The 224,336-nt window shown below is 57.6% G+C and overlaps 4 protein-coding genes, 1 long non-coding RNA gene and 1 pseudogene across 9 annotated transcripts; 2 read left to right on the top strand and 4 right to left on the bottom strand.

The window, feature by feature from the left end:
- The first annotated feature begins 4,567 nt into the window (after positions 1 to 4,567).
- NR5A1 (nuclear receptor subfamily 5 group A member 1) lies at positions 4,568 to 26,320 on the top strand. Its single transcript, XM_051839837.2, has 7 exons — positions 4,568 to 4,795; positions 8,136 to 8,252; positions 8,338 to 8,479; positions 9,986 to 10,611; positions 16,620 to 16,739; positions 17,870 to 18,017; positions 24,875 to 26,320. The coding sequence occupies exons 2-7, from the start codon at positions 8,151 to 8,153 to the stop codon at positions 25,120 to 25,122; spliced, it is 1,386 nt and encodes a 461-aa protein (XP_051695797.2). The 5' UTR covers positions 4,568 to 4,795; positions 8,136 to 8,150; the 3' UTR covers positions 25,123 to 26,320.
- Positions 26,321 to 28,390: 2,070 nt separating this feature from the next.
- ADGRD2 (adhesion G protein-coupled receptor D2) lies at positions 28,391 to 51,279 on the bottom strand. Of its 3 annotated transcripts, none has more exons than XM_070066518.1 (25): positions 51,238 to 51,279; positions 49,991 to 50,075; positions 49,600 to 49,663; positions 49,057 to 49,269; positions 48,171 to 48,812; positions 47,831 to 47,929; positions 47,359 to 47,444; positions 46,883 to 47,164; positions 45,759 to 45,870; positions 44,640 to 44,774; positions 44,185 to 44,308; positions 43,685 to 43,790; positions 37,994 to 38,049; positions 37,358 to 37,484; positions 36,870 to 36,973; positions 36,629 to 36,731; positions 36,317 to 36,470; positions 35,176 to 35,309; positions 34,976 to 35,091; positions 34,177 to 34,297; positions 31,028 to 31,069; positions 30,705 to 30,915; positions 30,215 to 30,273; positions 29,832 to 29,941; positions 28,391 to 28,661 (listed from the first exon to the last, which is right to left on the bottom strand). In XM_070066518.1, the coding sequence occupies exons 2-24, from the start codon at positions 50,024 to 50,026 to the stop codon at positions 29,846 to 29,848; spliced, it is 3,222 nt and encodes a 1,073-aa protein (XP_069922619.1). In that variant the 5' UTR covers positions 50,027 to 50,075; positions 51,238 to 51,279; the 3' UTR covers positions 28,391 to 28,661; positions 29,832 to 29,845. The 3 variants fall into 3 exon arrangements, with proteins under 3 accessions (XP_069922619.1, XP_069922625.1, XP_069922613.1); XM_070066524.1 differs by having other exon boundaries at positions 29,911 to 29,941; XM_070066512.1 differs by lacking the exon at positions 28,391 to 28,661 and having other exon boundaries at positions 29,126 to 29,941.
- A 21,339-nt stretch (positions 51,280 to 72,618) lies between these two features.
- Positions 72,619 to 140,422, top strand: PSMB7 (proteasome 20S subunit beta 7). The gene is made up of 8 exons (XM_051840570.2): positions 72,619 to 72,869; positions 73,240 to 73,333; positions 73,720 to 73,817; positions 75,300 to 75,440; positions 85,979 to 86,094; positions 108,695 to 108,753; positions 137,770 to 137,921; positions 140,209 to 140,422. Exons 1-8 carry the CDS (start codon positions 72,730 to 72,732, stop codon positions 140,318 to 140,320), a joined length of 912 nt encoding a protein of 303 aa, XP_051696530.2. The 5' UTR covers positions 72,619 to 72,729; the 3' UTR covers positions 140,321 to 140,422.
- On the bottom strand, positions 78,118 to 79,098 carry LOC127489335 (uncharacterized protein C14orf119 homolog; annotated as a pseudogene).
- Positions 130,005 to 136,997, bottom strand: LOC138845193 (uncharacterized). Its single transcript, XR_011382036.1, has 2 exons — positions 134,152 to 136,997; positions 130,005 to 134,075 (listed from the first exon to the last, which is right to left on the bottom strand). It is a non-coding gene; the product is annotated as an uncharacterized lncRNA (long non-coding RNA).
- Positions 140,423 to 141,291: 869 nt separating the features above from the next.
- Positions 141,292 to 211,748, bottom strand: NEK6 (NIMA related kinase 6). 3 transcript variants are annotated; one of them, XM_070056690.1, is made up of 10 exons: positions 211,603 to 211,748; positions 173,101 to 173,219; positions 164,865 to 165,005; positions 163,944 to 164,006; positions 158,954 to 159,064; positions 156,536 to 156,644; positions 156,168 to 156,275; positions 149,197 to 149,291; positions 144,476 to 144,589; positions 141,292 to 142,791 (listed from the first exon to the last, which is right to left on the bottom strand). In XM_070056690.1, the coding sequence occupies exons 2-10, from the start codon at positions 173,188 to 173,190 to the stop codon at positions 142,681 to 142,683; spliced, it is 942 nt and encodes a 313-aa protein (XP_069912791.1). In that variant the 5' UTR covers positions 173,191 to 173,219; positions 211,603 to 211,748; the 3' UTR covers positions 141,292 to 142,680. The 3 variants fall into 3 exon arrangements, with proteins under 3 accessions (XP_069912791.1, XP_008271558.1, XP_069912790.1); XM_008273336.3 differs by lacking the exon at positions 211,603 to 211,748 and adding an exon at positions 209,939 to 210,215; XM_070056689.1 differs by lacking the exon at positions 211,603 to 211,748 and adding an exon at positions 182,331 to 182,389.
- Between the last annotated feature and the right edge of the window lie 12,588 nt (positions 211,749 to 224,336).

Genomic DNA, 224,336 nt, shown 5'->3' with positions numbered 1-224,336 from the left:
GCCCCCAGCCACAGTTGGAAAGGGCTGGAGAGTCGGAGGGCCCCCTCCACCCTGGGCCAGCAGCCGGTTTGAGGGCTGGGCTGGGCAGCAGCAGCAGCAGAGGAACTGCACTATTTTAAGCCAGGGCCAGAGGGCCCCTGTGGGCACAGGGAGGGTGGCCTCGGGCCCTTGGCCAGCTTCCCGGAAGTCACGATGGCCTCCCTCCTCTCTTTCTGGGGCAGCCACTTCCCTGCAAACAGGAAGGAGGCCCTTAGGCCAGGAGAGTCCAGCCCCAGCTTCCGCTCCTGCCCCCCAGTCTTCTGTGCTTCAGGGGGAGCCCACTAATGCCAGGCCCCGATTCCCAGCAGGTGAGTGGGAGGGGGCCTGGGTTTCCACCAAGTGGGCTGGCTCAGCCGCCCCGGGGTAGGCTGCCACTTTCCCAGACCCCGTGGCCCCTCACCCGCAGCCTCAATTCCCATACCCGAGGTGACTGCAAAAGTTCATGGAAAATGGCATGCCAGGGGAGGTTTCTTTTAGGCACAAAACATTTTCAAAATCCATGTGTAGTTTTTTTTTTTTTTTTCCATAACACATTTCCATGAACTTTGTGAAGACCCCTGGCCCACAGCCAGAAAGAAGAGCAGAAAGAAAGAGCCAGACTCAGCCCCTCCCAGGACCCCAGAGAGCCGGGAGATGGGCAGACACCAGAGAGACTGAGCCCGTCGAAGGGAGAGACCGAAGCGCAAGCACCGACAGCGTCCTGGACACGGACACAGAACAGGACGGCTCAGAAAAGCAAAGTGACACCAGCCATGGCTGTACCGACCGGCCCGGGCCAAGAGAACAGGGCATGGCGCTCGCGGTGGGGACCGCCCAGCCCGCCAGCCACGCGAGGCCCACGAGGCCCATGAGATCAGGTGGTCTGGCCCTGCCACGGCCGCCGTGGCAGGGACTGGAAACTCGCTAAATCTCGAGTGGCCGGTGTGCATTTTGTATGGCCCACGGGTGATGTTAGATACACCCAAATGGCCCTGTGGCAGAAAAAAGGCTCCTGCCCACCCCCAACTACCGGCCCTGTGTCAGGGCTGCGGGGGGCCTGGCGGCTGTGTGGCTGAGCAGGAATGTGGGGAACAAGGCTGGGTCACCCCTGAGGGCCAAGCGCGTGCCCCGGCCGATAAGCTGCCCCGGGAAGGGGGCCCCAGCTGCACAGCCTGCTCCAGAGGCGAGGTGCAGAGGCCCAAGGCTGGAGCCCCAGCTCCCACCCCGGCCCGAGGAGCTCCACCGGGCCGCAGAGGCTCATGGTCAGGGCCGGGCCCTGCCACAGACAGGCTGTCACCCTGCGTCTCCAGCTCTGGCCTAGGTGAGAGGGCTGGGGACAGGGCACCAGCAGGGCAGGACAGCTCTGCACCCAACTGTGCCTGTCCCCTGAGTGGCACTGGGCACTCGTGTGTGTGTGTGTGTGCATGTGTTCACATGCCACCTCAGGCATGGGGCTGCATGTAGATGCACGTGGCCACGTGGCACCAGGAGCCCCTCTTGGCCATTGCAGGTCCCTACTCTCAGTCCAGGGGCCCCCCAGAGGCACCCAGCCTCCCCAACTCCCACCAGATGGGCCTGGAGCGTGGAGAGCTGCGAGGCAGACAGGGGGAGAAGGCGCAGGTCTGCGCTGGCCCCCAGCCCCCCTCCCCACGCTGCAGCTGAGGCTCCCGCCGGCCACGGCCTTGACCCAGCACTACGGACTTCTCTGACATTGGCATCGGATCTGAACATCTGGCAGCAGGCTGATAAGGGGCGCAGCGGAAACAGCCTCCAGCGCTGCCAGCAGCCCGCCCCCTCCACTGCCCTCCACAGGGTCTGCCTTTGCCTCCCGTGCCGGGGGCCTCTGCCCCTCTCCTCACCTCCTCTGCCTCAGTTCCTCTCTCTCTCTCTCTGCCTTCTCCACAACTCTGAATTCCAACCCCCATCTGCAGGTCTGCTTGGCTCTCCAGCGGGCTCTCCCTTCTCGCTCCGCCTCCTCTGCCTCAGTCTCCCCTACAACGTCTCTCCTTCTTTCCCCCTGGACCCCGACAGCAGCCCAGTTGTCCTGGCCTCCCCTGTGCGCCTCAGTTTCTGGGTCTCAGCCTTGCTGGTTCCCACTCTGCCGCCTGGAAACGGGCCCAGCACTTGGGCCAGCCTCCTTCCCCTCCCGCGGGTCGCTCGGCCTGGAACAACCTGGGCTGGAGGACACACAGGCCCCCCCAGGGCTGTGACAGAGGGGGCCCCCAGACTCTGCCAGGATTTGAACCCCGCGCCAGCCTGGCACCCTCCCTTGGTGACTTCTTCACTTCTCAAGTGCTGGCCCTGGGGCTGAGGGCAAACACCACCTCCCTCCCCAGGACAGGTGCCGGCAGGCGGGCTTGCAGGGGGTCCAGCAGGTGGGGGGCGCTAGGGCCTTGCCATTCCCATCATGGGAGCCACCCCTGGGAGCACCGAGGGGGTCCGAGAGGCGGCACAAAGGAAGGGCATCCCCACTGATCCGGGGCTGGGCAGGATGCAGGGTGGTAGACAGTAGAATCGCACCCGCTAGGCAGAGGCCAGCAGGCCCTCGACACACACGGCACACACGCGGCAGGGCTCACTCTGCGCCGGCCACTGCGGGCTGGGCTGAGTCACCCTATCAGAGAGGCAGGCACGGCTCCTGAGGTCGTGGCACTCTCTGGCTGCACCCAGCCAGGTCCCCTGAGGACAGATGCGTCAGCCTTCAGCTTGTTGTTTGTTTGCGTTTTGATAACATTTATTGAGCGCACACAACATACCAGGACGCTACACGTGTCGTCTCCTTTCATCCCCACTTGACAGAGAAGACACGAGGCCCAGAGATGGAAAGGGAGCCGCCTGGACTCACACAGCCCACAGGGGCCAGAGTCTGCCCAGAATTCTCCGGCGCTCACCAGGGGCCGTGGCAGAGCTGGGCTGGGGCTCTCCGTGAGTGTGGTCATGGTGTTGTTTAGAAGGCAGCAGGTTAGGCCACCGCCTGCAGTGCCAGCATTCCTGTTGAACACCTGGTTGCTCCGCTTCCAATCCAGCTCCCTGCAAATGCGCCTGGGAAAGCAGCGGAAGATGGTGCAAGTGCTTGGGCCCCTGTACCCATGGGAGACCCGATGGCGTTCCAGGCTCCTGGCTTCAGCCTGGCCCAGCCCCAGTTATTGCGGCCATCTGGGGAGTGAACCAGCGGGTGGAAGATTCTCTCTCTTTTTCTCTCAAGTCTTCCTTTCAAATAAATAAATCTTAGAACAAAACAAAACAAAACACAAAAAAACAGGCAGGAAAAGCAGGCCATGCCTTTACAGCGCCTCCCACCTAAAGAGGCCCCAGTTGCTAGGACTATGGTGTTAGCCCATGAATGTGGCCCACTGGGGAGGTGGGGTATCTGCTGGGTTATCTTTTTAATAAATTCAGAAGGCGGATGCCATTTACCCAGAAATAAACCCGCTGCATTAAAATGGTGAAACCAGGAGATAGAATGATGAAACATGAAACAAGACGGGGAGACGGGCGGGGGGCAGCCGCATGCAGACAGGTGCAACTGGAAGGAAGTTCCGCAGGGGAGAAGCCCCCGGGCCTGCACGGTGGGTGCGAGCAGGCAGCAGACGCCGGCCGGCGGAATGGGGAGCAGCCGCGGAATGGTTCCGTAGGCTCCCAAGCTCTTAAAAGAGCTCTGGCCGAGGCCACAGTCGGCTCCAGGGGCCCGGAGCAACACCACTCGCCCCAAGCCGGTTTCCCTCTCTCCTCAGGTGAGGGGTGGTCCCGACCCCACGCCCTTCCCCAGCCTCCAGGGGGCGGGGGGAGTTCTCCCAGGTGGACACTGCTTACCTTTGCTTCACCCCGGGGTCCCTAGTGCCTGGAACAGTGCCTGGGCCCCAAGGTGCACTCTGCACACCAAGTGAAGGCAGCGCAGGCCTGCGCAGAGCAGTGCACAACACACACCACGGTTCCCATGGGGCCTGGACTTCTGGGTAAAAGCCCCCTCCCTCTGCCCAGCCCCCTGCTGGCCTGGCTGCCCAGTCGGCCCACCGAGGCTGGGCCCCGAGTGTTCCAGATGTGGGCTGTGCGGGGCCCGGAGCCCAGCGGGCTCACCTGCTTCCCCTTCCACCCTCTCTGCCTCCCTTTACCTCCTGGGAGAGTAGAAGGTGCAGGCCAAAGCAGCCAGCCGCCTGGTCAAGTGGTCCATGCCCCTGCCTCCGCTCCCACGTCTGGGCCAGGCCGGACCACGACCACGACCAGGCCCCAGGGAGGTAGCTATGCACAGGGAGAGAGGCCCGGCTCCAGGCAGCCCATAAATCAGGTCCCACTCCCACCGGTCGCTAACAAGCCGGGCTGCCTACCCGCCTCCATGGGGTCCCTGCCTCCGGACTCCCGCGGCGGCCTGGAACAGCCGGCTGCCCAAGGCCTCCCGGGTGCCTTGGCCTCCGCCCCCACCGCGGCCCCCAGATAGATAGGGGTGGTGGGGATTTTGTCTTTTTTTTTTTTTTTCTTTTACAAGAAGAGAAAAAAATAGACATAAATGAAGAAAAACACCAACAAAGGAGCGAGGCCTGCGAGTCACGTGGGGGCAGAGACCAATTGGGCCTCCGGCGGCCCCCCCACCCCGGGCGGGGAGGAGGAGGAGGACGGACGGACAGGGCCAGCCTGCTGTCCGCCGGCCGCCCGCTGTGGCGTGAGGGAGTCCCCGCGTGCCCACCGCCGCCAGCGCCCCACCTGGGCCGCCCGAGCCATCCCCCGGAGCGTGGTGCCCACTGTCCACCCTCATCCGGCGACCGAACGCTCCTTCCGCTCCGTAAGTGAGGGCCTGGGCCCAGGCCTCCCCGCGGCCTGTGCCGGCCACTGTCTGCCCTGCAGAACGGCTGTGCCCGCTGCAAGGGGCAGGCATGGCCTGCGGCTCCCCAGGCCGGCTCTTCTTCCCTGGCCTGCTGACGGGAGGGGCTCGGCCTGCGGCCACCGGGCCTGCGAGGGTCTGTGGGGGTCTGAGGGTCCCGCTGGCTCTGTCTGTCCGAGTCGGGTAGCCTGTGTGAGTCGGTGGGTCTCTGGGCCTCCCTTTGGGTGCCCGCCTGCCTGTTGTCTCTGTCTGAGTCGGCTTGGATCTGTGTGTCTGTTTCGAGTGTCTGTCTGCCCGTCTTCGGGTTCTGCGGTGGGGCCCAGTCTGCGTTTGCTTCCCTGGGTGGGTGGGGTTGTGGGGTGGGTGGGCGGGGTACAACCTGGGGTGGTGGAACCCTGGGGTGAGGCGGCTTGAGGGAGGAAGAGAGCTGGCTCAGAACACAGGCCCCGGGCTCTGCACAGGCCTGTGCTTGCACTGGGGGTCTTCCTCAGCAGTGGCCGGGAGACCCCAGGACCTGCACACTGGAGAGGCAGGCCAGGGTCCCCACCCTCCCCCTTCCACCCGTGGCCCGTTTCCCACTGTCTGGGGGCCTCTCTGATGGGGAGTTGCAGGGAGGCAGGAGAAGCCCCCGCTCCCACCCCCCAGCCACCTCCTTCCCCAGGGGCTCGTGTGGGCGGGCGGGGGCTGCGGCTCTCTCACCTCCTCACCGGGATTCTTCCTTGGCCTCTCCTGGAAACCGCTCAGCCGCATCTGGAGGGCCGATCTCTTCCGTTTTCTGTGCGGAGAAAACGAGGCTCAGAGACGCGGAGTGCTTTGCTCTAGCTGGCCCAGCAAGCTCGCGGCAGATGGCACTCCCTCCGCGGGGCGAGCGCGCTCGGGGACGGTCTGCACGCAGAGCCGGCCCTCCGTTCGCAGGACCCGGGCGCCAGCCCCGCATGGAGCCCCTCGGCGGCTCGCGGCTTTGGGGTGCCGCCGTCCCCGACACCCTCTCCACCCCAGGTCGAGCAGTGGAGCCCTTCCTCTCTCGGTCGCGGCCTCAAGACTGTCTCGGACGCAAGGCGGGAGCGGCACTGGGGCCGCCCCTGGCCAGGAGCAATTTCTCTGCGCGTCCTGGCCCCCGGGCTCGGGGGCCCCTCTGTACCCAAGGCTGCTGGGCCTCCCCTTCCCCCACTCCCAGCCCCTGCCAGGAGAACTCGGAGGGATTAGGGGCGCCTCTGCCCTTGGTGGCGCCGCTGGCCCAACTTCCGCGCCCCGCCTGGCCTCGGGGACTCCCCAGGCGCCTCCAACTCCGTTCGATTCGTATCCGCAGCAGAGCAAACTACGGTTCGTGGAGAAAGGGCCCTTCCGCCATGCCAGGCACGTGCCCGGCGAGTGCCATTCCGGTTCCTCCTCACCGGCGCCCCTGGTCATCATTCCCACTTCACAGATGCCGAAACTGAGGCCAGGCGGTGGGGGAGGTCCGCGGAAGGCCGCTGTGGGGAAAGGGGGCTGGGCCGAGGAGAGAACCTGGTTTCAGGCCTTGAACCCGTGCTTGCCACCACGCCCGCGCTCGCCCTTACCCACTTCCACGCTGCCAAACGAGAGGCGCCCCCAAGTTGGCCCTGGCCACGGCTAAACCGGGCTTGCAGACAGGCGCGGGTCCTCTCCCACCGCGGGTGCGGGGCTCGAGGCTCCCGGGCGCCCGACACCTGCCCGGATTCCGGGTGCTCCAGCTCCGCCGCGCTCTGGCTGCGGACGGGCTCCGGGGGCCGAGATGGTGATGGGGGCGCCGAGAGGGCCAGGGTGAAGACGCGAGCCAGGCTGGGGGGTGCAGGGCAGGGCGCTGGCCGGGCCGGGAGAAGATGCGGGCCCGTCCCCCGCCCCCGGATACCGCACGCTTCCATATAGAGGGGCCGGCCCCCTCCCCGGCCCCGCGCAGCGGGTTCGCGCAGCGCGCAGTGGCGGCGGAGGGGCCCGGGTCCCAGGTGCGCCTCGGAGCGGCCCTGGAGCGCGGGGGGCGGGGAGGCGGGGGGGGGGAGTGCCGAGGCCCCGCGCCCCCGCCTCCCCGCCCCCGGCCCGAGCGGCCGTCATCGCGGGCGGGCGGCGCTGTGCCCGGGTGCGGCTCTTCGCCGGCGGCGGCAGCGGCGTGGCCGGGAGGTGCGGGACTCCGTGCGGGCGGGACGCGGGGCGCTGCTCGCAGGAGCCGCCAGGTGGGCGCCGGTCGGACCGCGGCCGCCGTCACTCCCCATCTCTCGTCCCGGGGCCCCGACTCTGCGCGTTCCCTCCTTGGGACTTGGACTCTGCGCCCGAGGTCGCTCCGCCGCCTGGGGTGCGGCCTCCCGGAGCGCTCGGGGTCTCTGCCCGCGGTCCCCGCCGCGCCCTCTCCGCCCGACGTCTGGCACTCGGCGGCGAGGGCAGCTCCTCCCGTTGCCGTCGCGCCGCGGGCTTTGTCTCTCCGGCCCGGGGCCGGGCGGCTCGGCGCTCTCGGGCTGTCTTGTCCCGGGCGCCGTCGGGCTGCGCGCTTCTCGCCAAGGGCCCCTGTGCGGGTCCGGCTCTGCGGGGCCGCGCCTCGGCCCTCGGGCTCTCGCTTCGCCGTGGTCCGCGCGCCCCCAGGCCCCGACCCTCCTGCTGGGTGCCTCTGTGTCTCCAGGTTTCTCCCAGCGTCTCTGTTCTCTCAGCGTCTCTGTCTGGTGACTGTCGCCGCGTCTCGGACCCTGCGCCTGTCTCTCCAGGTTTTTCCTTTCTGTTCCCTTCTCGCCAGCCCTCCCTTGGTCTTGTGTCTCCATCAGGTCCCGTGCCTCGGCGACCCCGTGTCCCCGTGGTCGCCCCCGGGTTGGCTCGGGCACCGCGCGGCTGGGGGGCTCGCTCTGCCAAGCCGGGGCGTCTGCCTCTCTCCCAGCCTCGTCTCTGCCTCCTCGGCTCCTCGGAACGCTCCAGGGGCCCTGCGCCCCCACTCCGCCGGGGTTCCTCGGCGTCTCCGCCCGCGCCCGCGCCCGCGCCCGAACCCTCTCGTTTTCTCAGAATCCGGGTTTTGTTCTCAGACAAACGAATCCGGATCGAAGCGCATCGAATCCGAGGGTCCCAGATCGGGCGCGGCGGGGACCGCGCGGGAGGAGTCTCCAGGAGGGGCAGCGACGAGGGCCGAGCGCCGGCCAGGGCCAGCCGGGCACGGGCACGGGGACGCAGCTCCCGCCCCGCTGCAGGCTGCCTGGGGCGCCCCGGGGCAGAGCGCGACCGACCCGCTCGGAGGGCTCGTGGGGGCGGCGGCCGCGGGGTGCGGGGTCGGCCCAGCGCCCGCAGTGACCCGCTCCTCCCTCCGCAGGCGGACGCGGCGGGCATGGACTATTCGTACGACGAGGACCTGGACGAGCTGTGCCCCGTGTGCGGGGACAAGGTGTCCGGCTACCACTACGGGCTGCTCACGTGCGAGAGCTGCAAGGTGAGGCGGGCCGGGGTCCCGGGAGCGGCGGGGAGCGGGAGCGGGCGGCACCCCGGGGGCCCGCGCTCACTCCCCTGTCCCGCAGGGCTTCTTCAAACGCACGGTGCAGAACAACAAGCACTACACGTGCACCGAGAGCCGGAGCTGCAAGATCGACAAGACGCAGCGCAAGCGCTGTCCCTTCTGCCGCTTCCAGAAGTGCCTGACGGTGGGGATGCGCCTGGAAGGTGCGCGCCCGCGGGCTTCGGGCCCGACTCCCGCGGCCGAGCAGTGGGGGTGGGGTGGCGCTGAGCGAGGGCCCGAGGGGCAGCCCCACTGCCGGGTGGTGTGGGCCCCGGGCCTGCGGAGGGCCAGCCTAGCGGCTGCAGAGCCGCCCACCTCCTACCCCCACCGCGGGTACCCAGCACCAAGGCTTTCATGGCCTCGGCCAGTTCTCCTCCTGGTGCCCCCACTAATGGGCCAGCTGGCATCAGGCAGGTTCCTAACCTCTCTAAGCTGCCCCATCTGGAAAATGGGCTTACAGTAGCAGGACCCACCGCCCACCCCTCTACCCCCAGGTCTAGTGTTAGGATTGGCCTGCTTCACAGTGACGTGAGGACCAGCCCGGCAGGCGGTACCTGGCCATCGCCAGTATTGTCATCATGGTCCTTTCTGCTGTTCTCTGCCCACGGTCCCTGGCCAGCCCATCTTTTGTCCGTCCAGCCATCTGCAGCGTCACCCAGTCCTTTCACTGCGCAGGAGACATTCCTCCCCCACGTGCTCTCAGCCAGGCCCTGGGAGGGCTGGGAGTGGGGAGTGATTGCCGGCGGGGGACCCAGGCCCGCCTCGTCTGCCTGCCCGCAGCCCCCGCTCTCAGTGTAGGGACTGGAGCTCTCTCGGCTTGCACCCCGCTGGCCCCAGCCGGGCCGTGCGCCGAGCAGGCAGCTGTTGGCTAAAGCTTTAGAACGGCATAGAAGGCTCCCGGGGCTCGAGAGCTGCAGCCCACACGGCCTGCCACCTAGAGGAGGGGTCCCGGACGGGAGGGGGCTGTCCTGCCCTGTCCCCCAGCCCACATCCTAGCTCCAGGTCCCGGGGGAGCGGGACCCTGCTGTCTGCTCCCACACCACCATCCCTGCTCGTCCCCCCACTCTCTTCCTTCTCCCCGGGCTCAGGGTGGGGTCCTGTTTGCACAGGGGCAGGGGCCACACTCCAACTGCAGAGATGCACCTGTTGGGTCTGGCTGGTGACACATTCTTGGCCAGCCCAAGGAACATCTGGTCAGCAAGAGAGGTCCCCTCCCCCAGCACAGAGCCCCAGCGAGCCCTAAAGTCAGCTTCTGATTGGAAGGCAATGTGTGAGGCAAGAGGGCTTCAGTCAGTCCAGCTTCTGGTCGCCGAGTACCCGGATGTGAACAAGGCTAACTGGGGCCCCTTCCTGTTGCCATCTCCCTGCCAGGCCCTGTGCTGGGCACCAGAGCCCAGAGCCAAGCACCCAGGAGCTCTCGGCCTGTGGCACAGGGTACAATACACTCAGTGTGAAAAGGTTGGGCAAGGGGCAGGCTATCAGGGACAGTAGGTTCCGTGTGGGGGTGAATCCCGGAATACTTCCTGGAGATGCCTGGTTAAGGAGACTGACGTTGCTGGTGTGTAGTGAGTGTGGCAGTGACCTAGTGTGCTCTGTGAGCCCAGGGTCTGTGGTAAGGGCAGTGGAAGGTGGTGTGGAGGCTGAGCCTGACCCTCTGCCCCTGCCCACAGCTGTGCGCGCCGACCGCATGCGGGGCGGCCGGAACAAGTTTGGGCCCATGTACAAGCGGGACCGGGCTCTGAAGCAGCAGAAGAAGGCGCAGATTCGAGCCAATGGCTTCAAGCTGGAGACAGGGCCCCCGATGGGGGTGCCTCCCCCTCCCCCGCCCCCCCCGGACTACATGCTGCCCCCCAACCTGCACGCATCGGAGCCCAAGGGCCTGGCCCCGGGTCCGCCCGCTGGGCCACTGGGCGACTTTGGGGCCCCGGCACTGCCCATGGCCGTGCCCGGGGCCCACGGGCCACTGGCCGGCTACCTCTACCCCAGCTTCCCTGGCCGCGCCATCAAGTCCGAATACCCGGAGCCTTATGCCAGTCCCCCACAGCCTGGGCCGCCCTACAACTACCCGGAGCCCTTCTCCGGGGGCCCTGGGGTGCCCGAGCTCATCCTGCAGCTGCTGCAGCTGGAGCCAGACGAGGACCAGGTGCGCGCGCGCATCGTGGGCTGCCTGCAGGACCCGGCCAAGGGCCGCCCGGAGCAGCCCGCGCCCTTCGGCCTCCTGTGCAGGATGGCGGACCAGACCTTCATCTCCATCGTGGACTGGGCGCGCAGGTGCATGGTCTTCAAGGAGCTCGAGGTGAGTCCCCTCTCCCTCCGGGGCCGCCCCGCCCAGTGGCTTCAGGCGGTCTGGGGGCAGGGCGGCCGCGCCAGCCCCCACTGCCTCCCTCTCCTCTGTCTCTGATGGCCTCTGCCTCCCCAGCCCCTTCTGTCTCTGCTTCTCTATTCCCCTGTCTGGGTCACTCACAGCGTTTCTGTCTCCTCCTCTGAGACCCTGGGCTCCCTCGAAGGACCACGTGAGTCCCTGGGACGCAGTCTTGTTCCCAAGAGGCCAGCCCATCGTGTCCTCAAATGCCAGTACCTCTGAGCTTGGGCTGTGCGTGGGTCTTTCCCCTTCTGCCTGTGCATCGCGTGTGTATGATGGAGGTATGTGTTGGCGTGCGTGTGTGCGTGTGTGTGTGTGTATGCAGGGGAGCTAGGCAGGAGAGGAAGAGGGGGATTCCAGGGCTGCCACAGATCCCAGACAACCTCGCCTTCCTCTGTGGACTTCTCTCCCCTCAGTTGAGGTAGCTGGGGCTAAAGGAAGCAGAAACGCAGCAGGAGAAACCGAGGCCAGACATAGGGAAGGACTTCCCAGTCATTGGCCTCAGCGTGTGAAGGGCCTGAGGCCCCCCTCGTGCCTTGGCTCCTCTTGAGCCTCCCCAGAGGCCCCTCGAGCCTGTTCAAGGCTCATCCCCCTCCTTTAGCCCCGGCCTTTGGGGGCTGCTCTTCCCAGACTGGCCCTCCTGACTGCTCTGGGGCTGACCGTAAGTAGCAGGGCCTGTTGCCTTCCGTGCTGGGGCCACGGCAGCCTTGAGCGGCATTGTCAGCACTGACGCCATTCAGGCCCGGGCTTCCTCCAGGGCCATGTGGCCGGATGGGCCCGGGGCACTGCCTGCCCCACTGGCATGGAGGGGAAACATGGTGGGGCGTGGGCACCGTGCATGCAGGGGGCAGCAGGAGGCTGGGCCTGGGCTGACCCAGGCCTGCGCCGAGGCCAGCTGCTCTCTCCGGCCCCTCTGGGCTGGCCTCCTGCAGGGGTGAGGGGCAGGGCCTTGGATGCTCTCACCTGCTGTCACCTGTGGCTAGAGGCCCTGGCAGGGACATGGAGCTTAAGTCCTTCAGACTTCCCATGAGCCCCCTGTGCAGAGGGGGAGGAGCAGAACATTCCCAGCCTTCCAGAACCCTGGATCCAGGGGCGGGGCACTTCCTCTGGCCGCCTTCCTGCTCTCCGGGGGCTTGCACGCAGGATGGGAGGGGCTTTTGTCCCAGCTCCGCTGAGTGTTTTTTCCTGCTTCTGGCTTCTCTGTGGTCCAAACCTTCCTGCTTCCCCTCCCCAGAGCCTCTGAGCAGAGCCCAGGATGCACCCTGCCACCCCCACGTTGGTAAAGGACCCTTGCAGACAAGCACCAGCCCAGCACCTCGAACCTCACCTGTTGGCCATGTGGGGAGGGGTGCTGGGCTGGATCTGATTGCAAAGTTCGGGACGAGGCGGTAGAAAACCGGGGACAGGACTGAGTGGCCCTGTTGCCCCTCTGGGCTGGCCGTCCAGCGCCCCACCTCCGGGTGGACCTCATCTCCGGGTGGACCCTCCCAGGACAGAAGGCAGGATTCTCTGGCTCTGAGGGTGGGGCAGCCCTGGGGCTGGGCACTGGGAACGTCAAGGAGACATGTGCGGGCCCCCAGGGGACCAAGGGAGCCAGCGGGGCAGCCAGTGGCACTCCAGGCAGCGGGAGCAGCCTAGGCTGACGTCACCTCGTGTGTGCAAGGATTTCTGGGTGCTTCACGAAGCCCAGCTTCCACCAGGAGTGGGTCCGTCGGTGTGGGGGATGGTCAGCCTGCTGGGGCTGGGTGGGGAGGGTCTCGCTCCCACCACCCAGGCTGTGGCCTCCTGCGGCTCATGCAGAGGCTGGGGGCTCAGCTGCATGGTCAGCCTGCCCGCAGCCCAGAGGCGTCTGACTCAGCACCAAGTTTGTTTTTTTTTTTTAAAGATTTACTTATTTATTTTTATTTGAAAGGCACAGTTATTGGTGTTGGGGGGCAGAGAGAGAGAGAGATCTGTCTGCTGGTTCACTCCCCAAATGGCTGCAACAGCCACAGAAGGGCCATGCTGAAGCCAGGAGCTTCTTCTGGGTCTCCCGTGTGGGTGCAGGGGCCCAAGGACTTGGGCCATCCTCCACTGCTGTCCCAGGTGCATTAGCAGGGAGCTGGATGGGAAGTGGAGCAGCCGGGACTTGAACCAGAGCCCATATGGGATGCCAGCGCTGCAGGCAGCTGCTTAACCCACCATGACATGGCGCCGCTGCCCCTCCCGACCCGACACCAGGGCCCTCGTTCCCCAGTCAGAGGCCATCCCCGTGTCTCCCCTTCCGTCGCACACAGTCACCGCCTTTTAGATCTGTCGCTGGCACAGCAGCGAAGGACCAGCGGCACCACGGCCTGCCAGTGGGAAGTGACTTCACTCCCTGCCCCTGGGTTTCCTCATCTATGGATGGGAGGCGTTCAAGTAGTGCCCACACCTGGGGGCGTGGTAAGGCTTGGTGAGCTCAGACGGTGAGGGAGTGGCGCGGGGCCGGTACACGCGCGAGTCCAGTGCCTGGGGCCGTGCCGCCTCCCTCTCTGCTCCCCACAGCCGCCCCGTGTTCCCTAGCCAGGCTTGTGGCGGCCCGGGCAGGAAGAGCAGGCTGTCCAGAGCCCCACAGTGTGGCTGCTTCCTGAGCAGGACACCTTGGAGGGGGCCCCCAGGGGCCTGATAACCCACGGTGACGTCAGTTCCCCTCCCCAGCCCGGCTCCGAGGCCCCAGGGGAACGGATTGACTCGCTTAGCTAGATGGCTTCACTGTCAGTCCCGGGTGACAAATGACGGCCCGGCGACCACTCGGCCGGGACAGCACCATGGCCAGCCCGCGGCGGGTCAGCCCCCAGAGAGTTACGGCACCCGCTGGCCTTCGGCCCGGGGCCCAGGCGGGGGCCTGCGGGCAGGGAGGTCAAGCGGCACCCATAAATACCCCCGCGCCCCGGCGGGCTGCCCCGTGTCAAGGCTCTAGGGAGATTTGTGGCCGCTCAGTCAGACGTGGGGGCGAGGGGGGGCCTGGCTGGCAGGGGCCCCGGGCCCCCCGCTGCACACGTCCTTGTTCCCCGGAAGGCCTAGGTAGAGGAGGGTGGAGCTTTGGTTTAGGGAGAAGTCTGGGCGGTGAAAGGCACCCTCTTGGGTTAAGTGGGCCTCTCAGACACCTGCTTTCTCGCTCAGAGGAGCTACAGCCACGGCTTGGGTTTGCTTTTAAATAAAGGGTGTGTGTGTGTGTGTGTGTGTGAGAGAGAGAGAGAGAGAGAGAGAGAGAGCGCACCGTGTGCATGCGTGTGCTCGTGCATGGCACTGTTTGGGGGTCTGGTGTCTTGATGTGTCCGTCTGTCCATCCAGCGTCGGAGGTGGGTGCCAAGTCCGGCAGGAAAGGGCTCGGCCACAGGGTCGGGGGAGCGGGGCTGGCGCAGCCCCCAGCCCCCTGCCAGTGGCGGCGCGTGTGCCTTCCTTTCCTTAACCAGAGCGGGAGGAAATTTCACAGAGCAGGAAACGAGGGTGGAGAAGGACTTGAACGCGGGGCATGGCGCCAGCGCCCGCACCACCACCACGTGGCATCTCTGTGGCCTGCTCCCCGGGCAGCCCCACCGCATGGGCTGCCCCCTCCGCAGCCAGAAGTCTGGGCACAGACTCTGCTCCCAGGGCTGGGACAGTCGGGTCACCGTGACCCCCTCTGTAGCTCAGCTGCCTTATCTCCTAATTCTCCCCTTTATCTCGTGTCTTCCACCCCAGCCCCCTTGTTCCTTCAGTCCTGGCCCACAGCCTCCGGCTGGGTTGCCCAGGGTGAGCCTGAGTTTTCCTGCAGGCACCCTCCTACCTGGGGCCTCCTCCCGGAGACAGGAGGAGGGGCAGGTGAGCAGAGCCGGCTCTCTCTGTGTTCCCTTCGAGCCTCAGTGTGCTTATCTGGAACATGGGCAGAATGCCGATGGGACGCCGGTGAGACGTCCTGAGCTGTGCCAGAGACGCGGCCTGCTCACAGCGTGCCCCGAGCCCGCCTCCCTCCTTGGACACTGACGGGGAGACCAGCCGGGGCATAGCAGGGGCTTGTGCCTGGGAGAGAGCAGGAGGGATGCCTCTGGGGTCCAGGGCTGGCGGGGGCTGAGCCTGGGGGTCCCCCCGGGGATGGTTTCCAGGTGGAGGGAGGTGTGTGGGCTGCTGACGCTGAGATGGGGTGGGGAAGGGAGCGGGAGGCAGTGACCGCAGGGCGGGCGCTGGGCAGGGGTGGTGGGCGAGCCTGCAGGAGCCGGCTGTCCAACTGCTCGCTTGCTCCTTGTCGCTCCCCCCTCTCTGCCTGGGGACAGAGGCTGCAGAGAGGAGGGGAGCGGGGGCTGCTCCCCCTGGGGGACAGGACCTCCCTTGGGCCCCGCCTCAGCAGGCGCTTCTCTGATCTCAGCGTGAGTCTTAGGGAGCACAAATTTGTCCATCAGCCACTCGCTGGCCTTCTGCTAGGGGCCTGGCAATGCGCCAGATGCCGGTCCTACCTCCCCTTGCCTCATGGGTCCCCGGGAAGGCCAGGGTATATTCCAGATGCCCGGGCTCGGAGAGGGCTACGTGGAGGCGGCAGGAGCCTACAGGAGACCGGGGCTGGCGGAGGGGCCTGCGCTGCCTCCACACCTGGCCGTTAGGAGTGCTGGTGGGAACCAGATGGAGCTGAGTCTGTGGGCAGGTTACTTGACTCCTTGTGCCCGGTTTCTTCTCACCATGACGTAACAGCTCTAGTGGCCCCCCGGACCTGGGACATGCAGGGGTCATGGTCCGGTTTACCACCCAGGCTGGTGCCCCGGCAGCCCCTGCGGTGCAGCCCCGGGGCCGAGACGCCGTGGCTGCCGAGAGGGGCTGGGTCTGGACTGCGTGCCCAGTGGGCTGCTCATCTTCCTGGAGACTGTGTGCGTGGCTTGGGCCTGGCTCCGCCTCTGGGTGACCCCAGGAGAATCCCTCACCCGCTCCGGGAGGCAGATTTTGTTTATTTGTTGTTGTTGTTTAAAGATTTATTTATTTGAAAGGCAGCATGACACAGAAAGAGAGAGTGTGAGAGAGCGAGAGATGGAGAGAGTTTCCATCTGCTGGTGCTCTGCCCAAATGGTCACAATGGCCGGGGCTGGGCCAGTCTGAGGCCAGGAGCCAGGAGCTCCATCCAGGTCTCCCAAGTGGGTGGCAGGGGCCCAAGCCCTTGGGCCATCCTCCGCTGCGTTTCCAGAAGCATTTAACAGAGAGCTAGTTCACAAGGGGAGCACCTGGGACTCGAACTGGCGCTCTGATATGCGATGCCAGTGTTACAAGAGACGGCTTAACCCGCCGTGCCTCAGCGCTGGCCCCGGGGCAGCTTCTTTACCTGAAAAAGAAACGGGGGCCAGGGCCTGGGCTTCCTGACTCTAGTTTCACACGGTTCTCAGGCCCGTGTGCCACTGTCAAGGGCATCACTCTGGCTGGGCTGCCGTGCGGGAGGACATCCCGGCGGCTGGCCCTGCCCTGTGCCCGGGGTCTGGGCGTCGGGAAGCTGCCCGTGGTGCTGTTGTGTTCTGGCTGCAGGTCAGACCATCGCCACCCACAGCCAGCAGGTCCTCCTTTCTTGCCGGGGCCTGGCTCCTGCCCTTCCCGGGCTCTTTTCTGAGTAGCTGAGGCTGCCCGGGGGCTGACCCCAAGCCCATCACGGACGGCATCCCACCTGGCATCGGAAGGGGGCCTTCCCAGAGCACCCCCGTGGCCACCAGCCGCTGACATTTACTGGGTGCTAACTTTGTGCCTGGCCAGCGAAGTGCTGTCCATTTGACAGATGAGAATGTGGAGGCACAGGAAAGTTCTGGAACTTGTAAAAGGCAGAGGCGGGGCCCCGCCCCACTTGGATGACCTCACAGGGGGGCAAATGGGGTTGCACGCCCCATGACCTCTGACCCGAGGGTTGGGGGCGGTGGGGGGGGGCAGGCCTGGCCCTGGCTGGATGGCAGAGCCCGCGTGCGGCTTCCTTGCAGGTGGCCGACCAGATGACCCTGCTGCAGAACTGCTGGAGTGAGCTGCTGGTGTTCGACCACATCTACCGCCAGATCCAGTACGGCAAGGAGGGCAGCATCCTGCTGGTCACCGGGCAGGAGGTGACCGCCCCGGCCCTGGCCTGGAGGGGAGCAGTGGGGGGCAGGGGGTGATCGGAGAGGCTCTCCGAGGGCGTGGCAGGGCACTGGGGTGTGGCAGGATCCGTGGGAAAGAAGGAAGGTGCCAGGGGGCTCAGGGAGGGGCGTCCGGAGCGGCAGAGCCTCCGGGCGCTGTTGCGGGGGACGGGGCAGAGGTGAGGCTCCCCGGGCCGCCGGCACGGGACTCATGGGCGAGACCTCCCAGGCCCTAAATCCTGACTGAGTGATCGCGTGCATGAGAGTCGGAATGAACGGGCAGAGGACTCTACAGAGCTCAGAATTTGCCTTTTGCAGCGGGACAACAGGGCTGGGAGCAGGGGGGTGTTCACAGGAGGGATGCAGCCGGGGGTGGTGAGGGCAGCTGGGGCCTGGCGGGAGCGCCTTCAGGGAGGAGTGGGGAGGAGGAGGGGGAGGTGAGGGCTCAGCCCGGGGGTGGGAGCATCGCTCCTGGAGTGGACATGAGGGGGGCAGCAGGCTCCGTGGGTGCTGGCGGGCAGGGCGGTTGGGGACCGAGGCTCTGCTCCCCCCACCTGCTGCCCCCCAGCCCTTCTGTCCTCATTCTTAGTTCCCACCCTGCTGACTCGGACCAGCAGGGGGACGGGGAATGCTGGCCCCAGGGGGTGACCCGGGGCCGGGGTGTCCCTGTGGGTAGGTGTGGACCACGTCGCTGTGAACACACAGGGGCGTGGGTGTGTCTGCATTACTCAGTGTGATCAGAATGTGTGTGTGTGTGTGTGCACGAGTGGACCCTGTGAACACGCTGGCGTGGCCTGTGTGTGTGAGCGTGGCCACCCTGGGTGACCTGTGGACGTGCCCGTGTGTCCCTAGCCACACCTGCTCTTCCCCTGCCGCCTACCCCCAGCCTGAGGTGGCACTCGCTGCAGGGGGCTGCACCACTTGGCACGTCTGTGCTGGTGGGGGGGCTTTACTATAGGGGCCCTGCAGGCACCCCGCTCAGCTCCCAGGTCGGGGCCCGCCTGACCCGCCTGGCTCCGCCCATCCGTGCCCTCTCCCCTAAATCCCAGATGGGGGCTTCACGCCCTGTGTCCTACAGCCCATGTCTTCGCCTGACCGGGGCCCTCTGGCCTGCGCAGGTGGAGCTGAGCACGGTGGCCGCGCAGGCGGGCTCCCTGCTGCACAGCCTGGTGCTGCGGGCGCAGGAGCTGGTGCTGCAGCTGCACGCGCTGCAGTTGGACCGCCAGGAGTTCGTCTGCCTCAAGTTCCTCATCCTCTTCAGCCTGGGTGAGTGGGGCCCCGGGGGCAGGGGGCGGTGGCCAGGTGGGGAGGCCCAGCAAAGTGGCCAGGACAGGCCCGGGCGGGGCAGGAACCCCTCCCCGTGGCCGAGCGTGTGCCTGGCTCCTGACATGGGGGCTGCTTCCCCTCTGGAGCGGGGCTTCTCCATCGGGATATAAAGCAGGAAGATGCCCCCGTTGTGGGGCGAGGACCCCTTCTGAGGATGTGGGAGGTGCCTGGCTCCCACCCCGCCCCCCGCAGGAAAAGCCACGGAGTTAGGGCTTTCTGTCCTCGGCTCCCGCCCTGCACACCTGGTTTTTCTTAATTCCCTATCCATCGAGGCCCAGGTTCTGACCTGGAGCTCTTTCGGGCCCAGACCCATTTGCCCATTCGTTGGCTCATCCCATAAACATTTGCTGAGTGTGCGCTCTGCGAGGTGCCGGGGACATGCCAGGAACAGAGGGGACCCCAAACCCCGCCTGCGGGCTGCTTCTGTAGGAGAAAAAGCGATCGGTGTGTGTCCGGCCAGTAGGACCTAGTGGGACTGACGCGGGCCAGGGCAGAGCGTGCGCCCAGCCCGGCCCCAGAGGCTCAGCCTGCATCCTGGGCTCCCAGGAGCCAGCAAAATAGCCCTGCTGCCCGCCCCCCCATGCCCGGCGACGCCCGGCACATGGGCGGGCTCCTCACTTCCAGCAGCTCTCGGTCTGAGAGGGAGATGGGTAGTCCTGGCCGTGAGGGCTGGGCAGAGAGAGGAGGAGGCTCGGGGATCCATCCAGGGCAGGCTTCCTGGAAGAGGGACATCTGAGCAGGGTCTTGGAGGACGAGTAGGAGTTTGTAGGCGGGATGGAAGGATGTGGCAGGGGTTGAGCTTGGCGCCCTGTGGGGAGGGGCAGTTTCTGTGGTGGTCGGTGTGACAGCTGCAGTCCAGCAGGGGTGTGCCTGCCAGAGGGGGCTGATGAGTGAAATTGGGGCGCCACGTGTCCAGGCGGCGGTGGGGGCGTCTGGGAGCAGTGGTCTGGGTCTCCCGACTGCCGGGCAGGCTGGCAGCCAGGGGGCGTCTGCTCCTCTCAGGACAGCAGCGGGGCCCTGCAGCAACGGGGCATGGAGTTAGGAGTGGCCTGCGGTTCTCGGATGCAAGCAGAGGCCAGGCCAGGCTGTGGCAGCTCCCTGGCCTCTGCCTCCGGCTGACCCTCCCCCTCCCTTGTTTCTGAGAGCTGAAGGGGCTGGGGCTGCGTTATGGGGGTGGGGCCGAGGAGCACGGGCTTGTCTGTGTCCGGCTCTGGATGCACGTGGCCGTGCGCATGCTGTGTGTGCAAACGTGGACTTCTGCGTGACGCTTGCTTTCTGTGTGCCGTGTCGTGTGAAGAGTGCAGGTGACGGAGTGACCGGGAGGTGTGGGGACACAAGGGCTCGGAAGCATGGGCAGAGATGGGAGACAGAGCCGGAGTGTGGGCTCCTGGGGGTCAGCAGTCGACAAGGTGACAGTTCTTGACCTCGCTGCCATTACGAAGGCACCAAGGGGGTGCCCCTAAAGAGCCGGACACAGTCTCAGCCCCCAGCCCCTCTTCCCACGTAAGCTCCAGGCGCTCGGGGCTGCCAACAGCTCGGCTCTGGCCGCCACCCATGGTCAGCCCCAGACTCCTCCTCCTTGTGCTAGGGTCAGACAGCAAACCTGGGCGCACCCTGCTTTTTTTTTTTTTTTTTTTTTTTTTTTTTTTTTTTTTTTGACAGGCAGAGTTAGACAGTGAGAGACAGAGAGAAAGGTCTTCCTTCCGTTGGTTCACCCCCCAAATGGCCGCTATGGCTGGTGCACTGCGCCGATCTGAAGCCAGGAGCCAGGTGCTTCCTCCTGGTCTCCCATGCGCGTGCAGGGCCCAAGGACTTGGGCCATCCTCCACTGCCCTCCTGGACCACAGCAGAGAGCTGGACTGGAACAGGAGCAACCAGGACAGAATCCAGTGCCCCAACCGGGACTAGAACCCATGGTGCGGGCGCCGCAGGCAGAGGATTAGCCTAGTGAGCCCTGGCGCCGGCCCCACCCTGCTTTTTGGTTCCCAATGGGTGTGGCCAGCCGCAGACCAGGCGGTCCCAGCTCCTCCTTTACACCAATCTTCATCCCATTTTCTTTTCTTTCTTTATTTGGGAGGCAAAGTTACAGACAGAGAGAGGTAGAGGCAGAGAGAGAGGTCTTTTATCCGCTGGTCCACTCCCTAAACAGCTACAACAGCCAGAGCTAAGCCCATCAGAAGCCAGGAGCCAGGAGCTTCCTCCGGGTCTCCCATGCAGGTGCAGGGGCCCAAGGACTTGGGCCATCTTCTGCAGCTTTCCCAGATGCATTACCAGAGAGCTGGATGGGAAGTGGAGCAGCCGGGACTTGAACCGGCACCCATATGGGATGCTGGTGCTGCAAGCTGGGGCTTTAACCCGCTACACCACAGCACCTTTCATCCCGTTTTCTACTGGGGGTGGCTGAGGCCTGGGAGACTGGACAGAGACTGCAGCGCTTGGCTGCGCAGGCTTCAGGAGGCCATGGGCACACATGTGTGTATACATGGAAGTGTGTGTGCATGCGCAAGTGCCAGGCAGAGGGGGGCAGCGGTTAGGGAGGGACTTGGATTCTCAATCTTGTCTCTGTCTGGCTGTGCGCCTTCTTGCGAGTCCCTCCGGTCTCTGAGCAGTAGAGGGGTCATCACAACACTCACCTAGCTGACGTCACAAGAGAACTGCCCCCCACCCCCACGGTGCAGTTAGCATGCAGGGAGTCACTGGACCCCTCTTGAGCGCCTGCTGTGTGTCTGCTACAGAGCTTAACTCCGGGCACTGGGTCTGGCTGGGCCGGCTGCAGAGGCTAGGGGTCTGGTGAGGCTGGGGCTGTCAGGGGGCAGGAGGGAGGGGCTGGGGGAACCTGGCCCTGCCTCAGGCCGGTTCTAGGGCAGGAGAGGAGCCCAAGAAGTCCTGTATGATTGTGTTGGGTCAAAGACCAGAAACCAGCTCTAGGGAATATCAGGGAAGGCTTCATGGAGGAGAGGCCTCCTTGCTGGCCCTTGCGGAGTGAAGTGAAACAAAGCAAGCAGCGCTGAAGTCATTCCTGGCTAAAAAGTTACGGGGAATCCCGGAAGTTCTGCGTGCTGTGTGGGCGGAGCAGGGGTGCACCGGGAGCCGGTGAGGCAGGCAGGAACTGAGCTGTGCGAGGCCTTGAATGCCAGGCCAAGCGTCTTGAAGGATTTTAGGCAGGGGTAACAGGATCAGATTGACATGTTATCCGGACCCTGCCACCTGCTGGGAAAAGGCTAGGCAGGGGGCATGGAGCCCTGCCAGGGGCCTGACCGGGGGTCCCGGGTGACAGCCCAGAGTCCAGACTGTGGGGCTCCTCCCATGAGCCCACCCAGCCCAGCAGTGCGGGAAGGGAAGCTGGGGCCTGCAGGGCACCGCCCCTGTGCTGCGCTCCCAGCTGGCGCGCCGGGTGCCACCTTCGGGAGGGCGGTACCTCCTGGGTCGGGCAGCCCGAGCTCCCGGCTGACGCCCCCGCCCCTCCCCGTAGCACTCAGCGCCTCCCGCCTCGCCTGCCTCTGCGTAAGGGTGCCATTTGGCGTCTAAATAGCCGTCTCAGGCGGGCGGCACAGAGGCAGGTAAGGAGGTTTAATTAAAATTAGTGCCTCTCCTGGCAATCACGCTGTTTATGAAGATGGGCCCGGCTGGCATTGTTCCGCAGAGGACTTAATCGAAGCTTAATGGATTGACCTAACATTCGATTTCCTGATTCCCATTGAGGCGGCGGCGGCAGCATTCCCTTAAGCGTTTGCAATTTACCCACTGCTCCGCGCCAACAAAAGACGGCCTGAATAGCAGCCCCACTCCAGGGGCCATTGTGCGCGGGGGCGCCTGCCTGAGTCACCGCTATTGGGACAACATTCTTTATGCCTCGCTGGAATGAAAGGATTATTCAAATATTCAATTAAACCGTGAAAAGGGGGCTTTTCTGAGATCCCGGAGCCCCCAGCTCCGCAGAGCTAGCGGGGGCTGCTCGCCGAGGTGGGGGTGCCGGCGCCCAGCCCCCTCCCACCTCCCACTTCCCACCTCCAGGACTGCCGGGAGCCGAGCGGGCTTGGGGGACACAGGCTCAGCTCTGGGTGTCCATCCCCACCCTGCAGGCATTCGGGGCGCAGGTCGCACTCTTGGTCACCCCCTGATGCTGGGGACAGGAGGCTGAGGCTCGGAGCGGGAAGTGACTTGCCCAGGGCCACCCAGCTGGCGATGGAGCTGGGGACTGGAAGCCCTGGCACGTTAGGGGGAGGGGTGGGCTCTCCAGGCTTGCGGGGGTCCTTGCTCCCGAGTCGGAGGCAGGCGAGCAAGCCAGGTGCTCGGGGGACACTGGACATCGGTCATGGCAGAGACTTCCTCTCAGCCTGCTTGGAGACGGGGGCATGGGGAAGAGCCTAGTCCAGGCTGCTGGATTGGGCGGAACTTCCGGTGAGGTCGGGTCCCCCAGGAACCTGCGCCCATGCGGCTGCCCCGCCTCCCCACGCTGCTCGCCGCCCGTGGCAGGAAGATTGCGATAAGGATTCACACCTGGCTTTGGATCCAGGCCCTGGCACCGTTGTCCTGACTCTCTGACCTCGGCCTGTCCTTCCCTGCCTGTCTGGCCGGCTGCGGGGATTGGCCCAGCCAGGTGCCGGTACCTGGTGGGCGCCCAGGATGCTGGGGCCAGACTCTTGGACTGAGGCTGCGGGGTCTCAGTAGCCGGCCTGCAGGGGGCAGAGGGTCTCTGAGAGGCCAGAGGAGTGACCGGGGCGTGGGCTGCCCCTGAAACCCGGCCCTTGCTCCGCACCCGCCCCCCCCCCGTGCCCCGCCCCGCGTCCCTGGCTAGGTGCAGCCGAGAACAGTAAATCCTGGTAAAGCCAGGCCCCATCTTCCAGCCCCCTCCCACCCCTGCCGCACCGCAGCACCCTGGCCAGTCCCCCCCCACCCCCAGCCCAGCTGCTTCCTCCAGGCCCCTTTCCAGCTTCGAGCCGATCCGATCCGGATCCTTTTGCAGACCCCCAGACTCCTATTATGAATTGTCAGGTGACTTGCCCAGCCCCAGGGAGCAGCAAAGGCCAGGACTGGAATGGGGGTTGACCTTCAGGAAGCCAGGTAGGTGGGGTGACCTCTGAATGTGTCTGGAGCAAGCCAGGATAGGGAGTAGAGCTGCTACGTACAGTTGAACAGGTTGTTCACTGTGCAAGTGCACCTAGGTAGGAAGCGGTAGGGGCTAAAATGCAGCTGTATCTCTGTGGACAAGGGGGCCCTCTTTCTAACTGTCACAAAGGGGGTCTCATGGGCCAGTGGTGAGCCTCAGGAGACGTGGAAGAAAGTGACCCTGGCTCACTTACAGGAGGGAAGAGGAGGGGCGGGGCGGGGGCGGGAGTGGAGGCCAGACCCTGCCATACGCCCTGGGCCCAGCTCGGGTTTCCTTAAATCCGACTTTGGACAACACAGGCCTAGTTAGGCGCGCTGGGGGCGGCCGGGGATCAGGGTTGCCTTGGGCGCCAAGCTGCCCTGGCGCAGTGGGTGTTAAGCAGGGATTAGGGCAAAGGCGCGCTGCACCCGGCCGACTCCCCCGCAGCAGCAGGGCTGGGCGAGATGGGGTTCACCATTGCCCGGGCGGGGTTGAGCTGGGTGTGGGGCTCGGTAGGGAGGAAGCCAGGGTGGGGCCGCAACTCAACCCCATTGCTCCCCGCAGTGGCGGCTGGGATCCAAACCCCATCTTCATCTCTCCAAAGACATCTCGTTCTTGGCCTCTTCACTGGGCCTCGGGCTGGGCCACCCAGGGCCCATCTCCCTCCCCTGCCTTTGCCTTTGCAGAGTTCTGGGTGCCCCCGCTCTGCCTCCTGTGTCTGCTTTGTGTGCGCGCTTGGCTCTGCCTTGCACACCGCATCTGGAACCTTCCCTCTTTGTGTGGTGTTTTCCACGCAGCCCCACACTTTAAAAGATCCGTCCACTGGGGCCGGCACCATATGGGTGCCAGTTCGAGTCCTGGCTGCTCCACTTGCGATCCAGCTCTCTGCTATGGCCTGGGAAAGCAGTAGAAGATGGCCCAAGTCCTTGGGCCCCTGCACCCACGTGGGAGACCCGAAGGAGGCTCCTGGCTCCTGCCCATGTGCTCTGTGCTGTGTCCACTCCATTGCTTCTGACTGCTGCCCAGGGCTCCCCTGGGTGCAGCCAGTTCGTGGCCGCCTCCTTGCCACCTAAACATCGCTGCTGTGATCACCCCCCCGTCCCTGTGCCCCGTGGCCCCGTGGCTGAGCCTCCCTGGGCGCCGGAGCCTCCTCCTTGGTCACGGGCCAGGCCCAAGAGTGCCCTGTGTCCCCGTGTCCTGTAGGACAGCGCCACCAGTCCTCACACCTCATGGCTGTGAGCTGAGACCTCCGGTCACTGACAGGGTCACCCCACTCAGGCTGGTTCTGCCGACAGCGACGGCCGTGGGGAGGATGGTGCCAAGATGGTTTTGACCATGGAGATGATGGGACGGTGTTAGTTCGATGGTGGCCGTGGCGGGAGTCGGAGAACAGTGACAGCTACCGAGCATGCGCTGTGCGGGGCGCTGGTCTCCTAAGCACCCCCCGCCCGCCGACACCCTAGCGCCTCACAGCCACCTTGCAAAGTCGGGACTCCTGGTGCGGGTGGCGGGGACCTGGCACGGCTGTGGCTGTGACAACCGCGTTTGCTGTTGGTGGCGGCTCAGCGTGGCTGCGGCGGCAGTGGCGGCCATGTCCGTCACGGAGGGCGGTGGCGGCGGTGGCAGGCGGTGGCGACGCCTGCGTGGTCGGGGAGGGCGGGGCAGGTGGCGCCGGTGCCAGCCAGTGACGGCGCTCCTCCCCTCGCAGACGTAAAGCTGCTGAACAACCACAGCCTGGTGAAAGACGCGCAGGAGAAGGCCAACGCCGCGCTGCTGGACTACACCCTGTGCCACTACCCGCACTGCGGGGACAAGTTCCAGCAGCTGCTGCTGTGCCTGGTGGAGGTGCGGGCCCTGAGCATGCAGGCCAAGGAGTACCTGTACCACAAGCACCTGGGCAACGAGATGCCGCGCAACAACCTGCTCATCGAGATGCTGCAGGCCAAGCAGACCTGAGCCCCTCGCCGGCCCCGCCCTCCAGATGGCTGATTTTGTTACGCCGGCCCCAGGAGCCCCGGCCCGGCCCTGGAGCCGCGTGTTTGGGAAGGTGGGGGCGCGTGGGCGGGGCTCTGGAGGTGGCTGCCCACCACCCCCTTCCTCCCCAAATCCCAGCGGCCTGTTCTGGAGTCTCAAGTGCAGGTTTGGGAATCCCCTTGGGGGGCTCAGCAGAGGTCATCCCTTGGCCCTCTTCTGGAAACAGAGACAGGGACAAGTTGCGCATCCCCTGGGGGGAGGGGGGAGTTTCCCCGGATCTTGCACAGGGGAGAACTGAGTTTGCTGAGTGGGCGGGGCGCCTCCCTGCCTGCCCCCTGCCCGCGTGACTTCTGCAGTGGAGAAGCTGGGCACGTGATCTGAACCGTGTCCTGGTCCCTCTGCCCCCAGAGCAGCTGTTTGGTACAGTCCAAGTTCTAGCCCCACCCACAGCGGGCCGGCCCGGGCGCATATTTATCTGCAAGGTTGCAGTCTGCAGGTTTCTGGTGTCTCCTTTTGCCCCTCCCCGGTTTGGTTCGTATTTTCATCTCCTAGACATTCCTTGCAAGGGGTGTGCGATGGAGGGCGGGGCTCAGGTGTGAGGCCTCAGGCTGTGATCGGGTCAGCACCGAGCACGGCCCCAGACTCTCCTAGGGGACCCGCGGCAGGTACCAGCGGTTGTGAGCCCCCACGGGAAGCCAGAGCTGCGTGCCTGCCCCCACCCCGCCACGAGAAGGGCAGGAGCGTGTGGGGGCTCTGAGTCTCTATGGGTGACCCTGGGAGGGCGTATGGGTCTCTGGATCAGGGACAGCGTTGGTGAGCCCCTCCCTCATGGCCCTGTCCCCTTGGGTCCCTTGCAACACACCCTCGAAGCTGAGTCCTGGCTCCTGGGCCTCCTTGCCTGAAGGCCCCAGGTGCTTGGGAGCGGCACAGGCTGTCCCGGGCGCCCACCGTCTGCCTTGCTTTCACATTGCTGTCGCAGCTTGTGCTGAGCCTGCCCAGCGCCCTGACACTGGGCACCCCTGCCCCTGCCTCTCTGCGCTCCGCCTCGACCTCCACCTCTGCCCCGTGAAACGCGTGCCCCTGCCAAGGCCAGAGACCCACGGGCCCCGAAACAAGAAGTGCCCTTAAGTCTCCCCAGCCCTGCAGCCCTGGAATAAATTTTACAAGTAGTTTCCAGCCACCTATGCCTATCTGCAGGTCGGGGCCAAAGCAGAGCTGGCCGCCCTGGTGGGTTCCCGGTGGGCAGGACGGAGGGCATGGGGCTGAGGCCGGCTCAGAGCTCCGGGGTTGGGGGCAGCAGGGTGAGGGGACACGGGGCGCTGTTGTCCCTCATCCCTGGGCCCCTGATGTAGCGGCTTTCCAGCTCTTGGCCCCCATCTCCGGCAGAAGGGAGCAGTCACTTAAAGGGCACCTACTGTGTGCCGTCCCTCATCTCACCGTCTGCAGCAGCCCTGTGGGTGGGTGGGGGCTGCACAGGAGCGGAGGAGCCCTGAGCGGGGACCTGGGGGAGCAGGTCCCACCCTGAGCCTGCCTGGCTGCCCAGCACGGGCCCTTTCCTGCGGCTCATCCCTCACCAGTCCCTGCCACCCCCACCCCCACTGGGTGGCAGCAGTGAGCCAACTCCTGGTCCGCTGGTGCCTTTGTGCTAATTAGAGAAAGCCCCCCCCCCCCCCCCATCCACAGCCACAGGGCCCTAGGCACACAGCTCAGCGGGGACTTTGAGGCAAAGACACACACGTCGCCCTCCTAGGCACCTGCACGTGATGCAGGGGACGTGGCTCCTGCTGCAGAGGGACGCCCTGTCATGTAGGGGAGACTCGCTTGATGAGACTACAACTCCACGCAGGGCAGCACAGGTTGCAGAAGGGGCCGGCGTCATGGCGGAGCGGGTTAAGCTGCCACCTGTGTCAGCATCCCACGTGGGCACCAGTTCCAGTCCAGGCTGCTCCACTTATGATCCAGCTCCCTGCCAGTGCGCTTGCGAGAGTAGCAGATGGCCCAGGTGCTTGGGCCCCGTCACCCACGTGGGAGACCTGGATGGAGGTCCTGGCTCCTGGCTTCCTCCTGGTCCAGTCTGGCTCTCTGGCCACTGGGGAGTGAACCAGCAGATGGAAGGTCTCTCTACTTCCCTGTCTATAGCTCTGCCTTTCTAATAGTGATAATAATAAAGATGAGGAAGGGTTGGTTCAGCTCTGGGGGTTGGTTGGACAACGGGACAGGAAGCCTTCATAGGCTATTGGTTGTCCAGACTGGGTTTTGAGAGATGCCCAGGAGCCCCCCGACGACACAGGAGTCAGGGCAGTCCAGGCAGAGGGGTGCGTGGCGGGTGGAGGGGCACTGGAGAACCTCTTGTCTGGAGACTAAAGAGAGTAAGGGGGTGACGGGACTCAACCCGGCCGCAGCTCCAGACTCCAGCTTCCTGCTAACTTGGGTCCTGGGAGGCAGCAGTAACGGCTCAGGTCATTGGGTTCCTGCTACCCACGCGGGAGACTTGGACTGCATTCCTGGCTTCTGTTTAGGGCGTGAGCCAGCGAATGAGAGCATTTTCTCAAAAAAAAAATCATACATATATAATTATATTAGATATATATGTAACTTATATATATGCAAACTGAGGGTTTGGGTGGGGCTATGGAACAAGGAAGCGGGGTGGATGAGGAAGGCCCTACCTTGCCCCCCGCAGAGTCCTTGTGATTGATTTGGGGGAGCCCTCGGAAGGCAAGGGGTGGTGGGGGCCACCAGGTGTCCTGCCGGGCTAGCACCTCCTCCTTGCTGCCACTCAGGATCAGCCCTGCACTCCCCTGCACCTGCAGGCGGGGCTCTCGGGTGGCTGAGCTGTTTTCCTGTTGACACCCAGGCCCAGGGGAGCCCTAATGCATCATCACGGCTCCCTCCCGGCCTCCAGAACCCAAAAAGAGTCAGCACCTTGGAAAAGACTCTGGCCAAGTCGCACATCGGGTGGTGGTCATTCCCCAGCAACAGTCCAGGTGCCTCCTCTGAGCAGTCCACTGGGCTGCTCCCAGCCACACCCACTGCGTCCCCGGCCGCCACCACAGCACTCCCCTGCACCTGCAGGCTCTGTCTCCACCAGAGGCAGAGCAGGTGCTAATAAATGCACCTGCCCTGGAGATGAGGCTGTGGCCCGTTGGAGGCCCAAAGCCCCCCCCCCCCCAAGCTGGCATCTCCTATCCTTCCCAGGCCAGGGCACCCCCCCCCCCACACACACACAGAGGGACCAGAGAGACTCACTGGGACCCATTTATTACCAGGAAGACACACGGTAGGGCATGAGAACGCGGGGCAGGTGGGGACGGACAGGTGGATGGGGCCAGAGCCGTGGATCTGCAAGGGTTGGCGGGAGCAGCAGCCCAGGCCCCCACTCCAAGGAGGAGCAGGGGCAGCTAAGCTGTGGGAGGGGAGGTCCAGCCGCATTCTCCCTGGGGTTCCCAGGACGCGGTCTCCAGGCCCTGCTGAGTTGGGAGGGGCCAGGAGAAAAGCCCCCAAGGTCTCCGTCTAGAAACCTGCAAGGAAAGTGTGTCCTCTGGGCTGGGCTGGCGGAGAATCGGCGTGGGGACCCCTGCATGGCGGCGGGGGCTCCGGGAATTGAGGCGGGGGCGGGGGGGGCGGGGCGGGTCTTGGGTGGCAAGCCCAGCCCGAGCGCCTCTGCCTGAGCCCCAGTTGCTCCATCCTAAGAACACCTGCGTGGCCGCACGGCCTGGAGGGCTCTCTGGGCTTTCGGAGGAGCGGAGGCGGGCCCCCGCACTTCTCGCTCGGGCCACCCGGGCGGGTTGCGGGGGTTGGAGGGCCGGACCAGGGTGCAGGTCCGCAGGGTGGGGCCGAGGTAGAAGCCGCTCCGTTGCTACGGGCGGCTCTAGCAACGCACCCATTCAGCAGAGACAAAGGCGCTGTCACTTGGCGCAGAGGCGCCGCCAGCGCTCTTGTTCCCGCAGCCACGCTGCGGGGCGGGGGCGGGGGCGGGGGCGGCTGGGGGGAGGGGCCGCTCAGGCCCCACTCGGTCTCCGGCCGGTGCCTGGCCCTGCGCCCTCCCGACCAGCCTGCAGGGGGCGCCCCAGGCCCGTTTTGCTGAAGGGGAAGCTGCGCTCCAAGGCACTGAGGCACCCGGCATGCGTGGCGGCCGGGCCACACAGCCCCGGGTGCAAATGCGTCCGCGCCTCCCTCGCCACGTTACTACCGCTGTGCGACTGGGGGGGGCTCGCCCCTCTGCGGTCCCTGGATCAGAAGCTGCAGATGTCTGGGCTTAGCTCGGAGCCCGGCCCCAGGTGGAGCTCCAGGAACCCGCTTCTTGCCCCTCAAGGGCGGGTTTGAGGCTGCGCCGGGTTGGTTTACGGTTGGGGGAACCATGGAGCCGGCTTAGCTTCCGCGGCTTTGGCCCCGCCCCAGCAGGGTCCCCAGGCTTGCCCAGCTGCCACAGGTCACCGCATCTTGCTTCAGGCCGGGCAGGAAAGCACTTGTTTCTCACGGGTGTGGGAGGCGGCTCAGACCACCAGGCACCAAGACAGGGGCCCTCCGCGGCGGGAGGCTGGGCTTGGGGGGCACAGGAAGGCAGCACCCCCTCTGGACGGGGTCTCCATCCCTAACTGTGGCCCCTGGGGGGAGCCCCGCCTTTCACGGCTTCTGAAGGAGCCCCATCAGGCCCCACCAAGGGGCACGGTGAGGGGAGGGCCCCTTACACTGTGTCATTCTGCTAGTGGGGCAGACGGGGTGTCCAGGCCCCCAGGGAAGAGGGACCCTTTGAGGTGCCAGCGCTACCTGAAGCCTTGAATGCCGTCAGCTCCACAGCCTAGGGACAGAGAGGGACCATCAGGGGCGGGAGTGGGGAGGGGAGGCCCACTCTTCCCGCTTTCCCAGGGCCCTTGGTGCCCCGCCCCCGGGGTCCTTGGCATTCAGGTGCAGCCAGCAACAATCCCGACATCGACATCGTCAGTCTGGGAACAGATCCCAGGGGATGCCCCCACCCCAGCCCTACCAGAGTCCCTGCGGCTCCCCTGACGCCGCAGGCCACCCCTGCCAGGCCCTTGGCCAAGCCCAGGGGCCACACCCTGTCCGGCCTCACCGGTCTCTCGGGCTCCGCAATGGAGGAGAAGGCTGTGGGGATTCTGGGGCCACGGGTCCCTAGTGGGGGAGAAACCCCGGAGCTGGTGAACTGTGGGGAAACTGAGGCAGGAAGCCCTCTCTCTCTCCCACCCTGGCTACCACGCTATCAAGTACCCTAAGAACCCACTGAAGGTTTACCCAGAGAGGGAGGGCAGCTTGCCTGAGGGCACACAGGAAGGAAGTTGGGACCTCAGACTGGAACCCATTCCACCAGCCCATTCTTCCTGGAGACCCAGAGCAGGTCACCCCGGGCCAGCCCCACCTCTAGCCTGGGCGCCAGGGGCCCTGATCCCTGGTGGAGGCTGTGGGGGACACAGGCCATGGCTAAGTCATGGCCCAAGCCCAAGGCTGCCAGATGTCTTGGGCCTGGGTCTCCCTGTCCCTCAGATGGTCGGATAGGATCTGCCTGTGTGGTGGAGGGGCAGAATGGAGGGAGGGAGGGGCCATACCTCTGAGAGCCACTTGTCTCCGGGGTGGAGCCCAGGCTAAGGGGCTGCCCATTGGAGGGCTGGGCCCCTGGCCGGAGGGGCTGCAGCAGGGCTGAAAGGAGAGGGTGGGGGGCCTGGGGGGGCCTCTTGCCCCTCGGGCCTCGCCTGGCCGCACCGCGAGCGCCTCGGCGGCTGCCTTCTTCCCCATCATCCTCTGCAGGGCGCTGCGCACCTGGGGACCACGTGCAGGTTGGTCTGGGGCCCCCCACTCCCATGGGCCTCCTGCAGTGATGCTCAGATATGGGGGAGCTCCAGCCCTCCCTGCACCCCACCTCCCCACTCACCTCCCCGTTGTAGGCCGAGTAGATCAGGAAGATGTATGGCCCCTAGGGACAAACCCAGCAGATGGGCAGGTGCCGCTTCCTAGGAGCGCCACCTCCCCAGACCCCTCCTTGTGGCTTAGCTTCCTGTCTTGCCTGGAGCCACAGCGCCCCCCAGAGGTCCACAGGCCATGGGCACCCACAGAGATACCCAGAGATGTGCAGACTGAAGGCAAACCCTGTGGTGCGGGGTCTTCCCAGGGGGAGGGCATCGCAAGGCCCGGCAGCCTCTCTGCACCTGCCCCAGCCTCACGGCCTCACAGCCTCAGCGGCCTTCCTGAAGCCCCAAGGCCAAGTCCACGTGCAGGCGCAGGCCCGGGAGTGCCTTCCGACCACGCCTCCGCTGAGCAGCCTTCACCTCTCCGACTCTTCATCTGCACAGTGGGGCCGAGGCCGGTGTGTGCAGGCCCAGGGTGGGAGCTGCGGCAGCGCTGGCTGTCTCCTGCCCACGCGCCCGGTGACCAAGGGGGCCTCGCCACTCACAAAGCGCCATCCCATGCAGGGTCTCCCTCTGCCCTCACAGCAGCCCCGCGGTGGGTGTGTGCACGTGTGGGTGTGCACGCACATGTGGGCTCTTGTCCCTGGGTGCTCACGTGGCATGTAGCTGTTGCCGTCCATGTGTATTGGGTATGTGTGCACCTATGTGTGCATGCACACGTGTGCCCGTGTCTGTGTGTGGAGCCCAGGACGTCTCCGGCTCTGCCTGGGTAATGGAAGAGGCAGCAGCTCCTGCCTTGAGGGTCAGACCGCAGGACCCAGGTCGGGGGCGGGGATTTCTCCAGGCCTCCCAGCCTCCCAGGGCTGACAGCTAGAGCCTATGAGCCCGACTGCTGCCCCGGTGTGTAGGCACCCACAGAAATGAAACCACCTCTCCCAGCCCCCAAGACAGACCCAGGCACCTTCCAGCCCCAGCACCCACCTGTCCTGTTTTTCTGCCTCTGCATCACCTAAACAAAGGCATCTTTCCAAACTCCCACCCAACCGTACCAGCACCTGCCTAACACCCTCTATAGCTCCCGGGTACCTCTGGGACAAAGTCTGAGCTCCTTAAAACAGCTCTGGGGCGCCCGCACGCTCTGGGCTCCACACCTGCTCCTGCCCCATTTCTCACAGGCCTTCCCTCTCCACATCTCCCCTCCATTTGATCCCATCACACTCCTCTGGCTTAAAACATTCTCCTTCCTCTCCCCATGCAGCCGTCAGCTCTTAGCGCTTGGAAGTGCCCGTTCTGCCTCCCGTGAGTGAATTCCCTGCCCCCACGCCGCCCTGACCCTGCCCTGGTGGGTAAGCCTTGACGGCACCGCCCTTGTGTGGTTTCGGGGTCTGTCCCCTGCGCAGCCGAGCTCTCCAAAGGTGGCCGCACTTGGGTTATGGCTCGTCCCAGCCCTCAGACTCACGCAGGAGTTGAATCCCCAGCACCCGGAAGTTCATGGTTTGAAGAAGACGTGAACTCCGTGTGACTCTGGAGTTGAGAGCGGGGCCTTTGCAAAATGATTGGGGTTCGATAAGGTCATGAGAGAGCTCCCCGGGGCCCAATCCTGGTGCAGTGAGAAAGCGGCGAGAGACCAGACGGGTGCCCACGCTGCCTGTCTCCCACGACGTGCAGCCTGCATGGCCTCCGACAGAAGCCAGCGCCCGCAGGGACCCCGTGAGCTTGCACCCGCAGAACCTGCAGTCTTTCAACGCCAGCCTGCCTCGGCCGCTTCGTACAAGGATGGCCGCATCCGTGGCTCCTCTGACCCTGGGCAGGCAGGGCAGCCCCCAGCGGGCAGAGGAGGGGCCGGGCAGAGTGTGCTGAGCCACGGATGGCTCCTTGTGTTCCGGGGACTGAGCCCCCACGCGTGTTACCCCAGTTGAACGCCACTTGATCCCACGAGGTGGGTGGCAATCTGATCCCCTATATTTAGACCTGGAAGCTGAGGCTTGGCCCGGTGTGTCCTGGTCTCAGCAGGGCAAGCGGGAGGCATAGCTGGTTATGGAAATGAGGCTTTGCTCTCCCTCTGCAAAACCCAGTGCAGGCTTTGGGAGGCAAGAAGTCAGTGGAGCCACTCCCAGCCCCTGTAGCCCCGGGCCTGCTGCCCCCTGCTGCCCCCTGCCCAGCTGCCAGCCAAGACAGAGAGTGGGGATTGGCGGTGGAGGGCGGGGAGAGGGGACCCAGGGCGACAGTGGCGTTGTGGGTTGGCGTGTGGCAGAGAGCGTGGAAGACATAGCCTGAGCCTGAGCCCAGGGCGGGCAGAGAGGGCCATGCCACACACAGAGAGGCAGAGGTGGAGAGCAAGATGGGGTGACATGACAGAGACAGAAGGCGAGGAGAGAACGCGAGACGTGGAGAGAGGCCCAGGAGAGCAGGGGCTGGGGCAGGCGGGCGGTGTCAGTGCTAAGTGGGAGAAGGGGGCAGGGAGAGGGAGATGGTGACAGAGCCTGTGAGCCAAGGAGGATCTCCCAGGGGGACAAAGACACGAGACCCCGCGAGGGGAAGGGAGGGTGGCATCGTCCCCGGGGCTGGGTCCCTGCCCACCGGGGAGGTATGGAGAGGGGTGGAGAGCATCAGGGAGCCACCCCTCACCATGGGAGGGCGGCACCAGACAAGGAGCTGTGGTGGTCACCATGGCAACAAGATGCTGCTGCCACCCACCCCACGCTGTGATGACAGGAAAACCCAGCCAGGGTCACGGGTGGCTTCGAGGGCAGGGCTGGAATGGGGCCCCCACCCCATCCCCCATGGCTCAGTGCCGTGCAGGTGTCAGGGAGCTGGACCCCTTGGAACCCCAGCATCCTCCAGCACAGGGCCCCCCCCACCGCTACCCCATCCCCCACAGCTCCCCTTTCTTTCCTCTCTCATTCCACACCTGCCTGGCAGAAGGTGGCTGAGTCCCCCAGGCCCAGGGGAAGAAGGACCCTGGTGACCAATGCCCACCACCCCTGCCCTCCTGGGTGCATCACCTCCCCCCCCCCCAGTGTGAGCAGCTGGCACAGGGGGCGAACAGCAGAAGACACTGCCCAGCGCTCCAAGTGGCCAAGAGCTCGCTGCCTCTCTGGGCCCCAGGCAAAGCAGGTGCTGCCACACCCTGCAGAGTCCCCGTGCACGTCAGAGCCCTGGGACCTGGAGGTACCTGGATGGAATTGAGGCCCACGGCGGCATAGGCCCAGGCCGGGCTCAGGTGCACCAGGGTGCCGACCACCCAGGTCAGGCCCAGGACGGGCAGCAGCACCAGCACTGGCTTCACGGTGGCCCTGTGGGGGGAGGGTGGTGCTCAGGGGCCCAGGGAGGAAATCCTGGGTGGGGGCAGCAGTGCAGGCAGGACCCAGGCTCCGCTGCCCCTCTCAAGGGCCGTGCCTGGGGGGTGGGGCAGAGGCACTGGGACGTGGGACCCCAGCCACCAACCCCTGCTTAAAGAAGCGGGGGCAGCAGCCCAGAGTGAGGGCTGAGGCCAGTGCTGGGGAACGAGGAGCTTGGGATCAAAGGGTCCTCCCCCTCCTCCTCCCCAAGGAGCCCCAGGGGTCCCTGGACTCTTAGGGACTCCCTGGCTTGGGCTGTCCTGCCCCTAGTGTAGGAAGAAAGCCACAGCCCCTTCTCAAGCCAGACATGGCCCTGCAGAGGCCGGAGGGGCTGCTGGCAGGGGTGGAGACCCGGAGCTGCACCCCAAACTTGAACTTTGGGAGACTCCCTGGTTTTGGGGTCTCCTCTCCCTTGTCCCCTCGGAGGCTGTCAGATGGTGAAACCCAGGACAGGGGCCAGTGAGCACACCTGCCTTGCACAGCCTCAGTGGTCATTTCTATACATGGACACGCGTGGGCATGTGTGACACAGAGGTGGGGGACTTGTGCACAGTGCATGCTCAGTGCAGCCTGCTGCCTCTCAACATGGGGGCATGTTGAACGGGCCCCCCGCTCCGTCAGCCTGGGCCTCACCATATCTGGATCTGGAGCCGCTGCTGCAGGCACGGCTGTGGGTTCAGTGTGTGGGCGCGACGGCGGGCACTGGACACGGTGACCAGCACCACGCGGACCAGGATGCAGGTATTGGCCTGGAGACCTGGAGTCAGTGGGTGAAAGGGGGCCCCGTCCCCGGCATGCCCCTCCCCTCTGGGTCCCCGGGCCACCCCGCTCACAGCCAGCACAAACAGCACAGGCCCCACGAAGGCCCAGATGGCGTCCGTGTGCACGCTGAGCCAGCAGTGGCCGGCAGCCACGTAGTCATGGGGGGACACAGCCAGGGTCACGGCCACGATGAGCACAGGCGCGCCTAGGGAAAGAAGTAGCCTCAGGCCATGCCGCCCAGTCCGTTCTCTCCAGGACTCAGCCCCCATGCCCAGGACAGCCGTACGGGGGAGCGCTGGGACGATCCGAGAGCAGGGTTGGGGGCCTGATGCCATCAGGGATTAGTGGAGCCTCGAGTAGTCTGGGAGTGGGGACAGCTGGGACCGGAAGCCGGTGCAGGGCAGGAGGGTGGGCCAAGGCATGGGGTCGACAGCAACACTGGACCTGGGGTGCTGAGGCAGCTGCGGGGGGAGGATTAGGAGGAACTGGTGTTGGGGGACCAGTGTTTGGTGCGGTCATTAACACGTCCCAGTTCAGCGGGGTGCCTGGGTCTGAGTCCTGGTTCTGCTCCGATTCCAGCCTCCAGCTAATGCAGGCCTGGGAGGCACCTGAGTGCCTGCCACACACGTGGGACACCTGGATCGAGCTCCTGGCTCCTGACTTGGGCCCCAACCCTGGCCTGGCCTTTATGGGCATTTGAGGAATAAACCAGTGAATGGGCGCGTGAATTAGAGGTGAATTAGATGGTCTGGCTTATTTGCTGTCCTTAGTGTTTTCATGACCTTCACGGCTCCGTGGGGTGGGCATTGGCCTAGCGGTTAAGTTGCCCGCATCCCAACGGCGGGCTCTGCTCCTGACTCCAGCCCCCTGCTAATGCACACCCGGGGAGGCAGCAGGCGATGGTAAACGGGGAGACCTGAGCGGCGTCCCCAGCTCCTGGTTTTGTCCCTTCGCCTGGCCTGGAGCTGCTGGGGACACTTGGGGTGCAGGCTCTCTCCCTCCCTTGAATGAGTGGGTGAGAACAGGGCTGGGGCAAGTCGGAGGCTGACCCAACTGAGAAAACGGAGCTCGTGGCAGAGGTGGGTGGCGCTGGGTGCTGGGTGGCGGCGGGCGCCGGATGGAGACTGGTGGGTGCCAGGTGGAAATGAGCCAGCACTGGAGGCCGTGGTGGCTTGGCTGAGAACAGCACGGGGGCGGGGGGCAGGGCCTCACCCCAGCCCAGGGCGTAGTAGAACCTCATCCGGGAGCCAGGGCGCATGCTCACAGCTACCACCTTGCTCCACAGCAGTAGTCCCTCCACCAGCATCCAGGAGAAAGCCACCAAGAAGAGGAAGTGCATGGCGGCTGTGACAGCCACACACGCCACCTGTGGGAGGGCGGGGGAGCCCCTGATAAGCTGCGCACCCCCCACCCGGGGTCCCCCCCGCCCCGCCCCGGGGCCTGGCAATCACAACCCAAAGAGGCGTCCGCGAGCGAGATCTCTGCACTGGCCCTGAGCATACGCACCCCCTGCCGGCTGCCCACCTGGCTGGCCTGTGCCCACTCGCTGGCCATGAGGAAGCCTTCGGCCGAGGCCAGGGAGAAGGTCAGGTTCTTGTGGACTGTGGTCCGCTCCGACGTGGGCACCCTGGCACGCAGAGCAGCGGTTGGCCAGAGGCCCACCCGGGCTCCACCCCACTTGGGTCCACAGTGGCTGGGCCAAGGGAGGCAGGCGGGCGGCTCCACCGGGGGCCTCGACGCGGGAGGCGGGGTGGGTGCTCCTCACCCGGCCGCCAGGAAGAGCAGGAAGCTGGTGGTGAGGGCGCAGAAGGACACGCCGCAGCCCACAAACGACACCGTCCGCAGCAGCGAGTCCTCCTCGGGGCCTCTCTGCGGGGCCGGACCGGAAGCAGTGGGCGCCCTGCCCCGGCGCAGCACAGCTCCCCCTGCCCACCTCACTCCCCCAGAACCACCCATGGAGGCCCCCCGGTCTCCTCCAGGCTTCCCTTCCCCTCCGGGGCCGCTCCTGGCCATGTCCCCTGACCCGGTACCTACCCGCTCCTCACTCGATCTCCAGCCGGGACCGACCCCTCACCCCACATCCCACCTGACCCCACTCCCTGTCTGTGCCCTCTCGGTGCCCAGTGCCTCCGCTCTGTTTGGTACTCTTGAGCCGCGGTTCGGGGCCCTGTGACAAGCCGGCCGCCCACGCCTCCCGCCCTTGCTCCTGGGCTGGCGGCCGTCGCCCCTCCCCCACCGCCCTCGCCGGCTCACCTGGGCATCCCACACCTGCAGCAGGACGGCAAAGCTGGTGCTGTGGTTGCAGAAGCAGGCGGTGGAGTCGGGGTACAGGGCAGTCACGGAGCAGCCCCGGGTGGCCCAGGAGCCCCCTGCGTCTTGGCTGGAGGGGGTGGGGAAGGAAAGGGCTTTCATGGGGGGTGGGGGACGAGGAACCTCGTCCCTCGAGCCTGGGCCGTCACTGGCTTGCCTCTAGCCAGCTACGCGACCTCGGCCTCAGTTTCCCGTCTTGTCAGCTGCGCTCAGCCTTCTCAGGACGGCAGGAGGCCAGGGCAGACAGCAGGGCCGCCTCTTAAGGACTGAGTACTATGACTGATGCCACCCAGGGCAGGGGACAGGGCTAATCCCGGGCCTCCTCTGCCCTTCAAAGTTCCCAGCGGCCTGCCAGGGTCACACGGAACTCGCAGTCGGCACCTGTCTCTTCCCAGGCACCTCACAGTGAGTGCCGCCTCCCTCACACACCTCCATTGACAGGGAGCTCACTACCTTCCGAGTAACGCGCTCTCCTGCTGCAGCCTGTCCTGGGGGTGAGACCCAGTGACCAGGGGCGCACGGCACGGTGAGTGCTGACCCCCCTCAAGCAGGGCAGGCGGCCCGGCAGTGGAGACTCACCCAGGGCTGAAGTTCCAGAAAGCACAGACCGGCTCCACCAGCCTCTGAGGGGAGGCCTAGGGCGGGAGACAGGACAGGTGTGTGAGCTGGGCGGGGGGTGTGAGGCCCCGGGGGAAGCGGGAGGCAGAAGGAGGCCAGCTGAGCGCCTGCTGTCCCATGCACGCCAGGGAGGCACCGGGACCCACTGATGGCCACCGCGGCGGGGGTTAAAGAGGGCTCTGCACCTGGGCAGACCCCCAGCGGGCCCCTCTCCACTGCTGGGGAAAGACCTCAGTGATCTGCCGCCCAGCGGGTGAGAAGCTGACTAACAGGATGCATGGTGGGGCCACTTTGTAAAGAATGAAAGTCATTTGCTTGTGCACACACACACACACGCACACACATGCACACACATGTACAACATATACAACACACATGTACACATGCACATCCAAACCCAAACATGGACACATGCACACATACACACATGTACATAAATGGTCACGTGCACACAGACATACACAGTGCACATATACACCCATGCATGTACTCAGACACAAATACACACATACGTGCACACACATATGAGGTCTGGGGGCAAATCATAATGCAGTCCACACTGGCTGCTTCTGGGTTTGGACCGTTGTAGTGCACGTGTGAGTTTTTGTAAACAAACGATGCCAACAATATAATTTCATACAACGTCATTAAGGCTGGAGACAGAACAGGGGAGGTGGCCTGAGCCTGGCATTTGGTCCCAACCGGGGAGGGCAACAGCAGGCACTTCCATGCCCTTCACGGTGGCGGATCTTCTTAGCCACTGAGGAGACAGGTACGAAGTCGCATGATTTCAGACGAGGAAGGTAGGCTCAGAGACGGGAGGTCACCTGCCCTACATCACACAGCATGGCGCTGAGACCGGGTCCTGGCTGAGCCAGCTGTCTGGCCCTTCCGCAGGTGTGGGCTTGGGTGGAGTGAAGTGTATTCACTCGCTCATTCATGTTTTTCCTGGGCCTCAAGTGCATACTGCATGGGGTGCTGGGAACACAAAACCAGCCCTTCAGATGCCCAAGCAAGGAGCTGGAACTCCATCCATGCCTCCTACGTGGGTGGCAGGAACCCAGCTCCCTGAATCGTCCCTGCTGTCTCCTAAGGTGCGCGTGAGCAGGAGGCTGGGATCAGGAGCTGGCACTGGGGACTGAACCCAGGTGCCCTGGTGTCTCAACCACTAGGCCAGACACCCGCCTCGGCTCTATACTTTACAAATGAGTGACGATGACACCACTGGTGACATTTACTGTTGGTACAGACTAAAACACAAATGTAGCCGGACACCCAAAGGTCACAAAGCTGTCTCTGCCTGGAGCCCCAACAAGGGACCAGTCTCCAGGGGGAGAGAGGAGGGGCTGGGCACGGTTGGGGTGAATGGAGGCGCCCTGCAGTCTCTGGCTGAGTGGCTGGGAGAGGGCCTCGCAGCAGCTGGACCACACCCTGGAGTGTGGCGGCTCAGGCCTGGGCCCCAGCAGCTGGGATGGGGTGGCAGCAAGGGGACGGCGGTGACCCCGCATGCAGACCCCCGCAGGGGCACGGAGAGCACTGGGCTTGCACGGCTCAGCCCGCGGAGCAAGGCCTGGGGGTTGCTGAAGGAAAGACTTTCGCAGGCATCAGAGGCCAAGAACAGGCCAGGAGGGCGTGGCCAGACCTTCGCAGAGGCTTTTTCTAGGGGCGGGGCTTTCCGTCTTCTTCCTCCCCTTCTGTATGTCCCAAACATGTCGCACGCAATAAGCAGTACGTTCCTTTCATTTACTTTTTATATTAACGTATTTAAACCATAGTGTATAAATGCAGCATGAATAGTTCTTTAAAAAATAGAAACAAAATTGGTAAACTTCCAGCAAGACTTGTCAAGAGTAAAAAAAGAAATCACTTTAAATCTTAGAAATCTTAGGAGGAGAATGATGGAATAGAATAAACAGCTTTGGGGCTAGCGCTGTGGCATAGTGTGTTAAGCTGCTGTCTGCAGTGCTGGCATCCATATGGGCGCTGGTTCAAGTCCTGGCTGCTCCACTTCTGATCCAGTTCTCTGCTAATGCACCTGGGAAAGCAGCGGAAGATGGCCCAAGTGCTTGGGCCCCTGCACCCATGTGGGAGACCCAGAGGAAGCTCTTGGCTTTGGCCTGGCCCAGTGCTGGTCATTGCAGCCTTTGGGGTAGTGAACCAGCAGATGGAAGATCTCTCTCTCTCTCTCTCTCTCTCTTTCTCTCTCTCTCTCTGTGTCTTTCAAATAAATAAATAAATATTTTTAAAAAGTTAATAAACAGCTTTAAGCCAGGAATTTGATAAACTACATGAAATGGACAAGTTCTTTCAAAGGCATAAGTTAACAAAACGTGTCAAGAAGAAAAACAAACACACCCAAATCACTGATATCAACTCAAGAAACAGAACTCAGAATTTAAAATCTTTCCACAAAGGAAGCGCAGGCCCAGATGACCACTGGCAAAGGCTCGCAAAGGCTCACGGGGACAAGGGAGCACTTCCCGGCTCATGTCACGGGGCCCGCGTTAACCTAATGCCCAAAGCAGAGGGCGACATTAGGAGAAGACTTCACATTATTCAGGGACACAAACACAAAAGTTATTCACAAAATATCTGAAACCGAATCCCACAATGCATAGAAAATGCAATACACCAAACCCAAGCAGGGCTGACACCAGGAATCCAAAGCAGGTTTAATGTTTGAAATCAACCGGCGGAATTCACCTATCTTCTCAGATTAACAGATTGTGCCACTGTGGAAGAAACGTTTGGCAAGACTCAATAACCGTCCATGACAAACTAGGAAGAGAAGGGAACTTAATGGGAGAAAGGGCTCCCACAAAGATCCACAGCCAACACCACGCCGAACCAGAGACCTAGCCAACGCGACAAGGCCAGAGAGGACACACGACACGGGTGGGAGAGGAGACAGCGCGACAGCCTCCACGTGCAGACAAGCGGATCGCGTGTGTGGGAGACCCCAGGATGTTAGGGGGCTGCTGGGAGTGCCGGGCCGGGAGCGGAACAGGACGCGGCATCAATGCTCGGACGTCAACTGCGTTACGTAAGTTGGAAATGAGCAGGTTAACACTGCACCGGGAAAATACGAGCATTTACAACAACATCCAAAACTACGGGATCCTTAGGGATGCACTTAACACAAGCCTCCTCAGGACCTATGCCCCGACCTATACACGATCACCGAGAGAAATTCTAGGGAACCTAGGACAGAGGGACATGTGTGTCCTCTCTCTCTCTGCCTCTCCTTCTCCCTCTGTGTAACTCCGACTTTCAAATAAATAAATAAATCTTAAAAAAAAAAGTCTTCCATCTGCTGGTTCACTCCCCAAATAGCCGCAACAGCTGGAGCTGGGCTGATCTGAAGCCAGGAGCCAGGAGCTTCTTCCAGGTTTCCAACATGGGCGCAGAGGCCCAAGTGCTTGGGCCATCCTCTACTGCTGTCCCAGGCCACAGCAGAAAGCTGGATTGGAGGGCCAGCACTGTGGCTCAGCAGGTTAATCCCCTGGCCTGAAGCACCAGCATCCCCTATGGGCGCTAGTTCTAGTCCTGGCTGTTCCTCTTCTGATCCAGCTCTCTGCTATGGCCTTGGAAAGTAGAAGATGGCGCAAGTCCTTGGGCCCCTGCGCCCGCATAGGAAGAAGCTCCTGGCTCCTGGCTTTAGGTTGGCTCAGCTCCAGCCATTGTGGCCATCTGGGGAGTGAACCAGCAGTTGGAAGACCTCTCTCTCTCTCTCTCTCTCTCTCTCTCTCTACCTTTACCTCTCTGTAACTCTGCCTTTCAAACAAATAAATAAATCTTTTTTTATTTTTTATTTTTTTTATTTGACAGGCAGAGTGGACAGTGAGAGAGAGAGACAGAGAGAAAGGTCTTCCTTTGCCGTTGGTTCACCCTCCAATGGCCGCCGCGGCCGGCGTGCTGCGGCCGGCGCACCGCGCTGATCCGATGGCAGGAGCCAGGAGCCAGGTGCTTCTCCTGGTCTCCCATGGGGTGCAGGGCCCAAGCACCTGGGCCATCCTCCACTGCACTCCCTGGTCACAGCAGAGGGCTGGCCTGGAAGAGGGGCAACCGGGACAGAATCCGGCGCCCCGACCGGGACTAGAACCCGGTGTGCCGGCACCACAAGGTGGAGGATTAGCCTAGTGAGCCGCGGCGCCGGCCTACAAATAAATAAATCTTAAAAAGAAAGAAAGAGAGAAATCCTATGCCCTCAAGAAGAGCTGTGCACGCGTGTTTCCAGCAGGCGTATTCATAACTGCCGGAACTGAAAACAGTGGGGTCTCCGTCAACAGGTCCCTGCGACACAACCGATCGTGGCACCGAGGAGTGGAACGCGCCGGGCGGTGCAGAGGAGTCCCCTGGTGGGTAAGGCTCCCGAACACCACCAGAGGGCCAGCAGCAGATCTCAACACGTCCGTGCGGTTCCGTTTCTGTGCAACTCCAGGAAAGACAGACATTCTGTAGCCACGGAAAGCAGAGCGGTGACGTCCTGGGAGACCGCTCTGGGAGAGGCACCAAGAAGCCTCTGCAGCGCGCGGAACTGTTCACACCTTGCCCAGGGCTACGCACAGGTCAACCCGCACGGGGGGGCACTGAGAAGGGCAGTAACTGAGGATGCCGATGTCTACAGTTGGCCCTCCGTATCTGCAGGTGTCCCATCTGTGCAGTCAACCGACCACAGATGGAAAACATTCCGGGAATACAAGATGCATGTGTATTGCAACGTGTAGACTTTGTTGTTGTCACGACTCCTTTTAAACAATGCAGTTTGGCCCAGTATTCACATAGCACTGATACTGCATTAGGTGGCATTATTACTGGAACCCGGGAATGACTGTGGGGGTGTAACCATGGGCAAATGCCGCACCATCCGATGGAAAAGACTTGGGCGGCTGCAGATTGTGGCTATCCGTGATGGGGTCCTGGGGCCTCTCCCCCTCGGACGCCCACGGTTGGCTGCATACCTCGCTGAAGTTTCTGGAAAGTCTCAGGGGACAGACAAGCGAGTGCAGCCGCGTGTGTGCTCCGAATTACTGGTTATGAGCAAAGGAGACTTTTGCTTCCTCTGAAATGCTCCAATGTGCAAAGGCGGAAGGGGTTTGTGTATTCCGTGGAATGAAATCAAACCACACGACATGAGGATTTTCCCCTTCAGCTGATAGAGAAGGAAACACCTATCCCACTCTGAACTTCTGCCCACTCTTCCACATCCAGCTCTCGGGGGGGTTGTGGGACAGTCCCTGCCTGATGGGCACGAGGCTGTCTTTATCCCTCTGAAGTACGTGGTGAGTGTGAACGCTTCCTGTGCACGCCCTTCCGGGTCTGCCCAGTGGGCTCGTGTGCATCGAGTCACAGAGACCCAGAAAGAAAGCCCGGCTCCCACCACCTCCCTCAAGCTCCAGGGAAGAAGGCAGCTCCAGGAGGGAGTGAATGCTGCTTGCGTAGTGCCCCGGGCGTGGGTAAGTGTGCACCAACCCACTTCCCGCCCATCCCCTGGGAAGATGGGGACCATTTCTGAATATTTTTCTCCAACATTTTTTTAGAACTTGGTTGTCCAACAAGAAAACACAAGTGGTGAGGTTGGGGGATGTTAGGAAGCAAACCAAACCAGGATAAGTGTACCAGGGTGGCTTTTCCCAAACGGGGACCCCGTACCTGGGCCTGGTGCTGCAGGTGAAAGGTCACGGCCGTGCTGACCTCGCCGGCAGCGTCCCGCACCTCAGAGGAGATGACCGCTGAGCCGACCTGGGTGCTCTGGGACCTGTGGGGAGAAGGGGAGCCGACGGGGCGAGGTCGTCCATGGCTGGCTCATCTCATGCAGACCCCCGGGAGACCCCAGCGACAGCCCCGTCTGGGACTCAGGGCGCCTGGGCGCCAGTCTTGCCTCGGGACTTGCTGATAGCTTGGGTAAGCTGTGCTCCCTGCCTGAGTCTCAACACGGAGCCAGGACCCCAGGCAAGGGAGCGCCACGTTCCCAGCCACACTGCCCAGGTGGCAGTTCCAGAAGGTGGTGGTGGGGTGCCGAGAGGGGGTGAGAGCAGGGCTGCGAGGGACAGATTGGTCACTAGCAGGGGGACCCTGGGAGAGGGCGGAGGCCCAGCCTTTCCCTGGGAAGGGGTGCAGGCCCTCAGCAACCTGCGGGGGCACCCACTCACCTCTGCACCGCGCTCGCCTGGCCCGTGCTGGTGGGGGCCTGGCGCTCGAGGCCAGACTCCCCGAGGGTGTACAGCAAGATGCTCGAGGTGAACCAGCTGTGGATCATGGTGACCCCAGCGAGGCCTGGATGAAAGGAGGGGACCCCAGACCCACCTGATGACGAGCTGGCTCCTGTGGTAAGGCTCTCCCCGTGTTACAGATAGGGAAACTGAGGCTCGGAGAGGTCTAGTGACTCTCCTAGGATGGCACAGCCAGTAAGCTGCACCACCATCATCCCATGCGCTTAAACTCACGGCTCCAAATCTCCTTGCCTAATCCAGCCACCCTTGCGCACATTCAAGGCTGGGGCCTACCTCTCCCCGCCCCCGACTTCTGTTGTGGACACTAGAGGGTGTCAGGGCTGAGGTGTGACTGGATCCCGATAGGCCCCAGCCACGCCCTCCCCCTCACCCACCTTTCCCACAGAGCCGCCTCACTTCACCCGCTGGGATGAGGATGTGTCCGGGCCCCTCTGGATGGCCACCGGGCATGGTGAACACATAGTCCCTGGGGCCGGCCTCCTCCAAGCGCAGGCTCCGCACCTCCAGGCCTGGGATGAAATGGGGCTGGGGGCTGCACCTCCAGAGGGAGGTCTTGGAGCTGAGCGGCCCAGGTGGCAGGGTCTGGGCCCTTCCCCACCCCATCACAGGTCCAGCCACCTGCCCAGGGCCAGGGGTGGGGGCATGGCCACCAGGTCTTGGACACCTATGTGTCACCAGAAGGCAGGTGGCACCTGGAGGACACATGCGTGGGCCTGAATTCCCACCAGGGCCGCTCCTTGCTCTGTCTACACTCACTGAGTCTGACCTTGGGCCTGGCCTGAGAGGCAGAGATGAATCAGAGCAGCCCTGGCACGCCTGGAGCATCAGGTGGAGGAAGACCACTCCTTATGTAATGATCACAAATACAATGGAAATAAAACCTACTTCAAGGCGCTGCAGGGACCGGGGAGGGAGGAACTGACTGTCAGGACAGAGTTAAAGCTGGGAAGGCATCCCCAAGGAGGCGAGGCTCAGTAGGGTTCTGCAGGACCTACAGGAGTTTGCTAGGAGATGGTGGGAGGAAGAGCACTTTTTTTTTTTTTTTTTTGACAGGCAGAGTGGACAGTGAGAGAGAGAGACAGAGAGAAAGGTCTTCCTTTGCCGTTGGTTCACCCCCCAATGGCTGCTGCAGCTGGTGCACTGCGGCTGGCACACCACGCTGATCCGAAGCCAGGAGCCAGGTGCTTCCTCCTGGTCTCCCATGCAGGTGCAGGGCCCAAGCACTTGGGCCATCCTCCACTGCACTCCCGGGCCACAGCAGAGAGCTGGCCTGGAAGAGGGGCAACCGGGACAGAATCCGGCACCCCGACAGGGACTAGAACCCGGGATGCCGGTGCCGCAGGCGGAGGATTAGCCTAGTGACCTGCGGCGCCAGCTGGAAGAGCATTCTTGATGGAAAGCACAGCATGGCAAAGGCAGAAACGGGGCAGAGCATCTGCGGAAGTGCAGAGGTGTCTGGGGCCTGCTGGGCGGGCGGGTAGGGGCAGGCTCACCGGCATGGCGGTGCTGGATGTGCACCCCGGGCTGCTCGGGGGTCAGCACAGTGCTCAGCAGCGGTGCAAGGTGCTGCACGCTCGCCACCAGGACCATAGGACCGCCGACCACCTGGCAGGAAGCCACGTCTCAGCTCTCTCCCCTCCCACACGCCGCTGCCCTGACCAGGGCTAACAGACTCTCCCCGCTGCAGATCCCGGGTCTCCAAGCTGGCAGGGGCAGCCCTGCCTGCTGCAGCCTCCTGTGCCTTTGTCACCCAGGAAGCCTTTGGCGCTCTGTGCCGGCCGGCTCCTTGGCCAGCCGGAGCCGCCGCAGAGGGCTGGCCCAGGCCGCCCCACTTCTTCACTCTGGCTCAGGGCTGGACCTGTAACAGGTGCTCAGATTTTTAGATACCAGAAGAAAAGCTATATGGGGGATGACAGTGGGGAAGGGGGGAGAACATGCACTAATAGGACACCTTCTGTATGCCGTGCAAGCCACCCTATTCACTCATCAGCTCCCTGCTATTGCCTTAGCAAGACAGGTGTGATAATTCCACACTCCCCAGGGGAGAAATCAGGGTTCAGAGTCCGGTGTGAAACAGGTTACTATGGCGCCTCTGGTCCCTAATCAAATGCGGGCTTGCACACTTCTCAGGGTGGGGAGCTCACCACCTGTCCAGATGAAGCAGCGTCCCGGGTGGCGGCGGCCCATCTCTACACCTTGGTCTCCGTTCTGACCCTGAGGCCACAGGGGGCCTCTGCCTGCTCCTTCACCCAAGAGGCAAAGTCCGTGGCCTCTGGTTCCCTCCCTGCTCTGGACTGACCTTCCCAGGCCTGCCGGCACCTCCGCCAGGGTGAGGCCCCTACATACGCTGCCTTTCCTGCTCTCCGGAGCGCCTGGGCCGCATGCTGGGCCTGAGCAGATTCTGAGACACACAGAGGCCCTTACGGGTTAGTGGCTCTTAACCATTGTTGGCTGTGGTTCAAGTGCAGTTCTGAGTGGAAGTTCCACGCGTGAAGCAGACAAAAGAGGAGCTTCCCTGGATGGCTGGAGAGCTGGGCCCCGAGACGCACACCCACTTGCCCACAGCTCCACAAGCCGGAACCCCGGGCCCCGGCCCAGCCAGCCCTGCGGGCCTCACCTTGTGGACGGCCAGCCAGGCACCAGCCGAGCGCTCCTCCAGGATCAGGCTGGCCACAGACATGACACCCCGGCCCAGCCGCTCCCAGGGCTCCAGCAAGGGCTCCGGCTCACCGGCTCCCAGGGCCACCGCCCTCCTCAGGAAGCGCAAGACCGCCAGCAGCGCAGCTGGCCCCAGCGGAGCCGCCTCCTCTGCCAGGACTCTCTCCAGGATGCCCAGGAAGCTGAAGGCCTCGGCCAGGGACAGGGCCCCGTGGGCTCCGGAGAGGGGGTCCGGGAGGAGCTGCGGGCAGAGGAGCCGCTGACTGCTGGTCTGGCTGCCAGGAGGAGATTCCCCCAGGGTCTCCTTGGGGACAGCAGGCAAACTAGCCACAAGCCCCCAGCTCTCCAAGTAGGAGGCAGGACCAACCCTCATCGCTGCAGACACAGCAGGTGAGTGGCCCCCTTGTGGGGGCAGAAACTGGGGAGAGGGCTCACCACAGTGGCATTGGCCAAGGCATTGACTCGGCGGATAAAGTCCTGGCCGGGCCATGACCGGGCGGCCTGCAGCTGCCGGTAGGTCTCTGCAAAGGACAGCACAGCTGGCTGGCCCCGGGCATGCCCTTGCACAGCGGGCCCAGCCAGCCAGCGACCCCCCTCCACCACGGGCAGCCCAGGGGCAGATCGGCACTTGAAAGCGCCTGTCGCCTCCCATCTGTGTTCTAGATGGGGTAACTGAGGCACAGAACGGCAAAATCGTTTGCCCCAGGACCCACAGCTGGGATCCCCGCCCCCCCGGGGGGGTGTGTGTGTGTGGTCTCACTGCCCTATGACCCAGACTCCATGGAGACGCCGAAGCTTCCAGAAGATTCTGAATCCCCAGATCTGCCGACCACTCACTCCCCGCTCGGTGTGCGTGGCTTACAGGGGCCGCCACTCCAGCAGAGCCAGGAGCACAACCAGGGCGCACCTGTCCCATAGCAGCAGAGGAAGGGCCGCGGCTGCAGGCAGAACTCGGAGCCCTCCGCGCGGGTTCCTGGGTTCCACGTGGGGCACTCCTCTGAGGGCACTGGCGGGGTAGGGGAGGTGTCAGGGTCACACCCTGGCTTCCTCGTGGTACCATGAATCAGCCACACTCGATGGGGACCCAGGACGCAGGCCCTGGCTTTAAGGCGCGAGGTGAGACCTAGGTGAGCAGCCCCACGGCCAATACTTTGGGGCAAGACTGGACAATGGACCCGCCCAGCACGCAGGCTGTGAAGTCCAGAGACAGTGTTAGGGAACCATGGGTGGGCTCTGGTGGGCCGTACCGGGACAGAGCAGGCGCAGCCGCACGGCAGGCAGCAGAGCCGGCGTGACGTCCAGGGCAGCCGGGTCCCAGCGGAAAAGCAGGCCACCTGGAGGCGGTGCACAGGCCTGTGCCCTGCGCAGCTGCGAGGGGCTCAGCGCCCGGGCCCACAGGTGGAAGTCGGTGAGGTTGCCGCTGAAGGCGTCCCGTGCCGAGAAGCCGCCGCCCAGGGAGTCCTGATCCTGGCCCAGCACCAGGACGCCGCCGGGCGGCACTGGGCGGCCCGCGGCCAACCCCCGCGCCCCAGCGCGCAGCCGCCCGTCGGCGAACAGCACCCAACTCCCGCCGCGCTGTTCCCACGTGGCGCACACGTGGTGCCAGCGGCCGTCGGCGCGGAAGGCGGCACGGAAGGGCGCGTGGTGGCCGCGCACGACGAGCGCCGCGCGCACGACACCGCCGGGCTCGGCGAAGGCGCGCAGCTGCAGCGCGTTGGGCAGCGCGGGCGCGGCGAGCGAGAAGAGCGCGGCGGCGGCGGACGAGGTCGCGTCCCACTGCACGTGCGCGCACGCCGTCAGCGCCGCCAGCGCCGGCAGGGCCGTCCGCAGCCGCGCCGCGCGCTCTGCCGAGCGCTCGCCGAACACCAGCGCCGCCGCGCTGCGCACACCTGCGGGGACAAGCGGGCCCGGCCTCAGCTCCTCAGCCGTGCGCCCCGACCTCTCTCCGTTTGGGCGCAGCTGCGAGGCCCCTCCTCTCGAGGAGGAAGAAATGGGAGTTCTGTTCCCCCTCCCCAGAGGCTCCACCCCTGCTTTCCGTCCACGTCCACGGCCCGGGAACTCAGCTGGAGATGTGGTAGGGTGCGATCTGGGCTCCCACCTGGGACGGCCGCAGCACCCCGCCCCCACACTCACGCCTCTGCGGGGGCCTCCGGCGATCAGCCTCTCTTTGCGCCGCCCAGACCGTGTCGCGCAGCCGTGCAGCAAGAATCCTCTCTGGGGGCACCAGTGGCAGGTGGCCAAACCGCTGCTCACAGAACTCCTGGGCCTGCCACCAGCTCAGCCGCTGCCCCGGGAACCTGCACACCCCCTCTGCGGTCTCCACCACCTCTCCGGGGGCCACGGGGGCTGGAGAGTATTAGGAGAGGGGCTGTGGCACAGCGTGTGTGGCATGTGCCCCCTTGGAAGTGGTCAGGGCTGAGGTCTTGGGGCTGGGAGTCATCTGGGCTGGGCTCCCTGCCACGCTCCATGGCTTGGTGAATCGTTTCCCTAGCAGAGCGTGGCCATTGTCTACACAGCAGGCACGCCCCCGACAGAATGAAACTTTTGGCCCAGAGCCTGGTATATAGGGAGAGGGGCTTGAACAGAGTGTCACTTCCTCCTGTCCTGTGCCACCTGGGCCACAGGCTGGCTAAGCTGGGGAAGAGGGCAGCCTCCTGGGTGGTCCCTTACACCAACCTGCGGCCCGAGGGTTCCTTGATCCAGCCGGGGAGCTGGAGGGGGTCCCAGAGAGACTCCTGATCTGAGAGAGAAGACAGTGGGGGGCTGGTTTAGGTGCCCCCGGCCACCGTGTGTGCAGTTAGTGCATGCCTACTGTGTGCAGCAGGGGGTGCTGCAGGCTCTGCAGTCAGTGTGATCTTGGACAGGTCCCTTCACGGGCCTGAGGGGGAGCAAGAAGCAAACTGGAGAGCGAATGTAGCAGGGGCGGCACCTGAAGAGGCTTGTGTTCTTTAGCTACACCAGGGTTATCTGGTGTAAGCTTTGCACTGACCTCACAATGTGGGGTGGCCACTTGGAACCCTAGCAATTTGAGCTCTCCCAGCAGCCCCCCTCCCAGAGGCTCCGGTACCAGGAAGAAGAGCAGGCAGAAGCAGCAGTGGGCCATCTGGACACGGCAGGGGCAGGAGAGGGACAGCAGGCCTGGCCACTGTGCACTGAGGAAGGAGGGGAGAACATGACAGCAGCTTAGCGTTCTGCGTTGCTGCCGGCGTGGACGCCTGCAGGGTCACTGTACCCTCTGCTTGGTTCCCCACTTCCCTGGGCTGGGAGCCGACCAGCAGGCTGGGAGCCCAGGATGCGGTGGCCCACCCACCAAGGATGACCTTTACTGGCACAAAGGGATGGTCTCCAGGAGCCCCTTGAGGACTGTGGCTGAAAACCACTGTTGCCCTGGTTCGTGTGGGAGGAAGGTAGGGCAGCAGCCAGCTCCTGGCCAGAGAGGGCCGGAGCAGAGCTCAGTGGGGAGGCATAGCTCAGGGCTGGAGGGGCTTCCCTGTGTTCTTTTGGGGTTCCCAGCTTGACACTCAAGGCACTGGGTCATCTGTCCCACCTTCCCCCCACTCCCCAAGCTGTGTCCCTTGCCAGGCATCCCAGAGCTGTGCCCGCGCTCTCCCTCCCGCCCTCTCTGGCCCCTCCTCTGAGATCAGCTTGCCATCACTTCATCTACCTGACCCTGACGGTGGGTCCACCACAGCCGGGTGCTGTCCTAAGCTGCGGACACTCTCAGCGAGTTGATTTAGGGGTCACTCCTGCAGTGATCCCTGGGGGTGTCTCTGGCCCTGGCTGGCCACTAGTGGGTCTCAGAAAACCCCAACTCCAGCCAGCCAGTCTCTTGCCAGCTGGGAGTCTGGAGCCATCACACGGATCATTCGCATCTTCCCCTCTTCCAGATAAAGCAGGAAACTCAAACTCACAACACCCAGCAGGATCGCAGGAGCACACGTTTTGGGCTCTGAGAAGCACCTTTTGATTGTCAGCTCCCACCCCGCCCCGGGAGCACCCAACCTTCAGCCTCACAGGGGTGGGGAATCTTAGGGGCCTGGTACAGGGATGAAGGGTGCCTCACATGTGCGCAGATGGTATGGGCTCAATAAAAGCTCATTCCCTCACCCCTTGTTCACACCTGTCTCCATTTGCATCCTCGGATCCCTGGCACCTGCCTTCCTAGCTCCCCAAACACGCATGGATACCCCCCTAGAAAGATGCTAGGTTGGGCCACCACTGTGGGCACCCCCTGCTCCTAGGCCAACAGGGCCAGTTCAGAAACGGTCCCCTTCGCACTCTCATTCCTCCCCTCTTCCCAGCCCCCGTGCTCACCCGCTTTGCCTGGTGCCTGGAGCCGGTTCTGGGTCTGTGAGGCGTCTGCAGGCTCCCAAGTAGCCAAGACCCGACCGGACCCAGGCAGGCGGGGCGTTGGGGGCGGTGCTTGGAGACCCCGCCCCCAACCCCTCGCCTGCTAGGCTCAGAGCTCCAGGCTCCTGGCTTGGCTGGGAAGGGCCCGTGGTCACGGCCTCCCCCATCTACGACGCGGGTACAGGGGGCTACGTTGCAAGACTTGGATACCAAGTAAATTTGGGGAGATGAAGCAGCCTTGGGCGTGGCAGTCCCACGCAGGCCAGGGCACGCCCTGCATGGGCTCTTCGCGGGTCTCCCCCTCTCCACCGCGGGGTCGGGGGGAGCTTTTGGGGACTTCCAGGTGAGGACCGAGGCCCAGGGAGACAGCTGGCCAGCAGTGGGGTCTGACCTTGAACCCTAGTTTCTGGGTCTTCATCCAAGCCTCCAAACCATAAGGGAGTGGGGGCTTGCTGAGGGTGGGGGGAGTTGAGTGAGGCGAGGCCCGCAAGGGGGTGGCGCCCAGGGACAGAGGGTATGCCTTGCTAGCCTAGCCACACGGATTCCTGCTTGGGAGGGGACAGGGCAAAACTTTGGGGTTGGTAGGTCTACATCGATGCTGACTCTGACCTGAGGCCCTGTACTCAATTTCTCTGAACCTCAGTTTCCCCATTTGTAGCATGCAGATGATAAATACAAGACTCGGGATTGCTGTGAGAGCTAAATGCCTTTGACTTTAACGGGTACAAAGCATAGCTGTGGTGCTTGGCACACGGTCCGTGTAGCGTTCTTGCCAAACTTGATGGACACGTTAACAATAACCTTCTGGCCATTACACTTGCCCTTGGAAGAGGAAAAGCAGGAGGAGAGAGGTGAGGGTCCCAGAATGCCACCCCGCAGTGTCGCTCTGGGCTTGAGCGTTTTCAGGAGAGGAATTAGGGGCTAAGAGATCCTCACCTGAAGCAGAGCCCTGGGCATTGCTCCGCCTCCTGGGCAGATGGGAAGTGTGCGCCTGCCCGCCTCTGCACAGTCCCAGGTGCCAGAGCCAGTGGGAAGGGCAAGGAGAGGCCCGAGGGCAGGTGGGCCCTATCCACGCTTGAACGAATTACTTGCTTACTGAGAGACAGATACACAGGTAGACAAAGTGCTCCCATTCACTGCTGCACTCTCCGAAGGTTCACAACAGCCGGGGCTGCACCAGGGCTGAGGCCACAGCTGGGAACCCAATCCAGGTCTCCCACTTGGGTGACGGGGACCCAGTCACGGGAGTCATCACCTGCCACCTCCCAGGCTCTGTGTTAGCTAGGAGCTGGAGTCAGGAGCTCGAGCTGGGAACCGAGTCCAGGCACATGGATTGGGGCTGCAGGCGTCTTAATCTGAGTCTTACCCGCTGGGCTGCATACCTGCCCTGCTCTTTCCAGACAGAATGTACGGTGACACGGCCAGGAAGGGGTGCCTCCATCCCTGTCCCCTCTGTCACCTCCTGGCCCTCCTTGCCCTGCCCTTCCTGTCCCTCCCTGTAGCCTGAGGGATGACCTTCTCATTCCTGCAATGCCCCCTCCCGGGCCCCTAGCCCACCCCCTCTCCCCAACACAGGATCCCATTGTCCAGGAGTCGCTCAAGTCGATGGCCAAGCACCTTGGGGGTGGGGGTGGGGGTGGGGGTAGGGGTGGGTGTCCCCAGGCTTTGGCCCCTGGCCTGGCCTAATCTCTCGGCTGCAGGCCTGGGGCACTGTCCAGTGGGCAGCGGGGCCATTCATCACGACCCTTGTCTTGGTGGACAGGCCCAGAGGCTGCGGGGGAGCGATAGCCGTGTGCTCCTCGGGCCCATTGTCTGGGTGGCGGGGTGAGCAGCAGTGAGGGCGCCAGGCCCCAGGGGCACCTCGAGGGGGGCCCAAGGATGCTGGATCCCCACCCCTGGGCCCTGGGCCTGCCTTGGCCTCTCAGCCCAGCCCCTCCTGGTCCAGGGCGAGGGATTTGGGAAGGGGGAGGTGGGAGCTGGGAGACTTGGTCATCCACCAACTCTCTTTTGGGCGACTGTGCTCTCTTCCAGTTCTTCCACAGGACTGGCAGTCACCTCTTCCTTTGGGGACACACAGAGGGGCTGTGGGCAGACATGGTGAGTGTCCGGGTCACTGCCAGTTTTTTCCTGCTCTGCGGGCAAAGTGGGGTCCTTTCCTCTCACTGACACCCCTCCCACCCTGGACCCCGAGGAAGTAGGATGGGCCTGGCATCAGCCTGCTCCAGCCACCTCCTACATAGCAGTCAGAGGTCTGTCTAGCATGTCTATCTCACCCTGTCCCTCCCCTTCTCAAAACTCTTCCGTGGCTCCCTAGTGCCTCTGCGGGCAATCCCCAAATGCCTGCAGCAGCTGGGATGGGGCTGGAGCGAGGCTGGGGACTGAGAACTCATCTGGGTCTCCCAGGAGGGTGGCAGGGACCCAACTACTTGAGCCATCGCTGCTGACTCCCAGGGTGCGCATCAGCAGGAAGCTGGAGTCAGGAGCCAGAGCTGGGATGGCCCCGGCTTTTTTAACTGGCGCCTTCAGCTCTGAGCTAAGCGTCCGCTCCTTTCTCAGTCACTTCTGATTCATTTCTACTCGTCCTTCAGGTCTCAGCCTGCGCCTAGGCTGCCTTCTCTGTCTCCTTACATCGAACTGGTTCAGGAACCCTTGACACCTCCAAAAGCTGGTTAGTTACGGACATGCCCACCCCTCCTCCACCAGCCACCGGGCCAAGCTCAACACAGGGAGCACTTTGTGTGTGTCAAAGGACTGCAGGAAAGACCAGCCAGAGCTTGGCTCACAGGGATGCCCGGGACTCCGCGGTTATGTCTGATGTTGGGGTCTGGGGGGTGCGCAGTGGGAAGAGGAATGGACCCGGAGACTGACACTTGCACTGCTGACTGTGGCCACCAGGGGGCAGAACTATTTGCCAGTGGGAAAAAAAGAAGCTCCTCCCACCCACCTGCTCCCCCATGCTCCCAGCACAGGATCCCTAAGTCACATCCGGAGCCTGGCACGCAGCTGCTCAATCGACACCAACTTGTATTCAGAGGTAATCCAGAACCAGAGAAGGGAAGGGGACCTGTGGCCGTGGCCGACCTCGCAGTCCACCTGGGGCACGGCCTGAGCCTTCTCGCCCTGCCTCACCCAGTCCACCTGCCCAGGTCTTTCCTCCAGGCTTCAGCCGATGTCACTGAGGCTGCAGGCTGCAGGGCTTCTTTCCAGGGTGATGGTACGAATGCTCTGAGGTTGCCCAGCTGCGTGAGCTGCTTGCTCTAGGTGGGGGAGGGTACGCCATGTGAATTATGCCGCAATCAAGCTGTGGCTATTTATGATTCTCTTCAGTTTTGTTTTTTTATTTACTTGAAAGGTAGAGTGACAGAGAGGGAGGGAGGCAGAAAGAGAGAGGATGAGGAAGTAGCAAGATTGAAAGACCCTGGGCTCTTGCCACCTCAGAGCCTGGTGACCCTGACCCCCCATCCGTTTGATGATATGGGAGGAAAACAGACCCCCACGTATTCAGAGCACTGTTGTTACTGAGGCTGAGGGCATTCCTAACTGCTCACGATGAGGACCTAAAACACAGTGGAGGGGCCGGCGCTGTGGCGCAGCGGGTTAATGCCCTGGCCTGAAGTGCCGGCATCCCATATGGGCGCTGGTTCTAGTCTTGGCTGCTCCTCTTCCAATCCAGCTCTCTGCTATGGCCTGAGAAAGCAGTAGAAGATGGTCCAGGTCCTTGCACCCTGCACCCGCGTGGGAGACCTGGAAGAAGCTCCTGGCTCCTGGCTTCAGATCAGTGCAGCTCCGGCCATTGCACCCATCTGGAGAGTGAACCAGCAGATGGAAGACCTCTCTCTCTCTCTCTCTCTCTCTCTCTCTCTCTGTGTAACTCTGCCTTTCAAATAAATAAATAAAATCTTAAAAAAAAACACACAGTGCATGAGGCATGAGATTTAGAGTCGGAGAAACTGGGGTTCATTTCCCGCACTCGGAAACTGTGGGGTTTCAGCAAACCTCTTCCCTCCGCCACCCGCCCACGCCCACCTCGCGCGGTCTTCCAGGGTGGGCCAGGACAGGTTCGGAAGTGTTTTGTTAACAGTAACGCGGCATCAGCGGGAAGTCTGGAGCTGCTGTGTGGGAGGAGGCAGCCGGCAAGCCGATTGCCCTCTTCAGTACTCTTCAGGGGGCGCTCCGGGACCCCTCCTTCGGGGCCGACAGCCCCGGGCCCGGCGCGGTGGCGGCGGTAGGTGGAGCTCGCGGCTCGCGGCAGCGCGGGGCCGGGCCGGTGGGCTCCTCACCTGGCCCTGGCAGGCAGGGGGGCACTGGGGAGCCGCGGCTGTGACTCGCCGTAAAAACAATCAGGGAAGGACAGCTGCTTCCTTGTCAGCAACCGAGAGGGAAATAAAGCGCACGTCGCCTCCAGCGAAAACCTGCTCTCCGTCCCCCGGCTCCCGCCACCAACTGCTCCCGGCCGCGTGCCAATCCAATTTGAACGCCTGTGAGTCACCCCGAGAGGCCTTATTTTCACTTCATCAAGCGCAGAGGACGCATCCGGGCTGGGGCAGGGGGAGCAGCTGCTGGGGGGCCCCGGCCAGGGGATGCGGTGTTCCGGGGCTGCTGTCCCGCCCCCGGGGGCTGCACGCGAGGTTCCCCTCTTTCTTGTCTGGTTCAGCAATCAACCAATCATTCATTCAAGCAAAGCTTAGGGAGCGCTGGGTTCCCTAAAAGCGAACAGGTGAAGCCCACACCCCATGGCCTGGTTCTCTCAGTCCACCTGCTCTGAGACCCCTCTCTCTCCTGCACACCCCTTCCTCCCAGGCCGTTCCAGGAGGCCCAGGAATGCCCTGTCTTCTGGTCCTTCCTGTTTCTCTGCCTGGCCGATGTCCAGAGATTCTAGAGATTCTAGCCATGCTCCCAGACTGAACACTTTCTCACCCCGTCCGGGCATGGGGAGGCAGCGCTCTGGCTTTGGGGTTTTGCAGACCCCTCTGTTTCAACAAAGAGGGGTGGGTCTTCCTGGCACCAGTCCTCCTCATTCCGGGGCTCGCCTCCTGCCCATGCCTGGGTGTCTGGGGACAGAGGAGAGACACACCTGTCCCTGTCCTCAGTAGCTCCGTCAGCACAGCCAGGGCTGGCGCCAGCACAGTGACTGCTGCACCCAAACCGCAGCGAGGAGTCACGTTTGTTTCTCTTTGTGCAAGAGAGATTTCTGACCATTCACACTTTAAATGTACGTGTTTCCGTGTTGCTTAAATTTTGGTGAGCAAATAGTACAACCACGTACCGTGTCGTGACGGTGCAGGTAAGGAGCACCTGTTTTTACTCCTTCCTCTATGCCTGCCTGCCTGCCTTCCTTCCTTCCTTCTTTTCTCTCTTTCTGTCTCTCTCTTCCTTCTTCTTCTTTACTTTATTTATACTTGAAAGGCAGAGTTGCAGAGAGAGAGAGAGAGATGGCCAGGACCGGGCCAGGCCAAAGCAAGGAACCAGAAACTCCATGTGGGTGACAGGGGCCCCAGCACTTGGGGCATCTTCCGCTGCTTTTCCCAGGCCGTAAGCTGGGAGCTGGATCGGAAGTGGAGCAGCCGGGCCTGGAACCAGCCAGCACCGCAGTTGACAGCGGCTTACTTGGCTACACCACAGCGCCGGCCCCTTACTGCACTTTTCCTATGTCCCAATGCGTTCAGATGCACAAATACTCACCCTGTGTTCCGACTGCCTGTGGTGCTGGGTCCCGGGAGCGCCACACAGGTCTGCAGCCTCCCTGTGCAGTAGGCACTGTCATCCCGTTGTGCACCGCACTCACCACGATGTTCCCACGGCGACGAAACCCACGGAGAACCCATCCCTATAAACACAAACACTAAATAAACAAAATGTAAATAATAGTAAAAGTTTAAAAATGAAGGCTTACTTTTTTTTTTTCTGGGCTTACTGTCTCCAGGGACCATCTTAGTCCAGAGGCACAGTCCAGAGACCGCCCTGTGTCCGGCAGCTGGACCTGGGGATCGGGGACCTGGGGACCAGAGGCGCTGCTGTGGCCTCTCCAGTCCCCAGCTGGTGCTGCGAGGGGAGAGGGGGACTGGGGACGTGGGTCCCCGGGGTGGGGGGAGCAGGGGTGGCCGGGGACTGACACACTGCCGAGTGGGGTGAGGTACCCAGCAAACTGGGCTTTGCCATGCGCCGGCCTCAGCGGGCACCCTCACTTCCTGTGTGTCCGGCTAGCGGCTCCCTCTGTCCCCAAATTCCCCCACCCCCGCAGGTGAGTCCACGCTGGCTGCTGCTCCTTCAAGTAAGCCAACAAGTAACACATAGCAACACCAGAGTGGCCCTGGGCGGAGCCCTGGTGATTCTTCTAGTCGTGTGTGACCCTGGCGGTGCTGCCCAGGGCCCTGCCCTGGACAACCTGTTATGGAGGAAGAAGAGCAGGCTCCTTACTCTGAGGCTTCTGAAAAGATGTCAAGTTGTGGTTGCTCATGGCCCAGTATCCCAGGGTTCATTTCACCTGCACCTAACTAAAAGCTTCAGACAGAAGTAACTGAAGCTTACAAAGGTTTATCATCATCGTCGTCATCACTGTAAAAGAAGCCTGATGGTGGCCAGTCCAAGACTCACTGAGACACCTAGTCTCGCCTCATCCCTCAAAACGTCTGCCAGAGCTCCAGCTGTTGCACCCAGGTTTTTGGCAACAGAGAGGAAGGGCGGGATGAGAGGGGTGCTCCTTCCAGCTGAGTCAGCGCCTTGATGCAGCCCGGTATGCAGTGGGGAGGATGAAAGCCAAGTTGAGACGAGGGGACTCACGGGGTGGGGGTGGGGGAGCCTGGAGCCACCCCGTCCACCTGTCCCCTTCCCCTGAGGCATTGAATTCGGTCCCTGTCACTTGGGAAGAATTGTCTGACCTTGGACAAGGGCTCACCGCCTTCAGCCTGGATTTTTGTCTTCCGAGGGTGGTGCTGTGATGAGGAGAGAAGGTGTGACCCCCGCCAGGCCGATCTCACTCACCTCGCCCCCTCCCCAGGGTGGGGGGGAGGGAGCTGCCTGGACCCCAGAGTAGCGGAGTGAAAAGTGAAGGAGGGGGCACGGCACGGGGAGCCTTGGGAGGCTTGGCCAGGGCTCAGCAGAGGGGGCTGGGGGGAGTCTGGGCACAGGGCCCTGGGGAGGCCATTCTCAGCTTGGCCCTCGTGGGCGACCCCGCCCGGCTCCTCCCACTCCTGGGATCTGAGCCTGGATGTCGCCGGGGAGCACCCATCCCCACAGATGCTGTGCGCAGCCCGAGGTGCCCGGAGCCCCAGCCTCAGGGGGCGCCAGGGAAAGCGCCGTGTGGGCGGGGCTGTGCCCTACCTCCCCCCCCTCCCCCATCCCCCCCTCCCCCGCCAGCAGCCCCAGGCTGACCGCTGCATTCCTGGCCTGTGGCTGTGGCCCTGGTCCCTGCGTGCCTCCTCCTGCGCTTTTCCCTGCTCGATTGGGCCAGGCAGTGACACCCCACCCCCCCATCACATCTTCCATCTGCTGCTTCTGCCTTTCTGGCTTTAAGGGCTGTCTGATTGCCTTGGGCCCACGTGGGTACTCCGGTATGCTCAGGATTAGTTTTAAAACATTCTGATTTATTTTTATTTATTTGAAAGGCAGAGAGCAAGAGAACCTCCATCTTTGGGGGGGTCAGTCCCCAAATGCCTGCAACAGCCACAGCTGAGCCAGTAGCCCAGAACTCCACCTGGTCTCCCACATGGGTGGGCAGGGACCTAGGGATTGAGCCGGCACCCATTAACTCTCAGGGTGTGTGTCAGCAGGAAGCTGGATTGGAAGCAGAGGAGCGGGAACTTGAACCAGGCACTCTGACGTGGGATGCGGGTGCCTCGTGAGGCGTCTTGACGGCTGTGCCAGGAGCCCGCTTCTCACGCCGGCATTTAAATGCTCTACCCAGGGGCCAGCATTGGGGCACAATAGGTTAAGCCCCCTCCTGCAATGCTGGCATTCCATACTGGCGCATTGGCTGGAGTCCTGGCTGCTCTGCTTCTGATCCAGCTCCCTGCTAATGCACCTGGTACTTGGGTCCCTGCTGTCCACATGGGAGACCTGGATTGAGTTCTGGGCTCCTGGTTTTCGCCTGGCCCAGCTCCAGCCATTATCCGTATTTGGAGGGTGAATCAGCCCACCAGAGGGCGCTCTCTCTCTCTCTCTCTCTCTCTTTTTTTTTTTTTTTTTTTTTTTTTTTGACAGGCAGAGTGGACAGTGAGAGAGAGAGACAGAGAGAAAGGTCTTCCTTTGCCATTGGTTCACCCTCCAATGGCCGCCACGGCTGGTGCGCTGTGGCCAGTGCACTGTGCTGATCTGAAGGCAGGAGCCAGATGCTTCTCCTGGTCTCCCATGGGGTGCAGGGCCCAAGCACTTGGGCCATCCTCCACTGCCTTCCCAGGCCACAGCAGAGAGCTGGCCTGGAAGAGGGGCAACCAGGACAGAATCTGGCGCCCCGACCGGGACTAGAACCCGGTGTGCCGGCGCCGCTAGGTGGAGGATTAGCCTAGTGAGCCACGGCGCCAGCCAAGAGGGCTCTCTCAAATAAACACATTTTTTTAAAAACGCTCCAGCCTTGCAGTGCTACTGTTCTCTGCTCTCGGTCCCAGCTGGTCAACCACAGCTGGCCAGGAAGCGTGAGTGCTCCTGTGCTCAGAAGACAGGCCCAGAGATATCTGGTGCACAGATTAAGGACTACTGCCATACAAAGTGTTGTGACATTTCACTCGGGATGGTGTTCACGCTCAACGTGCCCCATCATTTTATTTTTTATTTTTAAAATTTTATTTACTTGAAAGGCATACACACACACACACACACACACACACACACAGCTGTCATCCTCTGCTCACTCCCCAGATGCCCACAATAGCCCTGTACCGGGGCCCAAAGCCCGGAGCCAGGAACTCGAGCCAGGTGTCCCAGGTGGGTGGCAGGGACTCAGTCACTGGTGCCATCACTGCTGTCTCCCCGGGTCTGCGTTGGCAGGAAGCTGGGAGCTGGGGATGAGAGCCAGGCACTCTGACGTGGGCCGCAGGCCTCCTAACTGCTGAGCCAAAGGCCCTCCTTGACTGCTGCTTGTTAATTGCCTTGGAACCCTTGAAGAAAGAGAAGAGCTGGGCCAGGGCCAGGACCTCAGGGGAGTCTGTGCAAACCCGAGGGCCTCGACAGCAGTGCGGAAAGGGAAGTTGCCTTTTCAGGCATTGAAAGTGAGGCCCAGGCTGTGGCGATAGGGGTGACCCCACGTCGCAGGAGATCGGGTGACACAGCTGAGGTCAGGGTCTCAACTGGAGAGCAGCGGGACCTGGGAGGCCTGGGGTGGACACCCTTGATAAACCTCAGCCCGATTTTGCCTGGGCCCTCCGAGCTCTCTGAGTCAGCCACTTCTGCCATCACACCTCTTCCTCTTCTGCAGGCCGGTCTCCCTCTCCCTCCGTCTTCTGAGGACGTTTGTGATGAATTTAGGGCTAACCTAGGCCATCAAAGATACCAGCTACATCTCAAGGACACCTGCACAATTCCTTCCACAGTCCTAGCCCCTGGGTATCTCTGAGGGCCGTTATTGCACCCAGCATGCTTCACTGCCTCCAGCCGAAAAATAACTAAGAGCAAATCAGGCCTTCCCTGAGTGGGCAAATCCACTCCGGAAGACGGAGCTCAAGTTGGCCAGTCTGTGCCAACGGGGACTTCGAGAACCCCTGTGGCGGTCAGCCTTGAGGTCATTCGACCAGGGGCCGTGGCACAGGTAGTGGACAAGATGGGCAGGGATGACCTTGGCCATGACTCAGGATTTAAGGTCTGAGTGCCTTGAAGGAAGCCCTGATCCATTGTTGGGATGGCTCCTTGACGCTTGGACATGGCAATGACCTACAGTGGTTGAGCTGGAGCTACTGGGGCTGCCTTGGCAAAGGTCTGGCCAGTGGGCCCGAGGGCTCAGGGAGCTGGGCTCCTGGAGCGGGTTTGCTGGATGAGACACCACCACTCACCTCCAGCCATGCACTGCATAATGATGTTTTGGTCAATGACAATGACAATGGTCTAGATGCTGCTGCTTCCCAAGACGGATTGCTCAGAGATGCTGCAGCCGTCTTAGCCTCTGTATGAGCACTCCAGGTTTGCACTGAGGAAGCTTGACTCAGAACACACCCCTGCCGTTCACTGCGTTTGGTTTACTTCTTTGCTCCCTGCAAAAGCCAGGTGGACCATGGTGGGAGTGGCCCTGGTGGAGGCTGTACATTGCCACAACCTTGGCCACTCTGTCAATGACACCACGTTCGTGTGACCCAGGAAGAGGAAGCAGGACGTCCCCTGGGCACCCAGGTCAGGCATGGCTGTGCAGGGGGAGGAAAGCCTGCAAGGACTTGGGTCCCCTAGTCTAGACCGGGCCAGAGCAGCTCTTTGGAGGTAGAGGACAAGTTCTTGCACCTTGCACCCCCCCCCTTTTTTTTTTTGACAGGCAGAGTGGACAGTGAGAGAGAGAGACAGAGAGAAAGGTCTTCCTTTTGCTGTTGGTTCACCCTCCAATGGCCGCTGCAGCCGGCAGCTGGCGCGCTGCAGCTGGCGCACCGTGCTGATCCAAAGGCAGGAGCCAGGTGCTTCTCCTGGTCTCCCATGGGGTGCAGGGCCCAGGGACTTGGGCCATCCTCCACTGCCTTCCCTGGCCACAGCAGAGAGCTGGCCTGGAAGAGGAGCAACCAGGACAGAATCTGGCGCCCCGACCGGGACTAGAACCCGGTGTGCCGGCGCCGCTAGGTGGAGGATTAGCCTATTGAGCCATGGCGCCGGCCCTTGCACCCCTCTGACTAAGACAAACCTCTTGCTGGGCTCCTGTCTACTTTGGAGACAGCATATCCTGCACTGGGGACCTGCTGCAGGTGATGTATTGGGTGACTTGGGAGGTCACCAGTTGAACGTGGGGATCAAAGCGAGAGAGCACCCTGAGGCTGGTCTAGGCTGTGGTGTGAGCTGCCCCATCCCACAGCAAAAGAAGCCCCATGGCGGGCGGGGCCGCTGGGTGGAAGGGCTCCCAGGCCTGAGTGGGATGGTCACAGCTCAGGCCCCTGTGGGCGACATTCGTATACATTTATTTGAGAGTCAGACAAAGACAGACAGAGACAGAGAGAGGAAGACAGGTAAAGAACAAACGAACACTCCGTTCTGTTGGTTCATCCTCAAAATGCCCACAACTGCCAGGGCTGGGACAGGCTGAAGGCAGGAGCTGAGAATTCCATCCGGGTCTCCCATGTGGGTGGCGAGGACCAAACTACTTGAGCCATCAGGTGCTGTATCCCAGAGTTTGTACTAGCAGGAAGCTGGGATCAGTGGAGCTGGGAGTGGAACACAGGCACTCTGATGTGCGGTATGGGCATCTTACATGCTGGGCCAAATGTCCACGCTGACCCCCAGAGTTTAGGTGCCTCTACTCATACCTAAGGACTCTATTCTCTGCCTCCACATAAGGACCGCGGCAATGACATTGAACCCACTCAGTCATCCAGGCTGATCTCCCCTGTACCCACTCCCGCAGAGTCCCTGTTATCAGGGAAGGCACGGCTTTGTAGCTGCTGAGAGTGAGGCTGTCCACATCTTATCCCTTCATTGATTCAGGATTGTGCCCATCCATTCACCCAGAGCCTCGCCCAGCCCGGGAGCCACAGAGGCTGCAGGGTCCTGCCCCCACCACCCACCCCTGCCCCTCCAGCTGCACCCCTGCCCTGGGTTCTCTCATAGCTTTACACTGCACATGGCCCCACACGGGCCACCCTCAGTTCCCTCCTCTCCTGGCCAGAAAACCAAAGGGGCTGAGCCTGTGTCTGATGGAGCAATGCCCGTAGAGCACCTGTGGCCAGCCTGGCCCTTCCTGGGCACTTGCTGTTTGCCAACCCAAGGGCTGGGCTCCATAGCAGCTCCTTTATGGGCATGACGGGGTTGGGGGGTGGGGCTCAGCGAAGTCAAGTGGCTTGCCCAAGGTCACACAGGGCAGAAGTGGCAGATGGAACCCGCGTCTGGGAGACTCCAGACCCTGCCTCGTCCCCCTCGGTGGAGCCACACACAGCCCTCGAGGGCGGCTGCCTCTCCCCATCTCTGGGTCAGAGTGGCAGCTCAGCTCCCTCAGAGCAGAGCTGGTGGCTTCGGCGGGGAGCCGGCTGGTGACCCTGGGGACGGGAAGCCAGGCTTCCAGTGCTGGGAGCCCCCTGGCCACCTGTCCCCCAAACGGCTGTCACCTTTTAATAGATTTCTTGGGGAACGAGTAATTTGTTCCCGGTGCGGTCTCGGCGTTGGGCAGGAAGTCCCCGCAGGCCCAGACGGTCGGCATGGAGCCACACAAAGGCAGCGGTGCGGGAGGATGCTGGGTCAGCCTCGGCCGCTGAGCTCGACCAGCCGCCAATTACCGCCCGGCCTGCTTCCCGCCGCAGACGCGCCCAGGGCCAGCGCTTTGAACCCTCGCAGGGAGGCCAGCTTCCAGTAAACAACCCAGGGCAGCAGGCAGATTGACAGCGGGCCGGGGACCACGGGCTGGCGGCTGGGGCTGCTCGCTGCTCACCGCTGGCGGACACACAGGACTGTGGTCCCTGGGGCTCCGCAGTCGGGGACACAGAGTGGCCAAGCTCCTCCGTCCTGGGAGACAGGCCAGCAGGGCTTCTATCCCGGCTGCAGTGTCCGGGCCTGGGAAGATAGTTTTGCCCTGGGCTGGTGAGCCTGGGCTGGATTCCCTTCTCAGCCGCCTCCTCAGGTGCCGGAGTTCGCAGAGAGAAGCCCCAGGGGCTCCAGCCCCGCCTCTTCCCTCTCCCCAGTGGGGGCTTCAGCAGGTTTTTTGGGGGGCTATTGTGGCACTGCTGGGACTCCTACCACCATTTTATTTGGCAGCCAGAAGGAAAGAGGCGTGGCTGCTGCGGGATTCCGTTTATGGGAAGCTCTGGGGTTTCCAGATCCTGGGAAGTGGCGTCTTCCAGGGAATGTCTGCAAGGAGCGCAAGGGATGGCGGGAGTGTTCTGTATCGCGCTGAGGGCACTGGACCCACACCTGTCACAGCTCGTCCAGCCGAATCCTGACAGCCAGTGCATTTCACTGCATGCAAGCCATGCCTCAAGGACAAAGAGTAAGGGGCACGATGGTCAGGGCATGGCCGCAGAGCCCCACCTCCATGTCTGACTGCTCGGGTTCTAGTCCACCCCCGCTCCCTGCTGACGCATGGCCCGGGAGGCGGCAGGTGACGGCTCCTAGGGTCCCTGTCACCCATGTGGGAGACCCAGATAGAGTTTCTGGCTCCTTGCTTTCGTCTGGCCCAATTCCAGCTGTTGCAGGCATTTGGAGAGTGGACCAATGACAGGAGCTCTCTGTCTGTCTCTGTCTCACAAATAAAATGAAAACAAATTTTAAAAAGTTTAAAGGTAACTCGAAGAAAAAGAGATGCAGAGGCTTGGAGAATCCGAGAGACATCAGCACACACTCAATCCACTCACACACTTTTACACTAACACACACCTACACACACCCACACACACCCACACCCACACCCACCCACACCCACACCTACACACACTCACAACTACACACACTCACAACTACACACACCCACATGATCCACTCATACTTTTATACTAACTCACACCTACACACACTCACACCTACACAAACCCACACCTACACACACCCATATGGTCCACCCACACACTTTTATACTAACTCACACCTACACACACCCACACCCACCTACACCTACACACATTCACACCTACACACACCCACACCTATACACACTCACACCTACATACACCTACACACACTCACACCTACACACACCCACATGGTCCACTCACACACTTGCTGCACGCTCAGCCCCACAGGCACACACATTCCTTCCCCCTCCCCCAGATCAGGGCATTGCTCCCTCCTGTTTTTCTTTCCTCAGGGAAATCGCACAAGAATAGTTTCTCTCCATCTTTGTGCTGTTGGTATCGGCCTTCCTTGTGCAAGAAGCAAGCGGTGAGAGGTGGAACAAGGGTGCCCGCACGACGTGGGGCCCTTGCCCAAGTGGCCAGTGCAAGGCAGCAGCAGGCGCTGTCCCCCAGAGGTGGGGAACTAAAGCCCCACCTGCCAAGCTCCTGAGGGGTCATCTGGAAGGCGTCCCCTGGCCCCGCTGCTGCGCGGGCTGCCTCCTCCTAGTCCGCGGGGGTCCAAGTCCAGGGCTCTTTTCTGTGGCTCATGTGGTCCCAGAAGTGGCTCCCCTCCACCGCCTGGGGCATCTTATTGTGAAGGGAAGAGGACAAACTGATGGGGACCCCGAATGGGGGGGCTCACTGGAGACAAAGCTGACAGAACGCAAGGCTGGGTTAGGACACCTAGGGTTTTTAAAAAAACTTTAATTTTTTTAAAAAAGAGAGTGGGCAGAGGGGGCAGGGGCACGGAAGTCCTCCTTACAAAAGAGTACCCCTAAGGTGTGGTGACAGAAACACTGCATGTCATCTTACAGTCACTGGACTTGACTCAGGCAAGAATCGTCAGCAGGGGGCGCTGCCTGCAGCGTCATCCAAAAATCAGGGCACTGGTGTGTGCCTCAGACCCAGCTCCCTGCTAATGCACCTGGGAAAGCAGAGGGAAATGACCCAAGGGCTGGGGCCCCTGCCCCCCAGGTGGGAGATCTGGATGAAGCTCTGGGCTCCTTACCTTGGCCTGGGCCAGCTCTGTCTGTTGCAGTCACTTGGGGAGTGAAACAACGGATGGAAGATCTCTCTGCCTCTCCCTGTCTATCACTCTGTCTTTCAATAAGTAAATCTTAGAGAAAAAAGAACCCCCGCAGCTGCTATCCCCTTGGGGCAACAGTGTTGGGGCTGGAACCCCCACAGTCTTGAAGAATAACTCACACCTTGCTTTCTAATGATAAAGAGAAAGGCACCTTCACAAATGGGGAGACCTGCCAGGTGGTGCGCTGTTAACCAAATGACGGGGCTTAGCACCGCTAATTCTGGGACACGCCAGTGTCGGGGTCCCCCTTGTCTGGGGCCATCAGAAGGGCAGACATCCGCACTGGGCACTGCTGCCCAAGCCATGCGGGGGACAGAGCCATCAGCCCGGGCTGCCCTCAGGGGCCTCGTCCTGAGCAAAAGCTCAAGCCTGGGGTTGAGCTGGTTGAAGGAGGCCAAAGAGGCCTGGTGACTGCCTGGATCCTGGTCACAAAAGTTGTAAAGGTGATTCGGGACAATCGGAACGTGGACCAGGCATTGGGCAGTACCGTGGCGTCGTATAACAGGTCTCGCAGGCGGCAGTGGCATCGTAGTACGTGGGGGAATGGCTGGGACTCTTCAGGGACAACGGAGTTCAGTGTCTGATTCCTTTTTAAGATTTATTTTATTTATTTGAAAAGCAGAGTGACAGAGAGAGGGAGAGCCAATGAGAGAGAGAGAGAGAGAGAGAGAGAGAGAGAGAGATAGACACACAGAGCGAGATCTTCCATCTCTCATTCACTCCCCAAATGGCCACAGCTGCCAGGGCTGCGCCAGGCTGAAGCAAGGAGCCTGGAGCTCCATCCGGTCTCCCACGTGACTGGCAGGGACCCACGCATTTTCTTGGACCGTTTTCTGCTGCCCTCACGAGTGTGTTAGCAGGGAGCTGGACTGGAAGTGGGGCAGTCAGGACTTGAACTCGTGCTCATGTGGGATGCTGGTGTCGTAAGCAGCGGCTCAACCCACCGCGTCTCAGTGCCGCACCCACACTGGCACCAGTGCCCTGCTACACAGCTCTTGGCTGTGGACCTCCCTGCCACCATCCATCCTGCTGCCACGCCCGACACCTCAGGAGCAACGTGCAGCCCTCCTACACCAAGCTCCTCACGCCCACCTTCCACCAACCTATCAGACCTCTGTGCTCTCAAGCCTGCCCTGGCTCGTGTCGCTGCTGCCTCCTCCATGCAGGCCCCCTCCCTCTCCAAGGCTGGAGTCCCTTCCTGGTTCTCCTCTCCCCAGCCTCCCCCTGTCCACTCCTCCTTCCCCCGTAGCCAGAGTGATCTTCACGACACGTGCACGTGGTCGCATCCTACCTGTCCTACCCTGTGGCCTTGGCCTTGGCCTGCTCAGGTTTGCAGTGCACCCTCCCTGAGAGATCCCCTCATTTGCTGCTGCCAACAGCTGCTGTTTCACGCTCCCTGTGTCTGCTCAGATGTCTCCCTCCTCCAGGAAGGCCCCTTCTCTCCTCTCTGAGACCCTGGCTGGCCAGGCCCTAGTTACCTGGTGAGTTTATTTACAATTAATCTGTTCTAAAATCCAACACGATGCATTCTAAGTCAGCACTTGCTGTCGCTTCTCCTCCCATGGAGCAGTGACTGCTCTCTCTGCCCTGAGCCTCTGGGCGGCCCGAGCGGTTCCACTTGGAACATTCTGACTCTTTCTCTGTCTCACTGGCTGCATCTCCACGGTGGGTGCCAGACACAGGATTGGAGTTTGTTGCAGGGACGTCTGGATGAACGAATGAATGAATGAATGAGTGAATGAGTGAATAAGTAGTTACCCAGCCATGGAAGGTGTGCACCTCGGAGAGGAAGGTGGCGGAGCTAGCCGCGCCTGGGCGTGGGGGAGGGACCCGTTCAGAGATGGACACGGCGAGGCTTGGTGGAGGAGCACCTGTGGCTCAGGGGCCCTCGGGCGGCCTCGTCCCCGGGAGGCATGCTCTGCTCCAACTCCCTTTGTCCAGCAGGCATCCCATTCTTTCGGGAGTTGTGAAGTTGCTCCCTGCTTAAGCATCTTCTCGGGCTCCCCATGCCGCAGCTTCTGAGCCAGCCCAGCAGACCCTGCACTGTGGGGGCCCGCCCACCTCAGCAGCAGCACCTCTCCCAGCCCCGCAGCTCATGCCGCACGCACCTGCCTTGTGTCCCTGTCTGTCTCATGGCCGCACGCACCTGCCTCGCTCTTGCGCACCCCCGGGGCCTGGAGTGAGCTGTCCCTGTGTCTGCAATGCTTTTCCCTTCTCTGCACTGCCAAGACGCTGTTTCAGTGTCACCTCCTCCAGGAAGCCTGCCTCGACCTACCAGGCAATCACGTCTCCCAGAGGCCCTGCACGAGGAAAACAAGCCCCCTTTCTGAGCCCGCCCTCGGGGGCCCAAGCCTCAGCCGTGTCCTCCTCACAGTGTGGGTCTGGGCCAGACCCTCGTCCTCTGAGCCTCAGCTACTTCTTCTGTCCCTCCCCCACTTAGGGGGCTCCACCTGCTCTTCCCTCCCGGGGGGGGGGGTAGTTAGTAAGAGAATCAGATAGGCTGAAAGGGGAGGCTGGGGTTAAGAACAGGGGCCTTGGGGTGGGCTTTTGGCACAGCAGTTAACACACCGATTGGGACATCTGCTTCCCGTACTGGAGCGCCTGGGTTCAAGTCCCACCTGTGTTTCTGATCCCAGCTTCCTGCTCACATGCACCCTGGGAGGCTCAAGTAGTTGAGTCCCTGGCCCTCATGTGGAAGCCCCAGATGGAGTTCCTGGCTCTTGGCTTCAGCCTGGCCCTGCTCCTGCTCTTGTGGGCATTTGCAGAATGACCCAGAGGATGGGAGTTCTCTCTCTCTCTCTCTCTCAAACAAATAAACTTAATAAAATAAATAATAATTTAGGGAAACCAGGAGCTGCGGACAGGATGGGCCTGGGTTCAACTTCAAGTCCTGTGGCTCACCAGCTGTGGAACCGTGAGCCAGGCAGCTCGTCTGTCTAGGGAGAGTCGCCAGCCGTCAGGGGGATATACCTTAGGGTAGGGGCAGGAGGTGACGGGCTGTGGCACTTCTGGGACTCAACAGTGCTGCTCGGCACATACACACACACAGAGAGCTTCCAGAGACTAGATGCTGCCGGGGTGATGCAGCCAGCGCTGGGACGTTCCAACGTGCAATTCTTGCGACTTCCTTGTGGCTTGCACCGGCTTGGGTAGGAAGGGGAGAGGGCTCCGCACCCCCACTCACCGCCAGCCAGGCAGGCAAATCCAGTGTCCTCCACCCACCCCAGGCCTCGCACAGCACCCCTGGAGCAGGAGCAGGAGCAGGGTGGGGGGTGGACCCTACACATGGAGACCCTGTCATTTGCTCCTCACGGTGCCCCTCCTGCTGGGGCTGAGACTCTGCAGGCCGCGCAGCGAGGCTCAGCGCCTGGGTGCTGGGCCAGGGGCCATGGAGCCTGGAGCAGCTGCACTAATTCATGCAAAGGAAGGCGCCCAGGTTGGCCCTGTCTATTTATAGCTTATTTATGAAGAAGGAAAAACAAGGGCCCGGTTGCCATAGCAACCAGGAGCATCATGGGCTGCTTTCCCCGAGACGGGAAGATGGCCAAGTCGGCTTGTGTGTGTGTGTGTGTGTGTGGCTCCTTCGGGTGCATGTGTCCTGACAGGGTGGGGTGGGGGCACCTCTAGGGCTTGTCCCACGCGGGGTCCTGGTCAGCTTGCAGGCTGGACGGGGCGGGAGGTGCTGCACGCTGCGGCCATGCACAGCTGAACCCTCATCTCCCACCTCCTCTGGGTGCCCACCTGCTGCCTCGGCCTTTTCCCTGACTGCGCTCTGGCGTGTGTCCCGGTGAAGCGGACACGCGGTCCCCAGACCAGCGCCCTTCCAAGCTGTGATCTAGCACAGAGCTGGCACTAAGCCTGGCCCCAGGATGGGCCTGACACGTACTGAATGCATCCCTGCATGAATGAATGAATGACTGAAGGAAGGAAGTGCTTTGGTGTCCACGGTGCAAGCTCTCTGTCAACGCACAGAGGCAGGGGAGCACTACCATGCTCTCATACTCTTTGGTATTTAATTAATTAATTAATTTATTTATTTATTGGAAAGGCAGAGAGATGGATCCTCCATCTTCTGGAGCTGGGCTAGGCTAAAGCCAGGAGTCAGGAGTTCAATCTGGGTGTCCCATGTGGGTGGCAGGGACCTCAGTACTTGAGCCTTCATCTATTGCCTCCCAGGCTGCACACTAGCGGGAAGCTAGAATTGGACTTGACCCCAGGCACTCCAATATGGAAGGCAGGCACCCCAAGGGGCATCTGGTGGGTCAAACACCCATCCCTGTCCAGGATTCAGACAGGTAAAGAGTGACCAGGCCAAGGTCACACGGCTACCCACCGCGGAGGAGGGAGCGTCCTGGAGGAGGGGGCCTCGCGTTTGTTCAGGAAAAGCCCAGGGGAAGTGGGGGCGGGGAGCTTGGGTCAAGGTTGGGCCACGGCCGTCCTGGGTGGGAAGTGGAGCACCCAGCTTGGGGCTGGGAGAGGTGTGGCTGGAATCGTGACTCTGCCAGTCATCTGCTGTGTGGCCTGGGGCCAGCATCTTCAGCTCTCTGTGGCTTGGCGGCCTCGAATGCTGCATGAGAACAGGAGGCCTGGTGGTCAGGGGCTGCCCTGGGGTGGCCCTGGGTCTGTCAATGGTTTATCCATTTTCCCAGTGCCGGACACAGCCTGCGTCCCTAAGAGGTTCCTGAGATCCTCTGTTGAGCCCGGCAAGGCCCTCGGGGACTGTGTTACCAGGGCACTGAGACATCCGGAGCCCAGGGCCAAATCCGGGGCATGGGCAGCGACTTCCAGGATGTGTCCAAACCGCGCCTCTTCTAACAGGTTCAGTGGGACAGCGTCCAGGCTCTGGAGACACAGTTTGGGCTGCAAGGCGGGGGGTGCAGTCGGGCTGGCCAGGCAGGCTGAGTAGGGGTCTCGAGGCTCGGGCACCCCGGGCTGCCCTCCGCCAGCGGCCGCCCAGCCTGGGCCAGGCCGCCTGGAGGCTCTCGGTCGCCCTCTGCTGGGCCCTGGCCGCCTCTGCTGGGCCCTTCTCCACAGGCTTCCCGGTGGCTGGACACAGTCGCCCCCACTCCATGCTCCCGCAGCCCAGCATCAAGACATGGCCAGCGCGGCCTCCTCCTGAAAGCTGCGACCACCGTGGTCGGCCCTGTGCTTGGTGGGCTCCTTGTGTCTGTCTCCAACGGCCCCTTTTTCGAGGGACACCGTGGAGCCGGGCTGGGCCCCCCACCCTCACCGCTACTTTGTGCCTTGGTGGCCTCTGACAAGAGCCCATCTGCGGCCAGGTCACACGATGAGGTCCTGGGGGTGGGGACTTCATTGCACAGACAGGACCCAGAAAATGGAGAAGGGGGATCCGACCATGACAGCTGGTTATCGAACGCAGCGTTGGGAAGGCATGGCTCTAGGCACTTGGGGTGCCATTCACTCATTCATTGGTTCATTCCCATCCGGAACCATGCCTGACACAGCAGGGGCTCAGGTACTTGTCGAGGGAGTAGGCTACCTTGTGCAAGCTGCTTCGATTCCTTCATACAATGAGATGAATTCCAGAGCGACCTCTTAGGGTTGTTGGCAGGATGAAATGCAGACAGTGACAGCTACTTCTGGGAAGTATGCTACGTGCCAGGATGGGTGTTTTCCCTGAGCGATGTTCAATACTTCAGTACCTTTTTAAGACTGAGATAGTTTTCACATAAAATTCATCATTTTAACCATTTTAAAGCATGCAAGCAATGGTTTTTTATATATTTATCATGTTGTGCAATAATTACCACGGTCAAATTCCAGGAAATAACCCCCAAAACTCTGTACCTGTGAAACACTTACCTCTCCCCTGCCCCAGCTCCTAGCGAACCGCTGATCGGTCCATGTCGATGTGTTTGCCGATTCAACACACTTACAAATGCAGTCACGCAACACACGGCCTTGTGTGCTGCTTCCTTCCCTTGGCCTGACGTCTCCAGGGCGCCTTTCTGTTGCAGCATGTATCTGGGTCTTGTCCACTTTGATGGCTAAGTAACACCTCACTGCACGAGCATGTCATGTCCCGTTTGGCCACTCATCAGCTGCTGGGCCTGCCGGTTGTTTCCATATTTGGCTGTGGTCAATCAGGCCGCTGTGCCCATGCGCGTTGAGCTGGCGAGCAGGTGTTCAGTCCGCTCGGTACCCATCCACGAGGCTGGCGCTTTTCGGGGGACTCCACATGGATTTTCGGAGCAGACATATCCCCCCAGGCTCCCACGAGGACTCCAATTCCCACCGACACTTGGGGTCTTCTGCATTTTTGACTGTAGCCTTCCTACTGGGTGGGAAGTAGCGTGTCATTGTGGTTGTCGCTTTCACCTCCATGATGACTGGTATGTGATGAGTGTGCTCATTGGGTTTTCACAGCAGCCTTTGAGGTAAGCATGATCCCCATTTGTTAGTGGAGGAAGCGGATTCAGAGAGTGGGAAGGACTTGTTGGGTGCAAGGAGACGGTGAGGCTGTGCCTGGGACTCGGCTGTGTCTGTTTCCGAGCTGAGTGAAAGCTCTGTTCCGACCACTCGAGACCTGGTCGCTGATGCCCCTACCTTGGACAAGTCCTGTTCTTGCTGTTGGAGGCAGTTTCTCCTCCTGACCACTTGGGGCGATATGCGCAAAGGCGCGCCTGACCGCTCTAGGAACCTGCAACTGGAAGATCTATCGTTCCAGTAGGGCCTTTGCCCCGCCCCTTTGGTTTTATGGCGCCGGCGGCGCCGGAAGTGCTGCTCTCTTTTCCTGTGCTCCCGCCCCCGGCCCGGAAGTACTTTCTTGGGAAGATGGCGGCTGTGTCGGTGTATGAGCCACCGGTTGGAGGCTTCTCTTTTGAAAACTGTCGCAGGTGCGGCCATGTGCGGGACTATGTTCGGGGCGGGAGTGGCCGTGCGGTGCCGGGGTCGGAGCTGGGCCGCGACCCGATGCGGGAAGTCTGAGAGAGGAGTGAATGGCGAGGCCGGCGGCCTGCGGCCTGGCCCGTGTGACTCAGGGGAATCGGGGCCTGCGCTTGGGTTTCTCCGGAGAGGCTGGGTCTGCCTTTCCACCCTCCCAGCTCGCCTGGACATCGTCCCGCTTCGTCGCCTTAGGCGAGTCGCGGCCCCTCTGTCGGGCTCTCCGTGTAGGGAAACGAGACGGTAGCGCCGGGGGTGGGAGCCTTGCGCGTGCTTGCGGCGCGGTGCCCGTCCGCGACGCTCTGTGCTCTCGTTTGCTCTCAGGAATGCTGTCTTGGAAGCCGACTTCGCAAAGAAGGGGTACAAGCTTCCAAAGGCCCGGAAAACCGGCACGACCATCGCGGGCGTGGTGTACAAGGTGAGCCGGGACAGAAAAGGGGCGGCAGGGCGGGAGCTGGCGGCCGGGCACCGGGCATCGGGCCGCCGCGCTCCGCCAGCTCCCGGGGTCAGTCTGGAAGGGCGGCGGGTTTCCCGCGGAGGGGGCCGATGGAAATACTTCCGCGTCTCCATGCGTCTGTTCTTCCGGAGGAGTGCTGTGATTTGAAAGCGGGAGTGCGTGTTCTCAGCACCTGCTCCGCAGCCAGTAGAGCAGGCTTTTTTGAGTTCGGGAAGCGTGGTCGGGTGTTTAGGGTAGGGATCCTGGCTGGGAGGCTGGGATCGGGGGAGCAGGGTTTGACAGACACTGAATAGAGAGCTGTGGTTTCCGTTTGTCAGACTGTTAACACGCCTTTCCCTTTGTGATAGGATGGCATAGTTCTTGGAGCAGACACAAGGGCCACCGAAGGGATGGTGGTTGCTGACAAGAACTGCTCAAAAATACACTTCATATCTCCTAATATTTAGTAAGTATTGCTGGTCTGAGTAGTCTTTGCAGCATGTCGGCCGTAGCATGGAACTGCCCGTGGTTTTCTGCAGAACCTGTTCCTCAGCCCGTGTCTTCTCTCCCTTCACTGGCGTTTCTGGCCACCTGCTGCCCAAGCTAGTTCTCATGGCTCTCCTCGCTGCAGCCTCTGTCATCTGCCTCCCCGGTGTCTGTGTCTCTGTCTCTCTCTTAAGGTTTATTTGAAAGGCAGAGTTAGAGAGAGAGAGATATCTCCATCCACTGGTTCAGTCCTCAAATGCCCACAGTGGTCAGGGCCGGGCCAGGGCAAAGCCAGGAGCCTGGAACTGCATCTGAGTTTCCCGTGTGGGTGCGGGGGCCCAAGCACTTGGGCCATGGTTCTCTGCTTTCCCAGGCGTATTCTATTCGTGGGGACCTGGATCAGAAATGGAGCAGCCGGGACTCGGGTCAGCGGCCATTTGGGTGGTGGTGTTGCAGGTGGCAGCTGACCGGCCGGGCCACAGCACCGGCGCGCGTCATGCCTCTTGCCCCCATTCCCTCCTCTTGCCGCCTCCGAGCCTTGGCGCAGCAGCTTCTCTCCCAGCTGGGCCATCGCGGTGGTCAGGTCGTCCGCTTCTTTGCCTTTGGTCTGTTTTCCAGGGGTCTTATTCACACTTCTGCCGCACTGGGTTTTAGTAAAACTTATACCTGATTATGTCTCTTTTCTCTAGAAAAACTTTTTGAGAGACCTCACATTTCCTCAGTACGTCAGGATCAATCAGAATTTTGTAGTGTGGGACTGAAGGCCTCACAGAGCCTCAGGAGGAGCTTGCCTTTGGGCCTCGTCAGCTGCCCGCGCGCCGCGCTGCAGTTACACTGGGACTGTCTGTGTTCCCGTCTCGCTCCCCTCGTCTCCCCGCTCTTTCACTGCTGGTGTCCCCCTCTCTGCTTAGAAGCACCCTTCCTGCCTCTCTGCTAGCAAGTGCAGGCCAGCTCCTGGAGACCTTTTCTTTCCATGGCATGTTGTAACTGGGCTGATGTGATGTCATGTGTGGTGTATCAGTCTCTGCCTGCCTGTGTCTCCCCGACTCGGCTTTGAAATCCAGCCCCAGACTGTGCTGTTTTCTTCATTGCCAGTGCTGCTTGTAAGACTGGTACCCGGTAGTAAACACTTGGCAGATGTTAAATTGCAAGATGTCTAACATGTTACATTCTTTTATGTAACTTGTATGCGTTTGTAGGATTGGCAAAATGCAAAGCACTGTTAGAGGCACAGAAACCAGTAGATGGAAGTGTTCCTCTAGGCCACAGAGAATATATTTGCATGTGATTAGATGTGCATTCTCCACTTCCTCTCTGAGATTGGTTAGAGCAGTTACAGTGCAGACGTACCCCAGACATCTCCCTGTGTACCTGAACTTTGTGGAAGTTGTCCTGGAAGCACTGCTGCAGTTGAGCCCTCCGGTAATTGAACGTCAGTGACGGTTTTCATCGTGTTTTTCAGTTGTTGTGGTGCTGGGACAGCTGCAGACACGGACATGACAACTCAGCTCATCTCTTCCAACTTGGAGCTCCACTCCCTGTCCACTGGCCGCCTTCCCAGAGTTGTGACGGCCAATCGGATGCTGAAGCAAATGCTTTTCAGGTGAGGCTCCGCAGGAGGACATCCGGGCATCTTTTCATCTGTTAGATTCGTTAGATTTTCAGCCAAGGAAAGCCTGGACGCTAGGGAAAAAGTATTCAGAAGTAAGCGTTTTATTCCAAAAATCAATCGTTATTAAAATCTGTTGTAATTTCATAAGTGGTTTTTTTTTTTTTTTTTTTTTTTTTTTTTAAATTTGGAAGGCAGAGCAATGGAGAGTTTAGGGGGAGGTAGAGAGAAAGATAGATTTTCTGTCTTCTGATTCAGTCCCCAAATGGCTGCTGGGCAAGGACAAAGGCAGAAGTCAGGAATTCCATCCCGGTCTCCTATAGCGGTGACAGGGGCCCAAACAATTGGGCCCTCATCCATTGCCTTCTCAGTTGCATTACCAGAAAGCTGGATCACAGCGGAGTGGCTGGGACTCAAACCACCACGCTGATAGAGGATGCCAGTGTCACAAGGACGGTTTATTTATTTTTGACAGGCAGAGTTAGACAGAGAGAGAGACAGAGAAAGGTCTTCCTTCCGTTGGTTCACCCCCCCAAATGGCCACTACGGCCGATGCACTGTGCCGATCTGAAGCCAGGAGCCAGGTGCTTCCTCCTGGTCTCCCATGCGGGTGCAGGGCCCAAGCACTTGGGCCATCCTCCACTGCACTCCCTGGCCACAGCAGAAAACTGGACTGGAAGAGGAGCAACCGGGACAGAATGCGGCACCCCGACCGGGACTAGAACCTGGGGTGCCGGCGCCACAGGCAGAGAATTAGTCTAGTGAGCTGTGGCACCTGCCACAAGGGTGGTTTAACTGACTAAACCACGATGCCAGCCCGTTAATATCATAAGGTGTTTGATAGTGCTTTTGAATTTTGGGGGCTTAATTTTCTTCAATATAAGAATTACATGTGACCAATTATTTTGTGAAGCACAGAGACATTAATGGAAAAGAGAAACTTTTGTTCATAGTAAGAAAATAGGAATGAAGGAACCTTTGAGTTTGTCTTCTGAGCTCTCACCCTTCCCCAACACAAACCCAAATGATTTTTTTTTTTTTTTAAATTTATTTGAGAGGCAGAGGCAGAGAGAGGGAGAGCGAGAGAGAGGTTTTCTATCCACTGCTTCACTCCCCAAATGGCCACAATGGCCAGAGCTGGTCCAATCTGAAGCCAGGAGCCAAGAGCTTCTTCCAGGTCTCCCACGTGGGTGCAGGGGCCCAAGCACTTGGGCCATCTTCCACTGTTTCCCAGGCTATCAGCAGGGAGCTGAATTGGAAGTGGAGTAGCCGGGACTTGAATTGGCAACCATATGGGATGCTGGCACTGCAGGCGGTGGCTTTACTCACTATGCTATAGCTTCTGCCTCCAGATGATTGGCTTTTCTCTCTCTTTTAGGGGCAAAATAATAAGGAATGAAAAGTGATACTTGTAGGTAGCTGTAAGTGGATATGATATTAATGGTAACCAACCTTTATTACATACTTGCTTTGGCCCTGTGCTCAAGTGCTTTATGCGTGATCCAGTTTTATCCTTTTAACTTTGCGAGGAGGACTAGTATCCACTTCTGTTTATAAATGAGCAAATCGCGGCTGTAAGAGGTATAGTAGCTTGCCTTATTCTCTGCTGACTCCCACAGACAGTTGATGTTAGTAGGTTTCTCTCTCTTTTTCATTTAGTCCTGTCGTTGCATAATGGTTATATAAGACTCGGGGATATTTTCACATTTGAAGACCATTTTCTCATTTGTGCCTTGTGAGAGAGACAGTATTATAGTCTCTGCCACACACACACACACACACACATATATATAGTATACATACAGTATATAGACAGTATTACAGTGGAAGTAGCCTGCGTGTTTAGTTTTGGGTTGCACTACTGGCATCTCCTTTTGGGACCTGCTTTGCATTTGACAAATTCTTCCTTTATTTATTTATTTATTTTCTTTTTCTTTTTTTTATGGATGTGAAGATCCACTTTTTATTTTGGTACAAAAAATAAACTGTTTACTTTTAGAGAGTGTCAGTCTTCACATTGTTGTATGGCAGACTTACAGAATAGGAACACCTACTGCCAGCTCTGAGGATATCATCTGTGCTTTAGACAAAGGTCATTAGTATTTGGATGCAACTACACACAGTGGAGAGGAGGGAGTAATTGTCTCCCTCTGTTGATTTGTCCATAATTTTATTAAGTCTTCACTGAGAAAGCTAGTGGTTAGGATGTCACACAGTTATGCTAGTCTGGTAAGGGTGGTAAAACGAGCCGTCTGAATCCAGCTGGACCATAGAAATACTTGAGTGACCTCGTATCATTGTCTCCTCTGTCTGGGGAAGGCAGGTTTTAGCCCGTTCCCAAGGGCAGCAGTAGGCTTTGAGTTGTAACACATAGATTCCTTTCGGTTATTGTTGCAAAAGAAGCCATCAAATTCTTAAGGGTTTGACATCTCTTGGAAGGAAGCTAAGCATGAGACAGACATGATCTGGATTTGCTTAGATGGATGCAGTTACACTCAGAGTCCAGGCTGCCGTGTCCGTGTTGAAATAAGCAGGCCTGTGCTGGTCAGAAAGGTGCATTCAGCTCATGGGGTTACCACCCCCAGACCTTTAAGTGATGAACTTGAATTCTCACTGTGGAGTCATAGCCCCGGCCCCCATTAGCTGTGGTCGTCTTTGATCTGGATGCTCATCAGTCCTTTCCAACGGTAGCAGCCATTGCTTGGTAGAACTTTGCCACGAAGTCTGGCTCGCCGACCTGCAGCTGCCTGTAGATCCATTGCATTCCCCCTCAGCCCCTCCTTGGAACCACTGATCCCGAAGATGCAGCTGGCGCTCAAAGACACCAGGGGGTGGTTTGCCCCGAGCTGCTCCAGACCATCGAGCAGTGGCTGTGATTTTCCTGGCACTGCCTTCGCTGCGAGGTCCCACAGGAAACGTGCACGCTGGGGAGCTGACCAGCTGGCAGACCAGTGAAGAGTACACTTCCTCTCCTGGGAAGTGAAGTGAGGCACTGGGGGAGGGGAAGAGCCAGTGATGCCATCTGGGACTGAGGGCAAGGGAGAAGGGGAGGATAGTGGCATCCTCCCTTTCCTCTCAAAGGGTCCCCGGACATTGTCACACGAGTCCCTAGACGCTGGCTACTGCTGCGGCTTCCATGTTTCCTGAAAACCTAAATCCCCTCTTTCTTGATATATGGAATGGATCTCAGGATACTTGTCCCTAGGGGTTATTGTGAGAATTAATGGAGAACATGAATAGAAAGCAAAGGAAAGTGGTGGTATTATAAATTGGAAGGGGAGGGCCGGTGCTGCGGCTCACTTGGCTAATCCTCCGCCTAGCGGCGCCGGCACACCGGGTTCTAGTCCCGGTCGGGGCGCCGGATTCTGTCCCGGTTGCCCCTCTTCCAGGCCAGCTCTCTGCTGTGGCCAGGGAGTGCAGTGGAGGATGGCCCAGGTGCTTGGGCCCTGCACCCCATGGGAGACCAGGAAAAGCACCTGGCTCCTGGCTCCTGCCATCGGATCAGCGCGGTGCGCCGGCCGCAGCGCGCCAGCCGCGGCGGCCATTGGAGGGTGAACCAACGGCAAAGGAAGACCTTTCTCTCTGTCTCTCTCTCTCACTGTCCACTCTGCCTGTCAAAAAAAAAAAACAAAAAAACAAAAAAAAAAACAAAAAACAAAAAAAAAAAAAACAAATAAATTGGAAGGGGAAAAGAGAGGGGGGAGACTGGGAGACAGACTGACTTCCCATCCACTGGTTCACCCCCCAAATTTCTGGAAGCCAGGAACTCAGACCAGATCTATATGGTGGTGATGGGTGGTGGTGATCTAGCTGCTTGATCCACCACCTACTGCCTCCCAGAGTATGCATTAGCAGGAAACTGGAGTTGGGAGTGGAGCAGGCACTGTGATAGGGGATGCAGGCATCCCACACAGAAGGTATTTTAATAGATTTATTTATTAAGGCAGTGTTACAGGGAGGTAGGGAGGGATAGAGAGCTTCCATCTACTGGTTCACTCCCCAGATGGCTGCAGCAGCCTCCGAGGCTGGGCCAGACTGAAGCCAGGAGCTTCTTCCAGGCCTTCCATGTGGGTGCAGAGGTCTAAGGACTTGGGCCATCTGCTGCTGCTTTCCTAGCAGCAAGGAGATGGATCAGAAGTGGGCCCCTGGGGCTCGAACTGGTGCCCATATGGGACGTCTGCATTGCAGGTAGTGGCTTTCCCAGCTATGCCACAGCACTGGCTTCCACACTGTGTGTTTTTGTTTTTGTTTTTTTTGACAGGCAGAGTGGACAGTGAGAGGGAGAGAGACAGAGAGAAAGGTCTTCCTTTTGCCGTTGGTTCACCCTCCAATGGCCGCTGCACCGCACTGATCTGAAGCCAGGAGCCAGGTGCTTCTCCTGGTCTCCCATGTGGGTGCAGGGCCCAAGCACTTGGGCCATCCTTTACTGAACTCCCTGGCCACAGCAGAGAGCTGGCCTGGAAGAGGGGCAACCGGGAAGAGGGGCAACTGGGACAGAATCCGGCGCCCTGACCAGGACTAGAACCCGGTGTGCCAGCGCCGCAGGTGGAGGATTAGCCTAGTGAGCTGTGGCGCCAGCCAAAGCACACCTTTTGAGATTTCTGAAAGGGGCCAGTGCTGTGGCACAGCAGGTAAAGCTGCCTCCTGCAGTGCTGGCATCCCATATGGGTGCTGGTTCGAGTCCCGTTTTATCCACTTCCAATCCACCTCTCTGCTATGGCCTGGGAAAGCAATAGAAGATGGCCCAAGACCTTGGGCCCCTGCACCAAAGTGGGAGACCCAGAAGCTCCTGGCTTCTGGCTTTGGATTGGCCCAGCTCCAGCCATTGTGGTCATTTCGGGAATGAACCAGTGGATTGTAGACCTCTCTGTCTTTTTCTCTCTCCCTGTCCCTTCCTTTGTCTGTAACTCTGTCTCTCAAGTAAATAAATAAATCATAAAAAAAAATTTCTTAAGTTGTGCATTTTAATTTCAAATATAAAGCTCCCCCTGGTGGCCTGTTTGGTGCATTACGTAGTAAGCAGTTTTTAAATTTGGATAATTGCAAATAGAATACAGTTTTTCAAGATTGCTTCCAATGTTTAAAACTTTTAGCAAAATAGTCATATGTTTCTGTTAATGACTTTGGAATGTTTTAGAAGTTCTAAATTCTATTTTTTCCAAGTTTATTCATTTTTAGTTTAGCTTAATTTGTAAGTTAAATTTTATTTGTTTTGAGAGGAACATTTAAAAATTTAAACCAGAATAGTTGTAGTTATTTATTATGTCTGCTGACATTTTAGGTGAGTTATATAACATGAATCAGAGTAGTATAAGGAAAGAGAGGTGAGGATTTGATTCAAGTCCCATCTACAGCACTGACAGCTGTGTGGCTTTGGGTGGTTCACTCATCTTTCTTTCTTTCTTTTTTTTTTTTTTTTTTTTTTTTGACAGGCAGAGTGGACAGTGAGAGAGAGACAGAGAGAAAGGTCTTCCTTTTGCCATTGGTTCACCCTCCAATGACCGCTGCGGCCGGCGCACCGCGCTGATCCGATGGCAGGAGCCAGGTACTTCTCCTGGTCTCCCATGGGGTGCAGGGCCCAAGCACTTGGGCCATCCTCCACTGCCTTCCCGGGCCAAAGCAGAGAGCTGGCCTGGAAGAGGGGCAACCAGGACAGAATCCGGCGCTCCGACTGGGACTAGAACCCGGTGTGCGGCACCGCACGGCGGAGGATTAGCCTAGTGAGCTGTGGCACCCGCCCTCAGTCATCTTTCTTAACTACAGTTGCTTTTTTGGTTAAAAAAAAAGGGTAATAGTTTCTCTGTGACTTTGTGGAGGAATGGGATAAAGAAAAGTGGTTTATCACAGTGCCTAATACACAGCTTGAAAATCATTGAAACTGATTGATGCTGTAGACTTTTAATGCTGTCCCCGTATTTTTTTATTTGTGCATTTACAAGATTGGAATGCTACCATTTGTGCTGTTTTATAGCTTGCCCTGGTCAAATGATAGTGCATTGTGCATTTTGTTCCTGTCAGTACAAGAGTTCAGAATCAAGGGCTAGGGGCCCGGTGCTGTGGAGTAGTGGGTAAAGCCGCTGCCTATGGCACTGGCATTCCATATGAGTCCCTGTTTGGGACTGGCTGTTCCACTTACTTTTTTTTTAAGATTTATTTATTTATTTGAAAGTCAGAATTACACAGGGAGAGAAGGAGAGGCAGAGAGAGAGAGAGATCTTCTATCCGCTGGTTCACTCCCCAGATGGCCACAGTGGCCAGAGCTGAGCCGATCCAAAGCTTGGAGCCAGGAGCTTCTTCCGGGTCTCCCATGCAGGTGTGGGGGCCCAAGGACTTGGGCCATCTTCTACTGCTTTCCCAGGCCATAGCAGAGAGCTGGGATGGAAGTGGAGCAGCCGGGACTCAAACTGGTGCCCACATGAGATGCCAGCACTGCAGGTGGTGGCCTTACCCCCTACGCCACAGCACTGGCCCCTCTACTTACTATTGAGCTCCCTGCTAATGCTCTTGGGAAGGCAGTGGAAGATGGCCCAGGGACCCTGCACCCACATAGAAGACTTAGAAGAAGTTCTTGACTCCTGGCTTCAGATTGGCCTAGCTTCAGCTGTTGTGGCCATTTGGGGAGTCAACCAGTGGATGGAAGACCTTTCTCTCTCTGTCTTTGTCTTTCTCTGTAACTCTGCCTTTCAGGTAAATAAATCTTTATTATTTTTTAAGATTTTATTTATTTATTTGAGAAGTAGAGCTACAGACAGAGGGAGAAACAGAGTGAAAGGTCTTCCTTTCAGAGCTGTGCCGATCTGAAGCCAGGAGCCAGGAGCTTCTTCTAGTCTCCCATGCGGGTACAGGGGCCTCAGCACTTGGGCCACCTTCTACTGCTTTCCTAGGCTGTAGCAGAGAGCCGGATCAGAAGAGGAGCAGCTGGGACACGAACTAGCTCCATGGCACTGCAGGTGGAGGCTCAGCCCACTACACCACAGCTCTGGCCCCAGAAATAAATCTTTAAAAAAATGAAAGAATTGAGCTTTTCTTTCAAGCCCATGGAGGAGTTCTAGTGACCTGTAGCCTCCTGACACAGGAACAGATTTTGTTATATACCCTTGTTACAGAGGAAGGGGTCTATAGTTAGTTTTTAAAAGGTTTATTTATTTGAAAGGCAGAAGGAGAGGGGGAGAGTCAGACAAAGAATCTTTATTTGCTGCTTTACTCCCTGAATGATGGCAACAGTGCAGTCTGGGCCAGGCTGCAGACAGGAGCCAGGAGCCCCATCCTTGTTTGCTCCGTGGGTACAGGGACCCAGTCCCTTGCACCATCTAACACTGCCTTTCTAGTGCATTAGCAGGCAACTGAATAGGAAGTGGAGGAGCCGGTGTTTGGACTGGTGCTCTGGTGTGGGATGCCAGCATCGCAAGTGGCAGCTTAATTCACTGTGCCATGGTGCTAACCCCTAGGGGTGCACAGTTCTCATGTGAAGGGCCTGCGACCCAGGAAAGTGTAAGAACCGTTGATCAGGGGGCCGGCGAGGCGACTAAGTGGGTAAAGCTGCTGCCTGCAGTGCCCGCATCTCACATGGACGCTTGTTCGAGTGCCAGCTGCTCCGTTTTCAATAAAACTCTTAAGAAGCTCCTGGCTCCTGGCTTTGGATTGGTGCAGCTCCAGCTTTTGTGGCCATGTGGGGAGTGAACCAGTGTTGGAAGACCTCTCTGTCTCTGTCTGTCTCTCTCTCTACCTCTCTATAACTCTGCTTTTCAAATGAATAAATAAATGTTTAAAAAGAACCATTAATCAGTAATATAATTTTTGGTGATATCTTAGCATTTCCTTCTGTAGACGCTTTACACTTTAACCCGTTTCTGAACATTAATGATAATTTCCCATTTTAAGGCATCTTCTAAGATATTAGTAAGGTATTCTAGGAATAGTTTGAAATATTGAACATGTGTGGGCTTGTGTAATTAATTCCTGAGGCTGTATTCTAGAATAAATTCCTTGATCAAAGGTATGCATTTAGCACTTTGCCAAAACTGTCCTTGAGAAAGATTGTACTAAGTTGTGTCCCTATCAGTAATGCATGAGAAAATTAATATACATATATATTTTAAAGATTTACTTACTTACTTGGAATGTAGAACTACAGAGAGACAGGGATCTTTCAACAACTAGTTTGTTCCCCAAATGGCCACAATGGCCAGGGCTGGTCCAGGCCTAAGCCAGGAGCCCAGAACTCCTGTCACATGGGCCATCTGCTGCTGCTTTCCCAGGCACATCAGCAGGGAGCTGGATCAGAAACAGGACTCAGACTGGCACTCCAGTGTGGGGTGTTAACAACGGAGGTGGCAGCGTAACTCGCTGCACCACAGCCTTCGCCCTGGGTTTTTAGTGATTGTGTAGTTGTAGGACGGTATCAGTTTATTTAGCTGTTTCTCCCTCTGCTGTTTGCAGATTTTAGCCTCATGAAGAGTGCTGCAGTGAACATCCTTGGGCTTTTATTTCTGTATAATTTGTCTGGTTATATTCTTGGAATAGGGCCCTAGATGCAGAATTTCTGCACTGGTTGTGAACGATTTCAATAATATGCCAAAACCTCTTGGATTCTATAAAAGGCATTGAGCAGATTATATGTGAACTTGGAGGAGAACTGGCTGATTTTATTTATTTATTTATTTGAAAGTCAGTGTTACACAGAGAAAGAAGGAGAGGCAGAGAGAGAAAGGTCTTTTATCTGCTGGTCATTCCCCAGTTGGCCACAGTGTCCAGAGCTGTGCTGATCTGAAGCCAGGAGCCAGGAGCTTCTTCAGGGTCTCCCACGTGGGTGTAGGGGCCCAAGGACTTGGGCCATCTTCTACTACTTTCCCAGGCCATAACAGAACTGGATCAGAAGTGGAGCAGCCTGGACTTGAACTGGCGCCCATATGGGATGCCGACACTGCAGGCGACAGCTTTACCTGCTACGCCACAGTGCTGGCCCCTGGCTGATTGTTTTTAAGTTTCCGTAAATACCGTGCTCAACAGGCAGTTGGTGTAGGAAGTGGCACTGGACTGGTGGGGCCGTGGGGCTGGTGATTCTGGCTGCCCCTCCCAGAGCACGGGGCTGTGCTCTTGACCCTGCTGCTGGCTCAGGTGGCAGTTCTTGCCCCTGAGCCTTTAGCCTGCTTCTAAAGTCCTTTCCTGTTCTTGAATTTTCCATTTACTAGCGGGAGGTTCTCTCTGAAATACTTAGAACAATTTGACAGTCAAGGGACAAGGGAAATGCTGAACTTGGCCATTGTGTTTGCTGGGAATGCTTCCTGATGTGTTGCTGTCTCAGTCTAAAGTTAGGGCTTTGGTCCTTTGCCTGAGCATCACTGATGATATTATCTGGCAAATCTAGCACATACGTGTTAGTTTCTGTTTTCTCCCCAAAGAGCTAAAGGCTCACGGTGGAGAACTTCAAATCCTACATGTTTACCTGGCATAGTAATTCTAGTGGTCAAAAATGGAACCAGATACAGGGAAGGGAATCTATAGAAATGGAAAAACAGCCAGGTTAAGGGGCCAGAAGAAAAATATGTGTAAGTTAAACAGAAGCAGGATGAGGTGGGAAATGTATTGTTGATGTTCCTGAGGGAGTGCAGCTTTGTCCTGTGGGCAGTAGCAGTGGCTTTTATAGGCTGCCAGGGAGTTATTTTTCACTTCTCTGAATGATGCAATGCTCCCCCCTCCTTTTTTTTTTTATTAATTATTTATTTATTTGAAAGAGTTAGAAGGAGAAGCAGACAGAGAGAGGTCTTCCATCCGCTGGTTCACTCCTCAGTTGGCTGCGATGGCCAGAGCTGCACCAATCTGAAGCCAGGAGGCAGGAGCTTCTTCTAAGTCTCTCACTTAGTAAAGGGGCCCAAGGTCTTGAGCCATCTTCTGCTTTCCCAGGCCATAGCAGAGAGCTGGATCAGAAGTAGAGCAGCTGGGACTTGAACTGGCGCCCATATGGGATGCTGGCACAGCAGACGGTGGCCTTAGCTGCTATGCCACAGTGCCGGCCCCAAGCTTTCTCTTCTACTCAGCATGAGCTTGTATCTGTGATGATCATTTGGTGGATGTATTCAAAGGCAAAGCTGTTTCCACACAAGCTGTTTTCCTGTTGAGTTGGTGGTGGGGATAGTTGTTAGGTCAGGCTAAGCTCGGCCATGCTGCAGTGTTAGCTTTGAAGGGAGCTCATCTGCCCACAGAAGTGAGAAGGGAAGGGTGTGCCAGACTTGGCCTGGAGACCCTTGTTGAGCACATCCTGTCTCTGGGTTGGTTTCCTCTCTAAACGGGACCAGCAGTGCCCTGTTTTAAAGGGGGCTGGGAAGCTGAGCAGCGGATGTGTTGGAGTGCCTCATGCAATTTACAGTTTATTTTGGCTGATACTAGATGTTCAGCTAATGTTCTCTTCCTCCTTGTGTTCCCTCAAAACATTAAAAAATGCAACAGTGTTGTCTGAGCCTGCATTTTTGGATTGTTTGTAGGAGTGTTCTGTAGACTCATGTGTCTTTTTCTTGTATGTTCTCTGATCACAGGTATCAAGGTTACATTGGTGCAGCCCTGGTTTTAGGAGGAGTAGATGTCACTGGACCTCATCTCTACAGCATCTATCCTCATGGATCTACTGATAAGTTGCCTTACGTCACCATGGGTGAGTGTGATGTTTCCCTGACACCTCAGAGCTCTCTTACTTACCAAGGTGGTTTCTGGAAGAGCTGGTGTGTTTCATGTGAGAGGAGGTGGGGCAGTGTAGTGCTTTGAGTCTTCAACAGACACTGGCTGCGTGCATGGGATATAGCGTGAAAAAATGTAGGTGAGATTCCTGCCTGCTGGAAGTGTATTATTTTAGTGGAGGTGGATAGGCTGAAGAACAGCTGTAAATAAAGAATACAGTGTGTAGAACCTGTTAAATACTTGGTGAGAAAGGTCCTGCTGGTACTGTTGTACTCCAGTTACACGAGAATACACTTCGGGGGGAACTTTTTCACTTGTTTATCTTTGTGTGAATTTATGGTTATCTGAAAGCAGAAAGAACGTTAAAAAGATAACCTGTTGGAGAAGGGGACTTGGATAATGGTGGAAAGGGGATGGAGTGGGTGGGGCTTGTGGTGGGAAATGGAATGGCTGGGGTAGCTATCACCAAGAAGGTGGGGTCTGAGGGGGGAGCCTTCCGGGCAGGTAGAGGCTTCACCTTGGAACATTCCTGCTATATGCCGAGTTTTCTTTGTCAAACTAGAATAACCCGGGCCTCCCGTGACTGCTAAACCTCTGAAAGCTCTTAGGTGTTTGTTTCCTCTCGGAACCTGCGTTTTCCCCCTGTAAAGTGTTACCAGTGGTACCTGCCACTCCAGGTCATTGGAAGGCACTTGCGCCTGCCTGGCCTATAATGAGTAGCTCGTCTTTTTCAAATGAGCCTTTCACATTTGTGTGTTAGAAATTATTTTAAGTGACAGAGTTACATTTAGCAACCTGGGGATTTTCAGGTTGTAACGTATACGTTAATTTTCTGAGTCAGACTGTATAGGTCATAAACTCAAGTAGATGGGGTGTGACGGGGGTGGTTTTCCAGCTGTTGTTTACTTACTACATTTTTAGTTGTGGTGTCTTGGCTCTGCAGCTGAGAAAGCTGCTGCCTTGGATAATCTGGGAATTGCCAGTTGGAGACTTTGCTTCTCCATTGTGTTGTCTAGACTCTGACAGGGTTTTTATGCAGCAGATGTTCCCTATTTGTTGGGGAGAATGATTGACCCCCAGACACCATATGGATGATCCTTTGTAATTATTTTAAAATGAAGATACTTAGAATAATTTTAGAATTGTTCTGGATTGCTTTATTCAAGTGTATTTTTTATCTCCATCAAAGTACTATTGTTATTGCTCCTCATTTGATAACTTTAAACAGTGGTAAAGATGAGATAACCTTACTTTCATTGTATAGTTTTTAATTTGAAAAATTTCAGGCTTGTAGAAAAGTATCAGTTATGTACAACGAACGAATAGTTCTTTTTAAAGGTTTTTTTTATTTTTTATTTTTTATTTTTTATTTATTTTTTTTTTACTGATTTGAAAGGCAGAGTTACAGAGAGGCCAAGGCAGAGAGAGACGTCTTCCATCTGCTGGTTCGTTCCCCAGATGGCTGCAACAGCCTATCCGAAGCCAGGAACTTCTTCTGGTCTCCCATGTGGGTGCAGGGGCCCAAGGTCTTAGACCATCCTCGGCTGTCCTCCCAGGCCATGGCAGAGAGCTGGATCAGAAGTGGAGCAACTGGGACTCGAACTGGCACCCATATGGGATGCCAGCACTGCAGGTGGCAGCTTTAACGGCTATGCCACAGTGCCAGCCTCTCAAATATTATTTACTTTGATTTACTTTATTTTTATTAGTTAACATTTTAATTAGATCTACCTTGCACATACAGATTAGTATTTTGTGGAGTCATTTAAAAGTAAATGGAGGGGGCCGGCGCCGTGGCTCACTAGGCTAATCCTCCGCCTGCGGCGCCGGCACCCTGGGTTCTAGTTCCGGTTGGGGTGCCAGATTCTGTCCTGGTTGCTCCTCTTCCAGGCCAGCTCTCTGCTGTGGCCCAGGAAGGCAGTGGAGGATGGCCCAAGTGCTTGGGCCCTGCACCTGCATGGGAGACCAGGAGGAAGTACCTGGCTCCTGGCTTCGGATCAGCGCAGCACCAGCCGTAGCGGCCATTTGGGGGGTGAACCAATGGAAAGGAAGACCTTTCTCTTTATCTCTCTCTCTCTAACTCTGCCTGTCCAAAAAAAAAAAAAAAAGTAAATGGAGGAGCTGGCACTGTTGCAAAGCGGGTTAAAAGCCCTGGCCTGCATCGTTGGCATCCCATATGGGTGCTGGTTGAGTCCCGGCTGCTCCACTTCTGATCCAGCTCTCTGCTATGGCCTGGAAAGGCAGTAGAAGATGGCCCAAGTCCTTGAGCCCCTGTATCCACATGGGAGACCCGAAAGAAGCTCCTGGCTCCTTGCTTCGGGTCAGCTCAACTCTGGCCGGTGCAGTTATTTGGGGAGTGAACCATCAGATGGAAGACCTCTCTCTCTGGCTCTGCCTCTCTCTGTAACTCTTTCAAATAAATTAAATAAATCTTTAAAAAAAATAAATGAACAGCATAATCCTCCATCTGTGAGTCCTTTGAGATGCTCTCCTAAATATCACCCTAGTAAAACTCACCAAGTTCAGGAAATTTAGCATGGTTAGAAAGCACTTCATGTTAAAATGGGAACACTGAACTGGTTTCTGTTGCATCTGAACTGTAGCAACCTGTCATGAGCATATTAGTGAACTGAGGAAAGTGTGTAAGTAATGAAGCAGATTTGTGTCTGTTTAACCCAGTTCTGCAACCCCACTTTGTGCTTTGTCCTGGCCAGCAGATCTCAGGGCTCTCTTGGTATGGTTTGAGTTCAGGGTAGGTGATCCCTAGCCCTGAGTTTATAGGGTGTCTCTGTTTTATCGGGCAGGGAATGTCCAGCCTGCAGGGTGTGCAAAGCCCATGAAATCATTTGGTCTGGCACTGCCAAGGCAACCGTGAGACTTGAAATTAACTAAATCCATAGCAGGCTAATTTTTAAATTGATAATTTTGTATGACCTGTGAATAACGTTACAAATATCCTACTGGTCCTTTGGCAGAAAAAAGGTTCCGCACCCCTGGTTTAGAAACTACTTCACCTATTCTGATTTTGCTATCCTAAAAGACCACAATAAGAAAATGAGACATCAGCAGGATCTGATTAATACATGATTAAGTTATTACTTAATATGTTTGTTCATTTGTCAGCTACCCATGGCTTGCTTTCCCTGTCTAGTCACTCTAATGGGTAGTTCAGGTAGAGATAAATATGGGGTCTTTGACTTTAAGACACTTGTAGTCTAGTCGAGGAGACAGATGTGTGCACTGACAAGGGCAGTGGGGTCCAGGGGACCGAAGGGCACTTCTCAGTGGAGGGGATTCAGGAAGAGCTTCACTTCACTTGAGTTGTGTTAGGAGGAGAGTCAGATCCTTTACTTTGTTAGCATCACTAAGCTGCAGGTGGGAACTCCTGCTTGTCTGTCTCTTTCTGCCTCATAAGTGAATGAATGGATGATTAACAAAAAACAATTCATACCTCGGAACAGGCCATGGCAGGTGAGTTACAGGTACTTTAGTCTACACTGCTGGTGCAGTTGTGGTGAGTGCAGTGCCTGCCTCAGAGTTTATAGCCTCCTAGGGGAGTCAGGCATTAAAAAGGTAAATGCACATTAATCTAAAAGGACGTTTTGTGCTAAATGTCCTGGGGGAAGAACAGTCCTAGGAGACAGTTACAGGAAGGGGTGAGTGGAGTTTGGGAAGTCCTTTATGAGCAAGTTAACACCTTTCTAATCAGAGTAACTCATGAATATGTCAGAACATCCAAGTGAACAGAATACTTTCTGAAAAATAAGTCTGTTTCATATCTCGTCTCCAAAATAATCACTGTTTAGAGTTGTTTGTGTTTATTTTTTCTAAGGAAATGTTTTATGATACACCTCATAGATACCTGTCTCTGTCAGTTGTCTGTCAACTTTCCATTTTATTCATCTGTTTTGAAGGAGCTTTTGTGTCAGCATCTGTAGAGCTGTATCATCTATAATAGTAGCTATATAGAATTGCCTAATATGACTGTACCTTGATTTACTGACCTGTTCTATTGATAGATATTTTGGGTTTCAGATTTTTGAAACAAATTTGTCCTGGTCTGCTCATATAAGTACATGCTGTATCTAGATAAATTTCTAGTAGAATTTCTGGATTAGGATGTATACATATGTTGGTCACAATTCTCTGTTGCAAGCAGTAGAATTGCTGGATGATTCATAAAGGACAGTGAGTGGCTCACAACATAGCTGGGAGGGCAGGCACTGGGCTTGGCAAGAATGGTGTCAGCAGTCATGCTCCAAGGGCAGGTGTTGTGCTGGAGTTACAGAACCCTGTTGGGACGCCTGCATCCCATACTGGAGTGTATTATTATTATTATTATTATTATTATTATTTTATTTGACAGATAGAGTTAGACAGTGAGAGAAAGAGATGGAAAGAAAGGTCTTCCTTCCATTGGTTCACCCCCCCCCCCCAAATGGCCGCTATGGCCGGAGCTACGCTGATCTGAAGCCAGCAGCCTGGTGCTTCCTGCTGGTCTCCCATGCGGGTGCAGGTGCCCAAGCACTTGGGCCATCCTCCACTGCCTTCCCGGGCCACAGCAGAGAGCTGGACTGGAAGAGGAGCAACTGGGGCTAGAACCTGGCACCCATATGGGATGCTGGCGCTGTAGGCGGAGGATTAACCAATTGAGCCATGGTGCGGGCCCCTATTTTTTTTTTTTTTTTTTAATAAGGTGTCTTATATGTGACATACAGATACAACCAATGCAAAGAGAAATCACTTTTTCCCCTTTGGTTCCAGTGATAAAAAAATGCTAAAGAAAAAAATATCAAGAAGGAATTTACCTTCCAAGTTTCTTAAAAAAAAAGATATATGTTAGAAAAGGTTAAAAAGAAGCATACATGCCATATACACATTTGACAGCAACAAAAATAACTTGAAATAGGGTGAGTACAACTTAAAAAAAAAAAAACGGAAAAAAAAAAAAACTTTAACGTGCCTCAGACAAGACAATAAACACAAAAGCCTGGTATGAAAAGCCTGCTATGTTTCTCAAAACCAAGATCTGGGAGAAACACGGGAAGACTGATGTGAGGAGTCAATGACTCCACACCAAATAGAGTGATCAGCAGGTCTTTGGCAGTGCCTCTCCTCCCTAGTCCCCACCGCCTGGGGAGGCTTTGGGCTGGAGATTGATGGCAGCTTCTAGCCATTGGAGATCTTAGGAGTCAGCAGGTGATGGCTCAAGTCCCGGGGTCACTGCCTCTTGTGTGCGAGAGGCAGATTGAGTTCTCAACTCTTGTCTTTGTTCTGGCCCAGCCCTGGCTGTTGCAGGCGTTCGGAGAGTGAAGCTGCAGGTGGGAACTCGTGCTTGTCTGTCTCTTTCTGTCTCAAAAGTGAGTGAATGAATGAGTAAAACAATTCACGCCTCAGAACAGGCCATGGCAGGTGAGTTACAGGAACTTTAGTCTACACTGCTGGTGCAGCTGGGATCCAGGTCGCCCTGCAGTTCTTTTCCCTTTGCCTGCCAGAGGACTCCCTGTAGGGAAGTGTGGGTGCTTCTGATTGATTAAGCCCACTCATGTAGTCCTGGGGTTTCCCAGTCAGGAAGTGCAGCCTCTGGGCAGCGCAGAAAAGTGACAGGGACAGAGTGCGTTTTACCTTCTGAGAGCTGTTGCCAAATTGCCCACCAAAAGGATCACACTAGTTTGCACTCCTGAGGATGCCTTTCTTTTACCATGTCACCAACTGCTGGGTGTTTTTGCCAGTTCAATGGGTGAAAAATAGGAAGAAGTAACACTAAGCTGAGACCTGCTGAGTGAGTGGTAATTAGGCATGTCACCCTGTCCTCCAGGAAAGGCTCTTCGGTGGTCAGGAACTGAAAGGCCAGAGTTTGCTGGATGAGTGAGGCCTGAGAAGTGGCTTGGGTGGGAGAGGGGTTCCATGCAGGGAGTGCAGCAGAAGCAGAGACTGGAGGGATGAAGATGAGCAGAGTGGGGTGCAGAGGCCAGGCTGAACACCAAGGCCATTGAGGGTCCGGATTTTGCAAGTTGAATTGCTCTGATTTTATCCTAGAGGTTCCCAGTGAATGCTTCTGGGCCAGGGAATGATGGAATTAGCCTTGCTTGTTTGCACAGTGCCACAGCTGTAGGGAGCGTTGGCATGAGGGAGTCTGGAGGAAGGAGTGAGACTGCATCCTTCCAGAAATGCTGGATGGCTCCAGTGGCAGCAGAAGTGGCCGCAGTCATTTCAGAGCTCTCAGAAACCAGTCAGCCCTTAGGCCAGATCCCTGGGGTCTGGCACCAGTTCTCCTCTGTTCCTTGCTGCCAGTCCTTTGTTGGCTTCTCGCTGCGTGTTGTAGTAACTCCTCCCCCTGAGGCCGTCTCTCTTCCCACGGGGCCTCTAGACCCCTTGCTGTTTTTCCACTTGTACCCTGGTCCTCTGTGGCAGCATACTTCACCCCTGCCCTGAGTCACTTTCATACTCTGGCTGCCAGACGGCCTTCTCTCAGAATACTGCCTAGAATGTTCCTCCTGTCACCCTAATCTATCCCAGAGCCCATTCACCCTCGCTGCCCCAGGCTGGGCGAGCGAGTCCCTCCCTTTGGCCTTGGCTAAACTACACTTTCCCCAGCCCTCGTGCCTCCTACCCTTGCCCACATTTTGAGTTCTCAGAGTGGAGTCTCGTACTCCCAGAGCCTCACAGAGTCCTATGTGACTCTGAATATTTGATATATTTGAATACTTTGATTCCCTTAACTTTTTGTTCCAAAGAATATCTGAAACTTCGTGTTAGAAACCTCAGCTTGTAAACTGAGAGTTTACAGTACTGCTGGAAAGGAGGAGGTTTACGTTGTATTCCTTTGTGTGGCCCCAGTTTTGATGTAAGGGGTAGCATGAAGCATTGTCTGTGTGTCGCCACCCCTTTGTTGAAGTTTAGAATTATTTTAAATTTAAAGCATATTTATGGAGTCTATGCTGGAGAATCTGCTGGGTGCTGTCACGTTGTTTTCAGTGAACATTCAGAAGGGATGCCGCTGTTGCTATTTTATTGATGAGAAACTGAAGCTTAGGAAGATTGAACAACTTACTTGTTCTCACGCAGCCCGTCAGTAGCAAAGCTGGGATTCGAATCCTTGTCTTCCATCTCAAGCAAGCTCGGGACAACACAGCTGCTATGATTTTATCATATTACAGATGTGAATTCATTAAGTTATTAGGCCTTGCTTCCAAAACTAAAAATATTTAGGTAAATTTCCAAAGGGCGTTTATTTGCCTTTTGTATTTTTGACTGCTTTATGCATAGATTTTCTATCCTGCATGTTAAAAACAGTATTTACTGAAACAGCTTTATGGTATCAAAGGAACATTTAAAAAAATTACCCACAATTCTAATACTCCCGAGACAATGTGGTTTTTATTTTCTTATTTCTTTCCAATTTGAGACCATTGTGAAAAGGTGCAATGTACAGAGGCTGCAGAATGCAGTTTGCACTGCCCTGGGCTTTGTCTCTGGCGCTCTCAGGTTTTGTAGCCATTGTTCCCTGTGGCAGTAGCTGTGCCTTTCTTTCTAATCTGGTTCCAATTGCTGTTGCTTTGTCTTTTCTCCTTTCCTTCCTTTTCTCCCCTTCTCTCCCTTTCCTTCATTCCCTTTGAGGGTGGGGGGAATTAGAGATACTGTGAGAGAACCCCAGAATTGCCAAAATTTGGTGAATTTTGTTGTAATTCGTGTTATTTCTTCTGAGCTGCATAGAGACCACAGACTAGACAGAATTGCAAGCCCTCCCGTAGGACTGCTTGCACAGGGAGCCAGCACTCCACGGGTGTAGCTTAAGTGAGAAAATGAATATTTCATTTGAAGTCTCATGTTTTAGTGGAGTTATGAGTTTTTTAATTTTGAGAAGTGAAAGGAAAAGTCTGCAATTAACCTTTTGTTTTGTTTTGTTTTTCCTTGAATTATTTGACAGTAAGAGCTGGAAGCTACAAATTATCTGTGAGACAAGGGTGTCTAAATTTCATCTACCTATGGGCCTGCACTGGCGACCAGCCAGGTGCCTGAAGGCTACTCTTGATTTCCATTGAGTTGAAGACACCTGTCTCGTCTTGCTCGTCTGTAACATGTTGGCACAGCTCGCTCTGCCCAGGAGCCTCCTCTGTGAGCACTGATCTTCCTGAGAGTACTTGGGAGATGGATATATTGAGCCCTTGTGTTGTGGCCCTGGGACAGCTTCTGTCCTCAGACTTTTCTGGACATTCTGTTGACCGTAACGAGGGCAGCCTTCATCCAGCTGCAGCACCAACACTGTGGAGAGACGCTTGCTGATTTCATCTTCGCAGCGCTATGAGCTGGCCCTGTCATCCCTTCTTACAGATGAGGAAACTGAGGCTCACAGAGGCTGCTTGCCAGCGTCACATAGCAAGGAAGAGCCCAAGTTGGGGTAGAATCCCCAGCTGTGACTTCCTTCTTGGCTATGGTATTGCTGTGAGTGATGTGTGGCACCAGTGGTGTGTGGTCTAGGCCAACTGTGATTTGATCCATTTCCAAAAAAAAAAGCACCCCTTAGGTTTCATTTCCTTGCTTTTTAAGAGTAATTTGGGCCGGTGCCGCAGCTCAGTAGGCTAATCCTCCAACTTGTGGTGCTGGCACACCAGGTTCTAGTCCCGGTCGGAGCGCCGGATTCTGTCCCGGTTGCCCCTCTTCCAGGCCAGCTCTCTGCTGTGGCCAGGGAGTGCAGTGGAGGATGGCCCAAGTGCTTGGGCCCTGCACCCCATGGGAAACCAGGAGAAGCACCTGGCTCCTGCCTTTGGATCAGTGTGGTGCGCTGGCCTCAGCGCGCCGGCCGTGGCGGCCATTGGAGGGTGAACCAACGGCAAAGGAAGACCTTTCTCTCTGTCTCTCTCTCTCTCTCTCACTGTCCACTCTGCCTGTCCAAAAAAAAAAAAAAAAAAAAATTGGAAGAGCCTGCTGGTGTTCGATTAGAATGATCGTTGAAAGCTGGATAAGATACTTTTCTCTCTTTATTAAGAAAGGGAGAGGGTTTTAGCCATTTTTTTAATAGACAAAATGTGAGTTCTTCTAATTCTCAGATTAATTAGCTCATTCTTTGAATTTGCCAGCTTTTCTTTATTAGGCAAGCTGAAGTTGTGTCAGGAGAAGCTTGGGGACCATCTTTTGCTATTAGTTTGGCAGTGTTCCTTGTAGCAGCATTGGCAAGGTGTATAAATTTTTATTTTTGCGTGCTTATCCACATAGAGAATGAACATGAATAAAATTTCAGGCATGACATTCTTGGAAATGAGGCCCTTGGACAATTTAGGAATACTAACTTAAGGCATAAACATTGGTATGCACCATTAGGGAAGCCTTGGGGTCATTGCCAGGACCATCAGGTGAAATTCTGTCTCCAGATAAACTGGTTATGCAATTTCCTAATTACTGGAATGTACCTACTAAGTCCCAGTTTACAGCGCCCCAGAGTGGTTAAAAAGATGCAGGACTGAGTGGTAATCATACCGGATGTTTCCCTCATAGGCAAAAGAGCCATAGAATTAAGTTGGAATGGAGAGAGCTTCAGTAGGGAGTCAAATCTGCTCCCTTCTCTGTGTTTTTACACTGAAGTGCAGTCTTTGTGTACACGTTTTCTTATCTCCACATGACTTGATAGAGAGTTACCCTGGGCTGGATCGAATTAGTGTGTCTCAAGATGGCGAATGTTTGTTCCATATTCATTTTCAGCTCTTAACTCAGATGTGGATTTAGCAGCAGCTGTGTGTGGTTCGTAGGCCTTCATCAGTGACTTCTCTGAGGATGTGTATGCGTGACCTTCATTGATGTAGTGTTGTAGGAACTTCTTTTTCCTGCACTCGCCTGGGCTGTGTGAGTGTGTGTGTGAGGTCCCAGAAGCACGTGTCTCCACTGGTACTGGATTGTAGTGACAACTGTCTCCCTGTGGACCAGGGAGAAACTGCTGGCCTGGGAAACCTTGTTTTGGTGGAAGCTTTACCCACATAGCCAGTGGCCACTAGAACAGGCTTTTCTGCAACTTACAATCCTGGCAAAGAGATGGAAGGCCTTGCTTCGGTGGCAGCTCTCCCTGAGCAGAGCTGAGTCACCTAACCTCTTGGAACACCAAATCCCTCATTTCTGAATTGAAGCTGATGGGGTTTTTGACTTGAGAAGGTCACAGAGCTTTTGGAATATTAAAATGTCGTGTTGTTTCTGAACATGCCGTGGACATCACTGTGCTTTTTTGTGTGTATGTGGTGTAGGTTTTTGAGGCAATGTGACTTGGTGAAAAGATGCTTTGCACTCAAACAGGTGAGCTGTTAGCCTTAAGTCCAGCATTCATTAGCTCTTGTGAGCACTGATTGCTTCTGCAAACTGGTGATCAAGGTGGCAGTTGGCCTAGGGGTAAAATACCTGTGTTCCACATTGCAGGTCCTGGGTTTGACCTGGCTCTGGCTCCTGCCTCCTGTTTCCTGCTATGCATACTCTGGGAGACAGCAGTGATGGCTCAAGTAGTTGGGTTTCTGCCATCCACATGGGAGACCTGGATGGAGTTCCTGGCTCCTGGTGTTTCAGGCATTTGGGAAGTGAACCAAGGAATGGAAGCTCCCTACTCCCTCTGACTCTGCCTCTCAAACAACTAAAAAGAATAAAAATAAAAAATAAAAGGTGACTAAAAGAACTGTCCTGGGGAACTGTGTGAGGATGCAGTGAGATACCATATGTAAAGATCTTTGTGTGTAGCATTTAGTAGCTGTTTGGTGCATGGTGTTTTGATAATTTTAGTGCCAACACATTCTCTCAGTTCTGTGTACTAAGATTTCTCTGGCTCTTTTTCCTGCTTTGATTAATATAAGTAAGATACTTTTTAGATTTAAAATGTGCAATGCATGGATTTTGTATCTTAAAATTTATGCCACTTTGGAATGCCAGGAATAAAACAACTGGGAACCAAAAACCCACGAAAACTGAATTATGCATTTTGCTTCTTGGTTGCTGCTAAGGTGGTACTAAGCCAATAGATGGTGCCGTTATGTTAGGAAATGAAAAAATATTTATTTCTAAACTTTACTGTTTCACGGAGTGTAATATACTCAGCCCTTGCCAGTTCTTAATCCATTCTGATTAGAGTGGACTTTGTTCTTGGTTCTATATTTTAAAAAATCTCTTGTAGGTAAGGGTGCAATGTTGAGTTAATGTGTAGGGTGTCAGTCCTCCTTTTTCTGCTGTGATGCTTTCTTCACCGTGACATCTTTTCTGATTTGAATTCAGTTCTTGATGGGCCTACAACCACATAAAACTCCTTGCCAGGGGCACTTTTCATGCTGGTTCAGTGAAACAGTTCTTTGCCGTAAACCCCACTTGCGAGAAAGTGGGGTTAACTAGTCCATCTTTGTATGCTCTCGTTTCAGAATTGGTCCAGAACTGGCCCTGCCGATGAAAAATTCTTTTATGCTCTCATAACCTAGTGCTTGGTCTTCTACTTTCTTACTGGTCAGTTAGGGGAAAAGTCATTTTCTGCATTAGAAGACTTTTCACTGTGTGGTTCCTTGTCCTAGGAATTTACTGTCAGCCAGATTGGGTTTGGGTTCCCACTCTCCTCTTGCTAGCTGTGTGACTTGGGATAGGTTTTTTCACCTCTCTGATCTTAGAGTTTGTACATCTGTAAAATGGAGATTATAGCATCTAGTTCACAGAAGAGTTAAATGAGAAACTATATGTACCTGCACTTTTTTTTTTTTAAAGAAAAGATATATATTTTAAAGATTTATTTATTTATTTGAAAGTCAGAGTTACACAGAGAGAGAGAAGGAGAGAGAGGTCTTCTATCCGCTAGTTCACTCCCCAGATGGCCACAGTGGCCAGAGCTGCACCGATTTGAAGCCAAGAGCCAGGAGCTTCTCCCAGTCTCCCATGCGGGTGCAGGGGCCCAAGGACTTGGGCCATCTTCTACTGCTTTTCCAGGCCATAACGGAGAGCTGGATCAGAAGTGGAGCAGCTGGGACTTGAACTGGCGCCCATATGGGTTGCCAGCACTGCAGGCGGCGGCTTTACCCGCTACACCACAGTGCTGGCCCCAAGAAAGGATATCTTATTGGTCAGGAGGAACCTTTACTTAGGATTAAAACTAGGTTTGCTTTTACAATTAGTAAAATCATTTTTTCATCCTTAAGACTTCTGAGGGACTGAAAACGCAGAGCAGGCCTGCTGATGGACTGGCCTGCATTTGGGGAAGTTCTTGTCAGTAAAGGACGCCTCTGAGGGAGCTCCCGCTGCAGGACTCTGTGTGTCCTCTGCTGGTGATGGCTGAGTGAGAGCTAGTGCTCCCTGGCGGGCCTGACCATGAGGGAGGCCAAGAAGACAGGCGATCTTTGGGTAATTTCCACCCTCTGTCTCTGTAAACATCGAGTGAGGTGACACCGCTGCTGTAAGGAGACCGGGTTTCTCTCTCTGCACCTTGTGGCATTTTATAAAATGCACTAATAAAACCAGACCTTCCACATTTTAGGCCTGAATGCACCTGATTGTTAGTCTTTTCTTAAGAAAAAGTGTTTATAACCTGTCAAGTCAGTGAGACGTTACAGTTGAATTATAAGAAAAATCCCTGTTCCCTTCAAGTGGTGTTTTAAATTATTAGAATAAAATTTAACTCCTCTTTGACTACATTATATTATAGTTTGTTTAGAAAAGAATCTGTATTTTTGAGAAATTAGTTTATGTGTGAAATGTTGGATGCCTTAAATTATATTTCTAGACATATTAAATGGAATAATTTTTAAAAATTCATTAGGAATAAAAGGTAGACTCTGGCATTGGGGTACATTTGCTGATGAAAAGGAAGCACTCTTCCCCCTCACGAGGGGTTTAAATGTAATACTCAGTGCTTACTCAGGAGTGAAAACATCAAATTAAACTGTTTATGCTGACAAAGGACAAATCTGGATTTCAGCAAGCGATGCAAGATTGTCTGATTGCTTGGCTTGCCTTGCACAGGAAGCTGTTGGCCAAGACTTATAATGAAATGCACGCATACAATTAAACCACGGAATCCGCGGCTCGGTTTTACTGAGCAACAAGGGGTGCTTCACTGCTCTCTAGTGGCTGAATGCATTCCCCTGGCACCATCATTGCTTCAGATTCATAAATCAGCCATCCATACATGGGCATTGTTGGCCTCTAGAGCAAGCACCAATACCAGGAGACGAGGCCTTGTTGGCAGAGAAGGAATGAAAAATGATCGCAATCCATGGGTCTGTGCAAAGCACCAGATTTTACCCAGGCTGAGTGGCCAGTTGACTAACAATTGCAAATGTGAGTAAGCGCTATGTCAGGGAGAGCCGACACTGATGGATTAGAAAGTCCTACGGGTGACTCTTTGATCACTGCATATATCTTCCACCTTGGCAGGCCATGGTGGCAAACAGGTCCTGGGGTGCTTAAAATGGACTACTCCTTAGCAGAAGGAGCAGCTTTTTTCTTGAGATGATCTGGCTAAATTAACTTGGGGAAGGCAGGTGAAGCCTGTTTCTTGCTGCCACCTCTCAGAACTTTGTGACTCTGAGAGAAGAAGTTTGAAGAACGCTGTTTGCATTTAAAGTTGCGGACTCATTGGGAATAATTGTGTAAAAAAGCCACTGGGGGATGGGGACCTTTCCTTAGAGCCATTATGATAGCTAACGTTCATTGAGCTCTTACTATGTCCTGGCATTCTGCTTTGTGTCATGCCTCTCCTTCTGCCCTGGTATCCCCTCTTGAGGAAGATGCAGCTGCCTGTCATGCCTTTTGTGTGAGGAAGGAAAGTGAGGCAGCGGGGCTGCTGCACTGTATGGTTTCAGAGGGGGCGTTCGCATGGTGCTGAGGGCAGGATGCCTCCTGGAGCAGTGCGCCTGGGCAGACAGCTGGGGAACCCCAGGGATACGTCCCCTCCTCTGTGTCTTATGTTCCCAGAGCCTACGGGGCAGGAGGGGGGTTACGGGGCAGTTCGGAGTAGTTTATTTGAGTGAAGAGTGGGGAGTTCCTCTTCTAAAAGGTACATAGGCTCAAGAACCATGAGAACTAGATTTATATCTTGGCTACACTTATTAACTGTATTGCCTTGAGCAAATTATTTTAAACTAGTCAAGCCTCAGTTTCCTTGTCTATAAAATGGGGACATACCCTCAGCAGTTGAGTTCTCAGTCTGAGACCTAAAAAACCTCCCATAATTACTTTTCCTTTTTCCAGTCTAAGAGTTTGTGATTATAGATTTTATTAGAAAAAGTGAATTTCTACTGCTGATTTTCAGATCCTTCCTTGAGTTTGACTTAGTACAGCAGGTTTTGGAAAATTCTTTCAGTCTTACTGTTTCCATAACATGTCAAGTAATGTGGATTATAGAATGGTGAAATTTGTTGGCCAGCGCTGCGGCTCACTAGGCTAATCCTCTGCCTTGTGGCGCTGGCACACCGGGTTCTAGTCCCGGTCGGAGCGCCGGATTCTGTCCCGGTTGCCCCTCTTCCAGGCCAGCTCTCTGCTGTGGCCCAGGAGTGCAGTGGAGGATGGCCCGAGTACTTGGGCCCTGCACCCCATGGGAAACCAGGAGAAGCACCTGGCTCCTGCCTTTGGATCAGCGTGGTGCGCCGGCCGCAGCGCGCTGGCCGTGGCGGCCATTGGAGGGTGAACCAATGGCAAAGGAAGACCTTTCTCTCTCTCTCTCTCTCACTATCCACTCTGCCTGTCAAAAAAAAAAAAAAAAAAAATTGTTAAATTTGCTTCAGCATTTTAGTGAACTGACATATAAAAATAGTGTTTCATTTAGAAAATCACTATCTCCAAACCTTATTAATAATGCAGGATTTTGAATGTGTAGAGCCATGTTAAAAACAGTATCTAGGTGTAAAATTTTCTTGATATATTTCAGATTCTCTCCTGCATTGTGGTGCTCTTTAAGAAAAACTTAGGTTCAGATTGAACCCACAGGTTGGACATCCCAGACCCAAAATCTGCAGTCCTCCAGAAGACAGGCAGATCTTTGGGTAATTTCCACCCTGTCTCTGTAAACATCGAGTGAGGTGACACCGCTGCTGTAAGGAGACTGGGTTTCTCTCTGCACCTTGTGGCATTTTAAAATGCACTAATAAAACTAGACCGTCCACATTTTAGAACTTAAAAACAAAACCTTCCACTCTGAGAACTTCTGAGCACCGACACAGCCCTGCAAGTGGAAAATCCTGCACCTGGTTTCAGGTGCCAGGTTGCAGTCAGAATTCAGGCATGCTAAAATATTACATGAAATTACCTTCAGGCTAAGATGTATATGGATCATAAATGGATTTGGGGTTTAGACTTGGATCCCATCCCTGAGATACCTCATTATTATGTGCAAATATTCCAAGATCCAAAAGAAACACTTTTGGTTGCAAGCATTTGGAATAAAGGATAATCAACCTCTTTGATTGTTGATAAGCTAAGATCAAAAATACTTGAGGCTTTAGAAAATGGAGACTAGTTTCGCTGTGTGTTTAATTTTTTTTTAATGAGGCCTTTAAAATAAATGCTCTTAGAACAGGTACTTGAGTGGCATTGCTAAACAGTGAATGCATATGTTTAATCATTTAAAACATTTAACTAAAATTCCAGTCTCATTTGAGTTGCCAAGCAAAACAACCCAAATTAACCATATCCAGATGTGTGGTAATCGTTTTGATGAAATCCGAAGAAAAAGGCAAATTGGAAGGCATGCTTTTTTGGGGTGGGGAGCTAAGAAAAGAGCTGCTTCTTCCTGGCGTACTTGCTAATCTTGATTTCAAGCATTTGGCTTTGCTATTTCAGAGGCAGCATGGTAGAATGGAAAAAATACTGCACACTTTAAATTCAGAAAGATCTGGCTTCAAAATCCCACTGGCTGTGTGATCTGGGAAAGTTTCTTATCTCTAAGCTCAGTTTCCCTTTTTGTGAAATGGGACTATTAGAACCTGCAGTGTCCGAAGAGCAAACAAAACTGATGGACGTACCTGTGTTTTGCGATTTCTTAAATGCCATGTGTATCTAGTGTAGCTGCACCTGCTGTAGTCGGCTCAGTACTCTGCTGCAGAGTTCCCTTCTGGATGAGTGGGGTCTGCCTCCGTGCAGATCTGCTCAGCGGACTTTATCCTTACGTTGAGTGGGCCTCTAAGACAGTCCTAGGGCAGCCCTCTCAGTGGTAGAGACTTGGGCTGTTTGTTGTGTGATGACTGATTGCTGTCATTCTTTGCAATTGTGGGCTTTTGCGTGGATTGACCTTCAGGCTCCTTTGTGCAGACTTAAGGAATAAGCCTTAAGATGCCTGCTGCTGCTGTTACACAGACCGCGATAGCCAGCAGGGTCTTGGTCTTTTGCTTCTTTTCTCCATCTTCTTCCATTGGATTTTCTCCAAGATTATGCTTAAAAAAATTGCAAGTAATGCATGTTCTTTGGAGGAAAATTTAAAAATATAAGTAAACAAAAGGGAAAATAGCACTGCCCAGAAATAAGCGTGCCATTTTGATTTCTGTTCCTTCAGATTTGTGTAATATGTTACTTGTCTGTTAATATTGCTTTGAGTTTTGTTTTCCCCCCACTAATATTGTATCATTAACGTGTTTCCATTGCCCAAAAAATACTTGTACTTTGTCATGTTCAGTGACCTGAACATGTATTGCAGCATGTAGTATTTTACTGTCTTTCCCCTCTGGCTCCTGATTGTTGGACCTTTACATTCATCTCCAGGTTTATTGTTGTGGTTCTTCCTTGCCCCCCACCCAAATTTAAACAATGATATTTTTATATAAATAACTTGCAGTTATTTCTTTAGGGTAACTCATAACTCTCTGGCAGTAGAATTGCTTGTTTGGTGGTTTTTATGTAACTGTATCTTTATGATTTCCAATTGATATTTCCTTTTTTTTTTTTTTTTTCTGGACAGGCAGAGTTAGCCAGTGAGAGAGAGAGAGAGAAAGGTCTTCCTTCTGTTGGTTCACCCCTCAAATGGCTGCTGCGACCAGCGCGCTGCGCCGATCCAAAGCCAGGAACCAGGTGCTTCCTCCTGGTCTCTCATGCAGGTGCAGGGCCCAAGCACTTGGGCCATCCTCCGCTGTACTCCCAGGCCACAGCAGAGAGCTGGACTGGAAGAGGAGCAACTGGGACAGAATTTGGTGCCCCAACGGGGACTAGAACTCAGTGTGCCGGCGCTGCAGGCGGAGGATTATCCTAGTGAGCTGCGGTGCCGGCCTCCAGTTGATATTTCTGATTTGCCCATTAGCAGCGATCTCTGTTTTTGCTTCTCCAAGTGTGTTAGCTTATCCATTTCATCACACTTTTGTCAACACTATTATTATTTTTAATCTTTGTTAATTTAAAAGGCAAAACATGGTGGTTTTATTTCTACTTCTATTCTTTTGATTACTACTGAACTTGAACAGTGTTTGTAAATGCGTTTAGGCCTCTGCCTTTTGTCTTTTTAAAACTGCTGTGTTCTTGTTTCTGTTGCAGTATTGATGTTATTTGTAAGTTCTTTTTTAGTTGTTAATGTGATGCATGTTGCATGTATTTTTGAGTTTAGGGCTTATAGTTTACATTTTTTACAGGATTTTTTTTTTAAGCCAGTGACCTGCTGTTAGTAAAAACAGATACTTTTAAAAGCGTGGTGGCTGGAGCTGTGGCCCTTGGGCCATGGGTGCTCTGTGGGCAGCCCCCAGTCATCTCAAGGGTCGGTGGGTGTGTCAGACCCTGGCTGGCAGACAGGGAGCAGACTGTGTCTTCTTTCTGGCTGCCACTGGGCGTGGGGCACAGGATTTTAATGAGTACCTGACGGGGACAGCCAGGGATAGACGCTGACCACTGGAGCAGCGGGTGCGGATCAGGGCGTGCAGACCATGGTTTCTGGCCCCACTGCTGCAAGGAGGCTGAGTTGAGTGTCTCCCCCCGTCTCAGACTCTGCATTGTCGAACTGCTGAGTGGACTGGAGTTGGAGTGGTGGAACAGAGTAGGTGGTTGGGTGGGCTTGGGTGGGGAGGAAGGAGGTGCAATGGAAGGCAGGCAATGGCTGGATAACCATCTCAGTGGCTGTGCACAGGTGTCTTTCTAAATGCTGGTCACTGAATGCACCTTGTTTTTCTGTTTGAAGAGCTTTGTTCTGGAAGCAACACTTGGCTACTCTGTAACTGTGGGTGGGCTAGAAAAGGCAGTCTGGCTGAAGGTTGCTAAGGAGCCAGCTACATGGAACTACTGATGAGACAGCTTCCATGAAGGGCAGCTCATTCCAGTGATAGCACAGTGGTTTGAACCAGACTTGGACATCTAATAGGACACGGTTTTGTGGTTTTGAGGTCTTTTTTCTTTTTTGAACATTGGACTTGCTTTGCATTTGAGTTTGTCGTATATTCTGCCTCGTATGGTAAATTAGGCAGTAAGTGTCCTTTTGCGCATTATCGAGGCATTTACTGCTATCACCCTCCTTTAGGGCTGGCTCAGAGTTTCCCTGGCTCCCCTGTTTGTACGTTAATAGTTGTAGTTGAGCACAGCTTAATTCACACGCACACCCTTAGTGTGCCACGTGCTGGAGGTTACTGCGTGTGGGGAATGTGGCCATGAAAGAATGTACAAGTTGCAGAGATGAGAGCTACGTTCTCTAGTGGGGTGTAGTGGTGATCAAAGGAGGCTTCTGGGAAGATGCTGGGGTTAAGGGTAACCAGGAGTTCCATGGACTGTCAAGGGGGTGGAGGGACTACCATGTACCAAGCTGAGATAGGCTTGAAGTGGCATGGGCGCTTAGGAGATGGTTGTCAGTGTGGTGTTGATGGAGTGTCAGGTGTCTATGTATTTGGGAGGGAAGGAGGCAGAGACCTGGTTGTGGAAGGTCAGATCTGTCCTCTCTGAGGTATGTTGAGGCATGTACAACTTTCCTTATGAGAGTGACGTCGGCTCAGCCGAGACAGGAATCATGCTGTTGTACTGTTTAGTTCTGTAATCCTAGACAAGATGTGCTACCATTTTAATGGGCTGCCATGAGGATGACTTCAGCGATGTTAAATAGCTCCTGGTGGGTGTTTAGCACAATGCCTTACTTGCTTCCCTCTGGCTGTCCTCTCCTCCCTCCTGGACTGTGACCAGTCCACCACAGCCCTCACCACAGCCCTTGCCACAGCCATCAGCCTGTGGCTTGGGAAGCAGATCCTATGTGACATCATCTCTTTCTTGTGACACACTGTCATATGAAGCAGGGGTGCTGTACTGGGCCCACTGTCCCATGCCTTTTCTGTATACTTACTCCTTGATGGGAAACCAGACAATGCTGAGGGATCTTTACTTTTGGGATAGAAAATCAGGGGAAAGGATCCTTAAAGAGATTTTTGCCTTGATTTTATGTATGAAGAAGAGTGCTAGGTTAGGTAGTTTGATGCTGAAATAATGGAATACCTCAGGGGATTATTAATGATTTATGGGGAAAATGACATGACATTTGAATGTTTAGTAGGTCACACGGTGGTGACTACCATGTGCACAGCTGTACTGTGATGTTTGATGACTTGTATTAAGTTCGATGTTGGACTAATCAAGTTTAGGAAACTTGAATAAAATAATTTTAATTATTTAATAAATTTATTAAAGAATTTTAATTGTAAGATTAATTTTAATTTCTATATGGTCTCATTGAGTTTACTGTCTTTCTCTCAATGGCCAACGCCTTGTTCCTTGTGTTCCCCATTGCACTGCCTTGAAATTATGTAGGGTTGGCATCTTGTCCTCTCCCACTTTGCACAGCTGCAGGCGTGTTGGAGTCTCGCTGCAGTCTTTCATGTCTCAGACACAGGACCAGCGCCTGGAGACCTGCTGACTCTGGCGGTTGTGCTCCATCTTCTGCCATTTCTGTGTCCTTCTGAAAAGGAGTGCCTTTAAAAGCTGGGAACAGGAGCTAATTTGCAAGGGATTTAGAAATTATTTTAAACATCGAATTCCTTTTTCAAAATATATTTTCAAAAAATAATCTTTTCAAGTTTGTTTTGGGGCTCACTTGTCTTTGATCTCAGAAGAAGCAGAATCAGGCATTTTGGGAAGTTCCTACTTTCCAGAAAAATTTGTGTGTGTGTGTTGGGGGTCCAGGTCTAAGGGGAAACAGACATACAATGTAGCAGGAGCTTTTGTGTTCTCTGTTTATCTGCTCTAGCTCTTAGGAACATTAAAAAAAAAACAAAGCAAACTCCAAAGCTACCTGGCTCTGGTAATGTGGAGTTGTCCCTGTGCTGGGTAGACCCTTGTTGTAAGTCTGTGGGAATAGCATGTAATTTCTACTTGTAGAAATTTGGTCTGCAGTATTGTTCCTAAGTAAGGAGAACAAGTCTTTGATAAAGGAAAAATAATTGTATTGGGAGGGAAATATTTCTCATTTCTTAAAGTACAAAATGAAATGGAGCAGTAGGATATATGTGTGCCTAGGGAAAATAATAGAGGAAAAATAATTTATTTGCTGTGAAACTACCAAAGAGGGTGGCCCAAGAGAAAAAATGGCGAGTAAGTTTTGAAGAAAAATGCTGTTAAGGGAAGCGTGGCTTTCTTTTTTAGCATCAACTCTACTATTTTCCAGAGTTGTTGGCTCTTAGGCTAACACCTTTCCCTTGTCCTTTTACAAGCCCTTTTACCCTGGCTCTTCGCAGAGGTGTTCTCGGAGCATGCTGGAAAAGGCAGGCCTGCGCTGGGTGCTCTGCAGGAGTACTTGGTGTCTAGAGAGGATTTTGCTTTCGGAGGTCCCTCGTTGCAGTTTCTGGTCTCTTCCTGACAACTGTCCTTTGTGTTCTGTGCCAGCTTGCTCTTTACTGTTGAGTCTGAGGCTGCTGCTCACCTGCGCCTTAGAATAGGAACTCAGGATACTTTCCCCCTCGGTTCCTGGATCTCAGAGGAAAAGTGCGTCTCAGAAAGCGTTGGTGGAATTGGACCCTATTTGCACGTGTTCAAGGATATGTTTACTGTGAAATTCAGAGATTTGTTTTGGTGAATTTGCTTCTGCATATTGCTCATGGTCTCCCAGTGCACAGGTTTTACATCTGCTAAGTTTTGTCTGCTTTACAGAGAGCTTTTAACTTCCCTTTAGATCACCATTTTAGCTTTTTTTTTTTATTGTTATTATTAACAAAAGAAAAATTGTGAGAGGGGAAAATGGGGTTGCCTTTTGCTTCTCAAAGCCTAAATGAATAGTCATTGCTTGTAATGCTGGCCTGCGCTTGGCACTCCCCACTGCTTTAGCTGTGATGTAGCCGGTGCTGGGAAGGTAATGATCCTAAGCCGCAGCAATATTCCGGAACAGGAGTATCTGTCATATTCATCGGGATTACCATGTTCATTGATTTGTGTCTGTAAATCTGCTGTTTCTACCCTTTAAATTTGATCTATAATTGGACCTCCTTAAATGGTTCAGATAAGGTAGTCTGTATTTTCTCAGTGCACTGTTGCTGTCAGCTTCTCCTTTTTCATTATACATTCAGCAGACTTGATAAAATCAGCAGGACACCTCATTTGAAACTGTTTAATCGCTGCCTTTTTCCTTTGCTAAACCATTGAGGTGGTCAAGCGATGTACACAAATCATTTTAAATAGAAAATATGGTTTTCTCTGTGACCCAGCTAAATAGATAGTGTTATGCAAAACAAGTTAAAAAGTAATAAATGCCAAAAAAATCTTCTAATTGGAGTAAAAAATTGTGGCCAACTCTATCCTCTAACCAAAAGTAGAGTATTCTGAAATATTACCAGAGCCCGGTAAAGACAAGATGATGATTTTGTAAACATTCTCCGGTTTCCGAACAAAGCAAGTTCAGATTTTCAAATAGTGCTGAGCTGCCTCCAGCCTGCATTCAAAGGAGCCCATGCTTATTTGTAATGCCTTTGTAATCCTACTTTTGTAGGGATAAATTTGCTGTCTGTTAATATCTATGCACCATAACCTCTCAGCCATTTGCTATTGTGATAATAAATTTTTGTTTCTTTGTCTGTCATTTTGTCTACTCAGCTGTTACTCTTCAAAGTACAAACTAAAAATAATAGCTCCAAATAAATGCCACATAATAAAGTGGTTTACAGTTGTAGCTGGAACAACCTGGTGGCTGCGGTTCGCAGTCCTATTACCATTGCTGGTGCGGTAGTTTCTTCCCTGTCAAGGTGACTCTAGCAGGGCCAGCTCATTAAAACAATGTATTCTTTCTAACTGGCTTGGTATTTAGCACTATCCCCAGCAGCCCGCCAAGGCACAATGTAGATGGAGCACGGGGCTCGCAGCACAGGATATAGGAAATTATGTGGCCTTCACTTTTTGAAAAAACATTAGTTCTCCACAATCTCATTTTCATGCTTCAGCATTTTACTGTGAATAATTTACAGTTACTCTAGTCAGTAGCAGACATAAGGCCAGTTGCAGTCTTACCCGAGGTCGTGGTAAGTGTGACTTCAGGCTTTTGAAGTAGTTTTTTTTTTTTAACCTGGTTTGTGTGGCCCTTTAGGGCCAATACTTATACTTGAATGTGACATTGGGCATGTCTTTTCAGTTTTTGGTACCCCAAGGTAAACTTGAGATGGAGAAGCTTGGAGTTGGTAAAATACACTGAGTGTTCCTTTTTCTTACAGGTTCTGGCTCCTTGGCAGCTATGGCTGTGTTTGAAGATAAGTTTAGGCCAGATATGGAGGTACGTAAAATCCCTGTAGTGTCTCTTTCAGCTCTTTTTCCAGTTGTGCGTCCAACATTGACAAATTGATTGTTGATTGCTCTGAAGCTGGTGCAGCCTCGTTGGGTGCCGGAATGTTCTTTGGCAGACAGTGTGTTTGCTGAGGAGACTGCTTCTTGGGATAGCTCCCTTTTCAGTGGGCGTCCGGTGCCCTCCCTAGGGCTTGGGGAGCCAGCTGCTCTTCAGCTTCTTGCTCTGGGCTCTGCACTGTCTAGGAGCCCTGCCAGCTGTCAGTGCTGCTGCAGTGTGGAATGTTTTCTTGGGCACTCTGCTTTCTGTGTCACTGTACCTCACAGTGACGGGTTTTTCTGTTCTCTATGAATAGAGAAACTGTGTACGTCTTTGCTATGTCATACAGACCTGACCTGGAAATAGGGACAGTTTTTAAAATCCCCATCGATGATTCTGCATCTGGGGGAAGGTAGGGACAAGAGCATGCGTGTGGTAAAATCCTCTCTGTGTAAAGGATTCTGGTGTCTCCTATATGTCTGTAAGAAAGCTTGTCCTGATAGGTGGTGGAAGAGATGGTGTCCTCTGGATAGCTGGACCCACATTAAGCAGCCCCCTGCCCCTGCCAACATATCCAGGAATGAATCCACAGATGTCCTTTTGCCACTTTCAAAGGTGTCTTCAGAACGCCAGGATACTCATGGCACCATTAATTCCTCACTGTGCTTCATCCACACTGCTGGCCAGTAGGTAGACAGCTGAGGCCTGAGTAGCCTTCATCATTTGCTGTTGTATTTTTTTGCGGAGTATGTTAGTTTCTTTTCAACAGTTAGTAGGCGGTTGATGATGAGAGGGTTACCCTGTTCTTAGTATATGGGTTTCTGCCATTTCTCCCTTTGCAGTATTCTTTTATTGAGGTACCACCATAGGACATCTTTGGGATTACTTTTTGGCAATGCTTTATATATAATCATGTTTGAAGAAGATGGTATATGAAAAATATTTTGTTCTTCTCCCTTTTCATTGTTCTTGGAGCACCAAGTATTGCTGGAAGAAGCTCTTTCTGTCTCTTAGATTCGGGCCAAGGGCATGAAAGCCACAGAACTCGGGGTGTGGATACTGATCTACTAGCACTGACTTTTCTGCCAGAAGCTGCTATGCCTTTTGAAAGTGAGGAGGACACAAATAAATAGTTTGACTGGACTAGATTTCTCCCTTTCTTGGACATCTTCATGAATTAAAACTACAGGATTTAGGTAACTGATTTATACTAAAAGTGATAGTGTTGGGAATGGATGTGTAGCCTGTCAGGTCAGACACCACTGTCCCACATTGGAGTGCCTGGGTTTGATCCTCAGCTCCACTTCACTTCTGACCTCGGCTTCCTACCACTGCAGATCCTAGGAAGCAAGGTAATGGCTCAAATGATTGAGTTCCTGTCACCACATAGGAGACATGGATTATATTCTCATTTATTTGCGTTCCTGTCTCTGGCCTTGGCCCAGCCCTAGCCATTGTGGACATTTGGGGAGTGAACCAGGAGATACAAGATTTCTCTCTCTCTCTCCAGTAAATAAAAATTTAAAGAACAAAAATAGGATAGTCTCTTATTCTAATGAAGAATAGTAAACAGGTCCAAGTATAAAACTGTAAATGAGGTTAAGATTCTGTTCTCATTTCTCAGTGTGACAATTTATTCCCATATCAGCATTATGTTCTGTTTGGGATTCTTACATGCATAGAGAAAAAACAAGATACAGTAAGTTACTTAAAATGAAAAGGGGAAAGAAAGTTCCCTGGGCTTCTGACTAAAGAAGGGGAACTCCTCGGGCTCTGCAGACCAAGGGAACTGAAGAGGCGCAGGGAGAAGGAGCCACCTGAGCCCTGCTGAGACCCTCGCCTCTGAAGTGTCAAGCCCACCCTAAACCACATTCATCTTCTCAAGTGTTCTTGAAAGCTTTGTTTCCAGGTGTTTGGGACCTCCATATGATAAAGAAAAATGAGAATTGAAGAAAAAGTTGAAAGTCTGAGGTGTATTAATAGTGTCTTCACACTCTGCTAAAAGTAATTTTATGTAAACAAGAGTTTGGGTTTGAGATGATTCAAAAGCCTTGGAGTTTGTGTTGAAGTGATTTTTTTTTGGGGGGGGGGGCAGGTAGAGTTAGAGAGAGAGAGACAGAGAAAAGGTTTTCCTTCTGTTGTTTCACCCCCTAAATGGCCGCTACGGCTGGCTCACTGTGCCGATCCGAAGCCAGGAGCCAGGTGCTTTCTCCTGGTCTCCCATGCGGGTGCAGGGCCCAAGCACTTGGGCCATCCTCCACTGCACTCCCAGGCCACAGCAGAGAGCTGGACTGGAAGAGGAACAACCGGGACAGAACTGGTGCCCCAACTGGGACTAGCACCCAGGGTGCCGGTGCTGCGGGCGGAGGATTAGCCTAGTGAGCTGCAGCACCGACCTTGAAGTGATTTTTGAGAAGCATTCCTTCAATAAAACTTCTGATATTATCACTCTGAAGAATGTTTCTTAGATTAATCATGTCTATACCTCAGAGCACGTAGTTTTCTGCATTAGCTGTGAAACAGATACAATAGAATTCCTATTTCTGATTGGTTATTCAAGTTGAAAGTTCCAGGCAACTGGTGAAAACAGGTAAACATTGACTTACTGAAACTGGATGCACATTGACAGAGAAAATCAATATTAAGGTGAAGGTAGTACTTGCTTCTGTAAGTACTGAGTTTAAAAGTAAATGGAGGGGCCGGTGCTGTGGCACAGTAGGTTAATCCTCCACCTGTGGTGCTGGCATCCCATATGGGCTCCGGTTCTAGTCCTGGCTGCTCCACTTCGAATCCAGCTCTCTGCTGTGGCCTGAGAGAGCAGTAGAAGATGGCCCAAGTCCTTGGGCCCCTGCACCCACGTGGGAGACTGGGAGAAGCTCCTGGCTCTTGGCTTCAGATTGGTGCAGCTCCAGCTGTTGCAGCCATCTGGGGAGTGAACCAACAGAAGGAAGACCTTTCTCTCTCTTTCTCTCTCTCACTGTCTGTAGCTCTACCTCTCAAATAAATAAAATAAAAATCTAAAAAAAACAAAACAAAACAGTATGACAGCTGCCAGTAGAGAATACTTTGAAAATGTTACTAGATCCCCAAAAAACGTCTGCGAAGACTAAACAGGTGACTGTGCTGACCACACTACTTTGGTTGAACATGAATGAAGCCGAGTTGGTGGAAGGCTGAGGCTGCTTTGCAGAGTTGAGTGGACACTGTGTCTTGTGGGGGAGAATTTGCCCAAGGTGTCATTTCTGGCTCTGCATTTGTACAGGACTCATGGAAACAAAGACATTTGGGTTCACGTTTCCAAACTTAATTTTCCTCTTTCTGTTTTTCTGTGGCAAGAAGCCCTTTGTTACTTTACTTTCTTGGCCTAATTAGAGATTGCACGGTGGGGCGAGTGAGTGCTTGTTTCCTTTCAGTACAGGAAAGGTTTCTGTCCTAGCCAGAGGCCAGGAGAGCAGTGCTGCGCGCACAGAAACTGTGCGCTCACAGAGAGTGGCATTGCCACGGGCACTTGCAGATTACTGTGACTAGATTGATTGCCAGACAGTAATTTTTAGGCCCAACTCATGAAACAATCCCTTGGCTTTATTGTTTTTTTGTTTTGTTTTGTTTTGACAGGCAGAGTGGATAGTGAGAGAGAGAGACCGAGAGAGAGGTCTTCCTTTGCCGTTGGGTCACCCTCCAATGGCCGCCGCGGCCAGCGCACCACGCTGATCCGATGGCAGGAGCCAGGTACTTCTCCTGGTCTCCCATGGGGTGCAGGGCCCAAGCACTTGGGCCATCCTCCGCTGCCTTCCCGGGCCAAAGCAGAGAGCTGGCCTGGAAGAGGGGCAACCAGGACAGAATCCGGCGCCCTGACCGGGACTAGAACCCGGTGTGCCAGTGCCGCAAGGCGGAGGATTAGCCTATTGAGCCATGGCGGCGCTGGCCGGCTTTATTATTAAAGTAGAGATTTACAGGGCCCAGTATTGTGGTGCGGTCAGTTGAGCCCCTGCTTGAGATGCCAACTCGATTCCTGGCTGCTCCCTCTCCTGTCTAGCTCCCTGCTATTGCACCTCGGAAGGCAGCAGAGTGCTTGGGGCCTGCCACCCACGTGGGAGACCCAGATGACATTTCAGGTTCCTGGCTTTGGCCTGGCCCAGCTCTGGCCATTGCAGTCATTTGGGAAGTGAACCAGCAGATGGAACAGGTATGTTTGTCTTTCTCTTCCCTCTCTGTGTAGCTCTCTCTGTCACACTTTCAAGTAAGTAAATCTTAAAAAAGACACAAAGCTCTATAAACCTGTGCTTCGTATAATGTAGAGCTACGCTATAGTATTATGAAATGGAAGTCCTTTCCTGCTTAGAAATCTTTAATACTCTCTCCTTTCTCATTGCCTCATTGCCCTGTCCCATGGAGTAGCTACCAGCTACTGTATATGGCTATCAAGTGCTTGAGTGTGGCCAGTCAGCTGAGAGGAGCTGTGAGTAGAAAACATGTGTCAGATTTCAGTTTTATTACAGAATTTTAAAAGAATATTTCATTAGTAATCTTCGTATAGATTACCTGTTAAAATGGTACTGGTTTTAGTATTGGTTAAGTATTAATAAAATGTACTCATTTGGACTTTAAAATGTAGCTACTAGAAAACTTCCTGGACAGGGCTAATCTAACATTTTGTCTTGAGCATGTCTTTACACACCATTATTATATTTTAGGTTTCTGCCATATCCAGATTTCACCTGCACTATTATTTTTCCTGAAAGCTTTCCTTGACTCTTTGTGTGTGTGTGTGTGAATTGAGGTGTAACATGCACATAATAAAATAATACACAGATCTTAAACATAAAATTCCATGGGTTTTGGCATTAGTAATTACCCAGGTAACTCATGCAGAGCATTTCTTTCCCTTCCAAGTGCCCCTTTCATCATCTTAATTTAGGTTTTAAAATACAGCTTGTTGAGGTAGGTGTTCGATCTAGTGATTAAGACCCATGCCCCGTATCGGAGTGCCTGGGCTACTCTGGCTCCAGTTTCCTGCTAGTTAATACAGAACCTAGGAAGCAAAGGTGGTGGCTCAAACAACTGGGTTCCTGCTACCCCTGTGGGAGACCTGGATTGAGTTCCGTCTGCTGGCTTTGGCCTCTGTCCATTCTCGGCCATTGGGGGCATTCAGGAAATGAACTGGTCTCTGGGGGCTCCCTTTCTCTTGTCTCTCTATCTCCTGCAAGAAAAAAAATTACTTTGTATCTGTGAAATCCTGAATGTGGTATACTGTTTATATTTTTCTCCAAGACACATAAAATTGGGCACCTCCTATTAAGACAAATAAAAACGTGTTCATGTATGCACCCAGGGATGAATGTGGAACTTGTGGGAACCGAGGTCAGCTGCAGCTTTGTGTGTGTGTGTTGTTCTATGAGCATAGTGAGTGCTTCATTGCTGCTTTCTCCTCCCACCGCTGGTTTCTGCCACTGGGGTTCTCAGTGACTTCCACTTCTGTTTATTTTCTGTGCTCCATTGTACATAGCTGTCCTGTTGTTTGGTAGCTGTTTTTAGGAGGACATCTCCCCCACTTTGCCACTGAGAGTGGGAGCTCCCTGAAGGCAGAGGCCTTGAAATCATCTCTGGGCCGGCGCCGCGGCTCACTAGGCTAATCCTCCGCCTTGCGGCGCCGGCACACCAGGTTCTAGTCCTGGTCGGGCGCCGGATTCTGTCCCGGTTGCCCCTCTTCCAGGCCAGCTCTCTGCTGTGGCCCGGGAGTGCAGTGGAGGATGGCACCCCATGGGAGACCAGGAGAAGCACCTGGCTCCTGCCATCGGATCAGCGTGGTGCACCGGCCACAGCGCGCCAGCCGCGGCGGCCATTGGAAGGTGAACCAACGGCAAAAGGAAGACCTTTCTCTGTCTCTCTCACTATCCACTCTGCCTGTCCAAAAAAAGAAAAAAAAAATCATCTCTGGAGGCCAGTGATGGCACAGCGGGTTAAAGCCTTGGCCTGCAGTGGCGGCATTTCATATGGATGCAGGTTCAAGTCCTGGCTGCTCTACTTCCGACCCAGCTCCCTGCTAATGGGCCTTGGAAAGCAGTGGAGGGTGGCCCACGTCCTTGGGCCCCTGCATCCACATGGGAGACACGGGAGAAGCTCCTGGCTTTGGATTGGCTCAGCTCCAGCTATTTGGGCCATTTGAGGAGTGAACCAACGGATAAAAGACTCTTTCTCTCTCTTCCTCTCTCTCTCTCTCTCTCTCTCTCTCTCTAACTCTTTCAAATAAAATAAAAATCTTAAAAAAACACCAAATTGGTAGGTGAAAAAGAAACTATCTCTAAAAATAAAAAAATCACCTCTGTTCTTCAGTGCCTGATGTGCAGGATGTGTTTGTGGAGTTGAGATGGGATAACCCTGAGCTGAAGCAAAATCTAAGTCATCAGAGGCTTCCTGGGGAACGGAGGAGTCCTTCCTCTTTCTCCCTTTTGGAGAGAGCTAGGAAGATAACTGACTAGTACACTTCTCAAACAGTGTGCAGTACTGAACAGAGTCAAGCCAAACACCCTGTTAAGTACACAAGCAAGAGGAAGATGGGCAAAGACCAAATGCTTAAAAAAAAAAAAAAAGATTTATTTATTTAATTGAAAGAGTTACACACAGAGAGGAGAGCAGAGAGAGAGAGAGAGGTCTTCCACCTACTGGCTCACTCCCCATTTGGCTGCAATGGCCGGAGCTGCGCCAATCCGAAGCCAGGAGCTTCTTCTGGGTCTCCCACATGGGTGCAGGCATCCAAGGACTTGTGCCATCTTCCACTGCTTTCCCAGGCCAGAACAGAGAGCCGGATCGGAAGTGGAGCAGCCTGGACTCAAGCTGCGCCCATATGGGATGCCGGCATTACATGCGGCAGTTTTATCCGCTATAACACAGCGCTGGCCTCAGGTCAAATGCTTGTTGGGAGATTATAGGTCCAAAAAGCAGACCAGTCAAAGCTAGCCGGGATTCTGCCGTTTCAAGTTATCTGAGCCAGTGATTGCCTAAAGTTATAACGGTTGGTTCAAGTTTCAGAGAAACTGCCTACTACGCATGTGAGTTTAAGGCAGATAAAAAGGCACCCAGTTGTAGCCTAAACACTGGCTTGAGTGGTCTTTTAATTCTTATTTTCTGATTTTTCCCCTTGGGCTTACCTGGGAGTTATTCTAGGCAGAGACTGTGGCTTACTCATTTCTCTTTCCATTACCTGGCTTGGTAATGGTGCATAGTAGGCATTCTCCCAGGACTTGCCGAGTGGGTGCATTAAAAAGGAGTTAGAAGCAACTTTACTTAGTAGCTCCCAGGCTAATCTATCTTTGAAATAATTTGACTGCTTCACCTTTAGAGTTTATAGTATTAAACTGTGATAGAAGTGAAGGCATAGAAATTTGTATTTATGGGTAATAAATCTCAAGTTTTATTTATATTTCCTCTCTTTTTAAAAATTTATTTATAATTATTTATTTATTTATTTGAAAGGCAGAGTTAGCGAGAGAGAGAGGTCTTCCATCTGCTCGTTCAGTCTCCCAAATGGCTACAACGGCCAGAGCTGAGCCACTCCGAAACCGGGAGCCAGGAGCTTCTTTTGGGTTTCCCAAGTTCGTGCAGGGGCCCAAAGACTTGGGCCATCCTCTGCTGCTTTCCCAGCGCATTAGCAGGGTGCTGGATTGGAATGTGGAGCAGCTGGGACTCAAACTAGCCCCCATATGGGATGCCATTGCCGCAGGCAGTAGCTTCACCTGCTATGCCCTAGCGCCGTCCCAGGTTTTATTTTCTCAGCAGAGGTTTTTATTGAGACATTGTGCCAATGTATTTACAAAACAGTGGATTTTGAAATTTGTGAGTTGACCTAATGACACGGGGTCAGTTACGAGTTTTTGGTGTGATGATGGGGTTCACAGGGCCATTTCCTCCGAACTTGCTCCTCTGTTGTAGAGTTTATTTCCCAAAGGCTCACTGAGTGGGGAAAGTAGTGATAACCATGCTGAGGCCTTTTCAATTCATCTTCCAGTTAAGCATAAAGGGTTTGACTGTAGAATCTAGAAAAGGGTGTTACTTTGGTGGGGGCTTGTATTTTGAAAATTGCTGAAAGAAAGTACAAATTTTATTTTAGGGTAGAGAGGACATTAAGAAAATTAATCAGGTAACTTAATTTAGTTTTTCTATTCTGTTTCTTTGTAAGAAAGGAAGTGCATGTTTGGCTCAGTGAGAAATTTAACTCTTAAAGATTACAATTCATTAAAATGGGTAGAAGATTAATATTTAGTCTGTCAAGATCAATACTGTCCCCTCTTTGCACTAATTGTCAGAATACCGCGCGAGGGCCGCTGAAGGGTAGTGGTGTGCGGCAGGACCCTCACATCACAGAGAGATGATTCAAAGGCAAACTGTCCTGCACCCTCTGGTATCGACTTGCAAATTAGCATCTGGAATCTAATTAAACAAGCTTAATGAAAGTAGCAGCTGAATGCTGCTGGAAAAGACAATCAGCTTTTTTCCCCTTCTCTGATAGATACTCTGCACCATTGAAGTTGGTCACCAAACACGTCGTGTGAGCACAGTTAAAAAAATTAGCATTTATTTGAAGAATAGAAACTGTTTTTCATTCTGTTATGCATTTGGCATGCTCTGGCGTCCCATGAGAGCCATGCCACAGCAGAGAGTGCACAATATTTATAAATCCATGACAGGCAATAATAGCAACTTGAAAAATTCTTTTGCTAGAATCTCAAGTTGAGAGCTGCCAAAAGCTGAGAGGATCAGATCTGCAGTGGCAGCTGCTGTGCCCTACAGTTAGAATTCTAGACTTTGAAGATGCTCAGCTTAAAGAAATGAAGACTGCAGGCTTAGCCAATTTTTGCAGGTTTCTAGAGCTCTGGCTCTCTGCCTTTTGAAGATGAGTTGCTGAAGCTCCTACCACTGCCTGAGGCATGCTAACACCGGCAGGATCTTTTTTCCCCTAGCCTTGGTGTGTCTTCAGTTTTAAGTAGCACATGCTTACTCAGTGCCAACCGTGATGGTCCTTTCTCTGGTTGCAATACCGAGGGGTGAGCTCTTACCCTGCACCCTTCAGAGAGAAGCTACGAAGATAGATGGCGACGTATACAAGTGCCACTTCAGCCATCTGATTTATGGAGTCATATTTCATCACCCGGCAAGTGCTAGCCTCTAGAGAAGCCCTTATGGATGGCTAAAGATGTGAGCAGCTATCGCCCTAAAGGCTTGTGGTTACCTCATAGACCTGATGCCAAACACCTAGCTGCCGAGGAAACAGAATTAATCTGTCATTGCAGGCAGCTATAGATCCACTTTAAATAATGAAAGAGTTGAAACCAATATGGTGTTCTGACAGCAAAGCTTGGAAGTAACTGTATTTTTAAGTTCAGTAATGGAAAGAGACTGAAGTTGGAGATTCATTTGTGCTTTGCAGATGGACAGTAGTGTGAGAGAGCTGCATTATTTTGATTAAAAAAAAAATCTGTTCGGTTTGCACATAGCATAGTCAGATGGAGGGGGCACAGAGTTCGGGAGCTAGGGGGTTGCACTGCGAGTCTGTCTCCGCAGTGCTCACTGCCTCACTCTGGACACCTGGGGGTCCTCCTCTGAGATGGGGACCCACAGAGTGCTGTGAAGGTTAGAGGTGAGCTGGGGGCACCTATAGTGGTTCAGACAGAATCGACTAAAATAGGGCAGCTGCTTGTATTTTTGCAGTTATTCAATAGCAGCATCACATAGCAACGACTAATGTGATTATTTGTGCTGTCATCCCGCCTGGCGACCTGTAGTATAGGACAGACAGACAGGATCCTTCTTTCCCCTCTCAGCTCACTGTCAGAGATGGGCCTCTCTGTGGTCATGAAGACAGATGATGAAGCCTGCTTCACACCTAACACAGGCAGTGAAAGTGTTTGCGTTTTTACGATGGGGGAGGTGTGGAAATACAGTAGTCAAAATAGTTGGGCCTTAGGTTATACCATCTCTGTTCTTATAGCTTTTTCTGCTGTAGCTCATTCACTTTTCAATGTTCCTGTGAGTTCAGCCTTTTGTGTTATCCGCGTTTTTATAGAGCAGAAAATTGGAAGTATCAGGAGGTCAGTTACTTTCTCTGAGGTCACACACCTGGTCAGTGAAGGATTCAGGATTTGAACCCTGATCAGTCTGACTTCAGACCCAGCCTGCTGCTAAAATCAATCACTGATATTCTGCCTCTTTGCTGGGCCTGGAATTCTCTGCCAACAGAGAGGCGAGGACATCTTAATCCAGGTGAGCAGAGGTGTGGGTTGCTCTGGCTGTTCCTTTTTCCTGATGAGGGCTTGTGACAATGTGTGACAAGTGTCAGAGGAGGTGGGTAAACCTCTGTGGTGAGCTCTGTGATTGGAAGGAACCCATGAACACAAAGGTGCAAGCAAGTCAGAGGTAGACACTGGTAAGTCGGAATGAGTCATTGAGCTGTGGAAGATCCTTATTTCTTCTCTTTGAATTATAAGGGTTTTTGTTTTGTTTTGTTTTGTTTGTTTTTTTTATCTTTTAAATAACCTCCACCTAAATATCTGTGATTGTTGTTTTTTCCCTAGAATTTTCAAATATTCTTATAAGAGAGCTGTTTTCTGTAGCTTGCTGAGGTACAGAGAGCATAGCTTTCTTCAGATTTAGTAATGAGACCAAGAAATCTTTAAATATTGGTGAATAGCATTTGTCCATTTGATGCAAATCATGAATAACTTGAACAAAAATAAAAAAAAATCAGCAAGACTATCGTATTTGAATAATGAGGTGCTCTTTTTTTCCCCAACTGCCAAAACTTTTTAATCTTCGTCAACAATTGTTCTGTCCTCCATCTTATTTAGGTTGCATCTGTGGACTGTGAGCTCAGGAGCCCTGACAAGCGGCATATGAATTCTGTATTCATTAGTGATCTTGATCCAAATGCCTCTGTCCCTGCCACGGGGGCTCAGGTGTGGAAGCTGCTGGCTAATCCCACCAGCTGACATTCAGAGGTTTAATGACTCCATAGGAAGGTGACCACTCGCTGGGAGGTTTGCTGGCGGAACCCACGCAGCAGACAATGGAGATCAAGGAAGACTATCAGTGTTTAGCCCAAGCACCTTCCTGTGCAACTTGAACCCTGTTGGCATCAAACACAGAATTTTAAGTAAATGCAAAATTAAAAAAAAAAATCTGGCCTTGGATAACTATTACAAACAATGATTTTCCTGTCTGCATTGGTGGTGTTTAAGACTATTTTTCTTGTGGTACTTTAATGATGTCAGCTTAATGAGCTGAACTCGACTGTCTTTTGCAGATCTTCGATTTTAAGGTTATGTTTGTCTGGTGGTTGCATCTGTTTAGGTATCGTGTAGATATGGGGGAAAACGTGTGATGAGAAACCAAATTCTCTCTTACCAAGTGCTTTTAAGGATTTATGCTAGTATTTTTGTTTATTGTGATCTCTGGCTTTTAAACATTTACTGTTAGAACATGAGTTTATTGATTGACTGTGACATTTTACTAGATGTTTTGCCTTTTTTTTAGCTCCTCCATTCTAAAACTGTTGGATGCCTTATTGTTACTATTATTTAATAACTGCTTCACTAATATATAATTCATTTAAGTGTACAATTCTGTGGATTTAGTGTATTCACAGGGTTATACAGCTGTCAGCGTGATTCTAGGACATTTTCATCACCTTCCAAAGAAATCCCCCATACCTGTTAGCAGTTACTCCCTATTTCCCCCAGCTACAACTCATTTCTGTCTGTCTAAACTTAACTATTCTGTATTCTGAGCATTTCATGTGAATGTAATCATACAATTTGTAGTCTGGTGACTGGCTGGCTGCTTTTCCTTATTGGTCTGTTTTCATAGTATTTTTATCCAGGTCATAGCAAGTGTCAGTACTTCACTCCCTTTGTGTGGCTGAATAGTATTCCATTCTAAGGACATACCACATTTTCTTCATCATTATTGATAAACATTTGGCCTGTTTTCATGTTAGGGCTGTATTCATAACATTGACAGGAACATCATAGACATGTTTTTGTGTGGACCCATGCTGTGATTTCTCTTGGACATGTACCAAAGAGCAGGGTTGCTGGGTTGTTTGGTAGCTTTTGCCACTAAGTGTTTGAAGGTTCCAGTTTCTGCACATCATCACCAACACTTACCATCCATCTTTTTTTTTTTTTTTTTTTGATATTGCGTTGTGGTTTAGGTGGATTCTATTGGTTAAGTACTTGTACTACTATGGAAATGTTTAGCTGGAACAGTTTTAATGTTTAACACACCTCTGTCTTGGATTTGGGATGTAATTGGGTTGATTGCACATTTCTTTTTACATACTGAAAAATCCCAATTTTAGAGGCTGTTCCTGAGCCTGTTTCTGTCATTGTTTTTGGTGGTAATTCCTGTTGATTGGCTTTCCTTAAGACAGAAAGTGTTAGACATAGTAAGTTGAGGCTCTGTTGTTGGATCAAAATATGTATTAATTTTCCTCATTAATTTTCTCTGTGGTTTTGTTTATTGTAAAACAATAGTTTTTTTATTAATTTATCTTGATTGACTTTTTTTTTTTTAAAGATCTATTTATTTACTTGAAAGTCAGTGTTACACAGAGAGAGAAGGAGAAGCAGAGAGAGAGAGAGAGAGAGAGAGGTCTTCCATTTGCTGGTTTACTCCCCAGTTGGCTGCAATGGCCAGACCTGCACGGATCCAAAGCCAGGAGCCAGGAGCTTCTTCCAGATCCCCTGTGCGGGTGCAGGGGCCCAAGGACTTGGGCCATCTGCCACTGCTTTCCCAGGCCATAGCAGAGAGCTGGATCGAAAGTGCAACAGCCAGGACTCGAACCAGCGCCCATTTTGGGTGTGGGCACTGCAGGCGGCTGCTTTACCCGCTACGCCACAGTGCTGGCCCCAACAATAGGTTTTAAAGATGTCAGGCCCCTCATCCCTGGGAACCTGTATAGAGTTATTCCAGTAGTGGTAACCAGTCAGTTTGAGAGATGAGCAGATATTGAAGTTGGCGTTTATGGTTTAGTGGGTGATTTGGAGAATTACCCATTAAACCTGTAGAATAGACAATAATCAGAAATACTGTTGATGGTTAAAGCATCACACCAGCATCATTTTGAACTACCCCCTCCCCCTTTTAAAATGTGAGTTGGAGCCCACTGGTAGCCTTGTTGGAAAAACAAAGAGGCGCCTTGAATTAGGGTTGCTGCTGTAGGTTTTCTTGCTCACCGTTACATTTTGTGAAATCTTACAGAGCATGGTTTTCTTTGCTCTTACACCTGATGATTCAAGAGCAATAGTTTCAGAGTAAGTACAGCTTAGTCTTTCTTGACTTGGAAACAGTCACTCAGATGTCCCTCTGGCCACGTCCATTCATTCCTGATCACTAGAGCCCGTGGCAGTGACTGGTTATCATTTTCACCCTTGCTATTGGTGAAGTTAAACGTGGAGTATTTCAGGGAAGGGGTGAAGTCTGCCTTCTTACTCGGGAAATAAAAAGGGATTTGATGGAAGGAGTTGGAGAAGGAAAAGTGTAGTTTTCCAAAATCCCCACTAGCAGGGGATGGGTTCCTCTTGGGGCTTGACCTCTGGAATTCAAGAATCACTGACCCATTGTCAATTTTGAAGGTCTCTATTTCCAATTCTTTGACAAATAATGAAAAGACAGCTGCCAGTGGTATACTAGCATACTTATTGACTTTGTTCATTTTTCTACCAAAAATGTTTCTGTGCTGAAATTTTTTCCTGTATTCCACACTGCTACCTGCACACTCAATTCCATGTTCTTAACAGTATGTAATCGGTCATTGTGTGCGTGAAATAAGCCATTCTGTATGGTGCTGGAAATTCCTTACACAGCTATTGGCAACTTAGATTGAGAAGGAGGCATTATCTAACTCTGGTAGATGATGCATTTCTTTGGAGCAGCTGTTCCATTTGAACTGTTTGTGCTTTACATATTTCCTATAGCTGTGAAATGTAGGGGAAAATATACCATACAGGAGAAATATTTTATCAAGTATATTGCTTGCTGCATCTGTGGAAAAAATCCAGCAGGTGAAATGTAACTTCTCTGTGACCCCAGAGGCTGTTTAATCAGAGAAGCAAAACTAGATTCAAGGATAGTATTCAGTTAGAATAAATGTTTGGTGACTTCCAGCTGTATAGATGAAATTAAAAGGAAGATATTATTGGTAATAAAATATTCTGCCACATGAAATCAAAGAGAAAATGGGTTTCCTTGCCCCCCCTTTTTTTTCCAAACTGAATTATCTTCACTAACTTGAATCTTAATTACATAATTTAAGGCACTAAAAATGCTCTGTTCATCCAGTTTGTCTTTTTTCTGTTTCTGAAACCAACTCAAGATTTGGAATATCATAGCTCCTTTGGAAAAGAAATAAAAGAAGCTTTCTGATTCTATTCTGTTCTGGAAATCTATTTGTAAAAATTTTGAATCATAACCAGTTCCCATACAGTGGCTTTTTTGTGGGAAAACAAACCCCTGTGAATTTTGCTTTTGGAGGGGGGCTGTCTTACAAATCCAAGAGGTCACCATGACTTGAGGCTTACAAGCCCTTGAACAATGGATTTGCACGTTTCTTGTGTACAGGTTTGAGAAATACAGGATGTGAAATATAGGATCGAGCGTTACTGGATGGTAGCTTAGAATCTTATAAGTTTTTCCTTGGCAGGTAATTTGGCATAAATTGTTAATGTAAATCTGGGTTAGTGGTGAAGACGTTATTTTAGTAAAAAAGATAAACTGCTGATTAATTCAGCATAGAACTCAATTACAAATTGAAAGTGTCTCTGCGGGACTCCTGGGCCCTAAAGACAGCAGATGTTGAATTGAGACTCTAGCATATTTCACAGTGGTATGAAATATTAACATGGTTTATTATACTTGTGTGGTGTGCAGTCTCCGAAAGGGGGAGTGACGGCGTGCGGGTGTGCAAAGCCGCCCAGCATTACATGTTTTCTAATACACGCTGAAGCGTGATTAAGGATTTTAGGAAAGTTTGTTTTGTTTCTTTCTGTTTTTCTTTCTTTTTTTTTTTTTTTGAAATAGACTTTGTGGAAAAATTAAGTTTAAAATAAATTTAGGACTAAATATTTAAATGTAGTGCCTGTGTAGGTTTATATTATACATGTAAATTAAACATAAAATAAAAAAGAGTAAACTTATAAATTCAGGGCATTTAAATGTTAAATAGGACAGCTACCCATGAGAGCAGGAGGACTTGAGGTCATCAACTGTGTTTCACTGCATTATCAGCCTTTGTGGGCGGGAGTGTTCAGAATCCTGCTGTATAGCTTCTGCCTCCTGATCTAAAGCATATGGTGATTTTAAAACGCCCCTATATTTGCACAGGCAGGGAGTTTTGTTTCTAGCCAAAAAATGGGGGGTCACTTCACAGTTTTCCTCTATCTGTATCAACTTATGGGGGAAAAGTCAGCAAATTGTATATATCGGAAGATTTGAATAAACGGAACTGCCAATATTCTAAAGGCATTGGCAATTCTTAAGTAAAGAAGGATGAGAGTGAGTCGGCTTAGATGAGATATTCCAAAGCCATTATTCCTATTATGACAGTATTTTATTTTATTTTTTTGCATGACAGCCTGCATCAAGTGTAGATTTTGCTAGCCCAAGTAGAAGCAGTTCCAGAGGGGCCGGTGTTGTGGCGTAGTGGGTTAGGCTGCTGCTTACAGCACCGGCATCCTATATGGGCGCCAATTTGAGTCCCACCTCCTCCCAGTGGAAGATGGCTGAAGTCCTTGGGAGCCTACACCCATTTGGGAGACCCGAAAGAAGCTCTTGGCTTTGGCCTGGCCTAGCCCCAGCCATTACAGCCATTTGGGCAGTGAAACAGCATATGGAAGACCTACACCCCACCTCCCCATCTCTGCCTTTCAAATAAATCAATCTTTACCAGAAAAAAAAAAAAAAAAGGAAACAGTTCCCGAGTTAGCCAAATGTTTATGCTGCAAACAGCCATACCCTGGATACCTTCTGTTCTGAAAGCTTCTTTGAAAAAGGTGTTCTTTCTTTAAAAAAAAAAAAAAAAAAAAAAATCAGCAGTGGACAAGGGGTGCTGTTGGAGTCGCCGTCATGACCCTCATAAGCTGTTGATGGGTGGTGGTCCTTCAGAGGATGGGCTTGTGTTCCATTGGCCCAAGTTTAATTGAACATGCTCTGTGCCCGGTGGTGAGACAAGAGCCCTTTCTTAGTGACAGGCCCACAAACAGCTGCAAGCATGGCATGAAAGGTGCGATCCAGCCAAAGAGGCCAGTGGAGCTGGCACGAGAGAGGGACTGATGGGCTGTGTCTGGGGTCTTGAAGATGGCCTCCAAGGGCCGGCGACTCCTCACTTCTTGTCTGGGATTTGAAGCAGGTGGGAGAGAGAGACGAAGAGCAGCTCATACTGAGGCACATGGGCTCTGGGTCTGACTTAAGTTTTGTAATTCCCAAAGTTTGGACAGCCGAGCGTATTTGGAAACAGGAAAACAAAACTCCAGACAGTGCCTCACGTTGCCTGGGTGGTCATTTCTCCAGTCAGAGTGGCCTTTTAATTAGCACCCGCTCTTCAGCATGAGGGCTGGCCAGAGCCTGGCATCCTGTCCCTGCGTGTGACTGTCTCGTTCAGAAAACTGCCACGTTCCATTAGAGGTGGTGCAGCTCGGCAGTGGGTGCGGGCGCCGTGTAGACTTTCAAATGTCCTTTGAGATTCGCGTTGCAGTGTAATTGGGAGGTGCTGGTACTTAACTGTGTTGTGCATGGCGGAATGTGAGATTACCTGCTGTAATGAGACCCCAGCAGCATACCTCAGGAAGGTAGTTAAAGTTTTAACCTTCCCAGATACTGTTACTTTTGGCTTTTTGTGAGGTAATTTATACCTCACTCCCCTAATCTGGAAATTGTGCATAAACAAACAAAAAAAATGATATGAGTTGTGCTAAAAAGCTGTTTTAAAATTCCACCTGGTGGTGCAGATTTTTGGAAGTATTTGCAGTGAACATTGCATCCTGGAATGTAGTCACGTCCTAGTAGTTAGTTGTCGCCTTGTCATGACGTCGGAGCGCTCACATGCCAGCAGTTTTGCTGACATTAGAACTGCAGTGGAACCAGCGTTAAAAAGATTCAAGGACCAGTTCATTTTGACTCCTGGGCAGAAATGATGGCTTTTAACTCAGGTGAACAGGACTGGGGGCTGGATCACAAGCTTCGTGGGGGCCTGGGTTTGATGATGGCTTTTTGCCACTTGTCACCCTTTTTGCATCAGTTCATAAAACAAATTCACTCCTAGGTTGGGCCGTAGTAGGTCGTCCTTCAGGGCAGTGTTAGGGGCTGTGTTTGTAACACAGGAATCAGTCTTAGCAGAAATTTCCTCTTGACCTCTAAAGAAAATTAAAGTGTGCATGTGCTCCTTGGCTTTAGCTAAGATTTCTGATCAACAAATGACCTGATGGCAAAATAAAGTAGTGTCTTCTTATTGATATCCTGGATAGTCAGGAAACAGTTTGACTCACTCTGTTGAGAAATTTTAAACGTGTATGTTAGGGAGAAATAAACATGGGACTGCGGTGCCTATGGAGTCAGCCTTACAAGTTTGTGTCCTGGGTTTGGTGAGCCTAGATCCTGCAGTGGATGCCCATAGGCTGTTCTTCATTTCACCAAATATAGCAGAGTATTGCGAAGGCATGATCAAAGTGATACATTTGCAACTGTGAAGTAACTTTAGGGTGAAGTGCTTAAGAAACCAGAGTGTCAGGGCCCACACTGTGGCTCACTTGGTTAATCCTCCGCCTGCGGCGCCGGCATCCCGTATGGGTGCCGGGTTCTAGTCCTGGTTGCTCCACTTCCAGTCCAGCTCTCTGCTGTGGCCCGGGAAGGCAGTGGAGGATGGCCCAAGTGCTTGGGCCCCTGCACCCACATGGGAGACATGGAGGAAGCTCTTGGCTCCTGGCTTCGGATCAGCACAGCGCCTGCCGAGGCGGCCATTTGGGGGGTTAACCAATGGAAGGAAGATCTTTCTCAGTCTCTCTCTCTCATTGTCTATAACTCTACCTGTCAAATAAATTTAAAAAAAAAAAATGACTTACCAGTTACTGGTAATTAAGGACTAGACAAATGTTAATATTTTTGGAGACCTAATAGTTTGGAGTTTCTGTTTTGTTGGATGAAAATAAAAAAAAAAAAATCATGGGCTCTGGAGCCAGACAAAACTGTGCTAAGGCTCAGACCTTCAGTTGTTGGCTGTGAGCTTTTGGGTTAGTCATTCCCCTCCTGTGAGTCCTGGCTTCCAAAATTTGTAAAATGGGGATAAGGGAAGTACCACCTTCAACGGCTGTTTTGAGAACTAAGTGGAGAAATGTACTTAGCCCCAGCCTGCTTGTGGTACATTGAGGTCCTCCCGCTGCCTGCTGTTTGAATAGGATAGAGGAGCCCCTTCTTCAGACATGGCTGTGAGCTCTGTGTGGACTGTGCCCATGGGAACAAACCCTCAGTGTTGGGGGTTTATCAGCCTTCCGTGTGCAGCCCGTGGAGAGGGGAACAGGGTGGCAGCTGCTGGTGGTGACTGGGCTCTCCCACCCAGTTCCTTTGCTTCCCTGGGCCCTTCCCCCAGTGCCCTCCTTGCCTGGGTGGTCTCCTGTCCTCCATCCCCTCCTGGAGATTCCCTCTACCAGTCAGCCAATCCCTTGTGCTTTGTCACACCCCAGAGGCCAGACCCGTGCCTCTGAGAGTCCCTTAGCACTCAGAAGTGGCTTTTACGAGTTAGTTGTAGCTTAGGGCTCCCTCACCCTACCCCCAGTAACCTCAGTAGACTTTCAGTGGCTCTAACTTTATCTTTTGGTCCCTTTTGAAGGGTGCCAGCGGCAGAAGCTTACCAGTGTCTAGAAAATACAGTTGAGTTAACCATTGTCTTCCTTCCATCTACCAGAAAGGTAGCTGCCCAGAAGTTACAAAGGGCCTCTGTAAAGGCTCTGTCTGCTCTGATGGGTGGGCAGAGCTGGCAGCTGGTACAGGAAGTCAGGGCAGCACCACCCTCTTCCTCATCCTTCCTCCTCTCCCGCTGCCACCTCTCCTCGGGAAGATTCTGATAATTTTTTAAAAAGATTTATTTATTGACTTAAAAACATTTCTTTATTTGAAAGGCAGAGTCACAGAGAGAAAGACAAGCAGACGGTCAGACAGAGACAGACAGATCTTCCATCCGCTGGTTCACTCCTCAGATGACTGTAACAGTTGGGCCTGGGCCAGACTGAAGCCAGGAGCCAGGAGCTTCAGCCAGGTCTGATGTGGCTGGCAGGGTGGCAGGGGCCCAAGGACTTGGGTCATCTTTCTCTGCCTTCCCAGGGGCGCTAGCAGGGAGCTGGATCAGAAGTGGAGCAGCCAGGACTCAACTACCACCCATTTCAGATGCTGGCGCTGCAGGCAGCCATTTTACCCACTACACCACGACGCTGGCCCTGATTCTAATCATTTTCTCTCTTGTCTCTTGCTCTTGGTATCTCTTCCACCACTGCTTCTGGTTGCAGTTTCTTTTCTTTCTTTCTTTTTTTTTTTTTTTTAATTTATTTTGAGAGGTAGAGTTACAGACAGTGAGAGGGAGAGACAGAGAGAAAGGTCTTCCTTCTGTAGGTTCACTCTCCAATTGGCAGCAATGGCCAGAGCTGTGTCGATCTGAAGCCAGGAGCCAGGCGCCTCCTCCCAGTCTCCCATATGGGTACAGGGGCCCAAGGACTTGGGCCATCTTCTACTGCTCTCCCAGGCCACAGCAGAGAGCTGGATTGGAAGTGGAGCATCCAGGACTAGAATCGGCGCCCATATGGGATGCCGATGCCGCAGGTGGAGGATTAACCTGCTGTGCCATGGCACCAGCCGCTGGCTGCAGTTTCTAAAAGCATAGCTGTAACCACGTCATTGCTCAATTTAAAATCCAGTGCTTTGCACGAAGAGCTGCTGACTGGCTATGTGGCCGTGAGGTTTGCTCGGATCCAGCCATTACTGAATTGCCCACCTGACTGTATCTTTCTCCTTCTCATTCATGGCTCTTGGCCTGCTATCCCCACCACCCTTTGGTTTGGCTGCCTTTCTCTCATTATTTCCAGATTTGTCCAATGTTCATCACACGCACCCCATGGAACCTTGAAACACCTGTCATTGCATTGTCAGAACTCTCTCCCGAGGAGTGCGTACTGCTCTTGGTGAGGGTGAGACTGTCCCGTCCTCCTGGCTCAGCCTGATCCCAGCATGGCGTCTGCAGGGTCCCTGCCAGCTGAGTGAGCTGAGCTGACCGGGGCATTTCTGTCAGAGTTGTACATCATTTGATTTGTGACCACATTGAAAGTTCCTACAGGGCCAGCGCCGCGGCTCACTAGGCTAATCCTCCGCCTAGCGGCGCCGGCACACTGGGTTCTAGTCCCGGTCGGGCACCGGATTCTGTCCCGGTTGCCCCTCTTCCAGGCCAGCTCTCTGCTGTGGCCAGGGAGTGCAGTGGAGGATGGCCCAGGTGCTTGGGCCCTGCACCCCATGGGAGACCAGGAAAAGCACCTGGCTCCTGGCTCCTGCCATCGGATCAGCGCGGTGCGCTGGCCGCAGCGCGCTGGCCGCGGCGGCCATTGGAGGGTGAACCAACGGCAAAGGAAGACCTTTCTCTCTGTCTCTCTCTCTCACTGTCCACTCTGCCTGTCAAAAAAAGAAAGTTCCTACAGTGAGGGTGCTCTGGACTTTGCGGATCTGCGGATCCTTCCCGTGCCTTGTGAGTCTGCAGAAGCAGGACTGTGCAGTGGAACACAGTCGCCCCAGCCTCCCAGCATGCGCCCTGCACCTGGCTATGGTTCTATCCTCCAGGATTCCCAGCTGGGTGGGCTCTGTGTGAACATTGAGCTCCTGCTGGCTTCTCGCCCTGGTTTGAGCGTGACTGAATTTCTGTCATCACTTTCTCTATTTTCCTGAGAATTCTAGTGTGAGCTTCTTTCTTACCTTCGTTGTGACCTGTGAACAGCTTGACTTCATTTTTCCTTGTTTTCAGGTGATCACCCTTTCAGGGTCTCTGGAAATTTATGGCCAGGGCAGTCACTAGATGTGTTGTCTGACAGAGAGGGAGAGATATCACTACGATCTTACAGTATTTGAGGCAGCTTGGTTTTCTTTTTGAGGTTTATGAGTATATTTCTTGCTTTCTTTAAACCCAGTCTTTCTTGTTTTTTTTTTTTTTTTTCTTTTTTTTTCCTCCTCTGATTACATTTGATTCAGTGCAGCCTTGGAAATATATATTTGTGCACACATGCCGTGAACACTGATTTCTCCTTGTGAGAAGCAATATGTTCTCATTTCTTTTGGTCCTCTTCCCTCTGGAAGCTTAGGGATGTTTCCTTCCATTCCTTGTCACAGATTTCTGCAAAACCACTTGCCCGCCACTGATTTTCCTAATGGTGGGCTGGGAAGACAGGCTTTGATGATGCCAGGCACGAAGGCGGCACAGATTCCTGCTGTCCTGCTTAAATAGTTGTGTGCCTTTGGGTGCCCCCAGCAGCCTTCTGAGAGCCTTGGTTCCTCGTCTGTGGAACCAAGATGGGGAGGCGACAGGGAATCTCGGTGTGTGGCTCAGATGTGGAGACGGGGGTGCCCCGTGTCGCCTTTTCTCTTCTACTCTGGAACTTGGTGACAGATCCGTCTGTGAGATTGGGGTCGGGGCATTCCTGTGCTCTTCATCCCTGCCACAGTGCTTGCACAGGGCACTGTCCTCTTTTCCTGTAGCGGGTTAGTACTGTGTTCCTGAGTGACCCGGCTCTCCAGGGTTTTCCTCGTTCTGTGCTTGCCTTTTCTGATCTCTGGCGGGCTCTGACACCTCTTTTCCTACCCACGTGTTGGGAACAGGCCTTTGTACATTTGGTGGTCTGGGATAGGTCCTGTTGGCAGCTCCCCTAAACACAAGCACCTCTCTTCACATCCCATGCCCCCAGCAAGTGCTTCCTTCATTATCTGCATCACCTGGAGAGGCTGTGTGCATGCACGTGCACACAAACCATGGAGGAAAGAAGCAGCAGCTCTGGACCTTAAGCCACGGCCCTCGCCGGCCTCCCTGCGCTGTGGCACACTTGGCAGCAGTGCGGCTCAGGTATGCTTAGCAACCCCGGGGTGTTTTCCTCAGGCAGGCTCTGTCTACCAAACAGATCATGCCAAACCCAAAACTTGGACACCTTTGCTTTTGTCACACAGCCCAGTCTGAAAAACATGAATGAGTTTTTTCCACTACGAAAGATGTAGCTACACGTGGGATACATCAGGTCTGTTACACAGTACAGGAAGCATACTGCTTGGTTGCAGAGGTGGGTTGAGTTGGGTTTTAAGCACTTTTTTGAGCTCTTTAAATTTATTCAACCATCAGCCGTTAATGACTCCTTCAGGCCGCATCAGTGGCTTGCTTGGAACTTCAGCCTGTCCACAGGCCATGGAAAGCATGGCATTCTTCCCTATGTTAACTGTCTTTGAAAGGTCCTGAGTTGGGACTGGTGCAGGTGTGGATTTTTCACCACTTGATGTGGCTCTTAAAATTTGAGTTTGACAAAGTCATGCATGCATTTACAATGACTGTTCCATTTTTCCATTTGTTGACAGAAGTGCCAAGCACTGTGCTAGTTGCTGGGATACAGAGATGGAGAAGGTGGAGGTGCTCTGCACCAGAGGGGTGCAGAGTCTTCTTAGATCCAAACCCTTACCACATCCAGGCTTTGCTCTGCTCTATGGCCAATCACCAGAGCAACAGAATCTTTTTGCTAAATTTCCAATCAAATGCCGAAAGATAATACAGATTTTTCTAAGATGAATTTGGACCAACATCTTCAATTCTTGTTTAAATTTTTTGATTGACAAACAATATAGATTTGTCATACATAGCATAATTTGAAATGGCTAAATTGAGATAACTGACATGTACTTTTCCTCATACTTGTGACTGAGAGCAGTTAAACTCTGTGATTTTTCAAGACTCAGATATATGATACATTGTTGCTATCTATAATCACCATTTTGTACAATAGATGAATCTCTTCTGCCCAAAGGAAATTTTGTATCACAGGACCACAACTTCATGTTTCAGTTCTTGCTGCATTGTTTAAATGAAGAACACATTGTGGTGAAGTAAATGTAGGTTCCACAGCAGGTGGGACAGTTGAGGAGGAATGTGCAAGTTTAGCTAGGATGCCATCCCATCCACGTTCAGGAGTACCCCTGCCCCCCAGTTCCTGGTCACAGAGATGGGGTACTCTGGAAGAGGGCAGAGCCAGAGGGAGCCCTGTTCTTCATGGGGGGGGTGGGGAGACTGAGTATTTTTACCCCTTTACATCATCTCCTCAGCTACATAAATGGAATATATTTTCTAGCAAATAGTCTTTTTAATTCTTTTTAAATTCTTCAGAAAATTTTAGTTACAAATTAATTTTTCAAGTGACTGGCCATTTATGTGTGTTTTCACATTTCAAAGCTGTATGAGAATAGCTTGCTAGGTTTGCAGTCGAATACGTATTTAATATTTTGCCTGTCTCGCTACAAGTAACACACTGTTCAGTATGCGTAGCTGAACATTCAAATGGAGAGGGTTTATTTAAAGAGGATTAATTCGCTGTTGAGCTGTCCAGGATGCCTGCTGGGCAGCACCCCTGCATTTCACTCTGGCGACATCCCCAATCTCAGGATCACTTTAGTGAGAAGAGAAAGTCGATTGTAACCATAGACAAGAATAATGTGGAGAAGTTTCTTTGCAGCACTATTTTGGATCTGCACCATAGTGGAGGCCGAGGTAATCTATCAGTGTGTGAGTGTCTACAAAATGCAACTCTCTAGATAACAGGTTTAAAGTAAAGATTTAATACAGCCTCCATCTCCTGTGATGTTGCAGTGACAGTTTAAAACTCATTCTCTAAATCTCAGCAGACTTTATAGCTAGCAGTGGGCCAATATAAAGTTTAATAGCATTACAACACATAAATCATCTTTTAAAGATGCTACTAGTAGCTCCAATATTAAATGCACACAATCGTCTGTGTTATAAATAATTTATCAAACACCGTTTCAGATTAGCCTTCCATGCTGAGTTATTTATTTTAGCCTTTTCTGTACGATTCCTAAGGCACTTTTTGAAAGATCCATTACTGGTCAGTTTAATGAACTTGGGGGTCTGTTTTGTCCCCTCAAGCACTCGGGTACAGCTGTGGTGACCATTACGTGGCCGACGCAGACCTCTCTGTGCCTTTTACAAGTGCTGCCCATTTGTCATGTAGCGGTAAATGGAGCTGCACATTGGAGTCCAGGGACACATTGTGCGATGCAGTGATGGAGACAAACAGATAGCTCTATAAAGTGCTGCTTGTCACAGCTGACTTGCAGCACAGTACATCACTCTTAGTGTAATCTCATTTAAGGAGCAGGGGTGGCCCGGGGGACTGATATTCCCAGTTAGTTTGGTCTTTGTAGCCATAAAGCAGGAAGTGTTCCTTTTATATTCTCTGAACTTTTAGGGAGTGTGCTTTTTGCTTGGATTAATTATTACAGGAACTTCTCCATGGCACCGTGTGACGATCTGTCAGCAGGTTTTTTGGATCTCCTTCTCCTGGTCTGGGGTTTGGCACAGGCAGTCACTATGTGGAGACAAACTGTTTGTGGGAGCCCTCTGGCTTGCTTTATTAAATAAGTTCCCAGTTATTAAGCAGTGGCTATGTGCCAGACTCTATTGAAGGTGCTTTCTCTACCTTGATTCTAATTTTTGCAGTGATCCTGTGAGGAAGGATTTTTTTTTAACCATATTGCAGAGGAGGAAGGTAAACTCAGGGAGGTAAAGTGACCCGTCCCAGGTTGCACAGCAGTAAGTAGGAGACTCAGATGCAAACTCAGCCTGGCTGCCTCCATGTCTACAAGATGGGGAACCTGGGTTCCCTGGCTGCCATTCGGGGTCACGGTAGTTTTGGCTTAGCGTATCAAAGTTAAGGGAAGCTGCCATTGGCTTGGAGAGGGGCTGAGTTCTGCTGGGCCATCTACACGCTGAATCCCAGTTCCCTTGTGACTTGTGACATAAATCCGTGAGCAGCTGCTGGGGGAGGTTGCTTGCCCTGGCAGTGGGAGGGAGTGTCGCACCTGGGTCTGACCAGCTGGGGTCACGGACTCTGCAGCACCCCAGTTGGAGCCCCTTCTTAGCAGCTGTCCTCGGGCAGATGCTTCCCAGGACTCGGATCACTCGGCATCTTCCAGAAGAGGCAGGTGCAATTTCCCTATGAAAAGTTAGAAACAGTGTTTCCTGCATTCATTATGGACCAGAGACAGATGAAAACGTGGTGTTTTCCCCACCTCTTGTCTTTAGCCTGTGGTTTTTCATGGTGGTTTTCTTAAGTGTTTGTTAGCACATGCTAAACACAAAAGTTGTTTAATTGTGAAATTCCGCTATAAAGAAAGCAGAGTGTGGATATGCCTGGTAGCATATTTGCATATGTGTCTGGAATTCTGTATGTGGAACACTGTGATCAAATAATGAGCACATGAGGCAGTTCCTGGAACACAGTAGGTCAGCATGAATGTTTGTTGAGGATGCTGTGTAAGGAATGGGCAGACAAGAGAAGCTTGGTAATTCTCACCCTTTTTGTCTCATGAGGGTTTTGTTGGTGAGAGGGTGGACTATGAAAATAAGACCTCAGGGCTCTGTGCCCATCTCAGACCGTGCATTGTGGAAATGCTACTTCCACCTGACGGAGAGTGAAGAAGGTCCTTCATGTGGTCATTTGCATATTTGGGGGAGCATTGTTGAGAAACACGATGTTTCCCACCCCCAGCAGAAATGACCCTCAAGGGAGCTGTTAGTTGGCCCAAACAGACATTGGCAATGAACGTCCATCTTTCTCTTAAACTTGCCTAGGGTCTGAGGACCTTGGGTGTGGGAAGAGACACAGTCTGCATCAGGAAGCTGGTGTCCAGCATCGTGCCTGGCTGAGGAGCCTCCGCAGCCGTGCCGTGGCCTGACTCCATCCTGCTGGGCCAGCTCGGCTGTGTGCTTGCTAGTGCGTGACCTTGGGTGCTGCTAGGCTCACTCGTAGGCATAGTTTCTGGCAGTGTCAACTGCAGAAGAAGTTTGTGGAGCAGGGAGGAGTAAAATGATTCTGGCCATCCAAGTTCCCGCCCTAGTTCTCAGCATGTGACAGTAGGTGCCCAGGGGAAGGAAGGGTCACGCCATCCCCACAGGAGGAGGTGGGGTGGGGCAAGCTGTGGGATTTACTTCCTTAAGGTTACCTTCCCTAGAATTGGTGGGGAGAAAAGAAATATAGAAGATGTATATTCCCATTTCTTAAAAGTCTTTACACTTAAGAGCACACATGATAATTTGATGAATAAATCAAACTATACATATTTCAGAATCTGCACATTTTAAAGCTGTATCAGTTATCTACTCACATTACAGGATGTTTGCAGAATAGAGTAAGAATCACGTGTAATCTCACAGTGCTGTCAGCTTACTGCTTGCTGTCTGTGCCCAGTTGGATTGATTGACACTAGATATGCATGTCCAATATATGTATGTTTTAATATCCTCTAAAGCCTTCCCATTCCCATCATCAAATGAAATCATTTGGGAAATTTAATTTTTTTGAGAGGCAGAGATGGAAGGACAGGTATAAAAAGAGAGCGAAAGACGGAGGAACCTAGAGAGAGCCTTGTATTGGCTGAGACAGGGCCAGGCTGAAGCTGGAAGCCGGGAACTAAATCCAGGTGGGTGACGAGCCCAGTAACTTGAGTCTTCATTGCAGCCTACCAGGGTCTACATTAGCAGGAAGCTGGAGTGGGGAACTAGAGCTGGGAATTGACCGTAGCCACTCCAGGTGTCGTAACTGCTAGGGTGAACACCGCTCCCCATTTGAGAACCCTGAAGCTGCAGGCCTGCACGGTGCTGCCAGGGTTTGTGAGTCCGTTAGTGCCGACGCTGGATCAAGGTGCCAGCAACACTGAGGAGGAAATGAAGCTGCAGAGGAGCTGGTAGACAGGAGCGCGGCGGGGATAAGCAGGGTGCGCCCCGGTGCGCACACGTGCTCACACGCATGCCCGCATGCGCCTAGGCTCGGGTAACCGGCGAAGCTAGCTGGGATGAGGTTTCATTTGCTCAGTCAGTGGTTGGATTTTGCTGTCTGTGCCATGGCTTCAGCAGCGGCCATCTCCTTACCTAAGGTGCTTTCTTTGCCGCCCACCCTGGTTTCTGGTAAGGCTTTGGAATCCCAGGAGAGAATTTGGGATCCTGATTGAACACATTCTCCCAAGACTGTAGATGTGCAAGAGAACACCTGGCTTCACCGGCCTCACGTAGGTACCACTCGGGGGTGAACGAACCTGGAAGATGAAAATCAAAAGAATGCAGAGCCCCTGCTGTTGGTTTGCTGAGGATCCCACTTCCCACAGAGCCTTCCTGTCCTCCTCTGAGTCTGTAGAGGGCGCTCGTGTTCCTGGAATCCCAGCCTGACGGGGTAGACACAGAAGCAGGAGCCCTGAGTGGGCCCAGATCTTCTCACAACTTAGGCCGGTGAATCTGCCGTTTGAGGATCTCAAGCTGGACTTTGGGGTGGAGTGCTTGGGTTGAGCTTGCGTGTTTATGGCCTCCCATGCCCCCAAGGATTGGGAAGGGGGTTCAGCACAGGTTAGATTCCTTTCTTTGGGAGGTTGGTCAGTTTGTCTTTGTTGAGTCAAGAGCTTGAACGTGGGTGTTCCCCAGCTGCTACCTGCTAGTGTCCGGTGCTGTTTTCTGAGTGCCTGGGGCTCTCTTTGAAGCGTTGCTGACCCAACCAGTATGTGTGCAGTTCCTTCTCCATCGTCCTGTAATGTTTATCACAATGCCTCATACTGCTGGGATCTGATGCCCCACTGGACTCTCTGCCTAGAGGGTCAGGATTCTGGGGCTCTTCCCTCTCTGCAGACTGGCACGTGATAGACCGTGTTGGCTAAGAAAGCAGTGCCAGTATGGGCACTGGTTCAAGTCCTGCCTGCTCCATTTCTGACCCAGCTCCCTGCTAATGGCTTGGGAGAAGCAGTGCAAGATGGTCCAAGTACTTGGGCCCCTGCACCCATGTGAGAGACCCAGACAAAGCTCCTAGCTTTGGCCTGGCCCAGCCCTGACTGTTGCAGCCATCTGAGAAGTGAACCAGCAGATGGAAGATATCCCCCCCTCCCCAACCCTTTCAAAATAAATGAATGAATCAGCAGTTAATCACCCAGTCACCAGTAACTCTTCAGCTCTTCAGACCTAGACATGTTGGTTAGAGGCACAGCAAATGAGAAGGGAGTCACAGAAGTGAATCACTGCATTGAACTTGGAGGTTTGTTCGTGGGAGGAGATGGACTCTCTTGGTAAGAGACTCCATCCCTGGCCTGCCGGCGTTCCCCCAGAATTCCTGTTTGTTGTGTTCTTTCATTCTGTGTTAACTTTCTCCATTATGTTCCAGGAAATAGTTTCAACCACTGTAGGATGTTTTAAGTCAGAGGTTAGCAAACTAAGCCTGTGGGCCAAATCCAGCCTGCCACCTGTTTTTCTAATAATTTTACTGGAACACAGTCATGCCCATCTATTTATGGGCTGTGCATGGCCCTTTTGTGCTGCCATGACGGTGTTGAGTACTTGTGACAGAAGACTTTATGCCCAGAAAGCCGAAAACACTTGCTTCCTACCCTCTACAAGACAAGCATAGTGCCCCGTTGGAGGTGATACAGGTCCCCGTGCTGTGGTGGTGGCATCTGTGAAGCAGTGCTGGGCGAGGCGTGCATGGGGAGGGGTTTGGAGGGCCCAGTCTAGATGTAGAGTGGGCGCTACATCTGGAACACAGGCGTTGGAAGCAGTGCCTCCTCCGGTGAGTCTGCACGCCGTGTGTGCAGGCGCTTGGTGACAGAGCAGTCCTCAGTTCCGGCTGTGTCGTCACTGCTGCTGTTCTCTCGCAGGAGGAGGAGGCCAAGAAGCTGGTGAGTGAAGCCATTGCAGCTGGCGTCTTCAACGACCTGGGCTCCGGCAGCAACATCGACCTCTGTGTCATCAGCAAGAGCAAGCTGGATTTCCTCCGCCCGTACACAGTGCCCAACAAGAAGGGGACCAGGTGAGCGGACACGACAGTCTTCTCTCCCCGTGTCCCTTGACTTCGTGGCCACCTTTGAGATTGCTGTAGCAGCTGCACAGCTGTCACTGATTCTCTCCCACGTGTCTCTCCCACCGCAGTCAGCCGTGCCCAGAGACTCTGGAGGCACTGTTTGCTTTATGGTGGCGGGCTGCAGAGCACTGGTGGGAGAGGCAGAACGGGCCACAGGGAGCCTGGGCTGCAGCTGGGGAGTGGAGATTTAAGAATCTCGGGGTTCTGTGGAAGGCTGCGTTGGTCAGGGAAGCCAGCCCTTCGCTTTTCCTGTGGTCCAAGGCTCCTGATAGCGCTAAAGCAGTGGGTTGGAGTCTCTGAGCATCAGTCTTGGAGCTTGTGGTGTTTGCCCTGCCACAGGAAGTCGTGTCATTGAGCCCGTCGTGTTTGTGCAGGCCCAGCTCAGAGCAGTGGCACAGGGCATGGGGCTGTGGGGGGCCATGCTGAACAGATGCCTCGCGGTGTTGGCTGCGGACCATCCTGGAGCCTGAGCAGCTCAGGAGATGGCTCCCTGGGCTCTGCCTCTACCCTCTGTGCTCAGCTCATGCAGCCATATCTATAAGCCTGCTACCTCCATTCAGCCTGCAGCAAGGCCAGAGGCTGGCAGGCACTTCCCCTTCTAGAACACACACACGCAGCTCCACAGCAGGCCCGAGTCACAGGAAGGACAGAACATTCAGAGCCAGCCTCGTGTCCATCTGCCGGGACAGGGCAGCTGAGCCGAGAGCTCTGGCACAGGGTTTGGGGACTGCCAGTGGCTTGCTTGGTGACTTTGGGCTCACTGGTCTCCCCATCTTTGATGTGTTGGAGCTAGACCTGGTGATCTGGGACAAGCCCACATAGTTCTGGGCCTTGGGCGGAGAAAAGGCTTGGCCATGCACCCTGAGGATGGGAACCCAGCTCTGCATGGCTCACTTGTGTGGGTGTCTGCAGGTGCTGCCTGACATGAACAGAGGTGACAGGGTAGGGGGAAGTGGTTCCACTCTTTCCAAGCTGGACAGTGGCCGAGGATTCTGGGACCCTGGAAGGCAGCATTTGCAGTTGCACAAGGTACCCACGCTCAGCGCAGGAGTCTTGTCCGGAAGGGAGTGCAGCAGCTGCACGTCCTGCTTCCTGGCTGCTTCCCCAGCTCATCCGTGGAGCAGAATGGAAGCAGCAGCAACAGGTGGCCCCACCAGCTAGCATGGCACTCACATAGATGTGAGCCGGAAGGGGCCAGGCGTGCAGTGGGTGTGCAGCACCTGCCCTCTGGGGCGAGCTGCTGCCCGGGGGGGCTTTAGATTCAGTGTCCACACTCTGAAATCTCTGTCGCCTGGCTGTGCCAGGGACCGCTGAGAACCCTCTCCCAGAGTGGGCAGTCAGCAGGGGCAGAGCCAGAGAGAGGCCTAGGCAGGCGTCCTGTGGCCAGCAGTGCCCTGTGGATCCCTGCTGCTGTCTGCGGACTGCTGAGAGCAGGTGCTGTCCGCACGCTGCCCCGACAGCAAGGTGCTGTTCACACGCACGACGGGGCATACAGGGTCAGCATGGTGGGGATGAGCGGCCGCAGGGACAGAGCTGTTGCTGCTGCTGTCTGAATCCACAAAAGGGGGTCGTGGGGGTGTGGGGAAAGGTTCTGCAGAGACTGCCCCGGCTCCCGACCAGACTGAACGCCGCTCTGTTCTGCGTCCTGCTCCCTCTGAGCCTCAGTGCCCATTCGAGAGGGTGGGTGTTTGAGCACAGCCAGCGGCCTTCTGTTTGTGCTGCCAGGTTGACAGAAATAGTGTCCCAGCTAGGACAGAGTAGGGCAGTCAGGTGTGTGTTCCATTCGACGCTATCATGAATGAACCATTCAGAAGTCACATGTTGCAGAGGCTGCCTGCCTGCAGGAGGGCCCAGCAGGGTCAGGCAGTTCCCCTTCCTTGAGTGTTGAGAGGGGTCTGCCCTGGAGCACAGGTACACTGTGCTTCCAGTGGTTTTTAGAATGTGTGATGTCATAGTGAAGTCGTCTTGTAGCTGACAGAGGACAACAGCTGTTGGATGAGGGGTTCTGCAGGTGCCTTAGCATGCTGGGCCATTCCAGCACGTGCAGGGGTGGCGAGGCAGGGAAGGACATGGTGCTCGCTCAGTGCCACAGGCACTGACTCACCCCTGCGAGTGTACTGTAGGTGCCTATGGTTGTCCCCACTTTGTAGTACAGGAGCACTGGAGGAAAGGGAGCCCCCCCGGCCACCCCACTGGAGGCAGACCCTAACTCCATGCTTCTGTTGCCGCACACCAGGTCTGGCCGGTACAGGTGTGAGAAGGGGACCACTGCGGTCCTCTCCGAGAAGGTCACCGCGCTGGAAATCGAGGTGCTGGAGGAGACCGTGCAGACCATGGACACGTCCTGAGGGCACCAGCGCCGGGCACCAGCAGCCCCGAGACACACTCGTCTCATTGATGTCAGCTGAATGAAACTCAATAAAATATGGGAACCAGATTGGGTGGCTGAAGCCTGGGGACCGTGTGGTTTTTTGGTAAACTCCCCTCCCACCCCCCGGGCCCCTGGCTGCGGCCCCCTCACACCAGCGTGGTGCAGTGGCACCGCCCGAAACAGTAGGCCTTGGTGCTGCCAGAAGCGGGGCTGGGTTGCCCTGCCTCTGCAGGTAAACCTTTACAGCAGGCGTGCTCTCCTTTTGAAGGGCTCAGGGCAGCAGCAGCCAGAGAGGAGGAAACGCTAGGGGTGGACCTCCTGAGCGCCGCACTAATGGGTGGGGGGGAGGGGGAGTCAGCCTCACCTTAGCTGAGTGAAATCGGACAGACACCGCTTGGGCCGGTTTGACAGAAATCAGAGGGATGTCCTGGGCTCCCTGGTTGGTAGTAGTCAGGACCTGGTCTCTGACACACTCGGGCTCCGACTGCTGACTGCGCAGCCGCGGAGGGGCTGCTGCTCTCTTGCCTGCAGAGTCGGGGCAGGCAGAGAGCACCAGCGGACCCGGGAGGGGCTCTGGGGGTGTCTGCAGAGCTCTGGAATTAGAACTTTTGATGGTAGGTGCTGGGTCGGAGACGAGGACTTGACTCCCCTGGAGAGAACATTCCAGGGTGAGCCCACTCACAGGAAACCACTGGAGTGTGCTAGGGACAACAATGGGGTTATTGAGGGCAGCACTTGGCTGATGAGTATGAAAGTTATTTGGGGAGCTTAAAAAAATTCCAGGATTACTCAGAATGTCTGGGGCCTGGGCAGGGATGTTTTTACAGGCTCCTTGAGAAACTGGGCTGTGTAACACTTTTTACATTGAAGTCTAGAATCTGCTGGTTTAGGAGAGAAAAGTGGCAGGGTTTTAAAGTCACCCACAAATTGCACTTTCACAGAAGGAACTCCTCTCACCCCGTTTTATTTCAAACCTGGAGAACAAGTACAGAGCAAAGGCCGCAACCGGAGACAGACAACCTCTCACGCCTGCAGCGTTCACACACGGGGACAGAGCAGTGCCCAGCCGGGGTCCCCAGAGAGGCCGATCAGCGAGGTCACTACAGGCAGCCAGGTGAGTACCAGGAAGCAGCTGACCAAAACACCGAGGGTGGGGCCCTCGTCTGGAGGGCTGAGCTGTCGCCAAGTCAGAGGCAACAGCACAGGCCCTTTGAGGATTAATTTGAGTACAAAAACAAAATGCAGACTACCCCTCCAGAGCTTGAGGTTTCCTGAAGTTCACATTTATAAATTAATCTTCACAGTTAATCCTCTTTGGGAATAAGAAATAAGCGAACATATTTCCAGTTTCCTACACAAAATACAGTTGTACTTTAATTCTTGACTTAGGCGGTTCTGGGAAGGAGTGAGGGCTACCGGCTTTGGGTCAGCTAACAGTATGTTCACTAACTTGCGTATCTTACCTCAAATGCTGTCAGCAGTGCTGTGTGGAGACCGTCAGTCCCATTTTACAGATGAGGAAGCTGAGGCTCAGAAAGGCTAAGATTGCCCAAAGTCACGCTAGGAAGTTGCAGAACCAAAACTTGTAAGACAGGCCAAGGGCAAAGTCCTTAGGTTTGGTTGGTTTGTTTGGTATCCCGTGCTGCCTTCCCACGGAGGACAACACGTAACACTGATCACGGAACGAGCACTGGCCTTCAGGGAGGTGACCATGCCCGGTGCACGGCAGGTGTTGGGGAGGAGATGGCTGCACTGCACTGCCAGGAACTGTGCCTGGCCTCCGGGTGCCACGTGCCTTGCGAAGCTCTGTGCCAGGTGCCAGGTTCTCATCGTTCAAGGTATAAAACGTAGGTAAAACAGGAGCCAAATTCTACTCTACTCAAAGTTATCTCCACTCTACCCCTTTATAACAGAGCAAGTTAAACACACAGCTTGATGGGAAAGATACTAAGAACTACACTGAACTCGCTAGTAACCATCTGCAGAGGCTAACTATACACATCCCCAGTCTCCTGCTAGTGACCTGAACAGGCCACGGGGGCAGTTTCCTAGCGATTCACATTACAACCCAGAGACAAGGGGCCGCAGCGGCTCTGCAGCCACCTGCCCTTGTCACCAACCAGCTGAGAGCGTCCGCAACAGAAGGAGGAAAGGACTCGACGTGACCGGCGCCGTGCGGTGCCCGGCGTCCCTGCCCCAGCGTCTGCAGCGCACAGCTGCCCCGGGGACCTGCTGCACTCTGGTCTTGGCTGTTCTAGGCTACCGGGGGCCACTTGGAGAGAAGTCTCAAGTAAGGCAAAGTGGTGTTGGCTTTCGATGAGGCAGGCGTGTCCACGTTCAGGTGCTGGACGTCCAGACATGCATCTGCTTGGCAACCTGGTGCACATAGCCGATGTCCGGTCTCTGGTCAGGGTCGGGATAGATGCACATGCTGACCAGTTCCCGTAACTGCAAGGGAGAGAGCGGTGGACTGAGGCCTCGCGGCAGCTGGGATGGTCCCCATGTAAGCTGAAGGATGGTACTGAGGGGGCGGTGGGCACACGGTCCTTGGAGGCCTGGACAGTATGCCTCCATGTAATTTTGAATACATTCTGACTGCACAGCACTGGGACAATGTGTGCACGCACCTGCTGTCAGTCATGCAGAGGACACAACTCGAGGCAGGAGCTTACTGATCATAATAAATGCATCGCCATGCAGCAGGCTGCAGCCCGCCCACCCCCGGCCTCTTTATTGTGCTCATGAAAGCCGGAGCTTTTAATTATACAGACACTGAAGGCTGTGCCGCCCGAGGTGGGGGAGGGGGCCTGCGCCTCTGATCACCTCACGCTTTTCCGATGGCCTGAGTGCCAATTATTTTAATGGTAATTAAAATCATGACCTTAAAAAGCCTACATCTTAACTTGCAACACCGGGCGGGCTCACCAGTGGTTTTCATTTAAACACCTGCTGGAGGGGCCGGCTGGCCCTGCGGGGCTGCGAACAACAGGGGGAGAGAGGAGGTCTCGAGCAAGTGGGGCTCAAGTGAGCTCCGTGGGAAGGCAGAAGGGGTGCTGCAGGGAGCCCCCCAGGCTCAGAAACTGCTTCCTCTGGCCCGGCATTTTCTACCTGGGCCAGAGAGCTGCGGCACCCCCAGCCTGAGCCCAGAACTCCATCCAGGTCTCCGTGTCAGTGGCAGGGAATCGAGTACTTTGAGTCGTCATCTCCTGCTGCCTCCTAGGGTGCTCATTAGCAGGAAGCCGGAATCAGGAACTGGAGGCAGGACTTGAACCCAAGCACTCGGATACAGGATTCAGATGGACCACGTGGCGTCTTCCCCACCCAGCCCGATGCCCACCCAGAAAGGGGTCTCTCTGAAAAGTTAGCGAGCCCTTGAGGCAGGCCGGAGGGAGGCAGAGCCGCCCGGACACAGCAGGAGCGCGCTGGGGCCAGCTGGTCTGTGACTGCCCTGCCGAGGCGCCAGCGCTGGTGCACAAGCGTGCTCCTTCCAAAGCCTCGCCCCAGAGGCAGTGGTGCCCGAAACACACAGGTGGCCCTACGGCAGGTATGGGGTTCAGTCCCGCCTGGGCAAGTCCCCCAGACTGTCCAAGTTTCCTTATAGGTAAAGAGGGGAAGACAGCACAGTGAACGTGGGGCCGCTGTCGTGAAGCGGTGGCCCAGGAAGGCCTCCCTTGCCCACTGCCTTGACCTCGAGCAGAAGTAATGGCATCGGCTGCCACGCAGTGACCATTTCCAGACCCAGAGCCACCACCAGTGGCTGCTCTTGGTGGTGGTGGCAGCGTGAGCCTCATCCCCTCCCTTACTCCTTAACCCTGTTCCTGGATGGAAGACCCTGTAATACCCCCAGTTTGCAGATGAGGGAACTGAGTTTCGGGGTGCAGTGACTCGGCCAGGAACAGGGAAGGAGTGTATGACCGACCCGTGGCTGCCTCCAGCCCGCACTGTGCTGCGAAGCCAACCTCCTCCTCAGAGCTGTGTGATTCCGGCCTGCTCCAGGAAGAGGGCCGCAGCCCACCTGCCGTGCAGCACGCTGGCAGCCCAGCCTGGAGGTGGAGGCCCCAGCGGTGTCTTGAGACCCCTTCTCTGCCAGCCTTCGTCTACCCTGGAACCCGCTGGCTGCTGCCGCACTCACCTTCTCCGAGTAGTGCTCGCCGGGGAGGGGCGGGTAGTCGCACTGCTCGATCTTCTGGCACAGAGAGAAGAGGTTCATCTTATCGCCGTAGAAGGGGCTCTGCAGAGCGGCCATCTGCAAGGGGAAGGGGCTGGGTGACGCCCGGAGGCGAGAGTGGGCCCTTCTCTGGTCCTCAGGGCAGCCCAGACTCTCAGGGGCTGCTTTCCAGCCCATTGTCTTAGCAACCTCAAGAGCAGTCCCCAGGCTGAAAGCCCTGCAGGGGGAAAGGCCAGCTGAGGGCTGGTTCTGGGCTGGGGACTGCACCGTGGCTGGTCCGGCCAGCTACTTCAGAGCTGGGGCCTGGAAGCGGGATGCCGGAAGAGGGCTGGGAGGCGGCTGGAACCTTCTGCCCTGGGGAAGGTCCAGGGTGGAGGGGAAGCGCCTGGCCCTGCAGCCAGCCCCAGCCCGACCTGGACCCCTGCACTGCACATGTTGCCGTGTGTCTGCCCTTCGTCCTTCTCATCTGGGACAGGAAGAGGCCCTCTGCAGGGCTGTGGTGAGGCTAAGACCGGCCCGTGGCGAAGCAGTGCCCCTGAGGCACTGTCACCATCTGATGAGGCCTGGCCATGGCTCCACCTGGCAAGCAGGCCAGCTGTGCGGGGTGGGGTTGGGGGGAGGCTAGTGAGTTCTCACCCAGGCAGGGAGCAACCAGGCCAGCCCCTTCTGGAGGGAACAGCGCCCCCACCCCACCATTCTGAGCACTACTAGGGGTGGGATCCTCAAAGGGCACCTGCTGGTCCCACCTGCTCACCGTGGCTGTCACCAAGTGGTGGTGCAATGGCTCCTGCTAGGGGACAGCCAGGGGCTGTGGAGCCGTCCTGTGCACTTGGCGTGGTTCCCTTCTGTGGAGCTGGGCGGCAGGGCCGCTCTGGCTGTAACGCACCATTGGGTGTGAAGAACCCACACTCGCCCTCCTGCCCCAGAAGGCGGCCCAGAGAGCCTCGTCTTGGTTGGGAGGAGCCCAAGGTCACTGGGTCCGTGGGGTGCTCAGTTTCAGATCACCCCTGTGAACAAGAGCCAGGTCCAGGAGTCTGCAGCATCCCCTTGGCCCCCATGCTCCAACAGGGCAGAGGCTCAGGCCCCTCTGAGGACGGCTGGGAACCCATGGGCCATGGGACCCCTGCGGGGAGGAGCCCTGCCCACTCCGGGGGGTCCGCCGGCCTGGCTGGCAGCAGCTTTACCATGGAGTCTGCAAAGACTGTGTCACCGGGGTGATGCATGATTTCCCACAATTCAAACGACAGATCTGGGTGCAAAGGGTTAATTGGGCAGTTTCCAAAGGACATCTGGTGCCACAGCAGAGCGCCACTTGAGGCTGCAGGGTAGCGCCGGGCTGCTGTGGGCACCCCCCCCCCCCCAGTGGTGGTTTAGGACCAAGGACTTTCCTGGGGACAGTTTCTGTTCAGAGCAGTAAGGACGTTGAAAACGGCGGCCCCGTGAACACAGGCCCTGGTCTCCTGCGGTGGTCCGCCTTGCTCACAGGGGCCTCTCGTTTACACCTGCAGGTTCCGGTGGGAGCAGTGTCCTGCCTGCCCTACTGGCTGGCGACACGGGAAGGGGCTCCCCGCACCAGCGACCACGGGGCCTCCATTGGTCGGGGCTGATGCTGGCTGCCTCGTTAGGGCTCGGGCTCCAGCCATCTCCTCCCTGGCGTTACCAGGATGCCGCCGGCACATGCCCAATCCGGGAGGGTGCAGAGGAGCTGCTCTGTGATCTGAGATGTCACAGGGGCGGGGGTGGCTCCTGCGCAAACAGTGGCTGCGTGTGGTGCTGCCTGTCAGGCCTCAGACACCCATCTCCTCACCTGTCTCCCAAGCACGTCTGGGTGAGGAGGGTGCCCCCAAGGCGAGCTGCCCGCCACGCAGCACGCAGCCCCGCTGCCCACATTCAGCCGCTCTGGCCAGAACTCCAGGCACAGCTGGTCCCCGCCCCCAGCTTTCTTGCTGGTCCCAGTCCTGGGTGGACCCCCCAGGGCTGTTGTGCGAGCTCCCCTGCCCAGCAGCTTCCAACCAGCCGGTGGCGTCAGGTGCGTGCTTGGAGCACATCAGTAAGTCCTGCTGGGCGCTGCCATGATGAAAGTGAAGCCCCCTCCGCCGCTTGCGCTACCAGGCCACGGCCAGACGGCTCTGCTGGGAGCGCACCGGGTGGGGGACTCCAGTGACCAGGGTGGCACGGCTGAGCCAGCTCCTGACGCCTGCCTCAGCTCCCGCGCTGGGTGTGGCTTTGTGGCGGCTCCTCACTAGCCTTGGGTCAACAACAGCATCTACAGGTGACCCCGGGAGGCCCCTAGGGACATCTGGACACCCAACTTTGAAAGAGGTTGTGGTGGGCTCGGCATGGCTCCCTAGGCTTGTCTCCCTGGAAGCCACGACTGTTGCCCCTGGTGGCAGACGAGATTTCGCAGATCAGGGGAAACATGCAAGACCTGAGCAGGGCCCAGGGCATGAAGACCTGCCCTGCGGGCCCCTGACCCAGCTCAGTGAGCCGACTTTGGATTCTGGACCCCAGACCTGGGAGACCCGCTGTCACAGCTGCCTCAGGACCAAGGGGGGCTCCCGTGGCAGAGCAGGGGCCGTGCTGGCCCCTCATTTGTGGTCTGCAGGAGATGGGAGGGGCCTTGCTCGCAGCTCTTCAGCAGGCTGGCTCCCCGGGAAGGTGCCTCCAGCCGTGACTGCAGGAAGTCTCCCTCCAATTACCGCAGCCCTGGGCTGATGCGCTCCCCTCCCCATCTCCTGGGAAGACAGCGGCTTCCCCTTCCCTGCCTGGGCTGCGGGAGCTGGGAGAGGGGTGCCCAAGGCCCTCGGGCTGGAGTCCAGCCCTGCAGGACTGGACAGATTCCATCAGCCCCATGCTGCCCACGCAACCCCACCCCCCACCCACAAACACATCTGAAGGTGGGCACTTCCTCCCCACTGGACATGCGCGCACAGGCAGAGCGGGCGGTGGCTGTGCCCCGCTGGCTCCCTGCTCAGCCCTGGGGAGATGCCCAGGCTCGGGTCATGGCCGCCCACTCCGGCCTAGGTGTGCTTCCGTTTGGAAACCTGTGGGGCTCCCAGAGGGCAGGAAAGCACAAAGCAGGAAAACGAGCCACCTGGATCGGGGACGATACACGGGGACAGTCCTCCGGGGGACAGGGGCTGAGCTGCACTGGGCTTCCTGCTGGCCGAGGGGAGCAGGGCTGACCCCAGCCTGTACCGGCTCATGTGCAGGCCTGGGCCTCTCTGGACAGAGCACCTGACACAAGGGCCTCGTTCCCTGCTCACTGCAGGGCGGCTGCTGGACTGGCATTCTACACCCAGCAGGGGCGGGCTGGGGAGCGTGGGTCCTTCCCACCAGAGTCTGGGCTCCTGCCAGGCCCTGGCACCTCTGGCACAAGCCACGGCAGTGACGCCAGCTGCGCACCTGCTATCTCCTTCACATGGCCCACGGCAGCAGCCCACTGCGCCGGGGACACTGGCTTGGGCCTCGGGGGAGCCAGAAGAGCTGTCCTTGCCCTCAGGGTCCCATACCTGGGGAGGGGGGGAAATGCCCATCTACAGGTGGGCCTCACCCGCTCCCGAGGTCTACCAGGGTGGCAGCCAGGTGAGTGCATGGCCTGGGCTCCGCTGTGTCACTGCTGGGGCAGCCTGGGTGGCAGAGCACCAGGACCACACACGGCACCGTGCAACCCGGGGACTCCTGGCTCCGCCCACGCCCAGATGGGTGATCCTGGACGTGGGTGCGCCGGCTTTCCTGATAAAGACAGTGCAGGAATGGGCTGCACAGACATGGAGATAGAGAGGACTCAACCCAGACTCTGGCCAGCAGTGGGCCAGGAGCGGGGTGTGGTCTGCGTGCCCCTGCCCCCGGGAGCCACTCTGGTGGGCAGTGCCCAGCCAGAAGCTTGCGGGAAGCCCCCTGCGCCCCATGCCCTGGGGGAGCCCATGAAAAGAACACAGCCCGCTCCCCATCTGTCTGCCGGGGCCTGATGCACCCAGAGGCCCCGAGATGACTCTGGGGGCCCCAGCACCCATGGCACAAGGGCCACGTCTGCAGCCACGCTTTCAAAACGACGCATCCGTCTTCCTAACGGCAGGCCACTGGCGTAGTTAAGGAAGACGCTGCGAAGCTAAAGCCCGCCGAGACTGGGGTTTTGACTGCAGTGTCCCCGGGTGTGACGCAGCGCGGGGAAGTCCCACTGCCGGAGACCCTGTGTCTCCTGTGGTGCAGCGTCAGCCAGCAGGGTCCTCGAGCCCGTGCACAGGACAGAGGGGCGATCCCCGCAGTTAGAGGCGGCGCCTGGGCGTCACTGCTGTGGCCGCACCTCCGCGTCAGGATGAGGGCAGTAGCTCATCAGCTCCAAGGAAGCCGACAACCAACCAGGCTTCCGGTTCTAAAACCACTCTGCACGGGGCCTCTCCATCAGCAAGTGGTGAACGACGGGCAGACGCTCAGCCTGTCAACGTGGTCCCCAAGGAAACCAGGGGCCACGGGGCCAGATCTGGCCTTGTCCAGCCTGCCCCTCCCTGTGTCTGGGCAGCCCCCAGTTGGCGGCTGTCACCCCACAACACCTCTGCTGGCCCAACGCAGCTACCCAGGCCCCGCATGGGGCCCAGCGGGTGAAAGACAGGTCCCAGAGCACCGAGTCTCCGGCAGACCCCACCCCTCCTGGGGAGCCCCGCGTCCCCGCTTCCCCCGCTCACCTCATACAGCAAGCAGCCCAGGGACCAGATGTCAGACTTGAAGTTGTAGCCGTTCTCGTGGATCCTCTCCGGCGACATGTAGTACGGCGTCCCCACTGAAACACAGCCAGGGACGGGCACTCACCTCCAAGCCTGGCCAGGGGCAGGGCCTCTCGAGGCCGGTGCGAGGGCTGCCCCCGGAGTGTCCGGGTTGTGAAGCGCAGACCAGCCAGGAGGTGGGTGTTCGGCCCGGTTTCAACAGAGCTCAGGGAAGACGGAACTGGGGCCGGCGTCCTGGCACAGCAGGGGAAGCCACTGCCGGCATTCCACGTCAGAGCGCTGGTTCGAGTCCCGGCTGCTCTGCATCCCATCCAGCTCCATTAACGTGCAGCGGAAGATGGCCCAAGTGCGTGGGCCCCTGCCACCCACGTGGGAGACCCAGAGACTGTTACAGGCTCCCAAACTTGGCCTGGCACAGGGCTGGCTGTTGGGGCCATTTGGGGAGTGGACCAGTGGGTGGAAGATGGAGAGCGTGGGGGAAGGTGTCCCTGGTGAGGACGGGCTTCTACTGCTTCTACTGCTCAAGGACCCCGATCACCTGTGGGATCCCCTCCCCCCAACCAAGTCGAAGAAGCAGCATGGGGCTCTGTCCAGGCATGGGGCACGCTCTGGAAGAGGTGGAATTGTGCAAAGGGGAGGGTTCCTGACAGGGGGTGGGCTCCCCATCGCCACAAGCATGCGAGCTGCAGTCAAGGGGCCCAGGAACCTGGATTCATACGCTGCTGTCAGCCCATCTGGAAAATGCCTGTCCTGCGGGCTTCAGCGCCCGGCTTTCCGGGTCACCCGCCTGGGGACGTGGTGTCCCGTGACGGAGGTTGCTGCTGCTCTGTGCAGGCAGCTGGAAGCCGGCATGGCCGAGGCTTAGCCTGCACCGTGCCCTGCGACATCCGCGCAGGACCAGGGAAGCGCAGCGCAAGGGGCCGAGCCCGCAGGAGCTCAAGGGCCAGAGGCACGTGAGGCCACCACACGGCGGTCACTGTGGACGCGGCCAGCGCAGCCGACCAGACGCCCCCAGGCCCTGCTGCATCCGGCGTCCGGCCAGGGTAACCCAGACAGGGAGCCTGCGAGGTCCAGACGGAGGACAGACCTGTGCCCAAGTGTCCCTGGAGCCCGTTTCTCTATTCTCCTGGGTCTCGTCAGAATTGCACGGGGGCCGAATGAAGAACGCACCTTGCCCGACCCTGTGGAGGGGCTGTGAACGACGCTGGAGACCACCGCTCCCAGCCCCACAGGGCCCCCAGGCAAGGAGCTGACCCGCCTGGTACCCTGCAGCCCCGAAGCGGGAGGCTCCCAGGTGCAGCACCTGGTATGCTCTGCACTCCGGGAGCTGCGTCGGTCACGGACAGTAACTCCAAGTACACTGCTCACAGCGGGACCTCAGCGCAAAAGCAGGTGGCGTCCGGCACCCAGGGGGGCGCCGCAGGGTGGGATGAGAAACACACAGGGAGGGGAGGGGTGGCGCTCAGGGGTCTGTTCCCGTGGGGAGACAGCAGCGTCCCCCGCCAGTCTGCACTGCACCCTCAGACCCCTGGCCTAGCCCGCTCCGGGCTGACCTTGACAGCTCTTCCACCCTCACCCTTGCCCTCTGCTCGCTCCCCATCTGCTCGGGCGATGGCACGAGGGACCCTCGCGGGACAGTGGCGCTGCACAGTGGCCAAGACTTCGGCCCGGGGCTGTCGTGACCAGGCCCACAGCCCGAGTCCCCCCACACCTGCTGCCCAGCCCAGCCCAGCCGCTCTCCCCTGTTCTCACCAGGGGGACCAGCTGCTCGGCGGGCCCTTTGTTGTCACTTCCCTCTGTCAGGGGTCTTGGACAGGTGACACAGTGTCCACAGTGTCCAGATCCCTGCCTCAGCCCGGGGGCAGGGGGAGGGCAGGTTCCAGGGCCTCATTACAGTCCCCTCCCCCCGCCCCACTGCTCCCCGCTTTCGCCCATTCCCACTGGGGCAAGCGGAAGGAGACCAAACACCCGGATACAATTTGGAACTTCCTTCTAAGATACCAGGGTGGCACATGCTGTCCACCACTGTGCCTCCTTCTGTCTGGCCATCTAATTTATTGTCTGCTCGTCCACTCGTCCGTCGCCTGTTCATACCTCCATCCATCCACCCAGCCACCCAGCCCTGTATCCCTCATTATCATCTACCCATCCCCCCACCCACCTACTGGTCACCTGTGCGCCCATCCCCCCACCCGTTACTCTGTCCATCTGTCCTTCCTCCCTCCCTTCCTCCCTCCCATTTCCACCCAATGTCGACCCAGTGCTACCGGCTGCCTGTCCCAGGAAGGGTCCATAGGAGCCCGCTGGCCACATGCGTGACAGAGAGGCTGCAGCCGGGTCTCGGGGCAGGGCTCGCCCACCGTCTGCACCTGCAGCCTGACCCAAGATCAGAACGGCGGGGCGGGGTGTGTGGGCCTTGGACACCTGCACCTCTCTCTGGCTCCCGGGGCCTTCAGATGTGTGCACCGTGAGAGAGGAGCCTCGCCCACCCTCCTATGCCTTCCTGCAGATGCTCCGACACCGCACACTGGGGAGGAATTAACTGAGGAAGGTTTGGCCCACCCTGCCCCGGGCTGCTCCTCTCTGCCTGTGGTCTTTGAGCTGGGGGTCCTATGCCTCACTGGCCCGGCCCCCGCAACGTGCGCCACAGCGGGCTGAACGCAGCACGCCTTCCCGGCTCGCCAGCTTTCTACGGCACGAAGGCACGGAAGGCCTGGTCTTCCACGGGCAGACACGCTCAGACACTGCAGAGCGCGGCGCGCACTCGCGTGAGGTTTCAAGATAAAAGGAGATTTCAAAGGAGACCGGAGCTTACGGAGGCCACGCGGTGGGGGGAGGGGGACGCAGCCCGAACCCGGGGGAAGCTGGCGGGGGAGGGGTCTCCCCACCTCCCAGGGATGCTCGCAGCGGGAGACGGAGCTGTGCGGCTAGGAGTGGAGCCTCCCAGCCCTGACTGTGTGTGCCGAGTCTTTACCCAGAACTCCCGATTTCAAACCCGGCGGATATCAGAGGAGGACGCGGGACCTCAAAGCGGGAGGCTGATTAAAGAGGCCGCGTCGCGAGACGCGCTGCTCCCGTCAAAACAAACCTGGCTCCCTCGATCTCAAAAAGGCAGGGTTGGCAGGAGGGCGGGCTGGCGTCCGGGAGCCGCCCCCAAGTGCACAGCGCTTTGGCAAGTGGCTGCGGAGGGGGGTGTCTCTGGCCTGGCATCACCCCCACCCCAGCAGGGCCCTGGGCCTGCTCCTCCACGGTGCAAACGACACGGATGCGGAGGCGACCCCACGCAGGGTTCACTTGCGTCAGCCCCTGCCTCTCGCAGCTCCCTGGACCCTGCGCTCCCAGCCTGGCGCCCTCTCTGGAAAAGGGGAGAGATGACCAGAGAGTATTTGGTTCCTCGGGAAGCCTAAAAGGGGGTTTCCGCCAGTAGCCTGGGCCTGGCACAGATCCTCGATGGACGAAGCTGTGGTTTGCACGGCAGGCTCGGAGTCGCCACTTGCTATCTGCTGAAGCCCCTCCCCCGCCATGGTGTCACAGCTGTTTTCCTTCTCAAAGAGCCCCCCCCCCCCCATGCAGCAGGTGAGCCGCCATGACTGACAGCCCAGGACTCCCGGCCCGGGCATCAGCGCTCAGAGCTGCGGCAGGAGCCGGGGCTCGAGGTGGCCCTGCTGTGGGGCAAGGGGCAGGCTGGTGGAGGCCCCAGACTGTATCCCGTGGACGGCCAGGAGCATGGTCCACCCACGAGGCCGGGCAGCGCCAGGCCTGGGTGCAGACAGGTCGCAGCGCTGGCACATGCTAAGGACACGGCCCCTCCCCCAGTGTCCATGAGAAGCTCCCCGGCCCTTGGCCCACACTCACTGCTGTCTGGGGGGGCTCATAGTGTGACTGGGTGCTTGGGGAGCTCCCTGGGGGCCCTTGGCACCCCTCTCTGGGCACCAGCTGCAGAGTGAGAAGAGCAGGCGGACCTCTCTTGCACCTGCCTGTCAGGTGACCACAAAGACGCGCTCTCATCCTGCTGAGCCTCAGTTTTCTCATCTGTGAAATGGAGCTAAGGCCCCCCATGACTTGCAAAAGAGCAAGATGTTTTTTTTTCAAGCCCCCCCCTTTCCCTCTTCTTTCTCTCCCCTTTTCAGGGAGTTCAGTGAAGACAAAAAAACTGAAACGAGGGGCTGACGCTGTGGTGTAGCGAGTAAAGCCGCTGCCTGCAGTGTCACATGGGCGCCAGTTCCAGTCCTGGCTGCTCTACTTCTAATTCAGCTCCCTGCTTATGGCCTGGGAACGCAGTAGAAGATAGCTCAAGTCCTTGGGCCCCTGCACCCGCGTGGGAGACCTGGAAGAAGCTCCTGCCTCCTGGCTTCGGATCGGTGCAGCTCTGGCTGTTGTGTCCAGTTGGGGAGTGAACCAGCGGTTGGAAAACCTCTCTCTGCCTCTGCCTCTCTGTAACTCTGCCTTTCAAATAAATAAATCAATCTTAAAAAAAAAAAATAAACACAAAACCAGAACTGCAGTGCAGCGCAGCTCTGGGAGGGGCTGGAGCGGGCCCTGGGCTCCTCGGGCGCCGCTGAGCATCCCTGCACCTGCCTGCACACAGTGGGCCCTCAGGAGACAGTGCCACCCGCCCCCGCACCAGGCCACCTGTGTCTGTCTGTCCCCCTGCCACCCTGGGGTCCCCGGGGAAGCAGGGCAGGCTGCATGACTACAAGTGCCGGGCGCGCCGCCGGGGGCCAGGGAGGTCAGCCCGGAAGCAGAGGGGAGGGATCTGTGCCCGGTGGCCAGGCTGGCGGCCCCCCGCACAGAGGCGGGCGCGGGGGTGGGAGGCCTCCCCTCCCACCCCGATCCCAGGCCGGGGGGCTGCCCTGTCACCGCCGCGCCCCTGCTCTCCCAGCCCCACAATTTGTCTCGCAGCTGCTGCCGTTGCTCGGAGCGAGACACTTGCTTGTAGCTTGTGAGCTGTGTATAGGCAAATCTTTCATTTTTCTTTCATTACGCCGGCGTGTACTGTCACTTAATTTTTATGTATGCAATCCTTCCTGACAAATATGATCTGCTGCCTGGTAATTCGTCTGACGCTCATTCTGTTCCGCGCTCTAATTACGGCTCCTGCTCCTGACACCGAGGCAGCCGCTCTGCCACCGCTGGGTACCGCACCTGTCAGCTCGGCCATGGCACTGACTAATGCCCTTTCATGCCAGCCTCGTGTTAGCAAATCCAGCGGCAGGGAGGGGGCCCCGGGAGGGGGCGGCGGGAGGGGACTGGATTTGCATAAGCCCAGCTCCAGGGTCAGCAGCCTTAGGAGGTGAGGTGGTTGCCAGGGCAACGTGGCTGCCACCACAGCACCCCCACATAGTAGGTACACAGTAGACGCGGCGGATGCATAATTCATGCCCACGCACAGGGTGCGGAGGGGTCCCTGCCCCCGCGTCCTGCCGGAGTCGCGACGCAGCGGCAATTAGTTCAATCTCTTGCTGCCCAAACGCGCGTGCAGACTGAGTCAGCTGCTCCCTGGGCCTGGGCGGGAAGGGGTGTCCCCTGGGTCCTGGGGGAGGGGGTGCGGAGGCAGACCCTGCTTCCAGGACCCTGTCCCGTGAGCCCCCGCGCCGGCCTCAGCTCACAGGGCAAGCCCAGAGGCAGGGCGCGCGGCGCGGGGTGGGGACAGGCCCGGGAGGGCTCCTTCCACCGGGCGCAGCGCCCGGGAGAGCCCAGCTTCCGAGGGCAGCCTTTCCCCCGGTTCCGACTCCTTCTCATTAATATAATAAGTGCAGCAGTCCAAGCGGATAAAATCGCTCTGCCGCGCGGCCCCTATCGCCTCCATCCCTCCCGGGGCGATCCTAACAGGCTCTGACGGGAGCCGAGTCTTCGGCCGCGCCACGCAGCCAGGACGGGCCGGGCCGACAGGGGGCAGGGGGAAGGGGCTCTGGCTCCTTCCGGTCTGTCCTGGCCTCCCCGAAGCCCTTAAACCAGATGGGCACAGGAGCCCAAACGGACCGAAGGCAGCCTGCGGTGGGCGACGCCTGGAGGTTTCCTTCCCTGCCGACGGCGCGCCCGGTCTGCCAGGCGCTGCCTGCCCTGAGCCCCAGCCCTGACGCCGGTGCTCCCCAGATTTGACCCCTCAGTTGCAAAGAGGAAGACCCCCATGCCTCCCGGGTGAGGACGGGCGGGAGGGGGCCACGAGCACCCAGGGACACTGCACGCAGCCCCTGGCCTTTGGAGCTAACGGAAGAGCTCCTGGCGGGGACACCTCTCCCCAGTCACCCCACTGGCCCTGCGGCTGCCGGGCTCGGGGCTGTGCGCTGCCTGCCAGGTCCCGGGCACACGGCGGCAGCTTCCACAGGGAAGGAGGCACCTGGATAAGATGCCGCAGGTGCTCAGGGGCCAGACACCCCCGGGCTTGAGCCGCGGGATGGGCGGAAGTGAGCGGTCTGCCAGGGAGGTGGCCGTGCCACCCGGGGCCCAGCGCTTCCTGCAAGCCCAGGGTCGGGGCAGTGACCGAGGTGGCCTCTACGGGACCTTCCCACGGGGAGGGGCCCTGCTGCAGCCCCTCCCCACACAGAAGGCCCCATCTCCCATGTTCCTGGAGCCTGGGTTCTTGGCACCTACATTCTATGTTTCAATGAACCTCCCCCTGCTACCCATCCCCCAGGGCTCACACTGTCATGCGCCGGACGGGGCACAGGGAACCTGCCGCCAGCCCGGCTTCCCCTGGCCAGGAGCTCCCAGCAGGAGGAAGACAGGCCGTGCCAAGGGCTGGGACAGACGCCCTTTCCCGGAAGGGCCAGGTTCACCCCCCGCGGCTCCTCCAGGTCTCACTCTACTCCCAGCAGGGCCTGCTCCGAGTGCATGGGAAACCTGGGGCTCCAGACAGCCACCACGCCCCCCTGAGGGGGCCCCAGGACCCCAGGGGCTGCGGGTGTGCCCGAGCACCCCCCCCCCCTTACCTAGGGAGTGTGCCGCCGTAGTCTCAGAGCTGAAGAAGCGGCCCAGACCAAGGTCACCAAGCTTCACGACGCCTGTGGCCGTGATGAACACATTGGCAGGCTTGATGTCTGCAGGGGAAGAGAGGGGTTGGTGCAGGTGCAGGGGGCCGGGGGGAAGGGGCTGATGCCTGCAGGGGCGAGGGAGGGCCTTGCAGGTGAGGGGGCAGGGCCAGCTCCTATGGAGCCATCACAGTCCGTGGCCAAGTTCCCTCCTCCGGAAGGCCCCCACCCCCACCTCCTGGTGGTGCCACGGGAATGGCCACACCTGGGCTGGTGCTGGTGCTGGGGGCGGGGAACAGAGCGGCCCAGCGTCCGGGGAGTGCACGTACCCCGGTGCATCACGCGGCGCGAGTGCATGTGCTCCACGGCGCTGCACAGCTGCACGAAGTACTTCCACACCGTGCGCTCCGGGATGAGCCGCTTCTGCTTCTTGAAGTACTGGGGGGCGGGGGGGACAGACGGACACACGGCGGTCAGTGGGCCTCGGGGTGGAGGTGGACACTCGCTGCCCCCCACCTGGCCCAGCCCAGGAAGGGGACACCCAGGACCCATCTGCTAGTTCCATCTCAGCTGCCCCCACCCCCATGCCTGACGGTGGCAGACGGAGGTCATCTGCTTCCCTGCCCAGCGCTCCAGGAAACACAGCCCAGCCCAGCACAGGCCGGGGCCGTGCGGAGTGAGCCGCTCAGCCAGGAACCCATCCCAGCCAGGCCGGAGGGCTCCCGGGAGCCAGACCCACGGGGCGGGGCAGGGCGATGGCTCAGACACTGGTTCCCTGGGTCCCAGGCTGTCATGCAGGGGCTTTGGGCTTTGGAGCACTTTTTCCCAGAGCAGCCAGAGGTGAGGCTGGTGCTGGGAAGACAGGAAGTGACTCAGGACGCACGCCTGGCAAGGGACAGGCGGTGCGGGTGCGAGGAAGGGCCTGAGCTTGCTGTGCCCGAAGCAGAGAGAACTGTGCCCATTTTACAGACCAGGAAAGTAAGGGGGCAGAGTCGCAGCTCAACGCTAATGTACTGTCAACGGCACCCGGGCCTCTGGTGGGGGCCTGGGCTCAGAGGGGTTCGGGACGTGCCTGGGTCCCACAGAGCTGGGACCCCGGTCTGAGGACCTCCCACGGGGGGCAGCTGCTGCAGGAGCTCCCGGCAGAGACGCCAGCGCTGTGAGCCGCAGGCCTGGGAGGCCAGAGCAGCTGCTGCTTTCCCAGTGACGCTGGCTGATCCCCGCTGCAGCCTCCGCGGGGCCGCGGGGCCGCAAGCACTGCTTTTCTAAATGTCACATCCCCGAAGTGCCAGCTGACGTTCAGCGGGAGGCGGACTCTCGGGGGAACCTGGGGGGCTCTGCGGCGGCAGAAGTGGCTCTGACGCTTCGTCCCTCGTAGACGATGTGGTGGCCCGGCTGTGGTGGCTGGGCCGTGGGGCACTGTGCTGGGTGCACCACAAGTGAGGACAAGGACCCGCCCGAAGTCCTCCACAGGTGTCCGACCTGTGGCTGGGCCCCTCCAAGCCCTGCCTCTCCCGCTGGCTGGGCCACCCCAAGCCACACCCTGCAGAGAGCCGGGGAGAGAGGGGTGGGAGGCTGCCCAGAGGTCTAATCCCATCCCAGCCCTGACCTGCTGGCCTCACGGTCAGTTTGAACTCCAAGCCAGTGAGGGCCGAGGGAAGCCGGGGGAAGGGGCCCCTCCTTCCCCAGGCCAGGCGGGGACCGAGGGTGGTGGACACCTGCACCTGCCCGCCCCCCGACCTGAAGGAGCCCCCACGGGGCCGACGGCTCCCACGCTGACCTCTCCTGTGTGGTCCCTGGGACGGGATGAGGATCCAGGAAGGGAGGGGATGGCCCAGTCCTGTCCCCCAGCCCCACTACGCCCCTGCCCTGCCCTGCCCTCGGCCACGGGCAGCCAGCCAGCCTTCCAGGACAGCTGTGGCTACTCCCTGCTAGGAGTCTCAGGGAGCTTCTCTGACCTTGGGGCACCCCAAATCCTGAGCCTGCTCCCAAAGGCCCTGCGTCACCCCTCCTCAGCCCCCCACCCCCATCTAGTGCCCTTGCTGGACCAAAATGCTCTCTGTGCCTCTGGGCCCACGCACGAGCTGTTCCTGACCCTATGCTGGAGGCTTCTGCTCCAGTGACACCTCCTCTGGGAAGCCTTCCCTGACTCCCACCAGCCCTGAACATGGCTTGTTCATGCCTGTCTACAGTTGGTTGTTAGGATCCGGGGACCCACACGTGGGCTGGCACATGTGGTGTGCTGCACATACGTGTTCATCATGAGAACGGAACAAGTAAAGTGGGGGGTGGGGGAAGACCTGACACAGCCCCTCTGTGCCCCCAGATCTGTGTGCGGAGGAACCCCCACACGTGTGGTGGGGGCCACAGAAAGACAAAACCAGGAGGTGAGAGCCAAGGTCTCGGGGACTCCACTCATGAACACTAGGGCAGGAAACCAGGCTCCGTCCCCGCACTGCTGGGCGTCCTCACTCATCTCGACCTCTCTGGGCTGTTCCGCCCTTCCGTAAAACGGGGCGTTGGACCCAGATTCCGGGAGCTGGGCCTGCTCCTGCCGTGGGCGGCAGAAGGGGCCCTGTGCTGTGGATTGGCTGGGCAGGGCAGCGCTGGAGGGTCCTTGCCCCCAGCCTCCAGCCCCCTCCCCGTTAGCTTCCCCGAGGCTGAGCCCCTCGCATCGGCCCCGGGCACGGAGCCCAGGAGGCCCTGACGGGGCCGCCGGCCCGGCTCGCGCCCCTGGCGGCCCGCACCTTGATCATCTGCGAGAGGTCCCCGGCGTCGGCCAGCTCCAGCACGATGTTTAGCTCGTTGTCCTCGATGAACGAGTCCAGGTACTTGATGATGTTCGGGTGGTTCAGTTGCTGCAGGGGAGAGGAGAGGAGGAGGGAGGCAGGGCGCCAGGGGAAGCGGGCCCAGCCCCGCACCTGCCCGCCCACGAGGGCGCCCCCACCCAGGGAAAGGCCTGCACGTGCGAGTCGGGCAGTGCTGGTACTGCGGGCAAAGCCGTGTTGCCCCCTGAGTCCCGGTTTTCTCAACTGTGAGATGGGCACGGGGAGGCTGGCCGGAAGGCCCTGACGGGCTCGGGCCCCTGCTGAGTGCTGCAGCCCCTGCGCGGCGCCCGCCCTCCAGGGCAGATCAGGGCCCACGCTCCGGTCCCTTGTGGAATCCTCGAAGGTCACAGTCCCCGCTGAGGAGCCCGGCCCGGAGCCCCGGCCTCTGGCCTGTGCCACCGCCTGTGTTTGCTGAAGTGGGGCGTGGGGCCCAGGCCGGGCAGCGCCCCCGCGGCTGGGAGCCAGCCCGGGCCAGGCCCAGAGGAGGATACCGTACACCAGAAGGGGCCCAAACCTCCGGCCACGGGGGTGGGCACAGTCCACTTATCAGCGACAGCCGAGCCCACGCCGGCCCGTTTTCTACACTGCGTCTACACTGCGTGCTGACCTGTGCTGGTCCACGGATTCCAGGACAGGGAGGGGCTAGGGCGGACACACACCACCCCTACTGGTCACTCCCTGACCATCCCTGACGGCGGGCACCCCTCAGTCAGGCCCCAGGGCCCAGAGGCAGCCTCAGCTCATCCCCAGCTCACACCGCACCCCTGCGCCCCGCACGGACCCCACTCTGCCCTGGTGCCTACTGCCTGTCTGAGGCCTCTGGCCCTGGAGCTGGACAAGCCCTGGCCCCGGGGTAGGTGCACCTGCTCCCGCCTGCCCCATGCCGAGCAGGCACCGCACACTGGAGCCATCCTGATTCCTGGCTCCCCGGGGCAGTAACACAGGTGTGATGGCCGAGCTGAGCCCGGCTCACACGCTACTGAGGGAGAGGAAGGGAAATGCCGCCACCCTACTCCCAGGCGGGGTGCATGTGCCCTATGCCTGCTGTACCCCTCAGACAGGGTTCATGTGCCCTGCACCCCCACCCCCAGGCAGGGTGCATGTGCCCTGCACCCCCACCCACAGCAGGGTTCATGTGCCCTGCACCCCCACCCACAGCAGGGTGCATGTGCCCTGCACCCCCACCCCCGCCAGCCAGGGCGCATGTGCCCTGATGTCTGCATCGAGGCTCCTGGGAAGCAGGGGTGTGCAGAACGGGGCAGACAGCACCAAGGGGCTGTCCCGTCCTGGGATGGGGGGGAGGCAGTGCCAAGGGAGTGCTGCTGACTCCTCACAGCGCCCGGTCCACAGCCATGTGCCGAGTGCCCTGCTGGGCCCAGGCCAGAGCTGAGGAGGAGACAGGCCCTAAATGTGAAATGTGGGGCTGGAAGAGCCCAGGATAAGGGACCCCACCTACATGGGGGACAGAGGGTGGCAGGAAGACTTCCTGGAGGAGGTGACATTTGAGCTGGGGGTGGAAGGATGAATGAGAACCACTGAGGCAGGGGGCATAAGGGAAGCCATGTGCACAGGTCCTAGGGTGGGAGGGGACAGCCTGACCCAGCGGCTGAATGGAGGCCAGGGTGGCTTTGTCGATGACAGCAGGGGAGGGGAGCTGAGGGTGGGGGGCACACAGTGTCTGGCCTCTCTCTTCAGAGGGTGTGGAACTCTGAAAACTCAGACACACTTTTTTTAAAATTGGGTGTTCTTCTTATTATTTAAAATTTTTAAAGTTACCTGAAAGGCAGAGAGAGAGAGAGAGAGAGAGAGAGAGAGAGAGAGAGAGAAAGAGAGGGAGAGAGAAAGAGAGGGAGAGAGAGACAAAGAGAGGGAGAGAGAGGGAGACAGAGGGAGAGAGAGAAAGGTAGGCATCTTTCATCTGCTGGCTCACTCCCCAAATGCCCACAACAGCCAGGGCTGCGCCAGGCTACAGCAGGAGGCAGGAACTCCGCCCAGATCTCCGTGCGGGTGGCAGGGATCCGACACCTGGGCCGTCACCTGCTGTCTCCCAGGATGCATCAGCAGGAAGCCCGATCAGAAGCAGCGGTGCTGGGACTTGAACCTGCACTCCGATCCCCAGTGGCAGCTCAAGCTGCCGTGCCACGGTGTCTGCCCCTCCGCTCAATCCGTGTGATCAGCACACACACGGGGCCTCTGTCAGGGCCTCTCCCCACCTGTACCTGTCTTCTCACGGTTGCTCAGTGTCTGAGAAGCGTAAGCTACGCCTGTGGCGGGGGCCTCACTGCTCTCTGGGCCCTCGCACAGCCTGGCCACGCGGGATCCTCCCAGTTCTCATCTACAAACTGCACGGTGTTAGCTCTGGTGCTTAGTCTAGGAGCCGCTTCAGAGTCATTCCTGTGTGCGGCATGAGGCAGGGATCGCAGCGCCCTCCCGTCTGCGGGAAGGCTACCTGGGCTGAAAGTCTTCCCCTTGCCCTTGTCTTGGTGCCTCTGAGGAAAACTGCCTTGGCCCGACTTCTGTTTTAGGGTCGTCCAGGGCCAGCGCTGACCACCGTGCCAGCGGCCCCCGGCACACACCGCATTCCAGGTACAGCTTTCAATGACAACAACCGGCGCCAGAGAATGGCAACGTTGAGAGTGCCTTCAAACCTCGACGCTCGGGGCGGAGTCTGGCCTGGTAGTCTAGAGGCCGCTACGGCGGCTGCACCCTGCACTGCAGTGACTGGTCCACAGCCTCCTCGCTGGGCTCCCGACTCCGGCTTGCTGCTGATGCAGACCCTGGGAGGCGGCGAGGATGGCTCACGTGGCCGGGTCCCTACACCTGCCTGGAAGAGCCGCATTGGGTTCCCAGCTCCTTCAGCAGCTGGCCCGGCCCGGGGCCGCTGCACGCACTAGTGGAGTGAACCGGAGAACAGAAGCTCTGTTCCGCTGTGTCTCTGTGTCTCAACTTGAAATGTCAGAAATGAGGCCCCGTGTCCTCACGCTGCTCTTGGACTTGGCCTCACACTCTCACTGGGCAATCTCACCCTCTGGGAGGGGCTCCCTGAAGCCCACCCGAAACCCACCCAGGCCTCGCAGCTTCTGCAGGGACTTGCAGTGAGCAGAGGGGTCTCGGGTGGGAGTTAGAATTTTGGTCCGGGAGGCACTGGCTCCCAGAGAGAGGAGGTGGACAGCCCCTCCCGTTCTGAGGCAGGTCTGAGCCTGCGAGGTTAAGGAAGTGTTCCCTGCCAAACAGGGGTCCCAGAGGCCACCAGGCAAATCCCGGAGGCCCAGAGAGAAGGGACTGGCCATTGGTCCACGGCACGCGGGGGCGGAGCGAAGGCCGGCAGCTGTAGCGGTGATCCCAGGCCCTGGTCTAGAGTCCCCTCTCACCTGTGGCCTTCCGGGGGGCCCGGGCCTCTGCTAGGGGATACCCTTGAGCCGGGGATACGCAAAGTGCTCCAAAGGTGAGCGGGCTTGGCTGCCGTCTGCCCGCTGAGAACACGCTTCCCTTTGTCGTGATGGAAGCAACTCGCGCCCTGGGCACACCCTGCTGCCCTCCCCCCGCCCCCCGGGCAGTGCGCGGGGCTGTGTCTGCCTTCAGGACAGGAGCTGGCAGAGCAGGCAGAGGTCATCACCTTGACAACCAGCTGTCTCGCCGGGGCACTGCCACTCACCGGAGCTGCCCTGGGCTCCGCAGACAGCTCTTCTGCACCTCCCCATGGCATGTGGTCATCAGGTCCCTTTTACAGATTTGGACATCGAGGCCCTGAGGGGTCAACTGCTGACCCCTGGCCACCCGGTCAGGTGTGCCACCTGCAAGGCCCCTGCTCAACAGTCACCGGCTGCACCTGGGTGGAAGGGCGGGGCACCCTCCCCAGCCAGGTACGGCTGGGCCGGGCTTGGGCTTCTGCCACACAGGGGCTGTGGTCACACAGTTTGTGCCCAGGGACCCAGAACAGGCTGTGCTTAACCTGCACGAATGCAGGATCCCTTAGCTCGGAGCAGGGGCACGTGAGGGGACAAGGGTGACCAGATCAACTGGTTCCCAGCTCAGAGGCCCTGAGACCCCAGCTGTGTCCCAAAGTTTAAAAATACCTCATTGAAAGGGTGTTTTCTGACCTCAGAGCAGGAACTCAAAACTCACACCTCGCCACATCCTTCCGGCTCTCAGCCACCTCGGTAGCTCTCCAAGTCCCCAAGTCCCCAAGTCCCCAGGTTCAAGTCCACTGTGCTGGGCGTGGCCGAGACCCTGCCGGCACCTGCAGCCTGTGTCCACCCGCCCTGCTGTAATCGGCTCTGCCACATCTCCGCCTCCCAGATTCTGGCCCCATGGGGCCTGCCCAGCACCGGGCTCCTCTGGGCCCTCTGGCCCCTTGATCAGCCTATGTCACCCTGCAAGATCACCACGTGCCGCCCGCCTGTTTCCCCACCAGCCTGGGAGGTCCCGAGGGCGGGGGCAGGTGCGTGCAGGGCGACTGTGCAGCTCAGACTCGGCAGGCGTCACAGCTGTCGTCACGGCCACCGGCAGCCCCCGCTTGATGAGTGACGCCTGCTGTGTGTCACTTTTACTCCTTCCCAGTCCTGCTGCTTCCTGTGAGGCCGCTCCTCCCACTGAGCAGATGGGCACACTGAGGCTCAGGGCCACATAGGACATCAGGATTCGAACCCAGGCTCCCAGACTCCCAGGCCTCCAAGGCCTGAAGCGTTTCTCGTCTCCCGGGCTCCCCATCACCCCGAGATCTCAGGTAGAGTCCTAAGCCCTGGTGGGGAGGAAGCCCCAGGACAGAGTGGCCCCAGCCAGGGCGAGGCCAGCCCCGAAGCTCTGCAGGCACTGCTCTGGGCAGGAGGGAAGGGGACACCCACAGCCCCCGCACGTCACCCCGCATAGCCCCGAGGCTCGGGCGTGGGCGCCGGGCCAGGGCACTCACTTTCAGCAGGCCGATCTCCTTGACGCAGTCCTGCCTGGCCTTGGCGTCCATCATCTCAAAGATCTTGAGGGTGGGAAAGAGAGAAATGGGGAGGGGTTTAAAACGTGGGGCCCAGCCCCCCCGGGAACCACGGGGACCCGGGTTGGAGCCCCGACTCTCTGTGCTCCTTGCTGAGGGACCCTCGTACCAGCAGTGGTTCCTCGTCACTGAGCGCCACCCCGAGCCGGGGCTGTGCTAACTGCTTCCCTGGAATCCTCGTGGCTGCTCCCCCTGTGCCCAGATCACAGAGGGGAAGACTGAGGCCCACAGAAGCCCAGCAGTTACCAAGGCAACACACAGGTGAGGGGCAGCCCAGAGCCTCGGCTCTCCCCTCTGTGAACAGCCAACAGGCGACCTCGCGGTGGTGCTGTGTGGACTGGGTAAGATGCAGGCACAGTGCCCAGCGCCCCTGCAGAGCCCGCTTGGTGGGGATCCCCCCCACACCTCCTGGCTTACACACAGAAGGCCCACCCTGCCGCGGGCCAGCCCAGGAGAGCCAGGGCAGGCACCAGGGGAGCCCCTGTGAAGATCCAGGGCTTTCCCGAGAGGCTCACAGACCTCTGCGGGCGCCAGGACGCACGCCCCTCCCTGCCCCCACCCGCCCCCTCCGCTCTCCCTTGGGGCTGCCCACCCAGGAACATTCCAGACTGGGGGAGCTGAGCAGAGCCCACCTCTGCCACCTGGCCTAGCTTTGCCGGCCCCCCCGCCCTGAACCAAGGGAGCCAGACCCTGGAGCGACCGCAGGCCCAGGGTCAGGGAGACGGGGCCTGCCCCTCGGCACCCCCTGAACTCCCTCTGTGGCCTGGAGAGTGAAGTCTCACGTTGCTTTCCTCGGCTAAAAACGGGGTGTCCTCCCCCTGTCCGCACGGGCCATGGGCTCACCTGCACCTTCTTCAGGGCCACCGTCTTCCTGTCCAGCAGGCAGGTGGCCTTGTACACCTCGCTGAACTGCCCGCGGCCTATCTTCTTCTCGATCTGGAAGTCCGCCAGCGAGCAGCGAAAGGACAGGGTGCTGGGGTGCCTCTGGAGGGGACAGAACGCATCCGGGGTGACCAACCAGGCTGGGGAGGCCTGGACATGGCACCCCGACAGTGCCCCTGCCCAGGAAAGAGGGGCTCTCTGCTTGCCGACCCCACCGTCCGAGCCCACAGCCGGTCCCATCTGCTCCCAGCCACAGCCCCGCTGCAGGTGAGAAGCCGGGCTGCGCACCGCCCGCGCCACCCCATCGCCTCCCTGCGCCATCCCATTCCCACCCCAGAGGGCGGCTCCGTGCTCACTCCCGATTCCTGCACACCCAGGAAGCGCGTGCCAGCCTGATGGGGAGGGGGGAAAGGCCGCAGGGCTCCAGGCTCGGGAGGGCCGCAGGGGCTGCCGCTCAGGTCTCGCCTGGACCTCCCCAAGTCACACCTGACCCTGAACCCTGCAAGCCGGTGCAGAAACGGCCAGTGCCCCTCCGAGAGGGAGACACGGAGGGGAGGACGATGCAGCCTGACAGCTGCGCTCCATGACAAGAAGCAGCCTGAGACCTCCTGGTGGCTCTGCAGGGACCAGCTGCCCCCCGCCCCGTCACACACGAGCGGTGTAGGCCCTGCCCGAGTCCCACGGCCCCTACACGGCTCTCCTACCACAGCCCCTCTTGGCACTCCCGGCAGAGGATCAACAGCACCAGCACCAACTCTCCAGCTGGACAGTGACACGAGGCAGGGGCTGGGCCCCGGTCACTGCTGGGCGCCTTGCACACAGTAGGTGTGCAGAAACGTGAAATGTTTGGTGGGTTCAGTCTGGGGGCTGAGGTGAGGCCACAAACACCAAGAGCGCCTCTGAGGCAGGAAGGAGCCATTGAACTTCACAAGGTCAAAGTGCCTCTCCCACTGGGCCCAGGACCCCCCAAGGTGGGGGAGGATCCAGGGCTGGGCCGTGTTCAGGAACTCGCCTTCCCCTGGGACCCCAACACACAGACCCACCAGCCCTGGCAGGAGACCGCGGGAGCACGGTGTGACAGGCACTCTGCACCTCGGGCACCGCCGGAAGCCACAGTGAGCCTCGGCTTCCCCATCTGTAAACAGGGCCAACCCAAGTGTCTGCGTCGTAGTGCCCTGTGGCTGTTGCCATGGCTACTGAGGGACAGGTGTGGGCAGTGCAGGTGGGAGGCGGCTCGGAGGCTCTGAGCGGGCCCCCCACACGACACCCCCCGGCTTTCTGGGCCTCACCAGCTCCCGTGCTGGGAACCTCGGAGGGATGCTCTCCTACCAGGACGGCGGGGAGGGGCCAGGCCTCACCACGCACAGTCCTGCCGCCTCCTTCCTGCAGCAGCGAACAAGCTGGGCCCACCTGGACTCTGAACTCGCCCTGTGGGCCGCGGGGACACCCCGCGAGCGGCCTCACTGCTCTTTGCGTTCCAGGAAGCTGAGGTTCGCAGGGGAGGGGCGGCAGCCAGCCTGCACAGGTGATGGTGGAGCCGGGACTCGACCCCACGGCCCCAGAGACTGCGGCAGCCACGCCCTTTGTCTCTGCCAGGCGGGCCCCCAACCTTCTCTGCTTCTCCATCAAGAGCCCGAGATTGGCCAGGACAGTCACTTCCTGTTCTGGCCATGGGAGCCCCACTCTGTGCCCTGGCCCTGGGCCCCTTGGGGCCGGTGCTGTGGCACAGCAGGTAAGACTGCCGCCTGCCATGCCGGCATCCCATATGGGCGCTGGTTCAAGTCCTGGCTGCTCCATTTAACCATCCAGCTCTCTGCTGTGGCCTGGGAAAGCAGTAGAAGATGGCCCAAGTCCTTGGGTCCCTGCACCCGTGTGGGAGACCCGGAAGAAGCTCCTGGCTCCTAACTTTGGATTGACCCAGCTCTGGCTGTTGCGGCCACTTGGGGAGTGACCTAGCGGATGGAAGACCTATCTCTCTCTCTCTCTCGCTTGCTCGCTCTGCTTCTCTGTAACTCTTTCAAATAAATAAATCTTTAAAAAAAAAAAAAACGGGGGGGGGGAGTATCTCAGCTCCCTGTGTCCCCTGTGTGGTGGCTCTGGGTCCAAGGACAAAATGGGAGGTGCTGCAAAGTGCCCGGCACACGGGGGGCTGTGGAAGGTGGCACAGGCACTGCTGAGAATGCAGTGGGAACCACACGGCCTGAGACAGAGCCAGGCGGCTCTGCAGCTGGGGGACCCCCCCCTCCCGACTGGGAGGACACAGGGGCTGTGGCGGGCAGGGACCTACGGTGTGTCGCCTGCCGGCCTCGCCACCCGGTGCCTGAAATCTCCTGAGAGCCTCGCAAAGCCAGGGCTATCATCCTCCCTTACAAATGAGGAAACCGAGGCACGGTCACATAGCCAGGCAGTGAGGGTGGGGCTCGCGCTGCTGGGTGCCATGGAGTGGGGTCCTGCCCTCCGGGACCCAGCGCAGGGTCTGCAGGGAAGGTGCTGCTTGGGGACCACCGTGATGAGCGGGAGGCTGCCCTGCCCTGTCCCCTGCACTCCCACAGCTCCCAGGGATGCAGGTGACACTCCAGCCACAGTGGGGCGGAGACTCCAGTGCACATCTGCATATGCATGACCCACATTTGCATTTCCTGTCACAACCCGTTGGCCCTAATTAGAGGAAGGAGCGCCCTGGCAGGGGGCAGCACCGTGTGCTGGGGGCCTCCGCTGCCCTCCCAGGGTTGAGATGGACCCCGTCCTTGGTGGCCTCTGCTCAGGTGGGGTCACTCGGGACACAGGGCTCTGGGGGCAGCCACCTGGGCCAGCAGAGCCCGACCCCGATTTCACTGCTGGGTGCCAAGTAGCCAGGAGAGGGTGAACCGAGACCTGGCCCCGGGTTGGGGGCTGCTCTGTGTGGCCACCACCAGGTGACCCCTCCCCTCCTGGGTCAGCCCCCAGCAAGCTCTGCTCTGGTCACCTGTGCGAGGGACAAGAGTCCATGGGCCTCTAAACAGCTGGGCAGACCCGGGGCTGGCCCGAGCAGCCCACGCCATGCTGGCCCCAAGAGGAGCAACTGCTTCTTTCAGAAACCTGGCCACCTGCTGCTTGCTGCACCCTGCGCTGTCTGGGACCCGTGCTGGCAAACGGCGCACAGGCTGCCGGCGGGGAAGAGACACCGACACTGTGGGCCTGGAGGCTTGGGTTCAAATCTCGACTCTGCCGCTTCCAGGCTGTGAGCCTTGGCCAAGGCCTTCTGGGCCTCAGTTTCCACATCTGTGTAACAGGGATAATCAGAGTACGTGGGCTGCTGGTGCCAAGTAACGGAGGGGGCCTGGCTCCCGAGGAATGTGAGCTGTTCATTCTCACAGCCACCGTTACTGTGACTGGCACGCCTGCCCCAGCAAAATGAACCTGAGGACAAGCCTGCTCCCCCCATCCCCGGACTGGGATGGCCTGCCGTGGGGCTGTGCCTGGCCCAGCACACAGGCTCAAGGGGTTCTCATGCGGCAGTCACTGGCCTGAGCCAGGGGGGCATCAGTCGACCCTGGGGCTGGCAGTCACCTTGGGGACTGCAGTGAGGCCGAGGTGCACCTGCGGGTGAGGGACACAGGCTGCCCGGCCACCTGGGGCTGTTTGCCAAGGCATCCTGCGAGACAACAGACACCCTGGTCTCCCTTCTAGGGCTGCACGGTGGGCCACTGGCCGAGGCGACACCACACGGGCCATTTCTGACTCCTCACGCCCGTGTCCCAGGGTCTCCCGCTCCCCTGTTCTCCACCAACAGCAGAGGAGGGAGGTTGAGGGGCTGGGGGGAGGAGACAGAGACACGGAACTCATGGCACCTGTCCCACACGCTGCTGCCAGTTGCAGGCCTAAAGGAGGGGGCTGGAGACCAGACCCGAGAGCGACGCCCCAGTCCCACGGCGGCCCCTGCGTCACCTCCACCCCAGTCCCACCCTCGAGAGCGCCGGGCTGCATCAGACAGCCCCACCCCCGGAGAGCGCCCAGAAGCCCGCTTCTCTTCTCCAAGTCACATCAAATTAGGCCACAAACACCCCCACCTGCGCTAATTTGAGTTTAAAATGCTTGAACCAAAATAAGCCTCAGCCATCACAACCCCTTTCTTTCTTTTTTTTTTTAAACAGGAGCATAAAATTACATGTTAAAAGAATAAAAATGCATTCGCCCAATTAATTTTCTGAAATCTCATTAAAAAATTTAGCCTGACTAAGTCAGACTTCTGACCCGAATTTTAATCATCTTTACACTGGATGGGCCTTTTCTCCCTGAAATTCGCAATGCATCATTAATCTCCAGGCAATGGCGTGGAGGATTGGAGAAAGCACCCTTCATCAGAGTGACATCTCCTGTACACGGGGCCTCACCTTAAAGGACATCTGACACCGCGCGCAGGCGACTGCTAACAGAGCCGGGATCTGTGTCCCCAGCGCTATGTTTGCAATGTGCTCTGCACAAAAGAAGGGCACGGCTTACAGCGAGCCCACATGGCCAGGCTCCCTCCAGCCGAGCCAGCTGGATTTCAAGCCCAGAGCCAGCTCCTGTCTCAGAGATGTGGCCACGAGAACCTGGGGCGCTCGGGACCCCGCCCCTCGACAGCACAAGGCAGGTTGCACGCCTGCTCCTCCTGAGCTGGGGGCAGGATGAAATGGCACCACTGTGGGTGCACACCTCACCGTGATGGCCTCCGGCCTCCACGGGGTGGCTGCACGGGGTGGGGGTGGGGTACTGGGCCTCACAGGACCCCCCACCCCGACCCCATAGCATGGGAAGACACCTATGAACATAAGCCAGGGTTGCCTAAATCAGAGCGGCTTGCCCAGGACAGTCTCTCTCCAAGTTCAAGGTGCACGATGAGAAAGCCTGGCTCCAGCTCGCAGGTCCAACCAGCCAAGACTTGGAGGGTGAGCCCACAGAGAGGCCCAGGCGCCACCAAGCCACCTCCCGCTCCGTGACCAAGCGCAGCAGGTGTTCCACCCCACCTCCCACCTGGGTCTCTGAACTCCACACGCCTCGGGGCCAGCCCCCACCCCGGAGGCCCCCTGGAAGGCCCAGGCACTGCCCCCTCCCCATCTGTGGGAAGGGATCGTTCTGAAACCCATGCCCAGCGCGTCCCGTCACGGGCTCCCCGCTCCCCGTCTGCTGCAGCCTTGGTCTGAAAGCACGCAGCATGGACCGCAGCCACCCCCACTGGCGCACGCCTTCAGGTTGGGGGCCTGCACTGTGCTCCTTCTGCTTCGGGAACACGCTGCTCCCATCATGCACCGGGCAACATCTCTCCGATCCCTTTGCCCCCTGGGGGCTGCCACCTCGCCCCGGCCCCCCGTCTTTGTCTATTTGCGTGTTATTATTGTGTTCACTTGCCTAAATACGTATGAATTCCCCACACAATGTCGCTGATGCAACGGCTCTGTTTCCACGCGTGGATGGATACAGAGAAGCTTCTGGAGTTGGGCGAGCACAGATCACAAGCACCACGGATCAAGCGGCCCATGTGCGTTCTTTCCACACCAGGGGCACTGCCCAGGGCTGGGCTCTTTAACATGGTTTTAAAAAAATATTTTACGGCCGGCGCCGTGGCTCACTAGGCTAATCCTCCGCCTTGCGGTGCCGGCACACTGGGTTCTAGTCCTGGTCAGGGCGCCGGATTCTGTCCCGGTTGCCCCTCTTCCAGGCCAGCTCTCTGCTGTGGCCAGGGAGCGCAGTGGAGGATGGCCCAAGTACTTGGGCCCTGCACCCCATGGGAGACCAGGATAAGTAGCTGGCTCCTGCCATCGGATCAGCGCGGTGCGCTGGCCGCGGCGGCCATTGGAGGGTGAACCAACGGCAAAGGAAGACCTTTCTCTGTCTCTCTCTCTCACTGTCCACTCTGCCAGTCAACCAAAAAAAAAAAAAATTATTTGAAAGGCAGTGACAGAAAGGAGAGACAGACAGAGGTAGGTCTTCCATCTGATGGTTCACTCCCCAAAAGACCACAATGGCTGGTGCTGGGCCAGGCTGAAGCCAGGAGCCCAGAACTCCATCCAGAGACCTGGGCCATCTCTCGCTGCTTTCCCAGGTGCGTTAGCAGGAAGCTGGATTGGAAGTGGAGCAGTCGGGACTTGAACCAGCGCTCACATGGGTTCCAGGGTCACAGGTGGGGCTCAACCCACTGTGCCACAATGCCAGCCCCAAAACGAGAATGACCTTTAAAAATAGAAGCGTAAGACCCACGACTTAGTGCTTCCCCGGCAGCCACGCTGCCTCGTGTCGCTGGGTCCTCGTGGCTGCTTCCTGAGCTGAGGCTCAGAGAGTTCTCGCACCGGACACCACCAGGCAGGCGAGGGAAGGTGGCAGGGCGAGAGCAGCATGGCCGGCCACGGCGCTGCCATGACGTCCGGGCGGGCGGCCTCTCTGCTCTACATCTGGAGACAGGCAGGGCTCGGCCACGATGTCTCCCCAGACTGTTCAGACAGCCACGCTTCGGGACCCCAGCGGGGACGGAGCACCTGACCGTCTCCCACTCCCACGCGGCCACGTGCCCCGGCTCTGCAAACTGGCCAGATGCTGCCAGTACCAGCACCGCCCCCCAGCCCCCCGCCCCCGTCAGCTGCTGCCCAGCGCCGCCCAACGCTGAGTGATGGGATCTAATTACACCTAACTATGTCATTACCCACTCCAACGTGTGCCACGAGATGCCGCGCCCGCCGCCGCGGCCCACGGCTTCCTCGCCCAGCTCCTCAAGTCATTACGGGCTCTCTCCTCTGCCAAATGAGGCTGTAATTAACCCTAATTGCTCGAAATGCAACCGACTCATTCTGGGCGATTAATCAAGGGGGATCCGGTGGTTGGTGAACGACTTCATATGACAAATTGCTACATTTCCCGAGCAGGCCCCTGCCCCCCGGCCATCAGGGCCGAGTCCTTGTGGGAAGGTGGACCACCGTGGCCTGGGGCCTCCCCAGGTTCTACCCAGGCAACGGGGCCCCGTGTCCCAGCCACTGGCAGGAAGGGAAGTGGCCAGGAACACACACACACACGCACACGTCTGCCTGCTCACACGTCACCTCTGTGTGCACCTGCAATGGTGCCCTTTGCCTTGGGCTGGTGCAGCCCTGCACCGGGGCGCACAGCTTGGTGACAGTGCGAGCACAGGGGAAGGATTTCGGACCCACCTACCTCCCTGGCCAGGCGCCTTGCACAGTAGTGAACCTGTGCAACTGGACATGGCCACCAGGACCTGGAACCTGTGACAGCAAAGTGTTGGTGTCCGAGTCTCCCCCGATTTAGGCCTCAGCCTTGGACCAAAAAGACAGCTCTGATCAGCTGTGGGCTGATCAGAGGATCCCACAGGCTTCAGTCCCAGGCACCTTGCCAGACGAGCCCGCTGGGACTTGGCACGCCACACCTGGAGGAAGCCTCACTGGGCTCTGGGTTTCTGCTGCTGGGCGTCTGCCCTCCTCCTCCTCCTCGGGGAGGCTCCCTGGGGGTGCAGGCCTGGCTCGGGGTCCCATGCAGCCATGTCCTGAGGGGGCACTCCCTCTGCGCCTGGCCCAGTGTGGAGTTCTCTGTCCAGCAAGGGAGGCAGAGCCAGGAACCACACCCACGGAAGTGAGCCCGGGCAGCACCCGGGTGCAGGCAGCGCAGGGAGGCGCAGGAGCGGGGCATCCTGAGCCCGGCCTACGGTGCGTGCAGAGGCGCAGCGCGGGCGGGGCAGCTCCGAGGCCGGAGCCACTTCCAGGAGAGCGCGGGCGGTGGCTCTGGCACGCGGAACCAGGGTTCCCAGCAGCTCTGCGGGCACCAGAGAGGCTGATGAGGGCAGACACAGGACTGCACGAAAAGAGAACCTGACGTGGCTCAGGGCAAGGCGGAACTTTCTGCCCGTTCCCCTGAGCCCCTCCCTGTCCTTGGGCCTCCAGAGCTCCCTCCCACGCAGCACTGATCCAGCTGAGCCGAGGCTGCCCACTCACGTGGGAGCCCACGCAGGACCGAGGCCTGGCACAGAGGAGGCCTCTCTCATCACCGCTCAATCCAATGAAGGGCTCACTAGGTAGGTAGTGAGCTCCCCGTCCCTGGGGGCATTCAAGACGAGATTCTGTCTGGAGGTGCTGAGGGGCTTCTACCAGTGACTCGGAAATCAGACAAAGCAGCCCCCCGCACCTCTGCTGCTCGGGCCTCCTCAATGCTCCACAGACAGAGGAGAGGGGCTTACCTGTGTGTCGGGAGGGTGTGCGGGCCCTGGGGTGTGGCAGAGGTTGTTGGCGCTCCCTCCATGGGGCAGGTGGCTGGGCTGTCCTGCCATCCTGCATGCCAGCCTCCCACGGGCACGGGCTGCAACAGAAAACAGGGGCCTGGTCACTTTCTCTTTAGGATACTCTGGGCTTTTCACGGCCCCACTTCACAGGTGTGAACACTGAGGCGCGGAGCCCGCAGTGGCCGGCCACAGCCACCCGGCTCTGGAGCAGCATGGCCAGCACGCGATGCCCCTCGCTCCCTCCCTTTCACTGTCCTGACTCGGGGGCTAGGATGCTCCCGGCCAGAGGCTCCCCACAGGGAAAAGGCTCAGTGCTCCGGGGGCGGGCGGGGAGGGCACCGGCCTCAGCGCCACGTTGGCCAGACTCCCAAGCCTCACTCCCACCGCTCCTTCTTTGCTGCTTGGAGACAGTTCTGTCCCCTGTCCCCATCGCCACCTCTGCATAAACCCTGGTGGGCAGCCTGGTAGTGGCGAGAGAGGCGTGAGCCGGGCCGTGGCAGTGGCCGCAGGCCATGGTCCCGCCCTTGCTGGGCCCTGGCGTGCCAGGCACCGCCACCCTGGGAAGCCCAGGGCCACGGATGCCAGTCCTCTAACCACAGCAGCCGCCCCGACTGAGCACTGGCTCTGCGCGCAGTCCTGATGGCCGTCAGCCGTCGAGTGCAGTCCCCACGTCGCTTCCACCCTGGAGTCAGAGGCAGCCTCCCCCGTCAGGCAAGCATCTCTGAGGCAGAGGCTGGAGCTGCCGCATGCAGAAAAAGCTGTTTGGCTCCTTGTGGGGGGGGGGGGGGTGGAGAGCTGGCTCCAGTCCCACAATCCTCTTTGATGTGAGGGAAAAGCCACTCCCAAGGGGGCAAAGGCCATCACTGCCCCAGTAAGCACCTCTCTGGCACCCTCCATGGGCCAGGGCCAGGGCCAGGCCACCCATGGGTCACGAACCAAAGGCCACTGACCTTGGCTGTTGCTACCTCTGCCAGACCCACCCTGGATGTCCAAAGGGTGCCCTGCACTTGGCCACATCCTAGATGGGGCCTCTGCAAGCAGGGGCCCAGACCCTGGGGAGCCAGGGGTCTCCAGGAAAGGTTGCCCCCAGGGTGGACCTTGGCCCAGCACCTGAGGGAGGTGAGCATGGGAGCCAGTCTCCCGCCCCAGCCGGGCAACCTGCTGAACCCACAGCCCCGCAGGTCTCCCGTGCCGGCGCCGCCTCCCCACTCCCCCACCGGCTGCCCCAGGAGCACAGCCTGACAAAGCCCTTGCCTGTGAGGCCCCATCTCAGGGCTGGCAGCTGGAGACCCCAACCCCAGGGTCACACCCCTCAGACAGACCCTGCCTCTGCCGCCCTGCACCTGCTCGCTGTACCCTGACCATCAGCGCCGCGTTCTCCTCGCCAGCAAACCCACGCCCCCACCGACACAGGGGCAGGGTGCACAGATGCTGTGCCCGCGGGGAGCTCACTGCCTGCGTCTCCCCTGCCCCACTGCACCCTGTGTCCAGCAACAGACGGTGGTGGGTTCCAGGGCCGTCTACGATGCTTTTTCACATCTATATGTGTGAAAGGCAGGAGGACAGAGTGCGCTCCTGTCTGCTGGTTTCTTCCCCAGGTGCCCACAACGCGCAGCCCAAAGCCTGGAGCTGAGGACGCAATCCAGGTCTCCCGCGTGAGCGGCAGGAATTCAACTACTTAAGCCATCATCTGCTGACTCCAGGGGCTGCACAGGCAGGAAGCTGGAGTCAGGAGCCGGAGCTGGGACTTGAACTCACGCTGCTCCCGTGTGTGGCTGTGGGAATCCTCACCCCCGGGGTCAACCCCACCCTGTGATGCCTTTGTGTCCAAGGATGTCCCCCAATCTGACTCGCCCTCTGAGCTGGACCCTTGGGCTCCCAGAAGGCATCTCGAGGACCTGCACACAGGTGTCTGTGTCCAGCCCCCCCGCCCCCAGCTGTTTCAGGGGAAGCTACGCTCCAGCACACAGAGTGGACAGCAGGAAGCGAGGCTACCAGGGAGCGGATGCGAGGGGCAGGGGCACCTGGGCTGGGCGCGTTGGCAGCGTCAGGGCCGCGTCCTGCCTGTGAACTCGCAGAAGTGCAGCCAACTCAGCAGCAGACGCAGCCGTTTGCTGCGGCTCCTGAAGGAGGAGGGCACTCGCAAGTTCCGAGAAAACCGAGCCGAAAGATAAAGTCTATTTGGGCGCAAGAAAGTTTGAAACCCACACGTACACAGACCTTCAAAAAGTTCACGGAAAATGCACATTCCAAAAATGATGCACGGATTTCAATTTTTTTTAAGCTGTATTGTATTTATCTGAAATGCAGAGCTACTTTGAGGGGGTGGGGGGAAAGAGAGAGAGAGCGAGAGAGAGAGAGAATCTTCCACCTGCTGGTTCACTCCCCAACTGGCTGAAATGGCTGGCTGTGACAGACCAAAGGCAGGAGCCAGGACAAATGGCTGCAATGGCCAGGGCTGGGCCAATCCGAAGCCAGGAGTCAGGAGTCTCCGCCAGGTCTCCCACACAGGTGCAGAGGCCCCAGCTCCTAGGCCACTTTCTGCTGCTTTCCCTGGTGCACCAGCAGAGAGCTGCATCAGAAGAAGAGCGGCCAGGACTCGAACCGGCGCCCACAGAGGATGACGGCACCGCAGGTGGTGGCTCAACCTACCATGCCACAGCACTGGTCCCTGATTGCTTTTTTTTTTTTTTTTATGTATGTATTTGAAAGAGTTACAAGAGAGAGAGGGAGAGACAGAAAGAGAGATCTTCTATCCACTGGTTCATTCCCCACATGGCTACAATGGCCAGGGCTGGGCCAGGCCGAAGCCAGGAGCTTTTTCTGGGTCTCCCATGTGGGTGCAACATTTAGCCATCTTCCACTTCTTTCCCAAGCACACACCAGGGAGTTAGAACAGAGGTAGAACAGCCGAAACTTGAACCAGTGGCCAGATGGGATAGAGGCACTGCAGGTGGCAGCTTAACACACTAGGCCACGATGCTGGCCCGTCAATTTCCTTTTTAAGATTTATTTATTTGAAAAGCAGAGCATGAGAGTGAGAGAGAGAGAGAGAGAAACTGACAACCACTGGTTGACCTCCAAAATGGCCATAACAGCCAAGGCCCAGGCCAGAGCCAGGAGCCAGGAGCCAGGAGCCAGGAGCCCCATCTGGGTCTCCCACATGGGCGAGGGGCCCATCACTTGCTGCCTTCCCAGATGCATTAGCAGAGAGCTGGATTGAAAGCAGAGCCGTCAGGACTCCAGCTTGCCCTGGGACAGGCAATGCTGGCTTTGCAAGCAGTGGCTTAACCTGCTGTGCCCCAACGCCAGCCCTGGATTTGATTTCAATTCCACTGCCCAAGAGCTTTCCAAGTGGCCCAGTGTTGAGATAAACAGTGTCTCTCTGGTGCCCTGTACACACAGCATTGTCTTGGCTGCGGTTATGTGGAGGGCCAGGGCTCCTGACACCCTGGCCTCTGGCCCGGTGTAGGCCTCTTGCTGCACCTGCATCGCGGGGTCTCCCAGCCGGGTACTGAAATGCAGATGGAACCACGCAGCCCTCGGCGTCTCCCTACCATCTGGGCTGCAGAAGCACCCCCAGGGTGACACTGTAGAGGACCGAGGGCAAGAAAGGCCCCAGGATAAACAGACACGTGCAGAGCAGCTTCCCCAGGCATCCTATTGCCCAGGAGGACGAGTGTGCACGCAAGGAGCCGAATGTAAAATGCGCATGCATTTGAAGATGAAACCGGGACTCCTGCAGGCTAGGCTCCTAGCTGCTTCCGGCTGCACCCCCAGACCCCTCGGGGGTGACATGTTCACGGCCCTCTGCCCTCGGGGAGACCTCTAGGGACAGGCTGGAGAACTGTCTGCAGCGAAGAGGTTCTGTCTTCATCTCAGAAGGCTGCAGCACGGAGCCCATGCACGCCCTTGCCCACCTGCCCACCTGCCCGGACAGCCCATCCTTCTTGGGTTCTTTTAGACTGATTGATTTGAAAGTCAGAATGACACACACACACACACACACACACACACGTCTTCCATCCGCCGGTTCACTCCCCAGGTGGCCACAAGAGCCAGGGTTGGGCCAGGCAGAATCCAGGAGCCCAGCACTCCATCCAGGTCTCCCGCGTGGGAGCAGGGGCCCAGGGACTTGGGCCATCTTCCGCTGCTTTCCCAGGCCATTAGCAGGGAGCTGGATTGGAAGCGGAGCAGCAGCGACTGGAACCGGCACCCACATGGGATGCCGTGTCACAGGCAGCAGCCTCACCCACTGTGCCATAACGCCTGCCCTAGCCCTTCCCTTGTCCCATCTCACCCAGCCCCAGCCCCAGGAGCCTGGGGGCCAGCAGGCCTGCATTTAAATCCATCTCCATCACTTGCAAACCGGACCTGGTCAAGGCCCACTGGGCAGGAGCCTGGCAGGTGTCTGTGGATGCCACTGCCGCCTTCCCTGTGTGGCCTTGAAGGGGCCTCCAACGGCTGACCCAGGGCAGCAGTCTGCACCCTCTTGGGACTCGCCCTGGTCTCACATGGGGGCCCAGGGATATCCCAAGGGAGGCCCAGGCCATGTCAGACGTCACCGCAGTAAAATGACAGGAAGAGCTACCCACTGCGGGGCCCTTAAGGGCCCCCGGTTATTCTCTATCTCATTTTAACACCACCACCAGGAGACGGAGTCTGTGACTGTCCCATTTCACAGAAGAGGAGACTGAGGCACAAGGAGGTTAAGAGATTTGCTCAGGTCATAGAGGTCAGGGGAGCAGAACCAAGACTCTAAACTAGCACGCTGCACTCCTCCTGGGTCCTTAAGTGGCAGTCTGGCACCTGTCTTTCCAGCGGGGTCCCTGGGAGCAAGCTCTCTCCATGTGAGGATGAGGCCTGTGCTGATGCGCAGGGGGGGCTGGGCCGGTGGGGGCTGGCTCCCTACAGAGGCCCCATGAGAGGGCCCCCCGACTTCGCTTCTGGGACTCCACACGCCATTTCTGCTGGACTCCTGGGGCTTTGGAACATTACTAAGAGCTGTTCAGTCCAGAAGCAAATGGCACCCGCTCGTGACAGTCCCCAGGGAGAAGCAGGGGCTGGGGGACTCCTCGAGGCCCTGCATACCAAGTGCCAGAGGGGCCCCTCTAAGGGGGACGAAGGTTCTTCTGAGCACCTTCAGTGGGACAGGTGTTTTCCATTCCTCCTCGGGCTGATGCTAAACCCATTATACAGATGGGGAAACTGAGGCTCAACCCCATTTGGCTCATACACTGCAGAGGGGAGACTCAAACCCACATCTCAATGACTTTGCACTCTGCCTGTCTACCCTCCCTTACAGAAACCCTAGCCCTTACCCTAGACACTCCTGCCACAAACTGCTTAAGGGTTCACATACAGAAGACCAAGGCGGAGGGGCCTGGGGCATGGGGAGAAGGCGCAGGCGAGCGGGAGGGCACAGGGCTGGCGTGGGGAGCAGGCACTGTTGGGCGGGCAGGCACCGGGCTGGCGTGGGGAGCAGGCACAGGTGGGCGGGCTGGTGTGGGGAACTGCCTGTCCCCAGAATCCTGTCGCCCCTGCCAAGCTGCAGAACAACGAGGCTGGGGCTGCCAGGCCAAGCCAGGGGCCAAAACTCCTTGGAATGCCCCGCGCGGCAGGCACCTCAAAGCTGGCCTTTCTTCCCCACAGAGCAAAGGCCCTGTGGGCAGCACCGTGGGAGGGCCCAGCCCCAGGGGAGGGCAACGGCAGCTGCCCCGAGGTGTGGGCCCAGGGACCAGCTCAGGAACCGATTGTACGGTCCAGTTTTGCCCCAGCACGGCGTCTCCAGTCCATGACGTGGAACACGAGGCCTCGGCTGCTGTGGGCATCGCTCGCTCTAACTGCCCTATACAGGCACGCGACTGGGGCTCGGAGCGGGCAGGGACTGCTCAGGGCCACACAGCTCACGGCTCGGCTTCCTCGGCGCAACCATCACCTCTGAGCTGGTCTGCCGCCCCGGCCACCTCGGTGATTCCTGACACGGGAGTGGCATGGGGGGACCCAGGGGCCCGGGTTCAGCCTGGGCACTCCCTGAGAGAAACCAGTAGCATACTGTGCTGGGTTCCCAGGTCCCTAGGGAACCTTTCTGACCCTTGCCCCCCAGTTTTCTAGAATCTTCCCCTGGGAAGAAGCCCCTCCTTTGTCTCCTGCCAAACGTCATGCCACATGTGTTATTTGGAGGGTCCCCTGGACAAGATGAGCCGAGACACCAGGAAGGCCCTGGCGGAGGGGCCGGCCTGCCTGGAGAAGGTGTGAGTGCCCACATGTGCCAGGGTCTGTGGGTGGGGCCTCATGGGGGTTGCAGGCGTGTGTGTGTCCGCCCCACCCCGCCACCTAGAGGGGCTGCACAGTGCGTCCTGCCTGCCAGTGCGAGTGCAGGGCAGGGGTCAGCCCGGCACTCTCCTCCCGTCCACCGAGGCAGGGCTGGGGTGCTGAAGGCTCACAGGTGCTGCTGAACCCCACAGACGCCCTTGGAGGTCAGCCTCAGCCGGACGCTGTCCACACCGGTCTCCCTGAAACAGGAAGCCATCATGTTCAGCCCCATGTGCACGTGGCTGCCTTTCCTCCTCCAATGAATAAACCCAGGCCCGTGCCAGCGGCCGGGCCGACGGCTCTTGTCCAGCCGGCTCCCGGATGTCCCCGTCGAGGGCCATCAGCCGGCCTGGAGCGGTCCTGCAGGCAGGCACTGCCACATGCCCCCTACAGAGATGGAGACCCGCTGCCCAGCAGGGAGATCCAGAAACTCCCACCGCCAGGGCATTGGCCGGGCCCCAGGCTGCCCCAGCACCAACAACCAAGGGTGCCGAGAAACCTGGGAGGTGCCAGCACCCACCCTGCCGTTCCCAGAGAAGTGTGGCTATCCTGTGTCTAAGTGCCCGCAGAGGCGAGAGCTGCCATGTCCTTGGCCTCTCAGACCAGCAGGGCTGGGCAACCCGGGGAAGAAACTCAAGCGACCCTAGTGTCCCTGTGCAAGCCCAGGGGCACGTGGCCTGGCTGGGGGAGGGGTGGCATCACAACAGTGTGCCACGAGCGGAGCCAATGCACGCCAGACGCCCCAGGGCTGACGCGGTGCCTCCAGCCTCACAGGCACCCTGGGCATGAGCTGCTGTCACCCACATCGTGCGGATGACGGGAGAGCTCAGACAGGTAAGCGATGGGTCGGGGGTCACACAGCAGGCAACAGGCAGAGCCGACACCAGCCTGCCTTGGTGGTGCTGCCAGTGACCATGATTGAGTGAGTGGACTCTGGCGGCAGAGCCCTCCCCTGCCTGGCCCCTCCCCCGCCCCCGTCGTCCTGGGATAAGCAGGCGTTACTCATTCAGTCCCGTGACAGGAAGCAGCCCCTCTCAGAGGCAGAGGGGCCGTGGAGCTGGGGGGACAAGCCACAGATACTGTCTGGCTTCTGGACTGGTCCCATTCGGGCTCCCCCCACCCCCCACCCTGCACCCTGCTCAGATCCTGGGGCTCTGCGACCCAGCATTGAAAGTCCAGCTTTTCTACGGCGCAGGCCCCCAGGCCAGGAGCTGCCCCTGAAGAAGGGCCAGGCCACGCACGGGGGCTCCCAACTGTCCCCTTCCTCGGGGCAGCAGGGCCTCCCTGGCATGGGCCTGCAGCACCTGCCGGTCACAGCCGGCCCCCAGGGTGGCCTTGGCTCAGGGCTGCAGGGGCCCGGGACCCTCCTCACCTACCTCCCCTCACTGGCATCCCTGCCCCGCCTGCCCCCCCCCCTCCCATCTGGGGCGCTCTCTGGAGTCCCAGGTCCCTACCACCTGCAGACTGGACACACCCGAGCTGGAGCTTGGGGCTACCTCTGTGGGTGCAGGGACTCGGCAGGAACCCAGGCTCACCCTCCCTCACGGCCCACACCTGTGCCGACTCTGCCCCCAGATGCAGAGGTCTACTCACTGCAGAGCCCCTCCTGCCTGCCTTCCCGGGCCCAGTGCCCCCGCAGACTGGACCACCAGCCCATCACCGACAGGTCTGCCCACCACACGAGCCTGACCCCCTGGGTCCCCACCAAAGCCGCAGGTCAGAAAGCTCTGTGCAGCTGGCGCGAGCCTCCCTCCGACCCCCCGCCCCCACCCCAGCGACACAGCATCCTGGGCCTCCGGGTCTCGCCACGTGCCAGCCTCGGCCCGCAAGACCCACCTATGCCTTTGACGGGCAAAGCCCCCCTTGGGCACCAAGACCAGGCCTCTGGCTCAGCACCTCCTGTGCCACCTTGGGAAAATGCTGTCCCCTCTGGAGCGGCCCGACCTCCCAGGACTCTGGGCGCGTGGTGGGCAGGCAGGTGGCGCCAAGGCTGGGTGTCCACACAGGACTGCGTCCTGGGCCACGTCTCTGCCTCCTCTGCCAGCCTTAAGAGCAGTGGGCATCTGGCGCTCCGGCACCTCGCCCAGGCCCCAGCACAGGGCAGGCACCCGGTGGGAGCCGGCTGACCAGCAGATGGAGGGGGCTCCTCCCAGCCTCCCACAGGGTCCCCGAGGTCACACATCCGAACCAGACACGAATCACCAGGCCACGCCTGACCACCCACGGCACACACTGCAGGCGCTCGCAGGGCCTGCCCGAGGCGGCTCCCGGTCACCTTTCACTTCCTCCTCAGGTGATTAAACCCAGCAAGGCATCTGGTTTCTGTCTGGGAGAGCCCTTGGCTCTGGGACCGCTCAGGGCTGAGGCTGGCCCCAGCCCTCACGAAGACGAAGCCGTGACCTGCTGACCACTTCCTCCCAGCACAGCCCTGCCGTGACGCCTGCAGTGCCCGTTACACGGCAGCTGGGCAGGCTCGTGCCACCGGCAGAGGGCCAGGCCCACGTCTGGACCCGGATCGATGCTCTCCCAAGTTCAATTTCAGTGTCACTGGCCTGGACACAGAGCTGGGGATGATGGGAGCTCACTCGGTGTGAACCTCAGACCCCGGGCAGGTCCCCCCCCCACATCCCGGGGGCCCTGCCCTCCCCAGAAATGAGCCTGATCTCTCCTCCAGCCTCTGCCTCCCAGACTGCCTCCTGGCAAACCCTGCAGCTCCTTCAGGGCCAACGTGGGACATCTCCTCCAGGCAGCCTTCCTGGACTCCCCCAGACAGTTGCTCCTGGTCCCAGAGCCCTGGCCCCTGGAGCTTTCTCTGCCTAACCACGTGCCTTCCTCTCCTTCCACACAGAGCCTCCCCTGAGGAAATCACTCACCTTCAGGGCTGGCAAGTGGCAGAGGGAGAGCTGGGTAAACAGCTCTGACTCCAGAGTCCTTCCCCGCTCACTCCAGGTCAGGGGAGGGCCAGTTTGCCTGGCCCCACCCTGCGTCTGCCCCAGCAGGGCCCTGGAGAGCACCCTTCATCCCCCAGCTTCCTCTCTTTCCTGCAGCCAACTAAGTGCCTGGCACCACCCCCGGCCTGAGCAGAGCGCTGCTGTCTGCTCCCCTGTCCACCCAGACAAGTCCAGGGGCGACTCCACGTGGGCCCCGCCGGCAGCCCCCACAGGGCACCGTGGGCGGACGAGCAGCAGGTGGAGCCGGGTCACATGTGCCTGTCCCTCGCTGGGCACTTGCACGGGCACAGAGGGCACCAAAGGGTGATGGAGCGCCCCTTGCTGGCGGCAGGCCAAGGCTGGGTACCTGTCAGTGTAGCTCCAGGAAGCTCCTAGGAGGGGCTGTGGGCTGGGGGGAGGGTGGCCACGCGACACTGGGGCCTCTGTGCCAAAATGGTGAAGGGCCAGGGGCCCCGTCTGGAGGGGACTTCCCCTTCCAAAGACGCCATCCCCGGACGCAGCCGAAAGGAAACTCCCCCACCACACGCCGCTCCCAAAATAGCTCCGGCTGCCACCTCCAGGGTGCATGGAACTCGTCACGGCCGCCACGTGCCCGCGGCTCACCGGGACTAAAAGCTGATGGCAGCGGCTGCCGGGCAGTGTCGGAGCCAGGATGGCTGGGCAGAGTCCGCTTTGGGATCACCCAGTCCTGCTTGTCCACAGTACATGCCAGGAAACTGAGGCAGGAGGACAAGAGCTTGCCCGGGCCTGTGAGCACAGCCCGGCTGTGCCTGGCCAGAGACAGACTCCGTTCACCAGCACCACACCCCCACTGCTGAGGGACTCCCCCGGCCCCACCCATAAGCAGGCACCAAGACAGCACGTGCTGGGAGGAACCCAGTCTGGGCTCGGGAGAGAGGAGGGTCCACTTCTGTGCCCGGAGCCCCACAAGTGCTCAGAGGCATCACAGCGCCTACCATCTCCCTAAGAGCTCAACCCCTCCTAGTGTCTCCTTTCTAAGCTGAGCCCCGAAAAAGGTGAGAGCTTGGCAGGCGGCAGTCCTGGGTTCGAGTCCCGCCCGGGCTGCGTGTGCCCCGGCATCCCCACGAGAGAAAGGGCAGCAGAGACAGCAATAGCATCTACTGCTGTTGTCACAGACAGCTTCTTGCCATGGGTGGGCCTCAGGTGGCGAGAAGAGGGGCAGGATGTGGCGGGAGGGGCCACAGCGTGCTCTCAGACACTGCGGCCTGACGGATCTGCCTTCTGGGAAGCTCTGCAGGCCAGCCGGCCCTCGGGCCAGGAACAGTCGGCACCAGCGCTCGCCTCCTCCTCCGCGGTGACAGCCACCTCTGCCCCGGGCAGGCCACCCCGCGCCCCATCTGCGCTCCACTGCTGCCGGGACAGACACAGGCATATGGCAGCTGAGACCCCGGGGGCCGCACCCTGCCGTGTCCTGGCAGTGAGACTCGGCCGGCTGCCAGCTCACCTTCTCTGCCGGCTGGGCCCGCCTGGCAGGCATATGCCAGGTGCTGGTGCCCTCAGCAGCCACGCTGTGCCAGGCCAGCCCCACGGCTGCGGCCTGCTGTGTGCAGCGTTCCTCAGGGAGGCGGCGGCCGCAGACCGTGTCCCCCACGGCTCTGATTTAGATAACACCCCTGACAGGCAGCCTGGGCCTCGACATCATGCCTGGGCGACTGGGCGATGGTCTCTTCCGGCCAGTCCTGCCACCTGCACACCATCCCGGCTTCTGGGGCCACATCACGGCGATCCCCATATTGTCCTGTGTCGCCTTCCTGGTCAGGGTCCTCGCGGAAGCCCTGAGCTGTGGCCCAGGACCCCCGCTGCCTGGACTCTCGCCGCGGCGCTGCAGGGTCTGCAGACGGCCACAGCCCGCCTCTGGGCCTCGGGTGGGGCAGGCTCCGGGGTGGGGGCTGGGGGCCTTGTGCTGATGTTTTACAAGGCTGCTGGAGGATTTGTGACTCACTGGGGTGCCCTGAAACTGAGCTGGGGATTCTGTATCTAATCATGTGCTCGTTTCTGAGAGGAAAACCAGAGCTTCCAGGCCTGAAATTGCTAAGGGGATTTGTTCTTTGGCTTTGGAACACTTTTGGGGCCCCCTAGCCCCCGCACACTGCCCTCTCTACTCCCAGCGAGCCACAGGCCCTTGGGGACCCCTAGACACATGGTCCCAGAGGAGGTGTGTGTGCATGGGGGGGGTCACATGCATAGCACCCCCTAAGTGCCAGGTGCTGGGCCAGGGACACAGGCAGCTGTGTGCTCACAAAGTGAACCCGCAAGGAGGGCTGTGACAGGTGACACTAAGGCTCAGCAAGGCCACGTGACTTGCTGCAGGCGTCCCAGCTGGAGAGGGGCAGGGTACGCGTGAGATGCAGGTCTGAGTCTGAGTCCTTATCTGGACACTGCGGTGTAGACTGGGGCAAAGGGAGTGTGGGGGGGAGGGGCAGGGCACAGTGCCTAACTTTGCTGTAGGGAAGCAATCACGGGGCTTCTGGGAGGCAGCGCACTTGTTCTGGAAGTAGCAGACCAGGCAGTGAGGAGGCGGAGGGGCCCGAGTTTAAACCCGGGTTGGCCCTGTCCAGTCATGTGGTCACGGCTCCCTTGGTCCCTCTTCTGTACACAGGAGGCCTGGGTAGCACCCACTTGGTGGCGCTGTCGTGCAGGCTTTGACCGAAGCCAGCCCAGGTATTCACAAGAGCTCGCCCCTGTTTCTCCAACAGCACTGTGTCCGCAAGAATGCACCTGGCAACTCGTTCCACAGAGCAAGTGCTCACAAGGCCGACCCCACTCTGCGGGGGACCCCGCAGGTCTCCCACCGTGTCCCTTGGGCCTGTGCACCTGGTAGGAGGTGCCTGAGAGCCTCCCTTTTGACACGACGGGAGAGGCCACCACCCTGGCTCCTGCTCCATGCTCCTGGCAGCTGGGAAGTGACGGCCGAGCATCCGACAAAGTTACCAGGATGGAGAACCTGAGCTGGCACTGTCTCGATAAAATCAAGAGAGTCCTATGTATTTACGTGACGACTGTGCCTCACGATCACAGGGCTCACGGTTCCGGCACGCGGCACAGATGACAGTAGTCCTAGGAGAACCACTATTTCCCAGCGACTTTTACTGCCCGTTACACCGCAGCGTTTACAGGGCCCTGCTCCTGGCCTGGCAGGAACGTCACGCCCGGCGGGGCTGGCGGGTTTCAGTGGCCCTGCTGCAGATCCTCCCAGGGGCTCAGCCTCCTGCCCACGTCCTTGTGTGCTGCTGAGACCCCGGGGAGCTGCAGGGCCTGGGCAGGGGGAGGGCTGAGGCCCAGAAGCACAGGTCCCCCCACCCAATCTACAGCCACTGGCTTAGCCCCAGCCTTCGGTTCCAGCCCAGGGGAACGCTCCTAACTGTGTGGCCTTCCAGGGGCCTGCAGGGGCTGGGGTGCATTGAGTGGCTTGCACTGGCTCCTGGGGGGCTGCTTGCTGAATTTTCAGGTGTTTTTTTTCAGACAGGAGATACACGATGTTGCTTGCAGTCAGCTACGGTAGGAATCTACACCATGGAACTTGGCAGACGCTGCAAGGCAGGGCCAGGTACAAACCCCCTGCCCAGAACTGTTCAACGTTCCCCCACCAGACCGGAGGGCAGGGGCTGCCCCGTGTGGGACAGCACGAGCGCTGGAAGGCAGGAGTGGACCCTCAGCCACCTGCCACATGACCGGAGGTGACGGGTTCCACTTATGGAGGCTCAGTTTCCTCCTCTGTAAAATGGGAACAAACCCAAACTCCTCAGAAGTTGGGAGGACCAGAGCACTTCCTGGAGTGCTCTCCAGGTGACGACCGGTGCTCACCCAGTGGTATCTATGCTCATGCACTCACTCCTCACTCGCTGGGCACCGACTCCGCACCTGGCGCCCCCCTGAGTGGATGCAGCGGTGCCCAGGGTGACAAATGACAAGTGGTTGCTGTGGGCAGTTCTTGCTGTGCCCAGGCCACTTCAGGCAGCCCCAGGGCAGCCTCGAAAGGTGGGTATTATGCCCATTTTTGAGACCAGGACTTGGGGGTTCAGCAGTGTGATTTTACCAAGGCGTCTGCCGGGGAAAGCAAGCAGGATTCAGCTCCAGGCCCCTCGCCTCCTGCTCGCGGCCACTGCGGCGCCCCTATGAGTGCCGAACCAGCCAGGCGGCCCCCGAGGTGCCAGGCTGACCTGCATGTGAGCCTGCAGAGGACCGGAGGATGGGCGCCGGGATCCAGGCTCCTGGGTTCTAGTCTGGGCTCCACGGCCTCCCTGGTCCAGGTCTTTCCCCTCTGGGCCCTGGCATCCCCACCCAAAGACCAATGGGGCTGCCCTGTGGACACTGCTGCCCCTGATGACCAAGGGTGTGCCTCCAGGCTTGAGCGCACCAATGCCTGCGGGGCCCAGCTGGATCCCCGGGGAAGGGACTGGCTCACCCTGCGCGGTACTCGTCCTCCCACCTGTGCCCAGTGGGGCTCACTCACCCCTCTCACAGATGCTACCACTGCAGCGTCCACTGCCTGGGAGCCAGGATTCACACCCTAGGATGGCAGTGCCCAGAGCTCACAGCTGGGGTGCTCAGCACAAATCAGGAAGCCAGAGGCCAGCACTGAGGCATAGCAGGTAAAGCTGCCGCCTGTGGTGCCGGCATCCCATGTGGGTGCTGGTTTGAGTCCCGGCTGCTCCACTTCCCATCCAGCTCCCTGTTAATGCACCTGGGAAAGCAGCAGAGGATGGCTCAAGTCCTTGGGCCCCTGCACCCACATGGAGACCCAGAAGAAGCTCCTGGCTCCTGGCTTCCTACCAGACCAGCTCCAGCCATGACGGCCACTTGGGGAGTGAACCAGAGGATGGAAGCCCTCTCTCTCTCTCTCTCTCTCAGTAAATTCTGCCTTTTAAATAAATAAATAAATAAATAAATAAATAAATAAATAAATGTTTGGGGGGAAAATCAGGAAGCTCCTGGGCCCTTCGGTCTCAACACACTGCGGGTCTACAGACGAGCGACACTGCTGGCCCGCCTAGCCCCAGGCGGCTCAGAAGGGGCGGCTGCCCTGACTCAGAGCACCCCCAACTCCAGGAGGCTGGTGGAGGTGGCCGGCCTTGCTGGGCGGTTTTGCCTCCCTGCCTGGAAGGACGGGCCAGTGGCTTTTGTTTAATCGGCACCCACAGAGCCCTTATCGGGGACCTGTGCCCGGCGCAGCAGCCCTCGGCGGGCAGGTGGGGCCGCCTCCCCATTGCCAGGGGACATCCTGCTGTTTCGCAGATGGGGAGGGGGGCTGGGTCAGGGACGACTGTCTGCAAATTCCTTTGCCAAGGGGTTGGTTTTCCAATTTGCTAGGACAGCAGAGACCCACAGTGCACTGCAGGAGGAGAGGGTGGGGGAGGGTGAGCAGAGAACTGCGCGAGGGCCCCCAGCCAGCCCTGGAGCCTTCAGACAGCCAGCGCGGTCGGAGCGCCTGTCTGCTGAGGGTCACGCGATTTCCTCTGCAGAGAGAGGCAGAGCTGAAAAAGTCAGACAGAAGGGGAGCATGGGGGGAGGGAAGTCCACGAGACTTGGGATCACGTGCTCAGCTCTGGCCGTCCACCGTGGACAAGCTCCGGGCCCTCCCTGGGCTAAGGTTCCTTTATTGACCACGCTGCTGAGTGTCGTTCTGCCTACCTAGTTGACCTAGTCTACTGAACCCTCCCAACAACCTGTAAGACAGGTACATGGTACGGGAGGGGGAAACCAAGGCATAACGGCACACTGCCCCGTACAGGCGGCAGAACTGGGATCGGGAACCTGGGCGCCTAACCCCGGGTGGGGCACGGACCCCCAGGTGCTTCCTGTTCTCTGGGCTCTGCACCTGTGTGGCACGGATGCTGCGAGCCAGCCAGCCTGGCTTTGGAGACGCTGGGCACCGCCTGGATCCGGCGGCCACTCCGTCTGCTGCCTTCCCCCAGAACTCGGACTGCTTCAGCACAGCCCCAGCCCGGGAGAGCCTGCAGAGGCTCCCGGGGTCATGGCGGCCGTCGGCCCAGCTCTTTGAGCCTGGCGGAGAGCCATGGGTCTGAGCAGGACCCGACGACCCCACTGTGATGTCTGTTTTGGAGTTCCAGACCCGGGCCGGCCTTGGGGACAGCAGGAGGGCGACTGCCATTCAGGCATCCAAGAAAGAGAGAAAAAAAAGTCTATTCATGGCCAGACAGAGGCCGCGCTGTGGAAGCGGCGCCACGGCCGTGACCAGCAGCCCAGCCGTGCGTGGGATTCCCAGGGAGCCTGACCTCGGAGCATCCACGTGGAGGGCTCAAAGGCTGGGTGGTCAGCAAGCTTCCAACACGCACCTGGACAAGGACAAGGCTCGCCCTTCCAAGGCGGGATTCTTCAGACAACACACAGTCCCTGGCTTACACCAACCAACAGCCTGCGCACACTAAGGACAGCCACGAAGCCACTAACGCCACTGCGGGACAGGGGCCCCGGCTCAGCCCGTCAGCTGGGTGCTGCTGCGGCCACTCGGCAGACAAGGAAACTGGGCCTCGGAGAGGGAGGGAGCAAATTCGCACGGCTGGGAGATGCCAGTGGCCCCGGGTTTCTAATCCGGTGCCAGCCTGCAGCGTGGACGGTTGGGGATGAATCCCCGTAGAAGCTGCAGGGCCCTGGCCGGGCACAGATGGGCAGAGTTCTACAGGGCAGCCACGTTGGGTCTCGGGCCCTGGACGCGCACTCCTCCCTCCATGGGTAGGGCCCGACTCACCGTGCGGGACCGGCTACCTGGGTTGGAGTTACGCTACAGATGCCACCGCAGGGTCGCCTTTTCAAAGGCCCTGGAACCCACTAGCGTGATATCTGTGCCGAACACCCAGAAACCCCCCGAGCTCTGCCCCCACTGCTGTGTGGACACTGGACAACCACGAAACAAACTTGCACGCGGCCGCTGCTACACTCCTAGCTTAGTCCTGGCGGGGACACCACCCTGCCCACTCACTTGAGGACCAGGGCCTCAGCGGACAGCTCACAGAAGCCTCCAGGAAGCTCACCAGCCCCCGGCCAGGACTCTGAGACCAGGAAACCGAGGCACAGGGCAGAGGAGTGGTGTGGCCAAGGACATCCGTTATTTGCTCACTCAATGGACAAACACGTACTGGGCACCTACCCTGTGCCAGGCAAGGGGGATGGGTCTCTGTCACCAGTGGGGCCCCTGGATTAGAGATTCAGTTCTCATCAACCAAGAACTACAACCCGCCGTGCGGGCGGCTCTGCACGGCAGCGTGTGGAGGCGCGGGGGACGGTGCGTGCAGCAGCTCAAGACAGGCAGCTCCGAGTGGGGATGCACAGGGGCGCGCTCTGGGCAGAGCCCAGGGCTGAGCTGTTGGATGCAGGCTGGAATGATGGCAGTGGCGTGCAGTGCGTGGAGGGGTGGGACACTGGGAAACTAACAGGGCGTGCCACGGCCGGGAAATCCAATCTGACTCAATGGGTCTCTCGAGGAGTGAAAGCCCAGCAGTACGTGACCCCAGCCCAATGCTATAGGCACACATGTCCACATACCCCCCCCACCCCATGCTGCGAGGCTGTCTCAGGAGCGGCATGGTTCACGGACCGGGCTCCAGGATATCCTCTCTTCTCCAGCGAGTGAGTGCCAAATGCCTGCTATGCTCCAGGCCCCACGCCAGGCAAAGGAAGGTTCTTCAGAGGCATCGCAACCTCCAAGTCCCCGGTCGGTACCCTGTCTTCCCGAGACGGCCAGGGCTCCAGTCCTCACTCCTCCTCCCCAGGAGGGAAGCAGCGCAGCTCAGAGAGGCCTGGGACATGCTTGGCTCTGGTCCCCTCGGCTAAGAGGTGTCGGGCCAGGACGCCAACCGGAAATGTCTGACCACGGAGCCTCTGCCAAGATAGATAAGGGTGGCTGGCGGGCCGGCAGGGCCTGGGTCCTCCCCTCCTGCCCCCAGACATCCCTGCATCCACACAGCAAGGGGAGGCCTTGCCGGAGGCTGGTGCCGCCAGGAACGGCAGGAGGGGCTGCTCTCCCACACTTAGGGGCCGGCAGGGGCCGGAGACCAGGGCTGACCATCAAGAGGCTCCTGGCCCTCAGTTGTCCCAGCTGATGCTACCAGAGGACCCAATGCCGATGGCCTGTGTTAAAAAAACACAAAAGCAGGGCTGTGTTGCAGGCCAGCCACTCACCTAGGTGACCTTGACACTTGTGTCAGACGAGTCTGAGTGCAGGGAAGGGGGACTCGAGTCAGGGACCTCAGCCCAGGGGACTGAGCCGATTGGTGGGGGTGACGTGATGTTGCCTGGGGCCCAGCCACAGCCCTCCCAGACTGCGATCCTGGGGTGCAGGAGCCTCCTCCCGGGCAACACCAGCCACTCCTCCTTCTCCCATTCTAAACGGTATCCCCATAAAACTCAGGTCTCCCTGGAATCTGTGACCTGGTCGGGAAGGCAGTCTCTGCACCTGGGCTCCCACGGGCGCGGTGGTCTCTAACTTTGGGGGAAACATGACTCCAGACACGATAGGTAAAAGGCTACACGTGACGGGGCAGGAACCGGAGCAAGGCACCTGCGAGCCAAGGAGTGCAAGGGCGGCCAGCACGGGCAGGAGCCAGCAAGAGGCGCGGCGCGGCTGCTCACCCCAGGAGGAACCGGGCCGGCCAACACCCTGACTTCTGGGTTTCCAGAACTGCAGGGTCGTGGATTTCTGTTGTTGTAAGCCCCTCAGTCCAGCAGCCCCAGGAATAGACACCCTGCTCCCAACCTAGGCAGAGGCAGCTTCCGAAAAGCCTGGCAGGTGCACTCTGGATGGCGCCCAGGCCGGTCTGCGAGGCAGCCCCTGGGTCCCGGGCAGAGAAAATGAACACAGAAAGCATGTGGGACAGCAGGAAGTCCGGACCCTCTTGTGAGAAGAGGAGCAAATTGTGTGACTGCAGCACGCACAGACATCACAAGCCTGAGGACCCCCTCTCCTCAAAGTCACCAGATAATCCCGCACCCAGCCGTGGACGAGGGCCAGAAGCCTGGTGCTCTGGGAGGAGTTTGCTAACTGTGGCCCTGGTGACCTGTGGACACCAGGTTCTACTCGCTCAGAACTCGCGCCTCCGGCTGTCCCCCAGCGACCAGAGCGGCGGTGTGCTGGGAGCATGAGGAGCCCTGAGCCCTGTTCCCACACCAGGGGCCACCGCAGACACTGGGTCACACTTGCCCGAGCTCAGGCTGATGCCACCGTGGGCAGGAGCCTCATTCAGATAAGGTCCGACGCCGCCATCGCCGTCCAGGGCCAGAGTCCGTCTCCCCTCCCTCCCGCTCCGCACGCCTGGGCCGGGGCAGGGTGGGCCCCTGTTCTCAGGAAGCCAGGAAACACACTCTTTTCTGGGCTCCATGCCCAGATTCCTGGAGCAGTCACAGGACACGCTTTTTCTGAGCCGATCCAAAGCCACAAGCATGGACCAGAGGCTTCCTTGGGCAGTGGGATCCTGTGGGGCCACCAACAGGGCCACCTGGACTCCCAAGCCCACAGCTGGTTAGGGAGAGAGGTCCCAGCTGACTCCCAACAGGCAGGGGCTGTGGTCCGCTCTTGTGGTGTGACCCAGGGACAGACGTGTCCTCTGTGGGCCTTGGGGTCCTTCTCAGAACAGCAGCTGATTCATTCTGCTGTCATCTGTCAGGCATCTCTGAGGGCCTGGGGACACAGGGCGCACAGGGCAGAGAAGGCCCTGCTCTCCTCGGGCCGCCGAGTGGGTCGGGGGACGGGGGTGGGGGCCTGGCTTCGTGGAACCCTGAGACAATCAGATCTTTCAGCAAACCGCTCAGCTCACAGCCAGCAGCTCCCACGGCACAGGCGAGGCAACCAGAGCCAGCAGAAGGGCTGGGGCTGGGCTGCTTCCCAGGGGTCCCGGGGAGCCCCCCGTCCTGCTGGAACCCAGAAGACTCCCCATTCCTTCTTGGTGGGAAAGCTGTGCCCCGACACTGTGCCCCGGGCTGGCCCACGTAACGGAGCTGTCACCGCCCAGTCTCCCGCCAGCGGGACTGCTCCAGCCGGGAATTCCTTCCTGGGGCCAGGCCAGAAGTTAAATCTGAGACCCTCCACCTGTTTGCTGGGAAATTTTTTTTCTCTTAATTTTCGTCTTATTTGAAAGGTCCAGAGAGAGAGAGAGAGAGAGAGAGAGAGAAGGGGGAGGGGGTCTTCCATTGGCGGATTCATTCCCAAATATCTGCAACTGCAGAGACCGAGACAGGCTGAATTCTGGGCAGTTCCTCTGAACCTCAGTCTCTCAGCTGTACAACAGGCCCACTGCTGCTGAGAGCACGGCTGTGAGGCGCCGGCCAGCGCCTGAGCACAGGCCCCTTCACGCATTTGAATGAAAAACATTCTACCTGGCCGGCGCCGCGGCTCACTAGGCTAATCCTCCGCCTAGCGGCGCCGGCACACCGGGTTCTAGTCCCGGTCGGGGCGCCGGATTCTGTCCCGGTTGCCCCTCTTCCAGGCCAGCTCTCTGCTGTGGCCAGGGAGTGCAGTGAAGGATGGCCCAAGTCCTTGGGCTCTGCACCCCATGGGAGACCAAGAGAAGCACCTGACTCCTGCCATCGAATCAGCGTGGTGCGCCGGCCGCAGCGCGCCGGCCGTGGCGGCCATTGGAGGGTGAACCAACGGCAAAGGAAGACATTTCTCTCTGTCTCTCTCTCACTGTCCACTCTGCCTGTCAAAAAAAAAAAAAAAAAAAAAAAAGAAAGAAAGAAAAACAAAAACATTCTACCTGAATCCCAGGTGCAGGGTGCTACGTCTTGCACCAGGCCAGGGTGGGAGGGGCACAGCTGAGCCCCTGGCTGGTGGGCAGAACCGTCTGGAACCCTCTGGCTCTGTGAGGGGGCTGGTGAGGAGTGGGCTAGCCCAGGAGCAGCTTCCTGAGCAACCTCGCTTCGGTGGAAAACGATGCTGGGACAGATCTCAGGGAAGGCCAGCTGGTCCTGGGCACTGCAACACACCCAACACGACCCGCAGGCCCCCTCGCATGCGGGACACTCCCTGACAGTGAGGCAGGGAGCCTAGGACCCAGCCCGACACCACGGGCCGTGGAAACAGGCTCCGACCCAGGGCCGCTCACTCTCGGCTTCACGGAACTCCAGCCGCACGTGGACAATGACAAAGGACAGCGTCCAGCCCCAGGGCCATGGCGCCATCCCCTCCCGCCCTGGGGAGCATGTGGGCAGATGGAATGTGGCCTTGGCAGACGCTGCCCCATTAACCCTGACTTCTCTCACCTGCAGAACCAAACCACTGCCTGGCTCGGGGGAAGTCAGACACGGCAGGCAGGGCTCCGGATTTAGGGAAAATCACACCTTGGCGGCACCGTGCCCTCCACTGCGAGCGTTACATATTTTATCATTTATTCTCACGCTGTCCCCAGCAAGTCGGTAGGCGTCAACCTTGTTTTTCACAAGAAAGCTGCGAGAGAGGCTGAGGGTGCAAAGGCGAGGGGCCGCCCACACGACACCCAGCCGGGAAGGCTGGGGCTGTGGGGAGCCGACCCTTCTGTGGCCTCAGACGGGAGAAAGCTCCAGAACCCAGGGCAGCAGCCACACCAGGGCCTGCCCCGTCCTCGCCCACGCAGCACCCACATGTGCCTCCGGGGATGCACCCCCCACAACCCTGACTGACCGCGTCTCCTGCCCTTCCCAGATAAAGTCATCACTGCTGAGCTTAGCGCCCGGTCCCAGGCGACACCTGTCCCCTGCCACGCCGCCACACACAGCCTCTGCCAGGCTCCTGCAGTTGCTTCTCTGACCTCCCGGCCCAGTTCACGCGGCGTCCGGGCCAACTCCTCTGGGTTCAGATCTGTGCTGTGCACCCCTGGCTAAGTCGCTTTACCCCGTGAGCTGTGGGTTCGTTTGGAAAGTTTATAAACCATCAAGGAGAGGTTTAGGGACAACAGCACAAGTAAACTAGGCGGAAAAGTCGCAGTAGCAGGAAGCAGAGGAGTTGTTGAAGAAGGCAGGCTTGCAGGCGACGCTTGGGGCCAGGCAGGGGGCCCAGGCCCACACCAGGCTCCTCCACTTGCCACGGGAACTCATTCCTGCTTCCTGCTTTTCCACATTTCCCCCTCACCTTCAGGCTGACCCCTCAGCTTCTGTGGGCCTGGTCTCAGCTCGCCTCAGCCCAAAGCAAGGCGCAAGAGGGCAGGGCCCGAGGAGAGTCAGGGCGAAGGGCTCACTGTCCCTGCTTGGGCCTCATCAGGAAACCACCAGAGACCAGAAGCAGCTCTGGCCACAGGGGAAGAATCCTCCCAACCTGCATTCCCAGGCAGCAGGCCAGGCTGTGCAACCTCCTTCTCCCTCGTCCCTCCATCCTGACGTCTGCAGGGACCTCCCCCCACCCCTGGCCTCCACAAGGGGTGCTGAGGGTCACCCCCTGCCAGACCCTTCCAGATGGCCCTCACCCAAGGGATCAAACCCCGCACGGGTCCTGCACGAAGGAATCACCGGCAGCAGGAGCAGGTGCCATCGTCCAGTGACCTCTCTGCCCCCAGAGGCCGGGGACATGGCATCCACGTCTCTGTGTCTCAGCTGCCCCCATGGAAACAGCCGAGGACAAAAGGGTCGGCACCGCCCCCACCTCCACTCTACCCCATTCCCGTCACTGGGACCTTCGCTGGGCCACTCGCTGGGCTGGGTGCTGGCACCACAGAGGGAGGGGGCCTGGCTCAGCCCTGCAGGGGATCCTGGGCTAGGGACTGGCTCCACACTGGGCCTCATGGATTGGTGGCCTTGCCATGGAGGGCAGTGCAGGGCTCCATAAGCCAAGCCCTGGAGTGAGAGGAGGCTGCCCAGAGGCAGTGGTGTTTGAGAAACAAGAAGAAAAGCATGCCGGCCGAGACCTCAAAGGGGCAGCAGAGAGGACCCTGCCCGGCAGTGCCCGCTGCGGGTGGGGGACGGAGGCAGCTGGGGCTGGCGGCCCGGAGTGCCCGCCGCTCGCCGTGGTCTCAGCTCCGCGCCCGTCCTCTCCTCATCACCCCTCACGACCGCCATCCCACAGACGAGGAGATAGCAAAGCCATTTCCTCAGGCACCCAGCAAACCAGCGGCATGGAGCTGGGGGCCCTGGCTTAAATACGTGGGCATCTCAAAATCAGCCCCGGAAATTGAAAAACGTGTGTTTGGGGGGTGGCTCTTGTGGTACAGTGTGTTAAGCCGCCACTTGGGATACCCGCATTCCCGTATCGGAGCACTGGCTCAAATCCTGGCTACTCTGTGCCTTGAGATTTATTTTATTTATTTGAAAGGCAGAGATACAGAGAGATGGGGAGAGAAATAAAAATCTTCCATCCATTTGTTCATTCCCCAAATGGCTGCAATGGTTGGGGCTGGGTCAGACTGAAGCCAGGAGCCAGGAGCTTCTTCCAGGTCTCTCACGTGGGTGCAGGGGCCCAAGGACTTGGGCCATCCTCTGCTGCTTTCCCAGGCGCATTAGCAGGGAGCTGGATCAGAAGCATGGAGCAGGGGGCTGGCGTTGCAGCGTAGTGGGTTAAGCTGCAGCCTGCAATGCCAGACACCATATGAGTGCCGCTTTGAGTCCCAGCTGCTCCATTTCTGATCCAGCTCCCTGCAAATGCACCTGGGAAGGCAGTGGAAGATAGCCCGAGTGGTTGGGCCCCTGCATCCATGTGGGAGACCAAGAAGAAGCTCCTGGCTTGGGTCTGGCCCAGCCCCAGCTTTTGTGGTCCTTTGGAGAGTAAACCAGTGGATGGAAGATCTAACTCTGCCTTTAAAAGTAAATCTTTTTGAAAAAATCGCATTAACTTAGGTCATGCCCCTTTATGCCTCCTCTCTTCATTCTGTGCACACAGCAGACATTACTAATCAATCCCACAGCCTCCAAATCCTTCTCAACACTGTGCCTCAGGCAGCCAGTATCAATCTATCAGAGCTGGCTCTGGGCATGATAGTTACTGCCACCCCAAACAGGTGTGCACAAGGGCATCACTGCCCTCCTTCGTGCTCGGGGTCCCTGAGGGTCCCCCAGTGCTCCAGATGGACTACCTGACACCCAGATCACCCCGGGCCAGCATTCTCACCTAACAGCAAGGACCCCTGGCATACGGCTCACTTGCGGTGGAGCTGGGAGGTGAGGCCTGGCCCTGCTACTTTCTGCAGCCTTGGGGAAGGGCTGCTGCTGTTTCTCTGGGAAAATGGACAGGTCGCACCTGTGGTCCAAACCCTGGAGCTCCCACTTACAAACTGTGTGACCCGAAGCAAGTTCTGGACTCTCTGGGCTTCCACTGTTGCACCTGAAATCAGGGCCCAAGACGCCTACTCCCCAAGACACACGCCAAGCGGCCAGCCCAACGCTGGGCACACGTGCATGCCCTGCAGATGCCGGGCCCCTCATGCCCCTCCCCTGGACTCGGGGGCAGCCGCCCATAAGTGACGAGCCCTCTCTGCATCTGTCAGGCACGGTGCCATCCCAAGCCCTGGTCCCTTCCCTCCATGTCTGAGGGTCTTCAACACCCTAGGGACCATCCGCTCCTCCTCTCCCCCTCCCCTGCAGGCAGAACTGCCTGGTGGTCGGTCCTGCCCTCGTGCCCAGGGTAGTGGCAAGGGCCCAATCTGAGCTGCAGGAGCAACTGTGGCAATTCCATTACAGGAAGCGAGACAGAGTGGACCCTGCGCCGGGTGGACGGGGCAGGCGGAGCAGCCCCCGGGGGAGGCACGTGATGCCCAAACGCACCCTCCTTGGGGGCTTTGTTGGGAGCTGCAAGAGCCGCCACAGCACTCGCTGAAATCGGGCTTTTGCCAGCACAAGCCTCATTCTACACTCGCAGCAACCCCGGAAATGGGAGGGAAACCCAGGAGGCCACCGTCCGAAGCTTTAGCCGCCTTGCCTCCCGCCTACGTGCGAGCTCCCCATTCTGCAGACACGCACTGAGGGGCTGTGGGCTGACCGTGGAAGGGACGGCCCGAAAACACTCTTATAACTGCTTGTCTGCTCCAGACGCCATCAACCCTACTGCTGTTGCTGTCACCGGCGGCCCCAGCAGGGCGTGGCCCGGCCCCCAGTCAAGGCTGCTGCGCAGTCGTCTCTGCTCAGCCGCACTCCCTGGCACCCTCGTGGTGGCTGGCGTCTGTGTCCATTGCCCTGCAAAGTCCTCACGCCCATTCCGGTTTAGTCAGGGTGCTTGATGCTCTTTAGGCTTCGGTTTGTCCAAATGCAAAATGAAGGCTGGAGGCCGAAGCGGGTGCCAAGATAGTGGTGGTTAAGGGAGACAGAGCCCTGGGATGTGGCTAGCACCACCCAGGGCTGTGTGGCCTCGGCGAGCCATGGTGCCACCCCCCCCATCCCCCCACGCCCCGGCCTCAGCGTCCTCATCCCTAACCCTAGGTGAATCCCACCCACCCCACCTGGCAGCCCGGAGAAAGGAGTCAATGTAGTCCTAGTGCGTGTGGGCAGGCTCCCTGCTCCAGCTATGTGCACGCCAACAATCTGTTTCTGCCTCCTCTGCTGCACCCGGCACCATGCAGCACACAGTGGGTGCTCATGCAAGCGCTACCTGCGGCTCTGCAGACCCTGAGGCTCTCCTGCTGTCTAGGAGAGTGATCCAAGGAGTGGGCTCTGGGTTCAAATCCTGGCGTGCCTGCAGACCTACTGTGTGCCCTTGGGGGAACTAACAGGATCTGCCACACAAGGTCACCAAGAGGAGCAGTGTGACGACACACGGCTGGCGCCTGGCCTAGGGTGGTCCCCGCTTAACTCACTGCCAGTAGGACCGAGCACTGTGACTCTGGACAGAGCCTGAAGAGACCCCCACATTGCCACTGGGCAGCGTTTGCTCAGACACCTTGGGACCTCTGGGCCCCCTGGGAGGGCTGGGGCCTCACATTCTGTGAACTCCCCCGCCCTGAGAGGAGGAGGGAGCCTGAGGGAGCCCCGTGCCCCGTCCCTTAGCGGCCAGTAACCCTGACTCGCTGCTGGTTACTGAGCAGGGCCCGGCTCCATGCTCCTTACCATGTCTTCCCACACTGCAAGGCTCCTGGGCACGAGGGAGACCCACCAGGAGCAGAGAAGGTAGACCCCGGGAGAGGGCAGCTCGGGCCCCCAGGAGTCGCAGGTGCAACCAGGCGCCAGTCCTTACCCACACAACACCAGTCACCCACCGCCGAGTGCCTGTGCCCGGTGGAAGTGAGCACCACCCATGCCTGCCTCGGCTGCCAAGCAAGGGGATAGCGGCCCAAAGACAGAGGTCTGGCCAGGCCCTGCTGCCTGCCTCCTCCATCTTGGGGTAAAAGAAGGGCCCCAAGGGGGTGGGCGCTGCAGCACAGTGGGTTAAGTCGCTGCCTCAAGTCCCAGCTGTTCCGCTTCCAATCCAGCTCCCTGCTAATGACCTGGAAAAGCAATAAAAGACGGCAAAAGTGCTGGGGTCCCTGCACCCACAGGGGAGACCTAGATGGAGTTCCAGGCTCCTGGCTTCAGCCTTGCCCAGCCCCTGTCATTTCAGTCATTTGGATAGCAAACCCTTGTCTGGGAGATCGATCGATCTCTCTCTCTCTCTCTCTCTCTCTCTCTCTCTCTCTCTCTCTCTCTAACCCTGACTTAAGCAAATGAATTAATCTTTACAAAGAAGAGGAAGGGACACAGAGTTGGCTGCCGCTCACCAGAGAGAAGCAGAGCTGTGTCCCTGGTACCTGCTCAGAGGCAGGAGTCGGGCAGCAGTGCTGCGGTCCGGCTGTGGTCGCTCCCGTCCTGCCCCCGCGCACACGCAGCGGACAGCGGGGCACGGGGCCTGGTCACCCAGCGGTGTCTGGGGATGTACAGGGCAGTGGCACTGAGATGAGCAGGGTCTGTGTCCAACTCTCAGCTTCCAAACCACGTGGCTTATGGCTTTGGACAGGGGCTTCCTCCTCTGAGCCTGTTACCCTCATCTGAAAAGTGGGGTCAGCCCAAGCTGTGCTGAGGATCAACGGGGCCTGCAACTGTTCCCTGCTGTTCCCGGTTTCCGGGCATGGCCAGGCACTCACTCCCCACGGCTGCCGGTTCCCCAATTTCAGGGCTGGGAAGGGCTGGGAACAGCGTGGGCGGCTGGTGGCATCTGAGTGCTTTGCCCGCTCTGATCTCGGGGCACCACCTGCTTGGCGCTCTGCCTGGGCAAGCGGATCTCTGACCCTTGTCACTAAAAGACAGGAAGTCAGAGAGGACAGCAGTGTCGATGCCATAATACCCAGCCGTGATGGGAGGGGCTGATGAGGGAGGGCCACCCACAGCACAGGCTGCACGGGAGGTCAGGGGAAGGAAGGGGACCTGCTGGCCGACTGACCACGGCGCCCCAGGCCCAGGCCTTGCCACTGCTGAACAGCAGGCCCTCCCTTCAAGTAAGCAGGGGCCCCGCCCGCGGCAAGGACCTGATACCAGGGCCCTGGCTCCGGCCAAAGTGCGTGCGTGGGGGAGGGGCCCCTCCCATCGGGGCTGGCTGCACGTCCAAGGGAGCAGAGCAGCCACCCTGGCCTGCCTTCAGAAGGGCGCTGCGAGCTTGGGGTTCCGTCTGGACGTTCCTAATGCGCCCCTTGAATCCGTGGCTTGGAGCTGAACGCTGAGGGACGGTGGAGCATGCGCGGGGGGCCTGGAACCTCAGCTCCGGTGTGGTCCCGCCTCCCAGGACAGGCGCCCAGCTGTCCCCGCCTCCGGCCCACGGCGCGGTCGGGGCTCCTGCGAGGGTGCCCTGTGCCCAAGGGAGCGCGACACAAACAGCAAAGCTCGCGCATCAGCACAGGGCGGAGACCGCAGAGAAGGCAGTTTTCCGATTTCGAACCCGGGACCTGCGGTTGCAGTTCACACCGGGGCCCACAAGTCACGTGGCCTTGCTTTCCACATGCAGGACCCCCTCTCACCAGAGGGGACCCGGGGGACACCCCAAAGCCTCTGCAGAACTGGCAGACATCGCGGGTCTCAGGCCATCACTGTGCAAAATCTCCTCTCCCCTGGGGCCAGGCCCTGTCGCTGGTGCCGGGGAGGTGACAATCAGCCTCTCCAGGCTCTTGGCTTGGAGGACCTCACGGGATGCAGAGCCATAACAAAACGGGAGGACTGAGGGGTGCGGCCAGGGGGTCCCCCAAGGCAGAGGCGCTGGAGTGGGTCCTGGGGCCACCCTGACTGACCTCGCTGGCCTGCTGGTCAGTGGGCTGTCATGTCTGAGAGTCCTGGCCGGGGCCAGCTCAGGACTGCAGGGACAGGGTGAGGCTGACGGAGGCCTGGGGACGCGGACACTCGCACGGGGCCCACCCTGCACTGAACTCCCTGAACAACTGCAAAAGGAACAACTGACCACAAAAGGAAGGGGGCAGGGTGGGAACCAGCACTTCCTGAGCACCTACTACGTGCAAGCACCAGACTACGGCGGCTCTCCCACACTGCTCACTGTGCCTGGGTCATATATATATTCCCTATGGTTTCTTTCTTTAAAAAAAAAAAAAGACAGAGTGACAGAGGGAGGGAGAGACAGAGATCTTCCATCCACTGGTTCATTCCCCAAATGCCTACAACAGCAGGGGTTAGGCCTGGCCAAATCCAGGAGCCAGGAACTCCATCCAGGTCTCCCACGTGGGTGGCAGGGACCCAAGTACTCGAGCCATTCTCTACTCCCAGCACATCAGCAGGAGGCTAGACCAGAAGCGGAGTAGTGAGGAATCAAACCGGCACTCCAGTACGGGACACGGGTGTCCCAGGCAGCACCCCCACCCCCACCCCGCAGTTTCCAATCCCACACGGACGCCGCCTCCTCTTCCTGGGATTTAGGAAGTGCAGTTAGAACCAGGCAAGGGTTGCCCAGTCAAGGGCGGGGGGCTTCGCTGATACAACCATCACCCGGACGGGCAGAAGGGCACGGTGACGAAGCACTTAGGCTGCAGAGTGGGGTCCGCCTGGGCCGCTCACGAAATTAGAGCCTGGGGGCTCAGACTCCCAGGTGCAACTCAGAGTCCAGTGCTGCTGTGTGCTGTGATAAGCCAACGAAATGACGCCAGCAAAGGGTACGGCACACAGCAGGCGCTCAATAACTGCCAGCCACTGCCGCCGGCAGGAAGCCTCAGAGCCTCAACTCAGAGAGCCCCGCACGGCGTGCAACGTGTCGGGCCGGCGCGGATCCGCCCCTCCTCTCCAGCATCTGCTCCGAGCTGCCTCTCTCCCCCCATTGTCATGTCACATCAGTCTATAAATATTTAAACAACATGTCATCGGATTATTGTAACACATGATCTATAGCACTGATGTGCTGCAGTTCTGTGCATTTGGGCTTCGTTTTCAGAATATCGAGACATAAAATATTTATGTATTTAGCCAACCACGAGATCTCACATTCTGTCTCAGAATGCTGGGTGGTGGGGATGTGACGTGTGTGTGTGGGGGGGGGTGCCTTGTTCTCACGCTGGTGGCTGGGGCATCTGGATTGCTTCTGGGTCCTTCCTGGGACATCAGCCCGTGGCCCAGGCACGGGGGCTGACCAGGTGCATGGCACCCACCACAGGGCTGAGACCGACACCCGGGCTGTGTCATCTGCATCCTGCATGTCCAGCGGTCTGCAGGAAGCCAGGTGCTCCGTAACCATCCCCAGGGAGAAGAACGAACTCGCTCGTGGCCCTTGGCACCCCGCAGGTGGCACACAGAGGGATTCAGTGACACCTGCTCGGCTTTTCAGGCTATCCACAGAGGCCGGCGCCAGGCCAGGCACAGAAGTGCAACCAGCGAACAGTGCCAGGATGCACAGCAACTGGAGGAGTACACGGTGTGGGCAGGCAGACCCCTTAATTAGCTAGTGAGTGAACGAGGGACCACGGCTGGCTCCCTCCCTGCCCTGTGCAAAGCCGTCCCCCGAGAAAGAAAAGCTGGGCAGTGACCCTCGGAGGGCAGGAAGGCGTTTTTCTGGGTAACTAAATACCTGCATCGCTGATAGTCGCACCTCACGGGGACCATCTGTCCCGGCATTTTCAGCACGGGCCATGTCAGGGGTGTCCCCCCAAGCCACTCGAGCCTCCAGGAGCTTCTCACTCGCTAGCGCCCAGACAGCGCCTTGCAGACCGCACTGAAACCCTCTGTGGACCGTGGCCCTCCCTGGAGCTCCCCGTCAGCGTGTGAACAGCACGTGCGAGGCACCGCCAAGTGCGTGCAGGGGAGAGCTGGTGGTGGCGAGCAGCAGTGTCGCCTTCACTGTCTCCTAGCGAGGTGGGGCCGGTGCCCCTCAGCCGAGAGCAAGGTGAGAGCCAGACGTGAGTCTTATTCACGCCGGTGAGCCCAGGGCCCGGCCCCGGGGGGCGCGCAGCACCCAGTGCCTTAGACAAGGACTAACCTAGGTCTCCCAAATGCCACGCTGTCACCACCAGTCTGGCTCCCAGAGCAGGTAGTCCCCACCCCTGTCCCCAGCCTCTGCACGGACAAAAATCCTGTCCTCACTTCCTCTTGGACTGGCTGAGGAGGCTGGCATTTAAAGCAAACACAAAGGCCACGAAAATTCCCGGCGGAGACGAACAAAGGAAATGCACACACTCTGAGTCAGGCTGGCCTGGTGTAACCAAACCCAGCCAGACGCGGCTGGGCCTGCCAAACCCTCAGGGTGGGCTGCCCGCTGCAGCTCCCTATCTGTCTACCACATGCTGCCCAGGGACCCTGCCCGGCTGGACGCCACCCTGGTGGCCACTGAGGCCACACCAGCTGCGGAGTCATCTCCCTGTTCACTGCTGGGCTCCCCGCTCTGTAGGGCACGCTGGAATCTGGGATCCTGCTCGCCGGCCAAGCAGCGATGTCTGTGCCCAGAAGTGGCTTAGGCAGGGATGCCCTTCTGTGAGCGGCCCCCCGCAGATGGTCCCTCCAAACACACAAGCACGCTCGACAGGGATGGCAGCTTGGAAACACGGCACCCGCCCGTCGAACCCACAGCCTCCCGGACACACAGCCACTGCAGAGCCTGCGACTCGGGGACCTACAGGCCCTGTGGGTTCAGGTCTGCAGGCTGAGCATCCCTATCTGAAACGCTGAGAACCAGAGATGACCTGGATTTTGGAGTGTTTTGTAAAACATGAGTGGGAAAATGGAATTCAAAGATATGTTTATTTTGGTACAAAAAATCCACTCACGGTGGGGCAGGTGACGCCGGTATCCCACATCAGAGCCCCAAGTCCCAGCCGCTCTGCCTCCCTCCAGCTCCCTACGAATGTGCCTGGGAAAGCAGCAGAGATGACCCAAGTATCTGGGTCCCTGCCACCCACGTAGAAAACCTGGACGGAGTTCCTGGCTCCTGGCTTTGGCCTGGCCCAGTCCTGATCATCGCGGCCATTTGGGCAGTGGAACAGCTGATGAAGATCTCTCTCTCTCTCTCCCCCTCTCTCTACAACTCTGCCTTTCAAATAAATAAATAACTCTCTTTTTTTTTAAAAGCCAAATCCAAAATGTTCCAAAATCCGCAAGTTCCTGAGAGCCAACATGACAGCATGACACTCAAAAAGCTTTGGCTCTTGGAGCGTTTGAGAACTTGGGATCAGGGATGTTCCTCCGGGGCTCGGAGGAATTCAAGGATGAGCCCTTTCCCTGGGAACCCACGTCTCCACGGAGCTCAGCTGGGCACCAGTCAGCCTTCACTGCCCACTGGGAGGGCAGGACAGGCCCCTGCAGCCAGCATAATGGATTCATGAAGCCCATGCAAACAGCCCTAGGAACCCTGCAGCTCACCCACTTAGAACGTCCCATCCATTCAGCAACAGGAACTGAGGGCCCACCATGTGCCAGGCACAGGCACAGTGTGGGCACTGAGGGTAGAGCTGTGCCTCAGACCACCCTGGACTGCGAACCCAGCGCCGACTGGGGCACCTGCTGCCCCTTCCAGAGGCCCAGGAGGCCATGGGCTCACAGCCGCCAGGGAATGGACTCTTCCCGGCTCTGCCGACGGGACCCCGCGCCGCAGGCTTCCTCGCAGCACCCACGCAGCACAACCTCTGTGTGTCTCGGTTTCCTCGTCTAGAACGAGGGCTCGCTGACACCCGCGGCACAGGGCGGCTGGGAAGACGCAGCGGTTCATCCGCAGGAAAAGCCAGCCTGGAAGGTGACAACGACAAGGAGCTGGCACTGAGGACCTGCCAGGAGGGACTGAAGGCCAGGGAGGCAGGGGAAGCTTCTGGCCTCCCCAGACCACCACCAGCCTTCACCCCAGTCCTCTCAGGCCCTTGGTGAACCCCACAACCCCTCTGGGTAAATGTCTCCCACAAACTGCTCCCCAGCACAAGGCTCGGGACGCAGTTTCCGCTCCTCGGTGAGAGGCCAGGGGCTGCGGCAGGCAGAGGTCCCCGGCCCAGAACCCTGGGACACATCTCCTGATGCGTGGCATGTGTGGTCCACTCCCCTGTGACAGTGGACACTCTGGGTTTGGGCAACAACCCTGGCTGTCTACGGTCCACACCCAGCACCACAACCCCTGGGCCCGAGGGTCAGGACAGCCGCAGAGCAGCCTGGACCGTGCGGGACACCTCGGGCTCGTCATGGCTTCTCTCTGGGCCGTGGCCCCACCTGCAGCATGGGAGAACCTTCTTGCTCTTCTTTCTTACATCTCTTGAAGTGTCATGGCTCTGCTGTTTGTATGTGTGCTTTTCACGGAATATAAAATGAACCACTTTAAAGGGGAGTGACTCAGTGGCCATCAGTCACTCACGATGCGGTGCGGTCACCTTTATCCAGCCCCAGACATTTCCATCGCCCAAAAGGGGGCCACAGCCACCAGGCAGCTGCTTCCCCTCCCTGCCTCGCCCAGGTCTGCCTCAGTCTCCTCCTGGGACAAGGCGCTGGGAGCTCTGGGCCTGCTGCCCCTGGAGCTCCCACCCCACCCGACATGGAGGGGCTATTTGGGGAGCCGTGACCCAGGGACCTCTTTTCCCAGAGTTGGATTTCTTTTTTTTTCCTTTTAAATATTTATTTGTTTCAGCCGGCGCCACGGCTCACTAGGCTAATCCTCCGCCTTGCGGCGCCGGCACACCAGGTTCTAGTCCCGGTCGGGGCGCCAGATTCTGTCCCGGTTGCCCCTCTTCCAGGCCAGCTCTCTGCTGTGGCCAGGGAGTGCAGTGGAGGATGGCTCAAGTACTTGGGCCCTGCACCCCATGGGAGACCAGGAAAAGCACCTGGCTCCTGGCTCCTGCCATCGGATCAGCGCGGTGCGCCGGCTGCAGCGCACCGGCCATGGCAGCCATTGGAGGGTGAACCAACGGCAAAGGAAGACCTTTCTCTCTGTCTCTCTCTCTCACTGTCCACTCTGCCTGTCAAAAAATAAATAAATAAATAAATATAATAAATAAATAAATAAATTTATTTGTTTGAAAGGCAGAGTTACAGACACACACACAGACACACATTTCCATCCACTATTTCACTCCCCAAATGGCCACCAACAGACAGGGCTGGGCCAGGCTGAAGCCAGGAGTTTCTTCCAGGGCCTCCCACGAGGGTGCAGGGGCCCAGGGACTTGGACCATCTCCCGCTGTTTTCCCAGGCACATTAGCAGGGAGTGGGACTGGAACTGGAGCAGGCGGGACTCACACAGGGATGCCGGCATGGCAGCCCGTGGGAAAATCTGCGGTTCTACAATGCAGCCTCCCCAGGATTTGGCTTTCTAAGGCAAATTACCTCAAACGGGGGTTGGAGCCTGCTTCCTGGCCCGTTTCACAGATGAGGAAGTGGAGGCTGGGCCTCTGGGAAGCCACGTGACCAGGCAGTGGGCGTCCAGAGCCTGATGCCCTCTCAGCACACCAGCCAAGGCGGGCCCAGGTGGGAAGAGCAGACAGACTCCTTTAGGAGTACCTCCAGAGGACGCTGGAAACAAGCCAGTTGGAGGGACCCCCGGAGTACCACATGGCCTCCCACAGGCCCAGGGAGAGGGCCTGCCTGCTGCCCCAGCGTCTGCCCTGCGCCAAAGCACACTGCCAACCCCACACCAAGGACACACAGGCTCCCATGCATCCCTGTGCAGCTGGGTGGGGAAGAAGCTGAGAGCTGATGCCCGAACATTGTCCCAAGCCCCCCATCCCATTTTGAAACCCTGCCCCTTTCCCAACTGCTGCTGTCTCCACCCCCGCCGTCTGGGGGTCGCAGTCATAGCAAAGTGTCTTAATGGCTTCAGTGGCACAGGGACGCAGCCTGCCTGGCCGAGCTGTCCCCACAGGCCCTTAGTCATTGAGCCGTTCTGCATGGGCGGTGCGGTCCACGTGCTGAGCGCCTGGCGAGAACCCCGGGGGGTCTCACTAGCTCCCTTCCCAGACCTCGTGAGGTCAGCAGTCATCCATCCAGCCTTCCACCCAGCCGAGGCTGACAGCAGCCAACTACCCGCGCCAGAAGGGCAGGACTGGGATGGGGCGGAGCGCCGGTGCCAAAGCTGGAACTCTTGGTGCGACAGCGGGCGAGTGCCTTTGCCTCCCTGGGCCTCTGTTCCCCTGCTGTTAGACAGGCAGTGGGGGCTAGCTGGCGAGAGGTCGGCTCACTGCAGATGCCCCCAACAAATCACCCCGCCACCCCTCCCAGGGCTGTGGGCCCGCTGTGGTCCTCGTGGGCAGCTGGGGCTGGTCAGGGCTTGCAGCTGCTTTGTAAGGTAATTCCCCCCCTCTGCAGGTCTCTCCCCAGCAGCCCCCAGGACAAAGAACAAGAGAGAGGGCCGTGTACAAAGGCGTCGTGGACAGACTTCAGTGCCTGCTCGTCTGCATAAAGTGTGGCCCAGGATGAATCCCAGTAGCCTGGTCCACAGCTCAGGACGTGGGGAGGCATTCCTGGGCCTCGGGGGTCAAAGACAAGCCCCTCCACCAGCCTAATGCCAGAAGCGTGAGGGTTAAGCAATTTGGGAACAGGCAGGCTCCTGGTGGCAACCTCCCTCCCCTGGATTCCTTCACACTCTATGGAATTCCTACATAAAGCGCCTTTTTTCTCTTCTGTGAGGTCACCACCGTGCACACGGCTATGAGAAGGAAAAGAGCAGCTCCGGGGGGAACGCATTTCAGACTCAGGCCCCCTCCCACGCCCAGCGACAGGGGCACTGGCCAGGAGGGCTTAGGGGGTGCCACAATCTTGCCAGGGGATGCCAAGAAGGCTTGGCTAGGAGTTCGGCGTCTTTGCCACCAGACCACCCGGAGCAGTCGTCTGTGGAAAAATCCAGAACTGGAGACAACGGGGCAGCCTGTGTGTATGTGGGTCTGTTTCCCCACAAATGAGTCCTATTAGAGAGAGGGATGTCAAAATGCTAGATCACACTCCAAGTTCAAGTTCTCAGCGCGAATGTCACAGGAAATTACACCATCAACTGATTTGTCCCAACTCCTCCGTCTGGACCCAGAGTCTCAGAAAGCGCTTGGTTTTAATTCAGGTTTGGCCAAGGGAAGGGAGTGTGTGTGTATGTGTGTGTGTGTGTCACCCAACTCAGATGGGGGTGGGTGGCGTTGCAGGCCTCATTTTTTTTTTTAAACTAATATTTTCCCCCAAAGCTATCTTGTTATTTCCCAAGAGTCAGAAATGAGAAGATGGCCAAATACCAAAACACCCTCAACAGTCTGCTTCTAGACTGTGGCCACGTCTGGCCACTGACTGCCTGCTCATTTCAAAGACACCCAGCGTGTCCCCAGACCACTCCAGACCCCCTCACTCCAAGAACACCCTGGCTTCCCAGGGCTCCGAGTTCCAGGCTGATGGGCACATGGCTTCCTAAGAATGACGTCAGCAAAAAAAAAAAAAGATAAAAATGTGGAAACAAGGACTATTTTTATCTCCCCAAATCACGGGCCAGACGGGAGAGAAATCCATCAATGCCAGAAATGTGGCTGAGTCTTTGCACAAGATCTATTCTTTCACACCTTCAATTAACGCATCTCGAAGCAATTTGCAAATGTTCATCAATTTGCAGAACATGGAAGGGAGAGAAACGCTTTTTCCTTTCAACACCAAAGGACGCTTGGAGGGGCGTACTCAGCCCAGACCACGCAGGTCCCCGCACACAACATCCCTTTCAAGTGCAGTGTAGTAAAACCACGACAGAGAGGGAAATGGACAGGGGGACTGGGATGACAAAGGATAAGTGCAGGGCACTTGCCATCACGAAGGAACGGGACCTGGGCTCTTCCTGGGGCAGTGCCCCTGCCTGGTCCCCACACAGGCCTGACGGTGCCAGCCTCGGTCTAATCCTGGATGAGTCACCAGGGTCCCCTGCCTTACGCCCTCTAACTCCCTTTCTTGGTCCAATCCGTGAAGAGGAAGGAAACATTCTTTTCGACGACTGTTTCGACACTTCCCTTATGCAACCGATCCTTGGCATTTGGAAAGGACAGAAAAAATGTGAATGGCGGTCCTGTCTGTCTCTGGTGGCCAGCAGAGCGGCCCAGCCCTGCAGGAGTCCGGTCTGACCTAACCCACTTGGCTTAGCAGCCTGCAAGAGGAGAAAGTGCAGCAAAGGCAGCCGGGCGTGGCTGAAGGGTAAGAACTTGGGCTCTGGACTCAGAGCTGTGGGTTTGAATCCCGACTTTGCCATTTGCCAGGTTCTGATCCTTGCCCAAGTTTCTGAACCTCCTGAGTCATTGTCTTCCTCCGTAAAATCAGGACAACAAGGATGAACCTTCGGACCGGGCCAGGCACAGAGTCAGCGGCGACGGCCACTTTCCAAGTTCAGAGGCAAGACTGTGGGCTCTGCTCACCCAAGCGCAAGTTCCAATCCAAGGTCTACCACACACGCGCACACCGTCTTGCGCCCCTCCTCCCCATCCATAAAACAGGCAACACAACAGCTCCCGTCTCAGTGCTGGGGAGTGGACGTGGCCAAGACAAGGCACAAAGCTTTCGCGTCCTGCCTGCTACGGTCACATAATCAAGTCTGCTCATCTCTCAGTTTCTCATCTGTAGAACAGAGAAAATAACCTGTCTCATGGCGAGACGTAAACCAGCGGATGCGTGTTAATGCGCTCAGCACCGGGGCAGGCGTTCCGCCCAGGGCTAGGACGCCTGCATCCCACGTCGGTTCCACACCCGGCTCTGGTTTCTGACTCCAGCTTCCTGCCAACACAGACCCTGGGAGGCAGTGGTGATGGCTCAGTGATTGGGTGCCTGCCACCCACGTGGGAAACCCTCCATCCTGCGCCCAGCTCCCAGCTTCAGCCCTGGCCATGGCAGGCATTTGGGAAAGTGAACAAGCAGACGGGAGCACTCTCCCTTTCTCTCTCTACTATCAGAGAAACATAAAAATCAAAGGACTCTGCTCGCAGCGCGTGCGCCTTAGGAAGTCAAATGTCACATCCCAGGAACAACGGGGAGAAAGGGTGCCAAGCCAGCCAGACGGCGGGATTGCTCCGCGACCCCGTCGGCTGGCCCGCGTGCCGGCTGGCCCGGGTGCCGGCTGGCCCAGGGTGCCTCAGTTTCCTTGTGCAGAAAACCAAAGCCAACGTCTGCAGCCCGTGACTGCTGAGCAGACTGGAGATCCCTAGAACAGTTCCTGGCCCGGAGCAGGGGCTCTGGACACACCTGACTTCCCTCCCTCCCCTCCCCCTCTCGTCCTCGGCCCCACCAGAGACTGGCACCTGGGAAAGCCGGGAGCTCCAGTTTTGGAAACCTTGAAGGGCTCTCGGTGCAGAGCAACCTGGGCCACTCGTGAAGTCTGTGCCTTTACTTTGTGGAGACCGGGAGGGCTTTTTAGTCATTTCCGAAGCAGACGGGACGGCAGAGGCTGACAAACCGCAGGGTCCGTTTTCAATCCTGGGCCTTTTCTTCTGGGAAGTCAGGCGAGAAGCTTCCCAAATGTTTGCCCATGGGCTTCCCTGCCAGGGAGTGACTCATCCCAAGGCTCCCCACAGGCCTATTTTATTTGGGGGTGGGGGATCCAGGGAGGGCCTGGCCTTGACGGGTTGGGGGAGGGCTGTGCTTCCAACAAACCCAGAAGGTGTTTTCGGTTTTTTTTTTTTTTTTTTTTTTTCAATTTTCGGGACAAAAAGAAAAGGAATGTGGGTCTTTTTTTGCTTCCTTCCAGGTTTTGTTTGCTACAAGAAGACGTCCAAAGTTCACTCGGTAAGCTGCCTGCCGCCAGGAGCTGCTCCCACGGCTCTGTGTCCCTTTCAATGAAATTCTTCTCCCATGAGCGACACGGTCTTGAAACCAACCTCCAGGTCCCCTGCACAACCACCAACTCCAGGACGACATTTTCCCCTCGGAAAGGCAAGCGGGTTCCGAAAACCCAGCGCAGTTTCTCAAGTTTGCCTGAATGCAAAGATTTTCACTGACAAAGCACCCAAAGGCCTGCCAGTCAACACCGCCAAGGCGGACCTCGGGAGATGGCATCCCAGGTGGCGGGGATCCACGTGCGAGGGTCGTGGGGGCTCACCCTCGGCGCCAGCCCGACGTCTGTGTGCTGGGCAGGGCAGGCGGCCTGCTGCACAGACAAGGGTCTCCCGACCTCTGGTCTCCGCAGGGTCAGGCCCCTCCCCCCTCGCCCCCAAGACAGGGGGAAAGGGTTCAAATACGCCCGGCTGCAGAATGCGAGGACAAAGCAGAGAACCCAGTGTTTAGGAAAACACAGGTCTTCAAGGGGCCTGTCCCGCTGGCCCCCAGAGCAGCCCAGCCCGGGGCGGGGGGGGGGGGGGTGCGGAGGGTCCGGCCACCAGGGCCTCCCCCGCGCCAGACCCCACAGGCTCTGCAGGTCCCTTCTCTGGCCTCTTCCTCAGCACCCAGCCGGTGCCCACCAAGCGCCGCTCCTCTCCAGGTCCCCTCCCCCGCTGTGGGGCCAGGAGCGGGCCGGTCACACGCACAGGCCCGGGGTGGGGGCTCAGCCTGCGGGACAAACACGTCCGCAGCCCCGCAGGCACACGGTCGCCTTCACAGGCTCACACACGTGCACCACACTCGCGAACACTCACACACGTGGGCGCACTTAACACTCCCCGCGACCCACGCACGCTCCCGGGCCCTCGTGAACAGGCGGCGAACGGACGCCCGGCCACCGGGCCACTTCCCCACAGCCCTCACCCTCAAGCCTCGGCCGGCCCCTCGCCCGGAGGTGCCCGCGGACGCGCTCCAGACGCACGCCCGCCGCCCCGCCACGCACACGCGCGGCCCCGGACGTGCGCGCGCGCGCACGCGCCCCACTCGGCGCGGCTCGGAGGGGGGGCGCGGCCCCACGGCGCGGCCCCCGCCCCCTCCCCGACCCGCGCGGGCCCGGATCCCGGCCGGGCCCGGCCCCAGAACCACTCACCGGCGCGCGGGCGGGCTCGGCTGCCGCGGGAGGACCGGCGCGCGGACCGGCCGGCGGGCGGGCGGCGGCCGGAGCGCTGGGTCCCGCACGAGTTGGCGGCGCCGCGGCCGGCCGCTCGCTCGCTCACTCGCTCACTCGTCCGCCGGTTTCCGCCGCCGCCTGCGCGGGCCCGCGCGCGCTCCCGCCCCTCCCCGCCACGGGGCCGCGCCGCCCCCTGCGCTCGTGCGCGCTGCCGCCACGCAGGCTCCGGGGGGCGCCCGGCTGCGCCCTCCCCGCCCCAGGCCCTTCCGCTGCGCCGAGTCCTGGGGACGGTAGCAGCGAGTGACCCGGTCGGCAGAGGACCCCCGCCCCATTTCAGAGTCGGGGAGACTGAGGCCCGGACGCCCCCCTGCACGTCACGGCCGGTACCCGGCCCCCTACTCTCGCGCTGCACTGCTTTTGCGAGGGTCTGCAGCCCCCATCCGCGGGCCCCTCCCCCGCGTCACAGCCCTGGTCGGACTGAAATCGGCCCGTCCACCGGCGTCGCTGCAGTAGGCTCCGAGGGTATCCCCAGGTGGCCAAGGCCCCGCGCTCTGCCCTCCACTTCCTGTGGACCGGCAAGAGCGAAGGTGCAGAAGTTTCTGGAAGTTGTAAAGGCCTCCACGGGGAGCCCGAAGCAGCCACTTCTTGCTTCTCCTGCACATTCGAAACTGGGCCCCAAGAGGGCTGGGGCCACGGGCCGCCGACGGCCACCTGCTGGCTGCCTGCGCGGGTGGGGTCCGAGGCTGGGCCTCCTTTATCCAGAGCAGTGAATGAGCCTGGCTGGGATTTGGGAGGGCGATGACAGCCGCCAAGCACCTACTGTGTGCCAGAGGCTGTTGCACCCTCAGACAACCGCCAAGCACCTACTGTGTGCCGGACACTGCTGCAACTTCCGGCTGCTGATGTTCAGCCCTGCCTTGACCAAGCGCCCATTTTACAGATGAGGGAAATGAGGCTCAGAAATGACACCTAGGAAAGCACATTCTCTTGCCCAAAGCTGCCCCAGTAGCAAGGGGTTGAGCTGGAAGTGGACAGCAGAGAGCCAGTCTCATGGCGGGGCGGGCACGCTGGCTGGCCATGGTCAGCAGCATGGCGCTGGGCCGTTGCTGGCAGGAGAGAGACAGGCAGCGGCCACCCCAAGGGAGCCAGCCTTGTCGCAGCGCTTGCTGATGAATGCAGACGTCACAAACCCGCAGGGAGGGAATGGGCCGTCCGTAGCTTCTTCAGCCTCTTAGTTAGGAACCTGTTGCCAGCCCCGCGTCTGCCCATATCCACTTGCAGTGAATGTCAGATCAACAGGAACTTTACGATGGAGAAATACACACTGCAAATAATAATAATAATAATAATAATACTCATCATCATCATAGGAGTTCTGAGACACTGTACGTGTGCAGGGTTCTAGTGGGTCAGGGACACCGGCCGTGTTCCTGCAGCAAACATGAGTGAGCTCATTCATTCATTCATTCCCATGGGAGGGGCCTGAAAACGTTCACAGGAAATGCAATTAAAAGACGGTAATCCTGGTGCAAAAAATGGTTTGTAATTGATACATAGTTTTTCCATAATATACATTTTTTCCAAATCTTCTTGAAGACTCCTTGTATGTGTGGATTTCAAAACATTTTGCACCAAAATAAACTGTTTTGTGGCTTTTTTTATTTGAAAGGCAGAGTGAAAGAGAGGGAGATCGTCCATCCGCTGGTTCACTCCCCAAATGGCTGTACCAGCCAGGCTGAAGCTGGGAGCCAGGAGCTCCGTCAAGGTCTCCCGTGTGGGTAGCAGGGACCTGTGCACCCGGGCCATCTCCTTCTGCCTCCCCGGTGCAACAGCAGACCGCTGCCTTGGACGCCTGCAGTAGCAAGCCTTGACCTGTGCACTCTGATATGGGATGCGGGCATCCTGGAATGTCGGCTTAAACCCCCTGTGCCACAGTACCCACCCCAATCAACTTCTTGAATTGTACTTTCCATGAACTTTTTCAAGCACTCCCGTATCTCGGAGCGGCGTCTCGGGGCCAGGTACCACTGCAAGCACTGGGGAGCAGCAGTGAACTAAGTACAGCCCTGGCACTGTCTGGGGCAGGAGGTAGGTGCTGGGAACAACAAAGTTGTTGTGGAAAAAACAAAGCAGGAAAGACAACAGAGGGTCCCAGGGCGCGTTTTCCCAGAGGCTGCTGGTAGAAGTCTCTGTGCTGTGAGAGCTGAGCAGAGGCCTGGGTGGGGCGGTGGGGACGGTGGCCAGCACCTTCTGCATGTCCACAGGCTCTGTGCTCTGTGAACGACCAGGTGAGCTGCGGAGCCAGCACCGGACCCTTCCGCTAAGGGAGCGTTGCCGGCACTGGGAGAGGAGGGCCGGGCCCTCCTGCCCCGCGTGTCTGCTGAACACCCGACTGTCGCAAGGTCCCTGCACAGCCTCGCAGAGCCCCTGTAGCAAACACTTCTAATGCCCTCCCTTTTGGGCTGGGGGGCAGGCTCAGGGAGGTCAGGCAGTATGTCCCAGGTCACACTGCCAAGGTCTGGCTGCAGGGCTGAGTGGCAGGAAATCAAGGAGCCCTGTCCAGGGCCCCTCCCCCTCTCCTCCTTGGACGTCAGGAGGGACAGCAACAGGACTTGAAGGGGTGTGGGGGCAGTGCCAACACCCCATTTTCCCTGCATTCCTCTTTCTCATTCTCCACTTCCTTCACTCATGTCTTGGCCCTGATGGTCCCAGTCCTTGGTGACGTGCTTGTTGGGGGAGGTAAGGGGATGGGTTCAACCTCCCCAGAGACCCGCGAATCCCCCACAGTGCCCCTACCACCCTGGCCAGGGCGGGGGTGGAGGGGAGAGATGCGATGCAGCCTGAGTCGAACTCAACTTTTGTTTTTAACTCAAAGGAGATTTTAACGACTCCCACAATGAGTCAGCGTGGAGAGGTGTTTGCAAAAATGACTCCCAGATTTAGAACCCGTGGCTGCCTGCGCGCTGCGCCTGACCCCTCTTCCCCCGGCGTGGCTTCGGCCACTCTGGCCTCAGAGCAAGGCTCTGTCTGCTCCTCCAACGCCAGGCTGGGAGTTTCAAGATTAGGCTTGAGTCGTTTCATTCTTCCCCTGCTTCAGGGGGGAGACAGACTCCTGCTCGCTGGGTGCCTTGCATGTGCCTGGCTTTGGAAGAGGATTTTATCCTCACGGGGTCGTGACTGGGGTCTTGCAGGTGCAGAGCTGGGGCCGCAGAGAAGTCAGGTGGTTTGGATACAGCCAGGATTTGCATCAGGTTTACCTAAAGCCAATACCGTTGTCCGTATTCGGGGCAGAGGGGCCAGTGTTGCGGTGCAGTGGATGAAGCCACCGCTTGCAAGATGGCATCCCCTATCCGAGCACAGGTTCTGGTCCTGGCTGCTCCACTCCCTGCTAATGCACCCGGGAAAGCAGTGGAAGATGGCCCAAGTGCTTGGGTCCCTACTTCACACCTGGGAGACCCAGGTGGAGTTCCAGGCTCCTGGCTTTTTTCTCGACCAGCCCCAGCTGCCGTGACCATTTGGGGGGGGGGTCACCTTGGTCCCCAGGGGATTCATTCTCAGCCTGGCTGTTTTCCACCACCTGAGGTCCCCCAGAACTCCAAGAGAGTTGATGCAACTGAGTTACATTTTCAGGGCAGCAAACCAGGGAAGGGGGGGTCAGGACCCCGGCTCTTCCCCCCCAGTTATGCCATCACTCCTGGTGTGACCCTCACTGGCACAATTGGGGGCGGGGTCTCCAAGGGCCCTGTCGACCTTGACCTATCAGTCCAGGATTGCCTGCAGCCCGGAAAACCTTGGTAAGAATTGGGAGGCAGGGAACACCACCCCTCCCCCACACCATCATGTAAAAGCAGCAAACCCACTTTTAGCGTTAACTTTTGAAATGTTTAAGTATTTTCTGAGTAGCTAAAATTTGCCTGCAGGAGGGTACCCTGCAACCGTGGCCCCACCACTCCATCCATCACCTGGTTCTCGCCCCTGGAGGGAACTGTGTCGCCAAGCACAGTGCTTGTGTGGTTGTGCATTTATGTATGTGTGTATCTGTGGACAATGTGTATATCCACTTTTTCTTCCTGTCTTGTTTTTACACAGATGATAGCATACGATCCATGTGATTGTATACCTTGTGTTTTCTTCGGTGCTTGGAGACCATTTCCGGCCACCCCATAAGGAGCAACTTCCTTTTTCATGACTGCATACTATTCCGAAATTGTTGCATTTCGTCTACATTCAGCAAGTACCTGCTTTCTGTCCTGTTCATCACGGGGAGGTAACAGAAGTCTTGACCATGGCCCCTGCTCCCAGGACTTACGGGGGAGAAGAGCAGAAACCATTAGTGGAGCGTAGAGGAGTGGTGTCTCCTCCGGTCTCCAGGCTTTTCTGTGAAGTTTGGCTTCCTGACTTTTTTTCCCCCAGCCCCAGGCACCTGTGGAATTGCTGAAAGCCCAGACATGGGTTTTTGGGGACTCTCTTCCTCCGAGGTGAGTTCCAGTGAGGTGCTTCCACGTTCCGGACCCGCAGTTTTCTCGCTCATGGGATGCGGGCAGTCAGCGTCTCCCGCAGGTGCGGTCACACAAGGCTGGGTTCCCGGGGAGTTACGCAAGGCACCGCAGGGCGAGAAGCTGGGGGAGCCCTAGGCGGCCGGAGGGAGTGCAGGCGGAGTCGGGGGGCCCGCCTCTCCTCCCGCGGGAACGTGCTTCCAACCAGCCGTGCCCAACGCGATGGAACGCAGCCAGGGAGGGCCTCTGGGGATTGTCATTCCAACACTCCCTTCACAGGCCGGTCCCAGCCTTTGCCGCGCCCCCTCCGCTGATGGCCGGTTCAGCTGCCAACCCTATGAGTTCCAAGCCCCGCCCCTTCCTCCTATGTTTGCATCCCTGATCAGAACGCCCTTTGAAGTAGCTTTGATGCCCATTTTACAGATAAAACAGCTGAGACTTGTAGCCTCCTCACCTAACAAAGAAGCGAGCGTTAGGTCAGTCCTGGACAGAAACCCTTGAAGTCATACTGCACCTCAGTAAGAGAGCTGGTGTTGGGGGGGGCTCTGCCCCAGGTCTGCTGGGGATGGGCACAGCAGGCTTGTCTTGGGGTGCTGGGGAAGAAAGGAACCGGATGGAGATGATCAGAGGGTGGGAGTGCGGAGGAGGAGGAGGGCAGGGGTCTGGGCACTGTTCCTCCCTGTCCCCAAACCCAAACCAGCCTCTGATCCAGCACCAGGAACAGCGAGGGCCGAACCCGTCTTGAGGAAAGAAAATCCATGTCCGCTGTGCCAATGAGCCCAAGGGAGCCTGGTTGGGGTTGTCATTTGGGGAGACTCCTGGGAAGCAGGGCGTGCGGGTAGAGGGGCTCAGGGGGAGAGGGGTGAGTCCGGGGGCTCAGGGGCCCCTGAACAAGACAGCACAGGTGGTACCATGCGGCTCAAGCGTCAGGCTTCGGGCTCTGAGCCTAGGTGCCCAGGCAGCCCCCTGGGACAGGCAGCCGTGCAACCCCACACATTCTACAGTGTTCTGATATCAGCTGGCAGGAACCCGGCCTTGGAGCTATCAGCCAGGGTGCAGAGCTGGCAGCATGGGCTTGCACAGGGCATGGCACCTGCCAGAGCTCTGTCCTCCCATCAAGAGGTAGGGGGTGAGAGCATCTCTCTCACCAGGCAACGATGCGGTCGTGCCCGACACCCCTTTAATGGAAGGTTGGCAACAGGAGAGTGTAGTGTAAGCCTTGGGAGGGAAGCCCCAAAGGCCCCGGGCGAGCTGTCCTTGTGCTCAGATCCGAGGGAGCGGGGTCTGAGCTGGGGGAACAGAGTGGGGGATCCAGCAGGGCCCGGCCAGCTTCTTCTCGCTCCTCCCAACAGCTCGTGAGGGTCTTGGGACGCGCGGTGGGCCAGGAGGGTGCATCTCCAGGCCGCAAAGCTGTGTGTGGTGGGGGTGGGAGCGGGGCTGTTACAAAGATGTTTGTGGAGTGGATAATTGGCTTTGGGGGAGAGAGTTCTGATTTCTGCAGCCCCACCTGGGGAAGAGAAATCCGGGACCTTCGGGCAAGGAAGGAGAGCAGGAGCCGAGAGGATGGTGGGTGGAGGAGAGACTTCGCTTCTGCGGCCGTCCCTTGGAGCCCAGCAGCACAAGCCCGCTGGTGGTTGCCGACAAGGTTGACTGCCCTGGAGTCACAGCCTGGCATCCGCACTCGTCACACCGTCCCCTCCAGCAGGCCTCTGGAGCGTTGCCCGCTCAGAGCTGGGGATCGGCCTCGGTTTCCCTGTCTGACCAGAATGGCTCAGGGAAGTTAAGTGACTTGTCCGAGGTCACGCCGCTGAGAGCAGCAAATGGCTATGCAGGTCCATGCGGTCTCTTCTGTAACAAATCCCATGTAACAGGCCAGCCTCTATTCCAAATCAATCCCCCCCCCCCATATTGGTACTTGTCTATTCCCTGGGGGGTGTGATGTCCTGGGGCCGCAGTTGCTTTTCAACCACCAACATCAGCCTAGCCATTCCCCGAGGTGGGATAAGCAGCCCTCACCCCGCCGCGGGAGCACTGCCCCAGCACACCCCTGGTCCTGCCTGCCCCTCCCCAGAGCCCTAAGATTCCACTTCCTCCCGTTGTAGCTTATAGAGCAGCACCCCACAGCCTGGCGCTTTGAGCTAAAGGACGTTGGAAGCCCCCAGAAGCAAGCTCTCCCTGACCGTCTCCTGCCCGCCCCCCCCCCCATTCTACCCCAAAGCCATGAAGCCGGAACCTGTCGCTCATAGCTGCCCTGCCTTTCTGTCCAGGAGTGGCCACAAGGAAACCTGCTGACCTCTGGCTGTCTGATAACAGGGCCATAAGGCCCTCACTCATGCCTCGTAGCCGGGAGGGAGACAGGTCAGGCCAAGAAGAATCTGGACAGACTGGCCTCGCTGGCCTTCCGCACCCAGCCCCCTGCCTCCGGCTCCCGCTCCGTTTGGCCCACATTTCTGTCTGCTGTCCCTGCTCCAGGGAATCTATACTGTAGTGTAGACATTTCCTTCTCTGTCTTTGCATCACACTTAAAACTGTGATGAGATAAATTTGTTATGCATTTCTCTTGGTCATCTGTCAGCAGGGGGTCACCCCTCTCTGCCCCTAGGCTTTGCTGGGGAAGCAGGAAGCAGCCAGGCTGTCCTGGGTCCCCACTGGGTGCTAGGAACTACACTGTTGCATCCTTTAATCTACACAGCAACCCGCCGGTGAAGGTGCTATGGTCCCCACTTGCAGATGGAAATACTGAGACCCCCAAAAAGGAAATGTCCACTTGGCCAGCGCCACCTGTCTGGTCAGGCCCAGGTCTGCCCGACAAGCCTCAGGCGGTCTGGCTCTGATCTGGGGGCAAGTCGTGATGATTTCTGGGTGACAGGGTCCTCATCGTAGGAGAAAGAATTGGACAGGTTCGTTTCTAACCACCGCTTTGCGTTTAATGAGCCACGATTAGAAGATTCCAAGAGCGAAGTGGGGCAGGAGTGAGGGCTTCCATGAGGGCATGAGTGTCAACTCCGGAAGGGAAGAGTTTCAGATGTCGGCAGGGCCAGGTGTTCAGGAGGGGACACTTGTGACTGGTCCCAGGGCATGTGTGCTTGGAGGCCCCACGGGGCTGAGTCTGCACCCCAGCCCCTCAGCTTCCTGGCTGTGTGACCCTGGACTGATAGCTTCACCTCTCTGGCTATTTCTGACCCCGTTAGTAGTCAGCTCTATTATTCCGGAAGCTTAACAGGGCCATGAAGGGCCCCCAGCGTGGAAACCTTTGCACCTGGTGCATGTGGCAGAGCCCCTCCATCTTTACAAAACGGTGTGACTCCTTCCCCGTCTCCAGCCCCCTCCCCCAGTTGGCTTAGCAGAAGCCAAGGCTCTTTGCTCCCTGGCCTAGGAGGCCAGAGCAGCTGAAAGGGGAAGGGGAGGGAGGCCTGCGGTTTCTGTTTTCAGCCGAGGCAGAAGCCAAGCCCCCCAGCCTGCACCCCCAGCCCAGGCCCACCTCCCTCCGGCCTGCACTGCTCCGGTTGGCTGCTCGGCTCAGGTTTCTGAACGCCTGTGTTCCCAGAGGAGGCCTGGAGCATGGAGGAATGCTTGCCCTGCCTGTGGCTGGCGGCCGAGGGGGCTGGGCCGAGCCAAAGCCTGGAGAGAGCCCCCCCACGCCAGCCAGCTGCGGCCAGCCCAGCCCCCACCGGACAGGAAGAGAAAGGAAGCGGAAAGGAAAGGAAAGGGATCCGGCAGGCTCCCGGGGGACCTCCTGCCCTGGCGGGTTGGGGAGGGGGGAAAGGGGCTTGGGCCAGCTGGGGAGATCAGCGAGGGACGTTATGGGTTTGGGGCGGGAGACCCCATGGCCCAGGGCCCCAGTGTACAGGCACTTGCGGGGTCATATGAAAGCACCAGGATTGTTGCGTAGAAACTTCTCGACGTGAGTAACCCAACTGCAAGCAGGCCTTCCTGCTCCCAGCCCAGGGCCAGTCTCAGCAGGCAGTCACATCCCAGAAAAGATCATGGAGCAACCATGAAGCCCCAGGCCTGGGCTCACAAAAGCCACCCGGCTCCAGTGCAATGCCCAAAACTGAGTCCCGGGAACACTGGGGAGGGCGACTCATCAGAAAGCCTTCCTCAGAGCGGGCTCCTCCACACAGCACCTGCTGGCACGCCTCCTCCGCCAGCCCCTCCGTCCCCTGCCCCTCTGCCTGGACTCCGGAATCTCCACCCATCACCAGGGCGGTCAGACACCCTCACTCCCTTGGGAGAGCTGGGTTTATGGTGGTTTGTTCCTCATAGTGCCCCCTTTCGCGTGCAGGCGTGTCCTGGGACAACACCAAATGACCTGGGGTCTCCCTCCTCCAGGGCCTGCCTCTCGCCTGCAGCCGCCCAGCCACTGAGCAGCCTTGGGGTCCAGGGCGCCCCTCAGAAGACTGGGAGGAAGCCAGGCCTCCCTACCATATGTCCTGTGGGTCCCCCAGAGTCTGCTCATTGATTCCCCATCCTGGAGACCAGCAAGCTGAGGCCCAAGGTCAAGGTTCAAGGTCAACTATCCTGTACTTCCCAAAGCTGGGGTTTTAAGCCAGCTCCGTCTGAGAGCAAGCCCCCATCACCTCCCATGACGCCTGGCCAGGGTGGTGGCAGGACAGGGGCCACCAGGGGTGCTTTTCATTCCCTGGGGAGAAGCCATCAACCCCCTCAGGCTGCACTGGAGGGCACTGAGGTCAGCCATATGATCTCATGCAGCCTGGGAGCGTCGGGCTCAGGCCACCGCCAAGCGCCTTCCTCTCTAGGCACGCCTGGGTTTTCTCCTGCACAGACCGGAAGCCTCAGTGCCACTGTGGGTAGGACTCAACGCCAGGGAGCCCGGTCCCTCGTGTCTCCACCTTGTATGTGTTGGTCCCACCTGGGCGTCTGTGTCAGTTTACCTCCCCAACAGACTCTCTCAACCCCTGGCCTGAACCTCTCTTCTCTCGCCAGCCCTTCTCCCGAGAGAACGAAGCTTGGACTCCTGCCTCCAACGCCAGCTCTGTGGCGAGTAGGTGTAAGGGGCCTGGGGCAGGGGCAGTGTCTTGACCCTGGAAAGTCCCCCTGCAGCCCGTGCCTCTGAGTCACCAGGGTGGAATGTCCCTGCAGAACTGTTGCCCAAAGAGTGGCTTTCAAGACCCTCTCTGTTCTCTGTCCCCTGCCTCCCCCCCTTGCACTCACCCTGGGCTCCAGCCACCCTGTTCCAAGCATGGGGGCTCAGAAAACGACTCCTGGGTGTGAAGGCTGCAGAAGCAGGGTTTCAGTCTGACCTCCCCTGCTCTGCTGTCTGTCACTCCTCATTCTCCCCCCGAGGCAAGCCATCCGAGCCAGAACGCCTCTGCCCCAAGGCTGGGCATGGGAGCCAGGACCCCTGCCCCCAAAGCCAGCCGTAATCATCGCATCAAAAACGACAGTGAGAACGGGGCTCTCACGTTCCCCAGTTTTCTGTGTGAGAAGGGCCCAGAGGAAATGTTCTGGCCCAGCTGTGATCGTAGGTCACAGGGCCCGATGGCAGACAGGGCCCTGCCCACGGGCGGGAGGAAGCAGCCGAGAGGGACCAAGCAGAGTCCGGACGTTCAGGCCTCACTGGGTGCTCCCTGGTTCTTCGGGTCTCCGTCTGAAACCTGTGAGTCACAAAACTCAGTTCACATCAAGTGGCTAGACTTGCCTGTCACCACCAGCCTGTCTTTCGTAATAGGGGTGTCAGCCATGGCCCTTGTGATGGGCGGGAAGGGATCTCACCCTTTCTCACTCTGCACAAGGACCCCACGCCTTTTCTGTTCACCTGAATTCGACATGTGCTGTTCCCTCTGCCTGCCAGAAGAACTCTTATTCATCCGTCGGGACCCAAATAGGCCATTTATGATCAGCTGATGGACATTGATGGGTTCCCACGGATCGGTTACAGCCAGCATGCTTTCTGATTGGCCGGTGACTGTGACAAGCAGGTTGGTAGCTCTTTAGATCCTTCCCCTGTGAAGTCTCCCCTGGCCTCAGCCTCCTCCCGGGTGCAGCCGGAGCTCCCACAGGGCAGGGACCATGACCGGCCCATCCTTGGAGGGCCTGGGGCAGGCCAATGCCCAGGCGAGAGCACCAGCACTGGGCACTGGTTCAGTTTGCCAGAGGGGGCTCCAGAGAGGGGGATGCTGTGAAACCTCTCCTGAGGGCCCTCCTGTGGCCATCTGCTCCCTCACCACCCGTCCCCTTCCCCCTGACCACTGTGGGTCCCATTCAGTCCCGCTTTACAAATGGGGAAACCCAGGTGCCAAGGTCACGGAGCCAGGATCTGAACCCGGGCCTGTATCTAGAGTCCCTGCTCTGCCCGTGGGTCTCTGCATCACAGGCAAGCTACGAGGGGGAGAGGGCAGTGGTCTCAGCTGAGGGGACGCCCACAGCCCCTCCAGGCCCCCCGCTCAGGACAGCACAGGGAGAGGCAGAATAACACAGGCTCACCACGTCCACTTGCCGGGGCTCAGGCCAGACCTTGGCCCTGGGTCCCCTTCCCAGACCGCCTGGTGAGCCTTGGCCCCTGGCCGCCCTGGGCATAGCCTCTGGAGGACACCAGGGAGCAGTTCTGCAAACTAGGCGGGACTTTCCAGGACAACCAGAAAGGGAAGACACAAATCTTCCTCCCATGGGGTCACGCAGTCCATGTCCTCTCTGATCCTGATGCCACCACATGCCCCACCCTTAAGGGGATGTCAGAGCATCTCAGTGGAGCCAGCCCCGAGCCTTGAGCCAGGAGATCTGGGTTCAAATGCCGGCTCCAGGGTGTAACCTTCCCTGCAAACCCCTTTGTCTGCTGACCCTTGCCAGATCTGTCGGGCCAGGACCAGGGGCCTGATGTGGGCTTGCTGTTCCTAATAAGGCCTGAATCAGAGTCTAGAATATTCCAAGCTTTCCAGAGAAATCGGTTCCCTGCCAGTCTTGGTAACCAGCAAGTTCCCCAGGTGAAATCAGCTCGCCTCCTCGCCTTAACATGGTCTGGTTTGCCCTTCCGTCTCCGTGGGTGGGGGAAGCACACGGTTCGCCGTTCTCTGCCAACCGGAGCCGCCTTCTCCCATCCCATGTGGGAGGCCCTGGGCTGCTCTTAGATGAGGTCGTCACTCAGGAGAAAGTCCCTGTGCCCCGAAAACCATAGAAACCCGAGCCTGCTGGGCCACCTCCGGGCGGGGGGGGGGGGGGCGGGTGGACTCACGCTTTTCAGAGCATGGTGCAGCTGGGAATCCACGATAAGGCGATTGCAGTAAGTGAGGGCTCTTCCGGAAGCTCATGGAAGGTGCATGTTATGAGAACACTGCCTGGGCTTCAAGTTTTAGGGCACCAAAATAAACTCAGCTTTTTTTTTTTTTTTAAGATTTGTTTATTTGCAAAGCAGAATGAGAGGAGAGAGAGAGAGAGAGAGAGAGAGAGAGAGAGAGAGGCCAGCCTTCCATCCATTGGTTCACTCCCTAAATGGTCACAATGGCCAGGGCTGGTCCTGGCCGAAGCCAAGAGCCTGGAACTCCATTTGGGTCTTGCACATGGGTGGCAGGGGCCCAAGCCCTGGGGCCACCTTCCACTGCTTTCCCAGGCACATGAGCAGGGAGCTGGACCGGAAGTGGAGCAGCCGGGTCTCAGCCGGCTTTGCAGGTGGCGGTTTAACCCGCCATGCCGCAATGCCGACTCCCCCCAGGCTCTCCGATCTTAAGGCAGAGTTGGTCATTTTGCCCCAGCTCAGAAAGACCCCTCTGTGGTTTCTCTTGGCACCCTGTGGGAAGTCCCAATCCTGACACTGCCATCCACGGTTTTCCTGAGCCACATGCCCCGCCCCCAAACTGGCACTCACCTTGCTCTCCACGCCACAGGCCCCTAGTGTGACGTAGGGGGCTGCCCCGTGCCAACCCCTGTGCCACGATGCTGCTAAGGGGACACAAGGGTGCAAGTTATCCGTGGCTGAGTGGGCCTCAGGGTGGGACTAGAAGGAGGCAGGCTAGAAGGCCAGGGTGGCAGGGGCAGGGCAATGGCTCCTTGATGAGTTAACAATGCACGGTCACCTGCCCCAGCAGCTCTGCTCCCGGATGTGCAGACAAAAGAGTTGGACACAGGCAATCAGACAAGAGCTTGTACCAGGATGTTCACGGCAGTGTTACTCACACGAGCCAAAAGGCGGGAAGAGTGAAACGGCCGGAAGAGTGAAACGGCCATCAGCGGCCATCGTTGTGGCACGCCTGGATACCCTGC

The sequence above is a fragment of the Oryctolagus cuniculus genome, chromosome 1 (genome assembly GCF_964237555.1).
Source record: "Oryctolagus cuniculus chromosome 1, mOryCun1.1, whole genome shotgun sequence".
In the NCBI taxonomy this organism is placed as follows: domain Eukaryota; kingdom Metazoa; phylum Chordata; class Mammalia; order Lagomorpha; family Leporidae; genus Oryctolagus; species Oryctolagus cuniculus.
This window is presented reverse-complemented; position numbering and strand designations above follow the sequence as displayed.

Coding starts and splice junctions, on each gene's coding strand:
- NR5A1 (XM_051839837.2), top strand. CDS start 8,151: ATGGACTATTCGTACGACGAGGACCTGGACGAGCTGTGCCCCGTGTGC. Junction 8,253..8,337: donor TCACGTGCGAGAGCTGCAAG/GTGAGGCGGGCC, acceptor CCTGTCCCGCAG/GGCTTCTTCAAACGCACGGT. Junction 8,480..9,985: donor GGTGGGGATGCGCCTGGAAG/GTGCGCGCCCGC, acceptor CCCTGCCCACAG/CTGTGCGCGCCGACCGCATG.
- ADGRD2 (XM_070066518.1), bottom strand. CDS start 50,026: ATGGCCCACTGCTGCTTCTGCCTGCTCTTCTTCCTG. Junction 35,310..36,316: donor CTACTACGCCCTGGGCTGGG/GTGAGGCCCTGC, acceptor TTCTTTCCCTAG/GCGCGCCTGTGCTCATCGTG. Junction 30,274..30,704: donor GAGACAAGTGGCTCTCAGAG/GTATGGCCCCTC, acceptor CTCCCCCACTAG/GGACCCGTGGCCCCAGAATC.
- PSMB7 (XM_051840570.2), top strand. CDS start 72,730: ATGGCGCCGGCGGCGCCGGAAGTGCTGCTCTCTTTTCCTGTGCTCCCG. Junction 73,334..73,719: donor TCGCGGGCGTGGTGTACAAG/GTGAGCCGGGAC, acceptor CCTTTGTGATAG/GATGGCATAGTTCTTGGAGC. Junction 73,818..75,299: donor TTCATATCTCCTAATATTTA/GTAAGTATTGCT, acceptor CGTGTTTTTCAG/TTGTTGTGGTGCTGGGACAG.
- NEK6 (XM_070056690.1), bottom strand. CDS start 173,190: ATGGCAGGACAGCCCAGCCACCTGCCCCATGGAGGGAGCGCCAACAAC. Junction 165,006..173,100: donor CACACCCTCCCGACACACAG/GTAAGCCCCTCT, acceptor TGTCCCCTCCAG/AGGCACCCCAGCACCCTGTC. Junction 149,292..156,167: donor TACGGCGGCACACTCCCTAG/GTAAGGGGGGGG, acceptor GCTGTGTTTCAG/TGGGGACGCCGTACTACATG.